At 42.5% G+C, this 288358-nt stretch overlaps 1 protein-coding gene across 3 annotated transcripts; it reads right to left on the bottom strand.

Annotated features, from left to right (window-relative positions):
• Nucleotides 1-67690: 67690 nt before the first annotated feature.
• Nucleotides 67691-262574, bottom strand: RAB44 (RAB44, member RAS oncogene family). Of its 3 annotated transcripts, none has more exons than XM_073615658.1 (16): nucleotides 262403-262574; nucleotides 257506-257707; nucleotides 236479-236590; nucleotides 225704-225875; nucleotides 224355-224501; nucleotides 219913-220003; nucleotides 215011-215106; nucleotides 207042-207223; nucleotides 191210-191255; nucleotides 179386-179477; nucleotides 114675-115315; nucleotides 97233-97314; nucleotides 93069-93183; nucleotides 88633-88734; nucleotides 84311-84387; nucleotides 67691-68035 (listed from the first exon to the last, which is right to left on the bottom strand). In XM_073615658.1, the coding sequence occupies exons 2-16, from the start codon at nucleotides 257689-257691 to the stop codon at nucleotides 67945-67947; spliced, it is 2232 nt and encodes a 743-aa protein (XP_073471759.1). In that variant the 5' UTR covers nucleotides 257692-257707; nucleotides 262403-262574; the 3' UTR covers nucleotides 67691-67944. The 3 variants fall into 3 exon arrangements, with proteins under 3 accessions (XP_073471759.1, XP_073471760.1, XP_073471761.1); XM_073615659.1 differs by having other exon boundaries at nucleotides 179386-179468; XM_073615660.1 differs by having other exon boundaries at nucleotides 179386-179456.
• Nucleotides 262575-288358: the final 25784 nt, after the last annotated feature.

Genomic DNA, 288358 nt, shown 5'->3' with positions numbered 1-288358 from the left:
GGGCTTTCTTTGGCCATTTTCTTCAATAGTGCAAACGTAATTTCTTGGATACATGAGGTGACAATCTCTTCTTCAGCTAACTATTATGTTGTGGTTCTGCTACACACACACCTTGTTTTTGTTGTTAATGTATGTAATGCATTAATGATAAAAATATTCATCATTTTCAGCACCATGAATTAATTTTTTGGAGTGACGGAAATGGCCTGATTGATGCAAATTATAAAGCACTGTGGGTGTTATTTACTAAAGGAAAATCCACTTTGCACTACAATTGCACTTCAAAAGTGCACTTGAAAGTGCTCTGAAACTGCACTGAAAGTTCACTTGTAGTGCAAAGTGGATTTGTCTTCAGGAAATAACCCCCATTGTCACTGTAAACACCAACTTAAGCAAAAAACTGCTATTGAGCATTGAAAGAAGAGGCCACACATTGTTGAGTAGAAAAATTATTACTCTGTGCACATTCACATGTGCGTTTAGAAAAGGGTTTTTAAACAAACCAACATATTTTTGGAATACAAATTTTTTTTGGACAGTAGAAATATCCTTTTTTGTGGTAAACAGGCATGTTTTTAAAAGCATAAACAATACACAACTCAGGAACTTACAAAGTTCAACTTTGATAAACTGAAGGCAATATCAGATATTAGTATGTCCAAACTTGATATTGCCTTCATCAGATGGGGTGATGTCACTCCTGTGAAAGCCAAATTTTGAATATGCACACAAATTGGGAGTCAAAATGGGGATTTCCCTCCTGATCCCATGCCTAAGGTCAACATGTGCTAGCTCCCATCGTGGGGGATCAATGGACGTGTTTCGGGGGGTGCAACCCCTTCCTCTCAGCTACTTTAGTTGCGAGGAAGGGGATGCACCCACAAAACGCGTACATTGATATCTCCTGATGGCAGATAGCCCATGTTGACACACTGTGTGAATCTTCAAAATTTGGCTTTTAACATTTTTTAGAAAAGTTATAAAAAAAAATAAAATTACAAACATTTTGGTGTGTTTTAATTCCTGCCTAAAACATCAATGATGTTTTTGAGACTTTTTTCCACATCATTGATGTCTTCCTTGATCTTCTGTAAATCACAATTGCACACCATGATCTCCCCGATGAGGACGTGTGCACTTGCACTTGTGAAATGTGTTTCTTCTTCCACAACATCCACATCACCTAAAATAAAAAAAACACACCATGTATTATAAATATGCAGGCATACAGTGTGGCAAAAAAGTATTTAGTCAGCCACCAATTGTGCAAGTTCTCCCACTTAAAAAGATGAGAGAGGCCTGTAATTGTCATCATAGGTATACCTCAACTACGAGAGACAAAATGTAGAAACAAATCCAGACAATGACATTGTCTGATTTTTGAAAGAATTTATTTGCAAATTATGGTGGAAAATAAGTATTTGGTCACCTACAAACAAGCAAGATTTCTGGCTCTCACAGACCTGAATCTTCTTCTTTAAGAGGCCCTTTGGAGGGAGTTGAAAGTCCGTGTTGCCCAGCGACAGCCCCAAAACATCACTGCTCTAGAGGAGATCTGCATGGAGGAATGGGCCAACATACCAGCAACAGTGTGTGACAACCTTGTGAAGACTTACAGAAAACGTTTGTCCTCTGTCATTGACAACAAAGGATATATAACAAAGTATTGAGATGAACTTTTGATATTGACCAAATACTTATTTTCCACTATAATTTGCAAATAAATTCTTTCAAAAATCAGACAATGTGATTGTCTGGATTTGTTTCCACATTTCGTCTCTCATGGTTGAGGTATACCTATGATGACAATTACAGGCCTCTCTCATCTTTTTAAGTGGGAGAACTTGCACAATTGGTGGTTGACTAAATACTTTTTTGCCCCAATGTACATCTGTGGTCTCAGACACTCTCCTGTTGTGGTCACTATTTCGCCCACTTTATAAACCTCTCCTTCCTCCATATCCTGAGGTTGTGGTTTTGAGATTTCCCCTTCTTTAGGAGGTTGTGGGTCCCTGGTGTCCTCTGATGTCACTATGTGAATAAAAAAAAGGTACACTTAGCACACAGATATTTGATGGCAGAAATAGTAATATGAAACATTGCTTGGAAGTGTGTCGTACAATTGTCTGTTTTGGCAGAATTCCAAGCTGAAGACATGATTTTTTCCCTTTCTTAAAGCTGGAATACTTACCTGTTTTGTGGAAGTTTCACACATGTAGAGACCCCTAGTATTCACTGGAGCACCTGTGTGGGACACCAAAAAAAGTTTGTTCTGGTGTCCCACACTAGTGCTCCTGCGTCCAGATGTGTAAACAGCTGCTGAGTGTCCTCTCCTTACACTGAATCAAGTTTGCATTTCATTCTAGTTACAAACCCATTGAGACAACAATGTACTAAACTTCTTTTAATCCAAATAGGCATGAACAAATGTAGTTAATCTGCATCTACCAAAAACATCATATTGGTGGGCGAACGAATAATGTTTACTACGAATGATTACTGTGCCCATGAACCTGAAACTTGCCATTTTAAACTGTACAACAGTAAAGAAATGCACATGGTGCAGCACAAACGTAATAATAATAATAGGAACACACTACAAATACTTACTTTTTTGCAGCACTGTGCAGACTTTTCACAACTTTAGCCATGATCTTGGCCTTTCTGACATTTGGGTTTGGGTAAGGTCCATGCTTCCCATCATAGTCGGCCCGCTTCAAGATGTCCATCATCTCCACCATCTCTACAAAGGACATATTTGAGGCCTTAAATCTCCTTCGGGATTGGGACGTTCGTGGCTCCGGGCTTTCATCGTTGCTGCTGTCTTCATGCACTTGTTCTTTCTCCACCATGTGATCTCCCACTGCGCAGAAAGAGAGGAATATACTATAAAGAAGGTCAGGGGCGGGCGGAGTTTCACGCATGCGCAGTGTATATAAAGCGTAACATGCGTGCGTTGTACGTACGATCTGTGAGCGGAGGACGGAGTAGCGATCATTCTAGAGAAGGTGTAATTTTAACTTGGGGCATCAGTGGCCTATACTGCTTATAGATTGAGGCCTATATTGGGACAAGATTATGCGAGTTTAGCCTGAAATTAGGGTTTATCTTGTGTTGTGTCTTGCAGATAAAATAAAATTCAACTAACATGATTTCCTCCCCCAATTCATTGATTTGTACAGAAAGCTGCCCTGTCTGTGGCAGACAAAACACCCCTTTTATACAAATCGACTAAAGAGGAAGGCAGCACTGAATAAATTGCTGGAATTTGTGAAGCCGCAGATCCCCACGGCAGACAACTATTTGAAGTGCAAAATTGGTGGCCTGAGGAGCACTTATAATAGGGAGCAAAAGAAGGTCCAGGATTCCCAGAGATCAGGAGCAGCAGATGACATTTATGTCCCCAGGCTGTGGTACTTCGACAGACTGTGATTTCTGTCAGACCAGACTGAAATCAGGCCATCACTCTCAACCCTTCTTTCCACTCTTCCTTCCACCCCAGGTGAGGCTTCTGACGTCCAACCTGGGCCTTCCACCCAGGAAGAAGATGTGGAGGAGCCCAGCTTGAGTCAGGTATAGCATTGTTCAACATATTTCTCAAAATTGTGTGTGATTGATGAACAATAAACTAAACCTATGTCCCTTTTTCATACACAGGAAATCGTCAGCCAGGAGGAGGCTGTAGAAAGTGGCAGCCAGCAGGTGGCAGGGAAAAGTGGCAGCCAGGAGGTGGCAGGGGTAAGTGGCAGCCAGGAAGTAGAGAAAGGGATACCACTGCTTCAGGCTGGTCAGCTGAAACAAAAACTTCTCCTCTGGAATAGAAGAGCCCCAGGTGCTGGCTAATGCGCATAGCAAATGAAGATGAACAGGAAAACTCTGGACAGCCTCACTCCAAAGAAAATTTCTTTTGCCTTTATTGAAAAATCTGGATTACACTGTACAAGCCACAGCAAAGCAATACAGACAGGAGCTGATGCGTTTCACACTATGGAGAGTAGCTATGAGTAAGCACTCTCCGTAGTGTGAAATGTGTCAGTTCCTGTCTGTATCACTTTGCTGTGGCTTGTACAGTGTGATCCCGATTTTTCAAGAAATGCAAAAGAAATTTTCTTTGGAGTGCGGCTGTCCAGAGTTTTCCCATTCATCTTCATTGGCAGCCAGGAGGTGGCGGGGGTAAGTGGCAGCCAGGAGGTGGCCGGGCCCAATATCCTGACCGAATCCCAGATCCCCCCCGCCTTCAACAAAAAAGGCCCAGGAAGGGGAGTAACGTGGAGGAGTCAGCACTTGGGTTAATTCGGCAGGCTTCTGCGGCCCTCAGAACCCCCCCCCAGTCTTCTTGAGGCCTATGCCTGCATGGCTGCCAACAAAATGCAGGAAATGGAGGTGGGCCAATGCCTCTTTTGTGAGGAAGTGATATATGTGGCCCTAAATAAAGGGTTGAGGGGCCAACTCACAAGCAAAACCCACCTGTTTGAGTTGGACCATCCACCTCCTCCACCTCCTGCCACAACTCCAACACCAGAGCCACAGCCCGGAAGCAAGCGTGGAAGGAAGCATGTAAGGAAGACAAGAGAGTGATGGCCTGGGTTCGGTCTGGTCTAGCAAAAGACGCAGGCTGTTGTAAGACCACAGCCTGGGGACATATATGTCACCTGCTGCTGTTCCTGATCTCTCGGGGTCCTGGACCAGATTGTGCTCCCTATTAAATGGACTCCTCAGGCTTCCAATTTTGCCTGTCAAATAGTTGATGTGTGCTCTGGGGTACAAAGGCTTCGCTAATTTCACCAGTTTATCCAGCGCTGCCTTCCTCTTTATTTTGTTATGATCCCTAATAAATGTTTTTTTTTTCTTAAATCATTGGCTATGTGTTATAATTAAAAAAGGACAGTTTGTTTGTGAGTAGGCAGGTACATTTCAAAAATACAATGTCAAATTAACAAGGGACACCAACACCAACCAATCTCTTTGAGGTTAAAAAATACAAGATAATAATGGTGTTGTGGTAACTTGACACACAAAATGAGAAAAAATATTATGGAGATCACTAGAAAAAAAATAAAAAACAGGAGATCTTGATTTAAAAAAAAAAGGAGATCACTATAAACAAAAATTATAAACATTATTCTGGAGATCTGGCGAAAAAATAAAAAAGATTATTCATGAGGTCACAAGAAATAATAAAGAAATCAGTTTGTCAGAACTCTGTGTGAATATCAGCAGCATAACAACTTCATAATTCTAGCATTATAAAGAAGGAGAGAATGCGCTGCATTAAAAGATTTCAAAATTTGTAGCGTGACAAATGTGCTATCTCCATTACGATCACTAGTTTTACCAGACCGAGCGCTTCCATCTCGTACTTGATTCAGAGCATGCATGGAATTTTGTGCATTAGAATTGTGAACACATGCTCGGAATTTACGACAACGGATTTTGTTGTCGGAAAATTTGAGAACCAGCTCTCAAATTTCCGATGGAGCCTACACACGGTCAGAATTTCCGACAACGAGCTCCCATTGAGCATTTGTTGTCGGAATTTCCGATCGTGTGTACACGGCATTAGTATACAAAAATGCTGTGTGTTGTCAGCCCACAACAGGACTTACAGTATAAGCTGCAGTTTGATTTCTTTTTTGAATTGTTTTAAATATTCTTTATACATCTTTAATGAATTTTCAGTGGTCTTAACACTCAACAAATTAATTTTCTTTTTTCTTTTTTTTTTTTATGATTAACCGTATCTACAACTTTCCTATTTAGCCATATTGGTTTAATATCTAGATATGATATATCACAACCCCAGACCACACAATGACCACATATACAAATATGTTTTTGTACTTATTGATATACATTTTTTAAATGGCAAACAATGAAACCATGATAATACCAGTAAAGGGCCAATTCAGTGCTGGAGAATATCTATGTAGCACAATACAATACCTTTTAATTAATGGGTCTGTCTGTACAGATTTCTGTATGTGAGCAGCAGTATGTGATTTAAAGTTGCATCAAGGGGGGGCGTGGCCAACGACCGGGATGTAAGGACGTGTAAAGCCTGAGCTCCGTCCGTCCCGCTTAGATCCTCCAACCATCCTGCTAGCCCGGCCGCCATCCGCAACCATCCTCGAGCTCAGTAACATCCCAGGACTCCAGAGCACCCCTGGCAATGGTCAAATATGGTCCGGCCATGGAGGAAGCCCCGGAATTCGGTCCGCCATCGCAGCCATGCCCGCCGCAGCAAAATGGCGCCGGCCGGCTCCACGCTCAGAAGCAAGGCCATCCATCCACCTCCCTGACAATCCAGCAGCATCGAGGGAAGGGTGAGTCACAACATGCCCCTGGCAGTAGCCCTGAAGACCCCCTTCTGTCCACCTCCCCAGATGACATTGACTCAGTATCTTATCCTAGTGCTAATGTGGCTGCAGGCCCTGCAGAGCCCTCTCTCTCACAAATCATGGAGGCTATACAGCACAGCCATGCTTCCCTCACCACTCAGATGGACTCAATTAAAACTGATCTATCATTCCTGAAGCATGATGTGCAAAATCTGCGACATAGGGTGCAAAATGCGGAACAGCGCATAGGAGATTTAGAGGATGACATGCGTCCCTTACAGGGTTCTGTCAGGGAGTTGTGCCAGGCCCAAGATTATATGTCTGATAAGCTCACAGATATGAAACACCGCCTGAGACGCAATAATCTCCGTTTCCTAGGCTTTCCGGAAGGTGCAGAGGGCAAGGCCCCAGAAAAGTTTATGGAGCAATGGCTGATGTCAGTGTTTGGCGCCAATGTTTTCTCCACCATGTTTGCCATCGAGAGAGCCCACAGGGTTCCGCTGCGTCCCTTACCCCCTGGGGCACCCCCACGTGCTATGCTCATTAAGTTGCTGCATTTTAGGGATAGAGAAGCCATCATCAGGGCAGCCAGAGAAAAGGGAAACATACTTTTCAACGGTAATGGCATCACCATCTTCCCTGACTTTTCGGTAGCCACGCAGAAACAACATGCCACTTTCCTAGCGGTCAAGAGGCGCCTACGTGATCTACAACTACCATACAGTATGCTATACCCTGCACGCCTTCGTGTTATTCACCAGGGTAAAGCCCATTTTTTCACTGATCCGAAAGAAACGGCTCACTGGGCAGACACGCTAGGACCTTTGGAGCAAAGGAACCTGCCACGGAGATCACCCCCTCGCTGACCACTACATCTCCTTATTGTTCCAATAACAGCAAAATTCTCTGTTCATCGACATCCTTGAACTAACGCTCTTTTAATATCAACAGAGAAAATTGAGAATCAGCATAAGGACTTTGACATTCTCATATTGGCACTTATCCACTTACAGGAAGATTAAGAAACCCAATACTGCCCGTCCAAAGATGGAACTGTTGGTATCCTTCTATTGGCTGACCAGTCTTGTTACAGCCCGGTGGGCCGGAACTGAAACTTTTCTGCAAACACTCGGAAGAATATTTTTCTAAGGCCGGGCTGCTGACTATTCAGCTCGGGAAGTGATCACGGGTGGTAGCTTGTGTTCACAGCCTCCCCCTAATAGTATTATCTCAGGTTTATTGACCACGGGACTGTTCTAAACACCCCCTGCTACGCAGTTTCAGTTTAGGGTACAAAGCTCTCGTGAGTTGGGGTATGGGAGCCGGGAGGGTTAGGGAAGGTCGGGAGGGTTGGAAAACCTTCTATGAGTTGGCATTGTTAAAGCCATGGTTACATGATTATTATTTTATGACAAATGATTACAGGTTCACAGATCGGATAGATCATCAAGGTGCTCAGGTATACGTGCTTGACAACATAATATTTTTTTGCAAATGTTTCCGGGGTTGCGCCCCCACCTCTCGAGGAGATTGGAGTTCCACACGTTGGTGGACTCTGAGGTGCCTCGGGAGATGGTCGTGCAAACGTATGTTTTACACTTGGAAATGAATACTTTGCGTCTGATCTCATGGAATGTTAGGGGGCTTAATTCTAAGGTAAAACGCTCAGCGATGTTTGATTATTTAGCACGTCACAAACCGCATGTAATCCTTCTCCAGGAGACCCATCTCCAGGGCTCCAGGGTTATGGCCCTTAAAAGAGCCAAAATAGCTTATGCTCTACATTCCACCTACTCTTCCTTTGCCCAAGGGACGTCTATTCTCATAGCCAAATCAGCACCAATCTCAATTAAACATATTAAACTTGATCCAAATGGCTGTTTTGTCATCCTGGTAATGGAACTTCTAGGTAAACCATATACTGTGATAAACATTTATGTCCCACCACCCTTCACTAGAAAATTTTTTGAGAAGGTGATGGGAACAATACTTGAAATTGCTGAAGGCCCATTAATAATAGCTGGGGATTACAATACTGTTCTAGATAATTCTATGGACAGATTCCGATGCTCTACATCACCCCCAACGCCCTTAGGATCTTACCTAACTCAATTTGACCTGGTGGAGGTCTGGAGATGGAGACATGCTAATGTGAGGGAATACTCGTGTCAATCTGACTCTCATAATACTCTATCACGAATTGATCTCTGTTTGGTTTCCTCTGATATACTTCATTTAATAGCAGGAATTAAATATCTTCCTAGGGCACTGTCTGACCATTCACCTTTGATGGTGGACCTGGCCTTTAACACGCCTTCCTCGTATAGGGTGTGGAGGCTGAGCCCACTGTGGTTAGCGGATCAGGCCGTGATAGACCAGAGTTCAGCAGATATGAAACTTTACTGGATAAACAACAAACATAGTGCAGATGCCCTGACAGTTTGGGATGCCTTTAAGGCCACCACTCCTGGTTCTTTTGCAGCTACGATTGGACAAGCCCGTAAGGCATCACAGTCCAGACTAGTGGACGCAGAGGGTGAGCTTAGGGCTGCAGAGATTGTGTATTCTAATGGCCCTACTTCTGCGACACACGCCACTTGGCGACACAAGGCAAGAGAGTTGGATCCAGTATTATTGGAACGTACACAGAAAAAACTTCTATATCAGAATCAACGTATATTTGAATTTGGGGATAAAAATAGTCGACTATTAGCATATCTAGCTAGACCGGATTACCAACTCTGCAATATCCCCAGAATTAAAAATCTAGCGGGCATAGTGGTGGAACAGAGCGAAGACATTATGGAAGCGTTTGTAGCGTTCTACTCCACTCTATACACAACCAGAGCTCACTATACAATAGTGGAATTAGACGATTACCTCTCGGAAATTTCACTCCCAAAATTAACGGAGCTTCAGGCAGCCACACTTGATGCCCCATTGATGGTAGACGAAATAGGGGAGGCAATACAATCATTCGCCAGACATAAAACTCCAGGCCTTGATGGGTTCCCTATTGAGTGGTACATGCAATTTCGGGACCTGTTAATGCCACATTTGTTAAGGATGTACAATTTTGCCCTTAAAACAGGTCAGCTACCGCCCTCCATGTCAGAAGCGTTGATAGTGTTAATCCCTAAGCCTCATAAAGACCACCTTTTATGCGAATCATACCGGCCAATTTCACTTATCAACTCTGATGTAAAGATTTTAGCCAAAGTACTTGCTAAACGATTAAATGCGGTGATTACAACCATTGTGGGGGCGGATCAAACAGGATTCATACCTGGAAGGTCAACCTCTATCAATTTACGTAGACTGTATACTAATCTACAGGCAATTCACGACAAAACTGGTACCCGCGCTGTATTGGCCTTAGATGCTCACAAGGCCTTCGACTCAGTCGAATGGCCATATCTTTTTGAAGTCCTAGCTAAATTTGGGTTTGGCTCCACTTTCATAAAGTGGGTACGCCTCCTGTATTCCAATCCTATCGCTAGATTGAGAGTAAATACGTCCGTATCAAAAGCTTTTCAGATAAAGAGAGGTACAAGACAAGGGTGTCCACTACCCCCAGTTCCAGGGCTGTCCTGTCTCCTAATTCTCCATTATGGGGAAACCCATGTTTGCCAGAATTTAACCAGAGAACTGACGGGGGATACTGGGCAAAGAAAGGGGTAAAAACAATATCACACTTGTTTCTAGACAATACATTCCGATCATTTATGGAATTTCAGAGGGATTTTGGGCTCCCAAGCACGGTCTACTTTCAGTATTTACAGATAAGACATACTGCAGCTGCACAATTTGGGCTTCATAATACAGAGATGCAACCTTCCCAACTTGAGCTTTTACTGACTGACCCCTCTCATGACAAACTAATTTCGTCCTATTATAAGACTCTATTACATTCTACTACTACTAGGCTCACCGCTATTGAACATAAATGGCAATCGGACATACCCGGGCTAACGGAGGAGATTTGGGGGGAAATTCTTCCCGTGCAGGTCCCCTCCGTCATCTCTTCCAGGGATAAAGTGATCCAGACTAAGCTATTATACAGAGCATACTTCACACCGCAATTGCTATTTAAACTTAAGAGAACATCCAATTCCCTGTGCCTTCGATGCGGGACGGCTGAGGGCACGTTCTTCCACTTAATTTGGGAGTGCGCGCCGGTACGACAATTTTGGTCAGAGGTTACGGCCATTATCAGCAATATAGCTAAAATACCGAATATCTGTAATCCTCTTAGATGTCTGTTGGGGTATATTGACGATGAAGAGTTATCCAAAAACGTTCAAGCTTTTATACGTATAGTGATGTTTTATGCTAAAAAAACAATAACCATGCACTGGAAATCCAATGTTGTTCCGACTGTAAAACTCTGGCTCACTATTGTCAACCAAGCTATACCATTATATAAGCTGACATACGAAGCTAGGGGATGCCCCAAAAAGTTCACCAAAATTTGGAACTCATGGGTGAGTTCAGAGAGTACTATACCTCCTGCCTAATAACAGACCACAACAATGGTATGATACAGTAAATGTCAGAGCTTAACCCCTGATAACAAGGAAATGTATTGTGAGATGTGTTATATGTATTGATGCATAATGTCAACCTGTATACCTGTCCACTGTATTGAACTTTGAATACTGCAATATTCGCTGTGCTTGTACACCTGTGTAACAATTACTGAATAAACAATAAAAAAAGTTAACCTTTAAAGTTACATCAAAATACTTCAATACATAGCTAAAAACAAATCTGAACCAACAGATTTCCCTACAAGAGTTTTGACATTAAGACTGACCCAGACCATCCACATATCCTACAGAAAATTATCACTGATAGCAGTATAATTTTGTATATGAGTGTGCCCACAGCCTCATAGATGTACATTTTCAGTAGGAGATCTAAGGCACTGCTGCCTGTTGATATCACTATTATTCTGTTTACGATTCTCCTTGCTGGAATCTCTGACATGAGATACCCTGCCCCTAAAAAAGATGTCCGCCTCCACACAAAGATACAGTTCAGAACATGGCATAGTTCTATCTATTAGGTCTATCGCTTATGGGGCGGCTAGCTGCTGTGCCTCCCAACCCCACATTTTAATGTATCCAGGCAGTATAGATGCAGCGTCCAGCTCTGCTGCCTGCAGCCTGTCAAAGTCTACAGGCTGAAATATGCTGCGGCTAGGATGGGGCCAAATGCTGTAGCCCTATGCATTCAGGAACAATTGGCTGGAACAGGGGTATTCTGGGACTGGAGTCATAGCAGCCAGATGCCCTGTGTGCAAAGGGCCTAAAATGCTCTTTTCTGAAAACTCCAGGACTGCAAATCCTGCTTAGTTCTCCCTAGTTATGTAATGTTTATGAGGGAACAAGGTGTTTGTCATAATTAATAAATAATGTCTCTACTATGTATCAGTTGTTAAATAGACGTACAGGACTGTCTGTCCTAACAAAGCACTAAAGATCTCATGACACTGTATGCTAAATACATCTAGCAATTGGTCCCATTGTGATTCACCCCTTGGTTGCTGAGTTGCATAATCGGACAGCTTGCCCTGTTCCCCACAGCTTTCTGTCTATGTTGCTAGCAAGGAGACATATACATCATGAGGAAATGAGGGCTGATAGACAGTGTTCATCTCTGGCATTAGGGGCGCTCTGGAGATGAGCACCAGCATTCAGCACACCAGAAGGTAGGGTCAGTCCAATGATTGACACAAGCATCATGGTTGTGCTTACTGGCACACAAATAGCTCTGTGTGTGTGTGTGTGTGTGTGTGGCAGCCATTTTGTTCAGGTCACAAGTCTCCCATGCCATTTTGTTATGAGAAGGCATAGCTGCAGTGACCTTCCCCCTCCCTCCTCCTCTAGTTTACACAATCCACAAACTCTTAGTTGCACACCAGACACCTTGTATCAGTCTGTTGATAAGACTAATAGAATCTAATCCCCAATACACATCCCAGCACCCATAAAGCTGTCTGACTTGCCCACTTGAGTTACTGGAGTTCTAACAACTCTCCTCTCTATCGTAAATACTGTAGCAATGCACATTCCTGAAAGACTGGTTAGCAAGCTAAACTCTAAAACTTCAGTATATTTCATAACTCATTATTATTATTATTATTATTATACAGGATTTATATAGCGCCGACAGTTTACGCAGCGCTTTACAACAACATTAGGGCAGACAGTACAAGTACAATACAATTCAATACAGGAGGAATCAGAGGGCCCTGCTCGTTAGAGCTTACAATCTAGGAGGGAGGGTGACTCATGAAATAATAACAGCATAGCCAGAATAAGGATATATTTACCTTCCTCAGTTAATTTGTAGGGTTGTTAACCTATGAGTACTGGGAACAGAACCGGCCTAATTCCTGTCGTAGCCAAACTGGGCATCTGAGACCTATCATAGTTATATCCATTTTGAAGTTATTTTAATGCTGGACAATATAATGCATGGTAGCAGACTGTAACCTGTAGGTATTCAGAGATCTGACATCCCAGGGCCACTTCTCATACCTTAATTGGTCAGATGGTCCCCGTCAACACCCCCTTGATACCAAAGAAAAGTGAACTACAAACACCTTTGGACAGCTCTCGTTTAAGCATCAAACCAAGGAACACCTAAAAAGACTTGTGAGAGCCACTGTACCGTCTTTGCATAGTCATTGGACTCTGCAAACCAGAACTCACAAGTATTTCCCTTTTCAACTTTTTATTTCTCTGTTGCATTATTGTCTCTTTGTATCTTTGTAATACCCTTTTTCTGAAAATATTTTATTTGCACCACTTTGATTAAGAAACCATATATTGAGTGTTAAAACTGTCTCTAATGCGCTAAAGGAAAACTCAAAGAATCCCTGTCTCTTGATTCTTACATGATAAATCTCTGAACATATCTGTCTGTGATGGCACTGTGTGTACAGTCATTTCTTTTAAAATCATAATTGTATTGCTAATCTTGTGAAAGTTTTTGACTCTTTCAGTAAAAGTCGGTGTTGGCAGTTTAAAGGGTCAATGTCTTAGTTAACTTAACCCAGTGACAATTGCTCACATCCTGCTGGCACTTAGATTTGTGCAAGGCGAGGCTTAAAGTGTCATTGTTGCCTAATCAGTGACAGCATGGTGTGAGGTCAACCAGTCCTTTGTCACGATTTTGTGGAAAGGGCAGTAGTCTGACACCACGTTCGTCACAACAACTTTTTTGGGTCAAGAGTTTTTTTTTCTCCTCACATACAGAAATATTATATTTTAACTTCTGAAGAACCAATCATAATTCTTATGCTCTGACAGAAAAGGAGAATATATGAAGATTTCAACAAAATAGATTACACTTTAAACTTGAATAATTCCTGGAACATATTGTTTTGAAATCCAGGAAGACATCAAAAGCATTACAAAAGTCCAACAGCATACTTAGATATTCTTAGCACAAGTCTTTTGTATTTCCCCTTTAGATCTAAAAAGAAATGTGGGCTAAAGTTTTAAAAAGATTTTAACCACTTCAGTCTGACTGAACAGGTCTTCAATAATGGCCCTTTCACATGGGCTTTCCAATCATGTCTGTCAGTTTTTCAGACAGGCTTAATGAGAAGCTCCATGCGAGTCCACGGGTAGGTGTATGTAAATTAACTGCTGTCTGTTTGTAACAGCCTACCTACAAGTTTGTCTAGGTCCAGAAAAAAAAGGACTGCATCCTTTTCTATTTTTCCAGACCTAAACGTGATGGATCGGAGGTAGCCTGATCTAAACAGATGCAAGTCAATTTTTACCTGGCAGCATGAAGATCCAACACAAGTTCGCTACAGTCTGCTGTCAAAATGAGGACAAAAACTGACCAGCATGGATGTCACAGAACTGACATCTGTCCTGTTCAGATCTGATTGAGCAAGGGAACTGTCCACAGAACCCTGCTGAACGCAGGGCCATCTTTATTTTCTATTGAAAAAATGGATGTGTCGGGGCTACTCCAAAAATTGCCCCACGACAATGTCCAGGGGCAATTTTTGGAGTAGCTCCTCAAACACCCATATTTTCATTATTCCAAGTCCAAGGATGATGGTACCCGCCCCATCTCTGTTTACTTTTTAAATTGAGGCACTATTTTATTTTCGATTGGACCCTGGGCAAACATTTTCTTGCTCCCCCCCCCCATGCAATTTTGCTCTCTACCCCAATATCCCAAAAGACAAACAAGCACACACATAGACTTATCTAAAAAAAACTTTAATAATGTAAACATATAGAAGTGGCCCTAACTCACTGATTGGTCCAGGCTCACTGATTGATTTCTAGAGGTTACTGAACATTATTATAACTCACTAATTGGTTGCTAGAGGTTACTGCACAACCTTACGGCTCACTGGTTGGATGCTAGAGGTTACTTCACATTATTAGCACTCACTGATTGGTTGCCAGAGGTTACTGCACATTATTACTACTCACTGATTAGTTTATAGAGGTTACTGCAAATTATTACTGCTCACTGGTTGCTAGAGTTTACTGCACATTATAACTGCTCACTGATTAGTTGATAGAGGTTACTGCACATCATTAACGCTTACCTATTGGTTGCTAGTGATTAAAGCAGATAACTACTGTTCATTGATTGGTTGCTAGAGGTTACTGCACATCATTACCACTCACTGATTGCTTGCTGAAGGTTACAGCACATCATCTCCTCACTGCCTGCACACCATGGACTGGGAAGGTGAGGGGACCACCAATAGACAGAAAACTCATAGAACTTGCTATTAGCAATGAGCAGAGCAGAGCACACACAGCTATGAAGGTTAACTGAGGGCAGGAAGGAACAGAGCCCAATATAAGTGACATCCCTAAAGATGAGCTGCCAGGAATGACTAGTCATGCCACCTGCAGTAAAAAGACCAGCCAGGAATAGAGAAGCCATACAGGACAAGTGAGACTTACACAAAGTCGGTCCTCCCGGTACAGCTCGTTGTCAGGAGTCCAGAAGCAGCCAGGACCCCTCTCTCTTCTGCCATCACCTTTCTTCCCACCGCCAGCTCAACCCACACTAGTCATCTTAGCCCTGGCCAGGTACAGCAGCACTCCCGAGCCCCGCCAACACTGGCTGCCGCCACCCTGCTCTCTGAGCCAGGCCACCGCTTTCATTAGCCCTTTGCGCTGTCTATCTACCATCGGGCTGCTGCTGTACTTCTGTTGTTTGATCTATGTGAAGGTGAGGTTTCTTTGTCATTTGTGGTGAAAAATTAGATATTTCTTTTTACCATTTTGGCCAAATGCATTGGGAAGGCAAAATTAAGCTGGTTTTCAGTGATTTTAATAGGGTGAAATGGGCCGTATAGGGTTGGTTCACCTTTTCCAATAAATTGCCTATGCAGGTAAGGGATGCCTGTAGATGAAAAACAACTTTGTAGCTTTGATTAAAGTTGAATAATAGCCTTGCTGTAGGTGTAGGCCATTTACATACCTTCCCGAAGCCTGGCTGAAAAACTCTCAGAGATGGTGACTCTTTCTCCTTCTTTGTTGTTAGGACATTGCTAAGATGATCCCATTACTGTTTTTCACCACTATTATAAGAGACAAAAAAACATCAAATTCATGAGGAAAATCTACTACCCTCTGCCAGAAAGTTGTCAATGGGACGAAGGTTGCCTTTTGCCAATCGTGGCTCAGGGGGACTAAGTCCACGCCCCACACTATATAAGGCTGCCTGCACGTCGGCCTCGTGTAGTGTGTCGTTGACGTGGATGGAGAGAGAGTGTCATTTAGATTGAGCAGGCAGGCAGATTATTCAGTTAGCTGCAGTGTATTTAATATATATATACAGTCCGTCTCGTGTATCCAGTTTAGCTAGATCTGACTGCAGTCCGTTCCTGGTGTACTGTTTCTAATATACTTCAGGCAGGCGGGTGATTCAGTCAGCTGCAGTGTATTTAATATATATATACAGATAGTCTCGTATATATATATATACAGTGGGGACAGAAAAGTATTCAGACCCCCCTTACATTTTTCACTCTTTGTTATATTGCAGCCATTTGCTAAAATCATTTAAGCTCATTTTTTTCCCTCATTAATGTACACACAGCACCCCATATTGACAGAAAAACACAGAATTTTTGACATTTTTGAAGATTTATTAAAAAAGAAAAACTGAAATATCACAAGTCATCAAGTATTCAGACCCTTTGCTGTGACACTCATATATTTAACTCAGGTGCTGTCCATTTCTTCTGATCATCCTTGAGATGGTTCTACAAATTCATTTGAGTCCAGCTGTGTTTGATTATACTGATTGGTAGGGATGAGCTTCGAGTTCGAGTCGAACTCATGTTCGACTCGAACATCGGCTGTTCGCCAGTTCGCCGAACAGCGAACAATTTGGGGTGTTCGCAGCAAATTCGAAAGCCTTTCTATGGGAGAAATCAAAAGTGCTAATTTTAAAGGCTTATATGCATGGGATTGTCATAAAAAGTGTTTGGAGACCTGGGTCCTGCCCCAGGGGACATGGATCAATGCAACAAAAAGTTTTAAAAACGGACGTTTTTTCGGGAGCAGTGATTTTAATAATGCTTAAAGTCAAACAATAAAAGTGTAATATTCCTTTAAATTTCGTACCTGGGGGGGTGTCTATAGTATGCCTGTAAAGGGGCGCATGTTTCCCGTGTTTAGAATAGTCTGACAGCAAAATTACATTTCAAAGGAAAAAAAGTAATTTAAAACTACTCGCGGCTATTAATGAATTGCCGGTCCGACAATACACATAAAAGTTCATTGATAAAAACGGCATGGGAATTCCCCACAGGGGAACCCTGAACCAAAATTAAAAAAAAAAAATGACGTGGGGGGTCCCCCTAAATTCCATACCAGGTCCTTCAGGTCTGGTATGGATATTAAGGGGAACCCCGGCCAAAATTTTTTTTAAGAAATGGCATGGGGTCCCCCTCAAAATCTATACCAGACCCTTCAGGTCTGGTATGGATTTTAAGGGGAACCCCGCGCCAAAATGAAAAAAAAAATCAGCGTGGGGTCCCCCCAAAAATCCATACCAGACCCTTATCCGAGCACGCAACATGGCAGGCCGCAGGAAAAGAGGGGGGGACGAGAGAGAGCGCCCCCCCTCCTGAACTGTACCAGGCCACATGCCCTCAACATTGGGAGGATGCTTTGGGGTAGCCCCCCAAAACACCTTGTCCCCATGTTGATGGGGACAAGGGCCTCATCTCCACAACCCTTGCCCGGTGGTTGTGGGGGTCTGCGGGTGGGGGCTTATCGGAATCTGGAAGCCCCCTTCAACAAGGGGACCCCCAGATTCCAGCCCTCCCCCTGTGTGAAATGGTAAGGGGGTACAAAAGTACCCCTACCATTTCACAAAAAAACTGTCAAAAATGTTAAAAATGACAAGAGACAGTTTTTGACAATTCCTTTATTTAAATGCTTCTTCTTTCTTCTATGTTCTTTCATCTATCTTCTATCTTCCTTCGGTTTCTTCCTCCATCTTCTTCTTCTTCTGGTTCTTCTGGTTCTTCCTCCGGTGTTCTCGTCCAGCATCTCCTCTGCGGCGTCTTCTTCTCTTCATCTTCTTCTCTGGGTCGCTCCGCATCCATGATGGCATGGAGGGAGGCTCCCGCTGTGTGACGCTTCTCCTCTTCTGACGGTTCTTAAATAACGGAGGACGTCACGGGGAATGCCACAGGGAAGTCCCCGTCAAGTCCCCGTGCGTCAGAGGGGGGCGGGGTCACTGGGTCGCCCTCCGTTATTTAAGAACCATCAGAAGAGGAGAAGCGTCACACAGCGGGAGCCTCCCTCCATGCCATCATGGATGCGGAGCGGCCCGGAGAAGAAGATGAAGAGAAGAAGATGCCGCGGAGGAGCTACCGACGAGAACACCGGAGGAAGAACCAGAAGAACCAGAAGAAGAAGAAGATGGAGGAAGAAACTGAAGGAAGATAGAAGATAGAAGAAAGAAGATAGAAGAAAGAAGAAGCATTTAAATAAAGGAATTGTCAAAAACTGTCTCTTGTAATTTTTAACTTTTTTGACAGTATTTTTGTGAAATGGTAGGGGTACTCTTGTACCCCCTTACCATTTCACACAGGGGGGAGGGCCGGGATCTGGGGGTCCCCTTGTTAAAGGGGGCTTCCAGTTTCCGATAAGCCCCCCACCCGCAGACCCCCACAACCACCGGGCAAGGGTTGTGGGGATGAGGCCCTTTTTTTTTAATTTTGGCGCGGGGTTCCCCTTAAAATCCACTCCAGACCTGAAGGGTCTGGTATAGATTTTGAGGGGGACCCCACGCCATTTAAAAAAAAAATTTTTGGCTGGGATTCCCCTTAATATCCATACCAGACCTGAAGGGCCTGGTATGGAATTTAGGGGGACACCCCACGTCATTTTTTTTTTCAAATTTTGGTTCGGGGTTCGCCTGTGGGGAATTTCAATGCCGTTTTTATCAGTGAACTTTTATGTGTATTGTCGGACCGGCAATTCATAGCCGCGAGTAGTTTTAAATGACTTTTTTTCCTTTGAAATGTCATTTTGCTGTCAGACTGTTCTAAACACGGGAAACATGCGCCCCTTTACAGGCATACTATAGACACCCCCCAGGTACGAAATTTAAAGGAATATTACACTTTTATTGTTTCACTTTAAGCATTATTAAAATCACTGCTCCTGAAAAAACGTTTCAGCGTTTTTAAAACTTTTTTTTGCATTGATCCATGTCCCCTGTGGCAGGACCCAGGTCCCCAAACACTTTTTATGACCATAACTTGCATATAAGCCTTTAACATTAGCACCTTTGATTATTCATGTTCGTGTCCCATAGACTTTAACGGTGTTTGCGTATTCGAGCAAATTTTTTGCCTGTTCGCAAGTTCTGGTGCGAACCGTACAGGGGGGTGTTCGGCTCATCCCTACTGATTGGACTTGATTAGGAAAGCCACACACCTGTCTATATAAGACCTCACAGCTCACAGTGCATGTCAGAGCAAATGAGAATCATGAGGTTAAAGGAACTGCCTGAAGAGCTCAGAGACAGAATTGTGGCAAGGCACAGATCTGGCCAAGGTTACAAAAAATTTCTGCTGAACTTAAGGTTCCTAAGAGCACAGTGGCCTCCATAATCCTTAAATGGAAGACGATTGGGAATACCAGAACCCTTCCAAGATTTGGCCGTCCGGCCAAACTGAGCTATCGGGGGAGAAGAGCCTTGGTGAGAGAGGTAAAGAAGAACCCAAAGATCACTGTGGCTGAGCTCCAGAGATGCAGTCGGGAGATGGGAGAAAGTTGTAGAAAGTCAACCATCACTGCAGCCCTCCACCAGTCGGGGCTTTATGGCAGAGTGGCCCAACGGAAGCCTCTCCTCAGTGCAAGACACATGAAAGCCCGCATGGTGTTTGCTAAAAAACACCTGAAGGACTCCAAGATTGTGAGAAATAAAATTCTCTGGTCTAATGAGACCAAGATAGAACTTTTTGGCCTTAATTCTAAGCGGTATGTGTGGAGAAAACCAGGCACTGCTCATCACCTGTCCAATACAGTCCCAACAGTGAAGCATGGTGGTGGCAGCATCATGCTGTGGGGCTGTTTTTCAGCTGCAGGGACAGGACAACTGGATGCAATTGAGGGGAAGATAAATGCGGCCAAGTACAGGGATATCCTGGACGAAAACCTTCTCCAGAGTGCTCAGGACCTCAGACTGGGCCGAAGGTTTACCTTCCAATAAGACAATGACCCTAAGCACACAGCTAAAATAATGAAGTTGCTTCACAACAACTCTGTGACTGTTCTTGAATGGCCCAGCCAGAGTCCTGACTTAAACCTTAAAACTTAAATTGAGCATCCCTGGAGAGACCTAAAAATGGCTGTCCACCAACGTTTACCATCCAACCTGGAATGGCAGAGGATCCCCAAATCCAGGTGTGAAAAACTTGTTGCATCTTTCCCAAAAAGACTCATGGCTGTATTAGATCAAAAGGGTGCTTCTACTAAATACTGAGCAAAGGGTCTGAATACTTAGGACCATGTGATATTTCAGTTTTTCTTTTTTATTAAATCTGCAAAAATGTCAATTCTGTGTTTTTCTGTCAATATGGGGTGCTGTGTGTACATTAATGAAGAAAAAAATGAACTTAAATGATTTTAGTAAATGGCTGCAATATAACAAAGAGTGAAAAATGTAAGGGGGTCTGAATATTTTCCGTCCCCACTGTATATCCACTTTAGCTCCAGTATCCAGTTTAGTTACAGTATATCTCACTGCAGGCCATTCCTGGTGTACTGTTTCTAATATACTTCAAGCAGGCAGGTGATTCAGTTAGCTGCAGTGTATTTAATATATATATATATATATATATATACAGATAGTCTCTTGTGTGTGTATATATATATATATATATATATATATATATATATATATATATATATATATATTCCACTGCACACGGTTTAGATATATCTGCAGGCCATTCCTGGTGTACTGTTTCTAATATTCTTTATTCAGGCAGGTGATTCAGTTAGCTGCAGTGTATTTAATATATATATATATATATATATATATATATATATATATATATATATATATATATATATATATATATATATATATATATATATATATATATATATATATATATATATATTTATATATATATATACAACTCTTGTGTATATATATATATATATATATATATATATATATATATATATATATGTATCCACTGTTCCAGTTTATCCACTGTATCCAGTTTAGCTATATCTGACTGCAGGCCGTTCCTGGTGTACTGTTTCTAATTTCCTTCAGGTGGTGTACACAGTATACAGTGCTATGTACCCATAGTGCAGTTGCTCATACTTTTCTAGTGGTCAATACAGTACACTAGGGATGAGCCGAACACCCCCCAGTTCAGTTCGCACCAGAACCTGCGAACGGACCGAAAATTCGCACGAACGTTAGAACCCCATTGACGTCTATGGGACTCGAACGTTCAAAATCAAAAGTGCTAATTTTAAAGGCTAATTTGCATGGTATTGTCCTAAAAAGGGTTTGGGGATCCGGGTCCTGCCCCAGGGGACATGTATCAATGCAAAAAAAACTTTTAAAAACGGCCGTTTTTTCGGGAGCAGTGATTTTAATGATGCTTAAAGTAAAAAAAAAGTGAAATATTCCTTTAAATATCATACCTGGGGGGTGTCTATAGTATGCCTGTAAAGTGGCGCGTGTTTCCCGTGTTTAGAACAGTACCTGCACAAAATGTCATTTTTAAAGGAAAAAATCTCATTTAAAACTGCTTGCGGGTTTAATGTAATGTCGGGTCCTGGCAATATGGATGAAAATCAGTGAGACAAAGGGCATGGGTACCCCCAGTCCATTACCAGGCCCTTTGGGTCTTGTATGGATATTAAGGGGAACCCCGCACCCAAATTAAAATAAGGAAAGGTGTGGGGCCACCAGGCCCTATATACTCTGAACAGCAGTATACAGGCGGTGCAAACAAGAGAGGGACTGTAGGTTTGTTGTTAAGTAGAATCTGTTTGTAATTTTGAACGGGTACATTTTTAACGTGTTTAGCTCCAGCCAAAAAATCTTTTTTAAGCTTTTTGGAAAACATAGGGAAGGGTTATCACCCCTGTGACATTTGTTTTGCTGTCTGTCCTCCTCTTCAGAAGATTTCACCTCACTTTTTGTCCCAATGACAAATGTTTTTTGAAAATTTGGGTTTTTTTGTGAAACAAGGATTGGAAAGCATCAGTGGAAAGGAGAAATGTTTTTCCCATATTAATTCTTACAGGAGAGAATTTCCCTTCCCAGGGGTAGATTTCATCTCACTTCCTGTTGTCTCCTTCCGTTTGCAAGTAGGAGTCGTTTGTAAGTTAGATGTTTGAAAGTAGGGACCTGCCCTATATACTGAGCAGAAATTTGGGCCTTAGGTGTTGTTGTGGCCACAACACTGTAAGCCCTCACAGGGCCCTGCTGTGAAATATTAGATCAAGAATTGTAATTACATGCCCCTGTTGACCAGGGGCAGAAAAATTGGGCCTTTGGTGCTGGTGGTGGTGCTGGTGCCACAACACTGTAAGTCCTCACTCGCTCTTGGTGGGCGCAGAAATGGGCTCTGCTGTGAATAATTAGATCAAGAATTGTAATTACATGCCCCTGTTGAACAAGGGCAGAAAAATTGGGCCTTTGGTGGTGGTGGTGGTGCTGGTGCCACAACACTGTAAGTCCTCACTCGCTCTTGGTGTGCGCAGAAATGGGCCCTGCTGTGAAATATTAGATCAAGAATTGTAATTACATGCCCCTGTTGAACAAGGGCAGAAAAATTGGGCCTTTGGTGGTGGTGCTGGTGCCACAACACTGTAAGTCCTCACAGACACTCTAGTTGGAACGCAGGAACGAGCCCTGCTGCAAAGTATTGCATCAAAAATTGTAATTACACGCCCCTGTTAAACAGGGGCTGAAAAATTGGGCCTTAGGCACTGGTGCTGGTGCCACAACACTGCAACCCCTCACAGATACTCTAGTTGTAACGCAGAAACGAGCCCTGCTGCAAAGTATTGCATCAAAAATTGCAATTACACGCTCCTGTTAAACAGGGGCTGAAAAATTGGGCCTTAGGCACTGGTGGTGGCGCCCAGAACCAAAAATGTTCTTATAAGCTATCAGCGTGATCATTGAGGAGGAAGAGGATAATTATTCAGGGATAGTCACTCAGCATCAGCATAGGCAGTCTTTGAAGGGATCTGAGATTTAAAAAAAAATTATTCGGTTACATCAGCATCAGGTGCTTGGTAGCTGGTGGTGATCCAAGACTGATTCATTTTTATGAAGGTCAGTCGATCGACTGAGTCGGTGGACAGACGCACCCTGTGATCGGTTACAAAGCCTCCAGCAGCACTGAATGTGCGTTCCGAAAGAACGCTGGATGCAGGACAGGCCAGTAGCTCAATTGCATACTGTGCAAGCTCTGGCCAGTGATCCATCCTCAAGACCCAGTAACCCAGAGGATTTTCGGTGGGAAAGGTGTCCAAGTCAGATCTTGCCCCTAGGTATTCCTGCACCATGTAAAACAGACGCTGGCGATGGTTGCTGGAACCGATCATACCTTGGGGCTGCGGACCAAAAAATTGTCTGAACGCATCGGTCAGACGGCCACCTTCTCCACCGCTCCTTCTTTGACTGACCGAAGCCTCAGCAACACGTTGTCCAGAAACAGGAGTTTGTAACCTCCCAGTCTCTGGGAACGCGTTGCACAGACCTTTCTGCAAGGCCTCCCGAAGATGTTTCATCCTCTGCTCCCTCTGCGATGGCAAGATAAGGTCAGCAACCTTACCCTTGTAACGTGGATCAAGGAGGGTTGCCAGCCAGTATTGGTCCTTCTCCTTGATACCACGAATATGAGGATCCTTACGCAGGCTTTGCAGGATCAGGGAGGCCATGCAGCGTAGGTTTGCTGAGGCATTCAGTCCGGAGTCCTCTGGGTCATTAAGGACGACATGGTCCGCAGCCACCTCCTCCCAGCCACGTACAAGTCCATGTGTTTCTTGGGACTGATCCCTTAAAGACTGCTGCTGATGCTGAGTGCCAGGCTCCACCTCCATACTGACACAATCTTCTTCTTCCTCCTCCTCCTCGTCTTCTTCCTGTGTGATCAGCGGGCACGCAGGAACACTGTCTGGATAAAGTGGGCCTTGAGAGCTAAGGAAGTCCTCCTCTTCCTGCCTCTGTTCTGCCTCAAGTGCCCTGTCCATTATTCCACGCAGCGTGTGCTCCAACAGGTGGACAAGGGGGACAGTGTCACTGATGCATGCACTGTCACTGCTCACCATCCTCGTGGCTTCCTCAAATGGTGACAGGACAGTGCATGCATCCCTGATCATGGCCCACTGGCGTGGGGAAAAAAAACCAAGCTCCCCTGACCCTGTCCTGGTGCCATAGTCGCACAGGTACTCATTGATGGCCCTCTGCTGCGTGTGCAGCCGCTGCAGCATGGCCAACGTTGAGTTCCACCTGGTGGGCATGTCACAGATTAGGCGGTTCTTGGGCAGGTTAAACGCCTTTTGGAGGTCCGCCAGCCGAGCACTGGCATTATAAGACCGGCGGAAATGCACACAGACTTTCCTGGCCTGCCTCAGGACATCCTGTAAGCCCGGGTACCTGCCCAAGAACCGCTGCACCACCAAGTTAAGGACATGAGCCAAACAGGGCACATGGGTCATTTGTCCCTGTCGGAGGGCAGAGAGGAGGTTGGTGCCATTGTCGCAAACCACCATTCCTGCCTTAAGTTGGCGTGGCGTCAACCACCTCTGAACCTGCCCCTGCAGAGCTGACAGAACCTCTGCCCCAGTGTGGCTCCTGTCCCCCAAGCACACCAGCTCAAGCACCGCATGGCATCTTTTGGCCTGCGTACTTGCGTAGCCCCTTGAACGACTACGGAGCACCGCTGGTTCCGAGGAAAAAGCACAGGAAGAGGCCATGGAGGAAGAAGAAGAGGAGGGGGTGGAGGAGAGAGATGTGTCACAATCATTAGTAGTGGCATTTTGGAGGCGTGGTGGCAGAACAACCTCCAACACTACTGCACCTTGTCCTGCATCCTTCCCAGCTGCCAGCAGAGTCACCCAATGCGCCGTGAAACTTAGGTAACGTCCCTGTCCATGCCTGCTGGACCATGAGTCAGCGGTAATATGCACCTTACCGCTGACCGCCCTGTCCAGCGAGGCATGGACATTGCCTTCCACATGCCGGTAGAGAGCCGGAATCGCCTTCCGTGAGAAAAAGTGGCGTTTGGGTACCTGCCACTGAGGAACCGCACATTCCACAAACTCACGGAAGGGGGCAGAGTCTACCAACTGAAAAGGCAGCAGTTGAAGTGCTAGCAATTTTGCCAAGCTAGCATTCAACCGCTGGGCATGTGGATGGCTGGGAGCAAACTTCTTTCGGTGATGCAGCAGCTGGGGCAGGGAAATTTGCCTGGTACAATCTGACGTCGGTGTACCAAAAGCAGATTGCCCACAAGTACTTGGCTGTGACACACCTAATTCTACACCTTCATTCCTCTCAGTGCAGGTCTCAGAGAGGACTGAAGGTATAGTGGGGTTGGAGATCACAGCTGATGAGGAGCAAGGAGAGGTCCTCTTTGTTCTTTGGTGTGGGTCTTTTAGATACGCTTGCCAACGAACTGCATGGCAGGTCAACATATGTCTGGTCAAGCATGTTTTACCCAAGCGGGAGATGTTTTGGCCACGCGAGATACGCTTGAGACATATGTTGCAAATAGCAGCGGTGCGATCTGATGCACTCATCTCAAAAAAGGACCACACCAAAGAACTTTTTGAATAACGCGCAGAGACTGCAGCGCCCTGCACATGTGGAGCTTTGGGGTGTGATGCAGTCAATGTGCTGCCCTTAGGCTGGCCCCTGGAGGGCATCCTGCCTCGTTGGTGATGTGCCGCCTCCTCCTCCTCCTCCTCTCTCCTATCAGGCACCCGTGAGTCAGTGACCTCATCATCCCCTCCCTCCTCATCACTGGAGCAAACCTGGCTGTATGCTGCAGCAGGAGGAGCATGACTGCCAAATTGCTGTCCTTCTTGGGCACCCCCTCTGTCCGTGCTCATGTTACTGCCTTCATCGAGCTCAGTATCATCATCAGAGCCTTCCAAACGCTGGGCATCCTCCTGGAACATGTACCCAACACTGTGGTCAAACAGTTTGAGGGACTCCTCAGGAGGACATGGTGGGGCTAGGGAAGGAGTCACTGATGACATTGAGCCGAGGAAAGAGGCCGCTGCTTTGCCAGACAAAGTACCCTGAGCATGAGTGAGAGAGGATGAGGAGGATGAGGACGGCTTGGTCATCCACTCGACCAAGTCTTCGGCATGTTGCGGCTCAACACGGCCAGCTGCCGAAAAAAAGGCCAAGCGTGTCCCACGGCCATGTGCTGATGAGGATGTACCGTCTCCACGACCAGCACTAGACACAAAGCCTGCTTGCCCTCTCTTATTGGCTTGTGACTGTCTGCCTCTCCTTCTTGGCCTTCCAGACATACTAATGGCCTGTAGCTGCACTAAGCTGGGATATATATATATATATATATATATATATATATATATATATATATATACTGATACTGCAGCTAGCAAAATCAACTGCCTGCCTGTAGTATGTAGAACACCACCAACCTTCTACAGGTAGCTTTAGCTGAACACTGTGCAGAGCTCGCAAAAAACTAACTTGTAGCTTTTTTAGCTGCCTGCGGTAGTGATAGGATCAGGAAAACACCACCAACCTTCTACAGGTAGCTTTAGCTGAACACTGTGCAGAGCTCGCAAAAAAATAACTTGTAGGTTTAGCTGAACACTGTGAGGAGGACGCACCACACTAACTTGTAGTTTTAGCTGAACACTGTGAGCAGGACGCACTACACTAACTTGTAGTTTTAGCTGAACACTGTGCAGAGGTCTCACTACACTAACTTGTAGTTTTAGCTGAACACTGTGAGGACGCACTACACTAACTTGTAGTTTTAGCTGAACACTGTGAGGAGGACGCACCACACTAACTTGTAGTTTTAGCTGAACACTGTGAGCAGGACGCACTGCACTAATTTGTAGCTTTAGATGAACACTGTGCAGAGGTCTCACTACACTAACTTGTAGTTTTAGCTGAACACTTTGAGCAGGACGCACTGCACTAACTTGTAGCTTTAGATGAACACTGTGCAGAACTCGCAAAAAAATAACTTGTAGGTTCAGCTGAACACTGTGAGGAGGACGCACCACACTGACTTGTAGTTTTAGCTGAACACTATGAGCAGGACGCACTGCACTAATTCGTAGCTTTAGATGAACACTGTGCAGAGGTCTCACTACACTAACTTGTAGTTTTAGCTGAACGCTGTGAGCAGGACGCACTGCACTAACTTGTAGCTTTAGATGAACACTGTGCAGAGGTCTCACTACACTAACTTGTAGTTTTAGCTGAACACTGTGAGCAGGACGCGCACTGCACTAACTTGTAGCTTTAGATGAACACTGTGCAGAGGTCTCACTACACTAACTTGTAGTTTTAGCTGAACACTGTGAGCAGGACGCACTGCACTAACTTATAGCTTTAGATGAACACTGTGCAGAGGTCTCACTACACTAACTTGTACTTTTAGCTGAACACTGTGAGCAGGACGCACTACACTAACTTGTAGCTTTAGATGAACACTGTGCAGAGCTCGCAAAAAAATAACTTGTAGGTTTAGCTGAACACTGTGAGGAGGATGCACCACACTAACATGTAGTTTTAGCTGAACACTGTGAGCAGGGCGCACTACACTAACTTGTAGCTTTAGATGAACACTGTGCAGAGCTCGCAAAAAAATACCTTGTAGGTTTAGCTGAACACTGCGAGGAGGACGCACCACACTAACATGTAGTTTTAGCTGAACACTGTGAGCAGGATGCACTACACTAACTTGTAGCTTTAGATGAACACTGTGCAGAGGTCTCACTACACTAACTTGTAGTTTTAGCTGAACACTGTGAGCAGGACGCACTGCACTAACTTGTAGCTTTAGATGAACACTGTGCAGAGGTCTCACTACACTAACTTGTAGTTTTAGCTGAACACTGTGAACAGGACGCACTGCACTAACTTGTAGCTTTAGATGAACACTGTGCAGAGCTCGCAAAAAAATAACTTGTAGGTTTAGCTAAACACTGTGAGCAGGACGCACCACACTAACTTGTAATTTTAGCTGAACACTGTGAGCAGGACGCACTGCACTAACTGTAAATAGTCTAGCTGCCTGACTGTGGTACTAATAGGATCAAAAGAACACCAGCAATTTTCTTCAGGTAGCTGTAAATACTGTAACAAGACAAGCCTGCCTGTCAGTAAGAAGATAATAGGAACGGATCTAGCTAAACTGAATACAGTGTATGTATATATATATATATATATATATATATATATATATATATACAACACCTGGGATGCATATATATACACAATGCACTGTAAGTGCAGCTAACTCACTGAATGTCCAGCCTAATCTATCTAACTCAAATATAATGACTCTGTCTCTCTGTCTATCTATCTCTCTTTCAACGCCGGAACACACACTACACAGGGCCGCCGTGCAGGCGGCCTTATATAGTGTGGGGCCTGTTCTAAACCCCCTGAGCCATAATTGGCCAAAGCCACCCTGGCTTTGGCCAATTACAGCTCTCTCTACCGACGGCGCTGTGATTGGCCAAACATGCGGGTCATAGTGCATGCTTGGCCAATCATCTGCCAGCAATGCACTGCGATGCCGCAGTGAATTATGGGCCGTGACGCGCCACACGAATTTGGCGCGAATGGCCCATAAAGTTCGGAATTCGGCGAACGAACAAAAAGCCAATGTTCGAGTCGAACATGGGTTCGACTCGAACACGAAGCTCATCCCCACAGTACACCCATAGTTGTGATTAAACTTCTGTTGGTGTACACAGTACCATGCACCCCTAGTGCAGTAGCTACTACTTTCCTGGTGGTGTACACAATACATACAGTGTACCCATACAGTTGTTATTAAACTTCTGTTGGTGTACACAGTGCCGCGCGCCCCTAGTGCAGTCGCTACTACTTTCCTGGTGGTGTACACAATACATACAGTGCACCCATAGTTGTTATTAAACTTCTGTTGGTATACACAGTACCGCGCACCCCTAGTGCAATTGCTACTACTTTCCTGGTGGTGTACACAATACATACAGTGCACCCATAGTTGTTATTACACTTCTGTTGGTGTACACAGTACCATGCACCCCTAGTGCAGTTGCTACTACTTTCCTGGTAGTGTACACAATACATACAGTGTACCCATAGTTGTTATTAAACTTCTGTTGGTGTACACAGTACCGTGAACCCCTAGTGCAGTTGCTACTACTTTCCTGGTGGTGTACACAGTGGTTGACATTCAAAGAGAATGCAACCTGCCCAAGAACCACCTCATTTGTGACATGTCCACCAGGTGGAACTCAACGTTGGCTATCAAAGAGTACCTGTGTGAGTATGGCACTAGGACAGGGTCAGGGAAGCTTGGCTTTTTTTCGCCACGCCAGTGGCTACTGATCAAGGATGCATGCACTGTCCTGTCACAATTTGAGGAGGCGACGAGGATGGTGAGCATCTTGTAGGAGCATATGCTTCGTGGAATCATGGACAGGGCACTTGAGGCAGAACAGCGGGAGGAAGAGGAGGACTTCCTTACCTCTCAAGGCCCCTTTTATCCAGGTACTAGTATTCCTGTAGGCCCGCCGATCACACAGGAAGAAGAAGAGGAGGAGAAGGATTGTGTAAGCACGGAAGTGGAGGATAAGACTCAGCATCAGCAGCAGTCTTCAAGGGATTGTTTGCAGTCCCCAGAAACCCATGGAGTTGTACGTGGCTGGGAGGAGGTGGTTGAGGATCATGTGATCCTTAGTGACCCAGAGGACTCAGGATCGAATGGCTCTGCAAACCTATGCTGCATGGCCTCCCTGATCCTCCAAAGCCTGCGAAAGGCCCCTTAGAGTCGTGGTATCAAGGAGAGGGATCATTACTGGCTGGCAACCCTTCTTGATCCACGTTACAAGGGTAAGGTTGCAGAACTTATCCAGCCTTCGCAGAGGGAGCAGAGGATGAAACATCTTCGGGAGGCCTTGCAGAAAGGTTTGTGCAATGCGTTTCCAGAGCCTGGGAGGTTACAATTTCCTGGTGCTGGACAATGTGTTGCTGAGGCTTCGTTCAGTCACAGAAAGAGCGGTAGAGAAGGTGGCCGGCTGACCGATGCCTTCAGGCAATTCTTCAGTCCTCAGCGCCCAGGTCTGATCGGTTCCAGCAACCATCGCCAGTGTCTGAATTTGATGGTGCAGGAATATCTAGGAGCAAGATCAGACTTGGAGACCTTTCCACCAGAACGTCCACTGGGTTACTGGGTCTTGAGGATGAACCACTGGCCAGAGCTTGCTCAATATGCAATTGAGCTACTGGCCTGTCTTGCATCCAGAGTTCTTTCTGAACGCACATTCAGTGCTGCTGAAGGCTTTGTACTCGATCACAGAGTGTGCCTGTCCACAGACTCTGTTGATTGGCTCACATTCATAAAAATGAATTAGTCTTGGATCACCAGCTACCAAGCACCTGATGCTGATGTAACCGATTGATTTTTCTATGGATGTGGGATCCCTTGAAGACTGCATATGGTGAGTAACTATCCTATTATGCTGAGTGACTATCCTATTCCTCCTCAATTTTCATGATGATAGCGTCTATGAATATTTTCGGGTCAGGGCACCACCACCACTACCTAAGGCCCAATTTTTCTGCCCCTGTTTAACAGGGGCACGTAATTACAATTTTTATTCAAATATTTAACAGCAGGGCTCGTTCATGCCCTCAACAAGAGTATCTGGGAGGGGTTGCAGTGTTGTGGCACCACCACCACCGCCTAAAGCCCAATTTTTCTGCCCCTGTTTAACAGGGGCATGTAATTACAATTTTTGATCTAATATTTTACAGCAGGGCCCGTTCCTGCGCCCACCAAGAGTATCTGTGAGGGGTTACAGTGTTGTGGCACCACCACCACCACCGCCTAAGGCCCAATTTTTCTGCCCCTGTTTAACAAGGGCATGTAATTACAATTCTTGATATAGTATTTCACAGCATGGCCCGTTCCAGCACCCACCAAGAGTAACTGTGAGTGCTTACAGTGTTCTGGTACCACCAACACCTAATGCTCAATTTTCCGCAGAGTGTATTGGGTAGGCCATATAGTATATACAGGCGGTCCCCTATTTTCAAACATCCTACTTACAAATGACTCCTACTTACAAATGGAGGGAGACAACAGGAAGTGTGAGGAGATCTACCCATAGGAAGGGAAATTCTCTCCTGTAAGAGTTAATATGAGAAAAAGGTGTCTCCACTGATGCTTTATCACTAATCCTTGATTCCCTAATAACTCAAATTTTTCAAAATCCAATTGTCATTGGGACAGAAAGTGAGGTGAAATCTTCTGAACAGGGGCACAGACAGCAAAACAAATGTTACAGGGGTGATGATAACCCTTCCCTATGTTATCCAAAAAGCTTAAAAATAGATTTTTTGGCTGGAGCTACACTTACAAAATGTACCTGTTCCAAATTACAAACAGATTCAACTTAAGAACAAACCTACAGTCTCTATCTTGTTTGTAACCCGGGGACCACCTGTATACTGCTGCTGTTCAGAGTATATAGGGCCTGGGGGCGGGGTTCACCTTAATATCCTTACCAGACCCAAAGGGCCCGGCAACGGGCTGGGGGGGGCGGGGAACATTACATTACAGCCCCAAGCAAATTTAACCACTTGGCGTCCGCGCTATTGCCGAATGATGGCCACGGCGCGCGCCTGAATTTCCAGGAGGCCGTCATATGACAGCCTCCCCTTTGCACGCTCCCTGCGCACGCCGATCCCGGCCCCTTACCACGTGATCAGCTGTCAGCCAATGACAGCTGATCACATGATGTAAACAAAACTCGGTAATCTTTTTTTTTTTTCCTCATGCTGACAGCGCAAGGAGAAAAAAAAGCCGATCACCGGCTTATGTGCAAGGGACATCGGTCCCGAAGAGGAATAGGAAATTCTGCCTCATCTGTGCCCACCAGTACCCCCTGCCAGTGCCACCTGCCATTGCCACCTGCCAGTGCCCCCAGTTCCCACCAGTGCCACCTATCAATGCCCATGAGTGCCACCTAGCATCTCTGCCTATCAGTGTAACCAACCAGTGCCGATCAGTGCCCATCACTGCCTCCTATCAGTGCCCATCAGTGCCGCCTCATCAGCATACATCAATGAAGGACAAAAATTACCTGTTTGCAAAATTTTATAACAAAATATAAAAATATATAATTTTTTTTTTTTAAATTCTGTCTTTTTACATTTTTTTTAACAAAAAATGTAAACCACAGAGGTGATCAAATACCACCAAAAAAAGCTCTATTTGTGGGAAAAAAAATGATATAAATGTATTTGGGTACAGTGTTTTATGACCGCGCAATTGTCATTCAAAATGCATCAGCGCTGAAAGCTGAAAATTGGTCTGGACAGGAGGGGGGTTTAAGTACCCAGTAAGCAAGTAGTTAAATTACTTTTTTTCCTTTAAAAATGTCATTTTGTGAAGGGACTAAACACAGGAAAAATGCGCCACTTTACAGGCATACTATAGACACCCCCCAGGCATGATATTTAAAGGAATATTTCACTTTTATTGTTTCACTTTAAGCATTATTAAAATCACTGCTAAAAACGGCCATTTTTAAAACTTTTTTGCATTGATTCATGTCCCCTGGGGCAGGACCCGGGTCCCCAAACACTTTTTATGACAATAACTTACATATTAGCCTTTAAAATTAGCACTTTTGATTTTTCACGTTCGAGTCCCATAGACTTTAACGGGGTACTAGTGTTCGCACAAATTCATGTTCTGCCGTGAACCAAACCGGGTGGGTGTTTGGCTCATTCCTAATTAATATGATGGATTCATACATGCACTGTATTTGGGATGGCATCTTCATCTGGAAATATTTAAATTATTGTCTTCTATAGCAGCTAAGTGAGGCACGTGAACCTCAATATACAGTCCCTGACAAAAGTCTTGTCGCTTCTCTATTTTGTAGAAACTCCTGCTATTAACCTGACTTTTAATTAATCAATTGGTGTTAGAAATAGCTCATATAAAAAGCTTAAGCCCTCCCAAATGATGTTTAATGCACTGAAATAAATTAGTTTCACTGAAAAAAGATTTATCATTTAATCAAGACAGGTCAAATTTTGGCAAGACAAAAGTTTTGTCGCCTATACAGAAATTGAACAACTTTACTGAAAATCCAAAAATATGTCAGCAAATTAAGTAGTGGTGCTGTGAGATCCAAATTTAATATCTTGTATGACTTCCATGAGCTTGAAGGACAGCATCCATGTGGTTTGGCAAGGATTCATACAATTTATTGATGAAGTCATCAGGAATAGCAAAGAAAACAGTCTTGCATACCTCCCAGAGTTCATCAATATTCTTTGGTTTCGTCTTCCATGCTTCATCTTTCATCCTACACCACATATGCTCAATGATGTTCATGTCTGGTGACTGGGCTGGCCAATCCTGGAGCATCTTGATCTTCTTTGCCTTAAGGAACTATGATGTGGAGATGGAAGTATGCGATGGAGCACCATCCTGCAGCAAAATTTGGCCTTTTTTATGGTTGGGAATATAAGAGGTAGCTAAGATTTCTTGGTATTTTAGACTATTGATGTTGCCTTCCACCCTGCAGATCCCTCGCACACCCCCATACTGGATGTAACCCCAGACCATGATTTTGCCTCCACCAAACTTCACTGTTTTCTGGGTAAATCTCGGCTCCATGCGGGTTCCAGTAGGTCTCCTGCAATATTTGCGGCGACTGTGGTGTAATTCAACAGAAGATTCATCTGAAAAAACCACCTTCTGCCACTTTTCCAGAGTCCATCCTTTTAGCAGGCTGTGGCCCTTGGCAAATGCCACACGGTTTTTCAATTGTCTTTTGTTTAGTGCTGGCTTATGGGCACTGATTCGACCATGGAGGCTATTTCGAGACAGAATCCGACAAACTGTTCTGGTTGACACAGGGACTTCAGGTGACCAGGTCTCGTGGAGCTCTGCTGCAGTGGAAAATGGGCTGGCCTTGGATTTTCGAGCCAACAAACGGTCCTCTTGAGCGGTTGTCTTGCGGGGTCGGCCTGACCTGGCCTTGTCCAAAATGTCTCCAGTCTCTTCAAATCTCTTTTTTATCCTCTGAACTGGATGCTGAGACACATTGAAGGTGTCTGCCACATCAGCAGTGGATCTGGTCTTCAGCCTCTTGATAATCAACACTTTAGTCTCGGGGTGAATCTTAGGCATGTTTGCAGAGGTCTAGTTGCAGTTGAGAAGGTCTAGTGTACTGATGTTCTTTTTATACACACCTGAGATCTAATTGATCCATTATTAGTCCATTTGCTAAAATCATTTAAGTTCATTTTTTTTCCTCATTAATGTACACACAGCAACCCATATTGACAAAAAACACAGAATTGTTGACATTTTTGCAGATTTATTAAAAAGGAAAAACTGAAATACCACATGGTCCTAAGTATTTAGACCCTTTGCTGTGACACTCATATATTTAACTCAGGTGCTGTCCATTTCTTCTGATCATCATTGGGATGGTTCTACCAGCTGTGTTTGATTATACTGATTGGACTTGATTAGGAAAGCCACACACCTGTCTATATAAGACCTTACAGCTCACAGTGCATGTCAGAGCAAATGAGAATCATGAGGTCAAAGGAACTGCCTGAAGAGCTCAGAGACAGAATTGTGGCAAGGCACAGATTTGGCCAAGGTTACAAAACAATTTCTGCTGCACTTAAGGTTCCTAAGAGCACAGTGACCTCCATAATCCTTAAATGGAAGACGTTTGGGATGACCAGAACCCTTCCTAGAGCTGGCCGTCCGGCCAAACTGAGCTATCGGGGGAGAAGAGCCTTGGTGAGAGAGGTAAAGAAGAACCCAAAGATCACTGTGCCTGAGCTCCAGAGATGCAGTCGGGAGATGGGAGAAAGTTGCAGAAAGTCAACCATCACTGCAGCCCTCCACCAGTCGAGGCTTTATAGAAGAGTGGCCCGACGGAAGCCTCTCCTCAGTGCAAGACACATGAAAGCCCGCATGGAGTTTGCTAAAAAACACCTGAAGGACTCCAAGATTGTGAGAAATAAAATTCTCTGGTCTAATGAGACCAAGATAGAACTTTTTGGCCTTAATTCTAAGCGGTATGTGTGGAGAAAACCAGGCACTGCTCATCACCTGTCCAATACAGTCAAAACAGTGAAGCATGGTGGTGGCTGCATCATGCTGTGGGGGTGTTTTTCAGCTGCAGGGACAGGACGACTGGTTGCAATTGAGGCAAAGATGAATACGGCCAAGTACAGGGATATCCTGGACGAAAACCTTCTCCAGAGTGCTCAGGACCTCAGACTGGGCTGAAGGTTTATCTTCCAACAAGACAATGACCCTAAGCACAGTGGCTTCACAACAACTCCGTGACTGTTCTTGAATGGCCCAGCCAGAGCCCTGACTTAAACCCAATTGAGCATCTCTGAAGAGACATAAAAATGGCTGTCCACCAACGTTTACCATCCAACCTGACAGAACTGGAGAGGATCTGCAAGGAGGAATGGCAGAGGATCCCCAAATCCAGGTGTGAAAAACTTGTTGCATCTTTCCCAAAAAGACTCATGGCTGTATTAGATCAAAAGGGTGCTTCTACTAAATACTGAGCAAAGGGTCTGAATACTTAGGACCATGTGATATTTCAGTTTTTCTTTTTTTAATAAATCTGCAAAAATGTCAACAATTCTGTGTTTTTCTGTCAATATAGGGTGCTGTGTGTACAGCACCCTATAAAAAAAATGAACTTAAATGATTTTAGCAAAGGGCTGCAATATAACAAAGAGTGAAAAATTTAAGGGGGTCTGAATACTTTCTGTCCCCACTGTATATGTATACTGTGTATATATACAGTGCTCAGCATAGAAGAGTCCACCCCTTTTGAAAAGTAAGATTTTAATCAATATCTCAATGAATACAAGAACAATTTCCAAATGTTGACAAAACTGAGTTTTATAGAACATTTGTTTAGCTCCTTTACATGAAAGTAAGGTTCATAATATAACTTATGTAGCACCCTCTAGGTAGGTAGGTGCTAGAGGTAGGATTTTTGTAGAGAGGTAAATTTAGACAGGCCTGGCTGGCAGTCAGGCCTGTTTGTTTTCATTCTGGGCTGGGTGGGGCTCAGGGTAGCAGCTGGTGACTCACAGGCAGTATTACTGAGAATATTCTGAAAAGAGAGGAGGAGAGGAGAGGTGGAGCTGCCTGGTGTATTATAAGGAGCCTTGACCAATCCCCAACTTGGAGTGGCAGGGGGCAGGCCTCCTTAAATATCCAGGGTTTCCCAGCTGGGCGGGAGTTGTCGGGTGGAGAAGAGCTGGAGTGAGAGAGTGTGGAGGCTGTCGGGGCCTTTGAGGGAGCTCCCCAGTATGGGGGGGGTGACCTTGGGCCTGAGCTCGGGTGTAGTCGGGACCACCTTCAAGAACGCATGAAGAGGTCCTGGAATGGGGGCACAAGAGAAAGCAAAGAGAGGAAAATTGGAGAGAGCACTGCTAACAGACTCCAGGAAGGACAACTGGTCGAAGCCAAGAAGACTGGTGAGTGAGGCACAGTCTGGAGGACTGGGGAGGCACGCCTGAGAGGACTGGGAGCATGCAGTCTAAGATGGGTGCAGAACCAGAAGAGTGGACTGTGGTAAATGAGGCAGTGGAGAGAGGCTGCTGCAGCCAGGAGGGCTGGCAGGGCCTAAAGATGGCTTACTGGGCTCAGTAGCCGTGTTTAGGACAGCTAGTACCAGAGACTCTCTATTTGCTACACCATAGGGGCCCGCGGTCTCTGCCTGCAGAGGGCAATTGCTAAATGCCAGTGTCAGGCTGTCAGGTCACCTTGAGGCTAGGTGACAGATGCACTCTGTAGGAGTCAGAAGTGCACCGCTAGGTAGTGGACCCTAGGACTGACTGCTGCGGATTGAACCCTGGGAGGTTCAGGAAGCAGGCCTACTGGATCACTGACACAGATCCCACTGGGAGCTAGAGCATAGATTCCCCAGGGCGCAGAGTCTAAGAGCCAGCAGGTGTTCACCAGAGCCTCTAGTGGTGAGGATGGACTGCGCTGCAGTCTGGCTCCAGGTCGCGGCCCCCAGGGTCTCACAGCTCACGCTCACGGTAGACTACAGGAGAAGAGGAAGGAGGCAGCAGGATGGAACAACAAGGAAAGTAAGGGACAAGCCAAGGTCGGGGCCACAAGCAGACAAGGACAACAGAGTTCACGCCAAGGTTCAGGGTCACAGCAAACAGGGATGGTCGGGGACACGCCAAAGGTCAGGGTCACGAGCAGACAGGAATAGTTAAGAACAGGCCAAAGTCGGTAACTGGAATCAGATGTAGGAAACACAGCAAGTACACACGAAAGCTAACACACAATGGTTGATCAGCACTGCTGGCTTGCAGTGCACAGGAATATATAGGCTTCCCTGATAGGGCCTGGGGTGGGGCCATGCTTAGAGGAGAGGTTATAAAACCAGTCAGGTGAGAGGCAGCTGGTCTTTAGAGATGAACGCATGGAGACAGGTAAGCTGACAGAAAACTCTATTGCATAACCATAACACAGGCCTAATTACTTTGTGCTAGCTGTGCCTGGAGGATTAGAGAGGAAGCAATATGCTGAAGGAGAAAGACCTGAAGACTAGAGAGGAAGCAATGTACTGGAGGAGAAAGAACTGAAGATTAGAGAGGAAGTGATGTGCAGGAGGAGAAATAGAGAGTATATACTGGACTGTATATAGTTGTCCCAAGCAAGTTCTACTAATTCTACTGGACATCCCATATTTCTCTTACCCCATCCAAGTTCAATCCCCTCAATAAAATAAAAAAAAACAAAGCATGTGGATTGTTCTATGTCTCTGAGTGTTTGAGAAGTGAATGCCAGGGCAGGGCATGGTGACAGGCAATCCAACATTTCAGCAGCCTCTATGGGGGTACTGCTAATCTTAGATTACAAAACCTTCAGTTTTACTCAAATTAGTTGACGCAAAAATGAATGCACCTCACACAAAAACTACTACATCTAGTATTTTGTATGACCTCCATGATTTGTAAGGACAGCATCAGGTCTTCTAGGAGTGGAATGAACAAGTTGGCGACATATTGCAACATCTATCTTTTTCCATTCTTCAAGAACTACCTCTTTTAGAGTGTGGATGCTGGATGGGGAGTGATGCTCAACTTGTCTTTTCAAAATTCCCTATAGGTGTTCGATTAGGTTCAGATCAGGAGACATACATGGCCACTGAATCACTTTCACCCTGTTTTTCTTCAGAAATGCAAAAGTGGCCTTAGATGTGTGTTTTGGATCATTGTTATTATGGTGGAAAAGTGCACGATGATCAAGGGCACGGAGTGATGGTAGCATCTTTTCTTTCAATATAGAGCAGTACTCCCATGCATGGCCTGGATGTCTCTGTGAGATGGTTGCAGTTCCATTTTTGTTAAATTTTTGTATCACTTTTGCTACAGTATTCTGACTGATGGGTAAAGCTTTGCTGATCTTGTTGTAGACTTCACCTTTCTTGTGTAAATAAATTTGTTAAAAAAAAAACTTTTTTGTGTGTGCAAATGAACAAATCTTGGGTGCAATCAATGGCCTGCATTTGTGGGATTATTTTGTAGTTTAGTGTCCCAAAGAAAATGTTGATTCTGAAAGGAAAGTAAAGGTTTTCTGACAAATCTGTGTACTCATTTATGCTGAGTAGGGATGAGCCGTTTGGTTCGCACCAGAACTTGCGAACAGGCAAAAAATTTGTGCGAACACCGTTAAAGTCTATGGGACATGAACATGAAATATTCCTTTAAATATTGTGCCTGGGGGTGTCCTTAGTCTGCTTGTAAAGTAGCACATCTTTCCCGTGCTTAGAACAGTACCACAGCAAAACTGTCATTTAAAAACTGCTTGGGGCTGTAATGTATTGTCGGGTCCCGGCAATATACATAAAAATTTTTTTTAAAAAGTCATGGGTTCCCCCCTAGTCCATTACCAGGCCCTTTGGGTCTGGTATAAATATTAAGGGGAACCCGGCACCAAAATTTAAAAAAAAATTGCGCGTGGGTCCCCCCAAAATCCATACCAGGCCCTTCAGGTCTGGTATGGATATGAAGGGGAACCCTGCACCAAATTTTGTTTTTAAAATGGCATGGGGGTCCCCCCAAAATCCATACCAGGCCCTTCAGGTCTGGTATGGATTTTAAGGGGAACCCCGAGCCACAATTAAAAAAAAAATGGCATGGGTTCCCCCCCAAAATCCATACCAGACCCTTATCCAAGCACACAACCTGGCAGGCCGCAGGAGAAGGGGGGCAAGAGCGCCCCCCTCCTGAACCATACCAGGCCACATGCCCTCAACATGGGGAGGGTGTTTTGGGGTCCCCCCAAAACACCTTGTCCCCATATTGATGGGGACAAGGGCCTCTTCCCCACAACCCTTGCCCGGTGGTTGTGGGGGTCTGCGGACGGGAAAGCCTATGTAAATGTAATCCAATGAGGAGGAAACTGTAGTAGTCAAGGCAAGAGATGACCAGAGAGTAAATTGGAAGCTTAGTGGTGTCATTGGTTAGGAAGGAGCGTATTTTGGAGATGTTGCGGAGGTTGAGATGGCAAGCTTTGGACAGTGATTGGATGTGGTGCTGAAAGGAGGGTTCAGAGTTCAGGATTACACCCTCTGGCATGGGGGGACGAGTTGATGGTTGTGTCATTAATCTTGATGGAGAAGTCAGGGAAAGGGCACGTAGAGTAGGAAATATTATGAGCCCAGATTTGGATAGATTGAGTTTGAGGAAGTGGTGTGACAGCCAGACTGATATGTCAGTCAGTAAATTAGTAATGCGTGAAGAGACTGATGTTGTGAGTTTAGGGGTAGAGAGAAAGATTTGGGTGTCATCAGTGTAGAAATAATACTGAAAGCCCTGGCAGAGCATCAGCTGAACGAGGGAGGGGGTGTAGACTGAGAATAGGAGAGGTCCAAGAACAGAACCTTGGGAGATCCCGACAGAGAAAGGAAGAAGAGAGGGGGAAGTAGAATTGTAAGTGACACTGAAGGTGAGTGGGATAGGTAGGAGGAGAACCAATGAAGAATACAGTCATGGAGACCAAATGAGTATTTTGTTTGCAGAGGAGGATGGGGTGTTGAACCGTAATCAAAGGCAGCCAAAAGGTCCAGAAGTAGGAGTACAGAATAATGTTCATTGATTTTAGCTGTAAATTGTTAGTTTTAGAAGAGCAGTTTCTGTGGAGTGTTGAGGGTGAAACCCAGACTGAAGGGGATCAAGAACGGTATTCTTAATGAGACCAGGCATTCAAGGAGTTTGGAAGAAAAGGGGAGCAAGGAGATGGGGGTGACTAGTGCATGTTTTAAAGAGTTGGGGAATATGCCAGAAGAGAGGGAGAGATTGCAGATATGAGTTAGAGAGTATAAAAAGAGTCAGTGGGTGACCATAGTATTTGAGAGGGAACAGGGGGCAGGTGGCTAGGTGGCCATTGGAAAAAAATTAGCAACCTTGTCTATAGTAGTGGGGTTGAATGAGGGAAGTGTTGAGTGTACCCGTGGACATGGGGTGTTAAGTGGGGAGATATCTGTACAGTGGAGAACTTATCACAAATTGTATCAATCTTATTTTTGAAGGGATTGGCGATCTCCTGGGCAGTGAGCGAGTCAGTGGGTGAAGGCAGTAGAAGATGAAGTAGAGCTTTAAAGCTAGAGAAAAGTTGACGGGAACTGGATGAGAAGTTGTTAATGAGAGTGATAAAATAGATCTGCTTGGCATTGTGGAGACAAGAGTTATATTTTTGGAGGGCAGATTTATATTGGTAGTCTATTGAAGTCTTTCTGAGACCTAGTCTTATACCACAAATGCTCAAGAGCGTGGCTATGTTTTTTGAGACTTCTAATGTTATCTATTTGCCAGGGTTGTAGATGTTGGGGCCTGATTCTGTATGTAGTGAGGGGGTAAACTCATCCAGGGCAAAGGACAGGGATCTATTGTAGAGAAAAGTGGCTAGAGTGGGGCAAGACAGGGTGAGATTTTGTCATAGAGGTAGTCAGTAGCAGAATAGAGAAGAGAAGGGTTAAAGTGGCATAGGTTTCTACAGGTAATTGTTAGGCTGCTGGGGGGAATGGTGGTGGAAGACAGCGAGAGAGCAAAACTAATAAGGTGTTGATCAGTGAGAGGAAAGGGATTGTTGGAGGGCTTGCATGTAGTGCATAGGTAGGAGAACACAATGTCGAGGGTACAAAATATTTTACAGTGCACACGTACAAGAATGACATTTCCTGCAGGGCTATTTAAAAACACCCGAACGTATTCAAAAAAATAGGGGGGTTTGGTCACACTATATGTGCATAGGATGTATCCCCTTCAGTTCTCCCACATAGAGGAGTTTAGCTCCCATGGTTGAGACAAAGGATCTTCCATTCTATTACTAGAGTAGGACCCACTAATTCGGGGTACTTTGTCACAGTAAGTGGGCTTAGCACTATATGACCATATAGTGTGACCAAACCCCTGTATTTTTTGAATATGTTCAGGTGTTTTTAACTAGCCCTGCAGGAAATGTCATTCTTGTATGTGTGCGCTGTAAAATATTTTGTACTGTTTTTTTAGCAGCACCATCTTGAATTTAAACGCATTGTATGGTGTGCCCCCCAAATATGTTCTTGTGTAGCACTAACTCACGGTGGAGCTGCTGGTTTAAATGGGTCTGTTACCTTCACTTTGCTTCCCCCTGTTTCACCGGCACCGGTCTAGGGGTTCCGTTGAGTTTACTACTAGACGACACACGCACCAACACTGGAGTACGTTTTCAATGCTTTATTGAACAGTCAAACTTTAGGAAGTAGCAGGAAAGAGACGGAAAAGGAAACCTTCAGGAGAAACTCAAATATCTTCTTACAAGATCTTAGCGACAAATGTCCCGGTAGAATTCAGATAATTATGTGGAATGTGTTCCCCTCATGGGACGCACTCTTTGCTCGTCTGGATAGGCCTCTCTCACCGGTCTAGCAGCCAGTACGCAGCACAAATCTAAAGTCTCTGCCACAGACTTATTTGGGGGGGGTAAATCTGCACGATCCTCTGCCACAGGATGTATCAGATCTTCTGCAGTGAACAGTCAGTCACAGTGCCTGAACCTTTAAGCCGAACCGCCGACACTATGCTGTATAATTACTTCTTTTGGATACGTCCTGCAACCGAGTCACCAGGCCCCTTTATAGACCAGCACGCTGCGTGATCTCTCCAAGACGGGTCCTTACCTGGGATCTCCTCGGCTGTCCAGCTTCGTCACACAGGACCGACAGCTCAGGACCATTCCTCGGCCGTGGTGGTAGGCCCCAGACAAGCCTCTGGACCCACCCCTGTGCCGTTGCATCGTGGGCCTCCCGATCGGAGGACCACGAGGTAGCTCATCAATGCATACCTATCGGCCAGGAGGGCCAGCAGGTGGCTGCAAAACGAACCTTAGAACATGGCGTCTGTCCCATAAATACCCCTTTCCCAGAATGCAACTCGGAGGACCACCTCCACCGAGCTTGCCTCCGAGACAGAGGAGCATCTATACACTCTGACGCGTTGCCCTTCCAACACTGACTAATGGTAACAGCGACACCCACCGGTCAGTACAGAAGCACACACAACGTCAGCCAAGCTGGAACAGAGGCGAACTTTTAACCTTCCTAACACACAATTTACTAAATTTACCTAATCTGTGGTAGATTGTAAATCTACCAGCGCTACACTTGTATATTGTAATAGGCCCTGACCAGGTTTTTTGGGCTGGTGTACCCCTCCCCCTCCTCATTACCTCTTATTTAGTGGCCACCAGTGCATAGGATGTATCCCCTTCAGTTCTCCCACATAGAGGAGTTTAGCTCCCATGGTTGAGACAAAGGATCTTCCATTCTATTACTAGAGTAGGACCCACTAATTCGGGGTACTTTGTCGCAGTAAGTGGGCTTAGCACTATATGACCATATAGTGTGACCAAACCCCCGTATTTTTTGAATATGTTCAGGTGTTTTTAACTAGCCCTGCAGGAAATGTTATTCTTGTATGTGTGCGCTGTAAAATATTTTGTACTGTTTGTAGGTCTTATAGCAGCACCATCTTGAATTTAAACGCTTTGTATGGTGTGCCCCCCAAATATGTTCTTGCACAATGTCAAGGGTGCCATCAGAGTGAGTAGGAACATGTATCCATTGCTTCAGGTCATATGAGGGGGTTAGACTGAGAAGTTTAGTAGTAGCAGGAGTGTTATTATTAGCAGGGAGCTTGAAGTCATCGAGAATGATTGTTGGATTTTCAGTAGAGGGAAAGTAGGGCAGCCATGCAGAGAAGTCATCAAGAAAAGATGATACCAGTCCAGGGAGCCAGTAGATTACAGTAATCCTTAAAGAAATTGACATTAAGCTTCAAACAATGAGAGGGACAGAGAGGGAGGAGAGTGAAGAACCTAAAACGTGCTGTGTGGGAATAGGATTCCCACACCAACTCCCTTCCAATTTGGGTATGAGGGAGTGAGTTCAGAGACGGCCACCATGGGAGGGAGAAGCAAGAGAAGCAGTGTCAGAGTTAGTGACATAGATGTCATAGACGGAGATGAGTTTGTTGCAGACAGAGTGGGTGCAGGAGAAGGGGAGACTGGTTTTGGGAAAAAGGAATGGAAACTAAATTGTGTGGATTGCGGCTTCTGCCAAAGCGCGCAGGGTGATGGGTGCATTGGGCACAGGTAAATGATGAAGGCCCAGGATTTGGGGATATATCTCCAGAGATTAGGAGAAACAGACGGGTGAGGGAGGTGATATGGGAGAGTGTGATCTTTATGAAGAGATATTCCTCAGCATCCTAGGGGTTTTATGAGCATGTAAGATTAGGAGGAGGTAATGGGTGCAGTAATAAGGAGAGGATTGAAGTGAGGGTGATGTACAGTCCCTTGAAAAGGTATTAATACCCATTGAAATTTTCCGCATTTTGTCATGTTACATTACAACCAAAAACGTATATGTATTTTATAGCAGTGGTCATCAACCCTGTCCTCAGGGCCCACTAACAGGCCAGGTTTGCAAGATAACTGAAATACATCACAAGTGATATAATTTGCTGCTCGGTGATTGCAGTATTCTAGTCTGCATCTCCCCAAGGTAATACATAAAACCTGGCCTGTTAGTGGGCCCTGAGGACAAGGTTGATGACCACTGTTTTATAGGGATTTTATATGATAGACCAACACAAAGTGGCACTGAATTGTGAAGTGGAAGGAAAATGATAACTGGTTCTCAAATTTTTTTACAAATAAATATGTGAAAAGTGTGGCATGCATTTGTATTCAGCCCCCCTGAGTCAATGCTTTGTAGAACCACATTTTGCTGCAATTACAGCTGCAAGTCTTTTTGGGGTTGTCTCTACCAGCTTTGCCCATCTAGAGAGTGACATTTTTGCCCATCCTTCTTTGCAAAATAGCTCAAGCTCTGTCGGATTGGATGGAGAACATCTGTGAACAGCAATTTTCAAATCTTGCCACAGATTCTCAATTGGATTTAGGTCTGGACTTTGACTGGGCCATTCTAACACGTGAATATACTTTGATCTAAATCATTCCACTGTAGCTCTGACTGTATGTTTAGGGTTGTTGTCCTGCTGAAAGGTGAACCTCTGCCTCAGTCTCAAGTCTTTTGCAGACTTGATTGCCCTGTATTTGGCTCTATCCATCTTCCCATCAACTCTGATGCCCCGTACACACGAGTGGAATTTCCGACAGAGAAAGTCCGATGGGAGCTTTTCATCGTATATACCGATCGTGTGTATGCCCCAACTTTTTACGTTGAAAATTCTGACGGACCTAGAAAGAGAACATGCTGTAAATATTTCTGACGGAACCAATTCCTATCGGGAAAACCGCTCGTCTGTATGCTGTTCCGACGTACCAAAAATGATGCATGCTCTGAAGCAAGTACGAGGCGGAAGAGCTCGGTGTGGTAAAACTAGCGTTCGTAATGGAGCTAGCACATTCCTCACGCAGCAAATTCTGTGATTTTTTAATGCAGCGCATTCTTTTGTTCTTTTTATTGCTCAAAGAATGAAGTTGTTTTGCTGCTGATATTCACACAGAGTTCTCACAAACTTATTTCTTGATTATTTCTCCTGATCTCATGAATAATACTGTATTTTTTAAAAGCCCGATCTCCATAATAATGTTTACAATTATTTTTTATAGCCATCTTTTATTTTTTTTATTTCATCAAGATCTCCTTTTTTTTGGATTATTGAAAAATTATTTTCTAGTGATCTCTAGGGATGAGCCGAACACCCTCCGGTTCGGTTCGCACCAGAACCTACTAACGGACCTAAAATTCGCACAAACGTTAGAACCCCATTGAAGTCTATGGGACTCGAACGTTCGAAATCAAAAGTGCTAATTTTAAAGGCTAATTTGCATGATATTGTCCTAAAAAGGGTTTGGGGACCCGGGTCCTGCCCTAGGGGACATGTATCAATGCAAAAAAAAGTTTTAAAAACGGCCGTTTTTTCGGGAGCAGTGATTATAATGATGCTTTAAGTGAAAAAAAGTGAAATATTCCTTTAAATATCGTACCTGGGGGGTGTCTATAGTATGCCTGTAAAGTGGCGCATGTTTCCCGTGCTTAGAACAGTCCCTTCACAAAATGGCATTTTTAAAGGAATAAAAGTCATTTAAAACTACTTGGGGCTTTAATGTAATATTGGGTCCCGACAATATGGATGAAAATCAGTGAGACAAACGGCATAGCTACCCCCCCCCCCCCAGTCCATTACCTTTGGGTCTTGTATGGATATTAAGGGGAACTCAGCACCCAAATTAAAAAGAGGAAAGGCGTGGGGCCCCCAGGCCCTATATACTCTGAACAGCAGTATACAGGCAGTGCAAACAAGACAGGGACTGTAGGTTTGTTGTTAAGTAGAATCTGTTTGTAATTTTGAACTGGTACATTTTTAAAGTGTAGCTCCAGCCAAAAAATCTGTTTTTAAGCTTTTTGGAAAACATAGGGAAGGGTTATCACCCCTGTGACATTTGTTTTTCTCCTCTTCAAAAGATTTCACCTCACTTTCTGTCCCAATGACAAATGTTTTTAGAAAATTTGGGGTTTTTAGTGAAACAAGGATTGGTGATAAAGCATCAGTGGAAAGGAGAAACGTTTTCCCCATATTAACTCTTACAGGAGAGAATTTCCCTTCCTAGGGGTATATTTCATCTGTTGTCTCCTTCCGTTTGCAAGTAGGAGTCGTTTGTAAGTTGGATGTTTGAAAGTAGGGGCTGCCCTATATACTCTGCAGAAATTGTGGCCTTAGGTGTTGGTGTTGCCACAACACTGTAAGCCCTCACAGGGCACTGCTGTGAAATATTAGATCAAGAATTGTAATTACATACCCCTGTTGAACAGGGGCAAAAAATTGGGCCTTTGGTGATGGTGGTTGTGCTGGTGCCACAACACTGTAAGTCCTCACGGTTACTCTTGGTGGGCGCTGGAAGGGGCCCTGCTGTGAAATATTAGATCAAAAATTGTAATTACATGCACCTGTTGAACAGGGGCAGAAAAATTGGGCCTTTGGTGGTGGTGCTGGTGCCACAACACTGTAATTCCTCACAGTTACTCTTGGTGGGTGCTGGAACGGGCCCTGCTGTGAAATATTAGATCAAGAATATTAATTACATGTCTCTATTGGACTGGGACAGAAAAAATGGGCCTTAGGCACTGGTGCTGGTGCCACAACACTGCAACCCCTCACAGATACTCTATTTGGAGCGCAGGAATGAGCCCTGCTGCAAAGAATTGCATCAAAAATTGTAATTACAAGCCCCTGTTAAACAAGGGCTGAAAAATTGGGCCTTAGCCACTGGTGGCTGCGCCCAGAAACAAAAATATTCTTACAAGCTATCAGCATGATCATTGAGGAGGAAGAGGATAGTCACTCAGCATAACAGGATAGTCACTCAGCATAGACAGTCTTGAAGGGATCTGACATTTCAAAAAAATGTATTCGGTTACATCATCATCAGGTGCTTGGTATCTGGTGGCGATCCAAGACTGATTCTTTTTTATCGTTTACAAAGCCTCCAGCAGCACTGAATGTGCGTTCCAAAAGAACGCTGGATGCAGGACAGGCCAGTAACTCAATTACATACTGTGCAAGCTCTGGCCAGTGATCCATCCTCAAGACCCAGTAACCCAGAGGATTTTCGGTGGGAAAGGTGTCCAAGTCAGATCTTGCCCCTAGGTATTCCTGCACCATGTAAAACAGACGCTGGGGATGGTTGCTGGAACCGATCATACCTTGGGGCTGCGGACTAAAAAATTGTCTGAACGCATCGGTCAGACGGCCACCTTCTCCACCGCTCCTTCTTTGACTGACCGAAGCCTCAGCAACACGTTGTCCAGGAACAGGAGTTTTTAACCTCCCAGTCTCTGGGAATCCGTTGCACAGACCTTTCTGCAAGGCCTCCTGAAGATGTTTCATCCTCTGCTCCCTCTGCGACAGCAAGATAAGGTCTGCAACCTTACTCTTGTAACGTGGATCAAGGAGGGTTGCCAGCCAGTAACGATTCCCCTCCTTGATACCACGAATACGAGGATCCTTCTGCAGGCTTTGCAGGATCAGGGAGGCCATTCAGCGTAGGTTTGCTGAGGCATTCGGTCCAGAGTCCTCCGGGTCACTAAGGACGACATGATCCGCAGCCACCTCCTCCCAGCCATTTACAAGTCTTGGGACTGTAAATGATCCCTTAAAGACTGCTGCTGATGCTGAGTGCCAGGCTCCACCTCCATGCTGACACAATCCTCCTCCTCGTCCTCTTCCTGTGTGATCGGTGGGCACGCAGGAACACTGTCTGGATAAAGGGGGCCTTGAGAGCTAAGGAAGTCCCCCTCTTCCTGCCTCTGTTCTGCCTCAAGTGCCCTGTCCATTATTCCATACAGCGTGTGCTCCAACAGGTGGACAAGGGGTCAGTGTCACTGATGCATGCACTGTCACTGCTCACCATCCTCGTGGCCTCCTCAAATGGTGACAGGACAGTGCATGCATCCCTGATCATGGAACACTGGCGTGGGGAAAAAAAAACAAGCTCCCCTGACCCTGTCCTGGTGCGATAGTCACACAGGTACTCATTGATGGCCCTCTGCTGCGTGTGCAGCCGCTGCAGCATGGCCATTGTTGAGTTTCACCTGGTGGGCATGTCACAGATTAGGTGGTTCTTGGGCAGGTTAAAATCCTTTTGGAGGTCTGCCAGCTGAGCACTGGCATTATATGACCAGCGGAAATGCACACAGACTTTCCTGGCCTGCCTCAGGACATCCTGTAAGCCTGGGTACCTGCCCAAGAACCGCTGCACCACCAAGTTAAGGACGTGAGCCAAACAGGGCACATGGGTCAGTTGTCCCTGTCGGAGGGCAGAGAGGAGGTTGGTGCAATTGTCGCAAACCACCATTCCTGGCTTAAGTTGGCGTGGCGTCAACCACCTCTGAACCTGCCCCTGCAGAGCTGACAAAATCTCTGCCCCAGTGTGGCTCCTGTCCCCCAAGCACACCAGCTCAAGCACCGCATGGCATCTTTTGGGCCTGCGTACTTGCGTAGCCCCTTGAATGCCTACGGAGCACCACTGGTTCTGAGGACAAAGCACAGGAAGAGGCCATGGAGGAAGAAGAAGAGGAGGGAGTGGAGGAGAGAGGTTTGTCAGAATCACCAGTAGTGGCATTTTGGAGGCGTGCTGGCGGAACAACCTCCAATACTACTGCACCTTGTACTGCATCCTTCCCAGCTGCCAGCAGAGTCACCCAATGCGCCGTGAAACTTAGGTAACGTCTCTGTCCATGCCTGCTGGACCATGAGTCAGCGGTAATATGCACCTTACCGCTGACCGCCCTGTCCAGCGAGGCCAAGACATTGCCTTCCACATGCTGGTAGAGAGCCGGAATCGCCTTCCGTGAGAAAAAGTGGCGTTTGGGAACCTGCCACTGAGGAACTGCACATTCCACAAACTCACGAAAGGGGCACCAACTGAAAAGGTAGCAGTTGAAGTGCTAGCAATTTTGCCAAGCTAGCATTCAACCGCTGGGCATGTGGATGGCTGGGAGCAAACTTCTTTATGCGGTGTAGCAGCTGGGGCAGGGAAATTTGCCTGGTACAATCTGACATCGGTGTACCGATAGCAGATTGCCCGCAAGTACTTGGCTGTGACACACCTAATTCTATACCTTCATTCCTCTCAGTGCAGGTCTCAGAGAGGACTGAAGGTATAGTGGAGTTGGAGATCCCAGCTGATGAGGAGCAAGGAGAGGTCCTCTTTGTTTTTTGGTGTGGTTCTTTTAGGTACACTTGCCAACGAACTGCATGGGAGGTCAACCTATGTCTGGTCAAGCATGTGGTGCCCAAGCAGGAGATGTTTTGGCCACGCGAGATATGCTTGAGACATATGTTGCAAATAGCAGTGGTGGGATCTGATGCACTCGTCTCAAAAAAGGCCCACACCAAAGAACTTTTGGAATAACACGCAGAGACAGCAGTGCCCTGCACATGTGGAGCTCTGCGGTGTGATGCAGTCAGTGTGCTGCCCTTAGGCTGGCCCCTGGAGGGCATCCTGCCTCGTTGGTGATGTGCCTCCTCCTCCTCTCTCTTATCAGGCACCCACATGGAGTCAGTGACCTCATCATCCCCTCCCTCCTCATCACTGGAGCAAACCTGGCAATATGCTGCAGCAGGGGGAACATGACTGCCAGATTGCTGTCCTTCTTGGGCACCCCCTCTGTCTGGGCTCACGTTACTGCCTTCCTCTAGCTGAGTACCATCATCTGAGCCTTCAAAACGCTGGGCATCCTCCTGGAGTATGTACCCAACACTGTGGCTAAACAGTTCGAGGGACTCCTCAGGAGGACATGGCAGGGCTAGGGAAGGAGTCACTGATGCCATTGAGCCGAGGGAAGAGGCCGCGTTGGCAGCTGCTTTGCCAGACAAAGTACCCTGAGCCTGGGTGAGAGACGATGAGGAGGATGAGGACGGCTTGGTCATCCACTCGACCAAGTCTTCCGCATGTTGCGGCTCAACACAGCCAGCTGCTGAAAAAAAGGCCAAGCGTGTCCCACGGCCACGTGCTGATGAGAATGCACCGTGTCCACGACCAGCACTGTTGCCTCTAGACACAGAGCCTGCTTGCCCTCTTTTATTGGCTTGTGACTGTCTGCCTCTCCTCGTTGGCCTTCCAGACATACTATTGGCCTGCAGTGAGATGTAGCTGCACAAAACTGGGATGTATATATATATATACCGATTATACTGCAGCTAGCAGAATCAACTGCCTGCCTGTAGTATTATTAGTATGAGAACACCTGCACTTGTCTTCAGGTAGCTATACTGTAGGTGCAACTGTGCAGGGTACACAGTACAGTAACTGGAAATACGTCAAGAGCCTACACAAGCACCTGGCTTCAGGTAGTTACACTGTAGGTGCAACTGTGCAGGGTACACAGTACAGTAACTGGAAATACGTCAAGAGCCCACACAAGCACCTGGCTTCAGGTAGCTATACTGTAGGTGCAACTGTGCAGGGTACACAGTACAGTAACTGGAAATATGTCAAGAGCCCACACAAGCACCTGGCTTCAGGTACCTATACTGTAGGTGCAACTGTGCAGGGTACACAGTACAGTAACTGGAAATATGTCAAGAGCCTACGCAAGCACCTGGCTTCAGGTAGTTATACTGTAGCTGCAACTGTATAGGGTACACAGTACAGTAACTGGAAATACGTCAAGAGCTCACACAAGCACCTGGCTTCAGGTAGTTATACTGTAGGTGCAACTGTGCAGGGTACACAGTACAGTAACTGGAAATACGTCAAGAGCCTACACAAGCACCTGGCTTCAGGTAGTTATACTGTAGGTGCAACTGTGCAGGGTACACAGTACAGTAACTGGAAATACGTCAAGAGTCCACACAAGCACCTGGCTTCAGGTAGCTATACTGTAGGTGCAACTGTGCAGGGTACACAGTACAGTAACTGGAAATACGTCAAGAGCCCGCACAAGCACCTGGCTTCAGGTAGCTATACTGTAGGTGCAACTGTGCAGGGTACACAGTACATTAACTGGAAATACTGTAAAAACACCTGCCTGCCTGTCAGTATATTAGGAAGAAAAGAACAGGATCTAGCTAAATTGAATAAAGTGTATATATGTATATGTATATATACCTACCTGAAGCACCTGGCTTCAGGTAGTTATACTGTAGCTGCAACTGTATAGGGTACACAGTACAGTAACTGGAAATACGTCAAGAGCCCACACAAGCACCTGGCTTCAGGTAGTTATACTGTAGGTGCAACTGTGCAGGGTACACAGTACAGTAACTGGAAATACGTCAAGAGCCCGCACAAGCACCTGGCTTCAGGTAGCTATACTGTAGGTGCAACTGTGCAGGGTACACAGTACATTAACTGGAAATACTGTAAAAACACCTGCCTGCCTGTCAGTATATTATGTAGTATATTGAATACAGTGTATATATGTATATATATATATATATATATATATATATATATATATACACAACACCTGGGATGCATATACTGTATATACAAAATACACTGTAAGTGCAGCTAACTGACTCAATCTGCCTACTCTAATTTAAATCAAATGACATTGTCTCTCTGTCTATCTATCTCTCTCCAGTCTCCACCGCAACACACTACACAAGGCCGCCACGGAGGCGGCCTTATATAGTGTGGGGCGTGTACTAAACCCCCTGAGCCATAATTGGCCAAAGCCTCCTTGGCTTTGGCCAATTACGGCTCTCTGTACACACAGTGCTGTGATTGGCCAAGCATGCGGGTCATAGTGCATGTTTGGCCAATCATCAGCCAGCAATGCACTGCGATGCCGCAGTGAATTTGGTGTGAACGGCCCATATCGTTCGTAATTTGGCGAACGACCGAACACACAATGTTCGAGTCGAACATGCGTTCGATTCAAACACGAAGCTCATCCCTAGTGATCTCCATATATAATTTTATTTTGTAGGTGACAAGTTACCACAATCACATTAATATCTTGTATTTTTTATTAACCTCAAGGAGGATGGTGTCCCTTGTTAATTTGACATTGTCTTTTACAAATGTACCTGCCTACTCACACACAAACTGTCCTATTTGAAGAAAAACACATAGGCAAGTATTTTCAGAAAATAAAATCTCCATTTATTCACGGTAACAAAATAAAGAGGGAGGCAATGCTGGAGAAACTTTTGGAATTTGCGAAGCCTTTTGGCCCCCAGGTCACACATCAAGTCTGTGGAAAAGAAAATTGGTAGCTTGAGGAGTCCATATAATTTGAAGCACAATCTGGTCCAGGAATCCCAGAGATTAGGACCAGCAGCAGATGACATATGTCCCCAGGCTGTGGTACTACACCAGCCTGCATCTTCTGTCAGACCAGACTGAAGCCAGGTTATCACTTTTTTTCTCTTTGCTGCAGCCTTCCCTCCACGCTTCCCTGCAGCCTTCCCTGCAGGCTGTGGCTCTGGTGGTGGACTTGTGGCAGGAGAAGGAGGAGGATGGGCGAGCTCCCATACGTGGCTGTTCTCAGTCAGCTGGCCCCTCAACCCCTTCTTTAGGGCCCTCCTCCAATTTAAGAAATCTGGTGGCTAGATAGCAGCCATAGGCCTCTTCAGCGTCGGGGTGGCTCCTGAGGACATCGCTTGCTTCCCTAATGAGGCCCAGTGCTGCCTCCTCCGTCATCGTCCCCTTCATGGGCCTTTTTGTTGTAAGACGGAGGGGAGGCACCTGGGATTGTGTGAGGCTCCTACTGGGCCCGCCCTCCTCCTGGCTGACACTGGGCACAGCCTCCTCCTGGCTGCCACTGGGCACGGCCTCCTCCTGGCTGACACTTTCCAGACCCTCCTCCTGGCTGAGCTCATCCTGTGTATAAAAAGGGACATTTCAGCTCATGACTTGCAAACTGAAAGTTAATAAATAGAAAAGATTATCATTCTGACCCCAGCATTTTTCATTCTTGTCCCAAACATTTTTGGCCACTACTGTCTATTGATATGTATACATCACTTTTTTTTTAAATCATTAATTTGTTATCAATTATAACATCTAGTTAACATCATTAATATTAGGACAATAAATATGTCTACAAATAATATACCTAGCTCCAGCTGCGCACATCCACTTCTTCCAGGATGGAAGGTCCAGGTTGTTCCTCGTCAGCCTCTGCTGGGGTTGAGGGAAGGGTGGAGGGAAGGCTGAACGGAAGGGTAGAAAGTGATTCCCTAGCTTCAGTCTGGTCATCCAGAAACCACAGTTTGTTGAAGTACCACAGCCTGGATACATACACTTGCGCTGCTGATGATCCTGATCTGAGTGATTTCTGGATCTTAATATGTTCCTTCTTATACATGTTCCTCAAGATCCCAATTTTCTTTTCCAAGAACACGATGGTTGCATCGGGGACCCGAGTCTTCACAAATTCCAGAAGTTTCTCCAGCGTTGACCTCCTAGTTTGTTTATATAATATAAACTGTGTTTCCCCTCCCACAAATACCGCATCACCCTGTACTTGTCAATGAAACTGGCCATAAATTCTTGATCCTTAAAGTTATTCATATTTTCTGTAAGACAATACACCAGACAAAAACACTAATGTCAGCCTAAACTCTCAAAATCTTACCCCAATATAGGCCTCAATCTTGAAGCAAAGTTAAGAATTTACCTTAGTTAGAACGTTCGTCCTCCTTCCTCAGCACACCAAACGTACGTACGACACACGCGTATTACTTTATATACACTGTGCATGCGTCACCCGCGTCACCTGCGTCGCCCACCCCATACGTTCTTTCTAGTGTATTCCCCACCTCTTCTCTTCAGCGCGCAGTAGGAGCAGCATGGCAGAGACACAGCAGGTGTGTGTTAATAATTTCAGTAACGAGGAGGAGGAAAGCCCAGAGGCAGTAACGTCCCGATCCCAGAGGCGAAGATTTAAGGCCTCAAATATGTCCTTTGGTGAGATAGTGGCGATGGTGGACATCTTGAGGACGACCAACTATGATGGGAAGAATGGACTGTACCTAAACCCAAATGTGAGAAAGGCCAAAATCATGACGAAAGTTGCGAGGAGTCTGCACAGAAATTTTGGGGTACGACGATCAAAGGAGCAAATAAGGAAATGCTGGTCAGACCTGAAACTGAGGGAGCTGGATCAGTATAGAAGGATCAAGAAAGTGCTTAGAAAAAGTAAGTAGTTGTCGTGTGTGTTCTTCTTCTTATTATTATTATTACTTGCATGCTGCGCCATGTGATTTTATTTACTGTAGGGCATTTTAAAATGGCAAGTTTCAGGTTAGTGGGCACAGTAATCGGTTGTAGTAAACATTGTTCGCTCATTAAATACAATGTTTTGGGCAGATACAGGTTAAATACATTTGGTCATGCCTAAATATCTGTGTGCTAAAGTATACCTTTTGTTTCATTCCCATAGGGGACCAAAGACTCGGAGGACACCACTCAGCAGAGGACACCAGGAACCCCCCACCTGACAAAGAAGAGGAACTCCGAAAAACACCACACCCCGAGGATCTGGAGAAAGGAGAGGTGGAGGAAGTGGGCGAACTTGTCACCACAACAGGTGAGTGTCTGACACCCCAGCTTCAGGTAATATATGTATGCCTGCATATTTATAATACATGTTTTTCCAAAAATTTTTAGGTGATTTGCTGGTTGTGGAAGAGCAAACTCAACATTTCACAAGTGCAAGTGCACAACTCCTAATCCAGGACATCATGACATGGAATCGTGAAATCGGCATCACAAGAAATAAACTACATTTTCTTGAACAACAAATGAAGAACATGATTGATGTGTTGGGAAGAATTTAAAAGATCTTCAAAATGCAACCATTTTAAGAATTGTTGCTGTTATAAAAACACAATTTTTTTGTAATGATTAAAAGCCAAATATTGAAGATGCACACAGTGTGTCAACATGTGCTATCTGCCATTAGGGGATATCAATGTACGTGAGAGGAAGGGGTTGCACCCCCAAAACACGTCCATTGATCCCCCATGATGGCAGATAGCACATGTTGACATTAGGCATGGGATTAGGAGGGAAATACCCATTTTTACTCCCAAATTGTGTGCATCTTCAAAATTTGGCTTTTACAGGGGTGACATCACCCCATCTGATGAAGGCAATATCCAGACATTTTGGACATACTATAATGTCTGATATTGCCTTCTGTTTTTCTATGTTGAACTTTGTAAGTTCCAGAGTTTTGTATGTTATGTTATTAAACATGCCTATTTAGAAAAAAAAAATGTAAAAAAATAGCAAAAATTATTTTACCCCAAAATTTTAGAACGCACATGTGAATGTGCACACAGTAAAAACTTTGCTAATCAACAATGTGTGGCTTCTTCTTTCAATGGTCAATACCAGTTTTTCAACTAATTTTGTGTTTACAGTGACAATGGGGCTTATTTACTAAAGTAAAATCCACTTGGCACTACAAGTGCACTAGGAGAGCCTAGGAGACAGCCAAAAAGAAACACAAGCAATAAAGAAAATTCCATATTTTATCAGATATATAAATTTTTTTTTAATTAAAAATTTTTTTAGACATTGTCTGGCATAGCAATGGCCCACCTACCCATAAAATAATTTACATATTTCTGCCGAGCGCTTTGGGGGGCCAAGCCAGTACAGCCAGTATTCAGGCCGTCAGGGGATTAACAGGAAGTCCGGCCTCAGGCCCAACTGAGGCAATATAATTTTGGGCATTTTTCCTTTAAAAAATTGTGCAATATGCCGCAGGATAGGATGATACGGTTGATTTTGTAGTCCACCATAGGGATTGCTGTCAGAAATAGGCGGAACCGGCTGGCCATTATCCCGAAGGTATTCTCAACAACTCTTCTTGCTCTGGCCAGCCGGTAGTTAAAAACTCTCCTCTCAGGGATGAGGGTCCTTTGGGGGAATGGCCTCATCAGGTGCTCGCCCAGACCAAACGCTTCATCAGCAATAAAGACGAATGGGAGTCCTTCCACGTTGTCCACATCAGGGGGCAATGCCAGGCCACCAGTCTGGAGATGTTGGTAAAACTCCATCTGGGCAAAGACTCCTCCATCCGGCCATTCTTCCCCACGTCCACACTGTGGAGTCAAAACAGAAAAAAATGTACTTTTGCACATAACATTGCAAGCAGATTAAACAAAAACATTCTTGGCTGACATCAGTATAACATTTTTTTAAGGAGTATTTCAGGACAAAAATATAAGGTCCACTTTTCAGATTCCTCACCCCCTCTGATGGCCCATTGGGGGGGGAGGGTTTGAGGTGACTTTGGGAGCCAAAAAAAAAGCCTCTGGCACTCTGCCTAAATTTAAGGACACACATAACATTTGTACACACTTTAGCGGGTGTTTTGGGTAAAGCACTACAATGGAGCTGACAAAATACATTGTTAAGTGACTAGGCTATAGGTGTATATGGGCCCAGGAAAGCATGCTGGGGAGGTTAGTGAAGGCAAATATGCATGTATGCCAAAAAAGGAGCATTAAAAGATTCAAGCATGCATGAGGATAAAGGGGACATTCACAGCATATGCCAATCATGGTAATTAGGGAATGATGAAATAAATACAATACATTAGCAAACATTAAATACATAGAATGTGATGTTAAAGGATAAAACTTACCCTAATATAGTCCTTCTGCAGGACCTGAATGATGGCAGAACAGGTCTCTGGAATAATAATCCCCAGAGCCTGGGGGGAGATGCCTGTAGAGAACTTGAGGTCCTGTAGACTTCTCCCAGTCGCCAAGTAGCGCAAGGTGGAGACTAGCCTCTGCTCCGGAGTGATGGCTTGCCGCATGCAGGTGTCCTGCTTCATAATATAAGGGATGAGCAAAGCCAACAGACGGTGAAAAACGGGGTCCGTCATCCGGAGAAAGTTCCTGAAATCATCAGGATTATTCTCCTGGATCTCACGCAGCAGAGGCATATGAGAGAATTGGTCACGCTGGTCCATGAACTCCTCCTCACCCTGTTCATGGACTGGGCTTGGGACAAAGTATAAACCCCAACACCAAGCCTCCACACAGCACGAACTCTATGACGAGTACGTACCCGCAACATGGTTTCAAAGCGGTCGGCTGGTCAGAACAAACTTAACAGAACGCACTGAAGAACAGCAAGGCCTGTGAAGAGCGAGCTGAAAATCAGCAATGAACGGAAAAGAATGTACTGAAAAACAGATACGAACTGACTGCACGCACTGAAAACCAGATACAAACCCACAAGCACAGAATGAACAGCAGTAAAACGATCTGAAAAAGCAGGAGTCTGAAAAGCGTGAATCGTCTCTCACCAAACTTCTACTAACACGAGATTAGCAGAAGGAGCCCAAAGGGTGACGCACTGAGTACTAAACTTCCTTTTTCTAGTCCCGTCGTACGTGTTGTACGTCACCGCGTTCTTGATGGTCGGACTTTGGTGTGATCGTGTGTACGCAAGACAGTTTCAGCGGAATTCCATCGGAAAAACCTTCAGAGTTTATTCCGATGGGAAAACCGGTCCTGTGCACAGGGCATGACCAACTTACCTGCTGAAGAAATGCATCCCCACAACATGATGCTGCCACCATGTTTCATGGTGGGGATGGTGTGTTCAAGGTGATGTGCAAATCAGTTTTCCACCACACATAGCGTTTTGCTTTTAGGCAAAAAAGTTCAATTTTGGTCTCATCTGACTAGAACACCTTCTTCCACATGTTTGCTGTTTCCCCCACATGGCTTCTTGCAAACTGCAAATGGGATTTCTTATGGCTTTCTTTCACCAATGGCTTTTTTCTTGCCACTTTTCCATAAAGGCCAGATTTGTGGAGTGCATTACTAATAGTTGTCCTGTGGACAGATTCTCCCACCTGAGCTGTGGATCTCTGCAGCTCCTCCAGAGTTACCATGGGCCTCTTGGCTGCTACTCTAAAGAATGCTCTCCTTGCCTGGCCTGTCAGTTTAGGTGCACGGCCATGTCTTGATAGGTTTGCAGATGTGCCATACTATTTCCATTTCCTATAAAAAGAAAGAAGTTTTGCCTGGATCAACCACCAATGAATAAATTCTAGGTAAATTTATTCATTGGTGGTTGATCCAGGCAAAACTTCTTTCTTTTTATAGGAATTGTTTTCTTGGGGATTTGATTCCCTTTCCTGCCTTTGTGATCCCCCCACTACACACTACTAATTAACTGTGTGATTCTACACAGTTGGCTTATATCAAGTTATACTGGGCTGTTTTTAAGGTATATCTCATTTGACCCTTTACTCGCATATATGGCTTACATGATCAATCATGATCTTGATTTAGAGATTGATACTGCCTTTGATGTTGGTGTGGAGAATTGTGAAACAGAGAGAGAACCAATTAGAAAACTTTTTAAACACCATAAAAAACTTGTGATTAAATTCCTTAATCGCAAATGGGATATTTCCTCATTAAAATCACATATTTCCAATCAGATTATCCCCAGGGGTCTACGTGAGAGGGTTATACCTGCAGAGCACCTACACACCCCGAGATTTTTATCCGCTTGGAAGACTGAGTGTTTAAATAGAGGTCTATCCCTACTAAAACTCATTGTCGATGAAGAAGAAGCCCAACTGGAGGAGATACGTGTGGAGCTTGATGCAAGTGCCAAATCACTAGAACCCTTTAAACAAGATCCTGAATTCGATAAAAATAATGAGTACATCAAAAAGGAGATAGAAAGGATCCAAAAAAGTTTAAAACACAGCAAACAAGAAAAGTTCCGTCAGAACTTAGCTGACTGGGAAAGCGGGGATATCTTTAACCCCACAACCCAGAAGAGAAGTAGATCCCTCTCTAGAAACACAAGACAGCGGCAACGTCAGTCCAAAACTAGAAATAGCTCCTCATCTGACAGTGAGTTTGATAGGGATACCTCTCTGAAAACTGTCTCTTTTTTAGAAGAACTAGAGGGGAAGTTGCCCGTAGAGATCCCGAAACGAAAGATAGACAAAAAACAAGAAAACGAAGGAGACAAAGGAAAAATAGAAGGAAAAGGAAAGGAGAGGGACAGTGTACAGAGTCGGACGAGTAGGAGACTGAGAAACCAGAGGAGACGTTGAATATTTCTGACGGTATTCCTATGGATCTTAATGTAGTAAATCTTTCAGAGTTTCATCTCACTGAAGTACATATAAATCTACTTAAGAAGGGTCTTTCTTTCTCCCCAACGTCATCCATGAATGAGTTTGGTTTTCAAGGATGTCAGTTTATTCTTAAGGAAAGTCCTCTTCAAACTTTGGCATACAAAACGGTTTAATGATCCCTTGACCTCAGAGTCCTCTCTTGATAAGGATGAAAAGGAGGCTATTGAATGCCTAATATCCTTACTGGATGAGAACTATGACAGTGACTCGGATGAAAACTTATGCCATGTACAGAGAAGACCCTCTGATCTAAAAATTAGATCCACTAAAATGCCCCCATTATCTAAACACAAGTGGCTGCAGCTTTTTCTAGATCAAGTTAAATTAGACCTTATGAAAATTAATTGGAAATGGGTTGGCCCTAACAATCTTACAAATAGTGAAAGAAAAGCTTTGTTTGATTTACAAAATGCACCAAATCTAGTGATTAAGAAGAGCGACAAAGGGGGAAATGTGGTACTCCTAAGTGAGAAAATGTATGAGGATGAATCACTAAGGCTCCTTGGTGACGTCTCTACTTACAAAAGACTCACCAGTTCCCCCTTTCCTGCTCTAGTTGATACACTTAATGGAAAACTTAAATTGGGAATGGAAGCGGGCCTCTTAACGAAAAAGGAATTCCTTTTCCTAAGGGTAGATGAAATGACCATCCCTACCTTTTACATAATTCCCAAACTCCATAAATCCCTTATCCGTCCTCCTGGCAGACCAATTGTTTCGGCTATAAAAGGCCCCCTAGTAAGAACTGGCAAATACATAGATTCCCTGATCAAACATATGGTGAACTTGCTCCCTTCCTTTGTTCGTGACAGTAGAGATGTTCTTGTCAAATTACGACATTTTGTTATGCCCACAGATGCCCTCCTGGTGGGTATTGACGTGGAGAGCTTCTACACGTCAATACCACACCATTGTGGCATTGAGGCTACAATGTTCTTTCTGGATCTTCATCATCCCCAACAGGGTGCTCAAAATGAATTCATTGGGGAACTTCTTGAGTTCATGCTTAATAATAATTTCTTCCAATTTCTTGGTCAATACTACCAGCAGATAAGAGGCACCAGTATGGGGGCACCATGGGCTCCCTCATACGCATGCCTCCACTTGGGACTCTGGGAGGAGATGACGGTCTATCAATCCTCTTTGTACCTCAGCCACTCTCTCCTGTGGCTGAGGTACATTGATGATGTTTTGATGGTGTGGACTGGTTCAGTTAAACAACTTGAGGACTTTATGTCTGAACTAAACAGTAACAATCAAAATATACATCTGACCTATTCATACCATCCCGAGACACTCTCCTTCCTTGATCTATCTATACGGAGGTCTGGGAATGAAATTATTACCAGCACATTTAGAAAGAAAACAGCAGCTAACACCTTACTGTCTGCCCAGAGTCATCATCCTAAACCATTAATTAATGGGATACCCACAGGACAGTTCCTGCGGATCAGACGGAATTGTTCTGTGGAGGAGGAATTTCATGAAGAGGCGTATGAGATGTATCAAAGATTCAGACAGAGAGGCTATTCACATAGGTCTCTCAAAAAAGCCAAGAAAAAAGCTACCCTTAAAAATCGGGATGAACTCCTTTTGACCTCTGAAAAGTCTTTACACTTTAAAAATAAAGATAAAAAAGGAAATACTGAACAGAATTTCCCGAGGATCATTACTAAATATGGGTCCCAATGGAAAATGGTCCAGGGAGTTCTACAAAAACATTGGCATATCTTAAAATCTGCCCCTTTGATTTCTGAACTTGTGAACCCAAGACCCCTCTTGACAGCTAAAAGATCCAATAATCTTGGTGACCTCTTGGTTCATTCCGAATATACTCGGACCACCAAGAAAAATTGGCTAACTGACTCTAGAATCTCCCCAGGCATGTATAAATGTGGACATTGCAATATTTGCAAGTATGTCCACCAGACTAATGTGTTTCCAAATCCCCGTGGAGGAACTGACTATAAGATTAAACAGTTTATAAACTGCTCTACTACCCGGGTAGTTTATATACTTATATGTCCATGCAATAAGATTTACGTGGGGAAAACAAAAAGAGCCTTAAGGGTAAGGATTCGCGAACATATTGCTGTTATTAAAAAGTTAAATGATAAACGCCCCATCTCACAACATTTTGCTAAATTCCATAACCGTGACCCAAGGGGCCTAACGGCAAAAGGGATCTATAGGTTAAATTTACCTACAAGACGTGGCGACTTCGATACCATCCTCCTCCAGAAGGAAAAGATGTGGACGTATTATCTGGAGGCGATGGCCCCTAATGGGTTAAATATCGAATGCAGCCTCCAGCCCTTTCTGGAGAAGTAATTCATTGAGTTCCCCTGCTGTCTTGATTTTTAACTCCTACTGTCTTATGTTTTTTGGTTTTTTGGGTTTTTTGGTTTTTGTTTTTGTTTGGTTTTTGTGTGTATATATATATATATATATATATATAGCCCTTCTGTTCTCTCTTATTTACCTCCAACCCACGCTAAATGGTTTTGGAACTGTAATTTGGTACATTTGAGGTGCAGTGTATTGCACAATAGATCACAGCTGATCATGTAAAGCCAATTGCGATATGTCGTTTTGCTGAAATGTCTGTGATGAGTGGTAACCGTGTACAACATCTGGTGGTCGTTAGAAGTAATTACATTCTCCACTACTCAGTCTACTTAACCTCCGTTCATGGACCCCTCCTTTGCTCTGAGGAAACCAGCGGTGATTGGCTGGTGAAACGCGTCAGCACGTGATGTCAGCACGTCACCTCGGAGCCGCGAGCTTATGGTGTTTGAATGCCTGACCGGGAACCAACAGCTGACGGCCGGCTTACATCATCTAACTGAAGGCGCTGACACAGCGGGACATCCTCTACCTGACGGCAAACGCTGTTTGGACTGACATCTACAGCTATTATCTGGGGGTAGAGCCTACGATCTCAAGAGCTGCTGAGCCATCAACTTGGTGAGAGAAGTATTACTCCAGTTTATATTTATAGTACAGCCTGAGCCGGTATTGCTCCCCCTGCTGTTTTCTACAAACACAGCTGCCTTACTTGTATGTCCTGGGTTCACAACCACCTCCAGCAATAATGCCGGTCACTGCTGCTGTCATACCTATGATATGGGTCTAGTTCCCGGACTGCCATAATTTTCATGATGTGTTAAATTAGTTCTAATGTTACAATCTATCATTCATTCATCCACCCTTACCCTTATACCGCCATACTACCAATACTTGGATTGACTAAGGACTTTTTTCATACGATATTTCCCAATATAGTAGGAATCTGCTGTGGTGATTGGTGTGTGTATGGGGTATGCTTGGCCGCGGCTCCGTTGTTTTTAATGATAACGTTATCTGTTTTAATTTGGTCTATGATATATTCCCAAATTTGCCCAATTTTTGTATTTTTGTGTGGTGTTTTGTAGCTTAATAAATTTATTGTTTTTTGCAGATTGTGTTTGGGTAATTTGCCTTCTTTGGGGGAACCTTTTTCTCCTAGTTGTTTTATACTATTTCCATTTTCCAATGATGGATTGAACAGTGCTCCGTGAGATGTTCTAAGCTTGGGATAATTTTTTATAACCTAACCCTGCTTAAAATTTCTCCACACTGTTATCCCTTACCTGTCTGGTGTGTTCCTTGGCCTTCAGTATGCTGTTGTTAACTAAGGTTCTCTAATAAACCTCTGAGGGCTTCACAGAACAGGTGTATTTATACTTAGATTAAATTACACACAGGTGGACTCTATTTACGAATTAGCTGACTTCTGAAGGCAATTGGTTCCACTAGATTTTAGTTAGGGGTATTAGAGTAAAAGAGGCTGAATACAAATGCACACCACACTTTTCAGATATTTATTTGTAAAAAAAAAGTTGAGAAACCATTTATCATTTTCCTTCCACTTCAGAATTATGTGCCACTTTGTGTTGGTCTATCACATAAAATCCCAATAAAATACATTTACATTTTTGGTTGTAGCATTACAAAATGTGGAAAATTTCAAGGGTTATGAAAACATTTTCCAGGCACTGTATACAGATTGTGGAGTGGAGAAGAGGAGTGAAGGAAACAGAGTTTAAGGAGGGAGGACACAACTGTGAATAGGAGAGGTAGAGAGCACATGTTACAGAGAGGAAGGAGGGCTGAATGGGGAAACAATGTCATCTGCAATCTGATGTTTTAACAAGTAGTTAGCTGTATATTTTCGCTTTGTGCATTCGCTGATGTGCAAGAGTAGAAGTGCCACTTGATTAAAGAATGTCACTTATTGAAACATCTCCAACATGTTCCCTCCTAGCATGTGCTCCCCCATAAAGGTGGTCTAGTTTTATACTGTGGAGGGTGGGGATGGAATTTGACAATTAATCAAGAGTTAATAATAGCAAACAGAGCAAACTTTTCACACCACAATTAAACTGCAAGAGGACCAAGAGGGCAGGGTTGTAAAGATTAAGATCAGTCCATAATTTAGGTAAGACACTAAAGAATAAAATAAACATCACAATAATGTGAACAGGCTACAGATGGTGAAGGCAGCAGCATATATGCAGTGTTTACCATAAAGACATTGAAAGCAGTCAGATATTTTTGATCAACAACCTTTTTAATATAATATTTTTCATATAGTACAGATGAAAGTTCATGAAAATTCTTTTATTTTTTCAGCCAATAGGTATCAAGAGACACCAGATCTGGAGATAATTGGGAATGTCTCTTATGCAGTATTTGCTGGATAATGAAGCAGAATGTTTGAAGTTTAAAGCTGCATGTATAAACATTTTGAAGTTTATTTAAAGGTAATAGTAAACCTTTGGAGGGACCAACATCTCTGCTATGTGATGAGCTCTAATGTTAGTATATACTGTAAGCATTTAGGTATTATGCAAGAATTTTATGAAAAAGCACGCTCAGATCGGCCAGCAGCGTTTTACAAATGTTTGAGTATTATTAAAGTTAGTTGACATGGTACTTAACTGAATACTTTTGTATGACCAGCACTGTGAAAAAAAAGACTTAAAAAGGTGAAATTTAAATGTATGATATAGAACATTTCATCTTAAAATCGGTTACTAAAAAACCCTGTAAGTAGCTGGGGAAAATGGCAGGATGGTATAAGAAAGGCCTGAATATTATGAAGGGCAACTTAATCTTGCCAACAGCTAAATTATTTTGACGCACACCGCCAAATATTTGGGACTCAGAGCTATTGGAAATGGAAAGGCTTACAGGGCAGGTAGAGAAGTGTGTGAGAGACAACCAAGCAAAGACAGCTTGGTATATTTTTTGGCACTGCTTAAAATGTATACAATTCTTCCTCATGGTAAGGTTCAAATGGATTCAGTCGGGATTAACTTATGTTCTTTTCAGTATGTCTGCATTTAAAAAACATCCACTGAACCTGCAGATATTTTTTGGCATATTACAAATACTAATACAATTCAGAGCATAGGAAAAGTATATCACTGACATAATTCTTCCAAAGAAATTCACAACATGAAAGCTATTTTAACTAATGCCGGCCATACACGATGCAAATTTCGAACGAAAATACAAATCAAAAGTAAAATCATTCGTTTTTCGTATCGTTAGTGTGGTATGTGCGACACACGATTTTCGTACAACAGCCCAAGTTGACTGATCGTGATCCAACATGTTGAGTTTTTCTACGAAAACCATCCAAATTTTGTATCATTAATGGGAGAGTTGGATGATTTGACCTAAGAAACAGAACTGCGCATGATGGCGCAACCCGATTTTGTACAGTAGGGGTGTGTTCAGTAGAGGTGTGGTTAAAAGGTTAAACATTACTTCACTTCCTCTAGTGGCATGAAAACAGTGTTTGGAAGTGTGATTTTCATACCTAATTGAGGGTATCCTCTCATGCTGTATGTGAGCGCCACTTTCGTTTATCGTTCGACGAATCGTTCGAAAATTCGCATTGTGTATGGTCTACATAACCTCTGGTACACAAAACTGCTATTTAAGATTAAAATAGGTATTGTGTAAGAACATCTACATTAGTAAAAGGAAACAGAAAATATTATGTTAGATGTTAACCACTTGTCGATCAGCTGCCGGCGTTATACAGCGGCATGTCGGCTCTCCTGCGCGAATCGCCGTAGCCGGCTCGCGCAGGCGCAGTTGCGGGCGTGCGCTGCTGCCGGCACACTCTCACTCCCGCTGCAGGAGCGTGATCGTGGGTCGGGCGGACTCGATGTCTGCCGGCGACCACCTAGTACAGAGGCAGAATGGGGATTTGTTAGTGTAAACAAGCGGATCCCCGTTCTGACAGGAGACATGACAGAGATCTACTGTTCCCAGTGATTGGGAACAGTGATCTCTGTCATGTCCCTGGTAGCCCATCCCCCTTACAGTTAGAACACACCCAGGGAACACAATTAACCTCTTAAACGCCCCCTAGTGTTAACCCCATTCCCTGTCAGTGTCATTTTTACATTGATCAGTGCATTTTTATAGCACTGATCAATGTAATACTGTCACTGGTCCCCAAAAAGTGTCCTTTGGGGTCAGATTTGTCCGCAATGTTGCAGTCCCGTTAAAAATCGCAGATCGCTGCCATTACTAGTAAAAACAATAAAAAAATAAAAGTTCCTAAATCTATACCATAGTTTGTAGATGTGATAACTTTTGCACAAACCAATCAATATACACTAATTGCGATTTTTTTTTTTTACCAAAAACATGTAGAAGAATATTGTTTTTCAACTTTCTCTACTATGCAAATATTTTATATATATATATATATATATATATATATATATATATATATATATATATATATATATATATATATATATATATATACATACACATATACATACACACACAGTGCCTTGCAAAAGTATTCACGCCTCTTGGCATTTTTTCGTGTTTTGTTGCCTCACAACCTGGAATTAACATGGATTGTTTGAGGATTTGCATCATTTAATTTACAGAACATGCCCACAACTTTGAAGATTTGTTTTTTTTTTTATTGTGAAGCAAACAAAAAATAGGACAAAATAACAGAAAAAGTCAATGTGCATAACTATTCACCCCCCTAAAGTCAATACTTTGTTGAGGCACCTTTTGCAGCTATCACAGCTCCAAGTCACTTTGGATAAGTCTCTATGAGCTTGCCACATCTTACCACTAGGATTTTTGCCCATTTCTGCTTGCAAAACTGCTCCAGCTCCTTCAAGTTGGATGGTTTGCGCTTGTGAATAGCAATCTTTAAGTCTGACCACTGATTTTCTCTTGGATTGAGGTCTGGGCTTTGACTAGGCCATTCCAACACATTTACATGTTTCCCCTTAAACCACTAAAGTGTTGCTTTAGGAGTGTGTTTGGGGTCATTGTCCTGCTGGAAGATCAACCTCCGTCCTAGCCTCAAATCACACACAGAGTGGTACAGGTTTTGCTCAAGAATATCCCTGTATTTAACACCATCCATCTTTTCCTCAACTCTGACCAGTTTCCCAGTCCCGACTGCTGAAAAACATCCCCACAGCATAATGCTTGCCACCACCATGTTTCACTGTGGGGATGGTGTTCTTTGGGTGATGTGATGTGTTGGGTTTGCGCCAGACATATCGTTTTCTTTGATGGCCAAAAAGTTCAATTTTAGTCCCATCAGACCAGAGCAGGTAATTGGTTGCAGCAGAGCTTTTTATGGGCTTCATAACAAATGAGGTGAATACATACGCAAATGCCATCAGTTTTTTATTTCTGAAAAATAGTTTTATGTATATATTTTTCTAATTTTACTTCACCAACTTAGACTATAGTGTTCTGACCCATCACATATAATTCAGATTAAAAAAATTGAACTAAAGGCTGTAATGTAACAAAATAGGTAAATTTAAATAGCCAATTTTGTTACTTTTGCAAGGCACTGTGTATGTATATATATATATATATATATATATATATATATATATATATATATATATTTATTTAATACAAGTTGCACACAGCATTGGGGCAAGGTAAAAAAACAGGGGCAAAATTGTGCATTGTCTCATCCATCAGCTGAATTTCCTCATCTGAAAGTCTAGTAGCCAGACATTTTTAAACCAAACAGGAAGTGGGGTAGCATTGAAGTGTAGCTAGATTAAAGAACAAAATGTAATACCAACATGGAGCAATAAAGCAAAGTTCATTGTTCAGGGTTTGCATACCCTGTAAACTAATGGAATTTAGTGTTTTGCACACGGGGAAACAGAAACAGGATTCCATTAGCATTTTTGGATACTGAAGTAAGTCTCTATTATTTAATAAATAAAGAAACATAAGATATAAAAGAAACAATATATTCCCTTTAATAAAGAAAAATAACAGGACAAGTTCACCCAATATTTTAATACATATATTTATTTAAACATGGCAAGCAAGTAGCCACAAGATGCTGAGATATTTTTTGAAACTTTCACAGCCTTTAAGGCGAAACCATTTAGGAAGACAATTTCCTGAATATTAAAATACCTGAGACTGGGTACCCTTATAAAGTAATTTACAATTATATCAGCCAGCAGAAGAATAGTTTACTACACGGTTGCTTTAGAATCTGCTTTGGGTTGTTTTTTATTTCACTGTACATTTGGTTGTCTTTATACACAACAGCGTGTTTCCTTCTGGCATACGGGTCTTTTTATTTTTACCACATTATTTTTCATATGGTCCTCATGCTCTTTCAAAGACCTGCAAAACAAATAAATCTTATTTAAAGCCCAAGTTATTTATTATAGCACAGACCTCTGGATGACACAGATACCTCCAAATGGACAGTATAAATGAGATTTTTGTATTTTTGATTTTAATAATAGGAAAGAAAGTGTACTAAACAGAAAACATACTTGAAAATACACTGAAGGCATAAACAGTAAAGATGACTATATTGACCAAAAAAGGTCTTACAAACTAGACCAGTTTTATTTTTTGTCGTCTCATTGAAAGTGAGATAAATCACCTCTTAGGGTGTGGGGGTCTGGATCACTTTGGTCCTGATAATGTCCTAGGGAAGAATCCCTCTTAAGCAGCTCTCTGGAGGATAAGGGACCCATACAAGCTGATATCTAAGATAAGTTTGCAGTGCACTTTGCAGTTTAAAAAGTGCCAAGCAGGTGGTATGAAGATAGTTAATAATTTTACTGAAGTTTGTTATTTTATAAAATCAAACCTATTTCAGGGGTTCAAAGCTCCCCTTCATCAGGTCTTTGTGACAGTGTTGAATTGTAAGTCTGTTAACTTGCTGCACATTTTCACTGGCAAGTTGTACACTTGCAGAGCACTTGAAGCACAAGCTCTAGTTGACACTATTCCAATTTGTAGCAAATTCACGTGGCAAGTCTCTAGCAAGAGCAAAGTTTCAGTGGTGAGTCTACAGCAGTGGTTCTCAACCTTATTAGTGCCGTGACCCCATGGGTTGTCAGCACCCAAGGCAAGACAAGTAATTTGCGCCCCTAACCCACGGACATATAGTGCCCACTGAGTCCCTTCCACTTGTACAGTATTAAAACCCCTTATGGTACATTTTAGGATGTACCACTCTTTCTCTTTGTTCTCCTTTCTTTCCCTTTTATCTCTCTCTATCCTAATTTTTTGTTTTTTTCCCCATCCCTCTCTCTAGCCGTGTTTCTTGTTCTTTCTCTTATTCTTTCTCTCCCTTTTTTCTTTGTTCCTCACCCTCTTTTCCTCTCCCTTCCATGTATTCTCAATTTTTATTCCTTCTCTTACTCCTTGGTGGGGGGGGAGGGGGGGATGGGATCAGTGGCAGTGCTGGTGGGGGGATGGGATCAGTGGCAGTGCTGGTGGGGCGGTTTGATCAGCCAACTTAGTTGCTCTTGATCAAGGTCATCTGCTGATTTGAGAACTGTAGTGGGGACTTTTAATGGCAGCTATAATCACAGGTAGTGTTACTCACTGTGTCTCCAGCTTCACTATGTTTCTGACTTTGTGGTGTCTCGTAGCAGTGACACCTATGCTGAAGTCAGGAGATAGGGTCTCCTCCAGCCCCTCCCACTTCACATTCCTCACCAGTCAGCTGACCTCTGGTCTCTGCCTCCCAGCCATGCGGTGGGCAGCCGCGGGCTCCAGGAACAGCCCAGCTGGGTGGCCACAGGCTCCAGGAGCAGCCCTGCTGGGCGACTGCAAAAAGGCTGGAGAACGGCGCGGGCTTCAGGAACAGCCCAGGATTCGGTGACCCCTGGCAAATCGTCATTCGACCCCCGAGGGGGTCCCGACCCCAAGTTGAGAACCACTGGTCTACAGCAAGAGCTCTGCAAGTCTACAGCAGGAAAATTCAGCCACAGTGACCCCTGTGGTGGAATTACTATTTCACAACATAACTGAAGCAGAACTTGCAGCAGACTTGCAGAATGTTTGCAAAGAAAGTTGATCTAGAGTTATGCAATGCCGACTTGCTGCAATTGTGCAACAAAATTGTGAAGCCTGGCAAGTTTAGCAATAGCTTAGCAAGTCATTTTCTAACTTGCAGCACAAATGCTTGCTACCTGGGTAGAGCCAGGAAAATCCTGAAGTTTAAAGTGGTTACAAAGGCAGAAGGTTTTTTATCTTATTGCATTCGCTAAAAAAAGCCTTCTGTGTGCAATAGCTCCCCTCAGGCCCCCTAATATTTACCTGAGCCCCCTCCTGGGACTCTCCCTCCTAATTGGCTGAGACACAGCTCCAGCTGCTGCCAATCAAACTCAGTTAGCCAATCAGGAGAGAGAGGGGGCGGGGCCGTACCACAGCTCCATGTCTGGTATCGATACACAGAGCTGCAGCTCTGTTCGGGTGCCCCCATGGCAAGCTGCTTGCTGTGAGGACACTCAACATGAGGGGGGGGCCAGGAGCTCCAGCCAGGGACCCGAGAAGAGGAGGATCTAGGCTGCCCTGTGCAAAACCACTGTGTATAACATGTTTGTTATTTTAATAGGAAAAAAAAAACTTTACAATCACTTTAAATCTGGTGACTCTCTTAAAACGGAGTTCCACCCAAAAATGCCCCTTAACATGCCACATTTGGCATGTCATTTCTTTTTGGGGGGGAGGGGGTACCTTCTTTTGAGTGGGACTTCCTGAGGAGGGGGAGAGGAGCGAGGCTTTGGGCACTCGCATCGCTGGACCGTGGGACAGGTAAGTGTCTGTTTATTAAAAGTCAGCAGCTACACTTTGTAGCTGCTGACTTTTAATAAACTAAAAAGTGGAAAAAGTGGAACTCTGCTTTTAGGTGAGTGTAAAGTCTTAGTTTTTTTAATTAAAAATAACAAACATACTTACCTGCTCTGTGCAGTCGATTTGCACAGAAGCAGCCCGGATTCTCCTCTTCTCGAGTCCCTCTTCAGTGCTCCTGGCCCATCCCTCCTGTCGATTGCCCCCACAGCAAGCTGCTTGCTATGGGGGCACAAGAGCTGAGTCGCAGATCCCTGTGTCCATTCAGACACAGAGCCATGGCCTTCCCCGCTCCTTTCTCTTCTCATTGGCTGACTGACTTTGATTGACAGCAGCGGGAGCCAATGGTGCCACACTGCTGTCTCAGCCAGTGAAGAGGGAAGTCCCAAGCAATCGAGACATTCATACAACGTCGTTGGATCTAGAGGGAACTCAGGTAAGTATTAGGGGGCTGAGGGGGACTGCTGCACACAGAAAGCTTTTTATCTTAATTTATAGAATGCATTAAGATAAAAAACCTTCTGCCTTTACAAACCCTTTAAGGGAAATCCTGCTCCGTTCACTGATTTGATGGTGGTGGTGGTGATGAAGGGGGTTTAAACCCTGTACACATTATACTTTTATGAAACAACCTACATTTTAAGGAAAAGTATGGGAAATCAAAATAACAAACATCTATACTCACCTATATTGCTGCAGCATTGATCTGATGCTGCAGCTTTCCCCCGCCGGCTCCAAGACTAAAAACCGCTGTTCACTTAGTGCTTGATCTGCGCTGAGCAGACAGCGGTGATAGTCACCACTAGACATGTGCATTTGTTTTCGTCCGAATGCATTTTCGTCCGAATTTCAGGTATTTTCGTTATCGTTTGTTAAAATGCTCCTCTCCCCCTCCTCAGGAAGTCGTTAACAAACAATAACGAAAGTGCAGAATCCGAAAAACGAAAGATCCAACCTAAACAAATGCTTTATTTTCGTTTTCGTTGCTACAACAGTTCGATATAGATAGGAGATTCAACATGATGATGACAATAACAATCTGTGTCCATCAAACCTGTGGTCGAATGTGCCTAACCTTAACTCTATTAGTCCAAGATTATTCTACATAGAGAGAAAATATTTGACTTAGAAAAGATTCGACGTAGGGGAGAAAAGTTTAGACGTAGGGGAGAAAAGATGAATAAAAATAAAATGATGATGATGAATGTTATTGGCTGATTGTAACCAAAGAGGAGGAGCAGTAAAATAGCTAGAACTAAGTACACACGTACTTTGGCTTATGGTGTCTGTTGAATGTTCTAAGAAGATTTGACGGAGCAGGTAAACTATGCGGTGTCGTACAGTTTAGCTGCTCCGTCTAATCTTCTTTGAACATTCGACAGATACCATAAGCCTTCAATGACAGATTCGACCTTAATTTGGATTTTCGGACGAATGCAATTTTTAACGAAAAACGAAATAAATAAAAACGAATTTCGGGAGTAACTAAATAAATTTATTTTTCGGACTAAAACGAAATTCCGAAACAAAATATTTCAGTGTGCACATGTCTAGTCACCACTTTATGCTCTGTCCCTCCAGAACTTACTGGAGCACCAGGCTAGAGAGGGGGCCAGAGCAGCTGGCGTAGGATCTCAGCAGCACACTGAGAGGCTGAGCCAGCTGCCAGTCATGAATCTGGGTGGATCCTGACATTTTATTGGGATCCATCCAGAGTCTGGAGAAGCTCTGTGAAGTCAGCCAACAGTGGGCTTTAGCTGGCTGTCGGATGATTTTGGGTCACATGAGTGCAAAAGTAAGTGCACTCCTGTGACCTACACGAAAAACATTACCAAATAAGCATTATGCCTTGGTCTTGGAGTCTTGGTGCTTTTCTCAGTACATTTTAAAGTGTATTTCCACTTTTGCAGTCAAAATTGAGAACACCCTATTATATGTGGGTGAGTCTCTCCCAAGTGTGCCCTAAGCCTAGCTTCTAAACCTTTAACCCTTAGCTAGAACATACAGTGTTCAAATCTATTTTCAACTGATAATAAAGAGCTGCCTGAATATTACAGTACATACAGCGTTAATCAGCTTCCCAGCCCCTCATAAACTAAGACTTATGCCCCGTACACATGGTCGGACTTTGTTCGGACATTCTGACAACAAAATCCTAGGATTTTTTCCGACGGATGTTGGCTCAAACTTGTCTTGCATACACACGGTCACACAAAGTTGTCGGAAAATCCGATCGTTTTAAACGCGGTGACGTAAAACATGTACGTCGGGATTATAAACGGGGCAGTGGCCAATAGCTTTCATCTCTTTATTTATTCTGAGCATGCGTGGCACTTTGTCCGTCGGATTTGTGTACACACGATCGGAATTTCCGACAACGGATTTTGTTGTCGGAAAATTTTATCTCCTGCTCTCCAACTTTGTGTGTCGGAAAATCCGATGGAAAATGTCCGATGGAGCCCACACACGGTCGGAATTTCCGACAACACGCTCCGATTGGACATTTTCCATCGGAAAATCCGACCGTGTGTACGGGGCATAACAGAACTAAGCAGCATTTTTCCTTGCTGGACGCTCCAGAAAAGAGCCCAAAAGATAAGCTGCAATTTTGAAATTTGCTATGTGAATGGGGACATGTAACAAATATAAAGTAGATGTTATCTCAATTGGGCTGCAAAGATGAAAGTACACTTAAAAAAAAAAAAAAAACCTGACAGAGCTTCTAACCTTTCCACGCTCCATTCAAAACTAAAAGAATACTTTGGGTTTAGATACACATTACTGGTTTTTAAAGTGAACCTTGAGCTTTGTCTCTCTCCCTAGCAAGCTCACACTGTCCTTTCATTGTTTCCCCTCTACTCTGTTCAGAGGACCGGTATGTTGTTTGTTGGTAAATGCAATTGGGTATACTAAAGCCATCTTCTCCAGGGCTTTATCATTTTAGAATAGTAGTCATTCTGTATACTGTTACTTGTTTGCTTTTAGGAGGTCATGAAGTTGATGTTAACTTTCTGAAAAAGTAACACTTTTCACCACCTTCAGCTCTCTGTCAACACAAGACCAACAGGAATGGTGACTTATCATTACTAACCCACTCTCCACTGTTGGTTAAGGTTAAAACAGGCAGTGGGTTATTAATCATGAGCAGCTGTCACTACCTGTGACAGAGATCAGGAATACATTTAATCTTTTTGCTTTAAGATGTGGAAGCTAGATTCTAGTTGCCCTTTAAGTATGTGCCTCACAATTATAAAAAAGGCGCTCCAGGTCTTGTGAAGTGGAAACAAAACTCTTACATTGAAACTGGTGGGGTATGCAGCCAGGATCTGCTATGGGGACAGAAATAGAAGAAACAGAAGTTTTAGAGGCAAGGACATTTAATGCAACTGATGCTCCCAGTCCAAGAGTTTTACGGTCCTTCCCCAACTCTAAACCTATTTTAGGGATTATAAGCTGGTATGTGTTTGCCTATTTGTTAGCAATATATAGAGAAGAAGTGAGAATCTGCAATTTTTACAATTTGCCATCAAAGGTGCTCAACAAAGTTCCCACCTTGTAAATTATAAGATGTGAGTGTATAATGCCAATACATTGTATGAATCCTTTGAATTGGATCCTTAAAGACAAAGGATGGTCATGTGACATTTTTATTCCATTTTTTAAGGTAGAAAACTTCAGATACAGGCCGGATTCGGCCCGCGGGCCTTGTGTTTGACACCTGTGCTGTAGATGTTAAAATAAGAGAAGAAAATGTATAGTAGGCAAAGGGGGAAGTTTACAAATATAATCCAGCAGACCGGATATTTGATTTAATTGTGCCCTATTGATTTCAATGTATTTCACCAACATGGTGAAAGTACAGGGAAATGAAAACTCTTAGTTTTATTTAACATCAATTAAAATATTGGAGGCAATACAAAGAAACTGGCATGTGAACACTGCTAAGATCAGACTGATGTCACTGATTGAAGGTTTTCAATATTTCACTTGGCCTCTCGGAATAGAAGTGCTGTCTATAAGCATGAAGGAAGGCATGAAGTAAAAACAACATTTATACCATATGCTGGCAGATTGCAGAAAAGTCTTCTAGAAAATTTAATAATAACACTCTTGCAAAGAGGGAGCCTTTCTGCATGCCAGTTGAAGGTGGTTTTCCATAGTAATGATATAGTACAAAATATATTGTACAAAAAAAAAAAGCTCTACAGTACTGTGCAAAACTATTAGGCGGGTGTAAAAGATGTGGTAATGTTAGAATGCTTTCAAAAATAGAAGTATTAATAGTTTAATTTTTATCAGTTAACAAAATAAAAAGTAAAAGAACCTAAGATAAATCCAAATCAAATCAGTATTTGGTGTGGCCCCCCTTTGCCTTCAAAACAGCATCAGTCCTTCTAGGTACACGTGCACATAGTTTTTGAAGGAACTTGGCAGGTAGTTTGTTCCAAACATCTTGAAGAACTAACCACAGATCTCCTATGGATGTAGGCTGCCTCAGATGCTTCTGTCTCTTCATGTAATCCCAGGCAGTCCTAATGACGTTGAGATCAGGGCTCTGTGGGGGCCAAAGCATTACTTCCAGGATTCCTTGTTCTTGTTTACGTTGAAGATAGTTCTTAATGACATTGGCTATGTATGTTTGGGGCTGTTGTTCTGCTGCAGAATAAATTTGGGGCCAATAACATGCCTCCCTGATGGTATGGCATGATAAGTATCTGCCTGTATTATTCAGCATTGAGGACACCATTTATCCTGACCAAAATTCCAACTCTATTTGCAGAAATGAAGCCCCAGGGAACCTCCACCTTGCTTCACTGTTGCTGCCGGCACTCATTTTTGTACTGTTAGCATAGTTGAGTTGCTTAGCCTTGTTTCCATGTCAGAGGTATGGCTTTTTGGCTGCAATCCCTCCATGAAGACCACTTGTGGCCAGACTTCTCTGGACAGTAGATGGGTGTACCTGAGTCCCACTGGTTTCTGACAGTTCTGTGCTGATGGGACTGCTGGACATCTTCTGATGTCGAAGGGAAGTAAGCATGATGTATCATGCTAATCTACTGCATTAAGTTTCCTTGGCGGAACACTGTGTCTACGATTTGATTTAGATTTTTCTTCTGTTTGCTCACTTTGCATTTTGTAAATTGAAAAAAAATAAACAATCAAAATATAGATTTTTGAAAGCACTCTTCCTTTACAGCATTTCTTCACACCCACCTAAAATGTTTGCACAGTACTGTACACACACAAACAAACAAACATACATACACACACACACACACACATACAGTATCTCACAAAAGTGAGTACACCCCTCACATTTTTGTAAATATTTTATTCTATCTTTTCATGTGACACTGAACACTGAAGAAATGACACTTTGCTACAATGTAAAGCAGTGAGTGTACAGCTTGTATAACAGTGTAAATTGGCTGTCCCCTCAAAATAGCTCACACAGCCATTAATGTATAAACCGCTGGCAACAAAAGTGAGTACACCCCTACGTGAAAATGTCCAAATTGGGCCCAAAGTGTCAATATTTTGTGTGGCCTACCATTATTTTCCAGCACTGCCTTAACCCTCGTGGGCATGGAGTTCACCAGAGCTTCAGAGGTTGCCACCGGAGTCCTCTTCCACTCCTCCATGACAACATCACGGAGCTGGTGGATGTTAGAGACCTTGCTCTCCTGCCCCTTCGTTTGAGGACGCCCCACAGATGCTCAAAAGGGTTTAGGTCTGGAGACATGCTTGGCCAGTCCATCACCTTTACCCTCAGCTTCTTTCGCAAGGCATTGGTCGTCTAGGAGGCGTGTTTGGGTTCGTTATCATGTTGCGTTATCATGCTGCGGCGCAGTCTCTGAAGGGAGAGAATCATGCTCTGCTTCAGTATGTCACAGTACATGTTGTCATTCATGGTTCTCTCAATGAACTGTACCTCCCCAGTGACGGCAGCACTCATGCAGCCCCAGACCATGACACTCCCACTACCATGCTTGACTGTAGGCAAAACACACTTGTCTTTGTACTCCTCACCTGGTTGCCGCCACACACGCTTGACACCATCTGAACCATATAAGTTTGTCTTGGTCTCATCAGACCACAGGACATGGTTTCAGTAATCCATGTCCTTAGTCTGCTTGTCTTCAGCAAACTGTTTGAGGGCTTTCTTGTGCATCATCTTTAGAAGAGGCTTCCTTCTGGGACAACAGCCATGCAGACCAATTTGAGGCAGTGTGTGGCGTATGGTCTGAGCACTGACAGGCTGACCCCCCACCCCTTCAACCTCTGCAGCAATGCTGGCAGCACTCATCCATCTATTTCCCAAAGACAACTTCTCGTTATGACACTGAGCAGGTGCACTCAGCTTCTTTGGTCGACCTTGTCGAGGCCTGTTCTGAGTGGAACCTGCCCTGTTAAACCGCTGTATGGTCTTGGCCACCATGCTGCAGCTCAATTTCAGGGTCTTGGCAATCTTCTTATAGCCTAGCCCATCTTTATGTAGAGCAACAATGCTTTTTTTCAGATCCTCAGAGAGTTCTTTGCCATGAGGTGCCATGTTGAACTTCCAGTGACCAGAATGAGAGAGTGAGAGCAATAACACCACATTTAACACACCTGCTCCCCAATCATACCTTAGACCTATGTAGCGCTGGTAGATTTACAATCTACCGCATGTTAGGTAAATTTAGTAATTTGGGCATTAGGTAGGTAAAAGTTTGCCTCTGTTCCAGCTTGGCTGACGTTGTGTGTGTTTCCGTACTGACCGGTGGGTGTCGCTGTTGCCACTGGTCAGTGTTGGAAAAGCAACGTGTCGAAGTGTATGGATGCTCCTCTGTCTCGGAGGCAAGCTCGGTGGAGGTGGTCCTCCGAGTTGCATTCTGGGAAGAGGGTATTTATGGGACAGACGCCATATTCTAGGGTCGTTTTGCAGCCACTTGCTGGCCCTCCTGGCCGACAGGTATGCGTTAAGGAGCTACTTCGTGGTGCTCCGATCGGGAGGCCCACGATGCTGCGGCGCAGGGGTGGGTCCAGAGGCTTGTCTGGGGCCTACCACCGCGGCCGAGGAATGGTCCTGAGCTGTCGTTCCTGTGTGACGAAGCTGGACAACCGAGGAGATCCCAGGGGAGGACCCGTCTTGGAGAGATCACGCGGTGAGCTGGTCTATAGAGGGGCCTGGTGACTCGGTTGGAGGACGTATCCACAAGAAGTAACTACACAGCATAGTGTTGCCGGTTCGGCTTAAAGGTTCAGGCACTGTGACTGACTTTCACTGCAGAAAATCTGATACATCCTGTGGCAGAGGATCGTACGGATTTATCCCCCCAAACAAGTCTGTGGCAGAGACTTTTGATTCGTGCTGCGTACTGGCTGCTAGACCGGTGAGAGAGGGCTATCCAGACGAGCAAGGAGTGTTTCCCACGAGGGGAGCGCATTCCACATAATTATCTGAATTCTACCAGGACATTTGTCGCTAAGATTCTACAAGAAGATATTTGAGTTTCTCCTGAAAGTTTCCTTTTCCGCCTCTTTCCTGCTACTTCCTAAAGTTTGTCTGTTTAATAAAGCATTGAAAACGTACTCCAGTGTTGGTGCGTGTGTCGTCCAGAAGTAAACTCAATGGAACCCCTAGACCCGGTGCCGGTGAAACAGAGGGAAGCAAAGTGAAGGTAACAGACCCGCTTAAACCAGCAGCTCCGCAGAGAGTTAGTGCTACACCTAGTAACACTAACGAGTCACATGACAGTGGGGGGTGAAAATGGCTAATTGGGCCCAATTTGGACATTTTCACTTAGGGGTGTACTCACTTTTGTTGCCAGCGGTTTAGACATTCATGGCTGTGTGTTGAGTTATTTTGAGGGGACAGCAAATTTACACTGTTATACAAGCTGTACACGCACTACTTTTCATTGTAGCAAAGTGTGATTTCTTCAGTGTTGTCACATGAAAAGATAAAATAAAATATTTACAAAAATGTGAGGGGTGTACTCACTTTTGTGAGATATTGTACACACACATATAAACACATACACACACACATATACATACACACACACATATAAACAAACACAGACATACATAAACATATAAATACACACACACACACATATAAACACTCACATACATATATAAACACATACACATGTACATACACACACACACAGATAACCTTTTTAAAAACTGTCAGCACTGTACCTGAACCCACACTGAGTTTGATTCTGTTTGCTCACTTTGCCTTTTGTAAATTGATAAAAATAAATTAATATATATATATTTTTGAAAGCCTTCTTACTTTATAGCATTTCTTCACACCTGCCTAAAACTTTTGCACAGTACTGTAGGTATTTGGCTACAAGGCCCTATAAATGTTAAAGATCTTCCTATCTTTCTGCTGCAATCAGGGGTATGGAATGATAAAAGAAGAGTGAATGGGGAGGTTAGGTTTCAAGGTCATGGTTAGGCTGGATGGAGTTCACAGCATTTGATTTTCAGTACTACAGTACATTCAAACCTACTTATAAGAAATCAACCTCCATTTTATAAGTGGAAAGGACAGTGACATTTTATTTTTTAGAAACTATATTCATATCTTCTGCTTATCTTGTGAGCTTTCAGTTCTAAATTTACTCAGCACATCCCGATAGAACCCTAGTTCCTCAATTCTAATCTTCAAATCTGAGCAAAGGTCTCACTAAACTTTCCAATATCTATGAGGCCAGTCCACAGGTACTATGAACAGAGTCAGTTGCTTTTTGGTCAATGCTACTGTAAAGAAACTCTATAATAAATTATATACTAATCATTATGTCCAACAATGGTAAAGCTTTTACAATTTCATCTACATACAATCAAGGCAGAATCCTTATTACCCTACTCCCCAATAGGCTCACTGCCTTTTTCAAAAGTTTGAAACCAACTTCATGTCAAATAGAAGATCATCTGCTAAACCTCAAATGAATAATCAATAATAAACTCCAGTGCATGGGTGAAAAATAGTGATCATATAAAAACACAAAAAAGCCCACATGCACAAAATATATAAAACTCTTGAATGCCGATGAAAAACGTGAATAAAAATCACTCCGTGACAGTCTCTGCAGGAAATGTGCTGACAGATAATCACCATCACCTCAGTGTGCAATGCCTGCTTGCCTCAAAGGAAGACCCCCTTGGGTCTATTGGTACTTTCAATAATACTCCAAAAAAGGATCAGCCAGATTAGAAACAGGCTTCAGCTAATGGCTCCAGGATTACCAGGACTTCTCCACATACAGTTTGATTTCTCCAGGTTCAATTTCTCAAAGCAAATAAAATCTTCATCGCGCAAGATTGATTAAATAACTTGCTTTTAATTAATAAAAATCATACTCACATTTACTTAATCAGTTTGCAATAGGACAGCTCTCCTCCTCATTACACATCCATGATTACGAGACACCGGAAGTGTCATCACCAGCTCCTCCAACGCGTTGCGTCATAGGTCAAGTGACTTTCTCAAGGGAAGTGATTGAAAGTGCCAATAGACCCAAGGGGGTCTTCCTTTGAGGTGACCAGGCATTGCACACTGAGGTGGTGGTGATTATCTGTCAGCACATATTTCCTGCAGAGACTGTCATGGAGCATGGAGTGATTTTTATTCACGTTTTTCGTCAGTAATATTTTCTAAATATTACTGTATCCTTTATTTATAGATTACTACTACGGTTTTTGCTCCTGATGATAGGCATAAAGGCCTTGAAATGTGTAGAGCCAACAACAACCTATTGTACACATCTATGAATTCTTGATGGCCGTTCCAATTCATTTGTCCCTTTTTTGTACCTTATTTTCAGTGACATTTTTGCTTGTTTTTAACCTGCATATTTTACCAAATTTATCTCTGTAAACATATTCTAATCGCTCCATGTATTCTATATCATGTATCGATTTCTTTTTGGAATGTTGATTTTTGTATATTCTCTATAATTTTTTAAAGTTTTTATGATTTGTAAAGTTATACAAATGTTTATATATAGCAAAATGCATAGAATTATTTGATATAAAAACTTTACGACATTCTAAATTAATTAAAAGCTATTTTTACTCCATTCTATTATTGCTCCCGTGTGCTTCATGGAAAGTCCCACTACTTGCTTTCTCTATTGAATATTACCGTGCCGGGATGGAGGAGGGGACCTGAACGGCCCCGCTATACCTTATTAAAAGTCCCACTAAAATCCTCTTTTTTATATACTAACTGATTAGGGATGGCAGGCACACGGTTGCACCATTAGCAATTCCCCTACATACCCATACGGCTGCCTGTCAGCCGCTCTCATGTATTTTCAACCCTTTTTTATGTTTCAATATATATTTTTAATTTTTTGTCTCTTTTTGTAACCAAATTTTTTTTTCTTCCTTACATGTGCGCAGTGTTGTCTGTGTTTTTTCACTGGACCTTGCCTATTTGTCCCGTTCGGGAGCTGTGACGCGCACTGGGAACCCTCCCTCCGCCCTGTTGTGACGTGGGGTGGGCGGGACCGTCCTCACTGCGCGTCGATGTCACGCACTCCCGGCCGGGCGTGCGGCGTCCATGTGACGCTGCGCCACCGGCTGAGTGTTTGCTATCTGGTAGCCCACTGGGGGGTGGTCTGGTTGGTGCCTCCGCCTGTGGGACCATGGTGGTCTGGTTCCTTGGCTGTTGGTGTCCCCCCTTCCTCTCCTCATCTGTGGACTGACGCGTGACGTTGGGGGCGTGTCTGCTGTGGCACGGCCTATATGGGCCCCTTCCCCACTCAGGTTTCACAAACCCCACCTAATTTTTTTCATTGTCAAGCATGATGCACCCAGGCACTTTTGCTCTCAGTCATCTAGATTCAGGTACACACTTCTCTTTACTTCTATCACTCCTTTTCTTACTCACTGACTACTTTTTCCTTCCTGTTTTTTCACACACCATTTTCCATTCAGCTTTTTATCACTCACCATCAATTTTTGCTTTTTGTTATTTTTTCATAGTTTATCTTCACACAAGGGTCTCCTTATCCACATCACCATTTCTCACATTGTGACCCCCGTGGGGCACTGTTCATGTGGGTCTGCTGTCTGCTGCACTGTGTCCCTTCAGCTCCCGTGTGGGACTTTTGCGGCTTGGTCTGGTAATTGCATGGCCACACCACCGCTGCAAGGACCCGCATGTAAGTGTTTGGGCAGGCTGGGTCCATAGGGGGACCTCTCCTGTCCAGGGCTAGTTTGTTTTTTTTTGTTTTTTGTTTTTTACTAAATATTACTGTATCCTTTATTTATAGATTACTACTACGGTTTTTGCTCCTGATGATAGGCATAAAGGTCTTGAAACGCGTAGAGCCAACAACAACCTAGTGTACACATCTATGAATTCTTGATGGCCGTTCCAATTCATTTGTCCCTTTTTTGTACCTTATTTTCAGTGACATTTTTGCTTGTTTTTAACCTGCATATTTTACCAAATTTATCTATGTAAACATATTCTAATTACTCCATGTATTCTATATCATGTATCGATTTCTTTTTGGAATGTTGATTTATGTATATTCTCTGTTTTTTATAATTTGTAAAGTTATACAAATGTTTATATATAGCAAAATGCATAGAATTATTTGATATAAAAACTTTACAACATTCTAAATTAATTAAAAGCAATTTTTACTCCATTCTATTATTGCTCCCGTGTGCTTCATGGAAAGTCCCGCTACTTGCTTTGTCTGTTGAATATTACTGTGCCGGGATGGAGGAGGGGACCTGAACGGCCCCGCTATACCTCATTAAAAGTCCCACTAAAATCCTCTTTTTTATATACTGCCATTATACATGTGTTTATTGCACTTTTTTATATGGCGGCACAGGACTACCCCCAGGGCAAAACACGTTGGGTTTTGCGACAGTTTAATAGCACCTGGCACTTTTATTGTTTATCAGAGAGTGTAGAATATACCAGCTGAGACTCATAGGCTTTTGAAACAATAAGCGATTTGGAGACAGAAATGTATTTGCAGCCAGTATAGAAAGAACCCTTCCACTATCTTTCTTGTTTACTCTCTGTAGGATATAGGTTGGGGACCATTTCAATAATCTTTTGATGATAGAATAAAAGTGAAATTTTAGGTCTTAGTGGGTGAAATACACAGTGGTTTAAGCACCTCTACATGTTATATTATTAAAATGCTGCTCTCTATGACAGTGCCTCTGTCATATTTAAATTTCTCTACAATGCATAAAGCTACAGAGGTGAATGCGGGCTTGCTTTAAAGTGCATTTACTACCCGTTCAGAATATGTAAATATTTTAGTGTGCATATTTTGGGCATAGGTTAATTTTAGGATATAGAATGACCTTTCAAAAAGGTGTAGGGAACACTTTTTTAAATTCATAATTTATATATTATGATAAAATGCAGAGCAGGTATTTTACAATCTAAATCCTTACTAAGATAAATAACATGAATAGTCTATTGACAGAAAAGAAAATAGTATTTTAACTTTACTGTGCATGGAAATGTTACATTAAGGCTGAACATGGCTGTGGTTCAGCTTCAAAATAATTTTCTACACAATTATCCAACCGTAGAAGGATTATTTATTGATCACAAGAGAGGGATCATACTGCATTATATTGTTGCAAATATGAAAATGTAACCAGATGGTGTTTACAACCTCATAATTTATGCTCTCAAACATAATGGCCTGTGAACAAGAGAACTTTAATGTGTTACGTGAGAATTAGGAACACACACACAGGCTCAGGCCCTTTTGTCAAACGACAGCTCCAGGTTTCCCCTAGCAATTCACAACTAATCTCAATCATGTGATCATCATTACAATTAATCATGTTGGTCCCATGCACACTGGATGTTAATTTAGAAAATAAATGCTGATGATAGTGTGCCTATGTATGATACTGAAACTGTCAGGAACAATTACAGTTACAACAATAATAATAATATTTATCAAATTTTTGTCCTTTTGTCAGCCTATAATACAAACCTGATCATGGTATTTATTAAAACAATGCACCAAATAAAAGTCTCATATATCCTTTTGTAAGCCTATAATACAAACCTGATTAAGGTATTTATTAAAACAATGGGGGTTATTTACGAAAAGCAAATCCACTTTGCACTAAAAGTGCAAACTACAAGTGCAAAATGCACTTGAAATTGCACTGAAAGTGCACTTGGAAGTGCAGTCGCTGTAAATCTGAGGGGTAGATCTGAAATGAGGGGAAGCTCTGCTGATTTTATTATCCAATCATGTTCAAGCTAAAATGCTGTTTTTTATTTTCCTTGCATGTCCCTCTCAGATCTACAGTGACTGCCCTTCCAAGTGCACGTTCAATGCAATTTCAAGTGCACATTGCACTTGTAGTTTGCACTTGTAGTGCAAAGTGGATTTGCCTTTAGTAAATAACCCCCACTTCACCAAATAAAAGTCTTACAGTATACGTCCTTAAAAATTATATAAAGATTACTTAGGTAGGCAAATTAATCATGCTTCATGAATAGCTTAAGGTCCAACCGCATATATATACATATTCATGCTCATATCACTTTTGAGCCATTTACGAGGGCCAAATATTGGGACTAGTCCTAACATGTCTAAATGTAAGAAGGACTATATACTATATATAGAATATAGAATAGAATATATCTTTTTTTCTTTTTTTAGGTTGTTTAGTAAATGGTGAATTGGGCACTTTTCTGAAAATTTCCAGACTGTCTGATTGACCTTTGTATACATTTGTGCTAAATGATTCTTAGCTTGTTGTGATGCTAAAATTAATTCAGATATTTACCTGGCTATCTGGATCAAGGATTCCATGACATTCACTCCAGATTCTGCACTGCATTCTGTAAACAACATCTGGTATTCCTAATAAGAAAAAAAGTTTATGTGTTTTATAGAAAAAATACTCTAAAACACACACTATTAGGCCTCTTGCACACGATACTCCTGTTTGAGCATCTACTTTTTCAGATGTTTCATTTTTAATGTATTTCCGTGCATTTTCGCGCATATGCGTTCATGCAATTTTCGCACAAATTCAGGCACATTTCCGCTCATGCGTGGAAGCTTGCTCTCGCATTCACAATGTCAATGGGCAAATCTGTGTGAATTTGTGTGCAAACGCGCACAAATGTGCACGAATGCACGCTTTCAAGCGCATGAGGTGTAAATTACTGACCGAAAATGCTAATTTTTCTATTTTTTTTTTCTGAAGAATACACGGCGCTTGTTTACACGCCTGTGTGCATAGGTACATTACAATTAATGGGCTGTATTTTAGCTCAGTAAAAAAATTAGCTGTACTGAGCATTTTCAAGCTGCAGTGTGCAAGAGGCCTAAAACTCTATTCTGCCCTCTTTTGAACAGATACAAAGATAGATAGAGAAAAAACACTACATGAAAAAATGGAAAATTGTATACTCACCTTTCCATAATTTTCCTTTCCTGGTGCATCTTCATGGCAGCATATGAAGGGTTATGGCTCTGCCACCCTCAGCTCAATAGGATGCCCTCAACTTCATATGTTTATACATTTTGAACATGTCCTAACACCCTATTCTTTGTAACTACCACCATAAGGGTGGGAATGCATATGCTGCCAAGAAGATGCACCAGGAAGAAAAATTACACAAAGATGAGTACACAATTTTCCATTTTCCTGGAACATCATGGCAGCATACGGAATGGAATAAATTGCCATGCACAGTGAGAGAAACAAAAAATGAAATGTAATGAAATCCAGAAAAAAATTAGAATTTGGTCATGAGAGTTTGAGTAATGCTCTACCAATTTCATCTGTAGTAAGGCTGGCTAGATCTACTCTATAATGGGCCACAAAAGTATTGACAGACTTTCAAGTTGCTGCCTTGCAGATCATGTCCAACAGCATGATCTGCAATAATATATTGTACTATTGGAAGCTTTTTTGGCTTTTAATAAAGTTTCAAATACCGCTTGGGAACACTGCATAGAAGCTAGTTTTTCCCTTTCAATTCCCTTGCCATTTGGTGTCGAGATTAAAGAGGGTGATGCTGGGACAGCAAATCCAGATCTGCAGGAAGAAGTAGAGGTTTCTCTACATCTATGCCCAGCAGTAAAGGAACAGTAACTGTGATCTCCTGGGTCAATAGGGGATTACTGTAATTACTGTGTTTGGTTGGGGCTTCAATCTGAAGATCAGGCGAGTTTAAAAAAGGATGTGCACTAGGGTGAAATTCTATGGCTGGTGAAGAAAACATACCCCTTCCTCGAACTGTACCAATAGTGGACTATGAAGCAGGGACATTTGGTATTCAGCAGGCTGCTATGTTCAGCCCCGGAACGCCCCACATCTTAGTTATGCATTTTTAGACCACTCATTGTTGTCTGCAAATGATCTGCTGTTATGGTCTGCCAACTGGTTCTGGGTTGCTGGAATATAAATTGCCTTAAAAATATCAAGGTTGTTCTGTGCCCAATGATAGGTTGAACCTCTCTAATTAAAGTTGAACTCCTCATGCCTCCCTGGTGTTGTTGGATATATACTACAGTTTTTTGTTTTTTTGTCTCGAGAAAGACATTTTTGCTGTGGATGTACAGAGTCAGCAAATGAAGCACCCTGAGCAACTGCTCTCAAATCCAAGACATTGCATTTTTACACACTGGGCATTGAATTCCCATGTGTCTTACAGCGATATGCCTCAAAGATTAGCGCCCCAGCCATGCTGGCTGGTGTTGGTAGTAATTGTGGTCCATTGCAGGATAGTGATGTGCAAACATGTACCGCAGTGCTGTGCAGCACAAAAAGAGAAGTTTCATGTTCTGTTTGTAGGAGGTTGCAGAAGAATGTGACCCCCCTGTAGCCTATCCAATAGCATTACACGCTGAGGAAAGCAAAGAGAATAGTGGCCATAAATCATACATTTTGAAGAACTGGTGAAAACTGCCCCTTTCCTCAAGTTCCTGGCCTGGGCAGTCCCACAGTAACTTATTCAAAGCTGCCATAGATTTTTTTCTTCTATATGCATTTTATTTACGTGACTACACATTTTTTAACACTTTTTTTACATTTTTAATTTGAAGTCATGCAAACATGCATACTGCATAAAAATTTACTGGGAAGAATGCTGCAAGGCTGGTCCAATTTGATTTGGTTGGAGATTTGTTTCAATCCCATGACAGTAAAAAAGTTGGGAAAAACCCACTATTGTTCTATGCAGATGACAAACCGCAATCTCTCCTCAAATATCTTTATTAGCAATCAATATATGAAAATCATTTGCAAAAAGGTTGGTGACACAACAAGAATTAAAACTGACAACATTGTCATTAAAACACCCTCGGGGTCTCATCCGCACCTACACTCAGACAAACTGTATTAAGCACATAATAATTGTTAATAAGGGTCAGAAATTAGATCCTGAGGAAATACCCTATAATTGCATTAGCCCGTGCATGACAATGCAGATCAGTGGGTAACATCCAGGTTCACTATGTCACCCATAATGGACACAGGTATAATACAGTTAGAATTTCAAACATATCGTTTCCCACTAGGCAACCTCTCAGAACAGGGGCAGCAAAAAATGTCTCATATACAGGCCGTGGTGAATCCACAGATATAAAAAGTGCTTGTCACCCAATACTGACAGTTCAATTGGTCAAGTATACAGAATCACAGCGTACACTGAATGGAGACCAACAGAAATGGCAACATGAAGTCTGTACACAGTCTAGTAGTGAAAAAATATCTACAGCCTGAATGATACCTGAGCATGCATATACAATTGTGCGGAGCCAGCATGAAGATGACATGCCCGTGTCAGTCACCATATAGGTTGAGTCATAGGGGGGTCATCCCCTGAGGAAGCTCACGCATTAGATGGACAAAACGCGTCGGCATGACAACCCCTCTCACACCCACGGTCTCATCTGCCCACCCGTCCTCATCACTCATTCACAGTGCTCTGAAAAATTGAAAACTACAAGTCCCGACAGCCTTAGCAGCTGTCGGCTTGTAGTTCTCAATGAACTACCATGGCACTGTGGAGCGCCATGGTAGTTCATTCATGCTTCTTGTCAGAATGTATCGGTTTCCTTGTACGAGGTACAAGGAAGCAGATACACTGACAGGTCTGAAGGAGACCTGCATGGCATCAGTGATCTGCTAATCGCTGGTGCAATGCTTTACAGGCACCTGCAACAAAAAATAATAAATGCACATTTTTTTACCAGCAACAAAAATGTGCATTTATTATTTTTTGGCAAAAGGTGAACTTATCCAGGTTACCCTTCAAAAGGTAATAGGCTCTCAGCTCCCAAATTGCAGTCTGCCTTATTTCTGTCTTAATTTTCTTGGACCACAAATTCCAAATATGGTGAATTCTTTGCAAACCCAAACCTCATACCCAGGGGCGTTGCTAGGGGGTGGCTTTTGGGGCTATAGCCCCGAATCTGGGGCCAATAGCCCTGAGTCTCTGCAGGGGTCCCCAAAGGGGAGGGGAGGCTCTCTGGGGACCCTGATGCAAAGGAGAGGCTCTCTGGGGTCCCTGATTTTAAGGCAGAGGCTCTCTAAGGACCCAGATTTAAGGGGGAGGCTCTCTGGGGACCCTAATGTAAGAGGGGCTCTCTGGGAACCCTGATGTAAATGGGGGGCCCTCTGGGTACCCTGATGAAAGGGGGAGGCTCTCTGATATAAGGAGGAGGCTCTCTGGGGACCCTGATGTAAGGGGGGACTCTCTGGGAACCCTGATGTAAGGGGGGACTTTCTGGGGACCCTGATGTAAGGGGGCTCTCTGTGGACCCTGATGTAAGTGAGGGGCTCTCTGGGGATATATACACACACGTATATTACTGTATATACATGTGTATACCCGCCCAAGCGTATGACTTTCTTTACTACGCTGCTATGGGCTCTAGCCCCAGATCTTTTGTAGACCTAGCAACGCCCCTGCTCATACCTAATTTCAATATGCTCTTTTAGAATGGAGAGACAAAACCTGTATATCTGCATCAAACCTTTGTTTTAGTGAGGAAAAGGGTATACACACTTAACTGAAATTTGCCTTCAATTCCAAAAATGTGTATGTTCATAAATTCTATAGCAGTCAAAATGTATTCTACAAAACATACCTGTGCCAACTTCTCTGCATCTTTATATGTGACATTTCTTTCTGAATCACAGTCTGTTTTGTTGCCAATAAGTAGAATAACAATATCATCAACAGTATTTGCCTGTTTGGAAAAGGTGACAAGACATTCGTTAGTTCTGTAAGTTTTAAGCAACTTACAGTACAAGAGCCCTCCCCACCAGCCTTTTATTCACCTGTCTCCTTGAAGGAGAAGTTAGGGGATTTATTCCAGGCAGGCCACTGACAGCAAATGTAAACAGAGGCCCTAACCTTCCTGCATTCTATCCTTTATGTCTTTTAATGCTGTACGAACTGCATAGGCTTTATGGTGTTTTTTTCTAGGGAGTGCTAAAGTGCTAAAGAAGTACAAATACCATATTCCTTGCACCCTGGTTGCCGTTGCTCTACACTCTCCAATGTTTCTGTGATATGACTCTACTAATTCTTCAATTAAAATACCCACCTGTGCTCTTTCCATAGTATATTTTGATACGTCAATGTCACCCTTGATGCCGCAAATGGGAACTTTTATTCCTAATTTATTCATGTATTTAATTATTTTTGTTTTAGTACATACCCTCTATGGCAATGTCCAGATTCCCATGTCTTTTTTGATAATAGGTTGCCTATTAGCCCTACAAATGGCCAGAATGTTCAAACATGATTTTCCCTCCTAGACTTCAGTGGGATTTGCTGCTACAGTGCCTTGAAAAAGTATTCATATCCCTTGAAATTTTTCACACTTTGTCATGTTACAACTAAAAACGTAAGTGCATTTTATTGGGATTTTATGTGATATGGACCAACACAAAGTGCCACATAATTGTGAAGTGAAAATGCTAAATGGTTTTCAATTTTTTTATACAAATATCTAAAAAGTGTGGAGTGCATTTGTATTCAGCCCCCTTTACTCCGATACCCCTAAATAAAATCTAGTGGAAACAATTGCCTTCAGAAGTCACCTAATTAGTAAATAGAGTTCACATGTGTGTGATTTAATCTCAGTATAAATACAGCTGGAGTGTGAAGCCCTCAGGGGTTTGTTAGGGAACCTTAGTGAACAAACAGCACCATGAAGGCCAAGAAACACACCAGACAGGTCAGGGATAAAAGTTGTGGAGAAGTTTAAAGCAAGGTTAGGTTATAACCCAGATAGCAAGGATAACTTGCCACACATTTGTGGCAGTATTGAATTGTAAGTCTTATTAACTTGCTGCACATCTTCCCTGGAAAGTTGTACACTTGCAGAGCACTTGAAGCACACGTTCTAGTTGACACTTTTCCAATTTGTAGCAAATTTGCATGGCAAGTCTCTAGCAAGAGTGAAGTTGCAGTGGTGAGTCTACAGCAAGTGCTCTGCATGTCTATAGCAAGAGCCCCACAAGTCTACAGCTAGAGCCCCGCAAGTCTACAGCTAGAGCCCCGCAAGTCTACAGCTAGAGCCCCGCAAGTCTATAGCCAGAGTTATGCAAGTCTATAGCCAGAGTTATACAAGTCTCAGTTTTTTGGCAAGAAAAAAAAGCAAGCAGCGCAAATCTATAATCCCACAATCTGGTGGTAGTGAACCCACTGCTATTAATCTAATACCTTACTGTACACATTTGAAATACATTCAATCCAACAATCATATATAATGATAAACCCTGTGTCATTGCATTCAATAATTCATCTTTCATACAAAAATTATTTGTTTCTATGAAACAACCCAGATAGTAAGTAATTGTGCTGTTGAAGTTTGAAAATGACTAGCTAATCTATTGCTAGACTTGCCAGGCTTAATAAGTTTATTGCACAAATGCAGCAAGTATGTATTGCATGACTCCAGATCAACTTTCTTTGCAAACATTCTGCAAGTCTGCTGCAAGTTAGGTTCAGTTATGTTATGTAATAGTTATCCCACCATGTGGCAGAAATGTCATCATTGCTCCCTGCTGTGTGTAAGGTTTTTCTTTAATTGGTGCTGGGGCAGCCATAGAATCACTTTGGGAGTGGTAACCATAAGACCTGATATGGAGTTCACGGAGGTAGAAATCAAGGCGTGACTAACCCTAATATCCCAATATCATGGGATGCCCTGTGTATTTGTGTATATGTAATAATAATAATAATAAAAAATGGTGCGCTAATTCAAGAAGCTATGCAGCAAAAATAAACAAGAAAAACGCCAGCTTCTTGAATTAGCACACCATTTTTTATTATTATTACTACTTGTACACAAATACACAGGGCATCCTATGGTGGGAATAGTTGTGTTTTCAGTTCAAGGGGCAACAGATGCATAAATAAAGAGATTGCAGAGAATAGCCAGCCATGAATAAAGCTACAGAAGACGTCAACAGAATGTAAGAGGGAAATGGTAGACATTGCACACAATGTAGGAGGCAAATCTAGCCATTTATAGACCAAACCCAATACAGTGCAATAGAGAAACCAGTAGTGGGGGAACCCTCCGCTCATCTCTGCTTTACTGTCAGGGATATAATGCATGCCTAGACCAGAAAGGTCATGTGACCATAGACCTCTGTAGAGTGAGGTGAGCCTGGTATAGATGGTAACAAAAGTATTTACCTTTTCCTATTTCCCATGAAATGAGTCTCTCAGTGAATGGATGTCCCTATGTATAGTACATGAATCTCTTTAGAACACAGTACAGTGCAGTCATCTCTCTATATGCAATGCATGGCTCTCTATATACACCCCCTACAGCAGGTGGTATTCTGCATTGTTACTGTATTGCTGGGATTTGTAGTCTCTATACAGTGGTGGAACTACCAGGTTTCTTGCACCAGGTCTTTGAGGTTTCTATTTCCACCTCTCGTTAAATACACACATTTTCTGCTAAATCTCAGCATTTAAACAAGGAAAAATAAAACATTCCAAATTGTGCTACACCAATGGGATATTAGGGTTAGTCACTCCTTGATTTATACCTCCCTGAACGCCATATCAGATCTCATGGTTACCACACACCACTTCCAAAGCGATTCTATGGCTGCCCCAGCACCAATTAAAGAAAAATCTTACACACAGCAGGGAGCAATGATGAAAATTCAGCCACATGGTGGGATAACTATTACACAACATAACTGAACCAGAACTTGCAACAGACTTGCAGAATGTTTGATCTGGAGTCATGCAATACAGACTTGCTAGAATTATGCAACAAACTTGTGAAGTCTTGCAAGTCTAGCAATAGCTTAGCAAGTCATTTTCAAACTTCCAGCACAACTACTTTCTTTCTGGGAAAAAAAACTTCCCAAGCTTTGAAAATCTCATGGAGCACTGTTCAATCCATCATCCAAAAATGGAGAGAATAGCACAACTGCAAACCTACCAAGACATGGCCGTCAACTTAAACTGACAGGCCAGGCAAGGAGAGCATTAATCTGAGAAGCAGCCCAGAGGCCTATGGTAACTCTGGAGGAGCTGCAGAGATCCACAGCTCAGGTGGGAGAATCTGTCCACAGGACAACTATTAGTCGTGCGCTCCACAAATCTGGCCTTTTTGGAAGTGTGGCAAGAAGAAAGTCATAAGAAGTCCAATTTGCAGTTTGCAAGAAGCCATGTGGGGACACAGCAAACATGTGAAAGAATGTGCTCTGGTCAGATAAGACCAAAATGTAACTTTTTGGCCTGAAAGCAAAACGCTATGTGTGGCAGAAAACTAAACACTGCACACACCATCCCCACCGGGGGGCAGAGGTTCATCTTCCAGCAGGACAATGACCCTAAACATACAGCCAGAGTTACAATGGAATGGATTAGATCAAAGCATATTCATGTGTTAGAATGGCTCAGTCAAAGTCCAATTGAGAATCTGTGGCAAGACTTGAAAATTGCTGTTCACATACGCTACCCATTCAGTCTGACAGAGCTTGAGCTATTTTGCAAAGAAGAATGGGTAAAAGTTTCACTCTCCAGACGTGTAAAACTGGTAGAAACATCCCCAAAAAGACTTGCAGCTGTAATTGCAGCGAAAGATGGTTCTACAAAGCATTGACTCAGGGGGGGCTGAATACAAATGCATGCCACACTTTTCACATATTTATTTGTAAAAAATGTTGAAAACCATTTATAGTTTTCCTTCCACTTCACAATTATGTGCCACTTTATGTTGGTCTATCACATAAAATCCCAATAAAATATATTTACCTTTTTGGTTGTAACATAACGAAGTGTGGAAAATGTCAAGGGGTATGAATACTTTTTCAAGGCACTGTATGTTCGGTTTCACTGATTTATAGACAGGTTTTCTAAAACCCTCATCAAATTAAACCCAGGCAGATTCACCTATCCCTGCCCAAAAGGAGTAAAAATGTAAGCTATTATGTAGTGTGCTTAATGTAAATTACCTCTACTTCATGTATATTCTACTTCTCTTTCCTTAATATAAATGGCTAAAGCTTGTTAGGACAAGCTATTTCTTAGCATACTCACTTGGATACGATTTAGCCAGTAGCACACATCTGTGAATGTCTTTGTAGATGTAACATCATACATAATCACTATACCATCTGCTTTTCTGAAGAACTGTTCTGTAATACTATGAAACCTGTTAGAAATAACTATATTCAGTAATTTACATTTAATAAGCAAATGTTGAAATTATTTTAGCCATTTTGAATGGCTTCTTTTTCTATAGTTCTTGGTGATGAATGTGGTTACTATTATTTTAGATTCTTTAAAGTGTTTGTAAAGAATAAAAAAGAATAAAAAAAAAAAATAATAACAAACATGTTATACTTACCTGCTCTTTGCAATGGTTTTGCAGAGGGCAGCCCCGATTCTCCTCTTCTCGGGTCGCCCACTGGCACTCTGGGCCCCTTGCCAATTGCCCCCATAGCAAGCTGCTTGCTATGGGGGCACTCATGCGTGCTCACTCCCAACCCAGCTCTCTATCCATATGCTCCCCTCTCCCTACTCACTGACTGATTGTCAGCAGTGGGAGCCAATGGTTCTGGTGCTGCATCTCAGCCAGTGAGGAGGGGGAGACCCTTCTCTTGTGCACATCGCTGGATTGAGATTGGGCTCAGGTAAGTAATGGGGGGGGGGCTGAGGGGGGAGCTGCATGCTGGAGGTTTTTTACCTTTCCGTACTGACGATTTTTAAAAAGGTTAAATGTAATGTGAATAATAATACTATGACCAAGGCAATGTCCCCTGAGAGGTACCTCTTAGTATAAGCAATAGGTAAAGGTCACTGTGCAGCAGCTGTAAAGTGGCAGTATTTAGTCCTAACTCTTCAGCCGGCTAGCATTTGGGCCCAATTTATACCATCGGTGCACATTAAACTAGTCCCAATTGAGCCTGCAGGCAGCAATAAGACTATTACATGGCTGTTTAGTCAGTTCCTTAAAGGGCTCAGTCTCTCTAGCATCAGATAGTATATCTCTACAGCAGCAGCTCACTAGTCCCAGAGATATTGCAGCTCACCATCACCACAGTGATTAGTCCACTCTCTGCTCTGCACCCAGGTGACTCTGACTGTTGGTACACCTAGGCACAGCACTCCGGACACTGCTCAGGACTCCGTTATGCAGCAGTAGTGGTGCACACTGGACAGCGATGTGCACTGTCCAGGCTCCCTCTCGGCAAGAGGAAGCTGTGTCCTCTAGAGCAGCGCTTTCCCCTCCTCCTGTCAATCTCCCTCTGGGAAATACAGTTCAATTGCTTTATTACAGTAGAGTCTCTCTCATCTGGACTACAGTTCACGCAGTGCTATCTAACTAAGTCTATTGAACTTTTTCTGCTTAGTGTCTCCCTCCTTTTCCTGATGTAGCTGTTAACCAGTTCAGCACCTCAGGGCAGCAGCTACAGAGAGCAGCTGCAGCCAGTGTTTTTCTCACTCTCCATTCCAAGCACCTCACTACATTACCTATTCTGAGGGCTCTCCCGTCCGATCACATGATCTCTCCAATGGCCGGCTACAGTGAAGAGGAGAGATCCTCGACAATGGTTTACTATAGGACATTTATTCGCTGGGAACCAATCATGAGTTGGGTTGAGTTGAGAGGAATCTTAATATAGCACGATCTTACCCCAAAGGATCCCGATGCGCATAGCAAGGATCCTGGAAAGAGAGGGCCCAGGGACCAGAAGCAGCACAGAGCGGCAGAAGGGTAGAAGAGAGAGAGACTATGCAGAAAATGCCTGCATGAAAAGCCAAGTCTTCAGTCACCCGCAGAAGCCTGGAATAGTGGGGGCCTCCTGGAGCTCGACAGGGAGGCTATTCCATAGTGCGGCACCCTGGTGGGAGAAGGCCCGACCACCACGCCGGATCTTCTTGGGCACCGAGATGTAGAGGAGATCTCTGCCGGTAGATCTGAATGATCTGATAAGAGCTTGTTTATGAAAACCAGAGCAGAGATAGCTTGGGGTCAGGCCTCTCATAATCTTAAACATAATACATCCTACCTTAAATAAGATGCGATAGTGGAATCAATGCAAGGCGCTGAGGACAGGGGTAATATGATCCCTCAACGGGACATCCATGAGCAGCCTAGCCGCAGCATTTTGAATAAATTGAAGCTTCTGCACTAGCATCTTTGGCAATCCCAAATAAAAAGAGTTGCAGTAGTCTAGGCAGCTACCTATTGTGGCACAGATGACAGTTTTTCTGTCCAAAATATCCAGATATTTAAACAACCCCCTCAGGAGTTTTAGATGCCAGTGACATGCACTGACAACCTTTTTTACCTGAGAAGCCAGAGTTAAACCTGAATCTAAGACGAATCTCAGATCACGGACCTCCGCCTCCGGAGTAGGACCAAATGAGGGAGGCCAAGGTGGAATAACTGGGGGGGTGGCCAGATCGCTGAAGATGATCACCTCAGTTTTGCCCCCCATTAAGTTTCAGGAAGTTGGCAGACATCCATGTATTGATGGCCTCCAAACAACTGGCAAGGGTGGCATCAGCCGTCTGGTTTCTAGGAATCTTCAGGTAAACCTGGGTGTCGTCCGTGTAAACATGGTACTGGACGGCGTGGGACTTTAGCAGGTCAGCAAGGGGCCTCATATAGATGTTAAACAGCAGGGGTGACAAGGCAGAGCCCTGTGGCACTCTGCAATCCAGGGCGGTGAACTTAGAGTAGAAGGGGCCAGTCTTGACTCCCTGAACTCTGCCCTCTAAAAAAGAGGCCACCCATGTCAAAGCCGACCTGCTCATACCCAAAACAGATCTCATCTGCTCCAGTAGAATTCCATGATTTATAGTATCAAACACGGCCGACAGATCCAAGAGAACCAGAGCTACTGAGTCACCCCTGTCCAAGCCGTGAAGGACATCATCATAAACTTGGATGAGGCTTGTCTCTGTTCCATGCCCTGGACGAAATCCAGACTGAATGGAAAAGATGGAAAGACTTAAAGTAAGTCTGTAGCTGGATAACCACCAGGCGCTCCATCACCTTTGCTACAAAGAGCAAGATGGAAATCGGCCTGTAGTTGCCCAGTATGTCCGGGTCCAAGGTCGGTTTCTTCAGCAGGGCCAAGACCACAGCCCGCCTCAGAGTGCCCGGAACCATACCTGTCCTGAAGCAGCAGTTGATTATCTCCCCAATGAAGGGGGCCAAAAGGGCCGCAGATTTTTTAAGCAGCCTGGCAGGACATACATCTAAAGGAGAGGAGGATGGTTTCAGAGAGGCAATTACCTCAACCACCTGTGTAGCCGTAACCGGTTGGAAGCCGATCAATCCAGGGGCCATCTCTATGTGACTAATGTCCTCCTGCACAGACTCTGGCCTGGAAATGTTGTCTCTAATGGTCTGAATCTTAGAGACAAAGAAGTCAGCGAGCTCCTGGCACCAGTCCTACGACTCCTTAGGAGCAGAGCTGGTAGCTTCGGGATGAGTTAGCTCCGAAAAGATTGTGAAAAGTTTGGCTGTGCTGTTGGCTGCCTTCCTAATTTGCTCTCGGAAGTAGGTCTTTTTAGCCTCTCTAATGGTTAGATCTCATCCTACGGGGTGCTAACACATCAAGGACCCCTTCAACCGACTCCTGGAAAATACTCAGCTTCTCTACTTGGTCGCCCAGCTCGACAAAGGTTGTCTGGTTAATACCTGTAGCCACAAGGTTTTCAAATCTGTCTGGGCAGACTTTAGATAGATTTCTTGAGAAAACCTTGGAGCCAGAGCGATCTGGGATATGTGGAGGTTTCCCTTCCAGTAGGGCCAGACTAAAGGATCATGATCATGTGATCAGATCAGAGTGCCCTCACAATAGGTGTATACATCCTTCCTTTACAGGGTCAGGGTTAGAGTAGTCTTAGAATGGGGGTTGGAGTAGGTTTAGGTAAAGTTAGTATTTGACTGGACTTTAAATTAGATACACTTTTTGAAATATGTATTTATGAACAGCAAGAGAACATCTATATGTTTTTATGAAATAAATCTAATTTTGTATAAATAAAATTATTGAATATTATTATGTATACACTCCTCATTTGGTACCATGATAGTCCGTTTTGTTGGTTTGGCTTTACAAAGCCACAATTATTACACTACAGGACTTTATAGCTTATGGGTACACTAATTTTAAACAAAAGGAGTTTAGACAATATAAAAAAAAAAAAAATGTTTTACATTTTCCAAAAAGCTTCAACTACCTTTCCTGTCCAGCTGTGTCCCAGAGCTGAAGTACATATTGCTTGTTGTCAATAGTTAGAGTTTTAAAATGATAGTCTATTCCTGCAAAAATAAGAACACATTAAATACATATACAGTACTGTATGTGCACTGCACAGACACAACTAAAACAGAGAAGAAACAGTTCAGAAAAACTATTGATTGGAAGACTATCAGTGTGTGTAGAGGTGTGCTACTGTGCAAAAAGGACTCCAGAAATCTAAAAGTGCCTGTAACTTCAAGCAAAGATTTTCAAGACCAAATGTCAATTGTTTTTTCTTCTGTGGATTAAAATAGAAGAACCTTTTAATGTGGTACATGTTGGTTAAAGTGGTTGTAAACCTCAGACATGAAATATGAACAAAGAATATTCCTCTATAGTGTGTACATGTCTCAATTAGAAGCACTAAGTGTCATCTCTACCTGCTCCTTTGTTCCTCTGCTATCAGAATGAATCACTTCTGACAAGTTTTCCCAACACCATGAGAAAAATGGTGATGGGGAGGGATCTCCAGCTGATTACCAGCCTCAGCTTTGTTCCTGTATGCTGTGTGAAGGGGGGGTGTCTGTTCCCTCCAATCAACTCTCACAGCTCTCCTCACTGGGATCTGCAAAGTGTAACTTCAGTAACTTCATGTACAAAAAAAGAAAAAAATATTTTAGACTTATTTCCACAGAGCCCTGTAGACTAATAGAGTGTTGAACAAGTAAACAACAAGAAAAAGAAAAAGAAGAAGAGAAACAAAAGAAAAAAAGAAAAGAAAAACCAGTGTATGACCCGGTAAGACAAAGTTACCATGGAGCTACAGCATTTGGTTCCAAGCCGCCTCTGGGGGCTTAGTATTCCCAAACAGGGGGCCTATCCCTGAAGCAGTCTATTTCTGACTAGTTGTGTGGGCGCAAGGCCAGGGACATCCAACCATGGCTGCCACATGGAGTAAAAGTTACGAGAAACACGTCAATGTTGACATGTCAGCTTTTCGTGTATGACCATATCATTCACTCGTTCCACCCATTGCCGTCTGGTGGGTACCCGGGAGACAATCCAATATTGGGCAATTAATTTACGCGCGGTATACAGCAGCCTAAGAATGGCAGTATGAGCTTGTGGAGTTAGGGATTCTTTCCCAAGGGCACCCAACAGACACACAAGAGGGGTTCTTGGAATCCTAAACATATATACTTGTGAGATTGTATCTAAAACCTCAGTCCAGTAACTGACTAATTTAGGGCATCTCCAGATCATGTGAATAAGGTCACCATGATCATGTTGACATTTTGGACATAATGGGATTCTTCATTCCCCCCATCTGTGTAGTTGGACTGGTGTCCTATAAAACCTGTGCAGTAAATATATAGGTGAGAGCTTTTGAGATGTTGAGACAGAGACCATAGGGGCAGATGATAGAAAGAGTTCCCAGGTTTCACCATCAATAGCGCCTATATCCTTCTCCCATCCCTTCCTACATGGCAATTTGGCCGGGTTCTGAAGGGCATTGAGAAGAATAGAGTAGCCTCTGGAGATCATGCCTTTTTTGATCCCCCTCCAAGAGCACCTCCCGAATCACTGGGTGGTCACTTGGATGGAGCTGGACAGACCTTGACTGCGATTGCAGGGCATGCCTTAGTTGTATATACAGTGGGGACGGAAAGTATTCAGACCCCCTTAAATTTTTCACTCTTTGTTATATTGCAGCCATTTGCTAAAATCATTTAAGTTCATTTTTTTTTCCTCATTATGTACACACAGCACGCCATATTCATTTTTTTTCCTCATTATGTACACACAGCACGCCATATTGACAGAAAAACACAGAATTGTTGACATTTTTGCAGATTTATTAAAAAAGAAAAACTGAAATATCACATGGTCCTAAGTATTCAGACCCTTTGCTGTGACAGTCATATATTTAACTCAGGTACTGTCTATTTCTTCTGATCATCCTTGAGATGGTTCTACACCTTCATTTGAGTCCAGTTGTGTTTGATTATACTGATTGGACTTGATTAGGAAAGCCACACACCTGTCTATATAAGACCTTACAGCTCACAGTGCATGTCAGAGCAAATGAGATTAATGAGGTCAAAGGAACTGCCTGAAGAGCTCAGAGACAGAATTATGGCAGGGCACAGATCTGGCCAAGGTTACAAAAAAATTTCTGCTGCACTTAAGGATCCTAAGAGCACAGTGGCCTCCATAATCCTTAAATGGAAGATGTTTGGGACGACCAGAACCCTTCCTAGAGCTGGCCGTCCAGCCAAACTGAGCTATCAGGGGAGAAGAACCTTGGTGAGAGAGGTAAAGAAGAACCCAAAGATCACTGTGGCTGAGTTCCAGAGATGCAATCGGGAGATGGGAGAAAGTTGTAGAAAGTCAGCCATCACTGCAGCCCTCCACCAGTCGGGGCTGTATGGCAGAGTGGCCCGACGGAAGCCTCTCCTCAGTGCAAGACACATGAAAGCCTGCATGGAGTTTGCTTAAAAAAACACCTGAAGGACTCCAAGGTGGTGAGAAATAAGATTCTGTGGTCTGATGAGACCAAGATAGAACTTTTTGGCCTTAATTCTAAGCGGTATGTGTGGAGAAAACCAGGCACTGCTCATCACCTGTCCAATACAGTCAAAACAGTGAAGCATGGTGGTGGCAGCATCATGCTGTGGGGGTGTTTTTCAGCTGCAGGGACAGGACGACTGGTTGCAATCGAGGGAAAGATGAATGCGGCCAAGTACAGGGATATCCTGGACAAAAACCTTCTCCAGAGTGCTCAGGACCTCAGACTGGGCCGAAGGTTTACCTTCCAACAAGACAATGACCCTAAGCACACAGCTAAAATAACGAAGGAGTGGCTTCACAACAACTCCGTGACTTTTCTTGAATGGCCCAGCCAGAGCCCTGACTTAAACCCAATTGAGCATCTCTGGAGAGACCTAAAAATGGATGTCCACCAAAGTTTACCATCCAACCTGACAGAACTGGAGAGGATCTGCAAGGAGAAATGGCAGAGGATCCCCAAATCCAGGTGTGAAAAACTTGTTGCATCTTTCCCAAAAAGACTCATGGCTGTATTAGATCAAAAGGGTGCTTCTACTAATACTGAGCAAAGGGTCTGAATACTTAGGACAATGTGATATTTCAGTTTTTCTTTTTTAACCACTTCAGCCCCGGAAGGTTTTACCCCCTTCCTGACCAGAGCACTTTTTACAATTCGGCACTGCGATGCTTTAACTGCTAATTGCGCGGTCATGCAATGCTGTACCCAAACGAAATTTGTGTCCTTTTCTTCCCACAAATAGAGCTTTCTTTTGATGGTATTTGATCACCTCTGCCGTTTTTATTTTTTGCGCTATACACGGAAAAAGACCGAAAATTTTGAAAAAAAATGATATTTTCTACTTTTTGTTCTAAAAAAAATCCAATAAACTCAATTTTAGTCATACATTTAGGCCAAAATGTATTCGGCCACATGTCTTTGGTAAAAAAAATGTCAATAAGTGTATATTTATTGGTTTGCGCAAAAGTTATAGCGCCTACAAACTAGGGTACATTTTCTGGAATTTACACAGCCTTTAATTTATGATTGCCTATGTCGTTTCTTGAGGTGCTAAAATGGCAGGGCAGTACAAAACCCCCACAAATGACCCCATTTTGGAAAGTAGACACCCCAAGGAAATTGCTGAGAGGCATGTCGAGCCCATTGAATATTCATTTTTTTTGTCCCAAGTGACTGAATAATGACAAAAAAAAAAAAACAAAAAAAAAAATTACAAAAAGTTGTCACTAAATGATATATTGCTCACACAGGCCATGGGCATATGTGGAATTGCACCCCAAAATACATTTAGCTGCTTCTCCTGAGTATGGGGATACCACATGTGTGGGACTTTTTGGGAGCCTAGCCGCGTACGGGGCCCCGAAAACCAATCACTGCCTTCAGGATTTCTAAGGGCGTACATTTTTGATTTTACTCCTCACTACCTATCACAGTTTTGAAGGCCATAAAATGCCCAGATGGCATAAACCCCCCCCCCCAAATGACCCCATTTTGGAAAGTAGACACCCCAAGCTATTTGCTTTGAGGCATGTTGAGTCCATGGAATGTTTTATATTTTGACACAAGTTGCGGGAAAGTGACACATTTTTTTTTTTTTTTTTTTGCACAAAGTTGTCACTAAATGATATATTGCTCACACAGGCCATGGGCATATGTGGAATTGCACCCCAAAATACATTTAGCTACTTCTCCTGAGTACGGGGATACCACATGTGTGGGACTTTTTGGGATCGTAGCCGCGTACGGGGCCCCGAAAACCAATCACCGCCTTCAGGATTTCTAAGGGTGTAAATTTTTGATTTCACTCTTCACTGCCTATCACAGTTTCGGAGGCCATGGAATGCCCAGGTGGCACAAACCCCCCCAAATGACCCCATTTTGGAAAGTAGACACCCCAAGCTATTTGCTGAGAGGCATGGTGAGTATTTTGCAGCTCTCATTTGTTTTTGAAAATAAAGAAAGACGAGAAAAAACATTTTTTTTTTTCTTTTTTCAATTTTCAAAACTTTGTGACAAAAAGTGAGGTCTGCAAAATACTCACTATACCTCTCATCAAATAGCTTGGGGTGTCTACTTTCCAAAATGGGGTCATTTGGGGGGGGGGGTTGCCACCTGGGCATTCCATGGCCTCCGAAACTGTGATAGACAGTGAAGAGTGAAATCAAAAATTTACGGCCTTAGAAAGCCTGAAGGCGGTGCTTGGTTTTTGGGGTCCCGTACGCGGCTAGGCTCCCAAAAAGTCTCACACATGTGGTATCCCCGTACTCAGGAGAAGCAACAAAATGTATTTTGGGGTGTAATTTCACATATTCCCATGGCATGTTTGAGCAATATATCATTTAGTGACAACTTTGCACAAAAAAAAATTAAAAAAATAAAAAATTGTCTCTTTCCCGCAACTTGTGTCACAATATAAAATATTCCATGGACTCAACATGCCTCTCAGCAAATAGCTTGGGGTGTCTACTTTCCAAAATGGGGTCATTTGGGGGGGGTTTGAACTGTCCTGGCATTTTATGCACAACATTTAGAAGCTTATGTCACACATCACCCACTCTTCTAACCACTTGAAGACAAAGCCCTTTCTGACACTTTTTGATTACATAAAAAAATATTTTTTTTTTGCAAGAAAATTACTTTGAACCCCCAAACATTATATATTTTTTTAAAGCAAATGCCCTACAGATTAAAATGGTGGGTGTTTCATTTTTTTTTTTCACACAGTATTTGCGCAGCGATTTTTCAAACGCATTTTTTGGGGAAAAAACACACTTTTTTAAATTTTAATACACTAAAACACACTATATTGCCCAAATGTTTGATGAAATAAAAAAAATGATCTTAGGCCGAGTACATGGATACCAAACATGACATGCTTTACAATTGCGCACAAACGTGCAGTGGCGACAAACTAAATACATTTTTAAAAGCCTTTAAAAGCCTTTACAGGTTACCACTTTAGATTTACAGAGGAGGTCTACTGCTAAAATTACTGCCCTCGATCTGAAGTTCGCAGTGATACCTCACATGCATGGTGCAATTGCTGTTTACATTTGACGCCAGACCGACGCTTGCGTTCGCCTTAGCGCGAGAGCAGGGGGGACAGGGGTGCTTTTTTTTTTTTTTTTTTTCTTTATTATTATTATTTTTTTTTATCTTATTTTAAAACTGTTCCTTTCATTTTTTTTTTTTAAATCATTTTTATTGTTATCTCAGGGAATGTAAATATCCCCTATCATAGCAATAGGTAGTGACAGGTACTCTTTTTTGAAAAAATTGGGGTCTATTAGACCCTAGATTTCTCCTCTGCCCTCAAAGCATCTGACCACACCAAGATCGGTGTGATAAAATGCTTTCCCAATTTCCCAATGGTGCTTTTTACATCCGGCGAAATCTAAGTCATAAAATGCTCGTAGCTTCCGGTTTCTTAGGCCATAGAGATGATTGGAGCCACTCTGGTCTCTGATCAGCTCTATGGTCAGCTGGCTGAATCCCCGGCTGCATTCTCAGGTTCCCTGTTGAGACAGGAGAGCCAGAGAAAAACATGGAAGACGTTGGGGGGGGGGCATTCCCTCCCACTGCTTGTAAAAGCAGTCTAGAGGCTAATTAGCCGCTAGGATTGCTTTTACATGAAAGCCAACCGCTGGCTGAAAAGAATGATACCAAGATGATACCTAAACCTGCAGGCATCATTCTGGTATAACCACTCAAAGTCGTGAATGGCGTACCTGAAGACAAAAAAATGGTTAACAATAAAGCACAGTAAACGGTAAAGTATAAAAAATTGCATACCTGAAAAGCAAACATGATAAAACATAATAACAATAAAACATTGCAGAATAGAATACAGTAAAAAAGAGCAGAACAATAGAGAGAATAGAGAGAGAAAGAACAATAAAACGACAACTATTATTTTTTATTTTATATTTTTGTTTGTGTTTTTTTTTTTTTTTTTTACACTTTTTTTTGTAACTAACTTTTATAACTGTAACCGGTTCCAGGTTCGGGTCTCTCAAAATGCGATGGCATCTTGGGAGACCCTGTGAAAGTGTGCCTAGTCTGTGCAATGCTGTACCCTACGCTAATACTCAACTAGTGAATGGTAGCGTTCAAAACATTCACCAATGCAAAGACCAGGATTGTCAGGACAGGAGAGACAATAATAGCGGGTGTCACGCCTATATCCGCGCTTGCTGCAGACACGACATCTTTTTTGGGGGGGTTCGTTGGGTAGGGGTACTCGGGAGGACATAAAGAAAATGCCTCTCATGCAGCCGACTGCATTTGGTTGGGGATGTGAATGGGGGAAGTACGGGCGCTGCAGAAGCGGTGGGTTCCCAATTAGGATTGGCGAATGCAGCAGGAAGGGCACTATGGGCATGACGGGCCTGTGTTTGTCTTTTTGGTGGCAGCGGGACACTACTTGTGCTTGCCACCTCACCAGCTTGAACTGCACTTATGGGACTTGCCACGTCACCAAGTGTTACTGCAGTGCGGGTTTGACTACGACCGGGGTGTACTAGGCCGCTGGTGCTTGCCAGTTCACCAAAACGCTACAAAAAAAACTGTTAGCGATCGCAGGGATCAGGCCTGACTCTGCGAACGCTGCAGTTATGCGTTTAGTGTTTTGTAAGTGTCAGTGATCGATCGATACTGCACTTGGGTGGGCTGGGCTGGGCCGGGCGGAGGGGCAAAACGCAGGTGCTAGCAGGTATCTGGGCTGATCCCGCTAACACTGCGTTTGTGGGAACCCTAAACTGCTGGGGACGCTAGTATAGATCTGATCAGATCAGATATTGATCCGATCAGATACTATACCACCAAGGGAGGTGTACGGTGCGTGCGTGGGTGTTAGCGGTACTGGCGCTAACCTGACGCTGCCTGGGGCTGGTGCTTGCCAGTTCACCAAAACGCTACCAAAAAAACTGTTAGCGATCGCAGGGATCAGGCCTGACTCTGCGAACGCTGCAGTTATGCGTTTAGTGTTTTGTAAGTGACAGTGATCGATTGATACTGCACTTGGGTGGGCTGGGCTGGGATGGGCCGGGCGGAGGGGCAAAACGCAGGTGCTAACAGATATCTGGGCTGATCCCGCTAACACTGCGTGTTTGGGAACCCTAAACTGCTGGGGACGCTAGTATAGATCTGATCGGATCAGATATTGATCCGTTCAGATACTATACCACTAAGGGAGGTGTACGGTGCGTGCTTGGGTGTTAGCGGTACTGGCGCTAACCTGACGCTGCCTGGGGCTGGTGCTTGCCAGTTCACCAAAACGCTACCAAGAAAACTGTTAGCGATCGCAGGGATCAGGCCTGACTCTGCGAACGCTGCAGTTATTTGTTTAGTGTTTTGTAAGTGACAGTGATCGATCGATACTGCATTTGGGTGGGCTGGGCTGGGCCGGGCGGAGGGGAAAAACGCAGGTGCTAGCAGGTATCTGGGCTGATCCCGCTAACACTGCGTTTTTGGGAACCCTAAACTGCTGGGGACGCTAGTATAGATCTGATCGGATCAGATATTGATCCGTACAGATACTATACCACTAAGGGAGGCGTATGCTGCGTGCGTGGGTGTTAGCGGTACTGGCGCTAATCTGACGCTGCCTGGGGCGACGCATATCACCGCCGGGCGATCAGGGGGCTAAACCTTTATTCGGTAATAAACGGCGGGTGCCCTGACACTATAAAAAATAAACGAACTAACCAGCGTCACCCGTAACACTTATACGGTGATCAGTGGTGAAAGGGTTAACTAGGGGGCAATCAAGGGGTTAAAACATTTATTAGATAGTATATGGGGGTCCCTGACGCTATAAAACGCTGACGGCGAACCTAAATATTTACCTCCCTAACTAGCGTCACCAGCGACACTAATACAGCGATCAGAAAAATGATCGCTTAGTGACACTGGTGACAGGGGGTGATCAAGGGGTTAAAACTTTATTAGGGGGGGTTAGGGGGGTACCCTAGACCTAAAGGGGGCTACCACTCACTGCCCTAACACTGTAACTGTCACAAACTGACACCAATCAGTAATCAGAAAAAAAAAAAATACTGCTTGGTGTCAGTTTGTGACAGGGGGGGGGTGGTTGGGGGGGGATCGGGGGCGATCGGGGGGGGGTCGGGGGTGTTTTATGTGCCTGGCATGTTCTACTGTGTGTGTTTGTGTTTTGTGCACTTACATGTCTTCTCTCCTCGGCGCTGGAACGGAAACTGCCAAGCCGAGGAGAGATGACATCACATCCTCTGCCTGTGTGAAACTACACACAGGCAGGGGAGGATTCCGATTGGCTGGGAGCGATCGCGAGGGGGGGGCCACGATCGGATGGTCTCCCCCTCGCCTCCCAACGCTCCCAGTGAAATGCCGACCGCCGCTGGCACGGGGGGGGTCCGATCGGACCCCCCGCCCGCGGGAGGCAGATCACGTACAGGTACGTGATTCTGCCTGCCCGTGCCATTCTGCCGACGTATATCTACGTTAGGCGGTCAGCAAGTGGTTAATAAATCTGCAAAAATGTCAACAATTCTGTGTTTTTCTGTCAATATGGGGTGCTGTGTGCACATTAATGAGGAAAAAAATGAACTTAAATGATTTTAGCAAATGGCTGCAATATAACAAAGAGTGAAAAATTTAAGGGGGGTCTGAATACTTTCCGTCCCCACTGTATCTGTCAAATTGGCCTCGAGGAAGGATAAACTCAATTTGTAAATCTAAAAAGGATTTGAGTATTGACCCATTATATAATTGAGAAATATAGTGTATTCCTGCTTTCTCCCAGTCCTGAACTCCCCCCAGTTTGAGCACCTCCTGATAATTCATCATAAGAACCCTTGTATGCCCAGCAGTTTTTTAAGATGGTACCAGAGCGTGCATAATAGGACTATAGTTGGTACTGTAACACTGTAATATTTTAAGTGTACTTGCCCAAGTTGGCTTTGAATTCATTTAGTGGGTGCCATTTTTTCTGCATGTAGGTGTTTACTAGATGGCAATAACCAGTTTGTTTGAACTTTGGGAGCAACAGCTATTGTATACAATGAGTTTACAGCAAGTCCAGTTTGTTCCTGCTTTACTGGTGCAAAGGGATTAATTGTTTCTTTGTGTTTGTTACACATACATATTGTCACAATCAAACAGGGACTTTTTAGCTTTCGTGGAAATATTTTTAAGTATGACTGATTATATTCTTTAAATACCAGTCACCAAACAAATAATATCTTGTATTTCTTCAAAACTCATATACAGCATGTTGGTAGGTCAAAAACACTATCAAGTTTAATAAAATGTATGAATGACACCATTCTATTTTTCTCATCTTTCAGTTCTCAGTAAAACAAAGAACTAAACTTAGAACTACATCATTCTACATCTGCGATGCCAAGCAATTTTTTTTATTGTAAAGCTTTGTAGTTGTAGGAGTTGTAATGGCCAAAGAGAAATTCATCTAAAAACGAACGTACTACATGCAACAAATATTAAAATGTCAGTTGCTAAAAAGTAACTTAAATCATCGCAGTGGTGCAATGAACTTATGTACAAAAAAGGAAACGAGTGAAAATATATTGCTGTTTCCTTTTCTACTGTAACAATGTTTCCGCTACAAGGGCATGTGAAGTCCATTTTTAAAATACCGTAATGTGTATTCCACCCAGTGCTAGGCACAGACACCTGTATTATCAGCAAAATAGTTTTGTCTGAACTTAAGCAGAAGTTTCCTTTTCTTTTACTTTATGTTAAGGCTGAGTTATCCTTGGTCATCTCCTTAGCTAAGACATAAATTCCCTGCTTTCTTTATAGTCTAAACTCATGTTTAACCTTTTGTAACCCTTCTGCTGTACTGTAACTGTACTGTAACTACAATATATTGCTGTTTTCTTTTCAGGCTTTTCCTTTTTTTTCACATTGTGATCCTGCCAGTAATGCACTGCCTGTACTAGGGTGACAACACTTACTTGCTGTACTGTGCAGAGTAGCATTTTGACCCCAACGCAGGAAGTATTAGGACTACAGAATACTTCCCCCCTCTCCTACATAGAAGAAAAGGTGTTCTGTAGTATACAGTGAGAGCTGAGAAGTATGCACCTGATGATGATAAAGCAGAGGCAAAGAGCACAGGGAAAATCTGAGCTCACCAGGTTCCTGGAAGGTTTAGCAAGTACTTATTTTGCACTTATCAAACAGATATAACCAGACTCTTTCAACTGTATATTTACAGAATAATAAAAATGTAATTAGCCCAGGAACAGGGCTGTAGAGTGTGCTTAAGACAGTGTCATGCTGTGTACACACGATCGGACATTCCGACAACAAAACCGTGGATTTTTTTCCTATGGATGTTGGCTCAAACCTATCTTGCATACACACGGTCAAACAAATGTTGTCGGAATTCCGAACGTCAAGAAAGCGGTGATGTACAACACATAGGACGAGCCAAGAAAAATTAAGTTCAATAGCCAGTGCGGCTCTCCTGCTTGATTCTGAGCATGTGTGGAAATTTTGTGCGTCGGAATTGTGTACACACGCTCGGAATTTCCGACAACAAGTTTTGTTGTCGGAAAATTTGAGAGCCAGCTCTCAAACATTTTTTTTGTCAGAAATTCCGACAGCAAATGTCCAATGGAGCATACACACGGTCGGATTTTCCGACAACAAGCTCACATCGAACATTTGTTGTTGGAAATTCCGACCGTGTGTATGCGGCATAATAGTTAGCCTGGAAGCAGGGGCTCAGGGGCTGCAGTGAGCTAACTGTTGTATTGCAAGGCTGTGCTAGGACTGTCTGTTGTTGCTGTGCACCTGGGAAACAACCTTCAGGGATCAGAGAGCTGCAGAGGACCCTGTGCTTCTGTGTGAGATATTGCTGTGTTTGAAGTGGCTGTGCAGGACCATGTGCTGCTTCAGGAGAGACTGTTTGCTGATAGAAGACCACATACTGCATGTTGAAGTTTTACTGTGGTATCAGACCCCAGAGCTACTAGGAGGAATCTACAGCCATCTTCATTCACTGAACCAGCAGGAGAGGTGAGAACCCTCTGGCCACTTCTGCTCACTTTATCTGACTTTTGAGATTACAAATACCCTCAGAAGAGAGGAGTGAGCTTTCCACCAGAAAGTATGGGTCTGATGGAGGTCTGTGTCACATAGTGAACTGTGTTTGTGTTATGTTAAAACTGACTTACCCACCCTATTCCTTGCAAGAGATTTCCTGTTAATAAAGCATATTTAAACTGTTTTCAGTTATGTCAGTAGTCAGTCGGGTCCAGGTATGGAACAGGTAATCCGTGTTTCAGGCAGGGTTGGAGGGTCAAAACAATCCAACAGCTCTTCCAGGGGTAGCACTGCATATACATTGTAACACACCACTGAGTCACCAAAGATGGTCTTTGAGGTCTGTATGGGTGGATCAACTGTGTTTAGCAATAAATGATAAATGTATATGTGTACACTGTATATATTTATTTATTACAGGTACTTACTGTATATAGCACTGTCAATTTACAAATATTGTACATTCACATCTCTCTCTCTCTCTCTCTCTCTCTAAAGTGATTATAAAGTCTTAAAAAATTTTTTCGTAAGGGTCCCCCCAGACCCCCCCTCTTTTATACCCAAGCCCATCTGATCCAGTGCCGTGCACGAGCCCAGAAGCTCCAGCCGCTGGCTCCCATCTCATTGGACAGATTGATAGCAGCAGGAGCCATTGGCTCCCACTGCTGTTAATTGAATCCAGTAACACGGGAGCAGGGGGCGGGGCCAAGTCCCGCTGTCTGTGTCAATGGACGCAGCAGCAGGACTCGGGAGCATGCCTGCACGGGTGCCCTCAGGGAAAGTAGCTTTACCATGGGGGCACCCGATGAAGGGGAGGAGCCAGGAGCGCCAGCGGGGCACCCCAGAAGAGGAGGATTGGGGCTGCTCTGTGCAAAACCCTTGCACAGAGCAGGTAAATATGACATGTTTGTTATTTTTATTTTAAAAAATCCAAACCTTTACAACCCCTTTAACTAACATAGTCCAAGGTGTTGAATGTTCTCATTCAGCCTCACAATTGAGGTTCACGGCGGTAGATTGTATACTAAAGAATAGAAGAGATGGCAGCTGAATTTATTTAATTTATATATATACAAAATTTCTTGGACCGCAATACATGGACCATATGGGCACCAAAACACAAACTTTTTATATAAAATTACAAAGTTTTATTAATGCTCCATTAAAAACACACAGCATAAAACGAAAATTCAAGAACATATCTTGCACCCTATGTCAGCATTGAATCATTACTTACTATATAAATTTATATTGGAGATTAGCGGTATGATCCAGCTCTCATGTTCCTGAATATCCCTATACTGTATACACTGTGAAATCTGATCTTATGCATTCAGTGTTCCTAACTAGGGATGAGCATCGAGTTCGAAGTCGAACGTAAATTTGACTCGAACATCGGGTGTTCACCCGTTCGCCGAACAGCAAATTTTATGGGGCGTTTGCAGCAAATTCGAGCGCCCCATAATGCACTGCAAGACCACAGTGCATTGCTGTATGATGACTGGCCAAAGCATACACCTGACATGCATGCTTTGGCCAATCACAGCACGCTCCTCAGCAAGAGCCATAATTGGCCAAAGGCAAGGTGCCTTCGGTCAATCATGGCTCAGGGGGACTAAATCCATGCCCCACACTATATAAGGCTGCTTACACAGCGCCCATATAGTGTGTTATAGTGGATGGAGATAAAGAGATTGAGCTAGATTAGGCAGGCAGGTTAGTTAGTTAATGGCAGTATATATATATATATATATATATATATATATATATATATATATATATATATATACTCTGCATTCAGCGTAGCCTATATATACAGTGTAAACTCTATATACTCTGCAGTTAGCGTAGCCTATATATACAATGTAAACTCTATATTAAGTCAGTACTGGCAGTGTATTTGATATATATAAATATATACAGTCAGACTAGTGTGTGTGTGTGTGTGTCTATATATATATATATATATATATATATATATATATATATATATATATATATATATATAGACACACACACACACACACACACACACTCTGCATTCATATATACAGTGCATTTGTCGGTGTACAGTTTCTAATATAGTGCAGGTGGTGTACACAGTATATAATACAGTGTGTACAGTTTCAAATACTCTTCAGGCGGTGTACACAGTATATAATACAGTGTAGTGCGGTGTTAAGAAAAAGTTCCTGCACCCAACAAGAGTAACTGTGAGGGGTTGCAGTGTTTTGGCACCACCAACACCTAAGGCCCAATGTTTTTGCCCCTGTTTAACAGGGGCATGTAATTACAATTTTTAAAATAATATTTAACAGCAGGGACCATTCCTGCACCCAACAAGAGTAACTGTGAGGGGTTACTGTGTTCTGACACCACCAACACCTAAGGCTCAATTTTTCAGCAGCGTATATAGTGCAGTCCGTATAGTATAAATATATATATATATATATATATATATAAAAAAAAAAAAATATATATATATATATATATATATATATATATATACACACACACTGCAGTTCAGAGTATATAGTGCAGTCCGTATAGTATATATACTGCAGTTCAGAGTATATAGTGCACTCAGTGTAGTATATATAATACAGTGCAGGGTATACAGTGCAGTGTACAATATATAATATAGTGTATTGAGGTGGTTAAGGGGAGCCCTATGACAGAATTAAGAAAAAAACTGCATGGGATCCCCCCGTCCATACCAGGCCCTTTGGGTCTGTTATGGATTTTGAGGGGGGGACCCCCACACCATTTAAAAAAAAATGTTGGTGTGCAGTTCACCTTAATATCCATACAAGACCCGAAGACCCAGGATCTGGCAATACATTACAGCCATGAACAATTTTAAATGACTTTTTTTTCTTTAGAAATGTCATTTTGCTGTGGTACTTTTCTAAACATAGGAAAAATACGCTACTTTACAGGCAGACTAAGGGGACCCCCCAGGCAGATATTTAAAGGAATATTTAATTGTTATTGTTTCACTTGAAGCATTCTTAAAATCACTGCTCCTAAAAAAACTTTTTTTTGCATTAATACATATACCCTGGGGCAGTATCCGGGTCCCCAAACAATTTTTATGGCAATAACTTGCATATAAGCTTTTAAAATGAGCACTTTTGGTTTTTCACGTTCGTATCCCATAGAGTTTAACGGTGTTCGTATGTTCGCACAAATTCTGGTGCGAACCAAACTCGGGGTGTTCGGCTCATCTCTATACCTAACCTAAGCAAGGGCAGTTCCTCCCTAAAAACTTGTATCTATTTTAAACACTTGTATTGTTACTTGTTTAAATCTACAGAGTGCTGCAACCTTGAACTTTGTTATTTTATATATCTGGGTTGTTGGGCTTGGCCCTTGTGCAGGAGTACCAACAGTATACCTTGACTTGATTTTGCTTTCCTGATTATTTGGAATATATAGTATGTACGTATTACAAAAACTACTACAATCAGGGTGATGGGCATAAATTATGATGGACACCAGAGGAATATGCTTGGTAATGCTGGATAGCGGATGGTTATGAAAGCAAAGCCACTGGATGTTAAAGGAACCAGAGTACACAAATTGTTTGATGCGGCTGAAAAATGTTCTTCACTCCAGGGGAGTACCAGCACAAAAAACACTAGATAGTATAGTATCAAAGCTAAAAACCAGTGAGGCTGAGAGGCCCTCCACCTAATGGAAACTTAAAGTAAAGCATCTAAACTGTGTCTCGGCATTAAGGTATATAGAAGAAAGAAAGAAAACACCAGGTTGACGCCATATAATCTTGCAAAGCATACTTCTTAATGCTAATTATGGGTATTGTTTTGATGCATTATGCTGGGGTGAATTGTTTTATAAAATCGAGTATTATTTTGTGTTTTATCGTGGTGTCAAACTATGGTAAAGAATATAATATAAAAAGGCTGCGCAGCTGCCCAAATATTATAAAAAAAGCAATATAAACGGTATATACTGTATCCCAATAACCTGTGATACGTTATTGCATGCATGCAACGATACTGAAGTCCAATCTTGCTAGTAGAACATATATTCTTATAAACATAGGTGTATAACAATAATCAACTAAATATTCTTTAATAATATAGTGATTCTTTAGTGATAATAAAGTCCCACACCTACTTGGTACAAATGGGTGCTGATAAATAAATCCACACATGTCACCTCTGTGCTTACAGAACTCTCACCTTCATACATAAGAAAATGTGCCAAATAATCATCATCCATCAATTAGTAGCTATGGGGTGATGTCCAAACCTCTTGTCCACTCAGGCCCCTTCAGATGTCATCACAGATACTCCTAGTATAGTAAGGTTCTGGTCCCTTTAAGGCACCGGATCACTCATGCGATCGTCAGGATGTCAGGAAAAAACATATGGAAAGCCTCCCATGGTGCAGTATTTGAATATATATTGTTTTTATTTGGTTAAAATTGCACTTACAAATAAAAGCTTTAAAAATGCAACAAAATATGTCAATAAACCGGGGTAAGCAACCTCTTACATCACTTCTGGTCTGTGACTGCCTCCAACACGCCCTATGCATTACATCATTACATAATTTCATCAGAAGACTTCATCAGGGATGTGGACATGACATAATGCGTAGGGCATGTAAGAGGTTGTTCATACCGGTTTCTTGACATATTTTTTAACGTTTTTAAAGCTTTTATTTTGTAAGTGCAATTTTAACCAAATGAAACCTCTATATTCAAATACTGCACCATGGGAGGCTTTCCATATGTTTTTTCCTGAAGATCACATGAGTGATTCGGTGCCTTAAAGGGACCACAATCTTACTATACTAGGGGTATCTGTGACAACATCTGAAGGGCCCCAAGTGGACAGGGGGTTTGGACATCACCCTATAGCTACTAATTGGTGGATAATGAATATTTGGCACATTTTCTTATGTACAAAGGTGAGAGTTTTGTGAGCACAGAGGTGACACATGTGGATTTATTTGTCAGCACCCATTTGTACCAAGGAGGTGTCGGACTTTATTATAACCGAAGACTAGCTATATTGTTGAAGAATATTTAGTTGATTATTGTTATACACCTATATTTATAAGCACATAGGTTCTACTAGCAAGATTGGACTTCAATATTGTTGCATTAATGCAATAATGTATCACAGGTTATTGCAATATATATTGTTTACATTGTTATTATTTATTATAAGTTGGATAGCTGTGCAACACTTTTATGTGTATTCACCGTGGGAACACATTTGGTGTTTGCAGCGGCAAGATTGTTTATAGACGCATTCATTTTCACATATTATTCATCACTTAATATTTTCATTATATTACTTTATTACAATAAGTTTGCATATTTATCATAGGTAGCGCAGTCGTACACTAGTTAGAAACTATGGTAAAAATTTCAGAGCCAATGTTTTCAGACAGTGGGGGAAAGCCTGCCTTAGATTAATCTATGACTAATATTGGTATATAACTAAAACACTGTGTTTGGCTGATACTAATGAGTTGGTTAGCACTATCACTTCAGTATTAAAATCAGGGGAGGAAACCTGGTTTTATTAGGTTGCTGGATTTCTATGCAACTTAAATAATTTTTTACTTAGTCTTCTATGAAGCAACCAAAAACGTAAAAACAGAACTCAAAGCTTTTACTGACAACCAGGTTCCAACCCTAGAGGAACAGTGCACCAATAAAGCTGGCTTGATAAATATGACATTTAAGTGTATCCTGCTATAATAACAGGTCTGTGGGGAGGAGGTTGCTCTACAGTGGACAGAAAGAAGCTATAATTATAAAATGTATTAAATCCTTACCTATAGTAGCAGATACGTCTTTCTTGAAGGAACCATCATAAACTCTCTGTAAAAAAGAGGTCTTCCCAACATTTGTGCTTCCAACAAATATTATCTTATAGATATGATCTGGGTTTCCATGCATCTCTTGAATAGAATTTGTCTTCTCCGATAGTGATTGACATTTATATTGTAGCATGTCTCCTTCTGGTTTGCCTTGACTGATGTTAGTTGCTATTGACACCTTTTTTACAACCTTACTGGTTTTTCCATTATTATGCTCTGAGTGATGCTTGATGTCTTCAGAAATATCTCCTGGTAATGTACCTTTTTTAGGGGTACTACTTTTTGGTTGTATGCCATTTTGTTCCTCTTTTTCTAGGGGACCTGGACTTTTAAGAACAGGAAATGATGAATACTGTGAAGTAGGTGAAATATCTCCAGCTGAGTGGGAAAGGAAAGAATCAGCTAAAGCTAGTTGTTCCTTTTGGGCTAATAACCGCGTGATAGTAAATTCCTGAGTTGCCTTCTCTTCTTCAATACTCTTTTCAGGATGTCTGTAGTCTTTTAACAAATACTCTGGCATTGGATCTTCTTCTATAGAGATTACTCTTGATCTTGAAGTTTTAAAGTCATCAGTATAGTTGGAAACTTTACGCACACTAAAAGAATATTAAAGAATATTTTCAGTGTGAATGTACTTAAATAAGAGCAAAATCGCCACACAATACAATTTACAATGCATACGACTGCAACATGTTAAAGTGGTATTAAACCCCTTTCCCTACAGGTAAGCCTATAATAAGAACAAACAAAAGAAAGGGACAAGAAAGTCCCAAGAAGGCAAGACTGAAGGGAAGGATCAACCACGGCTTATGATACAAAAATTCAAAATAGGCTTTATTGAAACGTAGGGGGAGGGATTACATATACAACAATTCTAATATATGCAAGGAAAAATTACAGCCTAATATACACAATATATCTCACTAAATTAAACCAATAATTAAAACTATGCTTCAGCATTATTGAATAAAAAGATGCAGAGCGCTCCTGCAGGCAAAGAAGCATATTGTCTCCTATTTAACCCAGAGAAAGATGGTAACATAATACAGTCTATAGTTTTCTAATTGATGTTGTAAACTCACATATAGTCATATAATGATAAATATTAGAGCATAGAAATACAATAAAGTGGCAGAGTGTGTCCTCATCCGGGATAATCCTCATGAAACCAAATCAAACAATATATTCAGGCTCTGCTTGAGAAGACCTTAGCAAGCTATTGTAAAGTCTCAGTGCACTAAGCATAACAATTAGCCAGCTGGCTAACGTTGAAGAACTGCGTTCCAGTTATTGAATACATCCAAATCATGAACAGGCATCACAGTGTCTAGTTCCTTATGCAGTATAAGAAGGCAAGTTTCACAACATGAACGAAACCTGTGTCCTGACCGGAGCAAATGTAGTAATTACTCACTTCACCAAAAAATGTCAGTCAGACCTCCATGGGGGGAAAGAGAGAGCAGCGGTAAAGAAAGACACTGTAAGTAAGGCAAGCAAAGAGACTGCCCAGCTGGGCTCTCACCACTCCAGCCGCTAAAATTCTTCCGAGTCTCTGCAGACTTTCTGTTTGGCGTGGATTGACTCTAAGGCGGCTCTAGGTGGCCACAACACACCGCTGCACTCTGTGATGGACGCCCTAGGAGAAAGTTCCATGTGATATGGAGTCACATGACCGGTCAGGTCTGTTCAGGGGGAAATCCAGGAATGCTGAGTTCAGTTGCTTGTGCAGAAGTAGGCTGTGAAAAAATGTTACCATTATTAGGGTCACTGGTAAGAGTGGATTCTAGGACTTTTTTCTTTTACTTGGATCATCTGACCAGCTTTTGGTCTTCTTAGAGTCTGGATCCCCTCCCTTCTCGGCTTCATTCTCAGTAGGTGGAGGTTTCACATATCTCTTTATTATAACCAAATTGGTGCTATATATAATTGTCATTTGTTCTTTTTTGACTAACATCTCTTCATGGGGAATGGCTTTCATACCTGGGGATGATTTTGATGCAGAAATAAGAGCCACCTTTGAGAGTAATCCGGAGGGGGTTGAACCGCTGGCACAAGACGATTTAAAACCTCTATTTAAAGAACATAAAAAATGTATTATAAAGTCCCTGAATAGGAAGTGGGACATTTTGTCACTTAAATACTACATAGAAAGAGATATTATTCCACGTGGGCTAAGAGAGAGGGTTGTGCCGGCCACCCACCTACATACGGAGAAATTCTTAACTAAGTGGAAAAAACAATGCATTAATCATGGCCTGAGGCTAATTGTGGAGGAGGAGAAGGATCAATTGACTTCGTTACAGATCCAGATACGGGAGACTAGTGAGAAACTTGTACCCCTGAAGGATAACCCTGATTTTGACAGACTCAACAATATCCTTAGAAAGGAAATCGATAGAACTCAAAAAAATCTAAAAACTACTAAACATAATAAATTTAAGAGAGACTTAGACGACTGGGCCAAAGGGGAAATTTTTGATCTCACAGTGAGAGGAGGTAGAAGTCGATTGCGAAACCGTAGATTTCCCTCAAGATCAGATACAGACATAGGTACTCAGTCCTCTGGCAGTGAGGACGAAGCACGGCATACCGTGTCTTTTTTAGACAAAGACCCACTGGATCTACAGGAATCTCCCCCGTCCAGGGGTATACTGAAGGGAGGCAAGCAAGGGACAACAGGAGGAGGAGGAAGTCGAGGAAGAGGCGGCCAACAGGGAGACTCAATAAGAACAGAGCGGATGACCACCAGAAGCCAGAGACGTCCCTGTTAAGTGAACCCCAATTGGAGAATTTAGTAAGAGATTATAAAATTATTAATCTTTCTGATTTCCAATTGGAGAAGCAACATATAGATCCTTCTAAGCAGGGGCCTATCCTTTTCCCCCACCACAAATATGGATCACTTTGGGGTATATAAAGTTCTTTGCCTCTTTTTGAGGAGGGTGTACTTCAAGGTAATCTATTCTGACAAAACCTCCACTAGCAATCCATTGATGGATGTCAAGGAGACTGAGGCCCTAGAATCATTGATGGAAGAGGGTGGTCAATCCTCCGATGAGGATGAAACCCCAGGGACGTCAGAGTGGAAAAGAGACCCTAAATTGAAGATCCGCTCCACTAAAATGCCACTATTCCATAAAGACGAATGGCTCGGGGTGTTCCTCGACCTTATTGAGGAGGACCTCGATAAATTGCATTGAGAATCCACTATTGGAGATAATCTTACAGGAAAGAAAGGCATTAAAAGAGCTTAGGGAAGTGGACCAGGTTATCATTAAAAAGAGTGATAAAGGGGGCAATGTCACCCTCCTCTAAGTTGATCTCTACGAGGGGGAGGTACAATGCCTCCTTAATGATGAATCCACCTAAAGAAAACTGCACTATGACCTGTTCCAATCCCTGGTGGCACTCATCAATGAAAAATTACAATGGGCACTTGAGGCTAATTTGATTTCCATAAAAGAACTGGAATTTTTGAGAGTTGTTGACTTTAATAAGCCGACATTCTATATAATTCCAAAAGTGCATAAGAACAGGAAGGTACCATTCATGGCCCCCTAGAAAGGGTGGGGAAGTATATAGATAGTCTAATCAAAGACATGGTTCTATCTTTAACTTCCCATGTATGAGACACGGGGGACGTGCTAAACAAAATTAATGCCCTGGAATTTCCCAAAGATGCCCTCCTCGTGGGGAGTTGTTGTACACGTCTATTCCCCAGGAGTGGGGCATCTCGGCAGTTCATTATTTTCTGGATAAACATCTCCCAGATATGGGAGCACAGAATGAATTTGTCATCGAGCTCCTAGAACTCGCACTTAAAAACTATTTTTTCCAGTTCTCGGAAGCCCATTACCAACAGCTTCACGGCACCTCCGTGCTATGTGTGCCTACATTTAGGCTGGTGGGAGGAGGAGGTGGTTTATGCCTCGCCGATGTACCTCAGCTATGCATGCACCTGGCTGAGGTACATCGATGATGTCCTTATGGTGTGGGCAGGGACCCAAGCTGAACTAGAGGTGTTCATGGCTGAGCTTGAGGACAATACTAGGAATATACACCTAACCTATACTGCGGATCCTCATCGACTTTCCTTCCTGGACCTATCTATTCGACTTGTGGGTGGTAGGTTGATTACTAGCACTTTTAGGAAGGAAACAGCCCTGAACACACTGCTGTAGGCCAATAGCCACCACCCCAAGTCCTTGATATGTGGTATCCCAGTTGGACAGTTCATGAGAATCCGCGGGAACTGTTCCGTAGAGGAGGACTATCATTCTGAATCAAAAGAATTATATCGGAGATTCCGAGAAAGGGGATATCCTCATCGTGTCCTCAGGTGAGCTAAGAGCATCGCAGGACAGAAGATGCGATCAGATCTACTCCTTTCCCAGAAAAAGACACAATAAGAGACTGAGGGACCGGTGAGATTCATCACCCCTCATGGGGCTCAATGGCACCAGGTGAACACAATTCTCTCTAAGCATTGGCCTATATTGATGCGGGCCGTTGGTTCGAGGTAAATTATGGGAGAGAGACCTTCAATGGTAGCCAAACAAGCCCAAAATCTCAATGATATGTTGGTGCAATCTGAGTTTGTGAGGCCCTTGAATAGAAGCTGGCTTACCGATTTGCCTCAACTGGCATGTTTCCATGTGGCCACTGCAGCTCGTGTAAATACGTGGATCGTTCTAAGACTTTTAGAAACTCTGACGGTAGTCAAGAGTTTGAGATCAGGTCCTTCATAAATTGTGCCACAACCAGAGTACTTTATGTCCTGGAATGCCCATGCCATAAATTGTATGTGGACAAAACTAAGAGACAGCTGCGTGTCAGATTTGGGGAACACCTGAACAGTATCAGGTTAAAGGAAGAAACCCCAGTGGCCCAACATTTTTTGGATTTCCACCAGGGTAAAACCTCAGGCCTTACAGTGAAGGGCTTCTTTGCCCTTTCCCTGTCAGACTGTAGGGGCGATTTTGATAGGGTACTCTTGCGCAAAGAGAAAACCTGGATTTTCAGGCTCAGGACTCTTCAACCGAAGGGCTTCAATCATGAACTGAGCCTGAATGTCTTTCTTGAACCATAAAAAAACTTTGACTATAGTAAATTTTACCAGATCAATAGGCCTGTTATTTTGCCCCTACCCCATTATTTGTTCTGTTCTTTTTCACTTTTCTTTCCCCTCCTCAATCCACCCTCTCCTAAATCCCCTCTCCTCTATTCCCCTTCCTTCTTACCCTTTCCCTTCTTTTCCCTCTGATTTTTCCCCTCCTTCCCCTCCCCCCTCCTTATTCCCCTCCCTTTTGCCCCTGTTCCCCCTTTCCCCCCGCCCCCTCCCTTTCCCCTCCCCCCTTTCCCCCTCCTCCCCCCTTCCATTTCCCTCCCCTGCCCCTCTCCCTCCCCCTCTTATTTGCTTTTCGCTTATTCTCCCAGGGACCATTTGGAACCATTACCTGGACTGTAGACCAGGAATAAGGTTGGGTGTTAGACTGAGACTATAAAGGCCATCCTATCATGTGAGGAGATGTTTTGCTGTTTATTGTACTCATGATTCGAGGTAAAATAAAATGGGAAATTTTTTTCCCCCCTTCTTTTCCTATAAAGAGTGCTCTACTGAGTATATAACAGGCATCTTTTTTTTAAATGACTGCATTATTTAATGTGACCACAAGATGGCTATTTGGCGCGGATTGATTTGATTGGACACTGTTCCTTATTTAAAGTAAAACTTTATTCCACGCCAAATTGTTCTGAAGAAGTGCACTGAGGTGCACGAAACGTTAACGCAGCCTTTGCAGGGTCCGACAGCAAGCTTTGAGCATGCCCTCCAACTCAGTAATGTAAGGGAGGTATTTCCCTATGACCTGTACATAGTAACGTTTTTCACAGCCTACTTCCGCACAAGCAACTGAACTCAGCATTCCTGGATTTCCCCCTGAACAGACCTAACCGGTCATGTGACTCCATATCACGTGGAACTTTCTCCTGGGGTGTCCATCACAGAGTGCAGTGATGCGTTGTGGCCACACACTTGTGGCCTTAGAGCCGATCCACGCCAAACAGAAAGTCTGCAGAGACTCTGAAGAATTTCAGCGGCTGGAGTGGTGAGAGCCCAGCTGGGCGGTCTCTTTGCTTGCCTTACTTACAGTGTCTTTTTTTACCGCTGCTCTCTCTTTCCCCCATGGAGGTCTGACTGACATTTTTTGGTGAAGTGAGTAATTACTACATTTGCTCCGGTCAGGACACAGGTTTCGTTCATGTTGTGAAACTTGCTTTCTTATACTGCATAAGGAACTAGACACTGTGATGCCTGTTCATGATTTAGATGTATTCAATAACCGGAACACAGTTCTTCAACGTTAGCCAGCTGGCTAATTGTTATGCTTAGTGCACTGAGACTTTACAATAGCTTGCTAAGGTCTTCTCAAACAGAGCCTGAATATATTGTTTGATTTGGTTTCATGAGGATTATCCCGGATGAGGACACACTCTGCCACTTGTATTGTAATCTATGCTCTAATATTTATCACTATATGACTATATGTGAGTTTACATCATCAATTAGCAAACTATAGACTGTATTACGTTACCACCTTTCTCTGGGTTAAATAGGAGACAATATGCTTCTTTGCCTGCAGGAGCGCTCTGCATCTTTTATTCATTAATGCTGCAGCATGGTTTTAAGTATTGGTTTAATTTAGTGAGATATATTGTGTGTATTAGGATGTAATTTTTCCTCGCATATACTATACCCTACATTTCAATAAAGCCTATTTTGTATTTTTGTATCATAAGCCGTGGTTGATCCTTCCCTTCAATTTTGCTTTGTTGGGACTTTCCTGTCCCTTTCTTTTGTTTTTTCATATAGTGTTTTTTGCTTATTGGGCAGATATCCCATCTATCACTGACGAATCGGCTGATACTTCATTTATTATTACGGTCATTGGTGAGAGTGGATTCTAGGAGTTTTTTCTTTTTTTTTTTTACTAAGCCTATAATAAGGCTTACCTGTAGGTACTAGAAATATACGGCTACGCGTGCCGTTTCTATAGGGCCCGTGCTGTGACCAACGGCTCTTGCGCACATGCGTGGGAGTGACGTCACACGACTCCAGCCAATCACAGAGTCAGAAACCGCAGCCACGAAAGGAACAGGGGTGAAGATGGATGCTTCCACCCACAGGGACATTGCGGGCTTCGTGTGCAGGTAAGTGGCATATAATGGGCTATTATGCGATGCATCCTAGACCATTATGCTTTTACTTTGCAGGGGAATAAAGAGGAAGTAAAACCCATTAGGGTTTACCTTCTCTTTAAAGCTGAACTCCAGGTGAACAACTAAATACACATATGGAATACATATGTTGGAGCTGTTTTCCCTGTCCAGCCAGTTCTGAGATTTACATAGCTCTGCCACACCACACAGTTCTATCTGATGGTGGAGGAGACCTGATTTTTATTTGCTGCTGTTAAGTTACACTACAAGACTAAAGAAAAAAATACAAAAAACTGATTCTTCCAACTATACAAGTCAGGTGGATGGAGGCATCCCCTACGCCAAGACATTGGGGTTGATTTACTAACCAACCAGCTTCTAACTTCAGCTTGTTCAATTAAGTTTTGACAAAAAAATCTCAAAGCCGATTGGTTTCTATGCAGAGCTGCACTAGATTTTCCACTCTAGTTTTAGTAAATCAATCCCATTGTGTTGTGACAGTGGCTCCCCTGCAGCCACTGATCATTGGAAAAGTTTAAAAACATATCCTTTTTGAGACAAGTCAATTAAACAATTGACATCTGTCAAACATGGAGCCCACATTAGGATCACTGTATGGCCAGCTTTAGGCTGTATGCACAGAGGCATATCTAAATACTCCCATCTATCCTGGAAATACAGCATAAAAAATGCCAGTTTTGGCACACATTTTATTTTGTTTATGTGCCTTTACATGTGCATGGAGTTTTTAGAGGTGTGTACATGTAAACTCGCTTTAATGGTTAGAATATTCATGTTTTCTAATCACTAGAATATATTTACACATGTATGCTCCTCTCTGAGTGCAAATTTGGGGGTCATTTTTTTATGCCCCTAAATGCTGCTCTAACGTGGCAATCTAATTACCACAATGCGCATGGACACTTTGGCTAATATAGAGCTGAAAAAAATTAAATAAAAATATTCACAAGCATAACAAAAAAAGGAAAAAAAAAAGAAAAACATTTAGAGGCATAAAAAAAGAAAAACATTCAGAGGCATACAATAAAAAATGATAAACTTTCAGATGCATAAAATAAAAAAAATAAAAATGCCTCTAAAAGCGTAATTTTAGTCTGTCCATGTGCTGTATGAACTCCTGAGGCCTTTTGAGATGCTATATTCTTAAATATTTAGGGGACACAACAAGTAATAATAACAGAAACTACACTAATGGTGGGGAAAGATTAGGTAAGCAGTATTAACCACTTTAAAAATTTAATTCATTTCATGGAAGCGTGTCATTTAATCTTTCAACAAACATCTCTTTATGTGGGATTCAAATGAGTCTAATTAAGCTTGTTTAGCATAAACAGAAGAAATGCATGATCACATATTATTCTATGTATCCACTTCTAATACATGCTAACCCCCAGGAAAGGGAAGATCTCATTGAAAAGTTTGTGTTGAGTGTAATATTAATTATAGGGCATGATCAGACAGATCACTATTACTGCTGTCATTGTGTTGCCTGTTCATTAAATTAAAATGCCCAAAAATAAATACAGGGGCTGCCATTGCTGACCTCCTTCTTCCTACTATCCATCTGTCTGTTTTGCTGACCCTGCTGCCTCATTTCTTTTAGGGCTTGTTCACATCAGATGCTTTGAGGTGTATTTTTTAAATGCATCCAGAACACATGCACAGTCAAATAAATATTTTCCAATACCCTAGTCCACACCACTGAGTTCAGTTCCAGTGCTCTCCAAATGATGGAGAAGCCTGAGAAAAAAGCAGTAAGTGACCTTAAAGGAAATGCTAGAAAAAATAATCTAATCTGCGAGAATCAAACAAATTCATAATCCAGACAATCATTCATATATTGCATAATTTCTGTCCACACTGGAGAAATCTTTATGCATACATTTAGAAGAATTTGCCCAAACGGATTCACTCATCACCATTCCAATTGCTAGCCTGGAATTCTGTGTCAGTGACTGAGGGCTAGCTTACATCATAATCCCTACGTTCAGTATATTTCTGTTTCAATCGTTTTTTTTTTTTTTCTTTCCAAAATATAAAAGAAATACAAAATAGAGCAACAACAGTAAATTGCTAAGGTAACATACACAGCAGTATTGGTATACATAAGACCATAAGGAACAAAATTGAACCGCTCGATAGTTCAGTTAAAGGTCCAGGTAGTTATTGTGGGCCGACTCACAGCAGTTCCATGATGTGAAGGACACTAATTGGGAGGAAAACAGTGCCCTTCCAAGTAGGAAAAGTAAAAGCCCTTAAAACCTAGGGCATCATTAAAGCTGAACATCAATGAAAACTAAATACAAAAACAATACTTTCATCCTATATCCAGTACCCTCCCAGGGCCAGGTCCAGGCATCTGTTTAACCATGTATTTGGGTCCATGGACCCCTCTACCAATACCAGGAGAGCCATATACATATAAAAGGAAAATAAGAAATCCGAGAGAAGAGAAGTACCAAGGGAGTATAGAAAAAAGAATAGTAGGTCTAAGAAGAAGAGAAAGAAAGGGAAGAAAGTGGTTGAGCCTGGGGGTCAACTCCTCGTGACTGGTATCTGTAAATCAGTTTATCAATCAACCCTGTTCTCAGGGCCCACTAACAGGTCATATTTATTATAAAGGTATCCTGAATAGTAAACCGCCCTTCAAACAGACAATACCTCCACCGCGCCACTGAAGACTAAATCATCAAAAAAAATATATTATTATTTGATGTGAAAGATAAGTGATAAAATCCAAATAAATTATACTAATTAGTGTTGAGCTGCCCCTTAAAAGAATAAATACGTGTACCAAATATTTAATCCTAAATGTCAGCTACTCACAAAATACCTCCTAAAGACACATAGGATAAATATGAGGCGCTCTAAACATCCCTAATACCAAGGTGTTTCTAACACAATAGTGGTGTGAACCTCTTACTGTGATGTATACACCCCAGTGAGGTCTAATATCACTACAAACCAATAAAATTATATAAATATATCAATGAACAATTGTAAATAAGTGACAATCAAGTGAAATAATGTGTGCAATCACTTCACTCCATGCTGTGAATTAACAATTCCAAAGCATAACATATGAATCCATATATTTCAGATAAATCAGTCCAAAAAAAATATTTGTGACAAAATATAAATCAAGTGTCCCAAAAAGGTGATTGAAATCTTGATGAACACAACTGAGTGTCTCCGTTTGTCTTCCACCTCACCACCGTGATCAGTGAATCACTCCCTCCAGAAATACACTCACCGATTTATATTGCCAGCACTCTCATGCAAGGCAGTAATCGCTTGTTTTACCACACTCCAGGGTAAATGGATCCATTCGATGTCCACAGTGAATGTTATTCAATAGGTCCACATGAAAGAAATATAAAGTGCTCCAATAGTGTGAACCAGTAAAACCATTTTATTAAAACCACTGCAATCCTCTAGTAATACACTCACATTTTAAAAGATTAAACCAGCAGAAACAAAGTGTAGTTCACATCAACTTCAAACTCAGTGGATAATCAACAATAACTAGTGGTTACGGCAGACCCGAGGTGTACTGGTGCCGAGCTTCCAATCTCACCCCTCCCTTGATTGTCCTCCATTTCTCCGTGCACTCGAATCCCCTATCCTCCAGTGTGGCTTACAACGCTATGTGTCACGTATCACAGCCACGCCGTATCACAGGTGATATCATTTGCTGCTCAGTGATTGCAGTATTCTAGTCTGCATCTCCCCAAGGTAATACAAAAAACCTGGCCTGTTAGTGGGCTCTGAGGACAGGGTTGATGACCACTGCTGTAAATAACTAAGCCAGAGGGAACACATTTTTTCAAAGCGCGATTGCTTGTCCTGTAAGACACTCACAATCTTTTCATTCAGCATGATCCAGGTGACCTTGCATTTCATCAAGGCAAGATCTATGACTGGACTTTTCCATGCTGATGCGATAGCAATTTTAGCCACTAAAAACAAAGTAGAATAATGTCTGTGTGTGTCTTGGGACATTCTCAGTCAGCTTATCCAACAGGGCTATGCTTGCGTCCTTGGTAATATTTACCATAGTTACTGAGTAATTAAAAGTGTGTAGCCTCCTCCAAAAGCAGCGAACTTTAGAACAAATCCACCATATGTGTAAAGTAGTGCCCATCTGGACACAACCCCTGAAGCAGGATGCCGACGAACCTGGGTACGTTCGTGAAAGCTGTTCTGTACCAAATATCATCTGGCCTGTATTTTGTATCCTGCTTCGATCAGAGTAGTGTTCAGTACACCTTTGTGAATTTGGGTACTTCAGGAACATCAGTCCTCTGTCTCAAAAGTTATACCCAAATCTCTCTCCAATGCCACCTGGTAAGAAAGTTTATCAGATGGAGTAAAAGGGGGCTATATAGGTTAGATACACGTCCTCGCAATGGGGTCTCTTGCATACATTTGTTTGTGAACATAGTGCGTACTGTTAGGTCTTGGCTATGATTCTGCAGTGTGTTAAAAAAAATGATAAATTATCTGTAAACTGAAGTTTTCCGATTGGGGCATTTCTAACCACTCAAGAACAGCTCCATGTACATGTGCTGCGGCAGGGCAGCCCTTAAAGCGGAGGTACACAAAAAAATTGAATGTCCACTTTTCGGAACCCTCCCCCCCTCCAGTGTCACATTTGGCACTTCTCAGGGGGGAGGGGAGTGCAGATACCTGTCTAAGACAGGTATTTGCACCCACTTCCGGCATAGACTCCCACGGGAGTCTATGCCTCTTCCTGTCCCCCCCCCCCGAGCTGTCTGCTGGGACACACATGGGTCCCAGGAGATAGCGGGGACCAGTTAGGAGGCGCAGAGCGACTCACGCATGCGCAGTAGGGAATCGGGAAGTGAAGCCGCAACGCTTCACTTCCTGATTCCCTCACAGAGAATGGCGGCAGCAGCTGCAGAGGACCGAGGGGACGGTTCGGCCTCGGGTGCCGACACCACTGGATTCGGGGACAAGTGAGTGTCCTTATTTTAAAAGTCAGCAGCTGCAGTATTTGTAGCTGCTGACTTTAAAAAAAAAAATATTCGCGGGACTCCCTCTTTAAGTGCATAATCACGTATCTGTACGTCATCGATGTCGTTGGCTCTGGGGCACGTTTGCACTGCCGGAGCCACGTTTCCCATTGTGATTGGACACAACAGGAGCCAATCAGTGGGTACAGCGTGTGCAATGGCCCCCGGCCACCTGCGATTGTTTAGAGGAGAGACAGAACAATGTAAACAAGACAGCCATTGTGTGGGGAGGAAAATGAAGATCTTGTGTTTCTGCTAAGCAGAAACACGGATCTCTATTTTCCTCTAGTGTCAGCATTCCCCCCACAGTTAGAAAGCACTCCATAGGAGCACAATTAACCCTCTGATCACCTCTGATGTTAACCCCTTCCCTGCCAGTGTCATTTATACAGTGTAAGTGCATTTTTTTTACCACTGATCACTGCATTGGTGTCACTGGTCCCCAAAAAGTGTCACTTAGTGTTAGATTTGTCCGTCGCAATGTTGCATTCCCGCTAGAAATCACTGATTGCCACCATTACTAGTAAAAAAATTAAAAGTCCATAAAAATATCCCATAGTTTTTAGACGCTATAACTTTTGTGCAAACATTGATGAAGAAATTAGATTTTTTACATTTTTTTATTGGATGTGTTTTATACTAGAAAGTAAAAAATAATGTTTTTTTTTCAAAATTGTCGGTCTTTTTTTGTTTATAGCGCAAAAAATAAAAACCACAGAGGTGATCAAATACCATCAAAAGAAAGCTCTATCTGTGGGAAAAAAGGACATAAATTCTATTTAGGTACAGCCCTGCATGACCGCGCAATTGTCAGTTAAAGCAACGCAGTGCCGTATTACAAAAAATGGCCTGGTCAGGAAGGGGGTAAACCTTCCGGAGCTGAAGTGGCTAAGCCTTGTACTGTACTCTATTGTACTGTAGCCAGGGCTGGCTATTATGCCTACAATCTAGAGACCTTTTCTGTGTTATTAATGTGGGGTTGGCTCCCTCTAGTGTTTGCTGGACTCTATGTGTACATTTCCTTTTTCCTGTGAGAGGATTTAGAGCAAAGCATCATGGGATGCGTAGTTCACAATGCTGAATTGACTATGCCAGCAGGACTGATCTGAACTACAATTAACAGAATAATGAGTGGACAGAACAGATTGCTGGGAAAGGATATAAAAGGGTCTGGCACGGCCTAGATCAGCCTCTCGTAATGCTGTTTGACTCTGCCAGCAGGAGGTCTGTGTGACAGAGTTGCTGATGATGTACGGCCTACACAGTGGGGAGCCGGACAGCTATAACCAGAGGGATCTCTGCGGACAGCATTGCTTCTTCTTTGCAGTGGATCAGAGGGTGTTTCGGGCCATCCAGAGAAGCCTGCACTTCATATCCCAGTGGGCTGCAGCCAGGATACAGAGAGAGTTCCTGTTAGTCTTCTCATCATCTGCATCGTTGCCAACTTCATCTGAGTTTCAGAGTGGTGAGCGGGCATAGCCCATGCAATAGTTAAAGACACTGCTTTCAGACATCATTCACAACAGTTCAGCTGGTGGTATTTGTAGTCCCACAGAAGTTAGATTTTATGTTATAACGAACACTGAAAGCAGACATCTATGCCCAGTTCACATTATTAATTCTAGCAGCTATATTGGATAACATCATTAGAATCGTAAAAGAAGGAAGTTACAATCCAACAAGGATAAACCAAGGTTCAGCCAAATTTGCTACACCCTGCCATCAAGGATTACTGTAGTTACAACACAAAGAGGCTAGCTGAAGATATCTGGATTTCAAGGAATACCCTTTACCCTTTTATGATCCTTTTTCCTCATCTGCCTTGATTGGATTGGACTTCATCTAGAGGGAGCCAGCCTATTTGAATACAATAGTTGTATGTTTTTTCTTTATATTGTGCAGGATTTAATGGCCTGTGAGTTGAGGAGGCAGAAGGGAGAAATCTGACACAGAAGGTATAGTGCCAGCTGTCTACCCTCCTGTTAACCTGTTCACAAAGGTTTCTGTGATTGGGTTAATATTTGTGTTCATTCCCAATTGAAGGAAATTTGCATCAAATTATTGCCTCTTTAATAAGTTAGATAAAATAACTGTGTGTTAAGGCCCGTACACAAGATCAGACTTTTTGACAACAAACATGCAAATTAGCTGTTTTGGAGCAACATCCGACCGTGTGTACGCTCCATCGGACAAACTTTTTCTGTTTTCATCGGACTTTTGTTGGCTGTGCGAACGGACAAACTTTCCGGCAACAAAAGTCTGATGGAGCAAAGTCCGATCATGTGTACACAAAAGCATCAGACTTTTGTACAAACTACAGTACGTGGCCGCGAGAATGTTTCCAGCGTGAACCCATCGCACTGGTTCTCGGCGACAGGGTGCTGAACATCTCGCGCTGGCTGCAATAGGAAAAACAAATTTTTTGCCATACCAGCCGCATGCCCTCAACATGGGGGGTGGGTGCATTGGGGGAGGGGGAGCCCTGCGGCCCCCCCACCCCAAAGCACCTTGTCCCCATGTTGATGAGGACAAGGGCCTCCTCCCAACAACCCTGGCCATTGGTTGTCGGGGTCTGTGGGCGAGGTGCTTATCGGAATCTGGGAGCCCCCTTTAATAAGGGGGCCCCCAGATCCCGGCCCCCCACCCTTTGTGAATGAGTATGGGGTACATGGTACCCCTACCCATTCACCTAGGGAAAAAAAGTGTCAATAAAAAAAACACAGTACACAGGTTTTAAAAGTAATTTATTAGGCAGCTCCAGGGGTCTTCTTCTGACTTTGGGGGTCTTCTTCCGACTTCGGGGGTCTTCTTCCCACTTCGGGGGTCTTCTTCCGACTTTGGGGGTCTTCTTCCGACTTCGGGGGTCACTCAGGCCTCTTCTCTCTCTCTCCGGTGTCGTCTCCGCGCTCTCTGGTTCTTCTCCGGTGCCTTCTTCCTTCTGCCGGGCTCCTCCGCTATCTTCTGCTCTTTTGCCGCTCTTTTGCTAGCGGAGGAGCCCGGACATCTGGATCGTCTTCTTCCCTCTTCTCTTCCAGAGATGTTGACACGACGCTCTCTCCGGCTGTAATGCTGTCTGTGCGCTCTGCTATGACTTATATAGGCGGTGACCCCGCCCCCCTATGACATCACAGTCCCAGGGCATGCTGGGACTGTGAGGTCATAAGGGGGCGTGGTCAAAGGATGACATGACCACGCCCCCTTATGACCTCACAGTCCCAACATGCCCCGGGACTGTGAGGTCACAGGGGGGCGGGTTCACCACCTATATAAGTCATAGCAGAGCACACAGACAGCATTACAGCCGGAGAGAGCGTCATGTCAACATCTCTGGAAGAGAAGATCGAAGAAGACGATCCAGATGTCCGGGCTCCTCCGCTAGCAAAAGAGCGGCAGAAGATAGCGGAGGAGCCGGCAGAAGATCCAGACACCGGGAGAAGACGCCGGAGAGACCCCCGGAGTCAGAAGAAGACCCCCGAAGTCGGAAGAAGACCCCTGGAGTCGGAAGAAGACCCCTGGAGTCGGAAGAAGACCCCCGAAGTCGGAAGAAGACCCCCGGAGCTGCCTAATAAATTACTTTAAAAACCTGTGTACTGTGTTTTTTTCTTGACACTTTTTTCCCTAGGTGAATGGGTAGGGGTACGATGTACCCTATACTCATCCACAAAGGGTGGGGGGCCGGGATCTGGGGGCCACCTTATTAAAGGGGGCTCCCGGATTCCGATAAGCACCTCGCCCACAGACCCCGACAACCAATGGCCAGGGTTGTCGGGAAGAGGCCCTTGTCCTCATCAACATGGGGACAAGGTGCTTTGGGGTGGGGCATGCGGCCTGAGGGCATGCGGCCTGGTACGGCTCAGGAGGGGGGGTGCTCGCTCATCCCACCCCCTTTCCTGACCTGCCGGGCTGCGTGCATGGATAAGGGTCTGGTATGGATTTTGGGAGGACCCCCACGCTGTTTTTTTGGCATAGGGGGGTTCCCCTTAAAATCCATACCAGATCTAAGGGCCTGGTATGCCCCTGGAGGGGAACCCATGCCGTTTTTTTATTTAAAATTTGTCGTGAAGTTCCCCCTCAAGATTCATACCAAACACAGTGCCTGGCATTGGCGGGGATCCAAGTCGGATCCCCGCACAAGTGTGAACCCGGCTCGCAAGGTGTCAATCTCGCCAATAAAAGTGGCGAGATTGACACAATATCAGACAACAATACAGAAGTTGACCAAAGGGTGGTGGTAAAGAGCTGAAAAACCATGTGATTTGGTGAAAATTGGCTGGAAAAGTCCTGTCGTCTGTATGCAAGACAAACTTCTGGCCAATGCCCTTTGAACAAAAATCCAAGGGAAAGTTTGTACAAAGTCCTATTGTGTGTATGGGGCTTAAGAGTGTTTTCTTGCTAACTAACCAAGTTGATATATACCTATTTTGTGTTCTCATGAATACAGTAAACATATTTGAACTGTTTCTTTAACCACGTCAGCCCCAGAAGATTTGGCTGCAGAATGACCGGGCCATTTTTTGCGATTCGGCACTGCGTCGCTTTAACTGACAATTATGCGGTCGTGCGACGCTGCACCCAAACAAAATTGACATCCTTTTTTTCCCACAAATAGAGCTTTCTTTTGGTGGTATTTGATCGCCTCTGCGATTTTTATTTTTTGCGCTATAAACAAAAAAAAAGCGAGAATTTTTTAAAAAAACACAATATTTTGTACTTTTTGCTATAATAAATATCCCCATTTTTTTTTTTTAAAAAGCTAATTTTTTCTCAGTTTAGGCCAATATGTATTCTTCTACATATGTTTGGTAAAAAGAAAAAAAATTGCAATAAGCGTATATTGATTGGTTTGCGCAAAAGTTATAGCGTCTACAAAATAGGGGATAGATTTATAGCATTTTTATTTTTTATTTTTTTCTAGTAATGGCTGCGATCTGTGATTTTTATCATGACTGCGACATTATGGCCAACACATCGGACAATTTTGACAGGTTTTTGGGACCATTGGCATTTATACAGCGATCAGTGCTATAAAAATGCACTGATTACTGTATAAATGTCACTGGCAGTGAAGGGGTTAACACTAGGGGGCGATCAAGGGGGTTAACTATGTTCCCTGGGAGGTGAATCTAACTGAAGGGGGAGGGGACTGACTAGAGGAAGTTACGGATCGTGGTTCCTAGCTAATAGGAACACACGATCTGTCACTCCTGTCAGAACAGGGAAGTGTGTTTACACACACACACACTTGTCCCTGTTCTGTGTCTCCTGCTCACGATCGCTCGTGGCCGGCGGTAATCGCGACCGTCGTCCACAAGCATCCGCACCCCCGCTGTACAGCGGGCGTGCGCGCCAGCTATCCCGATCCCGCGAGCTGACGTATAGCTACGACGGTTCGCGGGATCGCACCGACCTGCCGCAGTATAATGCGGCTGGTCAGCAAGCAGGTTAATATTGTGCTAGTCTCTATTTACTACTACAGTTGGTAAGATGACTGAGCCCAGGGTTTCAGAGGTAATGGAGGATTTGCAGAGTCGAGGTAATCAGTGGGGTACAGAGTTTATTAGCAGCCCTCATGGGCAGTGTTGCCAACCGTCAGTATTTTTTACTGTCAGCCAGTAAAAAAGGGGCACTTTTCTCCCGCCAGTAAATGCCAGTGACAGGAAAATGTTGCCAGTAAATACTATGGCTGTGATGCTCGGAAATGCGCATGTACAGCCCTGGCCCGGAGCTGGCCCAGGCCATCTGAGTGCCTGCTACAGTGTGTTCAGGTGCTGCCAACAGGGGTGGAGGCAGTACCTGAGTGTGTCATGTGATGTCATGGTTTAACGGAAATGAGTGGAGTGGCCGGGGCCTCCTGTGCAGGTCTGCGGGATGGGAGCAAGGCAAGCCGGGATTGGGACTGTCAGTGCTGTTTGGACTGGAGTGGACTGATGGGACCACCTGGCATGGAGAGAGACTGTCACTGTGACTCAGGAGGGGACATGTCATGTCGGTGAGGTGTCATCATCACCTGAGCTGCCGTCAGTGTCACTGTGAGAGTCAATTTCATGTGTGTGTGCCGCCCCTTTCTAATATCTTGCCCTCCTGAGTCCCGTCCCTGAGCTACTTACTATATCGAAAATAAAATAAGAACTATGTTTTTTGCCTAATATCTACCTTAAATCACATTGCTAATTGCATATTGTACTTGTTTGTAGCCTAAATACCAAAATTGCACTTAAACTGTAACTTTGTAACTTTTGGAAACGCCAGTAAAAACTTGGCCATGCCAGTAAATTTTGGGTGTCGTGACCGTAAATTTCAATCTGGTAGGTTGGCAACACTGCTCACAGGGGTACCGCTACAGTACGATGAGGGATGTATTCCTTTGTGGTCTAAGAAGTCCCCTATGCGATAAAGGCCGTTCATCCACCAGTGAAATCTATCAGACTAGAGGGAGAGATTAGGGTGCTCTGGTGAGGCTGGATATCCAGTCCTTAGTAGCAGTGGAGAGATGGCACTGAAGGCAGCACTTTGTAGAAAGGTGCGAGAAAGGATTATTGCTCCAGGTGGGTGTGTTGAGAATGACACACTCCTCTGGGTGGAAGCAGCAAGTGCAGGCTAAGCATGTAGCAATGAAGAAGGAGGATCTGGACAGCCGCACTCCAATATAAACGCCTTTATTGTATAAAATAACAAAAGTTCAAACAACAGCAGGGTACAGGATGAATTAACTGACACATTCCACACTCTTAATAGTGCTTAGTCATAGCTACACAACCACAAAGTTTTGCCACAAATATATACTAGTGTAACATGAATCATGTGATCAATTAGAATTGATTGATTAAATTAATTAGTTAAATAGCAAACAAGTGTGATAATGGGCATCGGTGCACACAATTTTTGTGCATGTTTTTTTTTTTATATGTTTTAGTCATTGAAATTTATGTTTATATATATATATATATATATATATATATATATATATATATATATATATATATATATATATACATATAATGACTGAAACATATAAAAAAAACATGCACAAAAATGTTTGTTTAAAAATTATCCGAACATATGGGGCATTCGCGGGACATTCAAGCGCCGCGAAACGCCCCATAATGCACTGAGGGATCGCAGTGCATTGCTGTATGATGATTGGCCAAAGTATGCACCTGACCTGCATGCTTTGGCCAATCACAGCGCGCTCTGCTGAGAGAGCCATTGGCCAATCATGGTTCAGGGGGACCAAGTCCAAGCCCCAAACTATATAAGCCTGCTTACATAGAGGCCGTGTGTAATGTTGTTGGCATGGATAGAGAGATAGCTTGAGTTAGAATAAGCAGGCAGGTTATTCAGTTAGTGGCAGTGTATTTGAGATATATATTATTATATTATTATTATACACGATTTATATAGCGCCAACAGTTTACGTAGCGGTTTACAATGTAGAGGGGGGACAGCACAATTACAGTACAGTTCAATACAGAAGGGACGGGAGGGCCCTGCTTATAGAGCTAACATTCTAAAGGGAGGGGGTGGTGGTACAAAAGGTAATAGATGCGGGGAATGATTTGATAGGGGTATATATATATATATATATATATATATATATTCATTGCATTTAGCATAGACTTTATATTCAGTGTCCACATCTGTCTCGGTCTTAGGGCCACGACCATAAATATACACAGTATATCTACAGTGCATTTGGTAATGTACTGTTTCTAAAACACTTAAGGCAGTGTACACAGTATTTAATACAGTGTAATGTGGTGTTGCAAGACAAAAAATACATCATTTCCGGAAGGCCACCAAGGAGAGGCAGATGCTCACAGGCCACTAAAAGAGGTCAAGCAGCCTCTGTGTCTGTGTCTATAGTCAACAGTGGTGGTCGTGGACATGGTGCATCCTCTGCAGGTGGCCGTAGGGCACGCTTGTCCTTTTTTTCTGCTGCTGGCCATGTTATTTAGCCATAACATGCAGAAGAGTTGGTGGACTGGATAACAAAGCCGTCCTCATCCTCCTCATCCTGTGTCACCCAGGCTCGGAGTAGTTTGCCTTCCAACGCAGCTGCCAAAGCGGCCTATTCCACCAGCTCCTTGTCCACAGTCACTGCTTCCATAGCCCCACCACCATGCACGAAGGAGTCCCCAGAATTATTCGACCACATCGTTGGTTATATGCTGCTGGAGGATGTGCCGTGATTTGAAGGCTCCGATGTTGGTACAAAGGTTGAGGAAGGGAGTAATGTGAGCCTAGAGCGTGGAGGTGCCACAGAAGTACAAGAAACTGGCAGTTATGTTCCCCCAGCTGCAGCATACTGCCAAGTTTGGAGGAAGGGGATGATGAGGTCACTGACTTTACTTGGGTGCCTGAGAGAAGAGAGGAGGAGGAGCAGACACTCCAATGAGGCAGGATATCCTCTAGGGGGCAACTTAAGGGCAGCCACCCTATTGCATCACACCACAGAGCTCTGCAGGTGAAGGGCGACTCCTTGCTGACTTTTAAATGTTCCTTGGTGTGGGCCTTTTTCGACACGTGTGCAGCAGATCGTACCGTTGCTCTTTGCAACCTATGTCTGAAGCAGATCAAGCGTTGCCAGAACAGCAGCTGCTTGGGCACCACATGCTTGACCAGACATATGATGACCTGCCATGCAGTCCATTGGCAACAGCACTTGAAAGACCCACATCATAAAAAAAGGCGGACTTCTCCTTGCTCCTCATCTGGGATCTCCAACCCTAATGTATCTCTAGTCCTCTTAAAAACCTGCACTGAGAGGAATGAAGGCATAGCAATAGGTGTCCCAAGTACTTGCAGCCATTCTGCTAGCAGAACACCACCAATTGATTTTAACAGGCAAATTTCCCTACCCCAATTGCTGAACCGTAAAAATTAATTTGGTCCCAGCCATCTACATGCTCAGTGTCTAAATGCTAGCTTGACCAAATTGCTAGCACTGCAACTGCTGCCTTTTAAGCTGGTAGACGCTGCCCCCTTTCATGAATTTGTGGAATGTGCTGTACTTCAGTGGCAGGTTTCAAAACGCCATTTTTTTTCACGGAAGGCCATTCAGGCTCTTTACCGGTATGTTAAAGGCAATTTTTGGCCTCGTTGGACAGGATGGTCAGCAGTAAGGTTGATATTACCGCTGACACATGACCCAGCATACATGGGCAGGGACATTGCCTTTCTTTCACGGTGCACTGGGTAACTCCACTGGCAGCTGGGAAGGATGCAGGACAGGGTTCAGTGTTGTTGGAGCTTGTTCCGCCACCACACCTCCAAAATGCTAGTGGTGATTCTGACACAGCTCTCTCCTCCACCCCCTCCTCTTCTTCTTCCTCTACGGCCTCTTCTGCAAATTTGTCCTCTGAACCAGCAGTGCTCCGTAAGCGTTCAAGGGGCTACGTAAGCAGTCAAGCTAAAAGATGTCATGCGGTGCTTGAGTTGGTCTGCCTAGGGAACAGGAGCCACACTGGGGCAGAGATTCTGTCAGCTCTGAAGGGGCAGGCTCAGAGGTAGTTGACGCCACACCAGCTTCAGCCAGGAATGGTTGTATGCGACAATGGCACCAACCTTCACTCCGCCCTCCGACAGGGACACTTGACCCATGTTCCATGTTTGGCACACATCCTGAATTTGGTGGTTCTTGACCAGGTACCCAGGCTTATAAGATCTCCTGAGGCAAGCCAGAAAAGTCTGTGGTCATTTCCACCGGTCATACAATGCCAGTGCTCGACTGGCTGACATTCAAAGGGAGTGCAACCCGCCCATCAACCGTCTCATTTGTGACATGCCCACCAGGTGGAACTCAATGTTGGCAATGCTGCAGCGGCTGTTCACACAGCAGAGGGCCATCAATGAGTACCTGTGCGAGTATGGCACCAGGACAGGGTCAGGGGAGCTTGGCTTCTTTTCTCAATGCCAGTGACTACTGATCAAGGATGCCTGCACTGTCCTGTCACCATTTGAGGAGGCCAAAAGGATGGTGAACAGCGACAATGCATGCATTAGTGACACTGTCCCTCTAGTCTTCCTGCTGGAGCACGCGTTGCGTGGAATCATGGACAGAGCACTTAAGGCAGAACAGCGGGGGGAAGAGGAGGACTTCCTTTCCTCTCAAGGCCCCTTTATCCAGATAGCATTCCTGTGTGCTCGCCAAATGCACAGGAAGAAGAGGAGGAGGATTGTGTCAGCATGGATGTAGAGGATAACACTCAGCAGCGGTCTTCAAGGGATGGTTTTCAGTCCCCAGAAACCCAAGGAGTTGTACGTAGCTGGGAGGAGGTAGTTACGAATACTGTGATCCTTAGTGACCCAGAGGACTCAGAATCTAATGTCTCTGCAAACTTATGCTGCATGGGTTACAGTGTTCTGGCACCAACAAAACCTAAGGCTCAATTTTTCTGCAGAGTATATAGGGCAGGCCGTATAGCATATATACTGCTCTTCAGAGTATATAGTGCCTGAGGGCCCCCCCACGCCATTTTTTTTACATTTTGGTGCGGGGTTCCCCTTAATATCCATACCAGACCTGAAGGGCCTGGTATGGATTTTGGGGGGGGGACATCTATGCCATTATTTGTTTGGTATTTTTGGCGCGGGGTTCCCCTTAATATTCATACCAGACCCAAGGAGCCTGGTAAAGGACTGGGGGGAAACCCATTCCATTTTTTTCAATGATTTTTATCTATATTGCCGGGATCCAACAATACATTACAGCCGAGAACAGTTTTAAAAGACATTTTTTCCTTTAGAAATTCAATTTTGCTGTGGTACTGTTATAAACATGGGGAAGATGCGCTACTTTACAGGCAGACTAAGAAGACACCCCCCACAGGCACGATATTTAAAGCAATATTTAATTTTTATTGTTTTACTTTAAGCATTATTAAAATCACTGCTTCCGAAAAAACTGCCATTTTTAAAACTTTTTTTTGCATTGGTACATGTCCCCTTGGGCAGGGCCCGGGTCCCCAAACACTTTTTATGGCAATAACTTGCATATAAGCCTTTAAAATGAGCACTTTTGATTTTTCACGTTCACATCCCATAGACTTTAACGGTGTTCGCACAATTTTTTTGCCTGTTTGCATGTTCTGCTGCAAACTGAACCGGGGGGTGTTCAGCTCATCCCTACATTTACACATGTACAGTTACCTCTGCATTCACAGCACACTGCCTGCGCCGTGATTGCAGAGAGCACTGTGCAGTGACGGTGACTCCAGTGCGCATGCGCAAGAGTGAGGTCATTGGGGCCCAGCCATTCAAGTGGACAGAGAGCATGAACACGGAAGGAAAACTGGGCAAAGTTTGAAGCATTGGCAGCGGTGACAGCTCAGTGCTGGGGGGCTTAGTTTTACACGTAGTTCTATCATGTGCCAAATATGATGCATACTAACACATTATGGCATAAACTACCTGGGACACGTTTAAAAAACAAAATAGAGTTTAACATTCTTTGAATGAGTTCCGGAGCATTTTTACACCAGATTATGCTCTCTCCAGTTTTAATATATTAACCCCAATTAGGTCTACAAATGTTTGGCTAGGGGCTTTTACCCCCTCTGTACACCTAGAGAACACTCCCCAATCAGCTTAGATCTGTGAGCTCTATAGGTCTATGTTTCCTAGCAGCCTTGCTGTGTTCTGAGTTTGTTTGCATTTGGCAAATTTTCTTGCAGAGCATTGCACTCAGGGATAATCTGTATTACATTACTAAGCAGGCTCTTTTATAAATTCTGCAAAATGTTGTGTCAGGATTGGGTACAGAGAGTCCTGTCTGTCTTATCACTTGGTCAACTCCTGGTGAGTTGTCATTAGTGGGTTGACAAAACAGGGAGGCACTATTCTGGAAGAGTCCATAGGTCCATGAGGTAGGAAGGTAGGAAAAACAGAGCTAAAATACCTATCTTCAATGAGCTGACCTTGAGTATTTCAGCTCCTGATGACCTACTTCTTAAGTGGGTGTCGCGGTGAGAAGACTGTGCATCTGGAGAGAGACCCAAGGATTGGACCCCCCCCGGCCTAGAAGGTGTGACCTAAAGCCATGTGGGCCTAAAAATATTTTTGCTAGACTCAACAAACTAGACAGAGAATCGTCTCCACCCAAGAACTTAAGCTCCTCATGCTTACCTCCTTACCTCATGCTTGGAATAAAAGTGAGCTAAACTGCATTCAAATCTAGACATGCACTTCTTTGCAATGGGAGAAAAGTAATTTACCTGGGGATAAGGTAGTCGTAAGTGGAAGTCCCTCACATAATCCCATGCCTACTTTGGATAGAGGCACTCGAAATATACAGACAGCAAGAAATAGGTTTTAACTCCCATTTAGAGGAGACTCAGGATCCCTGTTACTCTGCTCCTACATCATCAGTGGATGTAATGACTGCAAGAAGAGGGCCATTTAACATGACCGAAAAAAGAAAAAAATAATTGCGCTTCAAAAACATACGAAGTAAAGTGACATAAAGCTGCAATGTCCTAGAATGTGACACAAACACACAACATAGGTAAGAAAAAATTGGTGACTCGCGCTGAACAAACTGGTGGATGTGTGGCTAAGAAGTGCCACACCAAGAAAACTAGATACAATATATATAGATAAAAATGGTGTAACACACTATATACAGTTGGGGGAATTCACAAGCCCCCTTAGTGGATATGTATACAATTAGTGCAATAATACAATTGGTGCAAACAAATTTCAACATAAGTCCATGTATAATGGATATAAATCAGGAAGTAGTTGTAAATGATTGAAGAGATAGTCCATATGAGGAGAAACCCAAAATAGTGATTGACAATCCCAGGTAATTCAAATGTGTAGAGTCATAGATGTGTGGGTCCACCACCAAAAGAGAGAGCCTGGCCGCTTACCAGAACCCCATGACTCCCCGTTACAGAGGGTCTAAATGGGCTTTGAGATCCTGCTAGTCTGGAACTCCCAGGAGCGAGGATGGAAACTGGAAAGGACGTCAGGGACTGTGTTGGAGATGGATGGGTCCACAAAAAAGGCTCAGCCCTCAGCATAGTGTTGTCATCATAGGAAGAAAGAAAGGGAGGGCTCCCATAGTGTAAAATCAAACGGTAATTTATTGAAGTAAAAAATGTAAACACTCACATGTAGGTATGAAAATCATCATCATCAATAGAAGAACGATCTGTGGCACCGGCCGGATGACCACAGATTGTATAGCCAGCAGGACGGGCTATCTGTGGTCATCCGGCCGGTGCCACAGATCGTTCTTCTATTGATGATGATGATTTTCATACCTACATGTGAGTGTTTACGTTCTTTACTTCAATAAATTACCGTTTGATTTTACACTATGGGAGCCCTCCCTTTCTTTCTTCCTATGATGACAACACTATGCTGAGGGCTGAGCCTTTTTTGTGGACCCATGCATCTCCAACACAGTCCCTGACGTCCTTTCCAGTTTCCATCCTCGCTCCTGGGAGTTCCAAACTAGCAGGATCTCAAAGCCCATTTAGACCCTCTGTAACTGGGGGTCATGGGGTTCTGGTAAGCGGCCAGGCTCTCTCTTTTGGTGGTGGACCCACACATCTATGACTCTACACATTTGAATTACCTGGGATTGTCAATCACTATTTTGGGTTTCCCCTCATATGGACTATCCCTTCAATCATTTACAACTACTTCCTGATTTATGTCCATTATAAATGGACTTATGTTGAAATTTGTTTGCACCAATTGTATTATTGCACTAATTGTATACATATCCACTAAGGGGGCTTGTGAATTCCCCCAACTGTATATAGTGTGTTACACCATTTTTATATATATATATATATATATATATATATATATATATATATATATATATATATATATATATATATATATATATATATATATATATATATATATATATATATATATATTGTATCTAGTTTTCTTGGTGTGGCACTTCTTAGCCACACATCCACCATTTAACATGACCACCACTCCCCCACCAAAGTTTCCTTACAATACATTATGCTCTGAAGATGTGAACAAGTGCACCCAATAGTGTCATATTTATGTGATTTACAAGAGTTTTGTCATGGATCTGTAACCTCTAACTTCAGTCAAGTATTGTTCATTTGCACAATGGTATGTAAAAATATTGTTAAACAAAGATATATTTTTGTGATGATGTCTCAGAAATTGTCATGTGTAGATGATCTTGCCCTGCCATCTGAAACAATAAACACAGATCTATTGTCTGACAAAATAAAACAAACCTTAACAATTATCCTACTATTGCCGCACCCTACTGAACTCTTTCAAAGCCTGCAATTAATTACAATTGCTTTAAATTACTTGTTGCTTTGATGGAGCGATGATATTGGAAGGTGGGGCATGTGTTCTAAAATGGCTTGGTTCCTGGGTTTGTGTTTTTTCACACAATTATGTGACTGTAAAATCAAAGCAACCTTTAAATATGCATCTGCGAGATGAAAAATGGCTTACTCAGCTTTTTTGCTTTAATTGACGTTAGAACATCTAGGAATATTAACTTTGGATATAGCATAGTCAAGTTAATTTGCAGAAATATACAGTAGGTGTCCATAAAGGGACAGTTCCTTTGAAGTTTTTTTCCGCTGTTGACAATGGAAACAAATGCACTTTAAAATACTAACACCTTTATCTAATGGATTACTGTTACATTTGCAATATTTACCATAGGTTGGACTTGATGGACTAGTCTTTTTTCAAACTTGCCTACTATGTAACTATGTAACAAGTTGCATTTGCTACAAAAACGCCAGGTGAATACAAACCTTGCATTTCTGCAAATAAATGTTAATGCTAAAATACATGCAAAAACCATAGGTGTGCAGCCATGCCCCCGTATGGGTTGCTGAATGTAGTGGTTGACCTGTCACCCTGCCCAGCCTGGCATCCATCTCTCAGACACTCAGAGACATAGAACAGTCCATAGGCTTTGTTTTCTTTTATTTTTGTGAGGGGATTGAACTTGGATGGGAAATGGGAAATTATGGGATGCCCAGGAACATTCAGTGTCCCTTGCTTGGGACTTCTATATACATTCCAGTATATGCACTCCAGTCTTCTCTCCAGCACTAACTCTTGCTTAAGACCTCTTATCCTTCACTCCTCCAGTACTTCACTTGCTGCATACCGTAACTCCTCCAGCACTTCACTTGCTGCATACCATTACTTACTGCAGACTGTTACTCCTCCAGACTAGCTAGCACCGCCTGGTTTGGCCTGACACTAATTCAGCCAGGCTTCAGTAAACTGCCTTTTGCAGGCAGGGACCTCGGGCCCCAGCGGTGTAGAAATAGTTCAGGTGCTAACTGTCCTCTATTCAGCTACCAATTCCAGATAGCTCTCTTTAGGCCCTGCCAACCAGCCTGGCTGCAATGACCTCTCTCCACTGCCCTTCCCACAGTCCTCTCTTCTGATTCTGCACCCATCTCAAACTGCAATCTCCCAGTTCTCTCAGGCGTGTTTCACCAGTCCTCCTGACTGTGCTTCACTCACCATCCCACCACGCTGCGACCAGTTGTCCTCCCTGGAGTCTCTTAGCAGTGTTCTCTCCCGCTGTCCTCTCTTCTTGCTCTTTCATGTGCCTATCCTTCCAGAATCTCTTCTCTCCTCCTGAATGCACCCAGGCCCCAGCCCAAGGTCACCCCCCCCCCACCCAGCAACTCCTCCCCAGCTGGGCTGACCCTGGGTATTTAAGGAGGCCTGCTCCCTGCCAATCCAGGTTGGGGATTGGTCAAGGCTCCTTAGAATACCCCAGGCAGCTCCACCTCTCCTCTCCTTCTTTCTTTCTAGCACCTTCCAGAAAGAAGAGGGAGGTGACAGTGATGCTACCTGTGAGTTATCCAGCCCTGCCCTGAGCCACTCCCAGCACGGAATGAAAACAAACAGGCCTAGCCAACAACTAGGCCTGCCTAAATTTCCCTACTCCGCTAAAACAAAATCCTCACTCTAGCACCTACCTAACTAGAGGGTGGTACAGGTGAAATACACATGTCTTGATTTATAATTCTATAAAGCCACTTTTGTGATTCACACACATCTACAAGACATCTCAGCCAGTAGGGTGATTACAGTGGCCTCAGCATCCTGTTACAGTCTGCTGAATGTACAAATGAAGGTATAGCAACAGTTAAGTCATCATCTTAGCTCACTCTTTATTTACTATATTGATTATGTATATACCCTTTCCAGTTCATTCCATCTTTTTTCTGGACTGGTGCCAAAAACTGACTTTAAGCGTATCTCTGGGAAAGTAAAAACCCTTGCACTGGATTTGCCCCTCACTTATAAGCTTGTTTAGGTCCAGGGGACCAGTAACAGCAGTTTTACTTACCTGATCCTCCGCTCTGGTGGCAGATGGTGCACGCTCTACTCCCCCATGCTCCGGTCATGAACTGTCACTCAGCATCTTCATGTCAAATGCAGGGCTATAAGCTCTGCATTGATCTTGAGGATGTCAGTGGACCTGTATAGCCACATGAAGACCAAGCCTTCTCTGGCACTTTTTGTTTAGTTTAAATCAGTATTTTTTAGCAGAGACCCTAGAGAATAAAATGGTGATTGTTACAATTTTTTATGTCAAACGGTATTTGCACAGCAGTTTTTCAAATGCAATCTTTTTGGAAAAAATACACTTTAACCACTTAACGACCACCCGTCGCAGTTGTACTGTGGGAGGTCGGCTCTCCTGCGCGAACCGCCGTCATTGTACGTCGGCTCGTGCAGGCGCAGTTGCGGGCGGGCGAGTGCCACTGGCGGCATTTTTATAGCACTGATCAATGTAATAATGTCACTGATCCCCAAAACGTGTAAAAAAATTTTGGGGTCAGATTTGTCCGCCACAATTTTGCAGTCCCGCTAAAAAAAAAAAAAAAAAAAAATCGCAGATCGCCGCCATAACCAGTAGAAACAAGAATAAAAAAAAGTCCCTAAATCTATCCCATAGTTTGTAGACACGATAACTTTTGCACAAACTAATTAATATACGCCTAGTGCGGGGTTTTTTTAACCAAAAATATGTAAAAGAATATATATCGGCCTAAACTGATGAATAAATTAGGTTTTTAATGTATTTTTTTGGGGATATTTATTGTCGCACTTTGTTTGTTTATAGCGCAAAAAATAAAAACTGCAGAGGCGATCAAATACCACTGAAAAAAGGTCTATTTGTGGGAAAAAAAGGGCGTCAATTTTGTTTGGGTACAATGTCGCACGACCGCGCAATTGTCAGTTAAAGCTGACCCAATGCCGTATCGCAAAAAATGGCCTTGTCATTAAGGGGGCAAATCCTTCCAGTCCTTAAATCAGAGTTCCAGCCAAAAGTGGCACTTCTGCTCATTGTACTCCTCCCCCCCTCCAGTGCCACATTAGGCACCTTTCAGGAGGACAGCATACCTGTCTTTCACAGGTATGCTTTCCCCACTTCCGGGAGCCTCAGCCGCGGGTATTGACATCACGGCTGGGGCTCCCTCCTCCTCCCTCTGTCGCCAGGCCAGTAGGAGAGAGGAGCAGAGCCTGCGCAGTAGGGTTCCTGGCGTGAAGCCAAAAGGCTACACTGCTGGGTTCCCTTACCGGCAATGAAGGCGGCATGCACCTGACAGCTGATGGAAACATCAGCTGCTGTGCCGACATCGTTCGACTCCAGGACAGGTAAGTGTCCGATTATTAAAAGTCAGCAGCTGCAGTATGTGCAGCTGCTGGCTTTTAATTTTTGCAGTGGTGGGCGGACCTCCGCTTTAAGTATTTAATGAATTTCCATGCAAAAAAAACACAATATATAGACCAATTTTTTTGTAAAATCTAAAAGATGATGTTACGCCGAGCAAATAGATACCTAACATGTCACGCTTTAAAATTTGGAATGCTCATGGAATGGCGACAAACTATGATACTTCAAAATCCCCATTGGCAATGCTTTAAAAATGTGCTAGAATTATTGCTCTCGCTCTAAAGTTCGCGGCGATACCTCAAGTGTGGTGCGAACACCGTTTACATTTGCGTGTGCGACTAACATATGCGTTCGCTTCTGTATACGAGCAAGAGGGATTGGAGCTCTTTTTTTTTTTTCTTATTTATTTTATCTTTTTTTATTTTTACACTGCCTCTTTATTTTTTTTATCTCTCTTATCACTTTTATTCCTATTACAAGGGATGTAAGCATCCCTTGTAATAGAAATAAGGGATGACAGGTGCTCTTTATGGAGAGATCTGAGGTCTATAAGGCCCCAAATCTCTCGATCTTTAAATAAATAGAAAAATATCAAAATTAGCCACTCATGAGAAAGCTAATCGCTGGCTGAGTAGAAAAAATACTGAGATTATGGCTGATAGTTTCAGCCATAAACCAGGTAAACCACTTGCAAGCTGCAACATATATATACTGTATGTATTGTGGTCAGCAAGTATCTTCATAATGTCAGAGGACCAGTATAGTATAGCGGGGAAGAGGCTGTGGGGATGGATCTTACAGTCTGGAGGGAGCTTGCAGGAGTAGAGGATTGGGTAATTAACCACTTGCCTACTGGGCACTTTTACCCCCTCCCTACTCAGGCCTATTTTCAGCTTTCATTACTGTTGCACTTTGAATGACAATTGCGCGGTCATGCAACGCTGTACCCAAACAAAACTGTTATTTTTTTGAGACAGATATAGCTTTCTTTTGGTGGTATTTAATCGCCACTGGGTTTTTTATTTTTTGCTAAACCAACAAAAAAAAGAGACAGAAAATTTTGAAGAAAAATAGGCAGCACTGATGGGCACTGAAATGCGGCACTGATGGGCAATGATGGGCGGCACTTATTGATACTGATAGGTGGCACGGATAGGCGGCACTGATGGGCACTGCTAGGTGGTGCTGATGGGCTCTGATAGGCAGCACTGATGGGCACTGATTGGCAGCTCTGGTGGGCACTGTTGGGGCTGCACTGATAATCGGGACACTGATGAGTAGGGATGAGCCAAACACCCCACCCCCCCGGTTCAGTTTGCACCGGAACTTGTGAACAGGCAAAAAATGTGTTCGAACATGCAAAAGTCTATGGGACACGAACATGAAAAATCAAAAGTGCTAATTTTAAAGGCTTATATGCAAGTTATTGTCATAAAAAGTGTTTAGGGCAAAAAAAAAAATGGCGTAGGGATCCCTCCCCAAATTAAAAAAGAAATTGCATGGGGGTCCCCTCAAGATCTATACTAGACCCTTCAGGTCTAGTATGGATATTAAGGGGAACCCTGCGCCAAAATGTAAAAAAAAAAATTGCGTAGGGATCCCCCAAAATTCATACCAGACCTGAATTTTAAGAGGAACCCTGAGCCAGAATTTAAAAAAAATGACGTAGGGGTTCCCCCCAAAATCCATACCAGACCCTTATTCGAGCACACAACCTGGCAGGCTGCAGGAAGAGGGGGGGATGGGAGAGCACCCCCCGAACCGTACTAGGCCACATGCCCTCAACATGGGGAGGGTGCTTTGAAGTCCCCACCTAAGCACTTTGTCCCCATGTTGATGGGGACAAGCAAGGGCCTCATCCCCACAACCCTTGCCCGGTGGTGACCCCACCCCCTCTGACGTTATGTGACATCACGTAACATCAGAAGGGGGCAGGGTCACCCATTTACGTCACCGGGTGGCTCCGCCATCAGCTATATAACAGCTGTCATCGTGAAGAGGGTTCAGTCAGCGGGAGCCTCCCGTGGAGATGGAAGATGAATGGACATTGCGGGACAGTTTTTTTTTTTTTTTTTATAGAGGATTTGTCGCATATTGTCTACTGTCATTGTTAACATTTTGACACTTTTTTTGGTGAATGAGTATCGGTTAGGGGTACAATGTACCCGATACCCATTCCCCATGTTGAGGGCATGTGGCCTGGTACAATTCAGAAGGGGGGGCGCCCTCTCACCCCCCCCTTTTCCTGCGGTCTGCCAGGTTGCGTGCTCGAACATCGAGCTCATCCCTACTGATGAGTAATGACCTGATTGTCAGTGCAGATGTCCACGCTTAGGAATGCCACATACCGACTCTCTTTTCCTCACTCGCTGTCAGGGTGAGGAGAGGAATGCTGATAACCAGCATTTCCTGTTTACACTGTGATCAGCTGTGAATGGACAAAGCTGATCACATGGTAAAGAGCCGCCTACGTCATAGGCTCTTTACCATGATGGGTGATAGACTGTGTCTGAGGGGCAAGGTGCACCACCAATCGCCGCGCTTCACGCCCTACTGGGCGTGCATGTGCGCCGCTAGAATGAGAAGATGTAATATGACATCCTCCCAGAACGAGAGTGCTCCTGCCCATCCGTCATTTCACTATACAGCGGTTGAGAAGCAGTTAAAAGTGCTTTTTGAAGCCCCCCCAGACCTAAATGAGCATTTGACCTTTGCAGTTCAGCTTTAAATTCCTTATAATAAGGTCTTGGTAATTCTAAAGATAACTTTGCCCTCTTTTTTGTCTATACCTCTTTTCATATACAGTACCTTGAAAAAGTATTCACACCCCTTGAAATTTTCCACATTTTGTCATGTTACAACCAAAAACGTAAATGTATTTAATTGGGATTTTATGTGATAGACCAACACAAAGTGGCACGTAATTGTGAAGTAGAAGGAAAATGATATATGGTTTTCAACATTTTTTACAAATAAATATGTAAAAAGTGTAGCGTGCATTTGTATTCAGCCCCCTGAGTCAATACTTTGTAGAACCACCTTTCACTGCAATTACAGCTGGAAGTCTTTTTGGGTATGTCTCTACCAGTTTCGCACATCTAGACAGTGACATTTTTGGCCATTTTTCTTTGCCAAATAGCTCAAACTCTGTCAGATTGGATGGAGAGCGTCTGTTAACAGCAATTTTCAAGTCTTACCACAGATTCTCAATTGGATTTAGGTCTGGACTTTGACTGGGCCACTCTAACACATGAATATGCTTTCATCTAAACCATTCCAATGTAGCTCTGGCTGTGTGTTTAGGGTCATTGTCCTGCTGGAAGGTGAACCCCTGCCCCAGTCTAAAGGCTTTTGTAGACTTTAACAGGCTTTCTTCTAAGATTGGTATTAAGTGTAAAGTGCGCTGTCAAAATGAAATGTATAAAGTTCATAGACTTATATGCAAATACCAAATGTGTATAAACAATTGATAAAAAATGACAAAAAACTTGAAACAAAGCTGTGAAACAAAGTCTGAAAAACAAAAGTCCTGGATGAAATAAAATTATGAGCGCAAAAAAACTCTAATAGGCAAGATCAAAATGATAGTTATGTTAAGAACAACCTTAATGACAAAAAAATTGTGTGCATAAAAAATAGTCCATCTGTGAATCAACTGCTAGATCCAATGAAAATGTCCATCCAAAACAATACAAAAAAAAAGAAATTCCAACAGGATCTTTGTATGTGTGTCCCCACCAGGGTAATTCAGCTAGTTATGATCAGTCGCTGGGATTCACATTAGACACCAGCTTGAAGTGCTCAAAAGAAAGCATGTTGGGTTGATGCCTATTCAAAGGAAACACATTGGACAAGGAGCTAGCAGTGTGGCGTTTTAAAGCACAGACTGTATCAGGCATGCTCTAAATAGTAGTACTATTGTGCTATTTTATCAAATTTTTTGTAAGTGCAACTTTTTATTAAACTTTTATCTGTTTAAAAAGTTAATGCACTATGAGCTTTTTTCTACCTCTCCAACATGCTTATTTTTGAGCACTTCAAGCCGGTGTCTAATGTGAAATCCCAGCAACTGATCATAACTAGCTGAATTACACACAAAGATCCAGTTGGAATTTCTTCAGCAGCAGGGGGAGCCGGTGTTCAGCATGAGTTCCAGCAAGTGATCCCTAACAGCTGATTTCCCATTGTGGAGACACACGCATATAGATCCTTTTAGGATCTTTGGATCTGGTAAGCTGCCATCTATTTATTCCTTAGCATGGTGATGAAGCATTTTTGGATATGTTCGCACTGATACTTTACTTTTGTACTGTTTATGATGGACATTTTCATTGGATCTAGCAGTTGATTCATTGATGGACTAATTTTTATACACACAATTGTTTTGTCATTAAGGTTGTTCTTAACATAGGCACAATCAAAATGATGGTTATTAGAGGTTTTTTGGCACTTATAATTTTATTTCATTTCAGCATTTTTGTTTTTCAGACTTTGTTTCAATGGTTTGTTTCAAGTTTTTTTTGTCATTTTTTATCAGTCTATACACGTTTGGTATTTGCATATAGGTCTATGAACGTATACATTTAGTTTTGAAAGCGAACTTTACACTTAATACCACATCCCACCAATCCAGAGATTTTTTCAGTGCTGCAGTCTTCACTATACTGGCCAAGCGCACCCGTTTTTAATTTTACAACTTTCTTCTAAGATTGCCCTGTATTTGGCTCCATCTATCTTCCCATCAACTCTGACCAGCTTCCTTGTCCCTGCTGAAGAAAAGCATCCCACAACATGATGCTGCCACCATCATGTTTCACGGTGGGGATGGTGTGTTCAGGGTGATGTGCAGTGTTAGCTTTCTGCCACATATAGCGTTTTGCTTTTAGGTCAAAAAGTTCAATTTTGGTCTCACCTGACCAGAGCATCTTCTTCCACATGTTTGGTGTGTCCCCCACATGGCTTCCTGTGAACTGCAAACGGGACATCTTATGGCTTTCTTTCAACAATGGCTTTCGTCTTGCCACTCTTCCATAAAGGCCAGATTTGTTTAGTGCACGACTAATAGTTGTCCTGTGGTCAGATTCTCCCACCTGGTCTGCGGATCTCTGCAGCTCCTCCAGTGTTACCATGGGCCTCTTGGCTGCTTCTCTGATTAATGCTCTCCATGCCCAGCCTGTCATTTTAGGTGGATGGCCATGTCTTGGTAAGTTTGTAGTTGTGCCATACTCTTTCCATTTTCGAATCCATCATTCGAAAATCCATCATTCGAAAATGGAAAGAGTATGGCATGCTCTGCCATACTCTTTCCATTTTCAAATGAATGAATTAATGAAAAATTTATAGAGCGCTGCAAATGCGAACTGAATCGCCTCAAGGCGCTAATGCGTTGGTGTTGTCAGCTTCTAGAAGAGGAAGGTCTTGAGTTTTTTCCTGAAAACCAGATGGTTTTCTTCCATGCGGATGTGGGGTGGAAGTGCGTTCCATAGTTGAGGTCTTTGGACTGCGAACCTTCGTTCTCCCTTTGCTTTGTAGCAGGAGAACGAAGGTTCGCATTTCAAGGACCTTGAATGATGGATTGAACAGTGCTCCGTGAGATGTTCAAAGCTTGGGATATTTTTTTTAATCTAACCCTGCTTTAAACTATTCCACAACGTTATCCCTGACCTGTCTGGTGTGTTCCTTGGCCTTCATGATGCTGTTTGTTCACTAAGGTTTTCTAACAAACCTCTGAGTCACAGAACCACTGTATGTATACTGAGATTTAATTACACACAGGTGGAATCTATTTATATACTATATAAATATATATATATATATATATATATATATATATATATATATATATATATATATATATATATACTAATTAGGTGTCTTCTGAGGTCAATTGGTTCCACTAGATTTTAGTTAGGGGTATCAGAGTTAAGAGGACTGAATAAAAATGCACATTACAATTTTAACATATTTATTTGTAAAAAATGTTGAAAACCATTTATCATTTCCCTTCCACTTCACAATTATGTGCTACTTTGTGTTGGTCTACCACATAAAATTCCAATACAATACATTAACCTTTTTGGTTGTAACATGACAAAATATGGAAAATGTCAAGGGGTGTAAATACTTTTTCAAGCCACTGTATCTTGAATATTCCAAAAGAAAAAAAACTTCCTGACTCTTCCTTCCTACTCAAGCATTTCTTAATGCTCCCTTCAAAGACATAAAATAAATAAAAAATCCAAAAGAGTAGTTAGACCCATAATTCCCACAAAAAGTCTGCAGAACCAGAAACTCAAGCATCTCACGAAAAGACCCGTGAAAAGTATAAGATAAAATAAATACTGATATTTCAGTTTTAGGTGGAACTGTCCTCTAAGCCCACGATCTTCTGGGACATCAATTATTTTCTCCATCCTTGACTTAACATTTAGATTAGCCTTTCTGTCCCTTTTTAGTATGAAGGTACCCTTGAAATAAACTTCTGGTCTAAGGGAAGCCCTGCTATTTACTATATCTATAGCTCACTGTACATTGGTGTGATGGCCACTGGAAAGAAAGTCCTTTACATATGTGGTCAGTGGGAAGAATCCCCCTCTTGCAGATAGCTAAAAGAACTGTCAGTGAGAACTTAAAGACAGAAATTGCCACCCGCCCTATTACAAAATGAAGGTGGCAAAGTGGTTTGAATATCCTGACCGGACGTCATATGACGTCGGCCAGGATGCGCCGCTATTGTGCGCCCCCGGGGGCGCGCACCATGGCGATCGGGATGACACTTGTCCCTCGCACACAGCGCATCCCCGATCAGGGTAAACAGCCAATAAAGTTTTATTACATTTACTGCCTGCGCAACACCCCCCCCCCCAATAAAGAGAAACTGTCACAGCCCATCAGAACCTGTCACAGCCCATCAGAACCTGTCACAGCCCATCTGGATCTGTCACAGCCCGCCATCAGCACCGCCATCGGTACCGCCATCAGCACAGCCACCGCCATCTGGATCTGACAGCCCATCTGTCACAAAGGCCGCCATCGGTACCGCCATTGGTACCATTTGGATCTGACAGCCCATCTGTCACACAGGCAGCCATCAATACCACTAATGGTACCGCTATCAGTACCGCCATCGGTACCATCTGGATCTGACAGCACATCTGTCACACAGGCCGCCATCACTACCACTAACGGTACCGCTATCAGTACTACCATCGGTACCATCTGGATCTGACAGCCCATCTGTCATAGCCCATCTGTCACACAGGCCAGTCATCACTACCGTCACACAGGCCATCAGTAAGCTGTCAGTACCATCACACAGGCCCTCCATCAGTGAGCTGTCAGTAGCACCACCAGTTCCGTCACAAAGGCCCGCCAAAAGTACCGCTATCATGTCTCAACTCAACTCAGGATCCGCTACAATCCCCCCTTTCACTGCACAGCCAGGTGTGCAGCCCAAATTTTTCACAATTGGACTATTTCTTTTTGTTTTTCCCCGAAGATTTGTTGCAGCACATGGTGGACCAAACAAATCTCTATGCAGAGCAATGTATTGCTGCCAACCCCAATTCGTCCTACGCCCGTATGTTTAATTGGAGACGCCTCACACTAGACGAATCCAAATTGTTTTTGGGCCTTACTTTTAATATAGGGCTTACAAAGAAAAATGAACTGCATGCCTACTGGTCCACCCACCCCATGCCCATATATTCCTCTGTCATGTCCAGGACATGGTACGATATGATTATGTGTTTCCTACATTTCAATGACAATTCACAGTGCCCTGCCCAAGATCGTCCCAACCATGACAAATTATATAAGCTTCGTCCCCCTAATAAATTATTTTACCAAAGGATTTTCTGAAGTGTTTATCCCCGACCAAAATATTTGTGTAGACGAATCCCTTATCCACTTTACTGGCCAGCTGCAGTTCAAGCAGTATATCCGAAGTAAGAGAGCCAGGTACGGGTTGAAATTGAATAAATTGTGTGATCGAGCCACTGGATACGTGTACACATTTTGTATTTATGAGAGCAAAGTCTCCCAGCTCCATCACTGTGAGTGCCCCACATATATAGGAACCAGTGGTAAAATTGTGTGGGACTTTGCATACCCCCTGTTCAAAAAAAGTTACCACTTACATGTAGATAATTACTACAGCAGCTTGCCCCTTTTCTGTCACCTGTATCATGAAAAAACCCTGGCCTGCGGTACCTTCCGAAAAAATAGGAAGGGCTTCCCACAGAGTTTACTATCAAAATGGCTACAAAAGGGGGAAGCCGCATTCATAAGGAATGAGGAGGTGTTGGCCATGAAGTGGCGGGACAAGAAGGATGTTCACATGATGACTACCATTCACAATGACACCTTGGTGGAGGTTCAGAGAAGACGTGCCCCCCCCCCCCAGTAAAGCCTGAATATGTCCATGACTACAATCTGTATATGGGGGGGGGGGTGGATTTAAATGATCAGATGCTACAACCATATTTGTCAACCTGCAAGTCCAATTATTGGTACAAGAAAGTTGCATTTCATCTGTTTCATATGGCCATGTTCAATTCATTTGTCTGCTATCAAAAATAACCCGAAAACCAATCCATCACCTACCTCAAAACATTGTCACTGCCCTATTTTACCAGCAAGGACCCGACCCAGGAAGCATTCGCTCTGATAGTGTGAGTCGACTTCATGAGCAACATTTTCCCTATAACATTCCCCCCGCAGAATCCGGAAGAAGACGCCAAAAGAGATGTTGTCTATGCACAAGTGGAGGAGCTAGAAAAGATACAAGTTATTATTGTTCCCAATGTCCCTCCCAACCTGGCCTGTGTATCGGTAACAGACTGCCATTTCCCCATTTCAGTTACCTATGTGGATCATTTGCCTGCCACCATGTTTCTACCTTCCATGTTAACTGACCCTGGCCTGTTTACCGACAATGTCTTTGCCTTCCATTTTAACCACGCTTCTGACTTCCATATGCACCAACCTCAGCCTGTTTACTGAGGATGCCTTTGCCTGCCGTTTTAACCACGTTTCTGACTTCCACATGCACCAACCTCAACCTGTTTACCAACAATGCATTTGGCTGCCGTTTTAACCATGTTTCTGACTTCCACATGCTTCGACCTCGGCCTGTTAAATCAACCATGTTTTTTCCTGCCACTTGGACTGATCTTTTGTCCTTCTACTTCAGTACACAGGGGTCTCACATATGTGAGGGGCTTCAGAATAGCATTCTCAGTAGAGAAAATCACTTTTTGTTTTTCTGTGTTCCCAGAACAGGGTCTGGTTGCCCAGAGGCTTCAAAGAGATTTGGGTGGGAGAAGCCTCTTCCCCTGTCCTCCATGGCCCTAAGCTTGATGGTCCTTCCTGCTGCCTGGACTAATACTTTGGCTGTGCTAACCATATCACTGCCTGTAATGACCCAGGACTTTATGGACTGTGCTTCTTTCTGCTGCCTGGACCAATACTTTGGCTGTGTTGACCATATCTCGGCCTGCTGCCTCTACTGACTCAGAACAGTATTTCTGCCTGGACATCTCTGCCTGCTACCTGGACCAATGCTTTCACTGTCCTGACAGTATCTCTGTCTGTACTAACTATGGACAGTATTCCTGCCTGCTGCCTGGACGATTGCTTTTGCTGTCGCTGACCACATCCCTGCCTGCTGCCTGGACCGGTGCTCTCCTCTGTGGACCACTGCACTGCTAAAACCACAGGTAATCTTTTGTTATTTGGTATGCACATGTTATGTGTTAGAAATACGAAGGGCCTTCAAAAATGTGATCGGTAGTCAATGAATTATATGTGTAATTTATTCTCCTAGAACGACTGGAGGTGCTATTTGGATGTTGGGCCTCTGTATATGGCCAGGCTGTGTAAAAGTGTCACACATGTGGTATCGTTAAACTTAGGAGGAGTAGCAGAATGTATTTTGGGGTGTCATTTTTGCTATGTACATGCTATGTGTTGAAAATATCTTATAAATGGACAACTTTGTATAAAAAAAATGCATTTTCATTTTTTTCCCACGTTTTCCGAAAACTTCTGGAAAAAAATGAACGGTTCAAAAGACTCATTATGCCTCATAGATTATACGTTGGGGTGTTTTCTTTCCAAAATGGGGTCATTTTGTGGGCGTTTCCATTGCCCTGGTGCTCCAGGGCCTTCAAAAGTGAGCTACGTCGACATGAAATTATATGTGTAATTTTGCTCCTAGAATGCCTGGAGGTGCTACTTGGATGTTGGGACTCTGTTTGTGGCCAGGCTGTGTAAAAGTCACACACATGTGGTATCGCCATACTCAGGAGGAGTAGCAGAATGTATTTTTGGGTGTAGATGCAAGTATGCATATGCTGTGTTCAAGAAATAACCCGTCATTATGATAAGTTTTTGTAGAAAAAAAAAAATGTCTTCATTTACCCATTATACTTGATGTGATTGTAGGCATATTAGTGCAATTGTGACAGAGAAAATTGAGTACTGTCCATGATACTTTTTTTATTTGCACTAACATACAATTTTTTAGGACAAGCTTTCGGGGTATGTCCCCTTCTTCAAGGTCCAAGCAGTACTGATTCACACATTTTTAAGCATTATGTTAAAAAAAAAAAAAAAAAAAAACACAACACACACACACACACATCTCTGAGGGAAAGGAGCGAGAGAAAAAAAAGAGAAAAACAAACACATACAAATAAATGGTAATAAAGATAGCAGCAGAGTTAGTGAGATAAGACAGAGGGAGAGCTATAGAATGGAGGGGGGGGATGATAGTCACAGAGGGGGTCATAAAACTTTAGTATAATGTGTAAGGAAACTAATATCTAAATTCAGGCCATTATTTTTTGTATCAAAAAGAATTATCATTCTTAGTTCAAATGTTTTCTTTTCCTGGATAGTTCTGAAATTCCCTTTAAGAACTAAAACATTGAGGTCTTCTATAGTGTGGTCCGGTTGTGCAAAGTGATGTCCCACAGGTGTGCAAAAACTGTCTTCTTTATGTTCCTTGATGGCATGTCTGTGCAAATTCATCCTCGCTTGCAACTTCTGTCCTGTTTCACCAACATAAGATCCTTTGCTGTACCTTTTGCATTGGATGAGGTACGTCGATACACGCGCCGATATGCAGAAAACCGACTGACCGATGCAGCTATCTTCACAGTTCCAGTTTTCACCCCCAACACACAAAACGGGCCATCATACACAGCCAGACCATCAGATACCACCAAATATGTTCAGACCCAGAAGACAGAGATAAAAATCTCAGAACACTGGCAGACTCCTTCCATAAGAAAGGTTACAAAAAGACAAAACCATCAACAACAGCATAAACACAGCCTTGAAAACCCAAAAGAGAAAATCTCCAATACACAGAGAAAAAAAACAAAATAACCGAGTACCTATAGTCACCACATACAACCCAGCACTTGAAGGGATCAAAAAGATTATCAAAGATTTACAATCCATTAAAACAGAGGATGAAACTCTGAAAGGAATATTCCAACAACCCCCATTATTGGCTTTCAGACAACCACCTAACCTCAGACACAAACTAATCAGCAGGAAACTTCACTCTGATTATGAAGTCACAAATAATGGAAGCAAACCCTGCAATAAAAAACGCTGCAAACTATGCAACCAGATCAACCTATCCAAAAGTGGCACACACACAAATGGGACCTTCAATATCATGGGATCTTACAACTGTACCTCCAGTAATGTTGTGTACCTCATCCAATGCAAAAGGTGCAGCAAAGGATCTTATGTTGGTGAAACAGGACAGAAGTTGCAAGCGAGGATGAATTTGCACAGACATACCATCAAGGAACATAAAGAAGACAGTTTATGCACACCTGTGGGACATCACTTCGCACAACCGGACCACACTATAGAAGACCTCAATGTTTTAGTTCTTAAAGGGAATTTCTCTGCTGCTATCTTTATTACCATTGATTTGTATGTGTTTGTTGTTCTCTTTTTTTTTTCTCTCTCCTTTCCCTCAGAGATGTTTTTTTTTTTAACATTCTGCTTAAAAATTTGTGAATCAGTACTGCTTGGACCTTGAAGAAGGGGACATACCCCAAAAGCTTGTCCTGAAAAATTGTATGTTAGTGCAAATAAAAAAAGTATCACGGACAGTACTCAATTTTCTCTTTCATTTACCCAAGAATTGTGGGAAAAAATTACAACTTTAAAAAACTCATAATGCCTCTTACTAAATACCTTGGACTGTCTACTTTCCAAAAAGGGGTCATTTGGGGGGTATTTGTACTTTCCTTGATTGTCAGTGTCTCAAGAAATGAGATAGGTCTTCAGTACATCAGGTGTTATCAGATGTGATCAATTTTCAGTGATTTGCACCCTAACTTGTAGACTCAATAACTTTCACACAGACTAAATAGTATCCACTAATTTGGGTTATTTTTTTCAAAGATATGTAGCAGTATACATTTTGGCCCAAATTTATGATGAAAAATGACTTATTTGCAAAATGTTACAATAGAAACTAAAAAAAAAGTGTTTTTTTTTCAAAATTTTCGCTTATATCATAAAAAATAAAAAACCCAGCGGTGATTAAATACCATCAAAGGAAGGCTCTAATTGTGAGAAAAAAAAATGATAACTTTTTTTTGGATACAGTGTAGCATGACAGAGTAATTGTCAAAGTGTGAGAGCACTGAAAGCTGAAAATTGGTCTGGGCGGGAAGGTGTTTAAGTGCCCTGTATTGAAGTGGTTAATGAACTACAAGCAATCTCTGGAGAAGCCCTAAGGTTCCACAGATCCCTGGTTGCAAAAGGCTGCTCTAGATTGCATGATGCATTCACGTTTTTATCCCTTAAGTGCAGAACTCTTTTTTCATACCAAACCTTATTTGGTACGTAGTTGCCTAAGTAACTGACATACCTAGATTTTAATTAAACTCCTTGCAAGGACTCTTAGTTAACATTATTTTTACTTCAGGCTTCTCAAAACTGCCCTATAAATATGTCAAAGTTATAGTGAAACTAACCTTCCTATCATTTAGCAGCCAAAGAAAAAGCTAGCCTAGTGTTTGTATAGACCTCCCATTACCATGGTGATATATATGCGATCAGCTATGAAACCATCTGTGTCTCATCCCATCTTATACAGTTGCCACCAAAACAATTGTCCCCTTTGGAAGATTTCCCTTCTATTTTTGTTTCAGTTACATCTGAAAATGTTGGATTTTTCCCATCCCTTTCCGTCTCGATGACAATGGTCACCAGGGCAAATAGAAAGAATGAAACTCCCTAACAGGGACACAGATATCAACAAAAACCTGCCTGGGGTTCTAAACACTCATCACTCTATCCAAGCAGACTAAAAAAAGTTTGGCTTTAGGTACACTTTTCCTTTTGCTATGCTGCATAAGTACAGCATACAATTGAACCTTAAAAGAGAAGTATGGCCAAAACTTTTGACCATTCTTCTCTTGTGTGCCAGAGGAGTGTATTATTATTATTATTATACAGGATTTATATAGCGCCAACAGTTTGCGCAGCGCTTTACAACATGGGGGCAGACAGTACACTTACAATACAAATCAATACAGGAGGGATCAGAGGGTCCTGCTCGTTAGAGCTTACAATCTAGAAGGGAGGGTCAAGTGGAAACAAAAAGGTAATAACTGTGGGGGATGAGCTGATGGAAAAAATGAAAATACAGTTGTTAGGTGTGGGTAGGATAGGCTTCTCTGAAGAGAAGGGTTTTCAGGGATCGTCTGAAAGCTAATAAAGTAGGAGATAAGCGGACAGATTGGGGTAGGGCGTTCCATAGGATTGGAGAGGCTTTGGAAAAGGCCTGGAGGCGAGCATGGGAGGAGGTGACAAGGGAGCTAGAGAGCAGGAGGTCTTGAGAGGAACGAAGAGAACGAGTAGGTTGGTATTTAGAGACTAGGCTAGTGATGTAGCTGGGGGCTAAATTGTGGATGGCTTTGTACGTAGTTGTTAGAATTTTGAATTTAATTCTTTGGCCGAGCGGAAGCAAGTGGAGGGATTGACAGAGAGGAGTGGCAGACACAGAGCGACTGGTAAGGTGGATGAGTCTGGCAGCGGCATTCATAATGGATTGAAGAGGTGATAGACTATGTAGAGGTAAGCCAATGAGAAGGGAGTTGCAGTAGTCGAGGCGAGAGATGACCAGCGAGTGAATTAAGAGCTTTGTTGTGTCATTGGTTAGAAAGGGGCATATTTTGGAGATGTTGCGGAGGTTGAGGCGGCAGGATTTGGACAGTGATTGGATGTGTTGCTTGAAGGAGAGTTCAGAGTCTAGGACTACACTTAGAACCTTGGCATGTGGAGATGGGCTTATAGTTGTGCCATCGATTTTGACAGAGAGATCAGGGGAAGAGGCATATGGGGGAGGAAAAATTATAAGCTCGGTTTTGGCTAGATTGAGTTTGAGGAAGTGGTGTGACATCCAGACTGATATATCTGAGAGTAAATTAGTGATACGTGAGGAGATCGGGGGAGTGAGCTGAGGGGTAGAGAAATAGATTTGGGTTTCGTCAGCGTAGAGGTGGTATTGGAAGCCATGGGAGGCTATCAGTTGACCCAGGGAGACAGTGTAAATTAAAAATAGTAGAGGTTCAAGAACAGAACCCTGAGGGACCCCAACAGAGAAAGGAAGAGGAGAGGAGGAAGTAGAGTTATAAGAAACGCTAAAGGTGTGGTTGGATAAGTAGGAAGAGAACCAGCAAAGTGTACAGTCACGGAGACCAAAGGCGTGTAGTTTTTTGAGGAGGAGGGGGTGGTCAACTGTATCAAAGGCAGCAGAGAGGTCCAGGAGTAGGAGTGTATTTACTTGTACTCTTTTGTGACCCAGAATCAGCCGACAGTACTAAGCCCACTGCCAGCTGACATCACAGAGCCACTCCAGACTCTGGTGGAATCCCAACAATAATGTTGGGAATGGATACACCCAGATGCCTTACAGGCAGTGCCGCTGAAAGCCTGAGCTAACTGCTCCCATCCCCTCTCCTGCTCGGTGCTTCAGTGAGTGCTGGAGGGGCAGAGCACAGAGCGAACCTGAAAATGAAAAAAACAGCGGTCACGTGATTCCTTTGCTCTCAGGCTTAGAGGTTGCGGGGGACAGCTTGCTGCATTGCTGCAGCAGGTAGGCAAGTACATAAGTTTTTTTTTTTTACATATATATACCCACACTTCTCTATTAACATTTCCCCAAAAAGAGGGTAAAATTTACCCTTTCTTATTGAAAGAAAATATATATTTGATCAGTGAAATCTGCACCCACGTTGATTTGTATACCATTTATGATGGGCTCCTACGTATCTACTGCTGCTAAGGTACTAGTGTGATCCAAAGCATTTCAGTATTTCTTTTGTACTGTAGATGTCACTGCAGAGTTTGGATTACTCTGCACTGTGAATAATATGTGTAACCTATATACATAAGCAAAAAGGTGTAAATCAATGGTGCCAAGTCTCTGATTCCTTATTTGCAGCAGCGCTGTGTGCCAGATGTCAAGACACATATAAATGAGACAAAAATGATAAAAGAAGATGTATAGGAAAGTTCAAAAGAATTCCAGTCTGTGCATATGAAGAGTTTCTTGTCACCAGGAAAACAACACCGCGTGAGGGGGTGTCCCCCAGTGAGATTGCACTCACCACAATTCCAGAAAAAACAAGCCTTTGTACTGTTGTCTTTTAGTAACCTTCCATCTTCTATAACCAACCACCAGATGTCGCTAGCATTCTCGATTAATGATATAACATGAGGGGAAAAAACAAACTCATATAGTGTAATATTGCTAATAATAAGTTTATTGACATGAAGTATTCCCTCCCCCCTTAAAAGCTGCGTACCAGATAAAACCAATAGTAAAGCAGTAAGAGCATTTGTAAAGTGCACTGTGCCTTAATCTACGTCTCCCGGGAGGAGTTGCCAGAGCATTCGCTGTGTGTAGATGGTTTCACTCGCTTCCTGGTTCCTTCCGGTGCGTGGAACGCACACGTCACTTCCGGTGGATTACGACCCTGACGCGTTTTGTCACTTCCGGACGTCATCTGAGGGCGTAATCCACCTATCATTCAGACGGTTTTTATACCAGTGGCAGGTACAACAGCCAATGGGTGAGGACCTTTGAACAGGATTCCTTCCCTCATGACGCTGGAGATTTACAGAACTGTCAGCACTTGGAAACTAAGTACGCACTGCCGGCAGACTGTTTTTTGAACCTGCCACTACCGTCTGTACCAAAAAATCGTGACATATATGCCCTATACATGACTGTACTTTGCTAAACCAATACAGCATCTAATATTCTATACCTTCACTGTGCATAAGGTAATGAACGTAATTCAAGACAATTAAGGTGATGGGATGCATTCCTCCATGTATCCACTTGTCACGTTTAGACTGCCTATTTAGCATATACCACAGCAGTCTTCAGTATGATTATAGATGTCGGGATAAAAATTAAGCATTTGATGAAAATAAATAAATACTAATATCCAATATTAAAAATTATCATAATGCTATCCAATATCAAACAACCATAAATTAATCCTATACATGGAGGACGCAGTACAATGGCATTAAATACACGTTTATGGTATAAATAGAGATAAATAGGTGCACTAACTATTTAAATATGTGACAGCTAAACCAGCTGCCTAAAGTTGATAAAAATTAAAAAAAATTGATAAAAAATCAATAACTTAAAAATAAGCTAAAATGATATGTCCAAATAAAGGCTAGGGAAAATTATGTGTATGTATGTATAGAACGTGCGGCCATACATAAAAAAAACTATTCTACGATAAAATTAAATGATAAATCTTGATAAAAAATGATAAAAAATGAATAATTAGACTATGTCTCACAGGGAATAAGGGTGTTAAAAACATTAAGAAGTAGGTATTATGTATCACTGATAAAGCAGTTTATATCGAGCTCTATGTTGAGGCCTCTGGGAGAAAGTGCGTCCACGGAATATATCCATCGAGTTTCGTGTTTGGATAATTCCCGGATGCGATTCAAACCTCTCCAATGAGTTTGGAGATGTTCGACTCCCCAAAATTCCAACCCCTTGGGGTCCCTATTGTGCTTCAACTTAAAATGCAAAGATACATTGTGATCTTTGTATCCGATTTTGATGTTGTTAATGTGCTCCGCAATTCTAATCCGTAACAGTCTCTTTGTCCGGCCTATATAAATGAGGCCGCAGGGGCACCTTAGAGCGTAGACAACATAAGAACTGTTACATGTAATAAACTGTTTAATATCAAAAGACCGGTTGTTCACTGGAGAGATGAAGTTATCAATACCCCTTAAAGGTCTGGCGACCTCTCTGCATGCTTTACATTTTCTGCATGCAAAGAAACCGTTGCGATCCCAAAAAGTCTGGGGGCGTTGAGGGGGGTCTAACACTTTCTTGACTACTTTGTCACCAAAATTGGTGGTTTTTCTATAGATGAATTGAGGAGTAGCTGGCAGCACACTTGTCAGTTTTTAATCCATCAAAAGAATATGCCAGTGTTTTTTAAAGATTTCCTCAACTTCCTTATATTGGGAATGGAATTGGGATATGAAACCCCATTCATTATTGCAGTTATTTCCTTTCTCAGAGGGGATTTCCTTGGGTGTTTCTTGTAGGCAAGTTGCTCTTGGGAGGGCTGCCACTTCATCTACCACTTTCTTTAACATATCAGGTTTATAACCTTTGGCCTCAATCTTTCAGTGAGGATCCTTGATTGGAGAAAAAATTCGGTTTCTTCTGAACAATTTCTTTTCACCCTCATGATCTGTCCTTTTGGAATGTTTTTTAGCCATAGAGGGTGATGGCCGCTGGTGATGGGAAGATAACTATTCCTGTCTGTCTTTTTGAAGAACCCTTTAGTCTCCAATTTATCCTCCCGTCGATAGATGGTTACATCCAGAAAGTTAATCGTGTCACTGTGCCAGTTTGAAGTTAGTCTAATGTTATTGTTATTACAATTTAAAACCTGTAAAAACTGTTCCAATGACTCAGGTGGTTCGGCCCAAATAAAAAATAAATCATCAATAAAACGTTTATAAAAAATTAATTCTGAGTGCTGGTCTTTAAAAATGGTCTTATCCTCCCACTCCGTCATAAAGAGATTTGCGATGCTCGGCGCAAACTTAGCACCCATCGCCACTCCTCTCTGTTGTATGTAAAAGGTGTCTCCATACCAAAAATAATTATGACTGAGACAAAAATCAAGGGCATTCCTCAAAAAAACTTTTTGGTTATGGGGTAGGTCATCCCTTTGGCAAAGGGCCCAGTTGAGTGCCAACAAGGCATCGTCATGCTGTATGATAGAATACAAAGACGAGACGTCCGCTGTGACAAGAAGGACCTGTGGTCTACCCGCTAGGTCCACGTTCTGCAGAAAATTTAAAAAGTTTTTCGTATCTTTTAGATACGACCTAGTGCTCATAGCGCTTTTTTGTAAAAAGCAATCTAGGTATTGTCCCATTCTTGCAGAAACGGACTCTATACTATTTACTATGGGTCTTGCTGGAGGATTAGAAGGGTCTTTATGTATCTTTGGCAGAGTATATAACGTGGGAATGCGACTACTCGAAGGTACCAAAAACCGCTTCTCTTTGTCGCTTAAGACTCCACTATTTGATCCCATCTCTACCAAAATTTTCAATTGGTCCCTGTAGGCATGGGTAGGATCTCTCTCCAAGGGTTTGTATGTTGTTTGATCAGATAACATCTCTATAATCTGGTTGTGATACATTTCCTTCGGGAGTATCACCACCCCTCCTCCCTTATCTGCCGGCCTTATAATAATTTCTTTCCTTTTTTCCAACAGAGAGATACCTTCACTGATGTCTCTCACGTTCACTTTTTTATTTGGTTTGAGCTGTTCCAAATCCCGTATAATCAATCCCTTGAACACCTCGACTTGATGATTAGGATTATTCAAGGGGTTGAACAGAGACTTATTTTTTAAGCCACTGTTAATCACTGTATTAGGTTTTCTAGTAACAGTGGTGGTAGATGGAGGAGCGCACCCTAGAAAATATTTTTTGATATTCAATTTTCTGATATATTTATGAATATCGATAAAAACATCAAATTTATTAATGGGTTTTTTTAGACCACATTTAAGACCTAAATTTAAAATATTCAATTCCTTGTGCGTTAGTTCGACTTTAGACAAATTAAAAATACCTCCTACTCGGACCCCCTTCTTCTTTTTTTGGATTCTAGATCCTGCCCTACATCCTCGGTGTTGCCTTTTTCGTTCTTCTCTTGTTGTGAATGCTGTTCCTTCCACTACAGGGACCAATTGAAAATTTTGGTAGAGATGGGATCAAATAGTGGAGTCTTAAGCGACAAAGAGAAGCGGTTTTTGGTACCTTCGAGTAGTCGCATTCCCACGTTATATACTCTGCCAAAGATACATAAAGACCCTACTAATCCTCCAGCAAGACCCATAGTAAATAGTATAGAGTCCGTTTCTGCAAGAATGGGACAATACCTAGATTGCTTTTTACAAAAAAGCGCTATGAGCACTAGGTTGTATCTGAAAGATACGAAAAACTTTTTAAATTTTCTGCAGAACGTGGACCTAGCGGGTAGACCACAGGTCCTTCTTGTCACAGCGGACGTCTCGTCTTTGTATTCTATCATACAGCATGACGATGCCTTGTTGACACTCAACTGGGCCCTTTGCCAAAGGGATGACCTACCCCATAACCAAAAAGTTTTTTGAGGAATGCCCTTGATTTTTGTCTCAGTCATAATTATTTTTGGTATGGAGACACCTTTTACATACAACAGAGAGGAGTGGCGATGGGTGCTAAGTTTGCGCCGAGCATCGCAAATCTCTTTATGGCGGAGTGGGAGGATAAGACCATTTTTAAAGACCAGCGCTCAGAATTAATTTTTTATAAACGTTTTATTGATGATTTATTTTTTATTTGGGCCGGACCACCTGAGTCATTGGAACAGTTTTTACAGGTTTTAAATTGTAATAACAATAACATTAGACTAACTTCAAACTGGCACAGTGACACGATTAACTTTCTGGATGTAACCATCTATCGACGGGAGGATAAATTGGAGACTAAAGGGTTCTTCAAAAAGACAGACAGGAATAGTTATCTTCCCATCACCAGCGGCCATCACCCTCTATGGCTAAAAAACATTCCAAAAGGACAGATCATGAGGGTGAAAAGAAATTGTTCAGAAGAAACCGAATTTTTTCTCCAATCAAGGATCCTCACTGAAAGATTTGAGGCCAAAGGTTATAAACCTGATATGTTAAAGAAAGTGGTAGATGAAGTGGCAGCCCTCCCAAGAGCAACTTGCCTACAAGAAACACCCAAGGAAATCCCCTCTGAGAAAGGAAATAACTGCAATAATGAATGGGGTTTCATATCCCAATTCCATTCCCAATATAAGGAAGTTGAGGAAATCTTTAAAAAACACTGGCATATTCTTTTGATGGATAAAAAACTGACAAGTGTGCTGCCAGCTACTCCTCAATTCATCTATAGAAAAACCACCAATTTTGGTGACAAAGTAGTCAAGAAAGTGTTAGACCCCCCTCAACGCCCCCAGACTTTTTGGGATCGCAACGGTTTCTTTGCATGCAGAAAATGTAAAGCATGCAGAGAGGTCGCCAGACCTTTAAGGGGTATTGATAACTTCATCTCTCCAGTGAACAACCGGTCTTTTGATATTAAACAGTTTATTACATGTAACAGTTCTTATGTTGTCTACGCTCTAAGGTGCCCCTGCGGCCTCATTTATATAGGCCGGACAAAGAGACTGTTACGGATTAGAATTGCGGAGCACATTAACAACATCAAAATCGGATACAAAGATCACAATGTATCTTTGCATTTTAAGTTGAAGCACAATAGGGACCCCAAGGGGTTGGAATTTTGGGGAGTCGAACATCTCCAAACTCATTGGAGAGGTTTGAATCGCATCCGGGAATTATCCAAACACGAAACTCGATGGATATATTCCGTGGACGCACTTTCTCCCAGAGGCCTCAACATAGAGCTCGATATAAACTGCTTTATCAGTGATACATAATACCTACTTCTTAATGTTTTTAACACCCTTATTCCCTGTGAGACATAGTCTAATTATTCATTTTTTATCATTTTTTTATCAAGATTTATCATTTAATTTTATCGTAGAATAGTTTTTTTTATGTATGGCCGCACGTTCTATACATACATACACATAATTTTCCCTAGCCTTTATTTGGACATATCATTTTAGCTTATTTTTAAGTTATTGATTTTTTATCAATTTTTTTTAATTTTTATCAACTTTAGGCAGCTGGTTTAGCTGTCACATATTTAAATAGTTAGTGCACCTATTTATCTCTATTTATACCATAAACGTGTATTTAATGCCATTGTACTGCGTCCTCCATGTATAGGATTAATTTATGGTTGTTTGATATTGGATAGCATTATGATAATTTTTAATATTGGATATTAGTATTTATTTATTTTCATCAAATGCTTAATTTTTATCCCGACATCTATAATCATACTGAAGACTGCTGTGGTATATGCTAAATAGGCAGTCTAAACGTGACAAGTGGATACATGGAGGAATGCATCCCATCACCTTAATTGTCTTGAATTACGTTCATTACCTTATGCACAGTGAAGGTATAGAATATTAAATGCTGTATTGGTTTAGCAAAGTACAGTCATGTATAGGGCATATATGTCACGATTTTTTGGTACAGACGGTAGTGGCAGGTTCAAAAAACAGTCTGCCGGCAGTGCGTACTTAGTTTCCAAGTGCTGACAGTTCTGTAAATCTCCAGCGTCATGGGGGAGGTATCCTGTTCAAAGGTCCTCACCCATTGACTGTTGTACCTGCCACTGGTATAAAAACCGTCTGAATGATAGGTGGATTACGCCCTCAGATGACGTCCGGAAGTGACAAAACGCGTCAGGGTCGTAATCCACCGGAAGTGACGTGTGCGTTCCACGCACCGGAAGGAACCAGGAAGCGAGTGAAACCATCTACACACAGCGAATGCTCTGGCAACTCCTCCCGGGAGACGTAGATTAAGGCACAGTGCACTTTACAAATGCTCTTACTGCTTTACTATTGGTTTTATCTGGTACGCAGCTTTTAAGGGGGGAGGGAATACTTCATGTCAATAAACTTATTATTAGCAATATTACGCTATATGAGTTTGTTTTTTCCCCTCATGTTATATCATTAATCGAGAATGCTAGCGACATCTGGTGGTTGGTTATAGAAGATGGAAGGTTACTAAAAGACAACAGTACAAAGGCTTGTTTTTTCTGGAATTGTGGTGAGTGCAATCTCACTGGGGGACACCCCCTCACGCGGTGTTGTTTTCCTGGTGACAAGAAACTCTTCATATGCACAGACTGGAATTCTTTTGAACTTTCCTATACTTCTTTTATCATTTTTGTCTCATTTATATGTGTCTTGACATCTGGCACACAGCGCTGCTGCAAATAAGGAATCAGAGACTTGGCACCATTGATTTACACCTTTTTGCTTATGTATATATGTTTTTCATTTAAGTAGCTGCTTTTATTTCACTACATTTGATTTCAGGAGTAGTCCTAGGCGCAGAGCAATGTGAGGTATAGGCGATATTTTCCACACATTTTGCATACGAATATGTGTAACCTATAGCATAAGATATGTAGTGCCCTGCAATCATTTAAAATATAAGGGGGCAATTTTCCCCCTGCTGATCACCAATATTAGGGATCATGCTTCTTCCTGCTGACCACTGTGGTAAACAGCCTTTTTACTTCCTAATGCTAGGGGGCACTTCTCCACTAAACACGTAAGAAGAGCAAACAAATATGAATTCAATAGAAATAAGAAATGTCTGGTTGTTTTCATCCTCAGTGTATCCATGAAAATAGGATATTCAGGCTGCAAGCAAGCGTTTTCTTTTTTCTTATATGGACTTTGATTAAGGTATGCAAAATCAACTATTTATTAGCATGCTTTTTTAATTCATTATTTTTGTATGATGCAAATTAGTCCTTGCATCTATAGATCATAGCCATATGTGGCAGGGTTTGATAGATTTTTTTTTTTCTGTTGGGTGGTACATTTAAAGTTTGGTATGATGCTCTGTGATCTTTAGTTACACCCCTGCTAATGATTATGCATGTTTTTATACTACAAAAAAATTTTTTTTTGTTTTCCAGGAGACCATGACTTTGAATACTAGCTACTATACAGTTTCAGTGTGTCTCAACTACAGGTTTGCTTTGAGGTACAGAAGGTTCTGTACCAAAAGGTTCCTGGCTTACAAATCCAGACGTTTTGCAAATTGCTGTGTTTACCCTCTGCATTATAGTGCAATTTATCACACCCAAATTAAAGGTGAAGGAATATTAACCGCTTGCCGACCAGCCGCCATCATTATACTGTGGCAGGTTGGCGTAGGTGTACATCGGGCGCTTTAAGAGCGATAGGGGGAGCGCACGTGGCCAGCGGCCCCAATGTCTGCCGGCCACCTGCGATCGCTCCACAGATCGCCAGAATGGGAATCTGTCAATGTAAACAAACAGATCTCCGTTCTGACAGGGGAGTAGAGAGAGATCTGCTGTTCCTAATGATCAGGAACAGCGATCTCTCTCCTCCTAAAGTCAGTACACTCCCCCACAGTTAGAAACACCTCCCAGGGAACACTTAACCCCTTACTCGCCCCTAAGTGTTAACCCCTTCCCTGCTAGTGACATTTATGCAGTAATCAGTGGCTATTGGTAGCTCTGATCGCTGTATAAATGTCAATGGTCCCAAAAAAAGGGTCAAAAGTGTCCGATCTGTCCGCTGCAATGTCGCAGTCCCACTAAAAATCGTAGATCACCGCCATTACTAGTAAAAAATAAATAAATAATAAAAATGGCATAAATCTAGCCCCTATTTTGTAGATGCTATCACTTTTGCGCAAACCAATCAATATACGCTTATTGCAATTTTTTTTACCAAAAATATGTAGAATACATATTGGCCTAAACTGAAGAAATTAGTTTTTCGTAATTTTATTTTTAGGATATTTATTATAGCAAAAAATATTGTTTTTTTTTAATCAAAATTGTCACTCTTTTTTGGTTTATAGCGCAAAAAAAACCCGCAGAGGAGATCAAATACCACCAAAAGAAAGCTCTATTTGTGGGAAAAAAAAGGACATACATTTTGTTTGGGTACAACGTCGCATGACCGCGCAATTGTCAGTTAAAATGACGCAGTGGCGTATTGTAATAAATGGCCGGGGGGAATTCTTCCGGCCCTTAAGTGGTTAAGGCTTCATTCACACCTATGTAGTTTGCTTTTGAGCATTTCTGCAGTGCTTTTTACTGTGCTTTTTGTGTTTTTTAACGACGATTTAGCTGCGTTTTTACGGTGAACTGTGTTTTTTATGATTTTTTTGGGACCGGAAATTTGTTGTTGGCAGATTAAAAAACACAAAATGCAAATTGCGTCAAAATTGCGGTAAAACGTGGTTAAAATGCATTACATGCTTTTTCTGGAGCTTATCGATTAAAGTCTATTGCAGTGTTTCTCAACTCCAGTCCTCAAGGCGCCCCAACAGGTCATGTTTTTAGGATTTCCCTCAAATGAACCAGCTGTGGTAATTACTAAGGCAGTGAAACTGATCAAATCACCTGTGCAAAATAATGGAATGCCTGAAAACATGACCTGTTGGGGCGCCTTGAGGACTGGAGTTGAGAAACACTGGTCTATTGAACCTAGAAAGCAAAAAAAAGCACTGTTTTGCTTTTAAAAAAGTCCCGGACCCTTTCCAAAAACGCAGAGGCACAAAAATGCATGATGTGAACATGTTCCATAGGAAGCCATGTTAAAAATAATGCCTTTCTGCAAAAAGCATGAAAAAACGCATTGGTTTGAATGGAGCCTTAAGCTGAACTCCAGCTGACATTTTTTAAAAGCAGTTGCAGCACTTTTTGTTTTTTTGCTTTTGGGTAAAAACTTTACACAAATGAATAAAAGCTGAGCATTGTAAGCACCCCTGTCAGTGTTATAAGGTTTGTGTTAACACTCCACCTGCCACTTTTGCTGGACTGCTTGGTCTACTAAAGAAAGTTGAAAAATACCATACTTCACTGGACGGATCACCGAGTGAAAATAAAAGAAAAAAAGCCTTAGAAAGAAGAAAGCGAGTGCAGCCACCACCTTTAAAGATTGGTGAACTGTAATATATCACAGTTTTGTTTTTGGGTTCAATACCACTTTATATTGGTCATGTTTAAATTTTATTTTGAACTAGCTGATATTTTAGTTCATAACATACATTACGTACAATAATAATCAAATGACAGGCACATGTTTAGGCAATAGAGGTACACTTAGTTAATACACAGTTATCGTTGGTTTTGAACAATTCTCAATGTTATAATACATCCAAACAGCAGTATTAATACATTTTCTACAAGGCATGTCATATACCTCTAAGGACACATGCCAGTAGAAGTGCAGAACCCCTTATTTAACCCCTTATCTACTAAGGTACCTTTATAAACATCCTGGTATTCAAGGGGTTATAGCATGGGTGCTCAACCTGTGGACCTCCAGCTGTTGCAGAACTAGAAGTCCCATGATGCATTGCAAGGCTGACAGTTACAAGCATGACTCCCAAAGGCAGAGGAATGATGGGAAATTCCACAACAGTTGGAGGGCCACAGGTTGAGCATCCACGGTTTAATGCATACTCTCGGCCGCTGCACTAATCACCTGCCTATGCTATCACATAGTGGCTTGTTAGACCCTGTATGATAGCTATAAATGTAAACAAATACAAATGTTAAAAAATAAATGATATTAAAATACATTTCAAACAAGTAAAAAGCACCCCATCATCCTGTACCCAGTGCAATGCAAACGCTCAGTGTAGGGTATGTACATGTATACAACATAAATTGCGCCACACATGTGAACTATTGTTGTGTCGTCAGAGTGGGAGAATAATTCTAGGGACATAGTTCATGCTTAAAGTAGAACTAAAGTCAAAATGTATTATTTTGTTTTAATTTTGGATGGAGCAAGGGAGGGTTATAACCCCTGTGGGAGTTTTTTTTCACCATCTGTGTCCCTGTGTGGAGATTTCCCCTAACTTTAGGGTTGCCACCTCATCCCTTTAAACCCGAACACATATGAATGACACAGGTTCTGAGGCTAATTTAATGCAGATAAGGCACCAAGTGAGTTTAATTACCACCTTAAACAGCCACAAAACCTGTGTAATTCATATGTGTTTGGTTTTAAAGGGATGAGGTGGCAACCATACCTTACTTCCTGTCCCATATAAAACAGGAAGTGAGAGGAAATACCCACAAATTAAGGGAATTCCTTGGGGACCCCCAAGTCAGCAGAACGAATGTCTACGTTGGAAGATCTCCCCTCTATTTCTTTTCTGGGGACAACCCAAAATTTGTGATTTTCTTTTACTGTCACTTTCAATGATAATGGTAAACAGGACAAATAGAGAGGGTGAATCTCCATTAGAGTTGCCACCTCATTCCTTTACAACCGAACACATATTATTACACAGGTTCTGTGGCTGATTAAGGTGGTAATTAAACTCACTTGGTGTCGGGGGGCAGGAGGCGGAGCCTAGCGGAGCAGACATGCATTGTTAGAGCTCCACACCGCTGAGGAGAGAAGAGAAGGACAAAGCGGAGCCTGCAGGCTCAAAAGGTATCCATTTGAACCTTTTTGCCCCAGGGAACAAACTGTGAAAGTTTGGGCAGGAAATATGGTACTGGGAGGAAACCGTGGCAGAAATAAAAATCACCTCACAAAGAGCTCCCAGGCACTCACTGCAGCTGAAGCAGCTCCAGTCACCTCACAAGATACAGCATCAGGGCGCTCTCACAGACAGAAAATTTCACAGCAAGACTCTCCATTTGAGTCAGATACAGAACAAATCCTCTCACAATCTTCTCCACAAGCCTCCTCAGCATCCCCAGTAATATTATTACAATTTGAAAAGATGCTTCATAAGGCTTTAAAACAAACCTCAGACCAAATAACAAAAAGCCTAACCAAAGAAATAAGAGAGCTGGGAAACCGCACCGCAGCCTTAGAAATAAAAATGGATGAAATTGAAATTACAACCCAAGAAAATATAACAGAATTGGAACAATTAAAAAAAGAGAATTTAATACTTCAAACTAAGCTCGAAGATTACGAAAATAGAGACAGACGTTCAAACTTGCGCATAAGGGGAATACCTGAAACTGTGACAGACCTGCAATCTACTATTACTGCTCTATTACTGGAACTAAAGCCAGATATCCCTGTTGAACGTTTAGAACTGGACAGAGTACACAGAGCCCTCACAGCCAAAAAGAAAGATGGACCCCCACGTGATTTAATCACAAAATTTCATTATTACAGAATGAAAGAACAAATACTAATTGCTGCAAGAGAAAAAAAGGAACTTAATTTTCAAGGACACAATTATCAAATTTTTGCTGACCTATCCCAACTTACTATTACTAAAAGACGATCCATGAAACCCCAACTAATGGAACTGCAACGCCACAACATTATGTATCAATGGGGCTTCCCCTTTTCAGTCAGATTTAACTACCAAGGTACAATTTACAGAAGCAGATCAGCAGATGAACTACCACAAACCCTTTTAAAATTAAATCTGACAGAACCCACAAGCAGCAACACCCCCACACGCAGAAGAATGGCATCATCTTCACCTTCAGGCAGCACCCAGAAAATTTCAGAACAAAATGGGAATCATCATTCTCACAAAAGAGGCCGTTATGCCACATCATCCATGGACCAAGAAGATTCAATGGACTGACATCCTAATTCCTGATATCTCTTCATTTATTATACTAAGAGATGGTTCTCTATAAAAAACCTATATTTATAACTGAATGTAACTGCATTCTGATAGTCACACACTGTGTGGGATCATGTTACATTCCAGTTATATTTCTTATTACTTCTGATTCATATAGCCTTAGAATATATAAGTGAAATAAGGAAATTCTTGTTCAGTTATATATTATCAGGTAATAACAATAGATTTATTACTTTTTAGGACAAATATGTTCAATAATCCAGAAGTAATGGAAGCTTTTTCTTTCTTTTCTTAAATATATTATTACCTAACTAGTTCCTAGAATTATGTTTTTGTTTATTCTAATCTGAAGCAATGCAACCTCAATTTTATGAGTTAACATATCTAAACAGTTACATATGAATAAAATATGTAATTGTTTACTCTAAAAGGGTTAAAATCCCAAAATAATTCAAACTATCTTCATCAATACCAAAGTTATTAACAGTACCTTTCTAACTGAATTATTTAGCCTAGGGCAAGACTAACCATATACAACCACCCTGGAATAAATAATTTCAACAAAAACTATATTCTGCACTCCAATTAATGAATCATCATTTTGATGTCTTTTGACATAGCACTTCTCTCCTGTAAGCGGAAGATCCATGTACCCCCGTTAGCCCTCCTCATTCTCCCAAACATATTATGTGGGAGTGTGACGAAGGCACTTATTCCCCTGAGAGAGATATTTATTCTCTTTCACGGGTAAATTGTGATTACTTGCAAAAAATAATTTATACAATGTATCATCTAATCTCATATGTTTTTTGTTTACTCTTTACTCCAGAATTCACTGGTTTCTTTTCTATCTATTCATCTCTTCAGTCCACACAGGTTGATCTGCGCAGTCAGCTCTGCATAACAAAAAGTAAGTCAAAACTATTTGATCTGTTGCCATGGCACCACTGAATATACTTTCCCTGAATGTTCAGGGAATAAATGTCCCTCAAAAAAGGACCAAAGCCTTCCGTACTTTCCTTAACAAGAAGGCTCACATAGTATGCCTCCAAGAAACACACTTCACCAAAGATTCTACTCCAAAATATATTTCTCCTTTTTATCAACAAATTTACACGGCTTCTGCCTGTACCAAGCAAAGGGGAACTCTAATTGCATTTCACCGATCCACACCATTCACCTTATCATCAGAAATTAAAGACCCAGAAGGTAGATACCTGATACTCATGGGTTATATAATGGATACAGCAATCACGGTGATTTCCTACTACGCTCCTAACAAACAACCTACACCATTCCTCTCACATATATTACAAGTGATTAATACACACAAAATAGGAACAGTGATAATGTGTGGGGATTCGACCCAGGTCCTCCTCCCATTTCTAGATAAATCACCTTTTACACCATCCAAAATAACCTCTAGATTACCTTTTTCTCAACTTCTTTCCAAATACAATCTGGTAGATTCATGGAGAGAAAGTAACCCAATGAAAAAGAAATTCACTTATTTCTCGCACCCTCATCAAACCTTCACCAGAATAGATCATATTTTTCTAACAATAGGAATGATACCAGAAATTATTGCATCAGATATAATTCCGATTCCGTGGTCTGACCATAATGCAGTATACACTACTATAGCCTCAGCCATACCAAAAGCGCATGACCCAACATGGTACTTACCGGACATAATGCTCAAACACCCACTACATCAGATGGCCATTGAATAAGCTTTAAAGGAATACATATCAATTAATAATACAACAGACATCTCCCCAATAACACTGTGGGAAGCTCATAAGCCTGTCTTGCGTGGTACAATACAAAGACAAATGGCACTATTTAAACGGGAACGCAAAAATCTAGCAAAAAAACTAGAACTCAATTTTAATGCAGCCTACATATCATTTCAAGATAATCCATCTCAGAGTACAAAATCTCATCTGGAAAAATCTAGATTGGAATACGATCTATTTCTCACTGAGTCAGTTGATAAATCCCTCAAACGCTCCAAACACAATTTCTACATGAATACAAACAAACCAGGTACATAAACATGTACCATTCACCCATGCATCCTTTGTGAGTATATCTAAATAAATATGCACTTGTATGCGCCCATTTTTTTCCCCACACTTCTACTGATACATAGTTATTTTTTCAACGCAGCTACACTGCATCAGACTCCTGACGATTGGTTTCAAGCCAAGAAACGCGTAGAGTTAACATCTATTGATGCATACTTTTATCTACTGTACCATGTGCTACACTATTTTACTATGTTCTGTACATATATAACCATTATTTGAACCATATTTGAACTATGTCTGTAAACCTATGCATGTCTACATGCTCCATTGTAGTCCAAATGTATTCCTTTTATCATGTATTTGGTTTTATAATCTTTCTGTAATAAACTATGCATCATTTTCTTGCAATAGATCTTTGTGGGTATCATCACTTGACACAGGATTAACTTTAGACATCCCACCATATTAGTCTTTTAATGCGGACACATTCACCAACATGCCTCACACAAAGTCCCGCCCCCATTCTCCAATTGTTTTTGTATCTTATGGGATGGAGGCATGTAGGTGCTTGCACACAATACAAGTGGACAGGTCACAACCCCAATTTTAAACCAGGTACATATTTGGCTCGGGCATTAAATTCAACTAACAAATCTTTCAAACCAATACGTTTGAAATTATCAAAAAATGTTTACACTTGTAATCCAGATAAAATAGTCCATAAATTTCACTCACATCTCGCAACTTTATACAAGGCAAACAATGAATTTAATCCTACAGAGGCTGAATCCTTCTTCTCAAAAATAACCTTACCTGAGTTATCTCAGAATCAAAAAAGCAGTTTGGATGAGCCTATAACTATAGATGAAGTTGCTAACGCCATAAAAGACCTAAAACTTAACAAAAGACCAGGCCCAGACGGCTACTCGGCTTTATACTATAAAACATTCTCAGAAATACTCTCTCCCATTCTCACTGAAACTTTTAACAAACTTCTAGATGGACATTCTTTTCGGCAAGAAACACTAATGGCAATTGTTTGTATGATCCCAAAACCCCTTTCTGATACTTCCTGTGTGAATTATCGGCCTATCTCTCTGTTAAACCTCGATATTAAATTATTAGCAAAAATAATAGCAAAACGCCTCAATAGCATTATAGGAAAATTAATACATAGAGATCAAGTAGGCTTCATGCCAAATAGACAGGCAGGCGATAATATACGCAAGGCAGTGTTATTGGCACATATTGCTAAAAAACGGAAAATCCCTTTATGTTTTCTATCTCTCGATATTAAGAGGGCATTTGACACAGTATCCTGGCAATATATGCAATATTCATTACAAAAATGGGGTTTTGGACCCCACTTTTTAACATGGATCAAAGCATTATATAATAAACCCAAAGCCTATATAAAATATGCTGGATACAAATCTGAAGCCTTTAATATCGAAAGAGGTACCCGACAGGGTTGCCCATTATCTCCCTTATTATTTGCCCTTATACTCGAACCCATGGCCCAATACATCAGAACAAATCAAACTATAACTGGCATTGAAGTAGGAGGTATTACACACAAATTATGTATATTTGCAGACGATATATTACTTTTTCTATCATCACCACAGGTCTCTGGTCCTAACTTAATACCAGCTCTTGATGGATTTGCAGCCCTATCCGGCCTTATGATTAATCCTAAGAAATGCCTAGTGCTTAATATTTCACTCACAAACATGGAATTGATCCCGGCTAGGGCTGCACTCCCATTCACATGGGCAGAAAAATCAATCCCATATCTTGGAATTCATTTAACAGCATCTCATTCTGACTTATTCTCAACCAATTATCCTCCTGTATTAAGACAGATCACAAATCTAATAAAACAATGGTCGCAACTTCCTTTATCCTGGATAGGGAAGATTAATGCAATCAAAATGACTATTCTACCCAAATTGCTTTATCTATTCAGAGTCCTCCCTATTCCAATTCCTTCCTATTTTTTGAGAATAGTACAAAAAAGAGCAACTTTGTTTATATGGGGCTCTTCTAAACCACGTATACCTATACACACACTACATCTTCCCAAAAATAAAGGAGGCCTGGGATACCCTAATTTTACTAACTACTACAGAGCAGCACATTTGGCCAGTCTGTCCAAATACCATGCAAAACAGGAAATCCCATTATGGGTATTTATAGAGGCTTCAGAAAATGACCCTCTATTAATATCAAATTTATTATGGCTTGATCCTAAAGACCGCTTTAAAATTCATAATCCCATAACTAAACACTTCTTATCTCTCTGGGATAAACTAAAAACCAAATATCAGTTACAATCTCCACACAATCCTCTCCTTTCTTTTATCAGAAATCCGGCCTTTTATCCGGCATGGATCTACCCAAATTCTTTTAAAGCTTGGACAACATCAGGCATTCAGACACTAAATGACTTCATAGCATCTAAATCATTCCTTTCATTCCCATCGCTTAGAGAAAAATATGATCTATCAAACTCTGAGATATTTAGATATCTCCAAATCAAAAATTTCTATACACCATTCCTAAAGGGGGATACACCATTATCCCAATTATCCATTTTTGAATCAATCTGTACAAAAGATCCATTTGCTTAAGGTACAATTTCATATGGAGTAGCAAATCTTAATAGACCCTCTTACGTTCAGAGGTGGGAGGAGGACCTGGGACGAACTTTAGAAGACACGGACTGGTCTAACATATGGCTCACATCTAAGTCATCTTCACCCAACATCTTAGCACTGGAGACAAATTATAAAGTCCTAACTCGCTGGTACCTTGTACCCGCTAGAGTGGCAAAATATTCACCTAATACCTCAGCTCTTTGTTTTCGAGGATGCCCAGAAATAGGCACATATTTACACATATGATGGACGTGCCCAGTAATCCAAACCTTCTGGAAGGAAGTCTTCGTAATTGCATCTAAAATATTTAAAAAAATAATACAACCAGATCCATATTTAACTTTACTTAATCTAAAACCGGAATGGTTAACACTCTCTCAATTCAAACTTATGATCCAACTAATAATGGCTGCAAAACAAACAGTGGCCAAGGCATGGAAATCTCCTACATTGGTACTAACAGAAACAATTCACAGAATGAATAATACAATGTCCCATGCTAAGATGGTAGCCATCGATCAAAATCAAATTCCAAAATTTGAAAAACTTTGGCATCCTTGGATAAAACAGTTCCTGTCAAACTTCAATGACTCTGTCCTGTTGCCATGGTAACAGATTAAATGACTTACAGAGACACCCATTCTAAGGCTTCAAAGAGAACTAAAAAGAATAATAAACTGACGAGCGGGACAACCTTGTGGACCATACTTCTACCTTTCAACCCTTTTTCTTCTTTCTCTTTCCTTTTCTCCACCTTACGATTAAAGCTCATTATCAGAATTTATTTGACCTATATACACTCTACTTGTAAACAATATGTATAGTAGGTATAAATCATTTAAATACCTACAAAAGTAACTAAGGAAATGATATATATCTTTAATTTAGGTTTACGTGAACCCAATGTTTAATATTTGAAATTTCATGATATTTACCTATATAAACCCTACTGTAAAACAATGAGCTTACTTTATAGATCCTTGTAAACTTACTTTATGTATCTTTATAACATTGTATACTCAATAAACTTCTTTTGACAAGGTAAACTCACTTGGTGCCTTATTTGCATTAAATTATCCTCAGAACCCGTGTAATTCATATGTGTTCAGGTTTAAAGGGATGAGGTGGCAACCCTAATCTCCATAATGGGGGCAGAGATAGAAATAATAATCTAATACGTGTTCTAATCCATCTCCACTCTGTCCAAAACAAAAAAAAACAAAAAGTTTTGCCTTTGATTATACTCTAACTCTAACCTGTAAAAATGTTAAAACTTTAAATCGTAGAATATTGGGTACTGTAGATTTTCACAACTTCATTGGTGCATGCAACTTTAGAGCTTGACATGTTTGTTATTTACTTTACACAACCTCGTCTTTTATATGTTACCAACAATTTTGGTACACAACAGTTTGATAAATAGCTGCGCAAACATTGTGCAACATAAAAAATTGCAACTGCCACTATTTTATTCTTAAGTGTCTTCTCCTCCAGAAAATATTTAATTGTTTGGGGGTTTAAAGTAATTTTTAGCAGAACATGCAGGTTTTAACTTGTATGCTAAAAATTCAAACATTGCCCTGGTAGACAAATAGTTAAACCATCAGATGACCTGTGCAATAACGTGCAGTTTAATCTCTGAAGTCTACCTTAGAATTTTTATAGTATTTTACTGTTTGGAGAGAAGGTTTCACACTTATGTCATCCTACATGATATACCATAAGCATCTACGAACTTGCTTCTGCTATACATTACTCACATCCTGCCTGCACTAAAGCCCCTTTGACTTACAATAATTACTATTTTGCTTCCTTCTCACAAGCAGGTTTCTCAGCTTACCACTGAACCTGTGGTGACATTATTTTAAGAAACATCTTAAAAAGAAAAAAAAAAAAAAAAAAAAAAAAAAAAGGGAGGAACTGAAACGACAATGTTATGATGTAAAAACAATTTGTTTCCTGTGTTGTTCGCCTAATGTTGTCATTATTACAGTACGCAGTCAGCAGCCTTCCATTGTAACAGGAAATGCAGAATGTGTATTATTCAGACATCAAAGTCTTGTCAAAGTAAAAAAACAGTACGTTTCATGCCACTGTGTGAAAGCATCTGAGATCAGAGAGTACTTCACGGGATAATGCTAAAGATAAAAACATCAATCATACTTACTGTTCTGCAGATTCCTGGGGATCACCGACTTCAGGCTCCTGTTCCTTAGGCTGATCTTTCAGAGTAGGTTCCTGGAAAAAAATCTGGTAGAACTGTTTTATACAACAGTTTTAAGTCTTTGGAAGTTAAAGAAGATCTATTTTATCCCATGTTGCTAAGTGCTTTCTATACTGATCTACCCCTTCCCCTCTTGATGTGGTCCTATCTGACAACAGCTCTGAAGAAGATGGCTGATTCATAGCTGCAGCTTGTCTCAGCTGTGAACACTTTCCACTGACAAACAACAGCAAGAGGAAAACAGAGTCTGCCACATCCCCCTTCCTCTGCATTATTCTTGCATTGCTTGTCTGTGGAAAGTGCAATCTGCACTTATGAATCAGCTGTCTCCTTCAAAGCTGTTGTCAGATCTGCCGCAACAGGAAGAGAGAGGGGCAGGATGGATCTCATAGGTAGGTTAGAAGGCAATTAGTCACAACACGTGACAAAGTAGTACATGTACTTTGTTCCATAGGGGACAGGGCTGTAACAAAATTATCATGATAAATCCTCTTAAAAACTCTTAGCAAATATAAAAAAGCCATTCAATCCATTTTCAATGTAGTCATTAATAAAACATTAAATGCATGTTTACATACAGCTAGCTTGCCATAAGTACCTTAGAGTAGCAGAGGAGAGCAAATGAATAACTTTATCAATTTGATGCTGTATAACTAAAGGCAAAACTTTTTTTTTTCATTTTGAAGAGAGTGGTGAGAGATTAGAACATCTCCCAGGTTTTTTTTGCTGTCTGTGTCCCTGTTAGAGAGATTCACCCTCTTTATTTGTCCGGTTTACCATTATCAGCGAGTGTGAAAGTGAAATAAAATCCCAAATTTGAAGTTGTCACCAGAACAAGAATAGAAGGGATGCTAATTCTGGTGACCCTGATTTCCTCTCACTTCCTGTTTTGGCCATGGGACAGAAAGTGAAGGGAAATCTCCCAAGTGGGACACATGTGGCAAAAAACACCAAAAGAATGCACCATAATAGAACCTGATTGGCTCTCATGCCTGTCGTGTTGGCTGACATCTCTGCAAAAGGTGCCCACAATGTCCAGATGCTGCGGGAGGAACGTACAGCAATTTCTTTTGAGGGTTGCAACCCAGCCATATAGCGGGACATTAGAATAAACTGTAGGAACTGCAAGGCGATTGTGCACTAGGTATAGTTGCTATGGCTAGCTAATGACTGTTGCAAGTGTGCCATCATAAATCTGGATGTATTGAAGGAGTACTTCACCTAAGTCAGACAAGGCAATACCACTATGGGATAGGCAAACAAACACACACAGCAAATGTCCACCTGGTAGAAAAACAAATTGAGCACCATCTGCGATACCCTCCCCATCTGCACCAACATTCACATCCCCAGGACAGGCCCCCGGAACGCACCCCCCTCAAGGGGAAATGCCCTGAAAGCCTGCCCCAGAAATGCCAGTGCAGACGTAAAAAGGACCATGGACAGCAGCCAAATGCTCCTGTAGCAACTGCACTAATCTGGCTACAAGCACAAGGTAGAACACAGGGAAAGTGAGGATAGAAGCCAAGGTGGCAGCCTTGCCGATCTGAGAAACCGTAGTCTGCAGCCAAAAGCTCAGGATGCACTCGGATTTAGTAGAGTGCATCTTGTCAGGACAGGATGTAACCTGAACTCTAGATCATGGAGTTGGTTGATGGTCTGCTGAGTCGACTTGACATGATGAAACTAGAAATCAGCTCATTAGTACAGGGTCCATCTGTAAAAAAAGAGGAAAGTAAAGGCTGATAGATAAACTTTCCATCCTCACCACATCCAACCAAGAGACAGAAACTTCCTTTGGGTGAATTGGATGCAGACCAAAGAACTGAAAAGGTTGTTCTGTTTGAGGAGACAGATAGAAACTACCGGGTGTATTACAGGTGTATTGTTAGAGTAATATGAGCAGGAGGTAGGAACCTCCTCCTCAACTGTATATAAGACTTGTATTTTGGTTCTAATAAACAGTCCATGTTCAGCAACTAAACAAGTATCGTCTTGTTTTGTGCTTGTGAGCGGTTGGAATATCTGATATCTATATTCAGACTGGGAGGAAGTGGTATATGATGAAAGCACTCAAGCGGAGTGTGGGACGTTTCATTACACTTATGTTAAACTAGAAAAAGGTTCCATGCAAGACAAGGCCACCAGTCTTGAACAGTCACCTCCCCAAGTGAAGGCTAGGCCTAAACTACTTGAGATCCCACAAAGTCACATGGGCAGCAATATTAAGATCTAAATGCTGACCTAGGCCCAGCTGCAGGGGAGGACTTGTCCAGCAAAGAAACACCTGAGGAGAAAGTCCTGAGGCTTACACCAAGATAAGCATGCATCACATTTCCAGCGATAGATTAAACATAAAGAAAAAGACCTCCCCGCTTAGCATCAAGGGATTCCTAGACTCCATGTCCACCCTGTCTCTCAGAATTTGAGCTTCAATCATCAAGCTGTCAAAGGCAGCTTGAAGCTGAATGGCAAAACACATTCCTTGCGAACAGATGATCCTGAACCAGTAGATCCTTCGGAGCAACTGTCCTGCGTCTCTTTTAGGTTAGCATACCACATCTGCCTGGATCACTGGAACACTGGAATGCTTTCCATTCCGAACATGAGAGAAAAACGAGGGAAGGAAGTACTGAGAGTCATAGGAGCATCCTACCAGAGGACCACTACACCTGAGCCAAAATTGCCTAGGCTTTATTTTGACCTCGGGGCCCAGTAGTCGGCCTCTGAAGTTGCCTACCTGGGACACACCTCCAGGAATTGTTCCAGGGGTAGAAATCAGTTACACAAGTTTAGGCACTGCTGTCAGATTTAATCTGCCTGCCACTGTGCATACATGGAATGCTCATGCCTGACAAGGCTGGAGCCTGATGTTTTGCCAAGGATATAAATATATCTTTTGCTACTGCAAAACTCTGGATCCAGCTGAAAATTTAAGTATGCCACCTTCATGTCATTGTCTGCTGTGGATCGAGATTGTATAAAACAGCCCAGAACTTCTGGATGTTACCTTGGAAAACAAGATGCTAAAGACAGCCAAGCCTCTTGATATTAAGGGTGTCTAGATCTCTTCCCCAGAATGATCCACTGTCTGGAGGTGTCTTTCCATAGGGATTCCTTAAAGCAGGAAGAGAATATACTTCCTTGCTTAAGATCCAGACCCCTGAGCCTCAGCAATAGGGAAATGACCTGACCAAAGACTGAGTCAACTTGTCCCTCTATCAACAAAGACCTGTAAAGGCCTGGGGTCAAACCAGGCCAAAGGAATTTCCCTCATGAGGCTACCCTCAGTTCTAGGCCTCTCATACAAAAGTGGAGATCCAGATTGCTCCGGATCCAGACAGCTTGAATCTGAGACCAGAGTGTGAAAACAAGGAAAAACTCTGTCCTGGACTGTGAGTAGGGCCATCCAGACATTCCCAAGGTAAGTCGCTTCCAGTGACGATCTCTGAAAGCTCTGAACCTTTCCAAATTACTGAAATACTGGAGGATCATGTCAGGTTGCTCAATAGAGCCCGTACCAATTATTTCCCATTAAAGGGAATGAGAATATTTCAGGAAGGCAATGAGGCGAATACTGGGTCCAGCATCTTAATATACAAGGTGCTGACCAATGGATGAGGGGCAGGATCCCAGATTGGTAGTGCATGAGTCCGATAGCAAGGCACAGAAATTGCTTAAGGGATGGGGACATTAATTATCTTTGATGCCCACCAAAGCCAGAAAGTGTTCCAGGCAAAGGGAGGCAATGCAATTTTTTTTTCTATGAAAAACTTACATCTGAACCCAGCCCCTTAAAAGCTTCAATATGCATACCAGGCAATGCCATCATGGGATTTTGTATAGTGAACTGTTTGAAATTGCCACACAACTGGGGCAGAAATACCTTGATCCAGAAAACCCTCAAAGAATATCCAGAGGCCACAAGTGGAGAAAAAACACTTCTTAACAATTAGAAGGAGAAAAAGACCTTACAGTCTGTACTCTAGCCTTATTCTGCTAGTAATCACAAGTGTTCAAATTCAGCTGCATCTCTAATGCTGTTGACCTGGACTGTCTCAAAGAGAACCTGTCCCTGGAAGGCCATGCAGGCTAGTTCTTCAGACTGAGGAAATGCTATAGCAAGTTTCTTACCTGGCTCCTCTGGTTTCTTACCTGGCTCCTCTGGTTCTTCTCCACTCATGGTAAACTTACCTACCTTAAAGGAAAATGGTCATCAGGGGAAAAGCCTCAAGCTGAATATCAGCTTATCCTCTGTTCTTCCTTGCCAGCAGTTGGCTTGCTCTCTGCTAAGAGAGGCTTTATTCAGTTGGTAAAACCAGTACTGGAATGCAGCTTGAGTTTTTCACAATAACTTGGATTTGGTAACTTTAGCCAGGCCCGTAGCAATCCTTTGCGGCTAAGACTAGTGGGCAGGAGAGCTCCTGTCTACCCCTTTAAGGCAATCTTGACACACTCTTTATCTTGTAAAGGCAACTTCACCCAGGCCTGTAGCAATCCTGTGTGGCTATGAATAATGGGTAGAAGATCTTCTGTCACTCTTTAAGGCAATCTTGACACATTATTTACTTTGTAAACGCAGCTTCACCCAGGATTCACAGCAATTCCTTGTGGCTAAGCATAATGGGCTTGAGAGCTTTTGTCTGCCTCTTTAGGGCAGTCCTGACACACTCTTCAGGCCATAGTGTTGGCATTTGCAGTATGGAAGAGTATGTTCTTTAACTTGGACTGGATTTCTGTTGCTCCTCTCATGCATATTCCTATCAGTGGGACAGGCTGGGCTCCTTAGCCGGGGGAGAGGCCAGTTAGCACCTGAATGCACTCTTATAGCAGCAAAATACCTACATGGTCTGATGACCCTTACCTATAGGTACTGTGTGGATCTTTGTTATGGAGTGAGCGCAGGGCAGCTGGAACAATGACATTTAGTCAGGTATAATAATAATGTCACACTGAGACATGTGCAAGGACATATCTTTTCACTAGGTAGCAGAAAGTGGCCCTTGACACATGGTTTGCGTCTATGGGCGTGCTGGCATGAAGTCCTATCCTGTGGACGCTCTATCTGTAAGCTGCTGGGTCTTTAAGCACGTTCCTCAACTCTTCTGCCTGCTTCCCAATCCTGGCAACCTTATCACCTTGCCCACTTCAAAGATGGGTTCCAGGCAGTCTTGCCCAACTCCAAGATGGCCTCTGGGGTAGTACTTGCCAAACCAAAAATGGCCCCCTAGCGAGCTCTTTCCACTTCACATGTTCAGCATAATGCATCATTCTTGAATGTAGACATTTAGTTTTCTCTTCCAAAATTGCCACTAGAATTGCAGAAGTGCATTCTGAAACATGGTGCAGCTGCAGCTCATCCAAGAGGAGATGTAACACACAACTTATGAGCCCATTCACAGATAAATTCCAAAAATGCGAAAACATACTTATCTTGGAAATGCGGTGTCACTGTTCCATGGATCCACTCACTTCTGAGAGGCAGGCTCCAGATACTGACAGCTCTTCTGAGGAACATAGCCCTGGCTGCACTGCTGTATGTGGGGCTAGTTAGCACCCAATGTTTACCCCAAAAGATCCACAGAAGGGGCTTCCTACCTTATCAGAGCATTTAGGGTCCCAAGGTAAGGGACTGCACTACAGTGGAGGCTGAACCTGTGCTGTAAACCACCAAAGGTGTCAGGTAAGGGTTTCTTCTCTTCACATTGGCTGTGAGTTCCATGAGACCAAAAAAGTGAATGGGCTGTTGTGTGGGTGTTAACTTTTTATAGCTATGCACTGATCCTATGGGCGGAGGTAGGCGGGGCTACTATCACATTTATGCTGCTATGGAGGCACGAGGAAAAGGTTTTGCCTTTGGTTCGAGTGGTTAGGGTAATCCCACTTTCTTGGGAAAGTAATAGCAAAAAAATAAAATAATAATAATAAAGCATATACAATTGCGAAACAAGTCATATTGTATTTAAATATTATTAAAAATTGCCTTTCCTTTTCAATCTGCAGTGCTGTAATTTTCTGTAAAATGCAATGCAACATGGCTACCTGGAGGTGTTCTATACACAGATGGTGTATGAACCAACCCCCCAGAAATGTAATTTCTTGATTTTGTGATTGGCTTACTGATTTTTCCAGAAGTCTGAACTAAGATGCAAGTCAGATTTTGGGCATGCACTGAAACAAAAATGTCATTTTTGGTGAGATATTCCCAAAGAAAATTCATGTCTAAAGGGATGCAGACCCTGCAACTTTCCTCATAGAACACTGAAGTGCAGCAGCTGATAATTATGAAATTACTTCCAACACAAACAACTATTTCTTCAGAAGAACAAAAGTAATCTGCAAAAAGTTTGTTAGAATCCTTAGCTCACCCAGAGGGCAAAGTTTTTTTTTTCTCAACAAAAGTGGAATTACTTTTTAAAGAAAAATATCTTGTATAAAAAGAGTTTTGAAACTTTTTAATTTGCATTAATCAATCATAAGGCAGGGATCAATCCTGGACCAAGATCTGTTGCCTAAATTTGAGCTAAACCAACTCATTTAAAGTAGAACTAAAGGCAAAACCTTTTTTTTTTGTACAGCAAGTAAATGCTATAATCCAGAACAGAAAGTAAAAGGAAATCCCTGTAAATTAAGGGAATTCCTTGGGGACGCTAAGATTACCAGAACTAGTGTCCCCATTGGAAGATTTCCCTTCTATTACTTGCGGGTAGAGATGAGCCGAACATCCCCCTGTTCGGTTCGCACCAGAACATGCGAACAGGAAAAAAGTTCGTTCGAACACGCGAACACCGTTAAAATCTATGGGACACGAACATGAATAATCAAAAGTGCTAATTTTAAAGGCTTATATGCAAGTTATTGTCATAAAAAGTGTTTGGGGACCCGGGTCCTGCCCCAGGAGACATGGATCAATGCAAAAAAAAGTTTTAAAAACAGCCATTTTTTCAGGAGCAGTGATTTTAATAATGCCTAAAGTCAAACAATAAAAGTGTAATATCCCTTTAAATTTCGTAGCTGGGGGGAGTCTATAGTATGCCTGTAAAGGGGTGCATGTTTCCCGTGTTTAGAACAGTCTGACAGCAAAATGACATTTCAAAGAAAAAAAGTAATTTAAAACTACTCGCGGCTATTGCATTGCCGGTCCGACAATACACATAAAAGTTCATTGATAAAAACGGCATGGGAATTCCCCACAGGGGAATCCCGAACCAAAATTAAAAAAAAAAAATGACGTGGGGTCCCCCTAAATTCCATACCAGGCCCTTCAGGTCTGGTATGGATATTAAGGGGAATCCCGGACAAAATTAAAAAAAAAATGATGTGGGGGTCCCCCTAAATTCCATACCAGACCCTTATCCGAGCACGCAACCTGGCAGGCCACAGGAAAAGAGGGGGGGACGAGAGAGCGCCCCCCCCTCCTGAACCGAACCAGGCCACATGCCCTCAACATTGGGAGGGTGCTTTGGGGTAGCCCCCCAAAACACCTTGTCCCCATGTTGATGAGGACAAGGGCCTCATCCCCACAACCCTGGCCGGTGGTTGTAGGTGTCTGCGGGTGGGGGGCTTATCGGAATCTGGAAGCCCCCTTTAACAAGGGGAACCCCAGATCCAGGCCCCCCCCGTGTGAAATGGTAAGGGGGTACAAAAGTACCCCTACCATTTCACTAAAAAACTGTCAAAAAAAAATGACAAGAGACAGTTTTTGACAATTCCTTTATTTAAATGCTTCTTCTTTCTTCTATCTTCCTTCATCTTCTTATTCTTCTTCTTCTGGTTCTTCTGGCTCTTCTGGTTCTTCCTCCAGTGTTCTCGTTCAGCATCTCTGCGGCGTCTTCTATCTTCTTCTCCTCAGGCCGCTCCGCACCCATGGCATGGGGGGAGGCTCTCACTCTTCTCTTCATCTTGGTGACTTGACGGGACTTTCCTGTGACGTCACGGGGAATGCCACAGGGAAGTCCCGTCGTGTCCCGTGCGTCAGAGGGGGCGGGGTCACCGGGTGGCCCCGCCCCCCATTATTTAAGAACCGTCAGAAGAGGAGACGCGTCACACAGCGGCAGCCTCCCTCCATGCCAGCATGGGTGCGGAGCGGCCCGGAGAAGAAGATGAAGAAGAGAAGAAGAGAAGAAGATGAAGAAGAAGATGACGAAGAGAAGAAGATGAAGAGAAGAGCGGGAGCATCCCCCCATGCCATGGGTGTGGAGCAGCCCGAGGAGAAGAAGATAGAAGATGTCGCGGAGGAGATGCTGGACGAGAACACCGGAAGAAGAACCAGAAGAGCCAGAAGAACCAGAAGAAGAAGAAGAAGATGAAGGCAGATAGAAGAAAGAAGAAGCGTTTAAGTAAAAGAATTGTCAAAAACTGTCTCTTGTCATTTTTAACATTTTTGACAGTTTTTTAGTGAAATGGTAGGGGTACTTTTGTACCCCCTTACCATTTCACACGGGTGAGCGGGATCTGGGGGTCCCCTTGTTAAAGGGGGCTTCCAGATTCCGATAAGCCCCCCGCCCGCAGACCCCCACAACCACCGGCCAGGGTTGTGGGGATGAGGCCCTTGTCCTCATCAACATGGGGACAAGGTGTTTTGGGGGGCTACCCCAAAGCACCCTCCCAATGTTGAGGGCATGTGGCCTGGTACGGTTCAGGGAGGGGGGTGCTCTCTCGTCCCCCCCTCTTTTCCTGCAGCCTGCCAGGTTGCGTGCTCGGATAAGGGTCTGGTATGAATTTTTGGGGGGACCCCACGCCGCTTTTTTTTTATTTTGGCGCGGGGTTCCCCTTAAAATCCATACCAGACCTGAAGGGTCTGGTATGGAATTTAGGGGAACCCCCACGTCATTTTTTTTTATTTTGGCCGGGGTTCCCCTTAATTTAGGGGGACCCCCACGTCGTTTTTTTTTAATTTTGGTTCGGGGTTCCCCTGTGGGGAATTCCCATGCTGTTTTTATCAATGAACTTCTATGTGTATTGTCGGACCGGCAATGCAATAGCCGCGAGTAGTTTTAAATTACTTTTTTTCCTTTGAAATGTCATTTTGCTGTCAGACTGTTCTAAACACGGGAAACATGCGCCCCTTTACAGGCATACTATAGACACCCCCCAGCTACGACTTTAAGCATTATTAAAATCACTGCTCCTGAAAAAACGGATGTTTTTAAAACTTTTTTTTGCATTGATCCATGTCCCCTGGGGCAGGACCCAGGTCCCCAAACACTTTTTATGACAATAACTTGCATATAAGCCTTTAAAATTAGCACTTTTGATTTCTCCCATAGACTTTTAAAGGGTGTTTTGCAGCATTCGAATTTGCCGCGAACACCCCAAATTGTTCGCTGTTTGGCGAACTTGCAAACAGCCGATGTTCGAGTCGAACATGAGTTCGACTCGAACTCGAAGCTCATCCCTACTTGCGGGGACAACCCAAAATTTCTTTTATATTCACATTCAATGATAATGGTAAACAGGACAAATAGAGAGAATGAATTGGGATACAGACAGCAATAAAAACTGACAGGTATTCTAGTTCATCTCCACTCCATCCATGAAACTGTCAATCCATCAAATGGCTAGTGTCATAATTGATCACATGTGTAGCACCATGGCAGTTACAGAACAAACAGAGGCCAAGATGCCTTCCTTCCAAGACGCATTCCTGTGCAAACCACATGCGATTCTGTGCACCGCATCCAGAGAAAAGTGCGTGCAGCTTTTTTATGTTCGCAGTGGAACTGGATTGCATGGGTGTTCATACTCATGTGATCCGGTTCAGACGAACGCACTGCACTTTGTGAGCTGCCTTTGTGGTGTCTTTTAAATCAAACCCGCAGCAGATTGCATGAACACAGGGCGATTGCTATGTGGTGAGGGAAAAGCACAGGGAAAAAAGACATCAATTGCAGCCTCACGGTGCCCATCAAATGTAGCCACTGTGCCCATCAAACGCAGCCACTGTGCCATCAAACACAGCCACTGTCCCCATCAAATGCTGCCTCTGTGCCCCATCAAATATTGCCACTGTGCCCCATCAAATATTGCCACTGTGCCCATCAAATAGTGCCACTGTGCCCCATCAAATGTTGCCACTGTGCCCAGCCAAATAGTGCCACTGTACCCATCAAAAGTTGCCACTGTGACACCCCCCGCCCGCTCACCATCTGCCCGGCACTTACCCTGTCTCGGTAGCGGGTCAGGCATGTGGGTGATGGCGGCGAGCGATGGGACCTTGCAGCGGGTCAGACAGCGGCTCCTGTGTCCTCTGTGCGTCTCCTCCCCTCCTCCTGATAGGCGTCCAATCGTAGCGCCTGTCTTTTCACCCAATCAGGTGACGGGTAACAGACCTGCACACCTGAATGGCGGAGGGGCGGTTCAGTGTTAGGAAAGAGAATATTCATTCACTTTTCTAACACACCTGCGTGGACTGCAAGCGCAATGCTTTGCGCTCGCAGTTCACCTTTTTTGAAGCCTATTAGAGCCTATGGCTCTATTCAGGTGCTTCGAAAATACACCCCCGCCACGGTAATTCAGGTGCCCCGTGTCCGTAAAAGGGCCGGACACCTGAATAGGGGGTGGTGGGGGTAGCCATGGATAGATTTATGCAAAGTGAAAAAGCCTATTGCCTTTAGTAAATCAACCCCTAGATAACTGAGGTTTAATTAAGACATATTCCACCTGCATTAGGTGGGATCGCTTGGAATCCCTCCCGCGAAGCTATTGTGTTCTCCCGGCAGGGGGGCGTGGGGAGCCATCCATGTTGGGTGAACACAGTGATTATTGCTAGCAGCTATAGCCACTGACAATAATCATATGTTGAAAATCAAACATGCTGGTTGTACATTCAGCCTGCCCATGGATGGTTTGAATCTTAGCCGGTCCCTGCTAAATCTGCTACGATTCTAACCATCTAATGCCAGCTTAACAGTAGATGGTTAAGTGGTAGTATATGTATGGATGTACTAACCTTTCCATTAAATATATATCTTCATTTTAATTCATTTAGATTTTGAGAATAGATACACCATGGCTCTGTCTATACCACTTGGTTCTACAACTTCAATCAAGAAATCAAAAAAGCCCGGGGGGGGGGGGGGGTTTGGGGAGTTCCTGGCCAAACATTCTTTGTCTGGGCATTCTGACAGCCATGGGGGCAGAGGTTGCCAGAATACAATAGCAGGCAAAGAGAGGAGACCCCCTCCATCCATGCTATAGATATGGGAATCTATTTTTCTTGTTCAGCCTGTGGGGCTGAGTGAGAGAAATCTTAATTTCTATGGCTTACCTTTCATGAAGAAAAGGAAGCACTTAAGCAGGCAATAGATTATGCGATTTTCTTTCCTGCAACGACAGCTAGTGTTCTTCTGGTGGGGGGCATGGTGAACCATCCCTGTTGGGGGAACACATTGATTACTGCTAGCAGCTATAGCTGCTGGCAATAATCGCATGCTACGATGGATCACCTTGGGTACAATAAGCCTGCCCATAGATGGATCAAATCTAGGCTGGTCCCTGCTGAACCAGCTGAGATTCGAACCATCTATGGCCAGTTTTACACAGAGAGTTGCACAGTGAAAAGTTTTCTTCATGCTGAGTTATGTCCCAACTAACACAGGATTCAGTGCTAATGTACATTGACCATGTAGCCCTTATGCTGTTAAAGGTCCCTGTGGGCTTCCCACCCTGGAGAACATTACAGCACTCTCCAACCTTTCCAACACATTAAAATCAGAGTAATAATGTATGGTTGTTAAAATATTCAACGTAAGTAAGAGTACTATACCTGAGCACTTGAAATGTCCATGAACTCTTTATGATCTGTTGCCTCTCTAAGAAAGACAAGTATAAAACAATGAATGTTGGCAATGATTTATTATATTATACAAATGATTGGCAAAGATAAGAAAAAAAACAATACTAAAGTTAAGATTGGCTCAAGTGAAAACGATAAAATCTGGACAGTATATAAGAAAAGAAAATTGTAATAGCCATATTTGTGTCAATGTCACAAAACTTTATATTTACAGTGTATGACATATTCTTTAACGAGTACAGTACTACAGTACTAACACAGTGATTAATATTAATTATATGTAGCACCCTCTAGTGTGCTACTAGTTTGAGAACAGGCAAAACATAGTATGACTTATGATTAACGTGTGAGTCTGGAATCTGGGTCAGGGCTTACTTGAGTTCAGGCTGTGTGACTCACAGAGGCAGGTCTCTGGTGCCCTCCCCTTGTTCTGGAATTTTGTAGAAACTTCTAGAGATTAGTGGGCGGGGGTAAGGAGACCCAAATCTCTCCTCTAGGTTTGAGGGGGGGGGGGTCCTACCTACAGGCCAGAGGCTGGGGCTGGCTCAGGAAGGATCCCTTCAGCAGTGCGGTTTGACTGGGACCACACCTGGGAGCAATGAGAGCACGGAAGGACTGTGTGAGTACATCAGCATACTCAGGGATACACAACGGGAACAAATGTAATTTGTAGCCAGCTAGGAGGGACAGCTTTGTGCTTAACCCCTTCATCCTTGAGATGAGAGATCTCCAGAGCAACTAGTAGGGCCGGCAGGACCTGCTGAGTAGTGGAGCTGGGACCAGTTCTACAGAAGGAGGGGATATACTCCTGAAAGGAGTTACCTCAAGTTTGTGCTATTTTTCCAGATGGGCTCAGGGCCCTTAGTCTGTAATGAACTTTAGCTCTTAATCTTCAAAAGACTGTGTTTTGTACAGGAGGAAGCAGTTCAGGATTTTTGTACAGAGAGAGGAAGATTGTCCCCAGGTTTTGCTGTTTTGAACATCTGCTGAGCATCCCCTGAATCCCTTCACCCTATCCAAGTTCTTACCCCATAATAAAAACAACAAAAACAAGCTTAGGGACTGATTTCTTGTGTGTGGATGCAAGTGGAAAATGCTTGTTGTCTGGCTGTGTAGGATTAGGGGGTCCAGTTTCCAGCAGCCGTGGCAGGGGTAGTGCTACATATAGCATACACTGCTTCATAAAATATAGAAAAATAGTGGACCTACCAGTAATAACCAGCTGACATGTAACAATATACGGGGGACATGAGGTCAGTGGCTGGTGAGGCACTGGCTAGTATCAGAGCCAGATACACACAGGTTACATACGCCACGATCGCTAGAGCGAGAGGAATAATTCTAGCACTAGACCCCCTCTGTAAGTCTAAACATGTAATCTCCTATGGAGATTTATAAGTACTGAAGTTTGGTGCCATGCCACAAGTGTGTGCAATTTTAAAGTGTGACATGTTAGGTATCTATTTATTCAGCATATCATCATCTTTCACATTATACAAAAAAATCTGGGCTAATGTGTTGGGTTTTTTTTTATTCATGAAACAGTTTTTTTTAAACAGTTTTTTTTCCAAAAAAAAAAGCATGTTTAAAAAAATTGCTGCGCAAATATCATGTGCTATAGTCTGTGACCCCAGGTTGCTGAGTTACGATCCTTGAAGCTCGATTTTTTTTTTTTTTTAATGTTCATGTCAGGTGAGGCTCTGCCTCCCCTGACTGCACGTCCCTGCAATATACAGTAACAGGTGTGTTTTGAAAGAAAAAAAAAGGTAGTGAGGGAAACAAGAAGACTGCCACTTCTGAAAATGGTACTTGCTTGGCTGTCATGCTGGAAATTTTGCATCAATACTTTGAAGCCCTGACCCAGAACAGGTATGCAGATATGGACTTCTGACCCTCCTGAGACATTCCTGACTTGTATCTCTGATCTTTCACAGGACATTGAAGACGGAGACTGCCAACCCACAGTTTAATGCCCCGTACACACACGGTCGGACTTTGTTCGGACATTCCGACAACAAAATCCTAGGATTTTTTCCGACGGATGTTGGTTCAAACTTGTCTTGCATACACGCGGTCACACAAAGTTGTCGGAAAATCCGATCGTTCTAAAAGCGGTGACGTAAAACACGTACGTCTGGACTATAAACGGGGCAGTGGCCAATAGCTTTCATCACTTTATTTATTCTGAGAATGCGTGGCACTTTGTCCGTCGGATTTGTGTACACACAATCGGAATTTCCAACAACGGATTTTGTTGTCGGAAAATTTTATAGCCTGCTCTCAAACTTTGTGTGTCGGAAAATCCGATGGAAAATGTGTGATGGAGCCTACACACTGTCGGAATTTCCAATCGTGTGTACGGGGCATTAGAGTTTCATAAGAAACTTATCAGTGAACCCTCCTGTATATATTTAAAAAAAAATTGTAATCATCATCAGTAGTTCTTGACCTTTTTGAACCCAAATAGAGCCTCAGGCTTTTATCATGTGCTTAAAAAAAAAAAAAGCCCACATTGAAATCCATGCATCCAGCACCCTGCATGGAGATTAGGGGGCGGGCACATGTATTAGGGGCCCTTATGAGCAGGCAGCCACTGCTTCAGAAATTGCAATTGAATCATCGTAAAACACATAGGTTAGAAATCTGTGGTCTGTGATTCCATATATGATTTCATGCAAATGTAATAAAACTAGGATTTTGTTTTTGTAGTAAAAATAATCAAATGTGTATTAAAATAATGCATAACATCAACACAACTGCCCGATATCCATCCTTAAATTAAATTCCCACAATCCGTTGCCCATAGAAGATATAGGAAAAAAGAAATCAGGTATGAGGTTATCATTGCCAAATCCAGTTGATACCCTTCCCCAGTCGGCTCTAGGGCGCTACCACCACCATACCTTGTAAGGGAGACCGCCAGACTGGCAGTGAAGCCTTGCGGTTTCACAGCCGGTTCCCTACTGCGTATACGCGAAGCATGCTGCACTTTGTGAATGGCCCGGCATCAGGGGAAGGAGGAGGAGGGCCGAACTTCCAGGGAACCTCGCCGCGGGTGACACGTTTTTAAAGTTGTAAAGTTAGAGTAACAGGGCCCTTGTTGGGAACACATTTTTTAGCTATAAACGTTGCAGTAACAGGGCCATTGTTGGGACATGTTTCTAAGTTTTTAAAGTTAAAGTAAGTGCCAGTTCACACCAGCGCGCTCTGCGAGATCGCATTTTAGTCACACCGCACTGCAGTGCAAATCACATGCGATGTCCGTGCGATGCGATTTCAGCCATACAGATAGTATGGCTGATATCAGATTGCATTCGGCCCAAACTCACACAGGACCCTTTTTTTGGTCCGCACCAGAATCGGATCGCATGCGATCTGATTCATGTCCGAACTGTCAGTTTGCAGTGCGATATGCGACCTGAAATGGGGGTGCCATTAACAATGTATTGACACTTCCGGCAGTTCGCATATGGCAGTGTGAACTGCTGCGCCAGTCGGGTGCGATGCGGGAATCCGCAGTGGATTCGCAGGGTTCACAAGTGTGAACCAAGCCTTACGGGTCCATTATTGGGGACATATTTTAAGCAGCAAAAGTTGCAATAACAGAGCCATTGTTGGGGGACATGTTTTTAAGCTGTAAAAGTTGCAGTAACAGGGCCATTGCATGTTTTTAGGCTATTTTTTAAAATAATCTTTATTCATATCACATAGTGTTATACAAAAATTTCCATCAACAGTAGACATTACAAAACTCATATGCACAACACGCCAAATATAAAATATCCTAAAACGTTATTCACCCATTTTACCCCTTTTTTCCCACCATACCTATCCCCCCCCCAACACAGGGAATTAACTGATTCTCCTTCAATAGTTTCTTGGCACTATGTATACACCTACAACTCCCCTTCCTACACACACTTTACACGGGGTACCCTATTTCTTCTAACAATGGGTTCCAGATTTTTTTGAACTCCTTCAGACTTTTCCGCCTTACATATACTACCTTTTCTTTCCAAACCGTTTCTGTCACTGATCTGATCCAGTCATCCTTAGAAGGGGGTCTCTCCGCCTGCCACCTCAGAGCTATTAATTTCCATGCCTGAAAAAGGCATCTCACCACTGCTTTGTTTATATTGTTGCCTCTACCTTGACATTCCCCAACACCCAATACACATAACTTTGAGTCCATTTTCAATCCTAATTTAAAGATCTTATTTATAAATTCTAATATTTCTGTCCAGTACCGATGTAATTTTGGGCATTTCCATATCATATGGATCAAGTCCCCAGTATTCTGGCATCTTGGGCAATTAGCATCCACCCTCCTCCCAAATTCAAACAGTCTCTTTGGTGTATAATATGCCCTATGTAGGAGCATTAGGTGTGAGAACTTCTGTGCGGGTGATACCGATACCTGATGTCCTCCCTCCAGCATCTTTTTCCACTGTTCGTCCGATATGTTGCCCACATCCCTTTCCCATTTACTTCTACACTTGAGCTTCCCTGGTCTCTCCATACTACCTCTACATAATAATGGATACATTTCTGCTATGGAGCCACTGGGTCCATCCGAACTACCCATTCTGCAAAGAATAGGGGAGAGACTCCACCTCGGGCCCTGTTCCCCAAACTGAGCCTTTAGGGCATGCCTTATTTGTAGATAATTGTAATACGCGTGGTTCGGAATATCAAATTCCTCCTTTAGTGAGGTGAATGTTTTAAGTATGCTACCATTATACAATTGTGCCAATTTTACTATTCCCTTTGTTTCCCAAGACTTTATTTTCCCCATTGTTATTAGTTCTTGTAGGTTCTTATTATCCCAAAGGGGGGCATACCTAGCCATTCCTCCCACAACTTTCAGAGTTTTAATGGATTTCCAAACTTTCATTATTAATTTAACTGTGGGGGGTCTAGAGGCAAAAGAGTTTGCCTCCAGCACCTCCACTAATGTTTCATGTGGCGCTCCTATGGCCATTATACCCTCATTGTTTTTATCCCCTGATCTTATATGCTGTAACTGAGATGCCAAAAAATAACATTGGGGGTGTGGAACCGCCATACCCCCCTCTCGAGTTGACAATTGTAAGGTTTGTAGGCTTATCCTAGATTGTCCCCCTTTCCATATAAGATCTCTTAACATTGTGTCTATTTTTTTAAACCATTTCTTATAAATCCATATTGGTGAATTCTGCAATAAGAACAACATCTGGGGCAACCACAGCATTTTGATCAAATTGCATCGTCCAGCAACTGATAATGGAAGCCTCCTCCATAAATTAATTTTATTTTTAAACTTCGTCAACAGGGGGACCAAATTGTAATTTATATAGTTACCTGGGTCCTTTGTTATATAGATACCTAAGTATTTTACTATTTCCACTATTTCCATTTGTATACTATCCAAGTAGACATTTTTCCTAATTGGGTCTACCGGTAATAGCATTGATTTTTCCCAATTTATGGTGAGACTAGATAGACACATTCACGAGTTTTGGAAAGCTATCACCTGCTTAAGTGAGCGCTCCGTATCTCCTAGAAATATGAGGACATCGTCCGCATATAATGCGATTCTCTCCTCTCTCCCCCTTCTCCGGAACTCTTCCATAAACTGACTTTGCCTCACTGCTGCGGCCACCGGTTCCATGGCCAGGGCAAAAATCAGAGGTGACAGAGGGCACCCCTGTCTTGTGCCTCTTTCAAGTCGGAACCCATCTGAAAGAACGTTATTAACTTTAACTTTAGCGCTGGGGTCATTATATAAAGTTTCAACCCACTTCCTAAAAGATGGGCCGAAGCCAAACTTCTTCAGGACACGCCACATAAACCCCCATTCCAGGCTATCAAACGCTTTTACCACATCCAGCATCATAACCGCCCTTGAACCCGTATTCTCTATAGGTATTTGCAGGTTTAAAAAAAGCCTCCTGATGTTCCTACTAATTGTCCTCTGGGGAACAAAACCCCTTTGGTCTGAGTGAACTAATTTTGAAATTATTTTTTTAAGTCTACTAGCAAGAATCTTTGCGAGAATTTTAGCATCTGAGCACAGCAAGGAAATAGGTCTATAGGACCCAGGCTCTAAGGGGTCTTTCCCCTCCTTAGGCAGCATAATAATCGTGGCTTCGGTCATTGATTTGGGTAATTTTCCTTCTTCCTTTGCCCAGTCAAGTACATTAAGGAGCTCCGGGAGTAAAATTTCCCCATATTTTTTATATGTTTCAGCAGGGAGGCCATTGGGGCCGGGGGACTTCTGGTTTGCCATTTCCACTACAGCCGTTCTAATTTCCTCTATTGTTATCGGGGCCTCCAAACCCTCTCTGTCAGTGTCATGTAAGGGAGGGTAGTTCAATATTCTTGAAAAAACTGTCCATTTCCTCCCCTCCCGCAACCCCGCAGGACTTATACAGTTCTTCATAATATTCCTTAAATGTATTGCTTATCTCGTCTGTCACAGATGATATCTCTCCGCCCATGGTTCTAATGGCGGGGATTGCGGAAGGTGAGGCACTGGCCCTAACAATATAGACCAACATCTTACCAACTTTTTCCCCTTCCCCATGCGCTATTTGTTTTTGGAACAGTCTTTTGTTTTCCGATTTCCTGACCATTACCTCTTTATATGTTTGTTGCTTATTCTCCCACATACTACGAGTATCGGAGGATGGCTCCTTCACATACTCCCTTTCAGCCGCAGCTAACTCCGCCCTGATCTTAACCTCCCATTCCAACGATGTCTTTTTTGTCCTTGAAACCTGCTGGATAAGTAAACCCCTCAGATACGCCTTTAATGCATCCCACATCACTCCTCTTGTTGTTGTATCCATATTAAAGTCTATAAATTCTTTCAACTTGCCTACAATCTCATTCTGACCTTCTATTATTTCGAACCATATTGGGTTCATCCTCCACAACCCACCTAATTTATTATTCCTTATATTTACCATAGCTGTCAACAGTGAGTGATCCGACACCCCCCTAGGTTGGTAGACTATATCTTTGATTATTGGGGAGGCTAAGTTATTGCCCAATATAAGGTTGATTCTTGAAATGTGGAGTAGGAACCTGAGTAGCTTGAAAATTGCTGTGCCACCGGGTTCCGTATTCTCCAGAGGTCCAATAATCCAGCCTCTTCAAGAAATTGACCCATACGCTTTTCTTGTGGACCCCATCCCTGATTACCTGGGGGAAACCTATCCATTTTTTTGTTAATAACGGCATTGAAGTCCCCAACTACAATAACTGGTATGCTAGGTCTATCAACTTCAAACTCCAGTAAACAGTACAGAACATCTAACTTGAAAGGGGGGGGGGATGTAAATATTTGCAAGTATGCATTCCTGATTTTCTATTATACAATGTATAAAAATATAACGGCCCTCCCCATCTATCTTGCACTGCTTGCAGGTAAACACTACCCCTCCACCAATAAACACCGACACACCTCTAGAATACGAGGTGTGTACCGCATGGTATTGGTACTGAAAGTGCTTATTCTTTATTTGACATTTAGTGTCATTGGTCAAGTGTGTCTCCTGCAAGCAGGCAATACCCACTTTAAAAATATCCAGCATATCAAAAACAGCAGCCCTTTTAACAGAGGCACCTAACCCACGGACATTCCATGATCCGATATTCAATACCATTGACTATACTGAAACGTGATTATCAGCAACAACTACAGAAAAAACTACAAGGAGAGAAATACATCGCAGGATGTCTTGCCATATTAAACCCAGGACTCCAACCGTCACTAATGCCACCTGCATCCAATCTGCCCCTTGTTCTACTTCACTCCCCATTATCAACGAAATAATTTCCCTATTTATCAAATACTAAATTAGTGATCCTTTTATTTACAAAGCATACCCGTGTTTCCACACTCCACACTTTTCTAATATACCCATATTCTACTGTGCCCTGCATATCATTGCATATCCCAGTGTACCAGATGTCATACCTGATCTTTTGTTGTGCCAAATGTGTTATTGTATAAACTAGTGTACCGTATAATTTCTTATTGTTCCGTGTGCCCACTCCTACCCTCCCATGTGTTCTTCCTCTTGTATTCCATTTACCCCCCCCCCCTCCCTCCCTCCCCTCCTCCCCAACTCAGAATTTCTAAATATTCCCCCCCCCCACCCAACCCATACCATTCTAGGTTACCCCTTGAGGCTTGTTTAATGACCGTCCCATACCACCCCACCCACACCAAACTCGTATCTGCCAATCCCCCTTCCCCCCTCCCCCCACCCCTCTCCCTTCCCCCCATCACTGCAACTACATAAACACTTATTTTAAACCACCCCCATCCAAATCCAACTTCATTATACCCGTGTCTGAGCCTGTCCCTGCTCCACATAAACTATATTAATTTTCTTTTACACTTCCCCACCTATATGTGATATATTCAAACCATTTTTCACAACTATTTCATTGACAATTGATCCTTCTTGCCTTCCAACCATGCCAATGCCCCGGCAGGAGAATCAAAAATCTGGCTTCCTCCCAGTGCGTTTATCCGAAGCCTGGCTGGATACAGAAGGGCATATGTGACGTCAAACTTTTGAAGGCTACGTTTAACTCCCAAGAATTCAGCTCTGCGCTTCTGTAGGTCAGGGGAAAAATCTGGATATATTGAAATCCTAGTACCACCATATAAGACTTTCCCCATCTCTCTAGTCTTTTGAAGTAGCCTGACTTTATCCTTAAAATTTAAAAATTTCACTAACAACGGTCTTGGGGGTCTTCCTTGGGGGGGGGCCTAAATGGAACTCTATGCGCTCTTTCAATTGAGAACTGCTGAGAAAACGTCTCTCTTCCAAAAGTTTCAATCAGCCAGCCCTCTAGAAATACTATCGGATCTAGGCCTTCGCTCCTTTCCGGCAATCCCACCACCCTCACATTGTCCCTACAGAGTCTGTTTTCCATTTCGTCAAACTTTCCCGCCAGATTATCTATTCTTTCTTTCCAGACTTTGATTTCCTGTTTCATAGGGTACACATCATCTTCTAACAGACTTATTCTTTTTTCCGCTTCCGTTACTCTTTCCGCCGTTTTCCTGAGCTCATGTCGCACCAGAACGAATTCCTCCTTGATCTCCTTCATTTGATCTCCTAGTTCACCCAAGGAGAGTTTGCATGTGTTAATTGCCACAAGAATGTCTTTTAACAATGGCTCTCTTTCTTCTGGAGCTGTTATAGTAACAGGGGCCTCTGTTTCTTTCCCGGTTCCTCCTGGCCCTTTACCAGTAGAGTTCTTCATACCAGAGGCACCTACAGGCATACTCGGGAGCCCCTGGCTCTTTCTATCCGTTACTGATTTTGTTTGCCCTTGCTGTCCCCTTTTATTTGGGGTATGTTCCACCGAGTGGACCATTCCTCTCTAGCTTGGCGGTTGCCGCCACGGCCGCCGCCATTGCACCTGCTACAGTAGACTGAGCCCCTTTATCCTTCTCTTTTTCTTTAGTTGATCGGGTCGTTATAATGCCTGTCTACTCTTGAGGCTTATTTTCTATAATAAGGCAAGGGAGGTCCTTAACTCACAAGCAAAAGTGCCAACGCACCACCCCACTGGTTAGAATCCATGATTAGATTACTGCAGGTTAAGTTACTGCAGCGCTGAGGTAAAAAGAAAAGCTGTAAAAAACATCAGCACAGGGGGTATGCCCGTGTCATAATCACCTTTCATCTGCCTATAAATTACCCCTGCTCACTTTAAACAGGGAGTTGTCACAGTCCAACATGCACAGAGCAGTGTTTTCCACGTGCAGTATATTGATCTCTTCACAGGGACACATATAGATTTACAGTTCACCTCCCCCTAGTAAGCCTTCCAATTGCCTCAGCTTATAGACTAAGGCATAGATAAAGATAAGACAGTACCTCCGTTCTGCAGATCCACTGGTACAGGGAATCGATCACTCACTTCAGATGTCCAGACATCCAGGTCATATCCTTAGACCGCTCTACTAAGATAAAGTAGTTTCTTCCACCTCCACTTCTCTTCACTTCTCACAGCACGGTTTCAAAGTATAACCAGGTGAACTTATAGAGAACTCCTACTGCTGTCTCCAGGTATTCGTTCCTGCAACGGCCGTCCCTCCTCTCCTTCTCTCCTTCCGTTGTCTCCTGGGATCTCGCGAGGACATGCTTCAACAGACCAGCTACGAGCGCCCTCCGGTACACAAGACCGGTGCACAGAGTCACCGCGCTGCCTCAGCTTAGGTACCCACAGATAGAAAAGGGTATGCAGGGTCCACAGCGGGATGGACAAGAGCGGCACCGAGGACTGCAGCGGACCCGCAAATCATGCCATCAGTGTACTACACGTGGAGCAGGGTGTCCACACGCTCTCACTCCTCACCACCCATCACCTCCGTCCGCTTCCGGTCACGCCTCCCTTACTATCCAATTACAGGCCAGGGTGGTCCGTAACAAAGCTCCCAGTTATGATAGATTTGATGTTGCTCCTAGAGATCATCAAAGATTTGGGTATTTTTTTATAACCTAACCCTGACTTGTACTTCTCAACAACATTGTAACTTACTTGTTTGGAGAGATCCTTGGTCTTCATGGCAGTGTTTGGTTAGTGGAGCCTCTTGCTTAGGTGTTGCAGCCTCTGGGGCCTTTCAAAAAGGTGTGTGTATATGTAATGAAAGATCATGTGACACTTATATTGCACACAGGTGGACATCATTTCACTAATTATGTGACTTCTGAAGGTAATTGGTTGCACCAGAGCTTTTTATGGGCTTCATATTAAAGGGGGTAAATACATACGCACATGCCAATTATAATTTTTTTATCTGAAAAATAGTTTTATGTATAGATTTTTCTAATTTTACTTCACCAACTTAGACTATTGTGTTCTGATCCATCACATATAATTCAGATTAAAAAAACATTGAACTAAAGGCTGTAATGTAACAAAATAGGTAAAAAGCCAAAGGGGTGAATACTTTTGCAAGGCACTGTATAAGGCACAAGAGGGTCATTATTGGGGACATGTTTTTAAACTGTAAACGTTGCAGTAAGGTAGCCATCGTTGGGGACACGCTTTTAAGCTGTAAAATTTGCAGTAACATGGCCTTTGTTTGGGAGACATTTTTAAGCTGTAAAGGTTACAGTAAGAGGGTCATTATTGGGGGACACATTTATAAGCTATAAAGTTGCAGTAATGGTGCTATTATTGAGGATATGTTTTTTAATCTGCAAAAGTTGCAATAAGAGGTTTATTGTAGGGGGACACGTTTTTAAGTTATAAACTTTGCAGTAAGAGAGCTATTGTTGGGAACACATTTTGAAGCTGTAAAAGTTGCAGTATGAGGCCCATTGTTGGGGACACATTTTGAAGCTGTAAAAGTTGCAGTATGAGGCCCATTGTTGGGGACACATTTTGAAGCTGTAAAAGTTGCAGTATGAGGCCCATTGTTGGGGACACATTTTGAAGCTGTAAAAGTTGCAATAAGAGGTTTATTGTAGGGGGACACGTTTTTAAGTTATAAACTTTGCAGTAAGAGAGCTATTGTTGGGAACACATTTTTAAGCTGTAACACTTTCAGCAACAGGGCCATTGTTAGGAACATATTTAATAAGCACAGCACATGTTGGGCATTACAATATGTGGCGTGGATAGAATCAGAAGCACCTTGTTTACCAGCTCAAAAATGCAACAGGAAGTCCGCATTTAGTTCTAAGGTCTATGCAAAGCACATAAGCCTAGTCCTGATTAAAGCTTCTATCTGGATACTGACAGTAACAAACAACCTCACCCACTTTGATGTAGGAAAAGTAATGTAAAACCCAACAATAGAAAAACACGCTGCCCCAAATAGCTATTTGTACGGAAAGGCTCACATTAACAATAGTTACATTATAGAGAGGGAGTGTATCACTTTATAGCTGTAAACAGCTTAAAAAGAAGGCTCGTGAAGGCTTTGAATACCTTTCTTAGTTATTTGTTTTGTAATAACATCAACATTTTTTCTTTTTTGTTCAGGGCATAGCATTTTTTCACAACATAGAAAATGATTAAAGGAAAATTACTGTGAAATTTTCTTTAACACTATAATGTTTTTATGTAGCGTACATAATTTTTCAGAACTAGGCGCCTTTCACACGGACGGCTGTTCTGACACAGTTAAAAGCATGTTCTGTGGAATTCAAGACTCCAGACACTGTGATCAGCTGCATTTGTACAGTGAGATTACCTGCATTTACCTGCGTTTACGTGCGTTTACATGTGGCTGCGTTTAGCTGCGTTTTGAACATTCTTGCCATTTCTGATGTGCTTCCTGTTGCTTTCCTTTCCTTGTTGCCGCAGCTATCCGCAAGAGAAATAGTACACTGCGATTACCTGCAGTTATGTGCAGGTAGCTGCGCTAAATCGCTCCTGGACGCAGTCAATTCTATTTTTTCTATCCGCACCAAACCGCATGTAACTAAATCGCAGCTAAACGCAGTGTGTGAATGGGGCCATAAGAAAGCATTGTGTGCTTTAAGCTGCGGTAGAAAACTAGAAAATCCACAGCCAAAAGCACAATTCTATCCGTCCGTGTGAAAGGGGCCTTAAAGCGGAGTTCCGGCCACATTTTTTTTTTTTAAATTGATCCGAGCATAATTAATTATTAAATTAAAAAACGATTATATAATTTTAATATTGGATGTTGCTACAATAAAAATGTTATACTCACAAATTTTTCTCTCCTGTTGTGGTCGTTGCCATCATGATTGTGGGCATGTGAAGCCCAATCGATAACTCTTCCTGGATAAACTTAGGAGAGGTGCATGCTGGGTAACCAGCATGCACCTCTCGATCTCGCACATGCGCGATTTACCGGCGGCTGTAGCGCTGATTGTTTCTAAAGTTGCCATAACAATGGGCGGCGATGGAGAAAGGTCGCGCCCCATTGTTACGGCAACATAGATAAACACATCTCGGCGATGTGATCCGCCTAATCTGACACTTCATGGTCCGCGGAACTCCTTGTCACTTCCTCCCTCGCCTGTGCTCCTGGGAAATAATGTATCATTTCCTAGGAGTCTGTGGGCAGTACTGTGATCAAAAATCTTGTTATTTCCTGACAGGAAATGCGATTTTTGATCACACAGGCGAGGGAGGAAGTGACAAGGAACTCTGCGGACCAGGAAGTGGCAGATTAGGAGCAACATAGCAACAGGGCGATTCTGATAAGTATAAAATTTTCCTCCAAGTGTTTTTTTATAGGTTTAGAGGAGTCTGATTATGAAAAAAAAAATTTCAGGGTGGAACTCCGCTTTAATGTACTATATTTCAATGACTGTGTAACATAGAGAATTATAGCTTTTTTTCTATTGGTTATTTATATTGCTTTGTCCTCAGTTGCTTAGATAAAATTTCAGCCACACAGACGGAATGACTGCAGTCAGACTTGCACTGAGAGAACCAGTCATTGTGCAGCATTATTAAACAGGAAGCACAGCATGCCATACATAAGTAATAATGAGCAAATATGGTTTTTCTCTATGCACAGTAAAGCTGGCTATACACTCATTAAGATAGTTACATTGCAGAAAGGGAATGTATGACTTCATAGCTGTAAATATCTAAAAAAGACCTTTGTGAAGTGAAACTTTAAATACCTTTCTACTTAGATATTTGCTACGTAATAACATCAAAATTATGTTTTATTTTGCTGAGAGCATGGCATCTTTTCACAACATGCAGAATGATTAAAAGGAAAATGACAGTGTATTTTCCTTTAAAATTGTAATATGTTTATGTAGCTTCCATCATTTTACAGAGTCGATGTACCATATTTCCACGACTGTGTAACATATAGAGGATTATAGAATTTCCTTCTATATTTGTTCTCCCACACCAACATAATGATTGCAATCAGACTTGCATTGCGAGAACCAGTCATTGTGCAGCATTATTAAGCAGGAAACACAGCATACATAAGTAATAATTGAGCAAATATCGTTTTTCCTTATGCATAGAGTAAAGCTGGGATTACATTTGATTTTTGTACAGAAATTAGTATGGAAATTCTCAGTACATTCAACAGCTTGATGTTTCCCATTAGAAAATAATTCAAACCACATATGCCCCGTACACACGGTCGGATTTTCCGACGGAAAATGTGTGATAGGACCTTGTTGTCGGAATTTCCGACCGTGTGTAGGCTCCATCACACATTTTCCATCGGATTTTCCGACACACAAAGTTTGAGAGCTTGCTATAAAATTTTCCGACAATAAAATCCGTTGTCGGAATTTCCGATCGTGTGTACACAAATCCGAAGCACAAAGTGCCACGCATGCTCAGAATAAATAAAGAGATGAAAACTATTGGCTACTGCTCCGTTTATAGTCCCGACGTACGTGTTTTACGTCACCGCGTTCAGAATGATCGGATTTTCCGACAACTTTGTGTGACCGTGTGTTTGCAAGACAAGTTTGAGCCAACATCCGTTGGAAAAAATCCTAGGATTTTGTTGTCGGAATGTCCGATCAATGTCCGACCGTGTGCACGGGGCATTACACTGTTAGAAATCATTTTGTTTAAGAAAAAATTTCCATCCTGTCCCTTTGAATTTTCTCTTTACTGCAGTCAAAAGCAAACGTCGATTTGACCCCACTAAAGATTAGAAAACAAACTTTCTTAAAATGTAAAATGGAATTCTACTTGTGAATATACAGTTTAAGAGCCTATACAGTGATACCATTATCAACATACATTTTTTCAGTTCAAAGCTAATAAATTAGACTTACATGGTGATAGCAGGCACTTGCAGTTCCTACTTGTTAACCTCAGTAGGGCTATAGGGCACAGTGTTGCCAACAATCAGTATTTTTACTGGCAGCCAGTAAAAAACAGGCAATTTTCAGTAAAAGTAAAAGGTTGCCAGTAAAATATATGGCTGTAATGCTTGGCTTGGTCTGGAGCCGGCTTAGACAATCCGATTGCCTGTTACAGTGTGATCGGGCGGCTCTGGTGGAGGCGGTGCGTGAGCATGTCGTGTGATGTCATAGTGCAATGGAGCCAAGCAGAGCGGCCAGAGCCTTGTGTAGAGGAGCAAGGCATACTGGAACAGGGGCCATCAGTGCTATTTAGACTGGAGGGACCACTTGGCTTGGAGAGAGACTGTGACTCAGGAGGGGACATGTCAGTGAGGTCTCATCATCTGTGCTGCTTCACACTGGTGTCAGTTTTATTGTGAGAGTCACTTTCATATGTGTGTGCCGCCCATTCTAATTTCTTGCCCTCCTGAGGCCTGTCCCTGAGTTAATTACTTACTATATCGAAAATAAAATAAGAAATATATTTTTTGCCTTATTATCCAACTTAAATCATATTGCTAATTGCATATTGTACTTGTTTGTAGCCTAAACACTCTAATTTGCACTTAAAACTGTAATTGTGTAACATTTGGAAATGGCAGTAAAAACTTGGCTGTGCCAGTAAATTTTGGGTGTTGTGTCAGTAAATTTCAATCTGGTAAGTTGGCAACACTGATAGGGCATCCCAGAAGCCCCCAAATTTTAGTATGCAGGTTCTAGCTTTTATGAAAGTTGAGCCTAGCCACAACATCCTGCAATGCAATATGGCTGCCTCAACAACTTATTAAGAAGAGCATACACTGCACTGTTGCATGCAATAATGGCATGCCCATGCTTGGAACCAGGCACTTATAATTACATTTTTATATATATTCAGTTTTTTATGTTTGAGCATATTTTAAAAATTACAATATGTTATTATTTATCAAGGTGCATAATAAAGGTTGAATGATTAACAAATGCATTTCTCTTACTTTTCAGCTTCGATCTGCATAATTTTTTCTTTCATCTCACTCAAACAGCCTTTGGCTTCAGACAACTGATCTCGTATTTTCTCCAGATGATGTTCCAGATCTTGGTTCGTACGTTTTAATTTCTCATTCTCTGATTTTGTAACCTTCTCTGTGCTGCGGAGGTTGTGGAGCTCTCTTTCCAGCTGTTAGAGAAGAACAAATATGAGTGGCGCATGATATAATAGATGTAGTACAACTTGGCAAAAAGAGTAAACATATACTCCTTTAAAAGATAATGGCATAGAGTTCTTTCATGTAGTTGTTGCAGAATGTTAAGTGTCTTCCAGTATTGCTGTTTTACTTACTGTAGATAGGCCCTCTTAACGGGATAAAACAATTGCATCATACTGGCATTATCAGTTACATCACTTTCTGATATGAGTCTAACTATGTGCCCATATTTGCTTTTCAGCATTTTGTACCTACTATATCTGAGCCTGAACTGCCTGGTGTGTAGTATAGATGCATAATCTTCATACCTACAGTAAATGGTATATCCTTTGCCAATATTATACAAAGAGAAGTTTAACTGATAAAACAATTTAAAAGAAAGCATTATTATATACTTTAACTCTCCATTAAATAAGACAAGAGTCTTTGTAGAATGGGGGCCAAAAAACAGATACTCCACTACAGACTCTGATCTCCAAGCTTCCACTGATGACAGAAGCCAGTTCTCTGTAGTTGTCGGCCACTAAACCAGTATCTATAACAGCTCCAAAGAATCCATCCAACAAACGGACTAGTCCATCCAACAATTGAATGCATTTCACTCGGTAAGGAGCATACTCATGGGGTCAAACTGGGGTGCTTGTATCTCAGATGGACAAGTCTGTTTGTTGGATGGATTAATAAACAGTTTTGAGTCTGTCAACACAGTAAGTGGTTTCCCCTTCTTCTTTGGAAATGTTATAGAGATTTGGTAGAATGGAGTTAAAGGCGACTGACCATGAATGACATGTGGTGGCGATACTAATCTTTCCTTGTGAAAATTCTGCTTGCCTGCGTGACTGTTGTAATGACCCTCAAGTGTTTGGCAGAAAACAAGTATACAGATAAGGACTTCTATGTTTTCTCTGACTTTCCTTATTGGCATACCTCTTTCTGGTCAGTGACTGAAAAAGTATCGCAATCCAAGGGTTAACTAACATTTTCAAAAGTAAATCAACAACGGCAATCGCATATTTTTCTTATGTAGTGCTACCCTCGTAAGGGCCGCTGGTAAATATGGTCGTTTCCCACCCTGCACAGCCAGGCACATGAATTTCCAGTCGCTCAGAGACAAGAAACAGTCCTCGCAGCTTTGTTTGTTTTTTTATTAGGGGCTTTGAACTTGGATGGGGAAGGGTGCATATGGGATGCCCATTTGATCAATGAAACTCTGTAGGAACTTGAACTATATACACTCCAGTATATACATTCTCTCCTCTTCTACCTCCAGCACAGACTTGCTTGCAGACTATCATTTCCAGGACCAGCTAGCACAGGTTTCAGACAGCATTCAGCCAGACCACAATCTCAGCTAGGTCTGGCTGAATGCCCTTTGCAGGCAGGGGCCACAGGCCCCTATGGTGTAGCAAAAATTGAAGTCTTTGGTGCTAACTGTTCTATCTGTGGTTACTGCTCCCAGTACCACCTCTTCAGGCATTGCCAGCCCTAATGGCTGCAGCTGCCCCTTTCCACTGTCCGTGCCATCACAGTCCTACTGGCTTTGCATTCATCCCAGACTGCTCCATCCCAGTCTTCTCAGGTGTGCCTCCCAGTCCTCCTGACTGTGTGTTACTCACCAGCCCTCTTGGCTGTTCATTTTCCTCCTGGAGACTTGCCTGGCAGTGTTCTCCTGCTGTCCTCTCCTTGCTCCTGTGCCTCCTGGCCAGGAGACATCCATGTGTCTTGAAGAGGGTCCTGTCTGCACCAAGCCCAGGCCCAAGGTCACCCCCCCCCACAGACTGGGGAGCTCCCCCAAAGACCACGACAGCCTAACACTCCATCTCCAGCTTCCACCTGAACTCTCCTCCCCAGCTTGACTGACCAAGAGTATTTGAGGTGGCCTGTCCCCTGCCAACCCATCTGTTGGGGATTGGTCAGGGCCCTCAGAATACTTTAGGCAGCTCCACCTTACTTCACATCCCATCTTTTCAGAAGGTTCCAGTACATTTTAGAAATAGAGGGGAGGTCTCAGTGATGCTGCCTGTGAGTCATCCAGATCTCCCTGGATCTCTGCCCAATCCAGGAAGCCACCACTGGAAGGTGCTACACTTATTACAGGGTCTTGTACAAAATAATCATATTTAAATTAAAATTGTGCCTATAGGTAGCAAACTAATACTTACAACTTTACCATGTTCTGCAGCTGCTCTGTTTGGGATTGAAGGCCTAAGAAAATAACCGATACTTCCAGGTATGGTAACATTTGGACATTTCTCCTCACTTTCAAAAATTCAACACTTGCCCAAGGGCTTTCACCTAAGGGAGTGACATTTGGGAAGGGATAAACTTAGGATGGCCATAGACGACTTCTGTTAACAGGGAACAGCCATAGACATATCGTAATTTGGCTCATACCTGCTGAAATTTCAATCCATCTAGGGCCATATATAAAAACTGACTTTAAGAAGTCAGTAACTGCTTAGGATATTGCAAGCAGCATGGTGAAGATAAGAGCAGACAATTAATGTGTCTCCTGTACAGCATATGAGCAAACAACAGGGTTATAGGATTTCTAGCATTTTATTTCACAGTCCTGAAATCACAGGTATAAAATAATGCAATTGTTTTAAACTATTTTTAATGTTTGGAGTGTTTGGCTTACTATATATTTTAATCAACTGATATGTATTACAAATAATACATTATTCGAAAATATCAGAGATCACAAGATTTAGTCTTTTAAGAAGTTTTCGAATAAAAAAAAAAATAAAATGCATTTTTATACCTTGTCATTCTTGTCTGACGTGATCCTAATTAACATTGTGATTGCATTAGCCAGGGACAATTGAGACCTGTGGCCTTCCATGGCGAGTAGGATTTCCAGCAGTGGCGGCTGGCGCTCAAAATTTTTGGGGGGGGGGCACAAACAAACTGAAAAATTCTGAAAAAAAAAACATCAATTGCAGCCTCACTGTGCCCATCAAACGCAGCCACTGTGCCCATCAAACACAGCCACTGTACCCATCAAATGCAGCCACTGTGCCCATCAATTGAAGCCACTGTGCCCATCAATTGCAGCCACTGTGCCCATCAATTGCAGCCACTGTGCCCATCAAACGCAGCTACTGTGCCATCAAACGCAATCACTGTGCCCATCAAACTCTGCCACTGTGCCCCATCAAACACTGCCACTGTGCCCCATCAAACGCTGCCACTGTGCCCCATCAAATGCTGCCACTGTGCCCCATCAAACGCTGCCACTGTGCCCCATCAAACGCTGCCACTGTGCCCCATTAAATGCTACCACTGTGCCCATCAAATAGTGCCACATCAAATGCTGTCACTGTGCCCATCAAAACGTGCCACTGTGACCCCCCCGCCCGCTCGCCATCTGCCTGGCACCCTATCTTGGTGGTGGGTCAGGCAGCGGGTGACGGCGACAAGTGGTGGGACCTTGCAGTGGGTCAGACATGTCTCCTGTGTCCTCCGTGCGTCTCCTCCCCTCCTCCCAATAGGTGTCCAATGGTAGCGCCTGTCGTTTCAGCCAATCAGGTGATGGGTAACAGACCCACGTGCCTGATTGGCTGAGAGGCGGTTCAGTGTTAGGAAAGCGAATATTCATTCACTTTTCTAACACTCCTGGGTGAACTGCGAGAGCAATGCTTTGCGCTTGCAGTTCACCTTTTTTGAGCCTATGGCCTGATTTAAGCCTATGACTCTAATCAGGTGCTTCAAAAACAATTCCCCGACGCTGGAATTCAGGCGCCCGCATCGGAAAAGGAACTGGACACCTGAATAGAGGGTGGCTACAGTGGCCATGGATAGATTCATGCAATGGATGAATCTATCCCTTATACACAGAGGGGGGTGGCTGGAGAGAGGGGGCGGCACTCGTGCGCCCTTAATGGACGCACGGCCACTGATTTCCAGACCACTTTTTTAACAATATAATAAGTCTGTACATATATGAAATACAAGTACGGTTGCTGTTATACCTCTCAAATGATTTGTGTTACTGTTCATCCAGTCCCAAGATTTACCTACCACACAGCACAGCATTGGCAGTTAGGGCAAAAGAACAAATTTTCTGTGTTGCAGTTATTTAACACCCAAAGGTCTTGTTCTGCTCCCAGACTGTGACATAACAGTGAAATGAGAAAGCAGCAGACTGATGACCTCGTCTGCCACTTTGCTCTCTCTTCCTATCACCATGATCATTGTTAGCACATGGATGTTGTAGCACAGCAGGCTAGCTTTTTATGCTGCCTCTCCTCCTCAAGTCTGAGCTCTGTTGTACAGGTGACCGTGAGAAACTGATACAAATTCAAATGTGCCCAGATTACCACATATGCATTTGGATAAGAAGCTTGGCAGTAATACATTGTTGTTATATTATATGCAGATTCAGATTCAGAATACTTTCTTAATCCCAAGGGAAATTATTGCAACACATGCCACACACAACAAAGACAAGATCACAACAGTGAACAGAGCAAGACACAAAGACATAAAAACATTTCCAATAACAACCATTAGCACCAATAAAACAAATTAAAACTACACTCTGATAAACCATCCATACAATTAAAAACAACATAGATCGGTTGGAGACTGGACCGGATCAGCTTCAAAAAAGGTATGCATACTGATTTCTTCTTCATAGGACTAGATAGGTTAGGCTTATATCGTGGAAGTATGTAGCGATTTTGGTGTTAGGGTGGACTTATCCTTTTAAAATAACCTTCATATCCCTAGTTACCCACGTTTTTTTATTTAAACAACAACTAACAATTCTTGTTGGAACAATAGAATCTACACAGAAATTAATATAATATGTTATGCACTCTGTAAGCCCATCAATGTCCCTTCCATGTGGCTCACAGAGTGCATTCCAATCTGTTTCCTCAAAACAATCCCGCAATAATTCAAAGGACTCCTCAGACCTTTTCTTCACTGATCTGATTCTATGTATTTATTATTATTATATACTGTATTGGGAATATTTTCCTCTCTGTATATGTGTTACGTACCGTGTGTAAAGTCTGACTTTGTAGAAGGAGACCTCTCTTACAGCCCTGGCTCAGGAGCCACTGGAGTGGGAACAGTAGACTCGAGAGCGCAGTGAGGTAGGAGTGCCTGTTTGTGGTGTAGGCAAGGATGGATGGATGATGAGACACCAGACTGGTCCGGATGCTGATATCAGTGGAGGCAGGTGCAGGTCAATGACCTGAAGCTGACAGGCACAGACTGGAGCAGAGTGAGACAAGCCAGGTCAAACACAGGTAATCAATAGTATAAATCAGTAGGCAGGAGCAAGGTGAGACAAGCTGGGTCAAAACACAAATAGTCAAGCAGGTTAGGGCTGTAGCTGGAGAGGAGTCAGATGAACAGGCAGAAGTCGGCAACAGAGTATCAGCAAGAAAGTCCGTATAGCAGGGTCAAGGCAAGCCAAGGTCAATGTTGGAGAGATCGGGTAGGTCAAGCAGATCCGGCTCAATACAGGTGATCAGGACACAGATGCAGGTTACAGGAATCATTAGCTGCAGATCAAACAGCACTGCACTTGTGCAGCTGCTGTCCTTTTAAAGGCCTATTGGCACCAAAAAGTGTCTAATGCGCACGTACATGCATCCGGCTCGTGCCCCTTTGCACATTCCGGCGCGTCTGGTGCGCGCTATTGCGCGCACGTCGCAGCCCGACTGGTACCTGTGCGAGCACGCACAGGTACCAGTCGCACCTCTGTTTTGTCACAGCAGATCCCTGACAATATGTTAAATGTCAGATCCAGATATGGTGTACTCCTGGTGAAGCAGCTGCCCTTGGCTGTGAAATGCGTAGAGAAGTGATGCTTCGCCTCCCTTCCTCTCTCCAAGTTTTCAAGGATTCTAACTTGGAGAATAGTTAATATATCTACACACTATTTGTTATCTTTGTTATATGTTATATAACTGGGAGAGCAAACAGAGGGAGTGCGGCCATATGAGTTAATATCAATATTCATTTTTTTAAGGAAAAGATTATTTTATTGTCTTGTGGATATTATCTTTTAACAAACTCATGAATAAGAATATATATTTTTATAGTTATTAGGAATCTCATTGTCTATGGTGCCATGTTTGTATTGTTTATTGTCTTTGATACTGAAATCAAATAAGGACACTACCTGCTGTAAGAAGATTGCATGTTATCTGTGTGCTTGCATGGGTTTCCTCTGAGTATGTCAGTTTTCTCCTACACTTCATATGCATGTAAGCTAGGGACACACCAGATGCAGTTCCGTGAGCTTTTTCTCTGCACTAAAAATGCATGCACATTGTTTTCCATGTATTCCAATGGCTCTAGTTCACACCAGTGCAGTCAGTTTCCGGTCAGTTTCCAGTGCACAAAAAAAAAAAAGTAGAGAGTGCTGCATTTTTTCTGCACAGAAGTGAACTGGAATCTAGCAAATTGTATCAAAAACACACTGGAACTGCACTGGAACTGCGTGTGGTGTGAACTGTAAACAAAAACTGATCCGGAACGTATGAGTGCATTTTTGTGGTGTTAACTGCCCCTAAAAATGCATGCACAGTGTTTTCCATGTATTCCAATGGCTCTAGTTCACACCAGTGCAGTTAGTTCCAGTCAGTTTCCGGTGCAGAAACTGACCACAAACTGATTGGAACTGACTGCATTGGTGTGAACTAGAGCCATTGGAATACATGGAAAACACTGTGCATGCATTTTTAGTGCAGAAAAAAGCGCACGGAACTGCATCTGGTGTGAACTGGCCCTGAGCGCAGAGACTTATATGTCAAGAGCTGCGTAAATTCTAGGAGCTATATAAAAACCTGTAGTAGTAATATTAATAAAAATACTTACATTTCTTGCATTTTAAAAATCAATGTATTAAGGAATACACAGATGTCATAATTCATTTTTTTTATATCTGCCTGGAGGTCAGCTCTAAAGTGATTGTAAAGTTAATTACTGATAAAAACATTTTTAAGCGCTGCTAGCATGCATATAAAAAAAATGCTTCATTACGTTAAAAAAACAAAAACCTTGCCTGTAGCTCTTTAATCTTTTGTTGTTATGCAGGTCACATGACTGCTCTTCACAGATCTGTAATTCACATAACTGCAGGTGGGAGGTTACAGAGCTGGGCAGACGTCATTGTAGGAAGTGATGTAATATCGCCGGGAGTCAGCATTTCCAGGGTGATGAAACAGAATCATACCCGGCAACATTGTATCACTTCCCCCTTTCCCCAGCAATACCCAGTGACGTCACTAGCAGTCAATAGAGAAGGGATGGCCGGGGGCGTGGCTTTAACCAGACCACAGAAGATACAAGTACACTGTGCAAGCATACAGCCTGCTTGTATCCAAATGTATGCATGTATGCATGTATGATGAAAGAGGACGTAAACTGACCACGCTACCATGGATCAGCTAACATGCTAGCGTAGTCAGTTTGTTAATGGGATGACAGGAACCAGCAGGATCAACCAAGTGATCAAGAATCACTGCTAGCAGAATTACCATAATGTTATTATTAAATATTAGCAATATATTATGAGACAGATCCATGATTTTTTATTTTAGGGGTTAAAAACACTTTAAATTAAAAGTTACAGTAAAAAAGAGCAAATGTTAATAGATGCTGGTGTACGAGGCTAATACAACAGTGAACTAAACTGTAATAAATTGGGTAGTAGTTAGTTTTGGATGTCGACATTTGAACCCGTGTATGTAATTATTTCTTCCAGTTTTACATATTCTACGCTTCAATGTCTTACCTCGTCTTGAACAGAAATCAGCTGCTGCACCTCTGTGTTCTTCAGATCTATCACATTTTTCATTTCTTTATTGTGGATACTGCTCCGGTTATCTCTCTGAGCAAGAAACATCAATTAGATATTGAAACTTTTTGGAAGATTTGAATATGATGCGTGTAAACTAGAAATTTTTCCAAACTCTATTTAAAAGCATATAATACGTTGATCATAACTGGCCAAGCATAATGCAGGATACGTGTCACATAGTTATAAACTTTGCCAAAAACAAATAAACTTCAAATTACCCAATTGCATTTTTAAATTGGGTATTGGGTATTTCCTGCACGCCATATGTTTTTAAGTTAAAGTACAACTAAAGCATTTTTTTTTTCATTTTGGATAGCGTAAGGGAGTGTTAGAACTTCTGTTTGTTTCCTTTTTTTTTGCTACCTGTGTCCTAGGTAGAGATTTCCTTTACTTCCTGTCCCATAGCCACAGCAGGAAGTGGGAGGAAATCCTTCCAAAATGAGGGAAACCCATAGTTTTCACTGAGGTCATCTGAAGTGCGGTCCCTAAGATTTTATCTCTATTCCTATTCCAGTATCTCAAAATTGTACAATTTTCTTCCATTTTCAGTCTCAGTTTCAGTCATCAGGACCAGTAGAGAGGCTGAATCTCCCTAACTGGGACACAGACAACAACAGTTACCTTGCATATTCTGCTCTGTTAGGCTCGGTTCACACTGCTGCAAAATGGGATCCAGCTTGTGAGAGCCCAAGTCACATTACATGTCAAATACAATGTTTCCCTATGGGAGATGCTACACAAGTCACTCCAACTTTAGAAAAGGTTCCAGCGCTACTTTGGTTCGACTTGGGTGTGATTTCAGCTCTTGTACAGGCTCCTGAATAGCATCAAAGACGGAAGGAAGTCGCAGGGCAAAGTCACAGGCAAAGTCATACGACTTTGATGTTACAGCAGCGTGAACCAAGATTTATAGTCATAAAGTTAACAGAAATCACAATATATTTACAATCACTGCAGAAAACACTACTCCGGGATCCCACAGTGGCCCTTGGGGAACTATTTTGTCCACAGATACCAACAATCAGGCTCAATCCCCCCACTGACACCAATGAAGGTGCACAATTCCTCCCAATGACACCAATGATGGGGCACAATTCCTCCTACTGGCACCAACGATGGGGCACAATTCCTTCCAAGGATGCCAACAAGACACAATTCCTCCCACTGACATCAATGATGGGGCACAATTCCTTCCACTGACACCAAGGATGGGGTACTATTCCTCCCACTGACACCAATGATGGGGCATTATTTATTCCTACTGATGTAGGGACCATTTCTACTCCCACTGGCCACAGTTCACCCCCCCCCCCAATAGTCTGAAGGACTCTAAACCGGCTGTTTAGAAAGTTTGGATATCCCTGCTCTAGAACAACACATTGAAAGAGGCACTGAGAACTTTTAGACTTGCAGGTGTAGTCAGATGAAGTAAAACTCCAACAGGTGCAATAGCTCTGATGAGGTGGCTCCCACACAGCAAGACTTCCCTCAATAAGCAACAGAAAGGTAAACCTTAGAAATACAGGAAGGAATGCCAGACCAAAACCAGAAATCCAAGATCATTTTAATTGTTGTTAGAAAGTTCATATAAATACAGTCGAAGTGTTTCAGGGACAACACCACTTCTACTTCATAAGGGCTTAAAGCGGAAGTAAACCCATCCATAAAACAGTTTCATTTCCAGCACGGGCCGGAAATGTAACACTCCCATTAGTGCTCTCAACCAAACTGTCAAACCATCCAATGGCTGGTGTCATAACTGATCACATGTGCAGCATCATGACAGTTGTAGATTAAACAGAGGCAAAGATGGCAGCTTCCTTGGCTGAAAACGATAGAGGGATTTACTTACACTTAAACAACAGGATGCTCCATTGCTGCTCAGAAACTGCTGTTAAGCTGTTGCTCTATGAGAAGAGTGCAATACTGGTTTTAATAAAGATCTGTGAGGTCACTGTTTACTTTGAGTTCATCAAAGTTTTATCCTGTGTTGAGCCCTGATGGACGAGTGTTGTTACCCCTGAAGTGTATTGGCTGTTTTTATATGACCTCTTTGCCAACAATTAAAATTATCTTGGACTCTTTCATCCAGTTTGTCTGGTATTCTTTCCTGTGTTTCTATAAATGGCCTCGTGACAGGGTTTCTTAAAGACCTGTCCAGCCTGTATTGTTCAGAGGGCCACTTTGTGGGATAGAAGTGGCTTGTGGGGGACAACAAGGTTTGTTCCTTGAGATTTGCAACTCATTCATACCTTACTTACAACCCTTTGAAGTCAATGAATGTCAATGAAACCGAACTATCACAGAATTTGTACCAGTAATTATATCCTAAGTACTCCTTTTGCTTGTTTAGCTGTACTTCTGTGGATCACAGGAGAGCAGTTTGTTCTGAACTCCTGTGACCTGTTTTCAGCAGACAGCAGGCTGAAGTTCGCTGTCGGCTGACAGCACAGAGTCCATATGGTCGGGATTTACCTAGGAGCCTGGACAGCCAACTGGCTCAGCCACTCAACAAGCCGCTGAGAACCTGAGCCAGTAGTTCCCTCTCCCTCCACAGCCCAGTGCTCCAGTGAGTGGGGGGTGGAGGGCAGAGCAGAGAGCCTGCAACTTACAGTCACCAGCTTTCTGCTCAGGGAACACTGAGAGCTGAGCGTCCAGCGGTGTATGATCACTCAGTTCTCAGCCTTAGAGCCGGCAGGGGAAAGATACAGCATTGGACCAATGCTGTATCCATCTAGGTAAGTATGATTTTGAAATAAAAGGAAAAGCCAAATGTCGTTTTTAAAGTGCTGTGAGATACAGGTGTCAGGCTGCAAATGCTTAAAAAAATGGTTATGAGAGTTGCCATTTTACTAAAGGCTGAGAAACTTCTGCCATGTAACATGAGACTGTGGGAGAAAATACAACAAACATCCTTTGCTAAGTTACAGGGGATGCAGTCATCACTGCCATGTTACAAGGGTTTCTAAGGGATTGCTGCTATGTTACAAGAGATTGTGAATACCACTGTCTTAAGGGGAAGCACCATCCCTGGTGGTCCTGGCCTTAGTGGCCCAGTTGGAATTGTGTTCCTTATTATGATTAGCAAGACCAAAAATTATAAATGCTAAGTAAAAAACACAAAAAGGATATTGGGGAACTGGAGAAAGTGCAGAGAAGGCCTGCCAAACTGATAAGAGGCATGGAGGAGCTCAGCTATGATAGGTTAGAAGAACTGAATTTATTCTCTCTCTGAGAAGAAGAGATTGATGGGGGTTATGAATATATATAAATATATAAGTGGTCCATATAGTGAACTTGGTGTTGAGCTATTTACTTCAAGATCATCACAGAGAACAAGGTGGGACTCCTTACATCTGGAGGAAAGGAGATTTCATCTCCAAATACTGAAAGGTTTCTTCACAGTAAGAGTTGTGAAAATGTGGAATAGACTCCCTCCAGAGGTGGTTCTGTCCAGCTCAGCAGATTGTTTTAAAAGAAGGACTGGATTTTTTCCTAAATGTAAATAATATAACTGGGTACTAACATTTATAGGTAAAGTTGATCCAGTTGATCCGATTGCCTCTTGGGGGATCAGGAAGGAATTTTTCCCCCTGCCTGGAATAAATTGGATCATGCTTTGCTGGGGTTTTTCACCTTCCTCTGTATCAACTGTGGGGATGGGATTGTGTATATAGGATTGTAAAAAAAAAAAAAGTTTTGTTTTGTTTTCCCAGTTTTATTGGTTGAACTGGGTGGACTTTGTCTTTTTTACAACCAGACTAACTATGTAACTATATAAGTAGCCTTAACCACTTACCTCATTTGACGGTGGGCAGGCCTGGCTCTCGTTCTGGGATGCTGTCATATAACATCATCCCAGAACGTCCGCCATCGCGCGCCCCCCGGCCTCGCCGTGTTGTTATGACACATCGTGACCACGATCTCTGTAAAGAGCCACAGTCGCGGCTCTTTAACCATGTGATCGGCTGTGTCCAATCACAGCCGGTCACATGTAAACACGGAGATGCCGGTATACGGCGCTCCTCGCCTCACACTGACAAAGTGCGTGGCGAGGAGAGCCCATCAGCGGCATCTCCTCCCAGAGGACTTCTATATATGTAATCAGGGCACTGATCATCAGTGCCTTGATTACAATAAAGCCCCCACAGTGCCATTAATGAGTGCCTACCAGTGCCAGCAATCAGTGCCCACAAGTGCCACCAATCAGTGCCCATTAGTGATGCCAGTCGGTGCTGGCTATCAGTGCCACCCATCAATGCCGATCAGTGCTACCTATCCATGCTGCCTATCAGTGCCCACCAGTGCCACCCATCAGTGCACTCTATCAGTGCTCATCAGTGCCACATATCAGTGCCATCTATCAGTTCCCATAAGTGCGGCATATTTGTGCTTCCTCATCAGTGCCCATAAGTGCTGCCACATCAGTGCCCATAAGTGCCACCTCATTAGTGCCCATAAGTGCCCACCAGTGCCGCCTCATCAGCGCCCATCAGTGAAGGAGAAAAATTACTTATTTACAAAATTTACTGACAAACTAAGAAAAATTTTTCTTTATTTCAAAATTTTCTGTCCTTTTTTTTTTTTAGGAAAAAATTTAAAACCCAGAAGTGATTAAATACCACCAAAAGAAAGCTCTATTTGTGTGAAGAAAATGATACACATTTCACATGGTTACAGTGTAGCATGACCGCGCAATTGTCATTCAAAGTGTGACAGCGCTGAAAGCTTAAAAATGGCCTGGGCAGGAAGGGGGTGAAAGAGCCCTGTATTGAGGTGGTTAAGGTTAAAGTCATTGAGGTGATTGTCTCATGCCTCAAGCTAAAATTTCTATACCTCATGGGTTAATCTCTTTACTTCCTCTCGCATTTGCTGCTCCATTTCTTCATAAAGTCGCTGCACTTCTTCATTGTGTTCAGAAATTCTCCTGGGTTAAGACACACACATACTTTTATAGAAATTTATTGAAAACATGTCATATAACATGCAAATAAATCTTAATGTATTGTCAAACTTTTACATACAAGAGGTATAAACCTAAATAGCTACAAAATGTTTTTAGAACCCTACCAAAACTTTTTAAGCCGGTGTTCGGTTTTAATCAGCTAAATGCTTTTTAGGTTCATAGAGACAAAAGGTGGGAGTAGGACTTGGGAATGAGTGGTTGTGGTTCTGAAGTGTTTGGGTCCACTTTGACATTGCATTGTGCTACTGTGAAAAAAGAAGCACCCAAACTACACTATCAAACTGTTGGTTCACTGGCCAATTTGTACAAAGTTGATGGCTTAAGCTTTATTTTTATGAAGTGTACAATTTCCTATAGCTTTTAGATCTGTTGTAGCTGCTACTCTCAGGGCCACCATAAGGCAGCATAGGTAACCGCCTTAGGGCGCCAGACTGGGGGGGGTAAAATTCACCTACAGACCCCGCTGCATGTACTGGTTTCTGCGCACAATTCACCCCCTCCATCTCCCCCATTCCCAGTGTCTTGCCCTCTCTCCTCCCCCACATCTCCAGCTCCGTTTTTTCAGCGCTGGCTGTGCGAGGGCTTTCTGCAGGGTAAGCGAGCTCCCCTGCCGGGACTCCGCTCCACCTTTTGCCTGCATTGCAGCCCTAGCAGCAGCAGCAAGAACAGAAGGGAGAGATTCAGTGCAAAGAGTAGCTGGCTGGAAGTGCCGGAAGTATGGCATGATACAGGGAACTGGAAAAACACGAAACCCCCTTAGCGGGTGGGACGTTTGAAGTGACCAAAAACAATACTTGTATCATTTAAAACAGAAGTTTATTACAAAATCATATGTTCAATAAAAAGACTTAAGTCATCAAAGACAAAAGAATGCATTGACATTTGTATGGATTACGATATGTATACAGACACATGTAGGCTTAATGGATGAACCTGACATTTCCGACTTGATGCCCTTCTTCAGGGTATTTCTTTAACTTACAGAGCCAGGTGTCAAAAGATATCCTCCTCCAGGAAATAAAGGCTAGTGGGTCCCCAGGTCTATTCCTGTCGACAGATGCTGAAAAAGCCTTCGACAGGGTAGACTGGGGACTCATGATAAAAACACAGGAATTCATGGGACTGGGTCCTACAATGATCCAGTGGATTCAAGTCCTATATAAACATCCAACGGTGGCTATTAAAATTAATGGAGAGTTGTCTACCCCCTTCTCGCAACAAATCGAGCCAACTTAACATAAATTATCTTTTATTTTACATTTCTAACCCTAGGATTACATTACCAAACTTACTTAAAATTTTACAACAATATGGAGAACTGTCTAATTTCAAAATAAACCCTAACAAATCTGAGATTTTAAACATAAACATAAGTAAACAAGGAAGAAGGAGGGTTTAAAATATTTAGGGGTGGAGTTGATGACTTCCCTTAAAAAAATTTATAAAGTTAACTATATCCCTCTTTTGGACTAAATTAAAAACAAAATTAAAAAAATGTCAGTAAGACCCCTTTCGTGGATAGGACGAATCAACAAGGTTAAAATGGTTTTACTCCCGAAGATCGCATAAAAGTTTCAAATGTTGCCCATATCACTACCGCACTATTACTTTAAAACACTTAAATCTATACTAATGAAATTTATTTGGCAAAATAAAAGGCCTAGAATATCTTTTTCAGTTTTGCAACAGGAGAAAAAACAAGGTGGCTTAGCGGTCCCCGACGTAAAAAATATTATTACACAGTGGCATTATCACGAGTGGTGGAGTGGGTTAGAGAGAAAAGTGAAAAACGGTGGGTTAAAATAGAAAATAATTTGTGTGAAGCACGGATAAATAGTTTAATATGGAATCCCCTTCAACACAGGGTATTGAGAGCCAAAATGCACGAGGTTACACGTAATGCACTTAATATATGGGAATGGATTCATAAACAAAGCAAATGGAAATACAACTCACCTCTAATTTGTTTGAAAGATAATAATTACTTTGCACCAGGGAAAAGGATAATAGGAGGGAACTGGATAAAAAGAGATAATGCACAACTAAGGGATATAACTAATACGGGTAAAATAAGCACGTTTTTTGAGTTACAACAAAACACGGATTTAATGCTGATTAATGAATGGCGCTACCTCCAGTTAAAGCATTTTGTGGAAAATCTGCCTCAACCAATTGAAACAGTCGATGAACTAACGCCATTTGAGCGGTTATGTACAGCTAAAAAGGCAAAAAAGGACATTTCTCGGATTTACAGAATGCTATTGGCAATTGACAAAATGGAGGTACCGCCATTCTTAACAAAATGGGGAATAGAATTAGGGTCACTTGAGTATAAACACATAGCTCTGCCACAGATATTAGAACGGCCGAAGTGAACTACAAATGTCTGACTAGGTGGTACGCTACCCCTGACAAATTAAGTAAATATCATTTGGAGAAATCATATGAGTGTTGGAGAGGCTGTGGGGTCATTGGAACGATGGCTCACTTATGGTGAAATTGTCCCAAAATTAAAAAGTATTGGAAAGAAATCGTATAGCTGATATTGGAAATTACAGGTAAAGTGGTTCTAGAGGATCCATGGATAGTTTTATTACATGGAATAGAGGGCTCTGTGAAATATTATAGGGAATCATTAACCCCTCACTTGCTGAATGTGGCGAAAAGCCTTATACCAAAGAAATGGCAGGAGGTAGAAAGCCCTACATTACGGGACTGGGTAATTGCTGTAGAAGGTACACACGAAATGGAGGGCCTGAGATATAGTGGGTCGGAAGTAAGAGAAGGGTCAATGGATAAGTGGGACTGTTGGCAGGAGTTTAAGAAGACGTGGAGATATGTTGAGGTTATGACTTGTGGAGACTAGGGAGAAAGTAGATAAGGTCATAACTTATTTGATTTGACCGAGAGAGAGGAGGCCCTGCGGGGGTGGGGGGGGGGGGGGGAGAGGGGGAAGGGTTTAAATGTATTGTGAAGAAGAAAACTGTGTTGTGCAGTTTGTGTTATTTATCCTTTTGTATATTTAATTGTAATTTGATAAAATAAAATAAAATAAAATAAAGAGATAATGAAAAAAAAATGTATTCAAAAGCGCCGATCTTGGCGTTTTGAATACTTTCAAGTGCAGAGGAGGGGTTTGGGGTCTTATAGACCCCAGATCCCTCCATAAAGAGTACCTGTCACTGCCTATACCTGTCAAAAGTGATGTTTACATTCCTTGTGACAGCAATAAAAGTGATTAAAAAAAATGTAAAGGAACTGTATAAAAATAAAATAAGAAAAAAAAAACTTAAAGCGATCCATCCCTCTGTGCTTGCGCGCAGAAGCAAATGCATACGTAAGTCGCACCCGCAAATCTACACAGTGTTAAAACCACACATGTGAGGTATTGTTGCGATCTGTAACTCTAAACAGGTAACCGTTAAAATTTTTTAAAGAGTCGCCTATAGAGGTTTTTAAAGAGGAAGTAAACTCAAATTTTTTACTTGTACCTATAGGTAAGCCTACAGTAAGGCTTACCTGTAGGTACTGTGAATATCTCCTAAACTTGCATAGTTTAGGAGATATTCAGATTGCATGCAGCCAATGACATCATAGGCATATGCGCTCTGAAGGTCCGGCTTACCGTGCAACCTCTTTAAGTATCGTAGTTTGTTGACATTCCACGAGTATGCGCATTTTTAAAGCATGATATGTTAGGTATCTATTTACTCTGCGTAACATTATCTTTCACATTATACAAAAAAATTGGACTAACTACTGTTAAATTGGCTGTTACTATTAAATTGGCTGAGACAGCAGTGGGAGCCCATAGTCTATCATTGCTGTCAATCACAGCCAGTGAGCCAATGAGGGAGCAGGGCGCAGGGCTGAGCTTTGGCTCTATGTGTCTTATGGATGCATAGAGCAGTGGCTCGGGAACGAGCATGCAGCTGTGCCCCCAGGGCAAGCGGCTTTCCCTGGGGGCACTGCTCAAGAGGGAGGAGCCAGGAGACCCAGCGAGGGACCCAAAAATAATAGGATCAGGGCTGCTGTGTGCAAAACCCCTGCACAGAGCAGGTAAGTATAACGTGTTTGTTATTTTAGAAAAAAAAAAAAAGCTTTAGTGTTACTTTAATGCTGATTACATAATCATATTTCCTGGAACAAATTATCTTCTTCCATGTTAAACAAAATGACATGGAATAAAGTAGCTGCACTTATGGGAACACTCACCATTGATAGAAGCATTTTTGTGTTCTTTCAACATGAAGTACACGCATTTTAAAAAAAAGTGCTGATATAAAAACATACTTTTGACTTAGAAACTTACTTTTTTAACATAATCTCTAATGTCTCCTTTTCCTTTCTGGCCTCTTTGATTTGACTTGTCACCTTTGCCAGGAATTCTTCAAGATTCTCCAGTAAGCGAGGCTCCTCACAACTCAACTTGTTCCACAATTTCCAGATTTCTGTCTCACTTGAATAATCAAGAAGAAATATATTTTTGATTTTACCTAATTGTGATAAAGATTATTTTTGCCAAAGTATATTACATTTTAAACAACTATTACTGCATTAAGAATAGAGTAAACCAGCAATTTAATTACAACTTATATAACTTATCTAAAGCCATTCTTTATTACATTTTGAATACTGATTAGGTACTATTACTTAATAGTAATGAATAGGTAAAACTCCCGACAAGTTTTTTGGGTTTTTTTTGCTGTCTCTGTCCCTTTGGGAAGATTGTTCCTTCACTTCCCTGAACTTCCTGTCTTATATCAGTACCAGTATGGCTCTTTGTTCTCACTGACATCTGTAGCTGTAGACACTGTGAAGCAATTCAATCTCAACGTTCACAGCATATGCACTGAATAATTTCTTGACTTCTCTTAGCAGCTTATGAACCCACCTCCCATTCCCCCATCAGGGCACATGACACAGCAGCATTTTGTATCTTTTATTTGAATGTAAACGTGTAAGCATAAGGAGCAGAATAAGCTGGGCTCTATGTTTTTCGCTACACTGCATTTAATTCATTCTAGTATTAAATGTTGCCACATTTTTTTGTGTTGGGATAGAAGATATTGACACAAAGAGGGGATTAGTCAAAAGTGTGTGAAACAAGTTCCGTCTCAACAGGTGCCCTTGTCTTAGCAACCAATTAGAAAGTGAAAATTTAAAAGCTGATCGGCTGCTTTAGGGAACTGCACCAAATTAGACAAAGCTAAGACAAAGCTTGACACTTCTTATTAATTCACTCCATAATTTTTCTTCTGGCCAGTGGAGTCTGACTCTGTAATGTTTCCACCTGATACAGATATTGGCATAACCAAATTCTACCAGGCTTTTTAAAACTTAAATTTACATTTTCCTGAGCCATACTGTAATTATTCAAGTAGGCAGCTAATGGGTGGCAATGTTTTCCCCTATTTAATTGACACTGATTACATTTTTTTTTCATCCTCTATTAATCAATCTTTGTACTTAAAGTTTGAATGTAAATGGCAAAGTGCAGAAACAAATCTCCCAGTGATATATACTCTTTTGCAATTTTTGGGAGAATAAGAAATTATAAATAAATAAATGTATGACTATTTTTGAATACTGTACATATTATCCAAAGAAGATACAAAAGAGGTACTCAGATCTACAAATAAAGAAAATAATGCTCCATACTCTTCAAAAATGTTCTTTGCTCCTAGTTGTTCCATGAAAGACTTAAATTGCTTCCTTTCTTCTGCATCTGCTTCATCCAGTGATGGGAAAGTAGAAAACTCAGTGATCCTCTTTGTAGATTTTCTTTTTCTTTTCTGACTCCATTGACTGCTGCCTAAATGTATGTAGTTTTCTGAAATAGGAAGACAAATTGCAAACATATTGTAGTGGCATTAATGAATTATATGAAGATATCACAATAAATAAAACTACCAGCATCCTTTTATGACCTCATAGATCCATGACCGGTGACACTTTCATATAAATTTCTCATAATAAAACTTGAAAACGGCTGGTGCGTCATTACTTCAAAAAGATTCAAATATGTAGATAGAGAGCAGATATTAAACAGGCACAGTGGTAAAGGAAGAAAAGCAATAAATTATTCTAGGAATAGAAATACTGATGTTTCAAATGGCTAGGAAAAAAAATCTTAAAAAGCTAAAGTAAGCTTCTTCTTTTTTGCATATTTGTACTTAATGTGGAACTCTAGCTTTTCTTTGGGAACCCCTCCCCTCTGAAGTCCCCATATCTTTTGAAAAGAAAACCCTGTATAAATACCCCAAATCCTGAAGTCTTCAGTCTGGTCATGTAACATCTCTCCTGTGATCCTCTTACTCTTTTTCATCTGACAGTGTGTGGTCCTTAAATTTTGCAGCATTCTCCAAAGCAGTTTCATGATGTACCCCACAGGGGGGTGGGTCTTGATGCGCTGGGCTCACAGGAAGTGGGTTGAATGATGCTGGGCTTCATTCAACCTGGAAGAGGATCTACGCTGTCCTTCACAATCTCCCCACTCTGAGATCCAGTGTCAGTACTATTCTGGATAAAATTTATAGGATGAATATTGCATCAAGAGTTGCATTTTTTCCACCCCACAAAGCAATTAATATTTTTCTGTGTTCCCCGTGGATTTACCCTAACATCCTGTCCTATTAAACGGTAGTAATAATGACAGAATGTGTGAGGAAATTTCCCCAGTTCAAGCACAGGCATACAAACTCTCCAGGCTCTTTGACACGAGCAGCCAGATGTCAGTAAAAACAGGTGGCTGAGACATGGTTTAACAACCCCAAAAGCCACCTGCCCCAATTCTAACATGGTCATGATGCTTTGCTTCACAGCCATGGCATTTTAAACTGGGGCTGCAGAGTTTGACAGCCAGGACCACCAGACAAACTTTCCCATTGAGATCAATGGGGTCGCACTACAACTGCAAGCCAAACGTTTGGCTCCCTGTTGCAGTGCAGTCCCACAATGTAAAAAAAATCAAAAACAGAAGGCCTCCTGAACGTCTGTCAGCCACTGCTACACTGGCCTATGAAAATATGGTCCACAACCGCAGATCACTTTTCATACCGCCTGCCTAATCCTAATGCATCTAAGGTGGCCATAGATGGCAGGAACTGGCCGAGATTTGAACTATTTACTTGCAGGCAAAATGTACCAAATTGATTGATTAATCAACTTGGGAACAAGCAGCCTGATGGTTTTTATATGCGATTATCGCTAGCCGCTGATACAGGCTCTAGCAATAATCACTGTCTTCTCCCAGCGGAGATGATTACCCCCGCCTCCCCCCCGCCAGGAAAATACAATGGCTCTGCGGTAGGGATTCCCCTGTCCACACTATAATATTAGCGGTGAGTAAACCCATGGTTTTAAGAAAGAAATTTGCTCCATGTATGGCCTGCAAACAAAGGAAGGTTTGGCCAAAGAGTCATTGTTAATTTATATGCATTTGAATCATTAAAAATCTTGCATAAGCATATTTACTCTTCCATTTTCATTAACAGAGTTTTTTTTAGAAGCTTAGTGGTTTGAGATCTTGCATTTCATCGACAGGATTTGCGCTTCAACTTCCACCATGTACATGTTCAGCACGGAGCTTGTATATTCTCCCTTTGTTTGTGTGGTTTCCTACAGGATTCTTTGGTTTCCTCCCAGGAGTCAGGAACAATTAAGCACTCCTACTACTGATATTTTTTTTTTTATTTGCACTAGCATCAAAATTTTTAGGACAAGCATTTGGGGTGTGCTTCCTTCTTCAAGGACCAAGCAGTACAGCTTGGACCTTGAAGAAGGGGGCACACCCCGAAAGTTTGTCCTGAAAATTTGGATGTTAATGCACATTACTAGATTCTTGTTGCAATTACATTAATACAGCTCTCCCAGGAGTCAAAAACCTATTTGAGTTTAGCCACATACAAAAAAATAGGCTCTTTGACACTGAAGAAAAAAAGTCTAATTTACATGGCCATAACAGAAGCCATCATGTAATCACAATAGAAGTATCATCACCCTTCCTTATTACGAGGACCTGGTATGGCAAATATCAATCTGTTCACTTCTAAGAACCTGTAATAACATTTGCTCAAATTATGGCAATGTAGACAGTTAACCTGCGGTATATTTACTTTTCCTTAACAAATCTGGAACTTCTTTTTTAACTTCTTAACAGTTTGCTGATAGCCGCCCTTCCCCTCTGATGCGTTTCTCTGAGCAAAAAACATTTTATGTGTCTAAATATTAATTTTCTGGCATTAACAAAACAACAACAAAGTTGAGAAGAATTCTTAAAATCACTTTGCTCATTTCCCTTGGTATTATGCATCACTTAACACCTAAGCTAATACACGCGATAGGGACAATATGAAAAAGACTGTAATCCTGTAGATGAAAGCATCCTTTGTGCCTTCACTTTTAAGACCATGATTGATGTCCATGGAACAAACTCTGCTTTAAACCCTACAGTCATGAGAAAATATTTAAAAAAAAATCTTTACTGATGAATGCAGTTTATAGGGATGCATTGTGGTATCATATACTGCGTAGTAAAATTCACATTAAAATTAACACTACTATTACTATTACTAAGAAAAAGCTTCATTAACATTTTATACAGCCCTGGGAATTAATTTAAACATTTTTTCTTTAGATAGTGGACCACTCTCATTGGACACGGTTTCTTTCCAATTTTGTTTGCAACACCACCAGGGTCTCACTCTTCTAAAGAGAACCACATGCATGTTGATCTTTGAATTTCAAAGGCTTTAGTTATAGGGTGAGTGGCCATCTTGTGCTTCTGGGTGGTGGAATCATTTCACGTACATGGTAAGGTTTTATGCAAAGATTAGCCACAGCTTTTCACTTTGGACTTTTTTTGTTTTTTTTCTGGGACTTTTTTGGACTATTATTATATGTTTGCACATACACAAATATACATTGATTTGTTTGACTTTTTTATCTTAACCTTTGGATGTATTCATGCATGTGGTTTTATATTAGTATATTAAGTGTCTTTTTTGACCATAATTCACTTTCTAATTGGGTTTGTGAGTGCGGCACTTGTTACACATACTGTATTTTATAGAAAGTCAGGCACTTTGTCTACTGCAGCTTGCCCTTATAATTATTTATATTTAATTTGTGAGCACAAGAGGCTTCACAGATTCATTTGTTAGAGACATAATCCACCTTTAATCCACAAATCCACCTTTATTTTGGGTATTAGGATGTTTAGGATAACTTTTTACTTGCTATGAAGAGGTGAAAAACTGATATTGAGAGTTGTGCCCTCCACAAGTTGACAGACAGTGTTAATGTGGGAATCCCTCCTGCTGGGCCATTTTGTCCGCACCAGAATCAGATCGCATGGGTGAGAACACCCATGTGATCCGACTCCTGTCCGAATTCACAGTTCGCACTGTGATATGCAAACCGATCTGGGGGTGTCATTAACTTTGTATTGACAATTGCAGCAGTTCGCATAGGGCAGTATAAACTGCCTGCAAGTTCTATGAGATACTGGAATTGCGCTGGTTCCTGCATCGTGCTGATGTGAACCGACACTTACACAGGAGAGAGCAGTAGGGAATTGAAAAACCCTCACTAATCTGCAGACTCACAGATTCCATCCCTAAACTCCAGTATAGTCAGAAAAGGGCCTTTAGGCTAAAACCAGCAACCTGTACTTTTTGCAGAAACAATAGTATCTCTAACAGCAGAAGCAGCCTTAGTGATTCTTTTGATGCTTTCCCAGGCTGTCCACAAATTTCTCGTCATCGGTGTCTCCAGCGACGGAGTCACCTCTGGTACTCCATTCCAGGTATCACCTCCCCTCTTTCCAGGCTCCTGTGCTCTATGAGGCTCCCTAACCCCAGGGCCTACAGCTACAGGATCACTCTGGACAGACAGGCTTCTCGTGTTCTCTGACATGTGCATCAAGCACATGCAAAGGCCTTCTAGGTCCTAGGCCTAATCACCCAGCTGCACATCACACACCCTCCCCAGGCTGGAGCTCAGGGGCACTAGATCTTTCACAAGGTTCACAACATATATTTATGCTCTCCCCTAGCATGCACCAGTGGCAACAAACCTCCTACTGTTTGGCCAGGGGCAACATAAATATTCATTACGCAGTATTACTGTGGCATCTCACTCTATTGCTAGAGGTACCCGTGACACCTACTGGCAGCAGAAAAGAACATCAGCAACACTGAGCTTAGGGGGAAACCAGATGAGCAAACAGACTATAAATCAGCTTGGACTGTCTACCAACCAGCAAGACTATATTTAGCAACATTTCCTGCTCAGGCCAGGGTGGCTACATTTAACTAAAGGCAAAACTTTTTTCTCTAGATTTGGGTAGAGTCGTAAGGGATTACAACCACTTTCAGGTTTGACCGCTGTCTGTGTCTGCATTAGGGAGATTCATTCTCTGTAACTATGCTGATCACTAATGTCACCTGGAAGGGGAAATCTTCCAATGGAGACACTCATTCCCATGGCAGTTGTTTAAGAGGGACTCACATTGTAAACATATCTTCTCACTTCTTGTTGTGTCTACAGTACAGGAATTGAAGGGAAATTCCCTAACAAGAAACACATGGCAAAAAAAACAAAACACTGACACAAGTTTTAACCCTCCCCTACTCTATCCAAAATTTAAAAAAATGGCTTTAAGAGATACACATTACATGGCTTGTGTATATATACAGTGCATGTACTCAGCAACCCTGCTTTTACTTCTCCACAACTTTATCCCTGACCTGTCTGGTGTGTTCCTTTGCCTTCATGATGCTGTTTGTTCACTAAGGTTCTCTCACAAACCTCTGAGGACTTCACAGAACCACTGTATGTATACTGAGATTAAATTACACACAGGTGGAATCTATCTACTAATTAGGTGACTTCTGAAGGCAATTGGTTCCACTAGATTTTACTTAGTATCAGAGTGAAGGGAGCTGAATAAAAATGCACATCACACTTTTAACATATTTATTTGTAAAAAATGTTGAAAATCATTTATCATTTTCCTTCCACTTCACAATTATGTGCTACTTTGTGTTGGTCTATAACATAAAATCCCAATAAAATACATTGACGTTTTTGGTTGTAACATGACAAAATGTGGAAAATTTTAAGGGGTATGACTAGTTTTTCAAGGCACTGTGTGTATATATATATATATATATATATATATATATATATATATATATATATATATATAAAATATAATATTATATATATATATATATATATATATATATATATATATATATATATATATATATATATATACACACACACACACACACACACACACACACACACACACACACACACACACACATGCAAGCTTGTGTGTTTGAGCTTTGGGGAGCACGCCCTAATGCACACCTATGAGTAGAGTATATCTAAACAGAAGAACAAAGAATTAATATATTTCAATTAATAGTAATGTGATATGTGATTGTAGCATTAGTTTTCTTTTTTAACCACTTCCCGCCCGGCCTATAGCAGATTGACGGCCGGGCGGTGGTTTCGTTATCCTGGGGCGTGCAGCGCGGGCGATCGTGGGCGGCGCATGTCCCTCAGACATAGCTCATCCCCGATCATGGTAAACAGCCAATGAAATTGTCTGTTTACCACGTGATCGGCTGTGTCCAATCACAGCCGGTCACATTTGTCAACACAAGAGGATGCGCGCCTGATGCATGCCCCCGGAGGCGCACAATGCAGTAATCGGGGATGGCGCGTGTCCCTTGGACATAGCCCATTACTGATCAGGGTAAACAGCCAATGAAATTGGCTGTTTACCGTGAGATTGGCTGTGTCCAATCACAGCCAGTCATAAGTATAAACACAACGGCAATTTCCAGGGATCTCTCCTTCTCTCCTCACACACCGATCGTGTGAGGAAAGAGAAGGAGAGATCTGTAATGTCTTTAAGGGTTTACACACCTGAGGAGGCATATGCCATCCTTACTATGTCAGATGATGAGAGCAGCAAGGAGCTCCCATCATCCGATTCTGGTTCGGAAGTGGATCGGAGTCCAAGTCAGAGGAGGAAACCGTCCCTCCTAAAAGAATAAGGAGATCAGGACCAAGATCTGAAGACCTGCCTACCAGCAGCAGAGCCAGACCCCAGGAAGAGGAGCCCAGTACCAGTACTGGAAGTACACGCCCAACCCGAAGAATCCAGGCCCAGTCCTACCTTCCTGATGCCCTGGCAAACCCCTTATGGTTGCCTGCCAACTCAGGATCTGCTATAATCCCCCCTTTCACCGCACAGCCAGGTGTGCAGCCCAACACTACAAATTTTTCCCAATTGGATTATTTTTATTTATTTTTCCCACAAGATTTGCTGCAGAATATGGTGGACCAAACCAATCTGTTTGCAGAGCAATTTATTGCTGCCAACCCCAATTCATCCTACGCCCGCATGTTCCAGTGGCGACATCTCACACTGGACGAATTTAAATTGTTTTTGGGCCTTACGTTCAATATGGGGCTTACAAAAAAGAACGAACTTCATGCCTATTGGTCCACCACCCCATAAACAACATGCCCATATATTCTGCTGTCATGTCCAGGACAAGATATGACATGATTATGCATTTTCTACACTTTAATGATAATTTGCAGCGCCCTCCCCGAGATCATCCTAACCACAAGAAATTGTACAAGATACGCCCCCTAGTAAATTCATTTTCCCAATGATTTTCTGAAGTGTTTATCCCAGACTAAAACATTTGTGTGGACGAATCTCTTATACATTTTACTGGCTGACCGCACTTCAAGCAGTATATCCCAAGTAAGAGAGCCAGGTACGGGTTAAAATTGAATAAATTATGTGATCAAGCCACTGGATACGTGTGCACATTCAGTATTTATAAAGGCAAAGACTTCCAGCTCCAGCCCCGTGAGTGCCCCACATATATTGGAACCAGTAGGAAAATTGTCTGGGAGCTGGCATACCTCCTATTCAAAAAAGGATACCATTTATATGTGGACAACTATTATACCAGCCTGCCCCTTTTTCGCCACCTTTACCGTAAACAAACCCTGGCCTTCAAAAAAAACTGGAAGGTCTTCCCACAAAATCTATTGACAAAAAAATTACAAAATGGAGAATCGGCATTCATGAGAAATGAGGAAGTGTTGGCCATGAAATGGAGGGACAAGAAAGCTGTCCACATCCTCTCTACCATCCACAATGACACCTTGGTGGAGATCCAGAGAAGGCGCTGCCCCATTGTAAAGCCTGAATGTGTCGACGACTACAATTTGTACATGGGGGGGGATTTAAACGATCAGATGCTACAACCCGAAACTCCCGTTACTGGTATAAGAAAGTTGCATTTCACCTGTTTCATATGACCCTGTTTAATTGGTTTGTCTGCTACCAAAAAGCAACTGAAAACCAACAAATCACCTACCTCAAGTATATTGAAGACATCATCACTGCCCTGATTTACCAACAAGGTCCCGCCCCAGGAAGCATTCGCTCTGATAGTGTGAGTCGACTTCATGAGTAACATTTTCCCTATAACATTCCCCCCACAGAATCTGGAAGAAGACGCCAAAAGAAATGTGTATGCAGCAGAGGAGGAATTAGAAGAGATACAAGTTATTATTGCTCCCAATGTCCCTCTGAACCTGGCCTGTGCATTGGAGATTGCTTTAGAAGTTACCACACATCCATTAGATATTAATTCCTCTTCTTTTTAACAGACTGCCATTTCCCCATTTCAAATACCCGTGTGGATCATTTGCCTGCTACCATGTTTCTACCTTCCATGTTAACTGACCCTGGCCTGTTTACCGATGATGCATTTGCCTGCCGTTTTAAACCATGTTTCTGACTACCATGTGCACCAACCTCAGTCTGTTAATCGACTATGTTTTTGCCTGACACTTGGACTGATCTTTTGCCCTTCCACTATAGTACACAGAGGTCTCACATATGTGAGAAAGCTCTATTTGTGAGAAATAAATGATAAAAAATTTGTTTCGATACAGTGTAGCATGACTAATTGTCATTCAAAGTGTGAAAGCACTGAAAGCTGAAAATTGGTCTGGGCAGAAAGGTGCATAAGTGCCTGGTATTGAAGTGGTTAAAGGCTAAATACATTTTCTGAAAGTACAGAAAATACCTTATTAAATAACTGCTGGCACAGGAGAGACCGGCATATAGCTTACACTTTGACAGTTGCGGACTGTGGCTGCCACTGCAGTGTGCAAAAAAAAAAAAAACAGGTCTAATGCTTGATCATAAGTTTTTTAAAGCAGAGGTCCACCCTAAAAAAAAAAAAATACATAAAAAGGCTCCTAAAAATGTGAAAAAAGAAAATTGAAAAAAAAAAAAAACTTTTTACTTACCAGAAATGGCTGTTGATAGGCAGATCATCCTAATCTGCCACTTCCTATTACGTGGTAGTCTTTATTTTTCTCCTCTTTGTGTTGTCTTCTGAAGAATGGGGTGCGCTGTCTTCTGGGACCTGTGTCCCCCCCAGAACACAGCCGGCCATTCACAAAGCGCCGCTCAACTCGCGCATGCGCAGTAGGAAACGGGCAGTGAAGCCGCAAGGCTCCACTGCCTGTTTCCCTTAGTTCGAATGGCGGCGCTGGGACTCGATCTAATGGACGTATCGGCCTCGAGCGGCCGACATCGCAGGCACCCTTGACAGGTAAGTTGCTTATTAAAAGTCAGCAGCTACAGTGTTTGTAGCTGCTGACTTAAAAAAAAAATTTCAGCTGGAACACCGCTTTAAGAGCCAAAGAAGCACAAACAGAAATAAATGTACAACCTTGACACGTTTTGTATATAAGCTTCCTTTTGTGAACTCATAGCAACATCCCTCTATTTAATGTGGAGCAGGAAGGTGTCCGTAGTCCAAATCAGAATAGTTTCCTAGGGTGACAACACTGCTTCTCTATAATTACAGTGAGTGAGCGCTGTCCCCTTAGAACAGGAAGTGTATTATTGGCATAAATAAAGAGGCCCCCCAAAAAATGAATGCAGCTTTAATCAGCCCCTTAAAGTACCTTGTACAGCAGAGCTCATACCAGAAGAGAGTTTAGCAGCACAGCCAATTAGTTGTGCTGCATTACTCATGTGCTGGCAAAAAAAACATGTTGATAAGAGGAGAAAGCAGAGCAAAGCTAGCCATAGATGGATTGAAATTTGGCCAGTTCAGCAGGGACCGGCCGAATTTCGATCCATTTATGGCCATTCTCCTTCCAGAAAAGTTAATCTAATGATCGGTTTCTCTCGAACCGACTTGTTGGAAAATGTTCCTTTGATCAGTGCTGCAGCTTATTGACTGCAGCACTGATTACTGTATTCTGAAGGCAGATGAGTCCCTACTGTCAAAATACATTAACTTGCTTGTGTGGATGGAGGGATACGTTCATTTTTTTTTTTGATCAGCCCACTGGTTGATTGATATAAAACTGACTCACCTCTGGCCAGCATAACAGAGTGATGAGCTAATCTCTTGCACTCTCTGCTATAGGAGCCTGCTTCTGGGTGCAATAACCGAGTGCTGACAGAATAATAAAAAGGTACAGGTGTGCTTTTTTGTTTAGGGGAACCCATTAGGGGGCGCCTTGTTAGTCACCCTTTTATGCATCCAGTGCCTGCTGCACGTCTCTGCCTGCAAATGATCCCACACTTCTGTTCCGTCAGCATCCCCTGCGCTCCTGTCACTGTGTCTCCAGAGAGTCAGTCACCTCTGTGACCTCAATGACCTCTCTGCCCTCCTTTAAAATGCTGCTGACCTCCAAGGATTGTGGGATTGGTTTTTGGGGTTTAAAATGCAACTGACCACCAATGGTTGTGGGATTGTTTTGGAGGGTAAAGCGTCTTGGGTTTATTCATCTAGCCATTGCACACAATGGCAAATTCAGTGCAATGTATTTTCATGCTACAGGGAACTTTCTCAAACTAATAATGGAAGACTTGCACTTGGATTAAGTGGGCGACTTATAAAGCATAAGCACACCTTAACCAACTCAATACCAGCATGCTTATTTATTTACAAAAAACTGTGGCAAAATGAAAATCATAGGCTGTGTACTTTCAGAAAGCAGTCACATTAGAAGGGAGGTTGTACTTGCCTGGCATTTGTATGTTTTATAACAGAAAGTAAGTTTTTTTTCTAATTTTTTTTTAGTCTTTTCTCCTTTATATGCTAAAAAAATAAAACCTCCAGTAGTTATTAAATACCACCAAAAGAAAGCTCTATATGCCTGAAAAATGATATACAATACATTTTAGTGTTGCATGACTGAGTAATCATCAGTCAAATTATAACAGCACTGAAGACTAAAAATGGCTCAGAACATTAGGGGAGGGGGTGACATGCTGGTATTGAAGTGGTTAGGAATACGTACAGTAACTGGATTTGGAGCTCAGCATTAAAACAACATTCGTTTTTTTTACTTACTTAGTCCTGAAGTGAATTCCTCAAAAGTCAAGTATTCTTTCCCATCAGTACTAAGCTCATCAAAGAGAATCTCCAACTCTTCCACAGTATGGAAAACAACTCCACTGATTTTCTGAAAGAAATAACTAAGCAATTAATAAAATGACATACATAAATTTATTCCATCTAGGAGTGTATTATATTAGGAAAAATCTGAGAGTTTGCTACCTGTGCTCTGAGTTTTGCCATTTAACATATAATTACATAGTTGACAAGGCTGAAAAAAAAAGAAATAGGTTCATCCAGCTCAACTTATGCCGCGTACACACAAGCGGAGTGTCCGACAGAAAAAGTCAGACGGAAGCTTTTCATCGTCTATTCCGATCGTGCGTATGCCTGATCAGACTTTTTTTTCGAAAATTCTGACGGACCTAGAAATGTAACATGTTTTAAATATTTCTGATGGAACCAATTCCTATCAGGAAAACCGCTCGTCTGTATGCTGTTCCGCCGGATCAAAAACGACGCATGCTCTGAAGCAAGTACGAGACGGAAGCTATTGGCTACTGGCTATTGAACTTCTTTTTTCTAGTCCCGTTGTACGTGTTGTACGTCACCGCGTTCTAGACGGTCGAACTTTGGTGTGACCGTGTGTAGGCAAGACTGCTTGAGCGGAATTCCGTCGGAGTTCCATCAGAGAAACCTTCGGAGTTTATTCCGACGGCAAAACCGGTCGTGTGTACAGGGCATAAGGTGTGTATTGTGTTCCCGAGGTAGACACCTAAAAGTTTTGTCAACGCTCTCAGCTAGTAACACTTCCTGGGGGAGGGATTTCCATATTTTTAACTGCTCTAACAGTAAAGAACCCTTTCCACAATATAAGATTAAACAATTGTGGCCGTGCGTCCCCTTTAAGGACCTTAAGGCCCATACACACAATCAGATTTTCCGACAGGAAATGTTCGATGACAGGCTGTTGGCGGAAAATCCGACCGTGTGTATGCTCCATCGGACAATTGTTGTTGGACTTTCCGCCAACAAATGTTGACTAGCATGTCTTCAAATTTTCCGCCAACATATGTGTGTTGTCGGATTTTCCGAGCATGTGTACACAAGTCCGTCGGACAAAAGTCCAGTACAAACACGCATGCTCGGAAGCAGAAGCGGTCGGCTTGTAAACTAGCGTTTGTAATGGAGAATTAACATTCGTGACGTGGCAAATTATGAAATCTCGAAATGCAGCACACATTTTCTTCTTCTTTAAAGGGATAATAATGAAGCTGTTTTGCTGGTGATACTGATGGAGTTATTGCAAACAAATTTTCAAAGGCTTTTTCTTTCTAGTGATATCAAGAATAATATTATGTTTTTTTTTTTTTTTATTTGTGCAAGTTACCACAACACCATTATCCAGCAGTTGTTAAGATCTAAGATACAACTATGTTGGTGTCTCTTGTCAATTTTACATTGTATTTTTTTAAATGTAACTGCCCCTACTCCCAAACTTTCATTTGAAGTAAAACACATAGCCAAGTATTATTCTCCACAATTTTTTTATTGTGCATTAAAAAAAAAAAAAATAGACATGCTATCTGCCAATAGAACTTAACCGAAAAGTTCATTCTATGCATCCAAAAATATAGAAAATATAACAAATCAAATCATTATTCAACCAAAAAATAATGTCAAAACAATAACTCCAAGGCCAATAATAAATAACACGTTATCACCTCGGATTCCGTAACATGTCTGGTTGACGAACGGCCGTTCAGAAACGAACTGCAAAGCACAAAATGAAAAACGTGAAAAGAAAAGCGCGAATCAACACTCACCAAACTTCTACTAACACGAAATTAGCAGAAGGAGCCCAAAGGGTGGCACTAAAGAGCTGAAAAACAACGTAGTATGTTTAGTACGTCACTACGTTTGTAATTGTTGGCCAACATTTGTGTGACCGTGTGTATGCAAGACAAGTTTGAGCCAACACCCTTCGGACTAAACTCCACGGTTTTGTTGGCGGAAAGTCTGATTGTGTGTACGAGGCATTAGAGTCAACAACAGAATGAAAAACAGACCAGGAAAAATACAAAGGTGTATTTCCAGCTGGTCAGAATGTACTTAAGGGGACTTTGAGGTAGTTTCCTGCCAGATAATTTGATGAAATAAAAAATAAATGTGACTCTGTGTCAAACTAAAAAATGTGGTAAAAAAATGGTAGTAATTAAGAAGATGCTGCTATGTGTGTGAAAACACTAAAGCAAAAAAAACAATAAATAGGGGGCACTATACTCAAAATGTTTACACGTGACAAGAAGTTACTCCTCGATGCACAAACTTCCTATGGTGGCATGGCGGAGTGGAGGAGGTAAAGTATTTGACCTACGCGGACCATGTATCCTCATGAGGAATTACAAAGGATCCCAAAGATAAAGTGCTTTTTGACTTGGTTGATTGATTGTCATAATGGTCTGGTGAGTGTTACTCCATTAGAGCACACTGGGTGAAAATTTTGTGTATGGTGAAGGTGCACTAGTGTTTCAACACTGAAGAATCAAGTACATTGAAATTATGGACACAATGAACTTTATATGATGCGCTTTATTATACAATGCTCTTTATTTATTGTATATTGTTTGTAGCATTTTTGTTTAGTATACACTCATTCACATTATCACATAGTTTGGGCACTGCAATTTAGTGTCAGATACACATTTTGAGTATAGTGCCCCCTATTTGTTATTTTTTGCATTTGATGAAATGGCATGGGAATACTGTGTATATTAAAGCATCAGTAAACCTAAAGTACACATAAATGAGCAACAAAAAATATTTGTGTATTTGTATTTGTGAATGTCTCCATACCTCCTGTACATAATTTGAAATACTGCCTCCTTTACCACTTTTTGCTTTAAAAAATGTGCAGATAGATTGATAGTTTATGAAGAAGGAGCACGGCTTGTATATATTTATAAAAAAAAAAAAATTTAAACCAAAAAAATCTTGCCAGGCAAATCAGCTGGACTATAAAGAATATCTATCAATTGGCCCAAGCTCTGAATCTAGCAGATTGGTTTTCTTATCAAGAGAACAACATAAAAACCTGAGTGCCAAAGAGAGGTGCTCAGTGCACAGTGCTAGACTCTCACCTATACTTTCTATAAAGACAGTAAAAGAAACAGGAGAAATGTATCAATGTATGCGTTTCACTAGAATAATAAAAAAAGAAAGAAACAAAAATATACAAAAAATCAAAACAAATGGGATACAAGTTAAATAACAAAGAATAATTAGCCCTGGACTAGACATTAAAAAACTGACACTAAAAGTGTGCTGCTTCCAACCACGGAGGAGGGTATCCACCTGTGTGAAGACAAAAGAGGGGGAAGGGACAAACTGCTCTGGTGTAGTATGTCAATGTAAGCCTTTATTAAAAAAAAAGTAAAAAGATCCTACTCTCAAAAGTAGATGCATCAGGAGCAACTAAGGGAAAAACTGTGTGCCACTGTCAATGCACTGTCCCGAGACGCACAGGGGATCAGTCCATAACCCAGCATCCGGATCACTGACCTGGCTCTTCCTAGGTGCTGGAGCCACTACCTAATGTTCCAGTGGCAAAAGGTCCACCACACTGATGATCCAGGTCGCAACAGGGTGTGTTTCAAGGAAATCGTTCTCTTCTTCAGTTGACCAGCTGGCGCTGTCTGTCCCTTCGGCCTCTTTTGGTTTTCTTATCACTAGCTGTGAATGTTAGCGGTGGCTTAGATAACTGTCATTATAATTTTATAGTTTTGAAAATATTTATACAGTCACCAACAGAAATGTCCATGAGCAGTTGGGATCATACCTTAGACCAGGGGTCTCCAAACTGCAGCCCAGGGGGTGGATATGGCCCTTTGTTTGCACGTATCCGGCCCTTGGGGCACTATTCCTCTCACTGACACTAATGATGGGGCACTATTACACCCACTGACATGAATGATGGGACACTTTTCCTCCCACTGACACCAATTGTGGGGCACTATTCCTCCCACTGACACATTGACGAGGCACTATTCCTCCCAAAGACTTCAATGATGGGGCAATATTCCTGCCACTGACACCAATGATGGGGCACTATCCCTCCCAATTACACCAATGATGGGGCACTATTCCTTCCACTGACACCAATGATGGGGCACTATTCCTCCCACTGACACCAAAGATCAGGGTCGCGCCATGTCCTAGCAACACGGCGCAGCTGCGATTGCCGTGCTGCGCTCCCCCGGGGGCTTGCGAGAGCGGCCGTTCTGGGACAACGTCATATGACGTCGTCCCAGAACAAAAAGCCGCACCGCCCCTCCGTCATTTGACGATGGGCGGGCCGCAAGTGGTTAACACACATGTTATACTTACCTGTTCTGTGTAATGGTTTTGCACAGTGCAACCCTGATCCTCCTCTTCTGGGGTCCTCCGCCGGTACTTCTGGCTGCTTTGGGTGCACTTGTGCGTGCTCACTCCCGAGCTGGATCTGTTTGTCGATTAATACACTGAGAACAGCTCGGCCCCACTCTCTTTTCACTGGCTGCAGTTGACAGCAGCAGGAGCCAATGGCTGTCCAGTAAGAAGAGTAAGAGAGCCAAGAGAGCTGCTGCTCTCGTGCACAGCATTGGGTCGAGATCGGGCTCAGGTAAGTATAAGGGGGGCTTGGGGGTGGAGCTGCAAGTAGAAGGGTTTTTACCTTAAAGTCATTGAAAACCCTGGATTGGATGCCGGCGGGTGACAGCGGACACATGTCCGCTGATATCTGCAGCCCCATAGAGAGCAATGCGTGGTCTGATCAGGTCCACCTGAAAAATGGGCAGATGGACCCGGTAGGTCCACTGGTTTAAAATAGGACTAATAAATCCTTTTTTGTTACACCTAGAAGTGACTGGCGCCCATCTGTCTACATGTCCTACTGTTGATTCATTAAAACTGGAGAGTGCAAAATCTGGTGCAGATGTGCATGTTAACCAATCAGCTTCTAACTTCATCTTGTTCAATTAAGCTTTGAGAAAAAAAAACCTGCAAGCTGCATAGGCATGCGCACAGAGTGTGCCAGGTGTGCATTGCAAAACCCTAATCGCCCCGTGTGGTGCAGATTCCCCCTGTTTAGAGCCCTGATCATTACGAAAGACCCCCAATGGGGCTCCTAAAAATAAAAATAAAGAAATAGTAAAAGAAATAAAATTGTAAAAAAATAACAAGAAACAAAATAATAAAAATAAAAACTACAGACACCATCCATTGTTCTACTGACACCAATCTATGCCCCTACAGACACCGTCCATTGCTCTACTGACTTTGTCAGTATATATACAGTACACATGCACACACACACACACACACATATGTATTTGAGCTTTGGGGTGCACACCCTAATGCAATAGGCTGTGCACACCTATGGGAAACTGATTGGTTTCTATGCAGAGCTGCACCAGATTGTGCACTCTCCAGTTTTAGTAAATAAACTCCACTATGCATAAGTGATCTACCCCTGGGGTAAATGTCAGCCGAACCTGCCTCTGGGGGTACCTTCATGCTGCCAGATGCCAGGGGGTGCTACATAATTGATTATAATAATCACAACGGACAAAAGGACAAATCAGGGTAATTGATAACACTATTCAATTTATCTGGTTTAACAACATACAGTATATCTGCATACAATGATACCTTGATGCTGGGCAGATGAGCAAAAGCTATGCTTGTAGAATTTAGCATTCTCCCGTGATGTGCATGCACAGCCTTCAGTGTATATACAGAATTTATTAAGAGTGATATGCCATGTACTCTCTAACATAAGCCAGACCTTGGCAAGCATAAAATAAGCATGTGATTTTTCTCTATGGTTTTTTGTCTATCTAAGAACTGATGTCCAAATCAACTTTTAACATTCCTAAGTTCATACTATTAATATCATACTATAACATAGATGCGTGCTTTTATTGTATGCACACTTTCCTGCACTTCAGTGGAGGCTGGTGTTCAAAATGTTTGGGAGGGGGGGGCGCAAACAAACTGAAAAACTCTAAAAAAAAAACTCAATTGCAGCCTCACTGTGCCCATCAAACGCAGCCACTGTGCCCATCAAATGCAGCCACTGTGCCTATCAAACTCAGCCACTGTGCCATCAAATGCAGCCACTGTGCCCATCAAACTCAGCCACTTTGCCCATCAAACACAGCCACTGTGCCATCAAACGTCGCCACTGTCCCATCAAATGTAGCCACTGTGCCCATCGAACACAGCCACTGTGCCCAAACGCAGCCACTGTTCCCATCAAATGCTGCCACTGTGCCCATCAAATGCTGCCACTGTGCCCATCAAACGCTCCCACTGTGCCATCAAATGCTCCCACTGTGCCCATTGAATTCTGCCACTGTGCCCCCCCTGCCTGCCGTCTGCCCAGCACTTACCCTGTCTCGGTGAGGCAGTGGGTGATGAGGGCGGGCGGCGAGCAATGTCCTCGATGTCTTCTTCTCCCGTCCTTTCCTATGATTAGACACCTGATAGGCGTCCAATCACAGCGCCTGTCGTTTCAGCCAATCGGGTGACAGATAACAGACCCGAGCACCTGATTGGCTGAGAGGCGGTTCAGTGTTAGGATATTGAATATTCATTTGCTTTTCTAACACAGCTGGGTGAACTGCGAGCACCAAGCATGGTACTCACTGTTTACCCTTTTTTGACGCCTATTAGAGCCTAAGGCTCTAATTAGGTGCTTCAAAACACCCCCCCCGCCACTGTAATTCAGGGGCCTGGCTCCCGAAAAGGGGCCGGGTGCCTGAATAGGGGGTGGCAGCGGCGGCCATGGATAGATTCATGTAATGCATGAATCTATCTATTGGTGATAGAGGGGGTGGCTGGAGAGGGGGTGGTGCCCGTGCGCCCGTATGGATGCACCGCTACTGTGCACTTATTAAAGAAGATTTAAACAAAGCGATGCAACCTATAGCAGCAAATCTGCAATTGATTGCCATAGAACAAAAGGGTACAAATGGGTTACTTCACCGTCTAAAACTTTTTTACTCTTTGCTGTCTATGATATAAGCCTGACCATGTTTTATTAATTATTTCATAATAAGTTACAGTAAAAGAAAAGAGTGGAAACATGTATTGCTGCACCTTCTTCCTGAGGACAAGGACAACTGTCAATGCAATGTAGACTTACTCCAGCAGCCAGGTGTCAACTCAATTCCTGTGTTCATTCATTCTGCTTTTATGCAGATTGTTATATATGAATATGGAGGTGCAGTATTTCAAAAGCCAAAACTTTTTTTGCTTTAGTGTAGAGAAAGTTGGAATAACTATGGGGATTCACTTTTTTACAGTATATTACCCATTGGTCGAGATTGACCTTCACTTTCTGCCCCAGAGACACAACAGGAGGTGAGAGATATCACCTTTTCCTCTTCTTAAAGATTTGTCAATGGAAAATGTATCTACTTTTAAAGATTTTAAAGATTTTCTTCTCCCTATGTTCTGTCCCAGTCACAATGGTCAGGACATACAGTATGTGGCAGAGCCGAGGGGTGAATCTTATCAGCTGGGACACAGCCAGCAATATAAATGAGGTAGGGGTTTTGACACCTCTCTACTGTAGGCAAAGATAAAACAAGTTTTAGTTTTAGATAAACTTTAAGGCTTCATGCACACTGGCAAAAAAAAAAACACAAAACGTTGATTCTACAGACATTTGACGTTTTTTTCACCTGCCTGTAAAAGCACTTCTATTGTATTCTATGGGTCTTTGCACATTATGACGACTACAGGCATTCTCTGACGGGGACGTCCAGAGGCAGGAAAAAAAAAACCTTTCTCGATCGCATTTTCTGGAGAAGTTTAAGAGCTGTAAAAACGTCAATCGCTCCTAAACTCCCGTTATCTCTTGTGAATGTCAAGTTTTAATGTTTTTTTGTTTTTTTTATTTGGGAGTTAACTTTTAGGGAGGGGAATGTTGTTAAGTGCCAAAAACACCTGTAAACTCAAACGCTCATAAACTCTCATAAACTCACCTAAACTTTGTACAATATGCTCTCAATTCGCGTTTTTTATGCCACGTTTTTCCAGCTAAATCGCTGACGTATTTTTCTGCTCCTAGTGTGCATGGAGCCTCAAGCAGAACTAAACTCTCTTAGCCAACATTAACTATTTTTATTCTTTATGCTACTAGTACTATTAGTAAATAGGTAGGAAGGTATATTATATTTACATGTTTTTAACTTTTTTTTTACAGTTCTTCAGTTACCTCCAAGTTTCTGGCCTAGCCCTAAATTATGTCATGTATGCCAGGAATCTTCATGGGCATTTTTTTTCTTTCATCTGGAGGAGGGCTTTCTAAGCTAAGCACACCCTCCTGTTTGCAAGCCTGAGCTAAGAGCAGATGGATTCCAAGAAGTATATGCTACATGAATCATCTGCCCTTACTCGGAAAGGCCATAGCTAGAGATGCTAGGGGGGTGTTTTTCAAAGTGATTTTTCAAAATAAAGCATGGAGACATGGATGGATGGAGGAGTTTGCTGTGAATATTAAAAATGGATTAAATAGTGTTTTCAGTTTGTGGTGCTCACATACAGTTTTGTAAGTCATCTGGTAAGAGTTAAGCCCATGCACATGCACCAAAACTGGGTCGGTTCAGCAGGAACCGGCTGAATGTCGTTCTGTGTGTACCGCTCTCTGTTCAACAGAAGCCAGTCATTAGACTTATAAAAAACACAATATTGTTGTGCTGGGATCATCTAAAATTAAATCAAAGAAAAAATAAATAAAAGCAGCTGACACAATATGCGAGGAAAGCACAATAAATAATATAAAAAATGGTGTAGCGCTAATAAGAACTGTATAATTGTCCAACATGACCTTTCAGTGTAATGAATAGATTATGCATCAACTTCACTTAAATGTCCATAATAACAGTACTGCGTCTTGCAAAATCCACTTATGAGGACTCTTACCCTTTGGTAGATTTAAACAAGCCTAGGTATTTTTCAATAACCGCTCCTCAGCAGCATGGGATATAAAAGACTGCAGCTCCTCCAGATAGATAACAACAAGCCTAGATGCCTCTCAATATCAGCTCCACAGCCGCATGGGAATGAGTGTAACAGCTCCTCCACCACATGTAGTAACCAATAGAGAGAAAGAACACTTCATAGTGCAGACATCCTAGTTATCTTTTATTATAGAGTTTAAAAAAGTTACACTCACATTTCAGTAGTTAATAACAGGCAAGAAAATGAAACATCCGGCGTTTCCAACCGACAAAATGACCGCTGCGTCCCAGTACACAAGTTGCATCACACGTCACCAGCCCCTCCCTATGCGTTTCCTCATCAGTGACGTTGTCAGGGGCTTGCATTCATTAGACTGGCTTCTGTCAAACAGTCCTGCTGGAAAACTAGCATTTAATGAGCATGTGCAGCCATTGGGCTGCAGTGCTGATCAGATCAGTGTATTCTGATGGGGGGGGGGGGGGGGGGTCCCTGCTGTCACAATAAAATAATGCCATGGGGGAGATCCCTGAGATCCCTGCTTCTGTTGATCCAGGGATCTGTCAGTTTTTTGTCATTCAACCCACTGGGTTGTACTGTATGTGTGTACCCAGCTTTACTTAGGAGGAGTTAAAAAAGAAGAAAGAAAGAACATTAGCAGCTTTTTAATCTGTCATCATACAGTATTATAGCTTTAAGGCTTTATTCACACGGCCATAAAACTGTTACTGATTATTACACATGTGTTTTCTAGGAGAAAAATTTCCTGCGTAAGGATCAGTAAAACACGTAAAGACGCGTATGCGTACATAATGATAATTTGTTTTTCCCCTTTTTTTAGACTTAATTTACACACTTATAAACAAATATACATGTGTTTATACACTTAAGCGTGTAAAGCAAATGTTCTTCCTTGCAGATTTTTGGATTATGTGTTACAAATCTGAATGCAGTGCATGTTTATGCACCTGTGTAAATGGCTCCATTGAAAACAATTCAGCTGTGTTTAGATCCGTAATTAAAAAAAAAAACACTTGTATATGAAGTTTTTTTATGGCCATGTGAATGAAGCCCAAACATCTAAGTGACAGATCTCTGAATCTCATAACATAAAGTGTATAACAGGGCCTAAATACACCACTCAGCGCTACAGAACTCAAAAAATTCTTCACAGCATAAATATAAGAAATGACATAAAAAATTGAAAAACCACCAAGACCCCTAAATAGTTGGTATGAGCTGCTGTTTAAAACCAGAAACCATATGCTAACAATAGTATAACACCATACAATGATATTCAAGGAATAGTTATATACTAAAACAGCGCTGTTGTTGAGCAAAATAAACGATTGTGTGGCCAACTACACACAGAGCAATGTCCATAAAAGTAATATAGTAACAGTAGTGGTTCAGAGGTAGTTCAAGGCAGATCACAGAGTTGTCAAAGCATGCACCATCCACCGATCACTCCACTCCACCAGGTGTGAACACACTCCCCTCAGGGGGTTAAACCCACCAGAGATAGGTATATCACAAGCCTCCAAATAACAAATATCCTGGGATAAATAAATTAGCACTTCTCCAAGTGATGGGTAGAACGAGGGTTTCCAGAGCAATAAAAACAAAGGAGAGCGCACATAGCGTAATTCCATTTATTATTAAAACAGACCCATCACATTAAAATTCCCCCATCACTAGCTACGTACTAAACATATGCAGTCAACAAGCGAAAAGGATGACATCACCGTGCACCGCAGCGTAGGATCTCCGGTCACCGCCTCAGCAAACAGAGAGCGGAGTCACTTCCTAGTTCCGGGTCCACCACGATGAAGCGCACGTGTCACTTCTGGCGTCGTGTAGGTCACGCCCTGACGCGTTTCGTCATATCCTGACTTCAACAGAGGGCGTGACCACACGACACAGACGCCGGACTTAAAAACAAACCGCCCCTAACTCCACAACCAATCACGATCCGCAGAGCGCAGACAAGCATACGTCACGTCAGCGCAACTGAGGAACAGGAGGGGAAGAGGGACAAACCAACCCACATTGCACTTCTATCGGCTATAAAGAGTCACGGTCATAGATGAAGATAGGGGATGCGGATAGCCATAAGTAAATACAGCATATCGTCACACATGCCAAATATTCAATCCATGCCTTCAAATTGTGTCATAGTACATTACATATGATACAAACAAGCAATATAAAACACAAATATAATGCTGTATCATCATCTGATAATACAAACTATTCAAATATATTGTAACCAATCATACTGCCTATAGGTGGAATCATACGGACTCTATACTTAATACAGAGCTTCCACATAGTGTTTCTCATACACATAGCTCATATATATAGCAAATTCGGATCATATCATAAATTAAAATTACATAAAGCCATCTACTAAAAACTTCATAAAAAAAAAAATAGAATAGCATTACACAAAATTACACACAAGCTCGAACAATATAACTAGTGGGAAATTAAACTACTAAAATACTAGCAATAAGAAGGAGAATAGAATAAGGGAATAAAATAAGGGAATAAAATAGGAAGGCAAATAGTACTAGCTCAGATAAGTCGACCCTATGTATACCTAAAAATCACTTATAAAGCAGTTAATGTCTAAATCGACATTCAACCCTTTTGGCGATAACGTGTCAGCCAGAAAAATCCATTGGGTCTCTCTCTTAGATAAATCCCTAACCAAATTGGAGCCCCTCCACACAGGTTTGAGATGATCTATGCCCCAAAACTTCAGACCCGACGGGTCTCGATTGTGCATCAATTTAAAATGGAGCGAAACGTTGTGATCCTTAAAGCCTAACTTTATATTAGCTATATGCTCTGCAATTCTAATTTTTAAACGTCTTTTAGTTCTTCCTATGTACATAAGACCACATGGACATTGCAGAGCATACACCACATGGGTAGTGTTACATGTGATAAATTCCTTGATGGTAAATTCTTTATTGTTAGACGTCGATGTAAACCTCTCAATTGCCCTCAACGGCCTATTCACTTCTTTACAGGCTCGACATTTCCTACAGCAGAAAAAACCATCTCTCTCCCAAAAAGTGGGAGGTCTTGCAGGGGGATCAAGTACTTTTTTAACTATTTTATCCGAAAAGCTCAGCGCTTTTCTATAGATAAAACCTGGTTTTGGGGGCAGTACTGAATGTAAAACTTTATCTATTAGCAAGACATGCCAATGGGTGGAAAAGATGTTTTCCATCTCTCTATATTGAGAATGAAAGCCCGAGATAAAACTCCACTCTTGGCTATCATTATTCAAATTGGTACGGGCTTCATTCAAAAGAGAATCTCTGGATAACAGGGCCACTTCTTGGATTGTAGCATCCAATACCTCCACAGAGTAGCCTTTCTCAATGAACCTCTTCTTGATAATTTGAGCCTGTGATACATAGTCCTGTTGCCTTATAAGTTTGTGTGAAATCTCCATTAATAACTGTAAAATATGGTAATAATGAATATATTTCAAAAAGAGTTTCATTTAAGTTTTTGCTAAGAGCAAAGGCCCAAGGCCCAAGGCTTGTATATGCAAACAAGGGAGAGCCAATTCCATTGTTCTACACCTACTCCTTTGAAAGAGTGCCATGCTGGGATATGCAATGGACCTAACTTCCTGGGGAAATACAATTGACACACTTGGCCAACATAGTCACAAGGATTTGCATGAAAGGGGGCCGACTTATGGAGTAAGCCCTCCAATCATGATCCAAGCTAGGCCAACCAATGAGACATCAGCTTGGTTTGATATACTCAGAGGGAAGGGGGAGCTAGGGTCTCTCTCTCTGATGACCAGCAAGCTGAAAGGAGCTTTGGTAAGGATGGGTAATTATGGGAAAGGAATGCCCTTTTACTTGTAACTAAATATGTGTGTAGATTACTGTATTGAGGAATATACCCTGTATTCCTTAATGTAAATACTTTATTTCAACCTAATATTTTCTTCCTTGGTGTAAGGCGATAGACAGATGATTGTGTATTAGCTAGACTTCCAACTGCTTCCTAATAAATGTTGTTATATTTTAAGCTTTCACTCTTCGTCAAAAAGAACTCTTATTTAACCCACCTCATATCTATGAGATATGAAAAATCTTAAATATAGATTTTTCAGGGTAACAGTCCCCTTCGTTCGAGCAATTCCTTTTTACTCTGGTCAGTTGGCCCTTAGGGATGTTTTTGAGCCACATAGGGTGATGTCCACTGCTAATGGGTAGATAGCTGTTAGAATCAGTCGGTTTAAAATACACCCTTGTTCCCAGGCTATTACCCTGCCTAAAGATAGTGACATATAAAAAATGGATATCACTTTGGCTGTACTCACTGGTCAATTTTATATTTTTTGTATTTGAATTAAATTCACTCAAGAACATCTGTAGAGAGTCCATGGATCCTTCCCAAATAAAAAATAGGTCATCAATATATCTTTTATATAATAGGAGCTGGGAGCGGGTGACTGAGAAAATCACTTTGTCCTCCCATTCTCCCATAAACAAATTTGCTATACTGGGGGCAAGTTTCGCCCCCATAGCAACGCCCCTACATTGGGAATAGAACTGACCGTTATACCAAAAAAAGTTGTGGCTTAAGCAGAAATCCAGGGCATTCCGTATAAAGACTTTTTGGTTGTGTGGTAGATCATCACGCTGGCTTATAGCCCAATTCAGGGCCAGGCGGGCATCATCATGTTGGATGATTGAATACAGGGACGCCACATCTGCCGTTACCAGATAAAGCTCTTGTCTATCTGTTAGATCAATTTGTTGCAGAATCTGTAAAAGACTTTTGGTATCCCTGAGAAATGCCTTAGTGCGTTTAACACTATCTTGCAAAAAACGATCAAGGTATTGGCCCATCCGGGATGTGATTGACCCAATCCCGTTAACGATCGGTCTCCCCGGGGGGTTCTGTGTATCCTTATGTATCTTAGGAAGGGTATAGATTGTAGGAATTCTACTACTGCTTGGTAGGAGGTATTTCTTTTCTCGATTTGATAATACACCCGTTGAGTAACCCATATCAACAAGGCACCTCAAATTCTTGGTATATTGTACAGTCGGATCCTTGTCTAATTTCACATAGGTATCCTCATCACTCAACATTTCAATAAGCTGGTTATGGTAAAATTCCTTATTTAAAATCAGATCTCTGGATCTAACAAAAGTTACCTGAACCCTGACCACATACATCTTTCCAATAAATAACTGTAACTGGCTTACACGACAATGTCCTGCAAAAAGCAATGTTGACTTACCAAGTACAGTTATGTCTACCAACCAGCTGTAGCCAGGTCAATATAAAGATGATTTTTGACTGGTCGCTAGCAATAACTCTGCTTCCCTTACAGCATGGTGACTTTGTAATTAACACTGTGGCCAACCATTGTTGTAGCTATGGATTATTGATCAAATATACTTACAAAAAATCACTATATTTGTGTAGCACCCTCTAGGTAGGTGCTAGAGGTAGGATTTTTGTAGGACAGACAAATTTAGGTAAGCCTGGCTGGTAGCCAGGCCTGTTTGTTTTTATTAATCTGGGCTGTGAGTGGCTCAGGGTAGCAGCTGATGACTCACAGGCAGCATCGCTGAGACCTCCCTCTTCTTTCTAGAGTTTGCTGGAAAGTTCTGGAAAGAGAGGAGGAGAAGGGAATTAGAGCTGCCTGGGGTGTTTTAGGGAGCCCTGACCAATCCCCAACCTGGTTTGCCAGGGGGAAACCCCTCTTAAAATACCTAGGCTGGGGAGGAGTTGTCGGGTGGAAGAGCTGGAGTGAGAGAGTGTGGAGGATGTCTGGGCCTTTGGGGGAGCTTCCCTGTCTGGAGGGGTGACCTTGGGCCTTGGTTTTGGATGCAGTTGGGATCACCTTCAAGAACATGTGAAGAGGTCCTGGACTGGAGGCATAAGAGAGAGCAAGGAGAGGACAGCGGGAGAGAGTACTGCTAAGAGACTCCAGGGAGGACAGCTGGTCACAGCCAAGAGAGCTGGTGAGTGAGGCACAGTCAGGAGGACTGGGGAGGCACACCTGAGAGGACTGGGAGCTTGCAGTCTGAGATGGGTGCAGAACCAGAAGAGTGGACTGTGGTGAAAGGGGCAGTGGAGAGAGGCAGCTGCAGCCAGGGGGGCTGGCAGGGCCTGAAGATGACTTACTGGGCTCAGTAGCTGCGTGTAGGACAGCTAGCACCAGAGACTTTCTATTTTGTCACACTATAGGGGCCCGCGGTCTCTGCCTGCAAAGGGTAATTGCTAAAGGCCTGGCTTAGCCAGTGTCAGGCCTACCACTTTGTGCTAGCTGTGCCTGTAGATTAGAGAGGAAGTGATTTGCTGGAGGAGAAAGGAGTGAAGATTAGAGAGGAAGTAATGTGCAGGAGGAGAAATGCAGATTATATACTGGACTGTATATAGTTGTCCCAAGCAGGTTCTACCAATTCTACTGGGCATCCCATATTTCCTTTGCCCCATCCAAGTTCAATCCCCTCAATAAAAAAACAAAAAAAAACAAAGCATATGGACTGTTCTATGAGTGTTTAAGAGGTGAATGCCGGGCTGGGCAGGGTGACAGACAATCCAAAATTTCAGCAGCCCCTGCGAGGGTACCACTACATTTGGGTGCGTTGTCCGGGATGTCTGTTTACAGCTAAGCCATTGCCCCTAGCAATCGAAGTTGATCGAGCCAGGAAACTTTGTTCCACCACTATTGAGGAATTACACTTGGGAAAGGACTTGTGTGCTCTGCCTACTATTTAGTACCACAGTATCAAGTGCCATTGTCCATAGCAATCAGCGGGAGCAGCCTTCAAGTTTAACCCTTATTGCTGCCTGATTGCCCAGTTGCCCCAACTGTGGCAGGGATGAACACTGATCCTGCAATTTAGCCACTTTTACCATGTGCTGTCAGCCGTGGCAACCACGACGGGCGATCACGCCCATGGATTACAAATATGTCCAGCAATGTGTTTTTGCTGGACATTCTGAACTTTTGCTTCAAATTCCTGCTTGTTACAGTAAAGGGTGCCTGGAACTGTATACTGTTGCCTGGGGTGATCAGGGTAAGCCAGCGGGTGCCTGAGGGCGGGACTGTGCTAAGAATGTTTCTTTCAGTGAGACAGGGGTTACAAACTTTGTTGTTGTTACCAGCAACCACCGGAAAAGTCAGCGGCCATCTGCTTTCAGTTGTTTGAGCACAGTCGGTGATAAACAACATGTCTGGACAAATCTTGCTAGTCACAGCATGCCTGCCAACTTCAGATCATCTGGCAAGGGGTTACAGCAGCATGCTCATGGAGGGGCCTGCCTATCAGTTTTGCAGACGCCAATCTGTCTAGAAGCGAGGGGTGTCGGTGGCAAGCCCTAGAGGAGATCCAGCGTTCCATGCTGGCAGACACCATGAGGCAGATGAGCAAGATGGCGGAGCGTTTGCATCGGTACCCATTGCTGACCTGGTTGCCTGACGTGCAGGAACGGACACTCGTTGACACCAGTGCCCGGTTGGAGAATCACAGGGAATTCGCCCTTGGGATGATAGATGAGATGGAGCGACTGTGTTTGCTGTGCCCAGAGTGCTGGATCCCGACCGTGGTGGTCAGTGCCTGGATCCGATATGGTCATTGCGGCAAGCCGCTCACCCAGCTTGCATCCAGCCAGCAGGGGCAACAGTACTACAGTAGTAGAGTCTGAGCCTGATGACTCCCCTGCAAACATCAGGGAAGAGGAGTCTGTCATGGCCGGCAGCCTGGTCACTGTAAGTACTGCCCAGCAGGAACCAGATATTGTACCTGAAATGCCAGCTGCCCCTATGTCCTATGCTATCCCAGTCCAGAAGGAGCCAGTGCTGGAGGGGGGTGTGCCCTCAGGTGAGCTGGATGGGGAGTGGGAGGATAGGGCCAAAGATTGGGGTTCTCCCAGACTGTTAGCAGAGTTCGGGTCCCTGGAGAAGCTAGCAGAATGGTTATCTCCTGATAGCTGCTCAGAGGAGGAATGGGAGACAGGAGGTTCCCAGGTCCTGGAAGTTCCTTCCGTGAGTGGAGAAGAGCCAGAGTCTGCTGGAAAGCTGGAAGACATAACAGGAACCCCCATCAGCAGCATACAACTTTTTGTCCTAAGACCCTCCACCACTTAGACCAGAGCACCCACCTATAGGCAGTGGGTAAAAAGGTCCCCTAATGCCTGCGCCCTGCCCAGGAAAATAAAAAACCTAGAGAGCTGCCCAGGTTTTCCAGGTTCCAGCAGGAAGTTCAAAGGAAAGTTGCTCTGGAGTGGGGTTTGGACTATCCCTATGTCCCTCCCGAGATCATGGACATCATGGAGAGCTCTCGGAAAGAGTGGAAAGATGATTCGATCTGGGAATTTCTGCATATCCCCAGGCCTCTGCAGGTGCCCATGTGTGAGAAGACTTGGGCACTCTTTGTGGACATTCAGAAGGAATGGAGGCTGGGGAGGGCTAGATACAAAGACAGAGTGATGGTAGTGAAGGCGGAGCAGCCTGTGAGGAGTCACTCTGTCTCCATCAGAGAGGGAGCGGGTAACAGGAGGAAATTGCCTGACCCGCACTTCTATTCTACCATAGAAATGGCCACATGGACTATGAGAGAGTAGCAGAATGTATCCTTCTTCTCTGACTTTGGATGGAACAGACCTGCTTGCCACCCTGTGTGCTCAATGGATGGACGTTTTCTTTTGCAAGGACAATTAGGGTGAGGTCTGTATCCTAAACCAACTCTTTAAGGAACCAGTTTGCTCGGGGAGGGGCTCCTCCTATCAGGAACTCCAAAAAGAACTAAAGTGTTTCTTCTCCCAGTGTTCTGTCAGTAGGCCTATAACCCCCTTCTGACAGAATCACAGATGAAAACATAATTTGAAGTAATCTATATGTTTGGTAGTGGTGTTATTTCTGTCAGCAGGCTTATAACCTCCTTCTGACAGAAATCTTGTGAAATGTACAGGTAGTTAGTACGATAGGATGTTGTTTTGTTTGTTTTACAGGACCCTTCAGGATGGGACCCCTGTCTATCTATCTCTGGCTGGAGCTGCGGATCCTGTGGACAGAGGGAAATGCTCTGGTCCTATGAAATGTGCATAATTGTTTGCAGTGGTAGGGATTTGTAGTTATGATTGCAATGTATTTACTGAACAAAATGATCTTCTCTATTTTTGATACGTATTTATTTGTATACAGTGGGGCAAAAAAGTATTTAGTCAGCCACCAATTGTGCAAGTTCTCCCACTTAAAAAGATGAGAGAGACCTGTAATTGTCATCATAGGTATACCTCAACTATGAGAGAAAATGTGGAAACAAAACCAGACAATCACATTGTCTGATTTTTGAAAGAATTTATTTGCAAATTATGGTGGAAAATAAGTATTTGGTCAATATCAAAAGTTCATCTCAATACTTTGTTATATATCCTTTGTTGGCAATGACAGAGGTCAAACATTTTCTGTAAGTCTTCACAAGGTTGTCACACACTTTTGCTGGTATGTTGGCCCATTCCTCCATGCTCCTCTAGAGCAGTGATGTTTTGGGGCTGTCTCTGGTCAACACGGACTTTCAACTCCCTCCAAAGGTTTTCTATGGGGTTGAGATCTGGAAACTGGCTAGGCCACTCCAGGACCTTGAAATGCTTCTTACGAAGCCACTTCTTCGTTGCCCAGGCGGTGTGTTTGGGATCATTGTCATGCTGAAAGATCCAGCCACGTTTCATCTTCAATGCCCTTGCTGATGGGAGGAGGTTTGCACTCAAAATCTCACGATACATGGCCCCATTCATTCTTTAATGTACACGGATCAGTCGTCCTGTTCCCTTTGCAGAGAAACAGCCCCAAAGCATGATGTTGCCACCCCATGCTTCACAGTAGGTATGGTGTTCTTTGATTGCAACTCAGCATTCTCTCTCCTCCAAACACGACGAGTTGTGTTTCTACCAAACAGTTCTACTTTGGTTTCATTTGACCATATGACATTCTCCCAATCCTCTTCTGGATCATCCAAATGCTCTCTAGCAAACCTCAGACGGGCCCGGACATGTACTGGCTTAAGCAGGGGGACATGTCTGCCACTGCAGGATCTGAGTCCCTGGAGGCATAGTGTGTTACTGATGGTAGCCTTTGTTACGTTGGTCCCAGCTCTCTGCAGGTCATTCACAAGGTCCCCCCGTGAGGTTCTGGGATTTTTGTTCACTGTTCTTGTGATCATTTTGACCCCACGGGGTGAGATCTTGTGTGGAGCCCCAGATCGAGGGAGATTATCAGTGGTCTTGTATGTCTTCCATTTTCTAATTATTGCTCCCACAGTTGATTTCTTCACACCAAGCTGCTTACCTATTGCAGATTCAGTCTTCCCAGCCTGGTGAAGGTCTACAATTTTGTTTCTGGTGTCCTTCAACAGCTCTTTGGTCTTCACCATAGTGGAGTTTGGAGTGTGACTGTTTGAGGTTGTAGACAGGTGTCTTTTATACTGATAACAAGTTCAAACAGGTGCCATTAATACAGGTAATGAGTGGAGGACAGAGGAGCCTCTTAAAGAAGAAGATACAGGTCTGTGAGAGCCAGAAATCTTGCTTGTTTGTAGGTGACCAAATACTTATTTTCCACCATAATTTTCAAATAAATTATTTCAAAAATCAGACAATGTGATTGTCTGGATTTGTTTCCACATTTTGTCTCTCATAGTTGAGGTATACCTATGATGACAATTACAGGCCTCTCTCATCTTTTTAAGTGGGAGAACTTGCACAATTGGTGGGTGACTAAATACTTTTTTGCCCCATTGTATATGTTTTCCATCCAAGTTTATTCCCTTTTTTCCCCTCCTATTCAATTCATGGGACGCCCTTGCTCCTGGGCCCATGAGTTATTTTTCAAAAATTTCCCAGCCAAGGGACTGGCTGGATTTTGGTTTGTTTTGATCTGGGCTGGGAGTGGCTCAGGGTAGCAGCTGGTGACTCACAGGCAGCATCACTGAGATCTTCCTCTTCTTTCTAGAGTTTGCTGGAAAGTTCTGGAAAGAGAGAAGGAGAGGAGAGGTGGAGCTTTCTGGGGTGTTTTAGGGAGCCCTGACCAATCCCCATCCTGGACTGGCAGGGGGCAGGCCTCCTTAAATACCAAGGGTCAGCACAGCTGGGGAGGAGTTGTCGTCTGGAAGAGCTGGAGTGAGAGAGTGTGAATACTTTCGGGGCCTTTGGGGGAGCTCCCCAGTCTGGGGGGGTGGGGTGACCTTGGGCCTGGGCCCGGATGCAGTCGGGACCACCTTCAAGAACACGTGAAGAGGTCATGGACCGGAGGCATAAGAGAGATCAAGGAGAGGACAGCGGAAGTGAGCACTACTAAGAGACTCCAGGGAGGACTGCTGGTCACAGCCAAGAGGGCTGGTGAGTGAGACACAGTCAGGAGGACTAGGGAGGCATGCCTGAGAGGACTGGGAGCTTGCAGTCTGAGATGGGTGCAGAACCAGAAATGTGGACTGTGGTGAAAGGGGCCAGGAGGGCTGGCAGGGCCTAAAGATGGCTTACTGGGCTCAGTAGCCGTGTGTAGGACAGCTAGCACCAGAGACTTTCTATTTTGCTACACTATAGGGGCCCGCTGTCCCTGCCTGCAAAGGGCAATTGCTAAAGGCCTGGCTGAGCCATTGTCAGTTCCTAACCACTTTGTGCTAGCTTTGCCTGAGGATTAGAGATGAAGCAATGTGCTGAAGGAGAAAGGAGTGAAGATTAGAGAGTGATGTGCAGGAGGAGAAATGGAGAATATATACTGGATTGTATATAGTTGTCCTAAGCAAGTTCTACCAATTCTACTGGGCATCCCATATTTCCTTTACCCCATGTAAGTTCAATCGCCTCAATAAAAAAAAACAAACAAACAAAGCGCATGGAGTGTTCTATGTCTCTGAGTGTTTGAGAGGTGAATGCCAGGCTGGGCAGGAGGACAGACAATCCAAAATTTCAGCAGCCCCCACGGGGGTTCTGTTACATTTGTATGAATTGAATAAATTATATTTGAAATAACTGTACCTCCATGTCGTCACGTGTGATATATACATTACTACTGGTCTCGTCTACTGAGAACAGAGTTTGAATCTTTTTTGCTATTTCATTAAACACAGGGTCTTCTTCAGCTTTCGGACTGGTCTCAGACTGTTGATCCATCAATATTTGCCTTCTAGATGATCCCATCTTTCTACCCCTTGACCTCTTCATGGTGTATAAATGGGTGCTAGAGAAAAACAAATGAGAAAGATTAGTGTCTTCTATAAGGAATTATGGCAAATCATCACATCAAATTGTATGAAACGGATCTGTAATGGCAGTCCCGCTGTCTAAACAAATAAAAACAACTCATGTATGGCCAGCTTTAGGCTTGATTCACATATATGTAAAACAGATGCTTTTTTTAACTGCATCCGATTCGCCTAAAATGTGAATTGAACTGGCTTTCAATGGAGCTGGTTCACACATGTACGGGGTGGCTGGGGTCCATTTCTGAAAAGGGTTCTGTGCGATTTTGGGTCTAGTTTATGTGCAAATTCAAGTAGAAATGCACACCTGAATCGCACTCGAACCAGTGAACAAAACCGTACCAGACTCCGGACTGCAAACCGCAGCCAGACATGTGTGAACCTAGCCTTACACTACAGACTTTGATTTACTAAAGAAGAAGAGGTTGTTCAGTGCGCAAAGTGAATGTTCATTCGCTATGAAAAATGATTGTGTCTATAACTGTGACCTTTAATCTTGGAACTCTTGGATAATCCATGAGTGTTATACTGCTCGACACCTATACCATCTTGTTCCAATATTTTCTCAAATAATGTGCACAGTATAACCAGTACATTTAGACTTCTTAACCTCTCACTTTGGTTCCTTGGCTCTTTACCTTGTCAAACTATTGTCTTGATGTTTCATGTTCCTTCTTTACTCATAACCCTTGCCGTTTTATGTTAAGGGACTGCACATGCACTGTGACAATAATCTCTTTGGTTGATTGTTCATTGTATATGGCTATGTACATTAATTTCTGTACAACTCTTATGAAACTGTTGAAGCATAAATTAGTTAATGTAAAGCTCTGTTTAGATACATCAATCATCCAATACCATATCAGCAAAAATCCTGTTTCCTTGTCTATCTTGTACATGATTGAGCAATCAAAATGAACTTAGCTTCACTAAATTAAGCTAATTATATTTACTTTTACAATTTTTTAAAGTGAAGATTTTAAATTTCTTTAGTAAATCAGCTCAAAGGTGTGTACAAGCCCATAGTGGAAACGCTGACCCCTGAGAAAGGTTTAGTCAAAAAGTGAAATAAAGTGAACGTGAGATTGCCTGGATCTGGGACAAGGACTTTTATTGTATATGTAAATACTAAATCTATCTGTCAGTATTTTTATCATCATGACTTATTAAATGTGTTTTTTTTTTTTAAAACAAATACAGTAAAACCTTGGATTGCGAGCATAATTCGTTCCAGAAACATGCTTGTAATCCAAAGCACTTGTATATCAAAGCGAATTTCCCCATAAGAAATAATGGAAACTCAAATGATTCATTCCATAACCATTTATTCATAGGTCCTTCAGTTTATAGTCCATATAAAAAGATTATAGCAATGTGACCAGGTTGTGTAACCATAAAATGTCCATCCACAAATGGAAACCTCCACAAGGTGAAAAGAAGCAAAATCCAGCAGGAGCGACAGAGTATAAAAGAGAAGAGAGGCGCCTCTAAGTGTAGCAATGTGGTTACATTTAATGAAGGTAATGAAGGTACAACATTTAGCAACTCACATGGTTGATGATTAAAAGAGGCCCATCTAAGTATGCAGGCATCTGGGGTAAAGCTGTCTACATAGACCATCCTCCAAACCGCCGGCTCTCACTGCTGTCAGTCTGCAATCGTGACCGGGAAGACTACCCTGCAGTAGAGCGATCCGAAAATGAGGCTTGGACCGCTCATGGAGCGTAGCGTGGAAGGGACGACATTCTGAGGATGGTCTATGTGGACAGCTTTACCACGGATGCCTGCATACTTAGATGTGCCCATTTTAATCATAAACCATGTGAGTTGCTAAATGTTGTATCTTCATTAAATGTAACCATATTGCTACACTTAGAGGCGCCTCTCTTCTCTTTTATACACAGTTGTGACATGACACTACTCGTATATCAAGACAACGCTTGTATATCAAGTCAAAATTTATTTAAAAATTTTGCTTGTCTTGCAAAACTCTTTCAAACCAAGTTACTCTCAAACCAAGGTTTTATTGTAATTGTCTCTGAAACTTTTACAATGTATCTTACCTGAAGTTCCTGCCAGAAACAACATTTTATGTTACAGGCTGACAATGCATGCAGCAGCAGTTTGTCAGTCTGCAAGCGCTGATTGGATGCTGATCGGCAGCTGGTTTTCCAGCATGCCCATTCCACAGAAGCCAGACAGGTTCCTGTACACCAGCAGTAGGCAACCAGTAGCCCTCCAGCTGTTGTGGAACTACATTTCCCATGAGGCATTGCAAGGCTGGCAGTAACAATTATTCCCAGAGGCATGATGGGACTTGTAGTTCTGCAACAGCTGGAGGGCCCCAGGTTGCCTACCCCTGCTGTACACCCTGGTTGAATGTCAGCCAGTTTCTGTTGAACCAGCCGATAACAGCGGATATTCAGCCCATGTATACCAGCCTTAACAGTCAACTGAAAAAGCTTGCACGGCAGGCTGACAAGTCTGGTGCTATCTGCGAAGCAGTGGTTTATTATTGTCAGTCTACAATAAGTAATAGACCTACTGGCAGATGAAATGGCGAAGAAACACTTTGATAAAGAAAAGTGTATATGCTGAGGCTTGATGCCAGGCACATTGAAAATTGGATTTAGGGCCAGTTCAAACCATGCCCACACAGGAATCGCACAGGAACTAGCTGTGTGTTCTTGTGCAATTCATACTGCATACAAAACGCACTCCATTTGCAATATGCAGTGGGTATCAATAATATGTTAAGGACACCTAAAACACAGGTCACAAATGCAGTGCATTTGCCTGCACCAGACCGCATGGTATAAAAGTACCATACGATCTGGTTTCAGTGCGTTTAAAATAAATGAGCTGAAATCGCACCAAACAGAACCGCATGTGAATCATACAGGAGCACACAGCACATTCCTGTGCGATTCCTTTGCAGGCATAGTATAAACCGGCCCTTTGGAGTTATATGTACTTTAAGATAAAACATTTACCCTGAGGAAATGTCTAGTGAAAAGTGTACATGATAGTCAATGTGAGATTTCTTGAAATGAAGGCCTGGACACTTTAGGAAAGCATAGTCCAATCCATGTAAAACAATGAAAGGATGGTATGAACAACCCTTCAATGTGTGTAACTTTTGGAACAAAGTATTTACATGAGCTTTGAGTGCCACAATGTTTCTGCTCTTTGGTTAAAGCAGTGTTTCTCAACTTGTTTTCAGTTGCGGCACCCTTTAAAAATATGTAAATCTCCAGGAACCCCAGTCTAAAATGCAGAAGAACGTAAATGTTACTTATCTTTGGGAAACCTGAGCCTGAAACTATGCTATTACCAACCTTGATGAAATTACCTTCACAACAGAGTCGCCCCCACCCCCCACCCCCCCGCTCGCTTTGATGTCATAGTCCTCCCTTCATATCAGTCCTCATCATGTCATTACCCTCATCATGTCATGCCATGGCCCTCATCATGTCAGAAGTCCCCCATTCAGAGTAGAATTCCTTCTAAACATCAGAGTCCCCTGCCATCACCAGAGGGTTCCCCATCACATTCAGAGGTCCCCATCACATCAGAGTTCCCAATCAACACAGAGTCTTCTCATCCATCTCTGATCCAGGGTAAACTTAGTCTCACGCTTGTGGTGCCCTGGGGGAACCAGAATGGCACCTCATGGTGCCACAGCACCTCTGCTTGAGAAACACTGTGAAAGTAACAATTTCCTTACAGAAGCTCCTTCATCTCAACTCCCTTTCACTAAATATTTTTTCAGAAATACATGCATTTTACATAGTTACATAGTAGGTGAGGTCGAAAAAAGACACAAGTCCATCAAGTCCAACCCATGTGTGTGATTATATGTCAGTATTACCTTGTATACCCCTGTATGTTGCGGTCGTTGTTCATGTCTTCATAATGTAAGCCGTATATAGTAATGAAAACGCACAAATTTGCTGTTCACCAAATAGGGGCATGATTTTCTCTCTGTAGTAGTTATTAACATGATCAAGAAACAAATATATTTGGCTCAGGGGTGCAAAAACAATGAATGACTCCATTGTGATTCTTGTGAGATATGAATTGTTGCCAGGCCATAACATGAAACTTTAATATAAATGCCTAAGGTAGTCATTTTAATTGGTTGTTCGGTTGTAGAACAACATTAGGACAATGGAGCCTTTTACAAGCATTCTGGCTCAAAGACAATGCCGAATCCAGGGATCTGAGGTTATGACACAGAAAGATTTATTTCAGGTTTTAATAAAGAGAGATATATTTTAGAACATACATTTATATTTTAGTGGGTAATTTGGGGAATTTAACTATAGTGATGACTAGTAGCCATGGCATAAACTGATGTGGATGAAGTTTTTCTAATAAATTGCAGAGTCCAGCTGGACTTCAATAAACCGGAATCTAATTAGCCAGATTTATTTGCCTTGTTGCCCCCTGTCTTATTAATTAGGCCCATTAATGCTGCTCACAACAATTTTAGTACACTTCATTTCTGTAAAAGCATCTTCATCAAGATTGTGTACATTGCTAGAATGAGATCAATGTACAAAACTGTTTATACAAAAATCATAAGACCTTAACTTCTGAAAGCACCTAATGTACAGTTTTCTTTTCAGTTAGCTAGTTTACATTAGTTTACATTATTAATTATAACATACCTTTTGCAGACGGAGAATTTTTTTAGGTGATGGATTTAAACTGCTGTCTTTCAGATATGTGGAAGTATTCTCGTTTAGCTAGCTGTGGACGTTAAATTGTGTCATTTTCTTACTTAACTGTGCTTTTCCGTTCTTAGCCTAGAACTCTGGTGTGGCAGTCTCATAGTTTCCTTTCGTAGGAGGAAGTTGGTCACGACTAATAAACACTGCAGTTGTTTCAATGCAGAATGTACGTTTACATGGGAACAGCTCTATATTTTATGAACATATAGATACACCTGTAGGGAAGGTTGTATTTTGTTATGATTGTGCCAAACACTTCTATGAAACATATACCAAAAGGCTGACAATTGCTTAACTCTGAAAGCTGAACTCCAAACAGATATTAAAGATACAAATGAATGCACCCCTGTATTCACTAATACATAGTTTGTATTTTTTTTTAAATGCAAGCAGTGTAAGTATGGCAATTTGTCATTTTATAAGCCCTTTACAGTCTTTGTACAGCAGAGCTCAGGTCAGGAGAGAGATATTAACAGCAAAAGGAGCCAATCAGCTGTGCTGCAGTGCTCATTTGCTAGCAAGGCGCATACTGATAGGAGGTGAGAGCAGAGTGTTAGGAAGAAAGAAAAGGAGGAGGAGAGCCAGCAACAGTGAAAGTTGTAAACTGCAAGTGATGGGGTAGATATTTTAACAAAAAGCTTACTGGGTAATGTTTATTTTATTGTGCTCATTTCATTAAACTGAAAAATACTGAGGGTTTAAAGTGGTTGTAAACTCTTTACAACAACTTTATGCTACAGGTAAGCCTATAATAAGGCTTACCTGTAGCTACCCAGCATATCTCCTAAACCGTGCATATCCCCTGTCCCCTGCATGTGCCGATGACATTGTCACATGCGCACTGGGGCAAACTGAAGCAATGACATGTACGTGCCATTGCTTCAGTCTGTGTGCCGTTACCGGCGGCTCCTACGCGCACAAGCGGGAGTGATGTCATCGCGGCTCCGGCGCTGTGATTGGAAGTAACCCCCGGGAGAGATGTCGCTGGCCGGAGGGGGAGACGAGGACGGCTGCGGGGGCTGCGGGGGCTTCGTTCTTGGGTAAGTAATTCATAATGAGCTAGTATGCTATGCCACTATAACCACTTTAAAACTATTTTAAATTCATTTACAGAACAACAAAAAAATGTGTTACACAGCTCAGTGCAACATTCCCTATGGATAAAAACAATCTTACTCAAACATCTGGTAGGATCAGTCTCAAAGAAATAGATAAACCTCATATCTATAGGGAACTCAGAGTCACTAACTGGTCTCGTCCAGAGGTGTCAATAGAGAGGGTGAGCTGTTGCCTTGGTATTCCAAAATAGTGGCCTCACAACATTAGCCCCTCCAAAGAGGTCAACACTATTGTTCCACCTTGGCCTGCTCTCTCTGAAAAAGTGAAATTAAAAAAGAAACTACTTGTAGGCAGGATCCTAAGGGGTTAAGAATACTGTGCTGTGGTATGCCTCCTCCTGTAGGAGTAATTTCCTGTTTCATTGGGTGATAAGTACAGGATGAAGACAGGGTATGGGGTATTTTTGAGTTGGGGGTTGGACACCACACATTGAAGGCTGTAATTGCCGGGGCTAACATCAGTTACCTCTTAGCAGGACCCTTGCAGGCGACTGTGGACTCAGACTATTCCTTATACCACTTGTTGAGGGCTGTGTTACCAGAGAAGGCATGCCCACCATAGCATTTAGTTGGGAAGTGTTAGCAAGGAAATATTTTAGAACTGTTATTATTTCTATAGATCAGTGATTCTCAACCAGGGTGCCGTGGAACCCTAGGGTTTCTCCAAAGGTTGCTAGGGGTTCCTTCAGTGTTGGGCAATTTCTGCCTCTCGGATAAGTTCCCATTGACACCATTGACCTTTTTAGCTATCTGTAAGGAGGTAATTCTTCCCAATGACCACAACTGTAAGGACCATTCTTCCCACTGACCATCACACTAATGTATCATGAGTTGTAGATTTCTAATTATTAGCAGGAGTTCCCCAAGACCGGAGAACTATTTCAAGGGTTCCCCTGTGTTGAAAAGGTTGAGAAAGGCTGCTATACATGAATGCAACTGTTACTTGAATCAAAGCATTTAATGGTTAAGTTGTTATGTCTGGCCTGATCTTTTGTGAAAATGAATGCGGGTTGAGTGTGACAATGGTCCGGGGAATGGAGAGTGAGTGAAAAAAATTAATCAAATAACTTAATTGAAACCGCGCTCTCTATAAAAGTGCAAGTGCAAGAAAGTGTTAATATTTGTAAGTGCAAATAAGTGCTAATATTGTATGAACCACAAACACAACAATTAGTAAGTTACTCAACTTTAGAGTCCAAGTGTGGAATCAACAAACACAAAAAACCCTAAAGCGGGACAATAGAAAAAAATAAAAAAATAAAAAATAAAAAAATAAAAAATCCCACTGTTATGTGAAATGAAGTGTTCAAATAAACAGTTCAAATGGACAATTTCTGGATAAAATCTTCCTATATTCGGCAATCATCAAAGAGGTATGTCTTCCACCACCATCATCAGCCACACATCCTACTCTCCAGAATTCAATGACCCCCATTGCAAGTAGTCAAAAACGCTTTAACTTACGGCATTGATGGTCTGGCATGATCAATTCCATAACGAGGTCTCCACAATACGTTCACTAAGTACTTGCATATGTCCACAGAAACCATGACAACACAGCGTTTGGATTGAGCCGCGGTCGTGAAATCCTTCATTTGCACCTTCCATTAAAGCGTTTTTGACTACCTGTAATTTTTTGATTTTTGATTTTTTTCTATTGTCTCGCTTTATGTTTTTTTTGTGTTTGTTGATTCCACACTTGGACTCTAAAGTTGAGTAACTTACAAATTGTTGTGTTTGTGGTTCATACAATATTAGCACTTATTTGCACTTACAAATATTAGCACTTTCTTGCACTTGCACTTTTATAGAGAGCGCAGTTTCAATTAATTTATTTAATTATTTTTTTCACCTTCATTATAATGTGCTACTCCTATTTGTTGTTATTACACAGATTTAATTACACAAGTTATTCATCTGCGCGGGCTGGCGGTATTTCCACTTACTATCAATGGAGAGTGAGTACTTCAGGTTAACCCATCAGGAATTTAAGTGAGTGAAGTTATGGGAAGGAGGAGCAGCCAGCTTAGAAGTTGATGCGGTGGTGGCTGCAAGGGTAGGGTAGTCCCCTCCAAGCAGTTGGGTCTCTATTCTAGGGCCCCTGAGGAACAGAACCAGTCCCAGGGACCCAACCTGGAACCATGAGAAGCAAGGCCTTGCGATGTGTTCCATGGCTCCCCTCCTAGACTTTGAGCTGAGAACAGTAAAGTGCTAGGTGGTAAAAATGTCAGTAGAGAGAGAGTGTTCTATGATGTCACTCCTGAAATCTCTCTGTAGCCGGTGCCAGGACAGGAGTCACTGGCAGGGAAAGTAAGAAGATGCTGTCCTTTCTTTTGTGAGGGCCGGGGCGGTAATGTGTCCTCCAGCCATGAGTGGATGATAACCCACATGCTAATATACTGCTCCCCTACACCATTTATCCCCCCCCAGCCCCACGGCTATGGGCAGGAAAGACCTATCGAGGGCGGTAACCCCTTCTTACAAGCTCCTTCTTGTCAATATGCAAAATATAATGTGATATTTGACAGGAGAAAATTAAATATTGTATGCCCTATATTAATTACATTGATATTCAAAACTACCTTTTCTTTGGCAATCCTGTGCATTCCATTCCATGTGCAGCATTTTTCAGTGTCTGATGTTTACAGTGTATTCAAAAAAATAAAATGTGAGTGTGATAATTATACTCTGTGCAAAGATTTTTCAGTTGACTGCCATGCATAATAGCTCATTATGCCTTTGTCTTGCAGGTTGTTTTTTCTTTTTTTTTTTTTGAGTTTACAACCACTTTAACCGCTTCCCGACTGGTGCACGACTATATACGTCTGCAGAATGGCACCGGTGGGCAAAAGGGCATACAGGTACGTCCCCGTAAAGAAGCGGCACCGCGGGTCCTACAGACTTAATGTCCGCCGGGTGCCCGCGATCGTGTCACGGACAGGTAGAGCGGGGAGATGCCTTTGTAAACAAAGCATTTCCCCATTCTGCCTAGTGTCATGACAGAGATCCCTGCTCTCTGTCATCGAGAAGAGTTAACGTTGTCATGTGTGTTGAAGATCATCCCCCCACAGTTAGAATCACTCCCTAGGACACACTTAACCCCTTCATCCCCCCTAGCCCCCTAGTGGTTAACCCCTTCACTGCCAGTGTCATTTAGACAGCAACCAGTGCATTTTTATAGCACTGATTGCTGTATAAATGACAATGGTCCCAAAATAGTGTCAAAAGGGTCCAATGTGTCCGCCATAATGTCGCAGTCATGATAAAAATCGCAGATCGCGGCCATTACTAATAAAAAAAAAAATGAATAATAAAAATGCCATAAAACTATCTCCTATTTTGTAAACGCTATAAATTTTGCGCAAACCAATCAATATACGCTTATTGTGATTTTTTGTTAACAAAAATATATAGAAGAATACATATCAGCCTAAACTGAGGAAAAAAATTGTTTTTTTATGTATTTTTGGGGGATATTTATTATAGCAAAAAGTAAAAAATATTGCGTTTTTTTTTTCAAAATTGTCGCTCTTTTTTTGTTTATAGCGCAAAAAATAAAAACAGCAGGGGTGATCAAATACCGCCAAAAGAAAGCTCTATTTGTGAGAAAAAAAGGACGTCAATTTTGTTTGGGTACAACGTCGCACGACTGCGCAATTGTCAGTTAAAGCGACGCAGTGCCGAATCGCAAAAAGTGCTCTGGTCAGGAAGGGGGCAAATCCTTCCGGGGCTGAAGTGGTTAATCAATAATCTAAACAAAATACCTGGAAATAGAGAAACTACTGAAACGAAATATACAATTACTATAAGTAGATACACACCAGTATAGAAATGATACAAGCTTTTTAAAGAAAGAGAATAATAACAGTGCATACTGTATATCCAATAACAGGTATTATCCGCAAAGGGGCCAATAGGAGTCCTTGTGGATTTATGCACATAAACCCAGGTATATAAAGTTATTATCAGAGATACTTTCAGATGAATGTTGCAGAAAAGTCCAGTTGCAGGGGCCCCAGTTGCAGTGTCTGTCTTTGTGTTAGAGATTTGAAGACATGATCATGAAGGTTTCCTCCAACTGCTGTCTGACCAGCCTGGAAAGGGACTTCTCACCGGCAGGAACTGTGGTGTGGCACTGGAACTCAGAGTCAGCCTACCTACTCTGTGCTTTAGTCCCTCCCAGGATTTAGTAGCATGGATGGGGCATAAGGCTGGGACTTTCTATCCCTCTCTACTTCCTCCTTTTGGGGCTTCCAAGCCAACAGTCAGGAGCAGGAAGTGCAACAGATCTCTAAACAAGGAACATACATTCCATATTTATAATTATGCTACCAAAATCAGAGCGTGCTGTAAATTGCCTGCAGCATTTCTCCTGTTTCTTCTTGCCTGGAAGCTTCCATTTTACTGAAGCCCAGAGCCCCTGACCAGCAGTAAATCTTTAGACTGTCAGCTGATCGACATCTAATGGCTCTGATTATAGGCTTAGTGCTGAGAATAGAAAGCAACTGAGCATGTGCAGAGTTGAGCGAGAAACTGCATAACTGGATTTTAAACAGTATAATCACTGTTTTTTAACGTTTTACATAGCTTTACCTGCACAAGGGGCCAGCCTGAAATGATCCTATGACTTCATTTTCTTTCTTAATAGCTTTAGGAGTAGAGTAAGTACAACGTCACCTCCAATACTTTCAGCACAACTTCACCTTATTTAATAAGCTATGTAAATTTTTACTTTGCTAAGTGAATGGTTACTCTGTTTTACCTCATTAAAACAGATCTAACGTCACAGCAAACCGTTTTCATATATAGCATTAGCATTGTAATAACACAACCTTTAATACAAACAATAGTTCTTTTTTACAATCCAATATAAACTTACTTGAAAAATTTCCTTTCGTGTCATGAGTACTGCCTGTCTGCCGGAAATCTCTTTCCACAACTTCCTGGATTTCCTGCATGCTGTGTGGTGTCTTCTCGGCTGCTTCATGTGATTTTCTTTTGATTTCTAAGGACTACATATACCATGTGAAATTGCTGCCTGCACGCAGTGATGATGTGGGACTTTTCCTGTACTGACAGTGCCTCCTGAAATGCCCACTCTTCATCACCTTCATCTTTAAAATTGATAATGTTTGTAGGTTCCAAACCACACAGTTTTATCCTGCTTACTATGTAGTATTATGTCTTTTACTTTGTTGCCTTTGCTGGCAGACTACTCCTGCTTCAACAAATCTTGTATTTTTCTATGAAAATTGAATAAATAGATATAAAAAAATTAAATAAAAAATTGATTACACAGGAGTGCGTATTCATAGTACATAGTGAATATGTGTCACTGTTTTGCAGAGTTAAATCTTACGGTATTCTTTAAAAAATAAGTGTACAGACCTCAATATCATTCTAGTTAATCAAAGTAGGCTAGTACAAATAGAAACTCAACCTGGAAATTAATGTATTTAGCATTTTGACCATAGATAAACTTTAGTATAAGTGAAAATGTACTTGCAAAGTGATATTTCACGTTGAAAATGAACATGCTCTATTCCAGTGGTCTCCGAACTGAGTTTTTACAGTCTAAAAAAAAATGTAAAAAAAAAACGCCAAAAACGCATCAAAAACGCTGTAAAAATGCTGCAAAAACGGTGCACTTGCGTTTTTGATGCTGGTCCATTGAATTCTATTAGGCCCCATTCACACTAGCGCGTTTTTTGATGCATTTTGCATTTTGCAGAAATGCACGGGAATTTTTTAACATGGGTTCCTATGGAACATGTTCACATCAATGCTTTTTTGTATCTCAGCGTTTTTGGAAAGGGTCGGGGACTTTTTTTCATGCAAAAAGCAGCGTTTTGCATGTAATGGTTTTCAATGGACAAGCATCAAAAACGCAAGTGCTGCGTTTTTGCAGCGTTTTTGATGCGTTTTTGATGCGTTTTTGCCGGGTTTTTTTTTGTTTTTTTATTTTTTTTTTTTTGTAATTTTTTTTTAAGACTGTAAAAAAAAAATGAAAAAAAAAAAAAACGCAAAACGCAAATCGCGGCAAAAACGCGGCAAAAACGCCGCAAAAACGCCGCAAACACGGCTCAAAAACGTGGCAAGCATGAAAAAAAACCTCCAAAAACGCTCAAAAGCAACATGCATAGGTGTGAATCGAGCCTAAGGCCCCATTCACACTAGCGCGTTTTTTGATGCATTTTGCATTTTGCAGAAATGCACGGGAATTTTTTAACATGGGTTCCTATGGAACATGTTCACATCAATGCTTTTTTGTATCTCAGCGTTTTTGGAAAGGGTCGGGGACTTTTTTGCATGCAAAAAGCAGCGTTTTGCATGTAATGGTTTTCAATGGACAAGCATCAAAAACGCAAGTGCTGCGTTTTTGCAGCGTTTTTGATGCGTTTTTGATGCGTTTTTGGTGCGTTTTTGCCGGTTTTTTTTTTTTTTTTTTTTTTGTAATTTTTTTGTAAGACTGTAAAAAAAAATGAAAAAAAAAAAAAAAAAAACGCAAAACGCAAATCGCGGCAAAAACGCGGCAAAAACGCCGCTAAAACGCGGCAAAAACGCGGCTCAAAAACGCGGCAAGCATGAAAAAAAAACCTCCAAAAACGCTCAAAAGCAACATGCATAGGTGTGAATCGAGCCTTAGGCCCCATTCACACTAGCGCGTTTTTTGATGCATTTTGCATTTTGCAGAAATGCACGGGAATTTTTTAACATGGGTTCCTATGGAACATGTTCACATCAATGCTTTTTTGTATCTCCGCGTTTTTGGAAAGGGTCGGGGACTTTTTCTCATGCAAAATGCAGCGTTTTGCATGTAATGGTTTTCAATGGACAAGCATCAAAAACGCAAGTGCACCTTTTTTGCAGCGTTTTTGATGCGTTTTTGGTGCGTTTTTGGTGCGTTTTTGCCGTTTTTTTTTTTTTTTTTTTTTTTTTTTTTTGTAATTTTTTTGTAAGACTGTAAAAAAAAAATGAAAAAAAAAAAAAATGAAAAGAACGCAAAACGCAAATCGCGGCAAAAACGCGGCAAAAACGCTGCTAAAACGCGGCAAAAACGCGGCTCAAAAACGCGGCAAGCATGAAAAAAAAACCTCCAAAAACGCTCAAAAGCAACATGCATAGGTGTGAATCGAGCCTTACATGCAAAACACTGCATTTTGCATGAAAAAAAGTCCCTGACCCTTTCCAAAAATGCAGAGGTACAAAAAGGCATTGATGTGAACATGTTCCATAGGAACCCATGTTAAAAAATTCCCATGCATTTCTGCAAAATGCAAAATGCATCAAAAAACGCGCTAGTGTGAATGGAGCCTAAAGGGAGATTCACCTTCTCTATTTTTCCAGTTTATCTTCATCACTGAAAATAAAAGTAAAGAAAATCCCAAATTTTGGGTTGTCACCAGAACAAGAATAGAGGAGAAATCTTCTAATAGTGACATTAGCTTTGGTTACCCTGGTGACAACCAGAAATGTTCTCACTGGAGGGATTTTTTCTCAGTTCCTGTTTTGGTTATTGTACACGAAGTGAAGGGCAATCTCCACTATAAGAAGACACAGATGGCAAAAATAAATCTGACAGGTGTTAAAACCCTTCTTTACGCTATATAAAAAAAAAGTTTTGCCTTTTTCCTTTAGCTTTAGATACACACAAATAGGATGGCAGCACTCCCAGATTAGATGCAAAAATAGAAAAATGTATCAAGGAGATAAAGTCAATAGACAAGGAGCAATGACAATCTAATCTGGGAGTGCTGCCTTCCTATTTTTGTGTATCTATTCGTCTGCAGCAGTGACAGGGCGTGCACCCCATCTGATGTGAGTTCATTCATCAGTAGCTCAGCTATCCACAACTGGAGCAGTTATTTAGTTTTGCCTTTAGCTTTACTTTATGTGCAACAGCGATTAGCAAGAAATGAGAGAAAAGGATATGCAAAAATGCACCCCTTAAGGCTCTGTTTCCACTACTGCGACTTGTTTTGCGACTTGACACATGTCAAGTCGCATGACAAGTCAAAACCCATGTATTTCAATGTCCCCGTTCTAATTAGTGCGACTCAAGTCGCAGCGTCTCCAAAAAAGGTTCTTGCACTACTTTGTTCCGTCTTCGGTGCGACTTGTTCTCCATAGAAAGGTATTAAGTCGCAATGCAGTCGCATGTACATGTCTGACACCGCGACTTTGTTGCGACTTCCACGGAAGTCTACCGAAGCACATGATCTCTGCTCCTCCCAAATACATCACTTCCTATATTGATGTACGTGAGTGTGGAAGACAGGAAGGGGAAGTAACTAAGCAGGATAAGGAATTACATCACTCTGGCTAAATCGCAGAACATCAAAGTTGTTTTTAAAGTCGCATCAAATCGCAACATAAATCGCATTGTAAAGTTGCAGTGTAAATCGCGCAACTTTGGGGACGCACTAGTGGAAACATAGCCTAAGGGGGCAGGGTATTTGAACAGTGCAAAAATTTGCACAGATACATTAATGTGGCTCTGTAATTAAAGTGGATGTAAACCCAATGTCATCCTTACTGCCATAGGGGTTATCTATAAGGATATACATGCAACCTGCATGTATCTTTACCTGTCAAATGTCTCCCCTCTGTCTGTTATTAGACCCGAAAATCTGCATATTCTGTGGGTGGGTCTGTTGTCTGGAGCTCGGTGGGTGGAGTCGTGATGTCAGTAGACTCCCCGCCCACCTCTACACTCCCCTTGTCAATATACATTTTCTCTGTGTATTTCTAACACTGAACTTCTGCTATGATCTCTAGCATCCAGTGAAAAGACAGGAAAGTAACCACATGACTTTAGCATGCCAAATCATGGTGAGGTGTGGAACAGCCAATCCTTGCAGAGCTACTGAAGAAAGGAGTGGGGGTGGGAATTAAAATATACTGCATGTCTCTTAGGCTAGTGCACGAGATGTAAATCACCTGTCACTCACAGCAAGGGGGAGGATTTGACAAAGTTTTTCTCTGTTTGTCAAGTTTTTTCTGAACTGAACAATAAAAGGGGATTACTCAGAGATGGATTAACTCTTTGTGGCAAGACTGGGCTCAAATTATAGGAAAACTTATACTCTACATTATGACATAAAAAAAAAACATTTTTTACATCCACTTTAATGCATTCTTTAAGTACAAGTAGTGTAGGTACAACAAGCACAGGAAGCCAATCAGTTTATGCGCTGGCAAAAAGCATGCTGATAGGAAGACAGAGTAGAGTGAGTGCATCTCTTCTACTTTCACTGTCCAATCACAGACTAGGGCCGGACCAGGATAACCAGGACCAGGACAACCTGCCACAGGGACCTGATTATTGTTCATATACAATATCAAACATTTAAAATTTTCGTGATAATAAAGAGGGAGATCTTTTTAGTGTAAAATGCATAGGCAAGGGACATATCCTTGCCACACCTCCAGTTACATGGAAGATGAAGAATAACTAATACAAAATGATTGGTCTGGGCTCACCCGGGGTGCTGCGTGCATGTGGCCCAGTTTGCTCTCGATCAGCCTTATGAGTTCCATGGTGTGAGCCAGTTGGCCATCAGCACCATAACAACCAATGACACTTTAGGGCCAGGACACAGAGAATAATTCATTGCTACAGCAAGCTTGCCAATGTCATGGTAATGCATGACTCTAATCCAGGGCGGACGGCATACAGGACCACCCCTAATATTCAGAAAAAGACAGAAGTCAGCCTTCTGTAGATATCTTCCACCTTCTACCTTCTGCTGTCCTGTTAGAGCTAAAAGGCAGGGCTCTGATGTGAAGCTGGGACTGTGTGATAGAGGCCTCTGTCATGTGGGACTATGTGACTTTGTGGCAATGAGGAAGCTCCGATGTGATGGGGCAACTTATATATAGGGGACCTCTGATGTATAGAGGTGACTCTTATGTTTGGGAGGGCCTCTGATGTGAATGGGTGACTCTGATGTGAAAGGGAGGACTCCTATGTGATGGGGGACCTCTGATGTGAAAGGGGGCTTCTGCCACAAAGTTAATTTCATCAAGGCATTTGTGTGCATTGTCCCATGCGCAGGTTTGTCATTGATAAGTTTAAAGCGTAACTTCACTTTTGTTAAGAAAAAATCATTCCCCTCTGGGTGATCTATATACATTGCAAGGATTATAACAACCTTTGTTGCAGATTCCTACCATTTGTTATTCTGAAGAAATCCATGTGTGGTTGTCATTGCTTCTGGGCTGAGTGGGTCTAATTGGAGTGGTTTCATAATTATTAGTCATCTGTGGCAACTGCAGGGCACTAATGAGGAAAGCTTCTGGGCCTGCATCCCTTTAGATGCGTTCCTTTTGGGAGTATCTCACTAAAAATGACATTTTTGTTGCAGGGGATGCCTAAAATCTGACTTGTATCTTAGGCAGATTTCTGGGAAATTTGGTGAGCCAATCACACAAGCAGGAATTGATGTTTCTGGGGAGTGGTCAGTACACACTCTATGTACAGAACACCTCCAGGTAGCCATATTGCATTGCATTCTCAAAAAATTACAGCAGCTGCAGATTGAAAAGGAAAGGTCATTCTTAATAACATTCAATTGCAATATGACTTGTATCGCAATTGTACACGCTATATTATTTTTTCTTTATTTGCTATTTTTTTCCCCACGAATGTGGAGTTACCCTTCAGGTTTTTACATTTTAGACTGGGGTTTCTCAAGATTTTGCATACTTTTAAAGGGTGCCGCAAATGAAAAAAGGTTGCAAACCTCTGGATTAGGCCCCAAAGTGCTTTTTCATCATTACATTTCCTTTATACTGGATTTTAAAAATACCAAATTCAGTAATTTAGAGGCTGAATACAAGATTTAATTTAAAACAGGATAAGATAAGAGGGGTATAAAGGGATTTAGCAGCAAAAGTGGGACAGTTGGGAGGAAAGGAACCTAGACAGCTGCTAACTGGTGTCAGAAAGAGTAGAGTATTGCAGATTTGCAGATCTTGGATCATCATATCCATGTAAGGGCAGCCTAATGCCGCGTACACACGGTCGGACTTTTCGTCTACAAAAGTCCGACGGATGCCGACGGACCAAGTCCGGTGGACATTCCGATCGTGTGTGGGCTTCCCCGGACTTTCAGCTGACTTTTCCAGCCACAAATCTGATGGATTTTAGATTTGGAACATGCTTCAAATCTTTACGTCGTAACTCCGCCGGACCCAGAAATCCACTCGTCTGTATGCTAGTCCGACGGAGAAAAACCGACGCTAGGGCAACTATTGGCTACCGACTATCAACTTCCTTATTTTAGTCCGGTGTGCGTCATCACGTACGAATCAGCCGGACTTTTGTGTGATCGTGTGTAGGCAAGTCCGGTCGTTAGAAAGTCTGTTGAAAGTCCGCCAAAAGTCCGTCGAATGTCTGTCGAAAGTCTGTCGAAAGTCTGTCGAAAGTCTGTCGAAAGTCTGTCGGACTTTTGTAGCTGAAAAGTCTGACCGTGTGTACGCCCCATAAGACATCTAGAATGGATGTCTAGGAGCTAGAATCTCCAAGAGAGAAGCCAGAAGATGAGGGCATTACTTTTAAATCAGCATTTGAAAGTTTATTAGTAATCCAAATACAATACGCTGATTTTATATCTGAATGTTACCAGACTACCTTTTTTATTACTCAATTAGCAGCAATAAAATGTCTGTGTATGCTTAATGAAGTGTGTACCATATACTTGGCCTTGAACTCTTAAGCTTTGAAACTACATTATAGAGTGAACAGACCAAGTGATATAATGTGCTGCTTTAATTACTGTCATATTGTTATCATAAGATAAATGATGAAGGACTGTAAAAAAGACTGTTTAGTGGAGAACTGAAGTTTGGCTGACTACTAGACTTAAATTGGCATTAAACCCAAAATCAAAAATGTAATATATTGCAGCTTACCAATTTTTAGATGTGGTGGCTGCATCAGTTTTCTTTTGTTAGTTTTTTCCCCCCTCTGTTTTCACCTGGTGATCTGGCCAATAACACACCACCTGTATTAAAGTGCCCCCACTCTGGATAAAGGAGCACAGGGGTACCTTTGGAGAGCAGCATTGTAAGTGTGTGGAGAAGAAGTGTAATGCCTCGTACACACGATCGGATTGTTGGCCAACAAAAGTGTGGAATTTTGTCCAAAAGACGTTGGCTCAAACTTGTCTTGCATACACACGGTCACACAAATGTTGACCAACAATTACGAACGTGGAGACATTCTAGACATACTATGTGTGTTTTTTTTTTAGCTGTTTAGCACCACCCTTTGGACTCCTTCTGCTAATTTAATGTTAAAAGAAGTTTGGTTGATTGGTTTGATTCGTGCTTTTCTTTTCGCGTTTTCATTTAGCGCTTTTCTGTTCATTTCTGAACGGTCGTTCGTCAATCAGACATGTTGCGGAATCGGAGGAGATAACATGTTTTTTATTATTGGCCTTGGAGTTATTGCTTTGACATTATTTTTTTGGTTGAATAATGATTTGATTTGGTATATTTTCTATATTTTTGGATGCATAGAATGAACTTTTTGGTTAAGTTCTATTGGCAGATAGCATGTCTAATTTTATTTTTTTCTCTTTTTAATGCACAGTAAAAAATTGTGTAGAATAATACGTGGCTATGTGTTTTACTTCAAATTACAGTTTGGGAGTAGGCAGTTACATTAAAAAAAAATACAATGTAAAATTGACAAGGGACACCAACAAAGTTGTATCTTTGATCTTATAAACTACAGGATAATGTTGTTGTGGTAACTTGCCCAAATAAAATTTAAAAAAAAGCATAATAATAAAAAAAGCATAATAATATTATGGGATTGTACACCCCATTAATACCCATCATACCTTAAGAACATAGTTAAAATATAAAATAAACACACAAGAAGCATTGTGGAAAAGCTTAGGCCACGGCCCCTTTATTGGGTTTAAAACAATTTTAATTATGAAATGAACTTTAACCTTTAATACCAAACAGAACCGCTGTTAACCATTAACAGACCAACATGCTTAGTCACCAAGACTCAAGCAGCAATATCTTATATCAACCAAATAACAGTTTACCAACCACTGTCCACCCACAAAGTGGGCGACATTACCCAAAAGATAGACCTTCAATATCAATCAGAACTGTTGTTAACCAATAACAGACCAACATGCTTAGTCACTAAAACTCAAGCTGCAATATCTTATACAAATCAAGTAACAGCGTACCAACCACTGTCCACCCACAAAGTGAGCGACATTACCCACATAAAGAGGGACCGCGACGAGGGGAAATAACAAAGGGGAGGGAGGGTGGGAGAGCAGGTCAAAGTATCCAAAAGGAAGGCTGAGGAAAATCCAGAGGTGAGTCCCGCTGAGAGACCTGAGGTAAATGCTGACTCCGCCCAGTGACAGAGGATATAGGTAACAGGTTACACTCATTGGCTAGGTGTTTCCCACCAAAGGATTTGTCACCAATCCAGTGCTCAGCAGCTGAGGTAAATCTTCCTAGCAACGGCAGGCAGCTTGTCACCTGAAACACAAAACAGAAAGAACCAGCAAAGCAGCCAAAGAGAGTCATGAATTTATAAAACAAATAGGTGTCAGGGGTGACAATCCCATGGGGTCACTTCTCTATTTTTTTTCTTTTGTGGCCCTAACATTCTTGCTATCACTAGAAAAAAAAGCCTTTGAAAATTTGTTTGCAATAACTCCATCAGTACCACCAGCAAAGCAGCTTCATTATTATCCCATTAAAGAAGAAGAGAATTGTGCACTGCGCTTCGAGATTTCATAATTTGCCATGTCACGAATGTTATGTTCTCAATTACGAATGCTAGTTTACAAGACCGACCGCTTCTGCTTCCGAGCATGCGTGTTTGTACTTTGGACCTTTGTCCGATGGACTTGTGTACACACGCTCGGAAAATCCGACAACAGACATTTATCCGCGGAAAATTTGAAAACCTGCTAGCAAACACTTGTTGGTGGAAAGTCCAACAACAAATGTCCGATGGAGCGTACACATGGTCGGATTTACCGCCAACAGCCTGTCATCGAACATTTCCCATCGGAAAGTCAGATCGTGTGTACGGGGCCTAAGGCCTCATACACACGATACGAAAATCAGAAGGAAAAAGTCTGAAGACGAGCTGTCAGCAGATTTTTGGATCGTTAGTATGGTGCTTTCAGCAGCGGATTTGACTTTTTCAACAGACAAAAGCTGGATGTTGCAGGCTATAAAATTTTTGTCTGATTTGAACTCAACATCTGATTTTCGGATGGTCAGTACAGAAATCCGTCACACAAAAGTCGAAAGTACAAACACGCATGCTCGGAATCAAGGAACGACTGGGAAGAGTTCGGTCTTGTAAACTACCGTTCGTAATCTAGAATAACCATTCGTGACGCGACAATTGATGAAATGTCAAAATGCAGCGCACATTCTCATCTTCTTTAATGGGATAATAATGAAGCTGCTTTGCATGTAGTTATGCCAAATGTATTTTAAAAGGCATTTGTTTTGTATGATCTGAAAATCGCGAATCAACGTTCACCAAACTTCTACTAACATGAAATTAGCAGAAGGGGCCCAAAGGGTGGTGCTTAAGAAATGAACTTCCTCTTTATACTCTCATAGTACGTCACTATGGCCGTGTTTGTCACGATTCTGGGCACGAGAACACGAGCACGAGAGCCGGAACAGGGATGTGTGTGTGTGTGTGTGTGTGTGTGTACACACACACACACACATCCCTGTTCTGTGAGGAGAGGAGAGACAGATTATGTGTTCCTACTAGCTAGGAACAACAATATGTCTCCTCCTTCAGTTAGTTCCAGTTAGTTCCAGTTAGTTCCATCCCCCCACAGTTAGAAACACAAACAAGGGAACACATTTAACCCCTTGATCGCCCCCTAGTGTTAACCCCTTCCCTGCCAGTGACATGTATACAGTAATCAGTGATCGCTGTATAGATGTCACTGGTCCCAAAAATGTGTCAAAAGCGTCCGATCTGTCGCAATGTCGTAGTACTGCTAAAAATCGCAGATCACCACCATTACTAGTAAAAAATAAATAAATAATTTAAATGCCATAAATCTATTCCATAGTTTGTAGACGCTATAACTTTTGCGCAAACCAATCAATATACGCTTATTGCAATTTTGTTTTACTAAAAATATGTAGAAGAATATATATTGGCCAAAACTGATGAGAAATTTGATTTTTAAAAACACTTTTGCAGATATTTATTACGGCAAAAAGTAAAAAATATAATTTTTTTTTAAATTGTCGCTCTTTTTTTGTTTATAGCACAAAAAATAAAAAACACAGGTGATCAAATACCACCAAAAGAAAGCTCTATTTGCGTCACACGACCGTGCAATTGTCAGTTAAAGTGACGCAGTGCAGTATCGCAAAAAGTGGCCTGGACATTAAGCAGGCAAATCTTCTGGTCTGTACGTGGTTAAAAATAAATTAAATAGCATTTTTGTTTTTTGGTGCTCAGGTGACATGTCATTCCACTTTAAGTTCTGCTATATGCATGGGGAGATGTAACAAATATAAAGTAGGTGTTATGCCAATTTGGCTGCAAAAGTGGAAATACACTTTAAAGGCAATTTTCTTTACAACTATTTTAATTAATACTGTGTTATCGGAAAGAACCATATATGGAACCTGCTTGTGAAATGCAACATTCACAGCAGACAGCAAGTAAATGTTTGACCATAATTTCAATACATGTCTGGGCAAACAGCAGATGAGGCATGGAAACAAAAGGACACATTGTTGTTTTATAGCATCTCTTTGCCTAATTAACTCCTTGGCTATTTTATAAGAGTATTCCAGCTGGAATGCAAAATTGAACTGAGTGCAGGAGTGCAGGTGGCAAACTTGACAATACAGCAACTCAGCAGTGAGTATGTTTTCCCTTCCAGTGCTGGAGTCCTATGCTCATATGTTCTGCAAGGAATTGTGTGGGTTTCCTCTGACTGCTCTCACTTTCTCCCCAACCCAAAACACATTGGGTTTGAAGAGAGCAAAATCTGGTGCAGCTGTGCATGGTATCCAATCAGCTTCTAACTGCAGTTTGTTCAATTAAAGTGATACTAAAATCTCTTTTTTTTTTCTTTAAAAATAACAAACATGTTATACTTACCTGCTCTGTGTAGTGGTTTTGCACAGAGCAGCCCGCATGCATCGGTCTGTGATGTCACTAGAAGAGGCAGTGCCACCAGGGGACGTAGCCAGGTGGCCCCATCCTTACCTATATAAGAATTGTCAAATTGTTGGAGAAGGCATTCGGCGGTCAGCCGTCAATGAGTGTGGAGCCTTTTTTTTTTTTTTTTCTTTTTCGGGTTTCGGGACGTGACAATGGATTTACATCGGGGAACACATCCTACAACCACAGCCCAGGGTTGAGGGGAAGAGGGGAAGAGACCCTTGTCCCCATCAACATGGGGACAAGGTGCTTTGGGGTGGGGGGGCATTTTGAGGGCATGTGGCCTGGTATGGTTCAGGAGGGGGGCCCTTGCTCGTCCCCCCCTTTCCTAACCTACCAGGCTGTGTGCTCAGATAAGGGTCTGGTATGGATTTTGGGGGGTCCCCCTTAGTATGCCATTAATTACAACTGCTAGTGAGTTTAAATGTGATTTGACCGTTTTTTTTTTTCTTTAGAAATTAAATTTTTTATGCAGCATAAAATATATGCTACAGATGCGCCACTTTACAGGCAGACTAAGGGGGACCCCCCAGGCACCATATTTAACTTTGCACTTTAACTGCTTGCCGACCATCCGCTGTCATTATACTGCGGCAGGTTGGCACAGCAGCGCAAACTGCCGTAGCTGTACGTTGGCTGCTTTAAGAGCTATAGGAGGCACGCACGCATGTCCACGCCGTGACGCCAGCGACCCACGATCACTCCTCAGAGAGCCAGTACGGGGATCTGTCAATGTAAACAGACAGATCCCCATTCTGTCAGGGAAGTAGAGAGAGATCTGCCGTTCCTAGTGATCAGGAACAACGATCTCTTTCTATTCCCAGTCAGTACACTCCTCCACAGTTAGAAACACCTCTCTAGGGAACACTTAACCCCTTAATCGCCCCCTAGTGTTAACCCCTTCCCTGCCAGTGACTATTATACAGTAAAAGAGAAAACAAACGTGCGCTCATAATGAACATAATCTGTGTAAAAAATACAGAATACAGTATATAAAACAGAATATAAAAAAGCCGGCATAAAAATAACAAACACCCGGCATAAAAATAGCAAACACCCGTGCAAATCATGGGGCGGACTGAGTGATGACTTACGATGCATAGCCACGTGGCTATGCATCGTAAGCCATCACTCAGTCCGCCCCATGATTTGCACGGGTGTTTGCTATTTTTATGCCGGCTTTTTTATATTGTTTTCACGGAGCTCACTTGTTGTGACTCCATTGTTTTAACTAGCAATAAATTCCAAAACTTTATTACACCATCGGAGCCCCTCTTTTGTTTTTTATCCACCTCCCTTTGGGACAAGTGTGCTTGTCACTCCCTCCCCCCCCAGGTGGATGAGTTAGTAGAAGCCAAGCTGGAGACGCACACTGTATGAGCTGGATCCGGACATCATCCATCCACAGTCCCTGCAGAGGGCAAAGTCTGCCTGCATGTGAGACCTCGCCAGAGAGGAGGTCCATCATTGAGGGTAAGGGTCCACCTTTTAATACTGTGGGACTATATGAGAGCTCTTATCCTCATTTCCCTCCCTCTCCATATATATGTGCAGTGTCTGACTGGTCGGAAGGTGGATGCTTCCTCCTGCTTCTGTGAAGTAACTGTTTATGTATGGGACTCCCTCTCCTACTGTTCATCATAAGAACTTTCGCTCCTTGGAGTATTTCATCTAAGGACTGTTCTTTATCCATTTGGGTTGTGAAAACTTTTCTTGAAATGTTATGACACTTTTTAAGCATATTTTTTTCACAGCTTTTTACCATTTATTAATTATCAATATTTTTTGATGCACATTTCTGATTTTCTTACAGGGATTTAGATTATGTATTTTTTACACAGATTATGTTCATTATGAGCGCACGTTTGTTTTCTCTTTTATTTTTATTGTACACAGGTATTGGTGTTTTATTCGTGCAGCTTTAAGTGTTTATATTATTTTTCAGCGCGTTTTTTTTTCTTTTATTTATGCTTTTTGGTTTACACTATTATACAGTAATCAGTGGCTATATTTAGCTCTGATCGCTGTATAAATGTCAATGGTCCCAAAAAAGTGTCAAAAGTGTCAAATCTGTCCGTCGCAATGTCGCAGTCCCGCTAAAAATTGATGATAACCGCCATTACTAGTAAAAAAGAATAATTATAATACAAATGCCATAAGTATATCCCCTATTTTGTAGACGCTATAACTTTTGCGCAAACCCATCAATATACGCTTATTGCGAATTTTTTACCAAAAATATGTAGAAGACAGAACTTTTCCCATGATCGAGAGTTCTGCTGCGATTCGAACAGGGGGGTGTTCGGCCCATCTTTATTGGTTGGTTCTAAAGTGTGTATGTATGCGTGCCATGATTGTGCTTGTAAGTTGGGACAGGATGTGATGTAATCGGTTTTATGTAACGTGCATCTGTACATATATACTTTTTTTCTTTTGCTTCCCACTAGTTTAAATGCTTAACCACTTGCCTACCAGGCACTAACACCCCCTTCCTGCCCAGGCCATTTTTCAGCTTTCAGCACCGTTGCACTTTGAATGACAATTGCTACATGCTACACTGTACCCAAATAAATTTTTTATCATTTTCTTCACACAAATAGAGCTTTCTTTTGGTGGTATTTAATCACTTCTGTTTTTTTTTTTTTTTTTAAAAAGCCCAAACATTTTGAAAAAAAAAAATGTTTTTTTACTTTTTTTCTGTCAGTAAATTTTGCAACTAAGTAATTTTTTCGCCTTCACTGATGTGCGCTGATGAGGCGGCACTGATGGGCACTGATAGGCTGAACTGGTGGGCATTCATGAGATGGCACTTATGGGTACTGATGAGGAGGCACTAATATGCCGCACTTATGGGCACTGTTAGGTGGTACTGATGGGCACTAATAGGCGGCACTGATAGGAGGCAGTGGCGGGCACTGATAGGGGGCACTGGTGGGCACGGATAGGCGGCACAGATAGGCGGTACAGATAGGCACTGGGCATTGATGGGTGGCACTGATGGGTGACACTAATGGGCATTGATGGACAGCACTGATAGGTGGCACTGATTGCCAGCACTGACTAGCATCGCTAATGGGCACTGATTGGTGGCACTTGTGGGCAGTGGTGGACACTGTATGCTGGCATTGGTGGACACTGTATTGTGACACTATATTTCTTTATTGTAATCAGGGCACTGATGATCAGTGCCCTGATTACATTCTTACATGTCTCCCTGTGAGGAGATGCCGCTGATTGGCTCTCCTCTTCTCACACTCTGTCAGTGTGAGGCGAGGAGAGCCGATTACCAGCATCTCCATGTTTACATGTGACCGGCTGTGATTTGACACAGCCGATCGCATGGTTAAAGAGCCGCGGACATGGCTCTTTACACAGATTGGGGTCATGCTGTGTCCTAGCAACACGGCGCTGCAGCTGTTGCAGAACAAGAGCTGCACCACCCCGCCGTCATTTGACGGTGGGCGGGCTGCAAGCAGTTAAAAGTGTATTTTACAATGTGCAAAAAATCTGAAACCAAAATGCAATTGATTATTGAGAGCAAAATTACTATTTTTCACACCTTGATCAAATTTCACAAAGCAACAGAAATGTAAATTATGTTATAAATTTGATAAAAGCAATGAATTAAAGTGGTTGTAAACCCTACTGAAATATTTAAAAATATTTTAGAAAAAAACAAAAAACTGCAAGACAAAGGCATAATGAGCTAGCATAGCATACTAGCTCATTATGTATTACTTACCTGAGATTGAAGCCCCCGCAGCGGTCCTCGTTCACCACTCTGGCGGCCGACATCTCCCGGGGGGGTTACTTCCGGGTATCGCGGCTCCGGCGATGTGATTGGCCAGACCCACGATGACGTCACTCCCGCGCATGCCGGGAAAGGCACAGTACAACTGAAGCAACGGCACGTTACGTGCCATTGCTTTAGTTGGCTTAAGTGTGCATGTGCCGATGATGTTGGCACATGCAAATACAGGGATATCTCCTAAATTGTACAGGTTTAGGAGATATCCAGTGCAGCTACAGGTAAGCCTAATTACAGGCTTGCCTGTAGTTTAAAGTGGTTGTAAAGGGTTTGCAACCACTTTAATTGGTGAACATATACAGCGCCTTTAAAAAGTATTCAAGGGGGGGCGCATGCGCGAGGCTTTACATGGCAGACGCGTCTCTGTAGAGCTCCGCACTCCCCGCCGCATACCCGGGACTCTTACGCCTTGCTGAACCGGCATTTCGGAGCCATTCTCACGGGGATCGCTTCTCCACACAGCAGTACCCCTTCCGGTATGGTGTTAACGGGCCATCGCGGAAAATCCAAACATAAACCCATCAAAGAAGCGCTGGCCCGCGCTTCCTCCAAGATGGCGACGAAGGCCCAGACCCTGGCTGATCTCTCAGCAATGTCTCCAGCTCGCTCGGAAGTGCCTGACAGTGAGGATGAGACTGACATACAAGAGAGCTTGGGCGGCTCCCCATCCGCCTCAAATGCAGGTATGTCACAAGCTGCCTTCATGAAACTCATGGAGTCTATGCTCCACAAGGCCCTTAAAGCAACATCAGACCAGATCACAACTAGTCTGACACGAGAGATACGCGAGATAGGCCAACGCATAGCAGACCTTGAAACAAGGGTTGATGACATTGAATTAACCCTCCAAGAACAAGCACAAGAGCAAATTGCCCTCAGAGAAGAGAACGCCATGCTTTTGTCCCGCCTCGAGGACGCGGAAAACCGCTCCCGCAGATCTAATCTACGCCTCAGAGGCATTCCAGAAACGATTGATGACTTTCAATCTTTCACTGCAGCATTATTTCAAGAGCTAGCACCCTCCATACCCATTGAGCGTCTTGAATTCGATAGAATTCACAGAGCACTTACCAGGCGCCAATCAGACGGACTACCAAGAGACATTATTATCAAGCTGCATTTCTTCCGTACGAAAGAACAGCTCCTTGCAGCCGCCCGTAACAACAACACCCTGCAATTTCAGAGTCATACATACCAATTGTTCTCTGACTTAGCACCCCTCACGATTGCTAAACGCCGTGCCATGAAGCCTCAACTACAGGTACTTATACAACACCAACTTAAGTACACGTGGCGGTTCCCATTCGCATTACAGTTCTCCTATCAAGGTCAACAATATACCTCCACCACACCAGAATCTCTCCAACGACTGCTGGAATCGCTCCACCTGTCTCCTCAGACCGTCCATTCAGACACAGCCCTTCCTCGCACTCCAGCCAGATCTGCCTCTCAACCATACACCACAACCCCTAAACGGAATAACCCTGGACCACCATCCATCTGGAAGGGAACTCCAGCCAGATTATCCGAATACTCCTATCGCAGCCCGAAATCCCGAGCCCCACGCTGAAGACAAAGGAACTGCCTTATTACTTTCTTGTCTCCTCTTTTTTTTTTTTGAACATGCAGGTACTCGGTTGCACTAGCAGAGATCGTCTCCACACCACCTCAAGAGACCCCACTTGTGACCGAGACCTGTCAGAGGACCACCGTTAAGTACGGACACTTGATATCCTGAAAATGTATCCTCTTCAGGGCTCGTAGGCCATTTAAGGCCCCCGCAGGTTCAGTTATTTTGTTCATTTTTCTTTTACAGTTTTAAATCTTTTTATTTGTTACCACAGTTACGTTGTTCTTTAACACACAATTCTGTTTTGCACATATCCAGAGTGCGCTTGACCTGGTTTACGATTGGTGAGCCAGGTGAATCCTGCTACTCTGCCGCTCTCAAGTTTAAGAACTGGTAATGAAACAATTAGACAGCTTTTACACTCTGACTGACCTACCGTGAGTTTCAATTACACTTCCTGGTATGTACCCCATGTCTTCCCCTCCCCTCCCCTCCCCCTCCTGCCTCCCCGCCCTCCTTCCTCCTCTCCCCTCCCTCCCCCCTTCCCTCCTTATCTCTCCTACCCCTCAACCCTCCCTCTCCCCTTTCTCCCTCCCCCCCCCCATTATCTCCCCCCCACATTCCTCCTCTTCCCCCCTTCCCTCCTTCCCATCCCCTCCTCCTCCCAACCCAAGGATACTAATCCCACACGGTGAACGTCACCAACTGAAAACTCACACACGTGTTAATCAGTCACTGAATTGAGCTGTACCATACGCTCCTATATTCCCCACCCTCCAAATTTTTACTTGATGCTCTATTGTCATTTACATTTTCTGAGGGCAAAGGGGAATATCTTGTAATTTTTTACTTTACTTTGTTTTCTTGTTTTCCATTATGCTTAATATTTAATAGTTTCTTTAACTACTCCCGGTTGCGGCGGGGAGCAGTCAATGCTTACCCTCTCTACGGTGCATTCACTCTTTGACCGGATTCTCGGTTACAGAGTCAGTGCACACATTAGTCGGGCACTTCTGGTGTGCTGCCTCCTTGTTAGGGGGGTCGCTCAGCATTTCGCCCGACCCACAATGCTCTCCTCCTCCTCCCCCATTTTTTTCCCCCTCTTTGACTTTACATCTTTACTCCCTAATTTTTCCTGTGCCGGTTGGCTCGCGTGGGCCCTATGTCCTATGTTATTGACTGCCCAAACACCCCATAATGGCCCCACTTGAAATCCTTACCCTAAACGTTAAGGGACTAAACTCACCTCATAAGCGAGTAAAGGCATTTCAAACCTTTGCGTCCCTAAAAGCTAAAGTAGTAGCCCTCCAGGAAACTCATTTTTCCAAACACCAAACCCCGAGCTTTTTTAGCCCTAAATACCCACAGGTATTTACTGCTTCAGCAAATACAAAACATAGAGGAGTTTTACTAGCTTTCCACCACACCACGCCATTCACCCCCCTCTCTGAGATAAAAGACCCTGAAGGTCGCTATCTCATCCTAGTAGGACTATTACAGGACATAACCACAACCTTCGTCTCTTACTATGCCCCCAACACAAACCCGAATCCTTTTTTTTCGCATCTATTACAAGTTGTGCAAACACACTGCAGGGGAACCTTGTTCCTCTGTGGCGACTCCAATTCAGTGCTGCAACCACACACAGACAAATCGCCCTATGCCCGGAACATTACACCCCTTCCTCACAATTTCGTAAACTCATACAGTCAGCCTCCCTCCTAGACACATGGAGAGAACTCAATCCCACAAAGAAAAACTACACATTTTATTCACACCCACATAAATCATTTTCCAGAATCGACCATATATTTACCTCCATAGCATCTGCCCCACTCCTCCTTCACTCACACATCCAACCAATTACATGGACGGATCATTGTGCCGTTATCACTACTGTGTCATCCCTAATTCCACAAGCTACTAACAGATCATGGTGCATGAACGACTCCCTCTTGACCAACCCATCTTACTGCCTGGATATCCAAGTAGCCCTTAAGGACTATCTAAAGCACAACGCAACCCCTGACATCTCTCCCATCCTGCTCTGGGAGGCACACAAACCCGTGATTCGAGGCACATGTATCTCAGTGGCATCTCACCTTAATAGAGACAAGAAGCTCAAATTACACCAACTCGAATCAGATTACCACGATAGTTTCCTTTTATTCCAATCCGACTCAACCGAAACACACAAAATAACACTAGAAAAAATTAAGCTAGAATTAGATCTACTCTTAGCCGAGACGGCCGATAAAGCCATCCGTAGAACTAGCCACACGTTCTACACTAAAGCGAACAAACCAGACACCTACCTGGCTTTGCGTCTACGTAGACCAGACCATGCTCGTGTTCCTATTAGACTCAGACTGGCTAAAGACGTAGTCACTAGCAACCCTGTCAAGGTTCTCTCGGAGTTCCGTAAACAGTTAGCAAATCTCTATGACTCTAAAACAGCATTTCCACTACGTCAAGCAGAGAAGCTGTTTCATAAACTACCCATACCAACCCTGTCTGAATCCAGTCGCAAGCTAATGGAGAGTACGATCTCGACAGATGAAGTCCTAGCAGCCATAAAAACCCTCAAACCCAATAAACGCCCGGGCCCTGATGGCCTCCCCAGTCTCGATTATAAAAAATTCGCCACAGAACTATCCCCCCTTCTAACCAATACTTTCAATGCCATACTAAAACAACACTCTTTTGGCAGAGACACATTGACTGCTCTTATCTCAATGATCCCCAAACCAAACACTGACAGTACGTTATGGTCCAACTATAGGCCAATTTCACTTCTCAACGTGGATATTAAGATTTTAGCCAAAATTCTTGCCCTACGCCTCAATCCCATCATTGGCGGTTTGATACACAAAGACCAAGTTGGTTTTATACCTAAACGACAAGCGAGCGACAATATCAGACGAGTAATTCTCCTACAACATCTGGCCCGCTCCCGTAAGATCCCTATGCACCTCCTTTCCTTAGACATACGCAAAGCCTTTGACACAGTCTCTTGGCCCTATCTATTTTTCATCCTCCAACGCTGGGGCTTCGTCCCCAATTTCTTAAATTGGATCAAAGCCCTTTATAACCACCCTCAGGCATATGTACACTACTCCGGATTCCGGTCAGACCCCTTTCCAATTGCGCGGGGGACTAGACAGGGCTGCCCCTTATCCCCCCTGCT

Source organism: Aquarana catesbeiana, linkage group LG02, assembly GCF_042186555.1.
Source record: "Aquarana catesbeiana isolate 2022-GZ linkage group LG02, ASM4218655v1, whole genome shotgun sequence".
NCBI classification, from domain to species: domain Eukaryota; kingdom Metazoa; phylum Chordata; class Amphibia; order Anura; family Ranidae; genus Aquarana; species Aquarana catesbeiana.
The sequence above is the reverse complement of the archived record's forward strand: the minus strand, read 5'-3'. Positions and strand labels throughout refer to the sequence as shown.

Excerpts from the sequence above, each read along its gene's own strand:
- RAB44 (XM_073615658.1), bottom strand. The coding sequence starts at position 257,691 with ATGAAGAGGTCAAGGGGTAGAAAGATGGGATCATCTAGAAGGCAAATA. Across the intron at positions 215,107-219,912 it reads TAAAGAGATTAACCCATGAG|AGAGATAACCGGAGCAGTAT; the intron begins GTATAGAAATTT and ends TTTCTTGCTCAG. Across the intron at positions 84,388-88,632 it reads ATGCAGAGAAGTTGGCACAG|GAATACCAGATGTTGTTTAC; the intron begins GTATGTTTTGTA and ends TTTTCTTATTAG.